At 36.9% G+C, this 227,500-nt stretch overlaps 2 protein-coding genes across 3 annotated transcripts in view; both read right to left on the minus strand.

The window, feature by feature from the left end:
• Nucleotides 1-4,302: 4,302 nt before the first annotated feature.
• LOC113120922 (ephrin type-B receptor 1-like) lies at nucleotides 4,303-180,025 on the minus strand. 2 transcript variants are annotated; one of them, XM_026291064.1, is made up of 8 exons: nucleotides 179,756-180,025; nucleotides 104,931-104,995; nucleotides 82,883-83,564; nucleotides 42,382-42,537; nucleotides 31,027-31,362; nucleotides 19,203-19,327; nucleotides 5,910-6,072; nucleotides 4,303-4,968 (listed from the first exon to the last, which is right to left on the minus strand). In XM_026291064.1, the coding sequence occupies exons 1-8, from the start codon at nucleotides 179,823-179,825 to the stop codon at nucleotides 4,955-4,957; spliced, it is 1,611 nt and encodes a 536-aa protein (XP_026146849.1). In that variant the 5' UTR covers nucleotides 179,826-180,025; the 3' UTR covers nucleotides 4,303-4,954. The 2 variants fall into 2 exon arrangements, with proteins under 2 accessions (XP_026146849.1, XP_026146859.1); XM_026291074.1 differs by lacking the exons at nucleotides 4,303-4,968; nucleotides 5,910-6,072 and adding an exon at nucleotides 18,420-19,005.
• A 27,559-nt stretch (nucleotides 180,026-207,584) lies between these two features.
• Nucleotides 207,585-227,500, minus strand: part of LOC113120943 (glypican-1-like) — a 23,836-nt gene continuing 3,920 nt past the window's right edge. Inside the window, exons 2-8 of the mRNA XM_026291101.1 lie at nucleotides 218,845-219,236; nucleotides 211,622-211,787; nucleotides 211,379-211,509; nucleotides 211,100-211,216; nucleotides 210,404-210,534; nucleotides 210,051-210,226; nucleotides 207,585-208,455 (exon numbers count right to left, since the gene is read on the minus strand). Of these exons, the coding sequence (XP_026146886.1) occupies nucleotides 208,247-208,455; nucleotides 210,051-210,226; nucleotides 210,404-210,534; nucleotides 211,100-211,216; nucleotides 211,379-211,509; nucleotides 211,622-211,787; nucleotides 218,845-219,236 (1,322 nt within the window). The 3' untranslated portion in view covers nucleotides 207,585-208,246. The remainder of the gene's footprint in view (nucleotides 208,456-210,050; nucleotides 210,227-210,403; nucleotides 210,535-211,099; nucleotides 211,217-211,378; nucleotides 211,510-211,621; nucleotides 211,788-218,844; nucleotides 219,237-227,500) is intronic.

The raw sequence follows: 227,500 nt of genomic DNA on the forward strand, positions 1-227,500 counted from the left end.
TCCTTTTATTTTTGGATTAAAAGCTTGAATTGCTTTACTGTTTGCAGGAGTTGCATCACCTCACACATTATTAATGTTACTCTACAGCAAAGAACCAACTCAGATAAAGACCAATTTATCAGCATGAGCTTGTGCTTTGAGGAGAGTTAGTGGCTATCACTGGAAATAAAAAAATAAAGAATAAATAAAAACATGCTGATATGTTGTATGGAATTAAGTATGAAATGTTTACAATGTAAATTTTGTATTTATTAATATATATATATATATATTTTTTTACCAATTAAATTAAATATGATTATAATCAATATATAACAAAATATTGAAAATGTTATTGCAGCATACTTAAATGTTTCATATTAAAAATATAAACACTACTATTCAAAGTTTTTATATTATTATTATTTTTTTATGCTTTTATTCAACCAGAAGCAAAAGTGGCATTAAAGACATTTATAATGGTAACAAAAAGATTTCAATTTCAAATAAATGTTCTTTAAAAAAAAAAATCATTACAAACATTAATTTATTATTATTTATTTTTTTATAAAAATATTGAGCCACCCACAATTGTTTTGGACATTGATAATAGAAGAAATGTTTCTTGGACACAAAATCAATAGAATGATCCTATAGGATCGTGACTGAAAACTGAAGACTGAATATTCAGCTTTACTATCCTAAACCTAAACATTTTCAAAATATATAAAAACAGAGCACAGTTATTTTAAAATAGAATAATATTTCTCAATATTAACTGTTCTACTGTCTTACAGACCTCATACTTATGAATAGGATAGTATGTTATTCATTATTCATAATACACATTTTAGAATGTTTACATATCTGATTTCTGACTGTATCACTGACCAAATTATTGATACATATTTGTAGATGGCTCCATTGCAGATAAATTGAAATATAACATTTTCACATGCACTTTAAGTAAAAGGAAAGAACCATGTACAGGTTCAGCTGGTTTGAACTAGTTCGAGGCTTTTCGTCCTTGCGAGCACATGCAGCAGTCATCCTTCTGGCTCCATAATAGTGAACTCACCTGCTACAGACTATGGATATGGCCACCAGAGACACAATGAAGACCACTCCAGCCGCGGCTAAGCCCGCAATCAGCGGCAACTGCTCCCTCAGCTCTGATTTATACTCGTCTAGACAGAGAGAGACAGGATGCATTAGGCTACAAAAATAACTGAAATGGCCGCTGCCTATAGAGATGAAATGGGATGAAAGAACGTAAACAAAACATTTCAAGAGAAGCCATTCAGGGAAATACAAAGATGTACAGAAAAAGGGAAGAATAGAGATTTAAGAACTGTGAGGAGGTGTGAGCTTTGAATGAAATGGAAGAGAGAGATAGCAGAGTGATACAATGATACAAAAGGAAGCGCTGAATCACGGTGGTCAGGTAATACTCATGCCTAGCGCTGACAGTTGTCAACTGAGAAAGAGCGATTGAAAAAGACAGACAGAATGAAAGGAGGGAAGGAAAAACACTTAAGGTACACAGCGGAATGACAGCAACTAGTGAAGTGTGTGTGAGTGATGTGTGTGGCTCATCAGCACTGCTAATCTTGCCGTCACAGTCTAAAAACAACAAAGAAGAGGATGGAATGGTCTTTATCGATGTTCAAATACAAACAAACCCTCGACCGGCTCCCAAACAAACATTAGTGTGGTTTGAGGAAGCTACTTTGAGATCCTAGCATGTTAAGCTACAAGTTACTCATCATTTTAAGCAGCTAAATTGCAATTGCATTTTTTGTTTTGTTACTCAGAAAAGATGCATTCAATTGATCAAAAGTAATGGTAAAGACATTTACATTGTTGTAATGAATTCCTATCTTTTTAACTTTTTATTCATCAAAGAATCTTGAAAAAGGGTTCACAGTTTCCACAAAAATATCAGGCAACACAACCGTTTTCAATTCAATGTTTCTTGAATGTTTCATTCTACCACTACATTTTACAATATATTAAAATAGTTATTTTAAATTAATAATACTTCACAGTATTATAATAATAATAATAATAATAATAATAATTATAATAATAATAATAATAATAATAATAATGAAAATAAATCTTACCAACCCCTAACTTTTGAACAGTCGCCGTCACATTTTTTATATGTTGCATGTTTATTGGATGCATTCATGGTTTTCTTGATTGTATTGTGTTTTTCTAATGTGGGTATTTAACTCCAAAAAGGTCAAACGTGGGAAGAAACAGCATAAGATAATAAGCACAGAGTGTCCCAACTGGGGCCCGTTTCACAAAGGAGGTTAAGGGAAAACTCTGAGTATGTTAACCCTGAAATGAGGGAAACTCTAGGTTTTCTGTTTCAGAATGGGAGGTTTGTCAAACCCAAGAAAGCAGGCTAAGTCAAGCCCGTTTCTTAAAGAGAGCTAACTTATACTCAGAGTCAGTTACCATGGTAACTTACTCTATAACCCTAACCTGGTCAGGAGCAGGTTTTCTTCAATAAACCCAGAGTTTCTTTTGATCTCCTCACCCCTTTTAAACACTTCATGGAATGCACGCTGGAAAAATGCTCTTCTTACGAAGTGTTTTTTTTTTCCTTCTCATTTTTTCCCATCACATGTAACATTGTTGCCATGGTGAATCGTAATATCGGTTCTCCATTGATAATTGTTTTTTATAGTTGTGGTGCACGCGCTTAACTCAGAGCCAGTCAATTTAGGGTTGATTAAACCAACTCATTTCAGCTGTTCTGTAACCGAAAACTCAGAGTTTCCCATCTCAGGGTAAGTCAACTCAGAGATCAAGTTTAAACTCAGAGTTGGTTAAACCTCCTTAGTGAAATGGGCCCCTGGACTTCAAGTGCACACTAGTATAGAATTTAAACCAGTAGGAACCAGGCACGATTCATTTTAATTCACAATTTCCACACATAATGTGCACATTTTGTGAATGAAGATTTAGTAGAAGGTTACATATGTGTGGATATATGTGTGTCATAGCACACTAGATAAAAGATTTTAAAAAATCTTTTAAATCTTGACACATTCATGGTAATTTTAGTATGCTGGCTTAATCCATATCAGCCAACAGGAAGTAGAGCAGTCTGTGTGTGTACCGGGCTTAAACACACCTCATTTAACAGAATCATTTCTTCGTCATTACACCTGACTGTCAAAATGAGAGAGAGAGGCTGACTCCAGGGACATCATGTGTTGTGCTTCTAGAGAAGGTGTATGTGTGCATGAGGTGGACTTCTCTCCCCCGTGAATGGTGCTAATTGTCATAACGAATGTCGTGCCATGGCAGAATGCCAGTGGATGTACCCGTTAGCTGGCGCAGAGCAAACGCGGGCACTAATTACTTTAGTGAGTATGACGGCACAGTTATGTCTGCACACACACACACAAACACACTGAGTTTTGTCTTCATCAATGTGACATAATTGTGCTCTGTCTGTATTTCCCATTTAATTTGTGTTAGTCAATACTACATTTCAACACTGCATGATGAAGAGTATGTACAGTATAAGCGTGCATGTCTGTTTGATGAGTGCATGTATAACATTAACGTATATTTCACATAGAGCAGCTGTTACTTCACAAAGCCGTTGTTAACTGAGAAGATGTGCAAATAAACGCTGAAATGAACGTGGATTTGCTCAGCTTCTCAGTTAACAATGGCTCTGTGTATTAATAGCTGCTCTATGTAAAATCACGCACCTGAGGGAATTTACCGCTGATTAGAGAACCGGCTTTACTGATGAGATGCGCAAAACGATTGGCCGATCGTGATTAGTGCACCCCTAAAACAAACATAACAAACTTGCAGAACATGCATGTAACATGCAAACAAACAAAATTGAAAGACAAATCATTTGTGCAAATCGCAAGCAAAATTAACAAAATACAATTACATACATATACATACAAATCAAACGTGCACAAACACATATTAAACATATTTGTGTATGCCATGAAAATACATGCACCCAGCAAATATGCAACAATCAATCATGCCAACCACACCCAGATGCATTCAACAAATATGCAAATCAGCTATGCAGAAACACACACACACCCACACACACACACACACGCAAGCAACATCCAAAACTGAAACACACAATCATGTAAATAAAACAACTGCAGTCAACAACACATAAACATATACATCAAACAACAAATACATACATTACATAAACTTTATTTATGCATTTAAATAGACCGCAAACATAACATGTATCACACACACACTCAGCAAACAAACATGTAACATGAATGCATAAAAAAATTAAAAACATAAAAAAACTGAAACATACAAATTAATCATCAAATCACACACAAATGCATGAAACAAACACAAAATTCAGCCGTGCATATTATGATTGTGTGTATTTATATGTCTAATTTGCAAGTTTGTTACAAGCATTCTTGAATATGCGATTTCACTACATAGCTGATTGGTGTGTTTTAGGAATATTATAAATATCTTGTAGCTCAAACAGTAAAGCATGATGCTAGCAAAGCCAATGTTCTGGGATTGATTCTTAGAGAATGCATTAACTGATAATGCACATACCTTGAATGCAATGCAAGTCACTTTGGATAACATGCATAAATGCAGCTCTAAAGCAAAAATGCATGAATAATAGTATAGAAGGATGTAACACACCATCTACAAACAGGGCCATGTTCACACATTAGACGTGTGTCTCTTTGTACGTCTGTCCCAGTTTGCCAGTGCAGTTCAGTTATATTTACACCAGTGTGACAGCAAAGACAAGGAGGGTTGTGTAAAAGATGAAGCATAAAAAAATGAATGTGCAAGAGAGCTGGACAGGTAAAGTGTGTGTGAAGCCCAGGGAAATAGCCAGCTGCCTGGCGGATGTCTTTCTGTCCTGTAGAGTCCAGTCCCCCTGGAATGTGTGTGTGTGTGTGTATCCCTGGCACAGTCATCAGGCAGGACGTGCTAGCCAACAGACACAGAGCCATTAATCAAAAACATGAGAGAGACAGATGTTATGTTTGTGTGTGTGTGTGTGTGTGTGTGTGTGTGTGTGGGCATGTTTTTGTGACATATCAGGACACAACTCTGTATAATGACATGGGTATGACACAGGTATTACAAGGAGAGGGTGACTTATGAGGACATAACCCATGTCCCCATTTTTCAAAACACTTATAAATTGTAAATTGTTGAGGTTTCCTGTGAGGGTTAGGGTTAGGTGTAGGGTTGGTGTAGGGTCATGGAATATACAGTTTGTACAGTATAAAGACCATTACGCCTATGGGATGTCCCCACTTTTCACAAAAACAAACGTGTGTGTGTGTGTGTTTACGAGAGAGAGAGAGAGAGAGAGAGAGAGAGAGAGAGAGAGAGAAAACAAGAGAGATGTTTCTTGTTGTACATTTTAAAGTTTGAAACTTTTTCGAAAACAGAATTTTTTTATTTTGTTTATGTGCCACTAATGAATGAAATGAGCCCAAAGACACAACAAACAGACAAAAAAAACCTAAAAATAAAAACAGAAGAGTGATTGAAAGAATGAGAAAGCTGGCTGGGAGGAACGAATAAGACAACAAAGCATGATAAAAAAAAGTAAGATAGAACAATAGATAGAACAATAGATAGAACAATAGATAGATAGATAGATAGATAGATAGATAGATAGATAGATAGATAGATAGATAGATAGATAGATAGATAGATAGATAGATAGATAGATAGATAGATAGATAGATAGATCTAATAAATCTACTAAGCATAAAAATGAAATAGTGAAGCATTTATTTCTAAATAATATATGTCTAAATAAATCAATGAATGAGATCACCCAGTTCCAAAGAGTGTCTCCACATACACACACACACACACAAAACACAGGCAGGCATTGGCGTGGGGGTTCGTACCATCTGTGAGGGTTTGGAAGCACATTTTGCTGCTGTATTTGCCGAATCCGGCAACCGTCCTGGCGCGAACCTGCATCACGTACATGGTGCCAGGCCGTAATCCATCCACAAGAGCCGTGTTCTTCTGACTCCTCACCTGCGTGGAGTTCACCTCAGACAGCTCCTGCCAGACAGAGAGAGATTTGGTGGAGTTTTTTTATTTTTTATTACAGATTCAAATTACACTACAGACCTCCATTTTAATATATATATATATATATATATATATATATATATATATATATATATATATATATATATATATATATATATATATATATATTAGGGGTGTAACGGTTCACAAAATTCACGGTTCGGTTCGATACGATACACTGATGTCACGGTTCGGTTCGGTTCGGTTCGATACGTTTTAGATACAGCAAAATGTAAAAACATCTCAACTTTTCAGAATGCCGCAAGCGCACCGCGGGTCATGTGACAAGAACCAACCAATCAGCTTCATCCTTTCCCGTAACAACGTTGAGAGCTCAGCCAAGATGAAGGATCAGCTGATCATAGTTGTATATGGATTGCAATTTTGAAATAAATTTAGTAGCAGAGCTACTGCAAGCGATTTTTAGAGCTGCAAATCCATTTATCCTTCGCTGAAATTTCCGCGTCTCATGGAGAGAGCACGTCATTGTTGCTTAGCAAAGACAGATGCCTCATGAGCGCTTCTGCCCGAGCGCTTTTGAAAGGAGGAGAAAGACGCGCTTAGCGTTTTCCATGCGTTTTTAGGCATTTTTTTTTTTTTTTTGTATTCCCGCTGGTGTACCCTGTCATGTTGCAGATGCGACATACCGTTGTTTTTTTTATCCACCACTCTCTTGCCATCACCATTATAGCTTAAAGGGAATCCAAAGTGCACCCAAACACCAGACCTGTTGGTTATTGGAGGATCTTCTCATTTCTAGTCTGTTAAACGCATTGGCTATTTTGCAACGAGCCTTCAGCGCGTACTGAGTGAGCGAGCGCCTGCTGAGTAGCCTAACATAAACATATAAAATGGTGTTTTTTTCTTCTTCGGGAGTGTCAGGGGCGTTGCCTGTTACGTTGTTTGGGTTATTGGGCTACCTTGTTGAACGCATATCATTATATTTCTCTCTCTCTTTTTTTTTTTTTTTTTTCCAAATATAATTAATTACTCTAACGAACCGTTCGGTATACATAATGCGTACCGCGTACCGAACCGAAAGCGTCGTACCGAACGGTTCAATACGAATACGCGTATCGTTACACCCCTAATATATATATATATAATCACAGAGGACAGCTTATTAATATCTCAATTGTTTCTCCTACAGTGAGACCAAATTTCTCTATCATCCTTTGCTTAAGTTCATCAGATAATTCAGAGAGTGGAAAGAAATGGCAAACTTATCTCCTTAGAAGAGATCTAAAAAGATGTCTGAAACTGGGCTCAGATTCACCTAAAAGTTCAGAATCACAAGTCTTTCAAAACCAAGCAATGTAAGCTAAAGTATAAACATTTGAGACCAAGTTGATATTTAAACAAACTTTAACTGAGACCTCCATTAAATGGGGCCGTAAAGCAAAAACACTTTCCTTTTTTGGGGAGGAAAAAAAATCTTTAATGAAATGAGGCTCTTTGAAGAGCCACAGACCAGACGAGGACTGATGCCATCAGAAAGGACATTTAAGAGCAGACGAGACATTAATGTGTTCCTGATGAGATCTCTCTTTCTAAACTCCAACACCTCACCAACTCAGAGAGAGAAAATGTGTGTAGAGAGAAAGTGGTAGACTATAAGTGGCTTAATAATTCACCTTCTTTAAAATAAAGAAATAACACACCTTTTCATTTCTGTCAAAAATTCCTATTAACATTTAAAGATTTCTATTTAATATGTTACAGTGCAGTTAGCAATAAAAATGAAAAAGCAACTATAAGTAGTTCTGTGCATTATGTAAAATTCACTGTAGTAAATATATCACTGTTATAATTACGGAGAATAATTGTACTCCTGTATTTGTTATTGCCGTAAAACAATCCACCCTTTTTTGCTGAATTTCATACCCATTAAACGCACTTTTCTCCCAGAATAGACATTTTGGGGGAAAATGTGGGAAAGAAACAAGCCATTCACCTTTTTAGAAGTTTAATTGATATGTCAAGGTCAAAACTTTGATCCAGTTGTTTTAACAAAGCAGCTTTTAGTTCAGCATGGCGTCAAAATGACTTTCTTTATACTTTTCAAGATCCACTCAGTTTCTGATAGATACAATCAGATGTCAGAATTAGATTTTTTCTCATTGATTTCCTGTTTACCTTTTTTTTTTTTTATACAAATCACATTACGCAAGTAAAATTTATTGTCGTTTATAATTTATAAGTTGTTTCATGTCAAACTTTAAAACCTGGCCTCCTTTGTACTTCAAAAAGTAAGAAAGCAGAAAGCTTTCTTTTAATTTGTAAGAGATGTAAGGTAAGAATACTTTGAGAAATACAGAAAAAATAGGCAAAAAAAAGGCACTACTAATTCGCCTGTCAGTTAACGTCTCTGAGCAGAACTGATGTGCTTTCATTGGATTTTAGTTTGCACTCATCACTCGGCTTACATGAAAATGTGCCATGATAAACAAAAAGACAATGAAAAGATAAATAAAACAAGGACTGAAGCCTTGAGTGTGAAACTGAAATTAGATTCATATTAATTTCAAGTGTAGTCGGTTATAAACTGCAACAAATAAGATTTACATGTTTATATTGATGCCATAATGTCTGTCACCTAAGTGTCTGTTCAAACTATAAAGCACAGTATAATACACTGGCAAGTATTAACACTGGACCAAACACAGCTATCGCTCTAACTTTCCTAAATTATTATCTAAATATCTACTATCCTAAAATATACTAGATGAATATAACACATATAGGTAACACTTTAGAATAAGGTTCCATTAGTTAATGTTAGTTAACTACTTTCGTTAACATGAACTAAGCAAGAACATTCCTTCTACAGCATTTATAAGTCTTAGTTCATGTTAATTTCAACATTTACTAATGCATTATTTAAATCAAAAGTTGTGCTTGTTAACATTAGTTAATGCACTGTGAATTACCATGAACTAACAATGAATAACTGTATTTTCATTAACTAACATTAACAAAGATGAATAAATACAGTAATAAATGTATTATTCATTGTTTGTTCATGTTAATTAATACATTAACTAACATTAACTAATGGAACCTTATTCTAAAGTGTTACCCACATATACTATCATATATATATATATATATATATATATATATATATATATATATATATATATATATATATATATATATATATATATATATATATATTGCATAAATAAATTACATATACACAGGTACATGTATAAATACTAAGGACTTAAGTATTTACATATTTACAGTTTGTCCCTACATTGCATGCCTGACTACTTTTATTGTCTATATATATGTTGTATGTCCCATTAGTTTTGTCTCTGTTTTATCACAGTCTTTGTTTAGTGTTTGTGTTGTGAGCAAAAGCAAAACGTACCAAAAATGAGACAGGTATAGTAAAGTCTCAGACGGAGAAGAGAGAGACTTGCTACAACAATCAATTTAGTTTTCAAGGTCTCATCGAAATTCACAGCAGCACGACGCTGAAAGCCCACGCTACACATGAAAACCCCTACTGTGATGGCCGGAGGCAAAATCTGTTTCTTAACAACTGCAACATAATAATAATAATATCAGTGGTATTAATAATTCAGGTTCAGATCGTGCATGAGTGACATGTAAAGGGGCAAGAGGGTTTGGCATGTTGTCTGTAATTTACAAAACAAGACGGTATGTCTAAATATATGTCATCCTTGTGGTGGTGATTGTGCAGAAATGAAGAGAGTCTGCACCTGACATCACCTCAGCCGTAAAACAAGCGTGAAGAGCACTAGTGCTCTGAGAAATAAATTATGAAGGACGTTTACAAACACATGATCATGACCACTTGGCCATAAATAAATAAACACAGCGAGTGTCATTTAGAGCATCAGACAAACAATATTCTGACGGCACCCATTCACTACTGAGGATCCATTGCTGAAAAAGTGATGGATGCTAAATTGTTCCAAATCTCTTCTGACAATCTCCTCTACATCTTGGTATGTGCCACCCTTATGTAAGTAAGTAAGTAAGTAAGTAATTTTAATTTATAAAGCACATTTATGTTGTTCCAAATATCTACTTACTTTTTATTTATTTATTTGTGAAAGGATTATTCACACTAGAATTTTCAAAACAATTAAAGTGAATAATATGGATGCTGTCAAACCATAAAAGTAGCCCACATGACTTTTGATGCTATATATTATATGGCTTTTATGTTTTCTTAAGTCTTATGATACATTTGTGTGAGGAACATACTTCAATTCATACAATTATTTGCTGAATTATAAGATTTCTTTGGCTGAACTAGACCTTTAAAAGCATAAACCGTTACTCAAAAAAGTGTTTTGAACTTAATTTTAATCTCCCATTACCTCTGGGGGTTTATTAAGTAATGAAAGGTAATTTACATACTTTGCAACTGTCCTTGCGTAGCACACAGATCAGAATCTGCATTAAAACCTGTCAGAAACACTGTTCTGGAGATTAAATAAGCATGGTGCTGAGTGACACAAATTAACACGATTTAAAAATAATTAAATAATAAAACAACTCTCAGATTCTGTGTGTGATTTCTCACCTTCTCAAGCCTATATTTGATTATGCCCAAATAATTTATTTTGAGAGGAACTGAAAAATGTTCGAAATACTAGCATACCACTTATCACATACTGCAAGGTTCCAAACAGGAGTTTTTGCAGTGATGCCATGTAACAACCATACTTGGATCGCCACAGAACCTTTCAGCAAAGAGTTCTTAAAATTATTATAATTTTTTTTTTTTTTTTTTGAGCGAAGAATGTTTTTGGGGCCACAGAAAAAAAAAGCTTTTACAGGTGTTACACATATAAGAAAATGTATCTTCTTTGCATACTTCAAAATGATTATTGTGCTATTCTGAACAGAGCTAGTGTTTGCCTGTGTGCCACTTGACTTTCTATGTTGATCTGGCTACTGTTCCCCCGGCAGTGAATGCCCCGCTGGGAGTGGCCTTCTCCCACTGTCAGTCAAATGGGGATTATGGGAAGTCCCTCCCAAACTCTACCACCTCAAGATGGTGTGGAAAGTAGGCGGGGCCTGTGGTAGGCAGCCAATAGGAGGGGCTGCCAGGGCAGACAGACATGGTTCTCAGCAGGACCTCAGTGAGCAGTGGATCTGTTTTGGCAAGAGGCAGGTGTCACCGCCATAGACCAGCAAAGCAATCTGTCCTGCTGAAGGGAGTCGCATGTCTTACACACACACACACACACACACACTTACACAAATGATCACACAAACAGGGGGATGAGGCTGGTGTCAAATCAGTCCTTCTGTTAATGGACCATGGACCTCATACACACACGCCATCTCAAACATCCTTCAGTGAACATGGCATGGCTGGCCGTGGCAAAGCGCCACTTCCCCCAATCGGGTGGCACATGCTACCTCTGCTTGCAGGATGCCAACACCAGCTGTTAAGACCTAAGAAACACAAAGACTAGGGAAGATTACTTATAGATAATATAATTGCTTTAAGGCTGATTCACTGATTCGATTATGTTTTTAATTTTGATTTATATGGGCATTTATCAAGACATAATTTTTCTGCTAACATGATCATGAAATAAAAAATTGGTTTGGGATTTACTATGAAACGTTAACGTGGAATTAATTTTCTTTTAATATTAAAAATATTTTTTTTGTAAATAACTTATTTTTATATTTATTTTTTTAATTTTTTTTTTTTTTTTCAATAAGAAGATTGAACAAAGTGATATTTGTTTTATTTCCGGCTTTGAAAAATATTTTTTATAGCACTGTACATTACATAAGGCAGTGTTTATGTTTTTTGTTTTTTTTTTGAACGATTAAAACGATTTAATAAATTATTAACGGTTGTGATTTGCTTCAGTAATCAAGCTAAACTAGACATGTTGTATGTTTAGGTTAATAAAACATACATATTTTTTAAATCAAACAAGTTTTTGATTTACTAAAAAGAACTGGTTCACCAGTCATTTGTCATTTCAGAAATGGTCTCTTAGTATTTGTCCAGAAGGTTTCCTTTAAAGGGAAACTCCTTTGCAGGGAAGTTGTGGCCTAATGTTAAAAGAGTTGGACTCGTAACCCAAGTGTTGTGGGTTTGAGTCTCATACCAGATGGGGATTGTAGGCGGGGGTCTGAATGTACAGCGCTCTCTCCACCTTCAATACAACGATTGAGGTGCCCTTGAAATGAAATGAATAAGATAGAAAATGAGGAGTTGGTGTCCGACACATTTAATGGCTCCTACATGACAACACGCTCTTCTCATATACGAAAGATTAACTCTTTTTTGGCATTAAAAAATAAAGTAAAGACAAAATATTAACAAGGCGGCAGAGCGAACTTATCATCCATAGTGGTTCTCACATAGTCCTTCTCTTAAAGTCTGATCACTTAACTTATAACACACACTATGTGGTGATGACATAGAGAACCACTATGGATGATATGTTCACTCTGCCCCCTTATTATTTTCATGCACACCGCACTTTAATGTGATGCATACAAAATACATAGTTTTGGCCGTTACAAATTATTCATCCACAAACTACATAGTCTGCAGATATAAGGTATTTCATTGCAATTTAACAAATAATCTGAACGGCCTATATATGTGCAATATTTTAAACAAGCCCTCACTAACGGAGTTTAATGCCACAGATATATCAGAATGCATCTCATTCTTGTTTCTGTGGCAGTGTGTCGAGGTCATCATGGGGCGTGCGGTCCGGAGCGCTGTATGACTGATGCATCAGTTCAATTCAACTTTACTCCAAATATATCAACTTACCTGTTTTGAATACTTTATATTGTACGTGTCTCACATTCACAAGTCTAACAAACATTTTCTATCATTATACATGAAAACTAGCATCTTCTAAAGGGGTAAAATATGATCATATTTATATAAATTGAAAAATAAAACGTACAAATTACACTAATTTTATTTACATGATTTTTTTGTATTATTATTATTATTTTTTGTTATTTTTTTTAAAGTTAAAAAATAACAACAGATTTTAAACTACACAATTACTAAGCATATTTCTGGGGAATCCTGTGCAAGCTGAGCAAATGGCATTAAGATGAATGGAAATGCTATCAGATAGGTGTTACAGACCTCATTGGTTACCCAGAACACAGTTTTTGAGAATCTTTGAAGTCTTATGAGATGGTACTGTATGTGTTAAGCTGTGAGTTCAACTTTGCATTCAGTGCAGCATGGAGAGATCGCCGAGATTGAATTCATTCAGCTGAAACAAAACCTTGTATTGGCCTTGTGTACGGTTTCAGATCTTTTTAATAACAGTATCGCTTTCGTACTGACATCTGGCTTTCACGTCCTGCTACGCACGCCGCATAATACTAACAGCTTCAGAGAAATATTTAGCTGCAAACACGCAAAAGGAAGAAGTGAATGGGAGGGGAGTTATCAAAATTTCTTACACCTGTGCAAGGGGGACAAGAATGCTCAATTTAATCGAGTAGTAGAACTAGAGAAGTGCATTCTAATATGCTAAATTGCATTACTATACAGCCTGTTATATAACCATCTTTGCTCATCTAAAGTGAGCTAGTGTGCTATTAATCTGCAGCAGTGTTGTTCTACAGGAAAGAGAGAGAGAGAAACTGTGGAGCTGCGAGCCAGTAATCCTTCTTCAGCCTGCAAAGTGAGCTACATGAGATCATTTCGACAGACGAAAGTGAGCTAAATGTGAGCAAAAGATCAACAAACACCCTCCACAATAAAAAAAAAAAAAACACAGGGGCATTGTTAAAAAGAATTTGTTCCAGAAATAAATAAATAACCCATTACAAACTGGATAACCTTTAAATAAAAAAATTAAAAAAACACTTAAATGATAATTGTAATCACTCCGATTATAATTATTTATATGCTGACGAGATCACAAATCAATTTTAAACAAACAAAAACTGTTTTAGTCATTAAATGAAGTTACCTGGTATTATCAAAAAATTCATTCATTACTCTAATATTAAATGGAAGTAATTCTGTTGAGACACAACAAGATCACTGTAATGAATTACTTGTTGATTATAATGGGCGCATTCTAGTTTTGTTGAGTCAAATAATCATTTGTAAAGTACCTTGAGAGCAGTCTAGTTTTGTCATGACTAGCTCACTTACATTATAAATCAACAAATCTGTTGACAAAGTGTGTGGTAGAACTAGGAGGGATGTAGCTGTACGTGTTGCTCGCTCTCAGTGTAGACAGAGTGTCTGCAGATAGAGAGAGAGAGAGAGAGAGAGAGAGAGAGAGAGAGAGAATGGAAAAGTGGCAGCAAACACAGGAGAAATGCAGAGCGCTGTAGGCAGAGATCAAACAGCGTACGTGGGCTTTTATGGATTATGATTTTACCATGTGTGGGCTTGTTATTATGAAGCATTCTATTAGAGAAATGTAATATTGTAGTATTGTTTATGAAAACTAATGTTTGTATGTTAACAGAGACATTCTGAATGAAGCATAATGTATTTTTATAGATGCCAACATGAGATGACTCATAATCCTCTACCTCTGGGCTAAAACACACACACACACACACATGTCTGTAACCAAACACACACACACACACACACACACACGTGCAGACTCTTATTGCAATTAAAAAAGGCCCTGACCTTTTAAAAGCAAGTTATCTTCTGTGTCATGAAACTCTGAGACACAGAGATCAGAGAAAAAGAGAAAGAGAGAGCGATAGAGAGAGCGAGAGGTGGGGAACCTTTTATTGTTATTATTATGTTTCTCCACATATATTCCAAGCTTTTGCTATACTGTATTTTTTACAGTCAGGCCAATAAAGAATTATTCAAAAATTATTTGAATTTTAATTTGCGAGAGGTGGGGAGTGGATTACAATATATTACATACCTAAACTTTAAACATCAATATATCAGGGAATCATTTATCATGATTGTGTTAATTTATGACATATACATAAATATTCTCTCTCTCTCTCACACACACAAACACGCACACGCACACACACTTATAGCAATAACAATAGATTTATGAACAAATTATAAAAAAAATGCACCAAGAATTTATTTGTATAAATGTCTTTTACACAAAAAAAGACCCTAATAAACAACTACACTGTGAAAAATGTGAACTCTACTAGTAAATACTAGGTGAAAACTGTTTCTACACCATTTTTTGAGTGTAGTAGCTGCCAGGTCGTGTGAGTTTAAGAGACACAGAAGCTAGCACTGAAGGGCTAAAGCTGATGGTTGCACATGGGTTAGCTGTGACCCTCAGCTTTCAGATCGCAGCACAGATGAACTGGGTCAGGTGTAAGAGCATGCAGGTGCCTGATCTTAAAGCATTAGAAGGGTTCTGGGCTAGAGAGCCATATTTTACTGCAGTAAATAACCCACAGAGTACCATGGCGATAGTGGAAACGTCTTTTCCTAGAGGCTTTTAGAGAGTGTTTTATGCAAGCGATGATTTTAATAGCCCGGTCACATTCACCTAATGGCACTGCTCGGATGCACCCCGCATTTTTATGAGATGCAACTTCCCATCCCATATCTGTTTGTAAATGCCGGACAGGGTCTTAAGAGTTCACTGTGGCTGATTTTAGACCTCACAGACTTAATTTTACCGGAGCACACTACAGCATTAAGGAGAGCACAGGAAGTGTGGCGGCACGGGGCCAGAGCTTCGGCGGTTCTCCATTAGCCTTGATGATTGAGGTTAGAAACTCCTGAACCCTTGTCCCAGAAAACTACCACTACATCTATAAGGGTCCAGGCAGTTATCTCAGCCAGTACGAGAGATGCAGCACAGCCTTCTGCGTTACTGGAAGTGACAGCTTCTGCTGGTAATTGACAGCCATGTTGTGGCAGCCTGCAGCTCTTTCGAAGGAAGTCGGGATGCTCCGATGAGTGTCTCAGCAAAAGGTGAGATACAGAAACCCCTCCAGGGACTTGTGAGAAAGTACAGCAAGACACGGTTACAGTGAAGAGTTTTGTTTTAAACTGGTGGTTCCCAAAGGTTTTGCTTTTGGATTTAGATTAACGTTGGATTATTGGGTGGCAAGGAAAAACAGTATTATAATTAATGTTTACTGTTATCTCACTGGAATCATACAATGTTGTTCTTCTTCTTCGCTGCTGTTGTTGTTAATTATAACAATAATAAGAATAATTCGATTCTAATAACCGTAAAACACGGTTGCTGAAACAGGAGTCAGAGTGCCTTTCTGACGCGGTAAAACATAATCAGATGTACAGCTGTGGAACTCGTTTGCATGGCGGGATGGCTTCAGTCAGGGCTGAAACCTCAAATCTTACCCACAGTTCTCTCCTGCAGCGTGCCCACGCACCACCGCATTTTTACATTTGTGCTGACTTAGCCACTGAATTTGGTCTAATGCCTGAAAAAGGAACTCGGGTTGTCACGATGGCTTAGAGAATAAGCACCTGCCAGTCCTGCTGTCAAGCGAACCGTAAAAAGACCCTCAGGCGGAATCGCGCTGATCTCCTCATGACGGATACAGTGCAAGGAGATCGACTCAAGCTAGTGTAATGTATTCACACGTATGACTCCTTCACCAGGTGCTCTCTTTCATTATTTATAATCTGACAGATGACCACATTCCATTTCTTTCTTCTTTTTTTTTAACTGTGGTTTTATAGTTTTACAGCTGCAGTGTCATTTCTGTGCCATTAACTTCACCAAACATAATTTGCAAAAAAGCGTATATGGATTTTCAAGTTTAACTGGTCACTGATTGGTTCATTGAGCTGTGGAGTGGGCGTGGCCTGTTATCATGCAAACCATAACAAGATAAACATTGCAACTTTGCGGCAGCAGTCTGAACACTTTTCCTCCATCATTCCGTTTCTTTACACACTCTACAAATCAAAACCATGTAAACAACCTTTTAAAAACCTGTTATAAAACCAATTTTTCAAATATATTTGTGAAACACACATTAAATTATAATTACAAGCTGTTAAAAAACAGATGAGGTTGAAGCACCGCAAACTTGCATTGTAACACGCTTTCCACATCATGTTTTCATGCCCAGAAGACAGCTGAATAAATGATATTTCCTGTACAGTGTCTGATTCTGAAGTACCTTTTTCCTTCTTTCCCGTTTTATAAATCAGCATATGATTATACAACATGAATATTTATAAGGAAATAAGTGCTGCACTTGTGCTATTTGCATTTGAGTAAACTATTGTCGAGAGGAGAGAATTATCCCGGATATAGATATTATTATTCCCCAAGCTTTTGATTAAACCAATTTTCATAACGCAGCTCATTTATCTCGCCAAACATCATTGCAGAAAAGACAATAGTCAAAGATTTGTCCTCCAGAGAAATAAGCAGTTCAGTGTTTGCAGACTTCAGTCACTACATGAAACAGAAAAAAGTCAGTGCAGAAGTCAGATTTGGGTGGAGCAACTAGCAAAATATGCTTTCAATTAACAATGCTAAATTTAAAGAAAAATAAAAAATAAATAAAAAATAAAAAAAATTATATATATATATATATATATATATATATATATATATATATATATATATATATATATATATATATATATATATATATATATATATAAATGATTTGTTAAAAATGACAGTGCTTTCTTTGATTTGACTGATAATTGAGGTTGAGGCTCCGTGATATATTGAGTATTCATCAAATATTTACAATAATTTTGTTGGTGATATAAAATTAAGTGAATATCACAATGATTGTAATTCACTTTCATTATATATACAACCTTTTTTTTTCAGCAAGGACACATTTAATTGATCAAAGTGACGGTAAAACATTTATAATGTTACAAAATATTAATATTTCAAATACAAACTTTATATTCATAACACTGAGGTCTGGATTATTTGTGTGGAAAAATAATATTAAATTAAATTAAATTAAATTAAATTAAATTAAATTAAATTAAATTAAATTAAATTAAATTAAATTAAATTAAATTAAGTGTCCAATCAGAATTTAAAATCCACTTTTTCCCCTTACAAAAATCTCAATATAAGAATCGAACAATCTGTCCATGTATTTGACAGCAAGAGTAAACTAATGCACAGAGACTGAAGTACAGCAACAGCAGGTAACTTTTGTTTTATGTCATGAACATAAGTAATGAGTACTGTATGACTGTTCAGTCTAATAAATTAGTAAAACCATCCAAAAATCTAAAATAATCAACATTTTAATAATTAGTAACAGATTACTTCACTTCACATTACTTCAAACCTGACTTCTTATCAACACTTTTCTAATGCACTATAGAAAAGCTGATGTAAAGGCTGTCATTTGAATTAGTTTGTATAACAGCAGTGTGTGGAAAATTACTAAAGCCCTTCATAATGTACAGACAGCTTTGAATATACAATTCTGTCTGAATATGTATGGAGGGCTGGAAAATATAGTGTGTGAAAGTGTTTTTATCAGACCTTGGCGAGTACATGATGCCAGACAGCCAGGTGGAGATATACTGTATATGATGGCAACATTTCAAAGGAACATCTGACGGGGAATATGGGCATAACTGCTGACGAGATGTGCGTTATTTAGTTTGTCCATCATGCTCTGCCATGATGTCTCTAAAAGGGGTGATGTCTGTGGAGCCTGTGTGTGTGTGTGTGTGTGTGTGTGTGTGTGTGTGTGTGTGTGTGTGTGTGTGTGGCGGCGGTAGGGGAGGCTCTGGAATCATTAAGTGTAATAGTTGTGAGAGGGTCTTGTGTTTCAGCATCTCTCTGCAAGAACCGGTCGGCAAAACAACTAAAGTCCACCATCCGCCGGTCAATGCTGTCACCTAGCAACCCACTGTACCGCACTTCCTCATGATGACATCACAACGGGATCTGCGAGATGTCCCTTCATTTCCTAGTTGCCAAAAACAAAGTTACCTTCTGCTAGTTTAATGAAATGAATCAATTCTACAATGAATTGGACCTTTGAATTGCAATTTCTTCCATTTAACCCAATTACATCCTGCATTAAAAGTGTTCAAATTAAACTCGACATGTCAAGAGCATTTGAAAAACCTTGAGGAAGAAGTCCAGTACACCCGCATGTCTTACCTTCTCATAGTAGCGTAGCTCGTAATCGAGAATAATTCCATTGGGCTGTTCAGGCTGTGGCCATGACAATGTGATGCTTTTCATTGTCGAACTGACTTGATGCATTATGGGAACTATGGACGGAGCTGCAAAAGAGAGAGAAGGAAAACCAAGTTAAAAAAAAATAAAATCATTCCAAACAGCCATTTTCCCTGCTGTGTGTACTTGGCTAGTGAATTGATCTGCCACTTTCAGAAATGAAGCTCGCGCACACACACAGTTTGATGAAAGAGTCAAAAAAGAGGCTGACTGAAGTTGTTTAATAGCTTCATGAGAAAGTGCCCTTTGCAATGGAAGCCCATTCATTTCAAATGCTCTGATTGGCTACCGTGCGTTTCTGGCCTCTCTGTCTTTAAGGAATACACACCTGAGTGAACATGCACAGCCCCCCCCCCCCCTTCCTCCTCATTGCTTCGTCAAAGTGGTCCATCTCTACACTCAGCTGTTTTAACATCACACACAGCCTCTTTTAATTGGTGAATAGACTGAGGCGAGCATACGGATGTCTCACAAGCGACTACAGATACACATTAGCACCTGCTAAACATCACACACATACATCACAAACAGACAAATCATTTCCTATGACTCTCTCTCTCTATTTCTCAAGGGAAACAAACAAATTAAGATTCTTAAAACAAAAAAGTCTTAAAGTCCTCATTATAAATATAAAATGATACAAAAATTATTGCTAATGATCAGAATATAAAAGTAAAAATAAATAAAAAATAAAAAATTATACAGTTAAATAACATAAATAATACACAATATTAATAATAATATATACAAAATATTTTTAAAATTTAAAGAAATATTATTACTTATACAAAACTGTGATTAAAGACACCCGTATATGAACATTCAAGATAGATGCTCACAGGCTGTTGATATAATGTCTTCTTCAGCATTCTCAGACTGTCTCTACACTTCATCCAGACTTCCATCTGATGCTTTTAAAATGGTGACTCAAGCAAAGTATCCAAAATATTTGAGTCTCTCTCATAATATCATTCATGATCTGTTGCTTGTCTTTACTCCACATTAGCAATTACTGGCACTCACTCACACACAAACACACACACACACACACACACACACACACACAGCTGCAAAAAGAGACAGCTGTGAGACACACATTCTGTATGATTTATAAGCGTTTTGAAAAATGGGGTCATGGGTTATGTCCTCATAAGTCACCCTCTCCTTGTAATACCTGTGTCATACCCATGTCATTATACAGAGTTGTGTCCTGATATGTCACAAAAACAAGAGCACACACACACACACACACACACAATCAATAAATTTATAAAAACAAAAAATAAAGTTAAATAAAAATATAATTTACAAAACATAAAAGATAAATAATAATCGGTATAACAATTATATTAATAATATAAATATAATTTTATCAAATAAATAAATTATTTAGTTTTTACTGTATTTTGCAAGAAAGAACCTGATCTGGAACAATTTGACTGGATTAAAATGATTCCTTTCTTACAGCACACTTGTCTGATTGTTGTTCATGCATTCAGCCATTGCTTTGCTTCAGAGAAACTTAGTATAAATGTCTGATCTAATACTTCTCAAAGTCTGAATATTTATTACTCCACGCTGGTTGAATGTGTGTTTGTGTTTATCATGTGTCTGCCAAAAATCCAGCAGTTTCCTCCTCACAGCTGGCAGGAATCTTCCATCCTGACAAAGATTTGTGACTCTTCTCCTCTCATCACCCTCCATCAACCGTCCACATGTCTTTCTCTCTTCTTCTTTTCTGCCTCTGGTCCTTAACAGGACGACTGCTTCAACATTTACCACAAGCAAGAGATAAAGCAAAAAGGACAAGAGAGCAAAATATTGCAGATGAATTCTAAAACAACAGTTTCCTGAGCCAGACAACTTCTGCACCACTCTCCACGGGTCTCTGCTCATTCACTCATGCCACATTTACTAGTAATGGCACACATTTCACAATTTAATTTGATTTTGATTCACGAGTTTGCAATTTGATTCAATTCCAATTTCAATTCAGCACTGATTCATTTGGATTTAAACCTTATGCACCACAAAACAAGTGTGTAGCCTTAGAGCAGTAGCTCTATAGCATTGCTGTCAAAGAGCAATTTGCTTACTTATTGTAGAGGTAACAAAATTTTGCATTGTATGTGCATTGGTGTCATAAGAAATATGATTTTCTGATGACCCCCTTTTGTTTGTCAAGATGGCGCTGCTGGGTTTGGACGTCATCCAGGTCGCTCCACTTACATTGTGCTTTTATTTACTTTTGTACTTTACTTTGCTCTCTCTTCTTGCACACTTATCATCTGCACTCATCACTTACAACAAAGGAACACTTTTGGACATTGGACACCGCACCACTAACTTGTTTCAGGACACTTTATCCCCTGACCCTTTCGTAAACATCTGAGATTCTCCGGAACGCCGAGGTGAACAATAACCCACCGAGGCAATGGATCAATAAACACTGCAGGAAACGTGCTGGGATTCACAAGAGACTGAGGAAAAGAGCATACAGCCCTCCTCTGCCAAGCATTCTGCTCGCCAATGTCCAATCTCTGGAAAATAAGGGTGTACTCACACTAGCCAGTTTGAACCGTGCCCGAGTGCGTTTGACCACCAAAGCGCGGTTCGTTTGACTAGTGTGAGTGCTCCGTACCGTGCCCGGGCGCGGCTCGATTGGCAGGCCCTGGCCCGCTTGGAAGAGGTGGGCCAGGGCACGGTTCAGTTGGACTCGGGCGCGGTTCGCATGCAGTGTGAGCGCTAACCATGCCGGAGCACGGAAAAGGACGCGTTGCGTCACTGTTTTGCGATGCTCCAAAACCAACATGGCAGGGAAAGGGTCGCTTTGGTCTACGGCAGAGGTGCAAAAGGCATAAAAACTAAAAACTGCAAAGTCCTTGCTGCACTTCAGCTGGTACCAAACATCCTCATACGAGCAGCACGATTACGTGAAAATTTTCGCGCCACTAAGGCGACACATCTGTTTAACAACAGGCTGTGAGAGGGCTGTGGACCAAACGACACAAAATTATCCACAAAGAAAACAGAGCGATGGACTCCATTGTGTTCAGAGAGCGCCGCTCTTCCTGTTTATCCCGAAACCGTCGCACCATAATGACGTAAGAGTGCTCCGGCACGAATGCTGAAACCCTATATGTGAGTGCAGGCCAGAGGGGGAGTGGAGAGGGGGGACAATCGTACTCGGGCCCGGTTCATGGCAACCGTGCCTAGTGTGAGTACACTCTAAGACAGATGTTCTTAAAGCCAGGACAAGTTTCAAACGGGACATTAAGGACTGTAACATCCTTTTCCTGAAACATGGCTTACAACCTCGGTCTCAGACATTGCTGTAACGCCGTCTGATAACTTCTCTGTTTTAAGGATGGACAGTATAGGCCGGTAAATCCAAAGGTGGTGGAGTGTGTTTCAAAAGCCACAAAGATCTTACCTTCATGCGGTGTAAGTGCAAACGGAAGACAGAAGACAACAAGCACTGTGCTGAAAAGGGGTGGAGCTACAGCTGGATCCATAATCAATATTGTTTCATCAAAATTAAGATCAGTTGAAATCGAGAAATAGTGTACATTTAAGTGAAACAGGACATTAAATGAGACAAAGGGACCCAGGTCTTCGTTTTATCCATCAGGAACTGTTTGGTCATTGTTAAAAAGTAGGTGTTACTTTACAAAACGGTTGCACTTGCTCCATCAGTCTGAACATGATGCGTCTGCATTTTCCCTTGACCATAAATACACAGACACACACACACAGACAGTGACAGAAAGAGCGAGAGAGTCTTGAAGAGATTGATAGGGTGTGACTGTCATCCAAACAGTGATAGAAAGTACTAGACCCATAAAACCCACCTGAGTGACAGCTAAATACAAATCACCCTATACAGTACTTCACCCCATGCTATTCTGTCTCTCTGTCACCCTCTCTTTCTCTCCTCAAGCTTACTCATTTTCTCAAATCATTGCCCTCTGCCAACACAATATCACATTTAACAAACAAATCTAACAAATAACAATATATATATATATATATATATATATATAAAAAAAAAGGGTCAGCAGTTTGTTCTGCATTTGGTGATACTGTTTACAGCATGTCTGTTCTGGTTAGTTGATGCAAGACAAATATAATGATCTGTCTTGGTGTAAGGCTGCACTGCCATTACTATTAAATAAAGTGAGTCTTACAGCAATTACAGCAGAGAGCAACTTTGAAAATGAACTTCCCTCCGCACTCGATCAGTGATTAATTGATCTCCTGTGTGAATGTCTCTCCTTTATATGAACGGATTCAAACCTCTTGTCTTCTCCAGCTGTTTTGTGTTCTGTTCTTCTCTGGAGTTTACTGTAGTGGCTCGTGGGAACAGTGTTTGCTGGTAATTGGTTTTGTAACCACAGGTCTATGAGCTTGGTCTCGACGGAGCGATTGCGGTTTGTGCTTTGAACGAGAGATTAAAAGAGAGCAGCCTTATAGAAAAGTACTGTGGTAGTACCATGGTGCAGATTGCAACACCGCCACACTTCGTTATATAGTGTTGTACTGAATGAAATGCTTACAATTACATAAAAACACAAACATATAAAGACGACATATACATTACATAAGAAAGAAAGAAAGAAAGACAAACACATAAATAATATGTTCAACCATTCCCAGAATCCAGTGTTGGGAGTGCCCCAAAAAAATGACAAATAATTAAATAAAAATTGGAACATTGCAGATAGCCGTCGGCTTCCTGTTTGGTGCATCATGGGGATAAAGTACTGCAGTTCTGAAAAAAAAAAAGTGTCTGAAATTGCTTATAAAGTTGGGAGGAACAAGCCATCAGACGAAATGACTGCTGACAATCCGGTTTCCCAAAGCAGAGAAAAAGACGTTATTTTGAAATAAATAACAATAAAACCTACAGTACAGGATGCTGGAAAGCAGCTTTAAGTCTCCAAATGGCTAGTACTTGAAAACAACAAACACTCCCACGCTCTTTCAGCACAAACATTATCAAATGTCCTGTTTTCACAGAGTGCTGGGGAGATCGCTAAATGGATGTTTACCGTTCCTCTGACCCCGGAGGGCTGGCAGACAAGAGACAATGACTGAAATTAATCATTATGTCTTTGAGAGTTTAGAAAAACAACCAAACTAGACACTCGCACAGAGAGAGAGAGAGAGAACACGGTAATCTAACAGCATTAAAGTTTTCTCAGGTTTATGGGAAAGGAGCCTCTACTGTACCATTTAGAAAAGTCCAATACATAATTCATCAGTTATTAAAGTACACAAAATATGAAAGTTCATGTTAATGTCACAGTGGATCCTGTACTCAGTGTTGTCTATAATCCTATAAAACATAGTTCAGAAAAGCTTAATAGTATAGTTTCTAGATAAAAAGAAAGTATCAATGGAAAATGAACTAAATTTTAGTATTGAACATTGTATAGCTTCAGAAGCTTTGGAACAATGTAAAACTCACGTTGAACTACTGTGAACTATGGTGCTTTCTTGTTCTTTTTCGAGCTTCAAAGCCACTGGTCACCACTTGCTTCCATTATTTGGGGTGACATGAAGTTGAGTAGCTGATTTATTTACAGAATTAAAATTTTTAATCTAGAACGGAGCATTCAAACTAAAGGAACAGTGTGTCTCCATCCAGTTTTGTGGCCAGTTGGGAATGGGTCTCGAATACACTTAAATCGGCCAGATCAATGAGAGAATCACCAGAGACACAATCTAGATGTCAGTTTGGGAGTTTAATAACCCTTCAGAGCCGCAGGTCTGGTGGTCACACATAAAACCTTATATCCTGTAGTCTTTGCCCATGTTTTGTCTTTCCATTCCTCTCTTCCTAACACAAGAAGTATGTGTTTATTTTAGTTTAGACTATAGTAGCTTTGGACAAAAAATAAATAAAATATATATATATATATATATTTCCGAAACCATTCTGATCCGAACAAAGGAAAACCTAAGGACTTGAGAGTTGAAAAAAAAAAAAAATTATAATTTTTTTTTTTTTCAGCAGCCGCGATTTATAGATTAAAAAAATCCATAACTGCAGTAACAATCCCCCAGTGTACCATACATTTTTAAAAATCATTTTCTCAACCCAATTAATTCATCAGTTTGTCTCTCCGTGCAGGAAATGAGATACTCTACATGCTGTGATACACATTGATTACCCTGTCATATGTCCTTAGAAATTATTTGTAATAGGCACAGATTCCAAATACACATGTAATATTATAAATTAAGATGAATGGAAAGAATGCAAGATAAGATGGAGCCCAGCTGGGTCTTTACCGATGTTCCCAGCAGCCGTTTGTGAGTTTGTGGACACTATGAGTACGTGTTTCTTCACTTTAGCTGTAGAAACAAGGACGTTATGCTTTTGTGTTGCCCACAAGCTTTGAAAGTTGACAAATAGCAACCTACAGACTATATAATGTGCAATAACTACACCCTCCATGCAACTGAAAGGTCAGCTCCCACTCCCACCCCACCTGTCCTGCCGTATGTGCCCAGACCAATCGCACTGAATGCAGTCTGTAAATGCCAAACACTCGCTGGGTGTTTTCTTCTCCAAACCACTGAACCCATAAAGAAACACAAGGTGCCTCCGGGTGAATAAAGAGCCCAGTTCAGCGCTTGACCTGTTGCGATGAAAATAACCACAGTCACCATCACGACTCCACTGACATTTTCATCTCAATCGCTTAGTGGGGAAATATCAGCCGGTTTTTGTTTTCTTGTTGATGAAACATTAGCTTATACCATTTTATCAGCTAGTTTTTTTTTTCCTAGACAGACATTAATATCAACAAATAAACACAGTTTCTTTCTTTCTCCTCTCATATTTTCTCTTTTTTTAATTTGTTGTATGTATATGGACACTGCCGTTGAAAAGCTTGGGATCAGTCAGTTTTTTATGACAACCAATCATGCATTTATCTGATAAAAAAATAAAATAAAACCATATTATTGTGAGACATTTTTTTTTTTATGATATACTTTAATGTAATTTATTCCTAAAATGAAAAGATGCAACTATCCAGACATTTCTCTGGGCTTTAGTGTCACGTGACACTTTAGTTATTCCCTGCACCGTGTTTCCCCAATTATCCTGTCCTTATAAGCCCTACTCCATTCAGTCTGTGTTTGACAGTTCTTGAATGTCTTTTATGTGCTCAATGTTCCCCATCTGGATTATTCTAGACTCATTTCATGAATTCTTCATGTAGTTTGACAATTGTAATTTTATTTTTTTTTTATAATGTCGATACTTTATAAAGCTAAATTAAGATGCAAGATGCACGTTTACTTATTTAAAAAATAATTGGAATTGTACGTTTCAATTTTTTTAAACAAATAGTGTAAGACATTAGTCTCTTTAACTGTATTGTGTCCAATTGGCAGTAAAGTATGAACACAGCAATTGACAGATGATGTGTTTGAGAAACCTGTTTGAAAAGTCTTTTTTTTTTTTTTTTTTTTTTGTAATTCCACTTAGCAAGGAGATCACACACTTCACACAAACTTTGTTCTACAAAATTTAAACAGACTCTCCATCAAAATCTTACTGATTCTCCCAAAGAGTCCCTGAAATCCAGCGGAGATACGGAGCTGTTCTACAAAACCACTGAACTGTACTTTTTTTTTAAACCAGCTCTATTAAAAACCTCTTTCAGACAATTTTCATGGACAAAATTAAATCCTGACTGAGCTTTGATTAATTAAGCCAATTTTAAAACCTTTAGTCTCCCAACTTCCCCAGGACTAAGCATATGCATTAATTCCCTTGTTTTCTGTCTCTTTCTACCCCCATTGGGCATTTCCATCAGGTACGAGAACACAATCCCCGCTTACTGCCAAGACGCTACGGCACAGGAAGGGCCCATTAATGGCAAAAAGTCTCATTACGGTCTCCAAAATGATAACAACTGAGGAGAGCATGGCTCTTAATCATCTATTTGTCAAAAGCACCATTTAACTCTCACACATACACACTCAGCAGTGGCCATTAGAGCCACCTGTTAATCAGCTCTTTTTACCTCATTGTTCTGCTCTTGTACATTTAGGAGGAAAACTCTGCAGGTGTCTGATTCCGTGTTATGATCTCTTTGTTTGTTTGCTCTGACTCCCAGCATCACGAGAGGAGCGATTACATGACACTCTGCTGCAGATTGTGTGCAGTCATGTCTGAACTGCTGCTCAAGGACTCTGTTCAGCTGGAAACAAGCATCACACTTGAGCACCAATTACGCCAATTAACTCCAATTAGACTGGATCAAAACAAGCAAACTAACAGGTGATCGAGACAGAAGGAAATAGTTATATGAAAATAGTCAACAGAAGAAAGAAGATAGTTGGAATCACATTTAGAACGATCTTCCAGCTTTTTTCCATCAGAATCCAACTGACTTTGAAAAGCTTGAGCATTTAAGTGGCAGATGGCATAACTGCAATGCGTGATTATGATAAACAGAAGTTATTGTCCACTTATACTAATGCTAATATAGTTATCATTGTATTTACAGTATCTTCATAATGACCATTCTTGATTTGAACGGGCCTTAAGAGATGCCAGAATTAGAACTGTTATTGTAATAATAATTTCAAACAATCTCCCCCACAAAAGATTTCCTATCTCATTACAAAAGCCAAAAACAAATCTCAGACCTTATTTAAATGAAATGGTTTAACTGATCAAAAACCAACAGCAGGTCCCTTGATGAACCCTTTATCAACAGCATGCCTTCAAACCATGACTTATTAAGGGAGGTAAACAAAAATATTACAAACACCAACAATATTCAGCATCCTATTATTTTCAGGCAGCTGAAGGCTGCTTTAAAACAGAGCAAAAATCAGCCTCAAATCCAAAATGAAGCTTCTAATCTACAGAGAGCAACAGAACCGAGGAGCTATGTTAAGATATAGCTGCTGGCAGGTTTGTACTACATTTGGCTTCTAACCGACTGTTTCTGACTCTACGGAGTCTTCACACATCCAAACAAACCCAAACACATTCGCTCTACTCCTTTTCCTCAAGAGACAGAGGGAGACACTTTGTTTTTAACACATGCTACAACAATATCCTTCCTAAATATGTTTGTTAATTTCTTTATTAAAGCCTCAGCTTTCAAATCTTGTACATTCTTTTAGGAAATTCAAACAATAAATGCCATTTTGACACTTTTAAATGTGATAGATGGCTGTAAAGATTTTTTTCCTTAAGAAAATTAACTATCAATATCGCCAGATATCATTCTGAATAATATCGGTGAGGGTGAGCAGCTTCAAGTTACTTGGTGTAAACATCTCCGTGGACCTGACTTGGACTACACACATTCAAACACAGGTTAATAAAGCCAGGCAAAGACTGTACCATCTGGGACAGCTAATGAAATTCAGGGTCTCACCAGCAATCCTGAAAACGTTCTATTCAGGGGCTATAGAAAGTGTATTGACTTAGTGCATCTCAGTGTGGTATGGGAAAAGCTCCAGTCAAGACTGCAAAGCCCATTGTTGTGCGCTTAGTTGAGCGCATCTCCGGGTCTGGTTTCCCCTCTCTGCAGGACATATACCTCAAACGCTGCAAAAGCAGAGCTGTTAAAATCATCAAGGACTCTATCCACCCCAGTAACCATCTTTTCACTTTGCTGCCATCTGGTAAGCGCTTCCGTAAGTGCTAACCGAGAGACTTAAGGAGTTTCTTCCCCTAGGCCATCAGGCTCCGAAACACAAATCCAGCCTCTTAACATCTTCATGTCTCCACTTAATGTTCACTTTATCAGTAAGATCATTCACATCATTCACTACCTCACATTGACACACTGACATTGTCAACCTGTTCGCACATTTGCCTCTTGTACATTCCTGTGTATCTTAATATTTAAGACTACAGTATAATGCACATTGTACATCCCTGTGTATCTTAATATTAAAGACTACAGTTTACTTTCATGCACATTATTTTGATTTCTATATTTAATTCTACAATATATATTTATACATATTTTTTAAATATATTTTATTCTTATATTTTTATTGTTTACTTTTATTTCATTCTTTCATATCTTTATTTATGTATATTTTCATCTGTGTTGTATTCTTTATTAATTGCACTGTCCATGGAGCGGACCTGGCTCACATTTCACTGCTGGTTATAGATGCTCTATATAATCGTGTATGTGTCGAATAAAAATCTTGAATCTTGAATATCGGCAGAGAAATTCAGTATCGGCACACTGTCATTTTTCATTAATAATAAAAAGCCTAAATTTTATATTTTAGAAACGTAATCAAAGACAAAAATACTTATATACTATATAAACATAGATAATTAATACTATTTTGATTAAAAAAATAAAAAATAAAGTTTATTGTCCTGTATCAATTTTCATTGAAGATATAGTATGATGGGGTTGTTCACCCAAAAAGAAGAAAATGTCAGAAAAGAGAAAAGAAGGAAAAAAAGAGAAAGAGAGAGATAAAGAAAGAAAGATCTCTTTTGACTTGAATGTGCTAAAACCCCTAAGAAAACTTTAGCAACCACAAAGGAAGTGCTTCAGCATGAGTGAGTACTACTTTTCACTAATGTTGTGCAAAAACCAAAAGAACGAGGGAACAAAATGCTGCCGCAATTTGAAACTTAAAATTTTCTCATAGCTGGGACTGAGGGTTTCCACAGTTTAAGGATGAAAATCCAGCCCACATGCTAAATTATCCACAAGCATTAACTTTGATCCGGGAGGGGGCCGCGATAGAAGCCGCTAAACTCTCAGAACTACAGTTTTTGGGTGCCCTCATTTCAGGGCTGAATGTATTAAGAAACAGTGACACGATCAAGGGTGTTTTTCATACTGGTCCCGCTGATAAAGATGAAAGCGCCGAACCCGACGAATGTGTCTTGGCGAGATCCGCACAAACTTTTAACATACCAACTGCTGCGATGCTTCTGTAGAGCTTTTCAGTGAAAGCAGAAAATTGAAATGGCAGGGGAAGTGAAGGAGGTGGAGAAAGATGGGCTGCCCTCAAAAACTGAAAGAGGAGCTCTCAAGGAAATGATGAGGACACATATCTTTTGGCGCAGGTCAAACTAGGTGATGTTTTCAATTTTGACTTCCTGCACAGTCCAGCGAGCAGCTCGAAATGTTGAAACTGAACACTTCACTCTTAATATCCTGCCATCAGCGCTATTGAGGCCAAACGACCACTTGGAGCCTTTTTAACATGAATGAAATGAGAAACTAGATTGGTGAAGGTAATGAAAATATAATGAAAGTTGAAACATAACTGGTCAAACCGTACGATATATAAGTATAAGTATGTGTCAGAACACAAATAAGGGAAAACATTCTACTGGCACAATTTATACATATATATTCTGAATGAAAAATAATAAAACATATAATCTTAAAGCTTATAATCTTCTTTTTTTGTACTATAGAAAGATGAATATATTACCATATACTATAAATATATACTATTACTTAAGATTATTATATTGCTACCATAATTGAAAAATTATTAAGACCAGTTAAACCAATAAAAATACTGAATCAGTCTTGATGTTTCTAGCTTGTACCAGTAACACATCACATTAATCGTTGTAAAACGTGAAATGTAAACCGGTTTAAACTGGTTCTTCATCAGCAGTGTTATCCTGTTGCTGGGGACTGTATTGATTGCATAAGCTTGCTTAATCAAGCAGAATCATATCATGATTCATTATCAAGTAATCACTCACCAGCCTGGTTGGTTGTGATGTCTATGGAGATGTGTTGGGCAGGATACGGGCTCTTGTTGGTGACAGCGTTGACTGCCTGGATCTCAAAGGTGTAGAGAGTGTGTGCCAGCAGGTTACTGATGAAAACTCTGGATTCGGTCAGTCCCAGCTGCTGGGGCTGAAATTCCACATTATCGTCGCAATGGGAGCAGGAACGGCGGTCCGCCTGGCATTTCTTACAAATAATATTGTACACAACATCATCACGGCCACCCGTCTCACGCGGAGAGTGCCACTCCAGAGTCACGGAGGTCTCGTTCACAATAGAGATGACGTTTCTTGGTCCAGAGGGAACACCTGATGAGAGAATATGAAGACATGTGAGAACACCTCAATTCACTATGCAAACTATGAAAACTATGCTTCTAAAGAAATGATAACAGCAAAGATTTGCATTTGTCTAGGCTCTTTAAATTACATTACTGTAATTACAATGGCTTTTTATTAAATTACAGTTTTTACACTTGATTTAATAGATAATGACTATTTTTAGAATGATTTTTTGAGTTGGAAAACTAATTTCTTTATTTTTCTTTCTTACTGCAAAAATACAAAAATCTATATTAGAGTGGGAGCATGTTTCTTTCATGGCCTGAATGAAAAAAATTTTCACCCCGAAATTAATTTCTATTTTAATTTAGTAACCTTCACTTAACTGCAAACCCATACTATATGACCTGCGTTCCTCCATTGAACACAAAAGGTGAAATTCAAGAGAAGTGTACTGGTCACACTTGTTCCTACAATTACAAAGAATGGAGATCGAAGCTTTCATGCTTAAAGAAAAAAAGAAGAAAAAAAACACACACACCAAAACATTTTGTAAAAAAAATAGCCTATACTAGTAAAATACTGTAGCTACTGTACAAATACCATTATTTCTGAAGGATCATGTGACACTGAAGTCTGGAGTAATGGCTATTAAAAATTAAGCATTGCATCACAGAATTAAAATATATTCCAAAACATATTATAATAAAAAAACAATTATTTTAAAATGTAATAATATATCACAATACTACTTTTTTTTTTCTGTATGATTAATTAAATAAATGCAGCCTTGATGAGCATAAATGTTTTCTTTAATTCTTACTAATTCCAGACTTTTTAAAGACATTGTATAAAACTGTCTCTCAGCTATTAATGTTTCAATTCTCTATACCATTTAATTACAACTATTCTTAGTTTTTACAGAAGATTTCACTTGTGCTAAAAGTCACCTGTTGATATATGATGGAAAATCTTTTTCCATGTGGTTAAAGTTCAAACATCCATTTTCTACTCAGCTCCTAGAAAGTCTTACAGAAAAGCGCTGTGTTGTGTGTTTCCTTTTAGCTGCTGTCTCAGTCCCAGAGCGATGTGTAACTGTTCATAATTACCATGCAGAGTGGCGGCCCCCGAGCAACCATACATCAGCCCACTAACTCAACACTGAGAGCGGCTTTTCATCGACAATCAGAATAAGGGATAAAAACAAGGTTCTAGTAATGGCTCTTTATCTCAGCCTCCTGGATCCATTCCTACACATTTATCTTCCCACTATATAGCCACAGGGAAAACCATATTGTGTTTCTAATAAGAAAATGACTTCCCCAGCTTACAGAACATCTGGCCAGGAACTGAGGATTTACAGATCACTGTAAGGTTGTGATGTTAACTATAGACTGCAACAGAACCATGGAAAACTCTGGAACTAATATTCAGGTTTGATTTTCGTGAGCAGCCACTTCCGTGAGAACATTTGAGGGACTTCTTGAAATATCAAACCTGGTGAGGAGATGTTCCAGCTCTCGAAGAAAGAGAAGAATGATTTCACTCAGACTAAGACACAGTGAGCTATTGTGAAGGCAAGGCCTTGTGGGATAGATCAGGGGCTACTGGGGACCTAAACACGGAGGGCCGATGACAGAATTGACCTCGAACTCTGGCGACCCTAATGATTAGCCAATCAGGAGGACGAGGTTTAAATTCCAAATGGAGACTTCTGACAGCTCTCTATAAAAGATAATGTATTAAAATACAAAAAAAATGGTTTCAAATTTTGAGGTCTTTCAGATTCTAATAATATAATATAATATAATATAATATAATATAATATAATATAATATAATATAATATAATATAATATAATATAATATAATATAATATAATATAATATAATATAAATGTTTATAAAACAAAAACATATGTATATATAATTTGACAGATGGACAGAGTGATATAGATAATATAACTAAAGCTTCTCATAAAATGTAATTTCCTAGTGTTATTGGTCAACATTTTGACAGTCTATGGGACAGCCTCAAGCCTACCGGTTTTCATCCAAAATATCTTAAATTGTGTTCCAAAGACGAACGAAGCTTTTACAGGTTTGGAACAACATGGGGGTAAGTGATTAATGACAAACTTTTCATTTTTGGGTGGAGTAACCCTTTATCAAATACTATTTTGATAAATAAATAAAAACGTTTCTTGTCCTGTATCAGTTTTCATTGAAAGTACAGTATGAAGGGGTCTTTCACCCAAAAATAAGATATTTTGAAGAAGAAAATCAGAAAATCACAAAAGAGGGAAAATAAAGAGAAAGAAAGAAAGAAAGAAATTTGGCTTTTTATACGGAGAAAAAGATAATTAAAGGTCCCCTTCTTTCGTGATCCAATGTTTAAAACTTTAGTTAGTGTTGTTGTTAGAGTATAAATAATATCTGTAAAATTCTAAAGCTCAAAGTTCAATGCCAAGCGAGATATTTGATTTAACAGAATTCGCCTACAAAAAACGACCCGTTTGGACTACAGCCCTCTAGTTCCTGCAGTAATGACATCACTAAAACAGTTTTTTGACTAACCTCCGCCCACATGAATTCACAAAAAGGGGGCGTGGCCTTGTTGTGCTCAGACGGAGAAGAAGGATGAGCTGCGTGTTTGTCACCATGTCGTCAAACGCTGTTATTTTCATCTCTCAAGAGTCCAATCATCTTTGTTTAGTCTTCCCAGGGACGCTACTTGGAGATTAATGGTTACAATTTATGTTTAACTCAGCTTGCTGAGGACAACTTTCTCAATCAGTTTAATGCCGGATTCACACAAAGATTATTCTTGAAAGATGGAGCAGTTCCCTCTTTGTCTGAAGAAGGTGTTGTTTATGGACCACGACCGGTAAGTGTATTTTATTATTTAAGTTGATGCATTTAACAGTTTCTGTAACGTATTATACAAAGGGCAATGCTGTTTAGCTTTGTTAACTAGATGTTAGGGCTGTGCAAAAAAATCGAATGCGATTTTCATACGCATCTCGTCATCAGTAAAAACGCTCCTGTGACTATGAATACATCTCCAGCACATGCTCCTGCACACTTGCTTCTCAAAACTACTCCAAAACTAGTCCAATCACATTTCCAGGAGGGCCGGAGCACCGGCCCTTTCTGTTCTGTTAACAGAGACTGTTTCATTCAGACAGTGAGCTGGTCAATATCCAAACTGTGAGTCTTTGCTTACACCACAGTTAACACGCAAGGCACTGCTTGAGTAGGTGCTACAACAGCAAAGATGTCTTACTCACTATATCTTACAGTCAGTCTTAACAAAGGCAGAGGGAAAAAGGCAGAAAGCGAGAGATGGGAGGAGAAAAAGAACAAGTGAAAGGAGGAGGTGGGCCATATCTGGAACTAGGCCAGAAGATGTGTGTGTAAAGAGAATGAGGCCATGAGATACAGCCAGCCCTAACACAATTAGCCAGTTCCCAAAGGAAATCCACACACACTAAGAGCAACTTCACTACATACACACACGCAAACATCACTATAACTGACAATATATGCACTAAAACTGCACTGATACAGTACGTTTACCTTCTGGTATGTTATCCTGTATGTTTGTGTGTTTTCGAGGAAAGACCACTACTGCAAGACAACATTTTGCATATGATTATTCTGCATAACAGAACGACACTGTGTTATAGCTCTGTACTGACGAGGTTAGCCAGGTTCTTACTGCATATCTCCAGCATCCTCCACAACTAAGCATTCAGAAACCTATAGTGAATAGGGCTCTACAACCATACATACAATGTGTGCAAATTAATCGTGCTCTCAGTGGGAAGGGTCTTGATGAATTTCACCCATTATTATTGATAGAAACTATCATACTGTGTCTACAAACACACAATTGCTAAAAATTATGGGGTCAGTATATAGTACATATATATATAGCAAGTGAAAATATATAAACGTGTGTGCAAGTGTGTGTGTGTGTGTGTGTGTGTGTGTGTGTGCGTGTGTGTGTGTGTGTGTGTGTGTGTGTGTGTGACCCTGGACCACAAAACCAGTCTAAAGTCGCTGGGGTATATTTTTAGCAATAGCCAAAAAAATTAAAACATTATATGGGTCAAAGTGATTTATTTTTCTTTATGCAAAAAAATCATTAGGATATTAAGTAAAGATAATGTTCCATGAAGATATTTTGTACATATCCTACTGTAAATATATAAAATATTTTTTGATTAATAATATACATTGCTTAGAATTCATTCGGACAACTTTAAAGGTGATTTTCTCAATATTTTCATTTTTTTGCACCCTCAGATTCCAGATTTTCAAATAGTTGTATCTCGGTCAAATATTGTCCAGTCCTAATAAACCATACATCAATGGAAAGCTCATTTATTCAGATGATGTATAATTGACACCTACGTAAGACTGGTATTATGGTCCAGGGTCACACACATACATACACTATAAATATATATGAAATTATTATTTATGGACACATTTAATTGATCAAAAGTGAGTAAAACGTTACAAAATGTTACAAAAGATATTTTGTAATAATATTATATATATATAATTTTGTTAGAGTTTTCTAACATGCTGCCTTTGTTAATGAAATTACATAACAATTTACGATGCTTTCTACAAGATGAAAACCATCAGAGTTAGGAGAATGAGCGAGACAGACACACTGAGGACCAGTGACAGACATGAGGAGATTAATCTGGAAATGGACATGTGGATGATAAGGAATCGCCTGGCTGCTGCTAGATTTACTCAAATTTAACTCTCTCTCACTCAGACACACTGGCAAGACACCAACCAGACGGCTTCTACCACTTCCTGTCTTGGACGATGAGGATAAATCGTTTTTTTTTTTTTTACAATATTTAAAATCAAAACAATCATTATTAAGTTTGATCTCAGTTTTCTCATTCTCAGTAGAATACTTGCACTGAGCTTTATGATGCAAATCTGATCGCAAAGCACTATATATATATATATATATATATATATATATATATATATATATATATATATATGCTAACAGTCAATAGTCTGCAGTCAGATTTTTTAGTTTTTTTTTGCTTTTTAAATAAATAAATACTTTGTTTTAATTAATTATGTTACAAAAGATTTATTTAAAATTATTTTAATAATAAATATATCTTATTTACTTTCTTATTTACAGAATAATTAATATAATATACCTATATATGAATTTAGGGATGTGCAAATAATTGCATTTGATTGTTATGTGCATCTTGTCAGTAAAGCCGGTCTCGTGATTAGTAGTAAATCACCGTCACCTGTTTTCAGATTGAGCGGTTTTCACTACACAAGGTCAAAGTTCACTAACAAGCTAGGCAATATCAGGTGACGTTGATTTACTACTAATCATGGGACCGCTTTACTGACGAGATGATGAAAATATGAATTTATATTCAATTAAATTAATAGTTTAATTCAGCAGAATGTTATAAAATATTTACGTTACATATTAATGTAGTTCTATTCATTAAAAATGCTTAAAATAAAGATGGAAAAAAATGCATAAATACTTTTAGGCCACATTGATCAGAAGTGACAGCAATACAGTTATAATGTTACAAAATATTTCTGTTTGAAATAAATGCTGTTCTTTTGAACTTTCAATTTATCATAGAATCGTGATAAAAGATTGCATGAGAATTCGAGCAGCGGAATGCTACGTGCGTGCTGCAAAAATGCTTCATTCATTATTCAGGAACTGAATCCACAATATTTGAAAATGAAAATATGTGGTTTATAGACAAACTTCAGCTAGTTCAAAATTCAAGACAGGTCATGTAAACACATTCACACTTGAGGAGAACTTAGTTCATTTCCAAAAAGCACTGTGACATATAGCTCTGAGAAAAGTGAAGTTTGGTCTGAGAAGAGCTCTAGCATAGTTTGTTTGCAGACGTTTGACTGTTTGGGGGCCTCTGTGTGTGTGTGCACATCTGTTTATGTGTGTGTGATGGTTTGTAGTGGGCCGCTGAAGAAAGCGTGTCTTGTGGGTGTACACAGACATAAGCTCATAGCAGAATCACAGCGAGTCAGACGTCGCTGGCAGAGGATTAACGGCAGCAAAGCAATTACACTGCTTTACTGTCCTGTTCACCACACCTATACACAACACTGACTCCTGCAGGTCAGCCTTCTGTGTGTGTGTGTGTGTGTGTGTGTGTGTGTGTGTGTGTGTGTGTGTGTGTGTGTGTGTGTGTGTCTACTGGCTCAGAGAAACCCAGAGGGTTGTTCTCCGGGGATCTGTCTAAGCGCAATCATCTTAGTGCTCTTATATCTCTAAGTAAGTGTGTGTGTGTGATGCACATGAACTGGACATGAACCTACACTCTTAAAGGGTTAGTTCAGCCAAAAATGAAAATTAAGCCATAAATTACTCACCCTGAAGTCATCCTAGGTGTATATGACTTTCTTCTTTCAGACGAATTCAGTTGGAGTTATTTTAAAAACTGTCTTTGATCTTTCAAGCTGTTTGATGCAACTCAATGTCATTTCCATGAAACTGCTTCTGTTTTACAACAGTGAGCGCAAGATAGATTAAAGGGGGGGTGAAATGCTATTTCATGCATTTCAAGCTATTTCTGAGTTTTTTTACACTGTTAAAGAGTTGGATTCCCATGCTTAACATGGACAAAGTTTCAAAAATTAAGTTGTACGTTTGAAGGAGTATTTCTGTTCCAAAAATACTCCTTCCGGTTTGTCTCGGAAAGTTTTTTCCGAGTATGGCTCTGTGTGACGTTAGATGGAACGGAATTTCCTTATATGGGTCCTAAGGCACTTCTGCCGGAAGAGCGCGCACTCCCGTAGAGCAGAGCACTGAGAGCACAACAGACTTCACTGATCAGAGCGAGTGCGTCGTGAAAAGTCACAAAAGGAGTGTGTTTTTGGTTGCCAGGGCAAGACAACCCTGCACAGATTACCAAAAGAGAAACAGCATTAAGGGACCAGTGGATGGAGTTTATTTTTACAGAGCATCAACGGAGTTGTGCAAGTGTTTGTGTTTGTTCCCTGCATTTCGAAGATGCTTGTTTTACAAAAAAGGCCCAGTTTGACGCCGGATTTGCGTATTGTTTATTTCCTAAGGATAATGCAGTCCCAACGAAAAAGGGTCACGATCGTGTGTTGGAACCGCAGGCGGTGAGTAAAACTGCTTCAAATATCTCTCTGTTGTTAACTTAGCTATCGGCGCGTAAGCACATCAAGTAAACAACATGCGATGTTGTCATCAAACTGCACTTTCCACATGTACAGCTTAAAAAAAAAAAAAAAAAAGATGACAAAGTGGAACTTAGTCATTTTCCAAAACCGCTAAGCAAATATATACAGTTTCAGTACATACCACATAGAGACGTCATTGCTGATGCTGCTCTTGTTAAATTTCAGCCTCTGGATCTGATTCTGGATAATAAATAAACGGCTGAATCTGACTGTTAGCCATGGTTTGTTTTGGATGTGTTTTTCCTCACGGTAATGTCACAGCTTCCAAACGCTCTCAACGCAAAAGCCTACTGGCGCTCGTGATTCTTTAGCTCCGCCCACACGTCACACCTCCAGCCGGTCGTGTTTTTCCAGGAAAAATCGGTACAGACTATCTTTCTCTTATGAATATAATAAAACTAAAGACTTTTTGGAGTTATGAAGGATGCAGTACTACTTTATAGGTACTCAAGATTAACAGGATATTGAGTGAAAACGAGCATTCCACCCCCCCTTTAAAGTGAATATTACGTTTTAAATATGGATATTTCTCTTGCAAAAACACATAGATTTGCTACAGAAAGCCTTTGTTTAAAAAAAAAAATCATAAAAAAAAAATAAAATGGAAAGATTCCATGGATATTATATCTTATAAAGAACCTTTATGTTCCAAAAATCCATACCAAATTCAGCGTGCTCCTGAAAATACAATAATACTGCTAATTATAAAGGTTATAGACTATTTCTTACAAAAGACTATCACTAAAAAGCATTATTTGCTCCATGAATTCTTTGACATTTGAGGATGTCCCTGGGTGCCCCAGGTTTTATCAGATTCCGCGGACTTTTGCAATGATATTGCACCAAAGGAAAAGCTAAATAGACCCACAATCAAACACAGTAACCAGCATTCCATAAAAGCCTAGACATATATTAGTTACATCGAATCCACATTGGTCTCTGTTGGCCAGCCAATCCTCAGATAACAAGTTCTGCTCTTGTTTGGCCAGACAAAACTGCTAAATCCAAGAAAGAATACTTTCTCTCTCTCTCTCTCTCTCTCTCTCTCTCTCTCTCTTTCCTTCAGTTTTTAACAATGAGGATGCTCTTGGACAGACCCATATTAAGTTTTGTTACTTTTAGCTTTTGGGGACATTTTTCTTCTCAAAGTATCGCCAAGAAAACTTCAACGTACTCACACAGTAACCACCGTTCCATGTAAACCTAGACGCATTAGCTGCATCGAACCCAAACTTGTCGCCAACCAAGCCCCAGATAACAAGTTCTGCTCTTGCTCAGCCAATCGAAACAGCTAAATCCAAGAGAGAACGCTCGCTCTACACCTGCACACAAACTCCAGAACAGAGCTGGTCACCGCATAGCTCCTGGAGAATTAATCTTGAGAATTGTGCTGTCCAATTAACCAGTGAGCTGTCAGCCATCAACACACACTCACACACTCCCAGCAGACATTTCTGAGGAAATAATTAAAGTTCTGATTGAGGCTCGAGGCAATTCGGACCAGTCCCGCTGCTCTACTCCCCGCAGAGAGAACCACGAGCCCCCAGAGAGAGAGACAGGAGTACAGTGAGCCCAAGACTAAGACAGCCGTCCACTCAACCCCCTGAGGAGCTGAAAGAAGGGATAAAATGTGCTAGGAATGGAAAAGATGGTGTTTTCTTCTCACTGAGGTTGAGACAATGTCATTTGGTACATGACAGATTCCTGTAAACTCTCTCTCTCTCTGCAATCAATCATCATGTTAGTCAGATCGCAGACTGGATTCCTTCTTTATATACACTGTATATACAGTACACTTTTTAAAAGTCTCCCAGTAACTGCTAGACACTAGCGTTTCATAGAGAGAGAGTCGTTATGAATCACTTTCTCACCGTCTGAGATATTAAAATGAACAGGTGCCAGCACAGGCCTTCCTCAGAGCAGGTGTTGGGCTAAATCGCAAATTGCCATCTGTATATGTTTCAATGAATGCCATTTTATACTCTAAAGGGTGAATTAAAATGCTGAGAGTACTTTCAAATAAAGCGTGTGCCACATCAACAGCTCACAAACACAAAAAGGCACTAATAGTGCAGCCACATTATACATTCATAAATAATGCAACTGTACAGTTCTAACCTTTAAATTATACAATTTACCCAACAATAATTAATATAGACAATATTTTGCACATTTTAAAATGCCTATTGCTTTATAAATTAGTCAACACACTAAAGAAAAAATATTGGATTATGATTTACAAGAAAATACGATTTCCCAGTTTTCCAAAAAGAACAGAGATTAATCCAGATTCTCTGACTCTTTGGATGATATTATGCACTGTAGATGATGATAACTTCAAACTCTTTGCAATTTTTTTCCGAGAAACTCCTTTCTGATATTGCTCCAATATTTTTCGCAGCAGTATTGGGGGAATTGGTGATCCTCTGCCCATCTTGACTTCTGCCACTCTGAAAGGCTCTTTTTATACCCAGTCATGTTGCCAATTGACCTAATAAGTTGCAAATTGGTCCTCCAGCTGTTCCTTATATGTACATTTAACTTTTCCGGCCTCTTATTGCTACCTGTCCCAACTTTTTTGAAATGTGTAGCACTCATGAAATCTAAAATGAGCTAATATTTGGCATGATATTTCAAAATGTCTCGCTTTCAACTTTTGATATTTTATCTATATTCTATTGCCAATAAAATAAAAGTTTATGAAATTTGTAAATTATTCTATTCCTTTTTTACTCACAATTTGAACAGTGTCCCAACTTTTTTGGAATCGGGTTTGTACTAGAAAATTGCATCAGTGTATGATAATCAGTGAATGATGAAATCGTGTATTCAGAGGTGTTCACAGTGTTAAAGAGATGGATTCTAATGCTAAACATGGCCAAAGTTGTAAAAAATAATTTAGAATAATGACTGAGAATTTCTGTGCCGAAAATCTTACTTCCGGGTTGGTACAAGTTTCGGCTGTTTTTATTTTCGGTCGTGGATCTAATGACGTAGGCGAGAACAGAAGTCTTATATGAAGTACATATATATATATAGTCCTTATATGAGCATTTCTCCCGGAAAAGCTCGCCCGCGCACACACATTAACCAGAGGAGGGCGAGACCGCGCACATCAATGCTCCAATAACATGATAATTCTTTTAAAATCAATTCTGAGAGAGATGGACACAATCCAAAAATAACATTTCCAGATTCTAACTCTGAATAATGAGTAGACAAATAATGACCCAGAACCAATTAAAAAATTGGAATGAATAGATCAAGATGTTCAAGGTTTTCGGAAACAAATTAATGTATTAATGCAGACACCCAAGAATAAGAGTCTCTGCAGCACAACATTTCTGACTGAACATTTAAGGGTCTAGCAATCAAATTATACATGAGAATTGTATAATGTTAATTGGCAGCACTTTAGTTATGTGTGTGTGTGTGTGTGTGTGTGTGTGTGTGTGTGTGTGTAAACGACAGTCTGTTGAGCATCACAGCCTATCAGTCATGGATTAAATGAAACAAAAACCGTGCAAAAACTGAATTTTTGAGATTAAAGAGACACATGCTCTAAGAATGACATGCATGTAAATCTAAGTAATGCAACTTAAATGCAACTATGCAACAGCTTGAATGGGCATGATGTTTCTGGTCAGCAACTCACTGCCAGTTCAGATCTGTGCTCTCAAACAGCTCCTGAAACAATATTGTGACCTGACCGCTTCAGTTTATTGCTAATGATAATGACAAAAACCAGGAATATGTTGATGATTATGATGATTATAACGACTTACTAGTGCAGGGCGTGTCTGGCTGCTCTCCGTCTGCTCTGTAGTAGCCATTCCTGCAGACACAGATAGTGGCGGCTTCAGATGTGGACCTGCTGTTGGACGGACACTGAAGACACAAACCTGTACCTTGACTGGACTTGAACGTTCCTGGAGGACAAGCTAAAAAGACAGAGAGAAAGCTCTTGTTAGTGAGCTATTTTTTTAACCTCTTCAACACTTGTGAATTACACCTCATGCCTTAAAAAATAAAAAATAAATAGAAAATCATATCTTTTAGATCACAGTTACCCTTTACCTGAAGTTGTGTTCATGAGAGTAAAGCATGTTCTCGTTCTTATTTCAGAGCAAGGTGAGACATTTCCTGTTTGTAAAGCCTGTTTCAAGTGAAATGAGTGAAACGGAGTGCTCTCAAGACACAGTACCCAACCTGATGTCAGCAAAAGCAAACAAGAAAAAGGCTTGAAAAGAGTATTTTCTGATTGGATTCAGAATCACAAGCTGCTCCCCTGACTCTTTTTTTCCCCCCATTTTACCATTTTACAGAGATGTTCACACAAAGCACATTTTTGCAGTTGCATTTTTCTACGTAAACATGAGCTAGATGGACTTTATCCACTGCATTTGCATTTTTTGTCTTTTGAAGCTTTTCACACATGACACAATAACAACATACAGTGGGTATAGAAATGAATCACCCACCTTTAAAATAATCAGCCTGAAATGAAGTTGGACACCGTTTTTGTTTTATCCAGCTTTATGTACACACTACACAGTGCCACTTATAACATCCAAGTGAAAGATATATCACACGCAAACACACCCACAAAAAAAATAAATAAAAAAAATAAAAAAACAAACAGATTCACAGAATTGGAAAAGGGACCAAACCTTTGTGTCAGTATTTTGTTGAACAACCTTATGCTTTAATTATAGCATTTACTCTGTTGGGGTTTGTCTTCTCCTATTTCTCCTTCAATCACTGTGTGCTCTGTATATATTTTGGGTCATTATCATGTTGGAAAGTAAGCCTTCTTCCCTTTGACAACTTTCTGGCAGAGGGCAGACATATTGTTTGATGTTGAGGCCAAATAATTCAATTTTAGTCTCATCTGCCTCAGAATCTTTAAGATGTGTTTTGGCAAAGCTCAGTAGTTACTGCATGTTGCCTTTCTCGAGGAGTGGCTTTTCTTCTTGCAATCCTCCCATACAAGCCACATTTATGGATAATTTGTGATATTGCTGTCACATGCACACAATAACCACTCTTTGCCATAAATTCCTGCAACTGCTTCAGAGTTGCTGCAGGCCTCTGGGTCGCCTCTCTGACCAGTTTCCTCCTGCCTCTTTCATCCAGTTTTGAGAGACGTCCTGATCCAGGGAGTTGAGTTGTACCAAGTAACTTCCACTTCTTAATAATAGACTTAACTGTGCTTCTACGCATTGATAAAGTGTGATTATTTTAAATGGGGGTGTGTCTTTTCTATGTAAGTTCAACTTAGAAAAAAACTTGTCTAGACCTTCTGTCCATTTCAATGCTTGCGTCTCCTGTTTTTGTGTTCAAACGTGCCCGTCATTTAGATATTAAGCCAAGTGGATGCAACTAAACGCAAATAAATAACATAAATACATGTCTTTTCACTGGTTAAGCTTTAGGTTTGAAAAAAAACTGATCTAAACTAGAGGTCGACCGATTTATCGATTTTGCAGATTAATCGGCACCGATAGTTGATTGTTAGAACAATCGGTTATCTGCAAAAATACATGCCGATAGTTTTCTGCGTTTCGTCCGTTGCTGGAGCGGCTGATAGTTTCCCGGGTTGGGTCTGTTGCTTAAATTATATTCGACCTGAATCATTGTTAATGTAAATATTGGATTGTATATTGAACATTTCCATCTAAACGTTTGTCTTTCTGTGGCTGTAATAAAGTCTGTATTTGTCATTTATAGAGCTAGAATATAGATTGCTCTTTCCGTTTGCTCCATTTTTTAAACACTGAACTTCAAACTTATCTTTGTCTCTGTTCATTATTGAAGTAAACTTGTGTCCATTTGGTGAATAAATAAACAGTTTTAGACCGCTGTTCAAGTTGAATGCGACGCGCACAGAGTGTGTGTGATACCGGTGAGTTCTCCTGGACTGAGCACTGCTCTTTTATTTTGATCAGATAATCACTTTAGTGTTCAATAACAGAAGAAGTGTGAGAGTATAAATTGTACTGGTATAATTGTAGGGCCCTATGATTTCCGCGATGCAGAAAATGCGGACAGAATCATGGAATCCATTCATAGGAATTCACAGTGTAGCGCACGTGACGCTCGCGGTGATTTCAGCGTCTGTCGTCTCACTAAATGAGACGAAAACACATGAAGAACATCTCCAGAACTGCTCTTAGAGTAACTTCATGAGCATCTGACCGTTTGATTTGAGCAAAAGCATCATATCACATGCACAGAATTGTAAAGGTATTCTTTTATTTTGCAACCCGTCAAAATAAAAGACACATGATACAAGGGTGAAATACTAGGGTCACGCTGGTCTTTCCATTCAGGGATTCTGAGTTATGGCAGAGAGTGGTGAATAAATTCAGTTGACTTTTCCAGGCCAGGTTTATCTCTCTGAATAAATAACTGAGCTGATTCCAGTACTCATTTATCATTAAGGACCCCAGAGATCAGGACTCTTTTTCTCTCAGATGTCATCTGATGAACTGATGAAACAGTGTAGCGCTGCTGACACAAACGAAGAAAATAGAGGCACATTTCATGCTGCGCCTTAATGAGTCATATTCCACACTATTGTTTTGCTCTGAAGCAAATTTTTAAGGTTATTCAAGGTTTCTTACAGTAGTTTAGAACTAAACAGATTGTTAAAACTTTTAGAACAATCTAAAAAGACAATACAATAACAGTATAACCCCTTTAGGAAGCTAATATGTTTCTTTTTGGGTTATGGATTGCAATGAGATCAGCACACAGCGTTCACATGCTCTCCACCCAGCAATATTTCATGTCAGCACTAGATCAGTGTAATCTGTCGTTAATTCTTTGATTAACTGGCATTATGCCCGTGACAGATGGGACGTTTCGGCTCACAATGGACCTGGTTGTACCTCTTCACATTTAGCTGTTATTTGCATTCCATTCATATGCATCAAGCTCATGAATATGAATTACAGGGCAAACAAGGACTATATGGAGAATTTAAGATGTGGGTGTGATTGCCACACTTATACATTTACATGTAAAGATGGATGAATGAAGGAAGTAAATTAATAAAAGGAGGTGTGAGATTTTCAACGTGTAGTGTGAGAGAGGGAGGGAGAGTGTCTCTCCTTTAATGAGGGAGGACAGGATAATTCTACGCGAAGAAGTGTGACCTACGCCACGTGTGAAATCAAACCTCTGTTCCTGAAAATCCGCAGTCTTTGAAAAATTAATTAGATGCTGTACAGCTTATTAAAAGTTTAAAGGGTCAGGTCTGCTTTATTACTCTGTTCTTTTATCTAGCCATCTACTCACCTGTGGACGTATTCATTTAGTCGTTTAATAAATAATGGGCAGAGAGAAGAATAGACATATAGGGAGAGGTGGAGAAGAGAAGAGAAGAGAAGAGAAGAGAAGAGAAGAGAAGAGAAGAGAAGAGAAGAGAAGAGAAGAGAAGAGAAGAGAAGGATACACATATCATCAGAGGAACATTTGGTACGGAGCCCCTGCCACACACACACACACCAACACACACACACACAGCAGAATGTGTGAAGGTGTGGGTGTTTGACGGACAGCTTCTGACCCAGTCCATATGACACACACACACACACACACACACACACTCCACTGCCTCACTCATCCCGCACAACGCCACGGCAACAAGCACTGCAGCCATGACCTCTGACACCTGCAGCCCACTCATATTCACCAAAACAACAGACGGTAAAACTCCTGCACGTGGATACTCATGCTGGAAAATTTAATATCCAGAATTAAACTCCAATTATCTCACAAAATCATTTAGACTAAATTTATTAAAAAGAAAACAAAAAGGCATTTACAGTCAGATGCTTACAGTGAAAAGTCAATGGAGTGGTCACTCCAAATGAAAAGAAAAAGCACTTACTTATTCATTTACATTTATTAATTTAGATGAAGCTTTTATCCAAAGCGACTTACAATTGCTATATATGTCAGAGGTCGCACGCCTCTGGAGCAACTAGGGGTTAAGTGTCTTACCACCCCATTCATTAATTAAATTAATTAATTCATAAAAATATTTAAACATTTATACACACACAAATATAAATGTGTGTGTGTGTGTGTGTGTGTGTGTGTGTGTTCTTATGTTTACATACATTGTATTATTTGGGGTTGGTTAAGATTTGTCATTTTTGTTATTTTATTTTATTTTACAAAAGTAGTCACTAATGCTCACCAATGCTGCATTTATTTACAAAAAAGTAAAAAAAAAAACAGTAACATTGTAAACTAAGATTACAATTTAAAAGAACTGTTCTATTTTAATATATTTTAAAATGCAATTTATTCGTATGATGCATAGCTGCATTTTCAGGATCATTACTCCAGTCTTCAGTGGCGCATGATCCTTCAGAAGCTATTCTAATATGTTGAATTGGTGCAAAAAAACATTTCTTATTATCATCAATGAATTTGTGCTATTTTTGTGGAAACTGTGATTCTTCTTCCTTTTTTCAGGATTCTCTGATGAATAAGAAGTTTAAAAGAACAACATTTCCTGTATTTGAAATGGCTTTACTGTCACTTTGAATCCCTTTATTGCATCTTTACTGGATAAAAGTCATAATTTCTTTAAAAAAAAAAAAAGTTATGTATATACAATATGTAAAGTTGTTTAAATCACACTTCTAATGTGGACAATTTTGGTTCTTTTAATATACTATATACCAGGAAGATATATCCATATTTAATACACTTATAATATACTATAACTAATATAATATTCTTTTGAATACTACAAAGGTGGGATTAAGGATACTTTATACTGCATTTGGACGTGATTCCACTGGACTTCCATTCTAAGTGCACGGCAGTAAAAGTGTGAGGAGTGTTAGAAATTATATTTTGTAGTAATCTTTTACCAGAACATGAGACAGGTTTTAAATTAAGACGTACGCGGCTTCATTTTACAAGAGTGTTCATTTTATGCTAAGTAGTAGATTATTGTGTTTGCTGAACCATCAAACATGCAGACTCTTGAACACTAAAAAAGTGGGCCGACATCTGCTGTAAAATACCTGTAGCTGAAAGACAGCCCCTGAGGGCGAGCGCTCAAACACAACACACACAACAGCCAAGCGCTGGCTTCAGGCTTCTGCTGTGGTTTGTCTGAGAAGACCTCCATCTCTGTAGCTGTGGGCCAAGCCTGAGGAGGCAACCAAGAGATTGAAGCCTGAAAATTGACCACCCCTACAGACAGTCAGCATATACAGACGTGAAATGCTTAAAAAAAAAAAGCTTATGAAAAACTATTTGCTAGAGTTGTCTGGCTTGTAGCAGGCATGCACAATATTAAAGTTGGCTGATTAATTATTTTTAGGTTATGTACTATTTTGTAATATTACAAATCTATACTATTTTGTCAATATTTATATTAAAAGTTTAGACTAATTATAATTTATATTTGATAGAAAGATTATATTTAGAGATATAAAAACATCTATCTATCTAGTGAACAGAAAAACAACAACTAAACAATAAAATAAATGTGCAAAAGTGCAGAAATAATTTTTGCATGATTAATCTAAAAACTAAAGTGACAGTCAAAATTAGGTAAATAAATAAATAAATACCATTATGCTTATGCTTAAAAAACACATCCTTAAAGCACACACATATAAATAAAACACTCCCAGACAAACCTGCATGTGCACTGGCTTTCTGACACTGCAAAATGCTATTCTCACAGCGACATTTTCCGCTAATTGTCTCGCGCCTGTTCAGCATGACATGAATTAATTCAGGGCCCTTTCTCTCAGTCCCAGGCGCTACAAGGGTCAGCTCAGCAAAGAAACGATGACGGAGAGGAACTATGGACTAGAAACGAGGGAACAAGTCATGAAAAAATTAAGCAATGAACAACAAAGGTAGCACAAAAGCACCCGGAACCTGCAGTGGGACTGGGTTTTTATTTGGCATTAACACTACAAACTTTTTCTAATTGACCTTGCGAATTAGGAGCACGTGGCTCCGGCATTAAGAACATTAATTGGTTTGGGGATGTCTCTCTGCTGCGTTCTGTCAAAGCAGACACAAAAAGAAAAAATAAATCCAGACAGCTTTTCTGTTCAAACTAAGAGAAGCCTGGTTGTTGAAAGCTGAGATCAACTGGCACAAAGCCCAGCTCGCAGACGGACTCATTCAGGCCGGGCTGGGAGGAACGGGCGTTTATTCCTCAAAAGAGCAATAAAGCCATTACAGCGAGCAGGGAAAAGAAACATCGCTCATGCATGGCTGCTGAAACATCAGTCAATAGAGCAGGTTTTCGATTGAACATGTTTATATGTACACTCATGTAGCTGGCTTCGGAATAACGGTATGAAGCTGGTTTACACAGCAGTTTAGGATCAACTTCCATTTTTGTGTGAAGTATACCTTTAAATATTTCAAGTCTTTCAAGTATCAGTAAATATTGAATATTCAATAGTGCATGTTCTTGTCCCCCATCGTTTAATAATATATTTAATTATGTTTTTATAGATTTATTTGGAGTTTTATTGCTTTCTTACACAATTTTAATATCAACCATAACCTGAAAATAACTATTTACTGATCGCCCAAAATTGTAATATGGCGCATGCCTACTTGTATACATTGTCAGAAACCAAATAGTTTTTACCAGAAATGTTAGAACATTTTAATTTGAGAAAAGTCCAAGTTGATTTTCTAGGTCAAAGTTTTAATACCGCCAGAAAAGTTGTGTATTTTTGCCTTTCTAAGAGAGAAGGAGAGGAAAAAAATTTAAATAATAATCTACAGTAAATAAAAGGAATGAAAAATGATTAATATTACTATCTATACCTTCTGTTATATGCTATCATGTAAGGCATATTACCCTTAATGTCTTTTAAACTATAATTACATTCAGAAAACATACATCAAAAGGCAATTTCTAATCAGGCACTGAATAGATTGCCTGCATCCTAACTGCCAAAAATTGCATCAAACCAGCATATTAGACTGTTCCCTGATGCTTTGCAAAGACTCTTGCCATTTTTGTGTGAAATATGCATCAGACGATCCGTGAACAGTCTGTAGGCGAGCCGTCTGAAGCTGAGACAGCCGCTTAGTCAGAGTCCATCGGTGTTAGCTTCATCACCCAGTAATTCCCACACAAATTTCGCTAGCCTCTCACAAACAGCAAACAAACAAACCAAAGCAAAAGACTTAACCAAAACTCTCTAAACTCAGCATCATAGAAACCAACCCTCTTTGTCCTTGAAAGTTTTGACGTTTTAATGTGTCCAATTTAAATTTCAAGGAAATCATTTGTGTTTTGTCAATCTTTACAGCACGTGTAAGTAAATACAATACAACTGTGTTATGTCTAGGTTATAGTTCCGCCATTGTGCTCTCGCACATGTACATTAAAAGCGTGAGATTGCATTTTATACGCCGTAATTGAAAATGAAAATGAATTCTAAAGGAAATAAGCTACATGAGTCTGCATATTCATGGGTGTGGGGTCTGGGAGGACAAATAACATCATGGCCTTTTCCACAGCCGTTTTGATTAACTTCAGTTGAAGGAATATCAAATATATCACAACACAAGCACTTTACAAAGTGAGTCACATCCACACGCAAAACGTTTAGCCTTGCGGGAAAATCTTCTTCTGTAATGTTAATTAAAATCATGATCTGCATACATTCGGCCATAAAGAGGGATGGAAGATGAGCTAAATTAAATCTGCAGCTATCAGATGGAGCAGACAAAAGAGAGATAGAGAAAGACCGCTGTTGAAGACAAAAGGGCCTTTAAAACCAACAGTGATTACAATGCTCGAGGTTGCTGTACTGTATCGCAATGAGAAGTACATTGTCTGCACTCCCATTGGCAGGCGCCGCAACATGTCACTGCGCATTTGCATAAAGCTGAACTCCGCTCAACATCTCGCATCACTAATGGTCTTATTTCGACTCAAATTTTGGATAGAAAGGCTTCTGGTTGCTTCATCAATTTGAATGCCTGTGGGTCTATCAAAACCGCCTCCAGCATAAACATTGCATTAGAACAAAATGGGCTTCAAAGAGCCTTGAACTGACAATAGACATGCCGATTGACTCGATGCATGCAAAATGTTGCCGCTGCCATTTTGGTGAGGTTCTGAACTGAACCAAAGTAAAATACGACTCAAATCAAAAAGCATTTGGTAATTTACAGCACTCACCAGCAGAGCAAGAAATCATGTTCATGAACAGAAAGCACTTTAATTACTGCAAAATTAATTAAATGGCACAAACAGTTTAGAAGCCAAATGCATGTTATTTTTGATGGTCGGCTTCATAGTGAGAATGTTTGCAGCAACGTGATGCGATTTAAACTGTAACTTGTCTATAATCTTTTATTAATCTCTCATGTGACAATAGGTGGACTCTGAAATCCTGTTTTCTTACTGTTATCAAAGATATATGGCAACCAATAGAAAAACCCATTGACTTGGTGAAAGCTCAATGTTTGTTAGATTTATAGCACCATTAATTCAACCACTGTTGCCCAAAGTGCTTCACAATCACTAATACAAACGCATAAAAAAATACATTAAACCACAAAATATAAAATACATGCAGAGAGACACACAGAGTCATAGCCAAAGGAACCAATAAAAACGCCCCATCATGTAGATGCCAAAGGTTTCTCTTAAAGATATGCTTTTAATAAGGCCTTACATTTAGGTAGTGACTTTACTGACCTTACAGAAAGAGGGAGGTCATTCTAACACAAGGAAAAGCACTGTCACCCTTTTGTTTTTATTTAGTTCTTACAAAACAAAGATGATTTAGATTTTCTGATGTCAAATATCTGGAAGGATTGTAAAAGGCCAACAAACTCGAAAGGTAAAAAGGGACAAAATAATATAGCCCTTTAAAAACAAGTAATAGGATCTCATAGTGAATTCTGTATTGAACTGGCAACCATTTCAGTCATTCTGACTTCTGCATTCTGTGCCTATGCTCTATTATCAGTTCCAAAATAAAGAGAATCACAATAAGCTATTTGTGAGAAAACAACCTCCATGATCACTTTCTCAAAATCAAAAGTCGATAAAAATGTTTAACTTTAGCTAAAATATGAAGATTAAAAAAAAAAAAAACACCTAGACTTCATGACAATTTATTTGTTTGTCCATTTTTAGGTCTGACAAACAAACTACATTTTATACTCGTTGAGATTTAACCAGACAGAAGGGTAGCTTTTAAGCATTGGGTCACTTCCTGATTTATAGGGCCAAGCACAATCACCTCAGTTTTATTTTAATTTAGTTAAAAAAAATTCTGCCATCCAGGCTTTGGTGTCCTATAAACAGGCCAATTAATTATTAATAGTAAAATAGATCTGAGTGTCATCCACATAACTGTGGAAGGATACATTATAATTTTGAAAACATAGATCCTAAAGATAACATACAATGCAAAATAATATTGGTGCAAGAATAGAACCCTGAGGTACCCCCCAAAGAAGAGGCAAATTGGATGAATTTTCCTTCCCAGTGCAGACAGAGATGGATCTTCCAGTGAGATATGATTTAAACCACTTTATTTCCCTTAAGAACAGCCCAGTGTTCATGGCGGTCAATCAGTATATCGTGATCCGCCATATTGAATGCAGCGCTGAGGTTGAGTAGAATCAGAATGGTATTTATATATTTTTTTACAATTGTCCAGTGCCAAAAAGAACACTGTTTCAGTGCTATAACAAGATTTAAACCCTGATTGAAAGACAACAGTTAGAAGTCAAGTGGTTGTGTAGCTTTAATAAATGAATACATTAATTAATTTATTTATATATTTATATAAACATTAAACCATTTTTTTCTTAAAATTGTTGGTTAAAATGTTTATTTACACTGTCTTGGATTGATTTTTTACATTAGAATTCAATGAGATCCATATATTTTATGTGCAGCTTCAGCATCCAAATAGTTTTTGAAGCCATTATTTTCATACTGCTAACACTCCAGTGGAATAACACTGAAATTGTTTTTATCTATTTATTTTCATCCTTGCAACTATACAGGAAGTTTATTGTGAACTGAATTGTGCCAATCTGAGTTCTTTTGTTGAAAAGTGCTTAAAAAACAGCAGAAAATGTGTTTTTGAGTGGCTCTTATGTAAGATGATCATTGAATACAATGTTTATTTTTTCCACTCTTTTCCATGGATCTTCCATTTATCAAGTCTTTCAGCAACATGGTTGTGTTTCATGAGATTCAACAGTAATCAAATATGGAGAAGAGATGTGGTATCTATCTATCTATCTATCTATCTATCTATCTATCTATCTATCTATCTATCTATCTATCTGTGTTGGTGTTTGTCTGTTTGTGTGTTTCTGACTCGCTATCATTACCTCAGTATGTTGCTCATGAGAGACTGGGCCTGTCATCTGACGCACACAGGTCAAAGGTCATGGTTGTGACAGTGCCCTTTAAGGGACCACTAATCCGTGTCAATTTTCCACACAACAGCATCAATGTGTGGACGTGTGTGTGTGTGTGTGTGTGTGTGTGAGTGTGTGTGTGTGTCTGTGTGTGAGAGAGAGAGAGAGAGAGAGAGAGAGAGAAAGAAACTTAGAGTGCATTTTTGCTCATCTTTGTGAAAAAGTTCAAGCTAATATGTGTGTGTGTGTGTGTGTGTGTGTGTGAGAGAGAGTGTGTGTGTGTGTGTGTGTGTGTGTGTGTGTGTGTGTGTGTGTGTGTGTGTGTGACCAATCTTGTGTATTTTCCTCCTTACCACACAGTGCTATATGGCACTGACCAGACCAAACTGAGTTTCATCATCACAGGCAGAGACAATGGATTACTGCGAGTGTGCATGATCAGATGTGAGGAGCTGTCATTACCTCTGCCTGACTTAAAATCCCTTTTCTCAGAATCTAAGCTCTGCTCTACTCAGCCCAGAGACAGCATTAGGCTGTCATCACCACATAAATGCTTATCATTTAACGCACTTCATTTGATTCCAAACATGCCCTGCTGAAAACACGCAAACCACCATCTCAAAATCTAAATCCATTTCATCTGTCAGAGAGTAAAAGCATTAGGCTGTAGCATGCTTTATATGAATTGACAAGAGCAAACAAGTGAACATCCATTCCATAAAAACCACACACACGCACACACAAACACGCACACACACACACGCACACACACACACACACACACACACACACACACACAAGCAAAGATCTTTTTCGATACAAACAACATGTAAAATGATATATGGAAAGTAAGTAGTTTTTCACTGAATTTCAATCTGGCTTTCCACTAAAATATTTGAGCATCCTTAAAACTGTTTTCAGACAAAATAAATATCTAGAATTATGTTCCTTGCATAAACCAATATTATTTAGTTCTTAGTCTAAGCATAACTAAGAAAAAGGCAATGGATTAATAAAATAAATGCACTATGACTAGTGATAAAAATGATGGTGCTTTCATAACTTAATTAAAAGAATTAATGAAAAAAAGAATGCACACACTTCTTCATACTATAAATTACTAAGCAAACAATTTTCTGTCACTTGAGTAAAACCACTGTAAATTATCCATAAAGGAGGAAAGTAGAGCCACACACACAAAAGGCAGGATACTGACATTTGTATCTCAGAGTGTGAAGTGTGTATCTGTGCACATTCTTGTGTGTACTGTATGTGTTGTGACTCAAAGGACCTGACAGAAACCTGGCAGCCCTCAGCAGGGTGTTGCCACGACAACGCAACAGTTCTCAACTCACTGGCCTCTCCCAACATCTCCTAACTATCAGTAAGCACTAACAATTTCACACTTAAAAAAGTCTTGTTGCTGACTGAATCTTCGGACATGATCACCAAAATGCCTCTATTCTGTATTTTGCAATGGTTTTTGAGATTGTGATGGACAGATAAAGAGAGAGATATTAGTATTCTAACGGCCTCCACTGGCAGAGTTAAGAGTTGGCAGGGTGCTTCTCTTCATAGAGCACTCTGACATGAACTCTCTCCCTCCAAATCACTCCTCCTCTCTCAGTTTATCTCAGCTGATCTCAGTCGAAGGTTACACACATCCATCCATCCATCTATCGATCTACTTTTTGTAGAACGTTTTATGTGAAATACATATGTATTCTCGTGAGATCAAATCGGTTCTCCCTGTAAAACCTCTGCCTTTACTGTATAATGACTACACTTTTATTTCCAGAAAAAAAATGGGGCCAGTCTGCTTTAAAAAAAAAAAAAAAAAAAAACCAACAACTCTGCTATTAAAATTAAAGACTGTTTCTGTCACAGAATAAAAAAGACAATTGCGACTTTTAATCTCACAATTCCGACTTTAAAAAAGTCTGAATTGAGATATACACTCAAAATAGTTAAAATAAATAAATAAAAAAGTCAGTTTTTTTTATTCAAAGTTGTAATAACCTTTATTTATTTATTTATTTATTTATTTTTATGCAACTGTGGAAATTAGATTCCTTAAAAGGGGGGGAGGGGGTACAATGGTTTTTCGTGTATTCAGAGTTGTTCACAGTGTTAAAGAGATGGATTCTCATGCTAAACATGGTCAAAGTTGAAAAAAAAAATAATTTAGAAGAATGACTGAGAATTTATGTGCCGAAAATCTTACTTCCGGTTTGGTACAAGTTTCGGCTGTTTTTTTTTTTTTTTTTTTTTCAATTGTGGATTTAATGACGGAATTCCTTATATGAGAATTTCTCCCATAAAGGCGCGCCCGCGCACACACATTAACCAGAGGAGGGCGAGACCACGCACATCAACGCACTTCAAAATCGTCGACAGCGATGCGTAGGATTTGTTCGAGAATGCCTTCAAATAAGTGCATTTTGGGATGTGAGGGAAAGTTTACCGTGTTCAGCTTCCCAAAGAACCCAGCGTTACATGAACAGTGTATACAGTTTGTTTTTCCAGGTTAGCAACGGAGTGTATCAAGTGCGTTTGTGTGTTCTGGTCATCTGAGTGACGAATGTTTTTGGATATATGAAGGATGCAGTACTACTCTATAGGTACTCAAGATTAACATGAGATTAGGTGAAACTGTGTATGTTATGTACCCTTTAAGTTACTAACCTTTTTGATTTGGGTCTTCCACTGAACTCGAAAAAGAAAAGATTATAAACAAAGGGCTGGATCTAAACAGTAACGCATCTAAGTGTTACTGTACATAATAGAAGCACTAACAAGGCCATCTGGTTCCCCTGTTCTCACCCTGCAATATGAATGTGGCTTCCACTTTATCATTTCCCTGATAAAATTCAATAAAGTGACAAAATGAACAGAAATAATACAAGAAGAGATGCAGCAATTAACTGAGAATGGTTTCATAAAGAGGGCCACTCTCTTCCCAAGAATCAGCTCTTCGATACGATCGATCTCTCCCATCTCTCTATTCCTGACAATGACAGCCCACCTGAACAAAACGAGCTCCAGTAATTATAAGACACTTAGAATGGTACTGTGAATTTTAAAAGAAGCATTTTAATGTCTGAGGTGGTAAAAACCTTGCTCTCTGTAATGAAACTCTCCTCGGCTATTAGCTTTGTCTTACTAAGAGCTGGTCTCTCTTTAAGCTCTGCAGCTCATTAACTGCAAGGGAGGGTCGATTAATCCATAACAGTAAACGAAAGATGCTCACGCACAGCCTTCCCTTCCATTTCCTTTAATGTCTGTGTCTCTAACACTTTAAATTCCTGTCATCTATCTCACTCCTGCTCTAAAACACACAAGAACTCTACAATACGGTTTTTACACTAAGAGTGAAAGTCCTAGTGCACTTGAGTATATTAATCTCCATTGCTCTTTTAGGCTAAAATAGCCTAGAACTGCTTGTGCTACAAGCATCACCCTAAACAAAATAATTGTCATTAGATTCAGCATAATTAACTTAGGATTCATGCTAATACTAACATGTTAAATGAAATGGTACAAAAAACCCATCTGGTCATCATACTGCAGTCATACCCATACAGCCAAAAGCCCGTAATACATTTTAAATATTTAAATGTGTGTGTGTGTGTGTGTGTGTGTGTGTGTGTGTGTGTGTGGTAGTCACAATGGTGATGTCTGTTTTTTTTTTTTTTTTTTTTTTTTTCATTTATATTATATTTATTATATTTTATGAAAGCAAAAAAAAAAGCCAATTCAATTCCAAGTCAATTCTGTACACTAAGGGTGTGTCTCAATCAGCTCCCTTGTTCAGTAGTCAGGACATTGATCAGGGCGTCGGCTATTTTAAGAACAGTCTCAATCGCGAAATCCTTCCAGTACACTGGAACGTTCGCTCCCGGAAAAATCCCACAATGCACTGCAACAACTAGGATGTATCGGAACTCACTATGCTCCCTTACCGGAAATAACATAACATTTCTGAAGCGTAAAACATAAATCACACCAACCAACTCGATGGAAGAAGATAAATTTCAACATTTCAACAAAAAAAAGAAGATTATTTCAACAAACAAACATTACTAGACAGGTAATGAACAGATTTATTTAACATTTATAATTTATATTCAGCTAAATTTTTTTAAGAATATGTAACAGAACTATGTGCTTAAAGATAATAAATATTAATATCAAAAAGAGATCGGTACTGTCTGTTGTTTATTAATTCAAGTGGTGATGTTCTACTATGTTGTCCATTGATGCTGTACGTAATGATGTCACTGGAAGTCGACTGATCACTGTCCCAACGTGCAGTGAATCAGTGAACTTACCAGTGACCGAATTCGTGTACACGATCTACTGATTCATGAACTCAGGAGCTGGGGATGACTGAATCGCACCCTAAAGGCCGTTCACACCAAGGACGATTACTAAAAATACAATGATAAAGATAAAGTTCTAAAAATCATTCTCAATATTAAATAATAGCAGAGTCCATGCCACAACTACAACAATAAAGGCATAGAGATACAATATCATTGGAATCACTTTCAGAAAGATTTTTTCCAGCTGATGAACAATAAAAATATTGATATGTGGATGCATGAAGTTGTCATAGTGACCCTCTGTTTACTCCAGACACTGATGAGCTGCGACTGATAACTCAGGTATGTGTTCACAACAGTGAAAAAATAAGTCAATATCCATTTCAAAACATGTACGCTCACATTTCTTATGTGTCTGTAGTCAAACAGCTTGATTGTGATAAAAGAAATCTTAAGTTTATAGTTTTTTCGAGAGTTCACCAGATAAAGCAACGATGGTCTGTTATGATTTTGGCCAACGATCTAAATGTAAATAGAAAAATACCTCAGAACGTGATAATTTACACAAAGAACACTCAGAAGTTATAAATATGTATATATTTAGGGAAATGTATGTGTTAACGGGAATATGATCATAACTTCATGCATGACTTTACCATTTGAATGATTCTACTGTAGCAGCTGTGTTATGATGATGAATGAGTGACAGATTCAAACGGTTTTATAGAAACTGTTTCCACAGAAGACATGAGAGTAAAATACAGGAAACAAATATTTGAAGATTTTGTTGCTGTAAAAAAAATACAAAAGAGTACAGAACTGTTTTTATGCTGAACAAAATTTTAAACGCAACATTTTTGTTTTTGCCCACATTTTTTATGAGCTGAACTTAAAGATCTAAGACTTTTTTTATGTACACAAAATTTTTATTACTCTCAAATATCGTTCACAAATCTGTCTAAAACTATGTTATTGAGCACTTCTTTGCTGAGATAATCCATCCACCTCAGATGTGGCATATCAAGATGCTAGTTAGACAGCATGATTTTTGCACATGTGTTCCTTAGGCTGCCCACAATATAAGGCCACTCTTTGATCTTTGAGTTATATATGTAATTTGCATCTTTTGACATTAAAAGTGCTTAAGTGCTTATCAATCTACACATATATTTATTCAAATTATTAATTTATTATTTACTATATATGAATTGAAATGTATCTTTTTTATTTATTAATAAAAATTAGAATATATGAATAATGATGTACTATATGTACAGTATGTACATTGTGTGTGTGTGTGTGTGTGTGGATCAAAGTAGCCATGCACCTTTTATCTTTATCATGACTGAGGGACAAAGTGATGGATGAACTTTGCCTCAAGAATGTGTGTGTGCACTGAAAATGTACTAGCTTGTGTGAAAAAAGAAAAACACCACCACTAATACAGCATCTTCAGTGCTGACTGATCTTTGCTGTATGCTCACTGCAAGAAACAAAGCAAGCACTGTGCCTGTGTGTTTTTAAGGAAGAGCGGCAAAGTACCTCCCCCTCAAACTAATTCAGGAACAATGCTCCAAAATCGGGGCAGGAGGGAGACGCAGATCCAAAAGATTTCCTATCTTTGTGAAATATCAGCACTGACAGGCCATCTCTCCATGTGGAAATGTTTGTGTGTGTTTGAGCCATCACAGACGTCGAGGTGCGAGTCAAAACATAAGCTAAAGTGAGCACGATCTCTCCTCCGCTTACATCTGTCCCAGTCTAACTAAATAAAGCTCTCTCTCCCAGCTCATTACCTGCACAGCCTGTGAGCGCTTCTATTGTGTATGAAGCGGAGGTGATGAAAGTCTAAAAGTTATATGCTTCGTTCACACTGCTTTATTCTGTCTGCCGTTTACCCGAGAGAAGCACCACTGCCATTTGAGCAGCAAGCTTTTACAGTCATATTTGCCGCTGGATTAGTTTATTTGTTTTGACTCTTCTGTCACTATCTGATGTTGCTGTGCTGTCACGCACAGTTGATTCATCCGGGGTGCATGCTGTTTTTACTGCAGACTGGGGTGTCTGAGGATGGGAGACTTGCAGATGTCAGCAAAATTAACGTTAAGTTTGCCATTCTGTTGAGGTGATAAAAAACAAAATGGTAAATGTTCCAAAAATTGGTTGGTTACTTACCAAACACCTCTAGATTTTTTTTTATGCAAAGGTGTTGCAAAATGCTATTAATTAGTATTCATTACTGCTTGTTATGTTTCAAATGTCTCTAGAAACAAACAGATGCATATAAATAAAAACTGATTTAGTCTCAGGTTGGTTTACTAACAGCAAAAATATTATTGTTTATCGCGATAATTTCTTGGACAATTTATCGTCCAGCAAAATGTGTTATCGTGACAGGCCTACATGTCTCCAAATGTCTCTAGAATAAACAAATTATATAAACAGATGCATACATTTACTGAAACAACTCCTTATGTTTATTTAAATGAATGTAAAGTTGCCATTCTGATGTGTACATAGTATCTTAAGATATTAGTCATTACTGTTATATATTTCATATGACGCACTCATCACCAATATTCATTTAATTCTAGATTAAACAAATAAACATACACATTATTTATATAAACAATTATATACAGGATGTAGTGGAGTTGTAATTTCAGGTTTGTTTAAACTCGCACTGATTAACAATGCAAAAAAAAAATGCCAATTCAGATCTGTTTTTAAATAAATGCTATGCCTAATTATTGTTAGCTTTAATGAAGTATCTAATTAACAGAGCAGCTCAGTATGCAGGATTTTCTCTCTTTGATATCTGAAAGGAAGTCGGAATATTCCATTTCATTGTGCCAAGCTTTGAAGGTGAGTACACACACACACACACACACACCTGAGGCCGTGCTGACTTTAGTGACTTTGTCAAAGACTCGCATCCACTGGCCAAGAGGATTAAACCACATGTGCATCTCTTTAATGATCCAACATACGAACAAACTAACAATTAAATAAGGAATAAACATGTTAATGATAACAAACAGATGGGCAAGGTCAGATACCCAGCTTTCATTCTTCCTCTTTGTTAGGAGTGTGTTCAGCGCACCAGCAGCATCCGATAAATTCCATATGCCATATGGCCTTTGAAGGCACAACCTGCAGTCTGGAGCTGATAAGGGCCCGTTACATAGAACGGAAACATCAAACATCCAGAAAGTCCCATCTTAAACCAAACAACCTAGTTGTTGTCACACTAGATCAGAGTGTCATGGGTACAAGAGCAATAGTGCTAGATCACAAGAGAACTGGTACCATCCATACTGCACACACACACACGTACGCGTGCACACAGAAAGAAACTGGTTTTCAATCTTGATTACAAAGCCCACAATACTCAATATTTCCTCAAGTTCTACATTTACAAGTTGTAATGATGATAAATCTGCAAAGCTAAAGTTTTTAAAAGCACAAATTATAAATAATAGTTAACATTTTTGTGATTTTTTTTAGCAATTAAATTTTGATGTAGATGCTAAGAGCCAAATTTAGGATTGTAGTTTAGGTTAGGGAAATCCAATACAGCGGACATGGGATGCTATTCGCGCCGAACAAGAAGAGTGTTTGCTTCACATTTTGAATGGAGGTGAAGTCGAAGGTGGCCCTACTCCCGAGACCCGACAGGTTTTGGGAAAAGTTACATCTATCAACTGTTACCAATCGTCAGCATGGAACTGGTGAGGCCAAAGTCCGTCAAGGCGATAATTGTGATTGTGAACTGCCATGTTCACACCATTATTTTTCTTGATGTTTTTGTTTTCGCAGCATACCTGTGTTTACAGTGGAAGTTCGAGGCGGCTGAGCCGGCGCATAACACACGTCATAACCAAACATTATGTGATTGGCTTGCGGGTAACCAATGATTTTAATTTTAATTCTACCCTTCCAGACTCTGTCTACGCAGCATAGCGAAGTAGCAGAGTTTGGTATTACCAGGCTACACTTTTCCCTCTCTGATCCTTAGAACTAAGCAGGGCAGGATTTCCCGATAACGACTGATCTTAGTGCTTAAGAGCGTAATTTTACGAACGTTATTATTTCACATTATTGTTTCACATGCGTTTCCCAAAAATGCACTTAACACAGTCGCACACAGCCGTACTTTAAGTGGTACTTAGGAGTTGCTATCCATTTGTCAAGTGCTGAAATGTCACCTTATGGAATGTGTAGAGACTTTATTTCTAGTCATTGACAAGTTTTTTTTTTTTTTTTTATATCCCTATTTTTCCCAGTCTTTGAAATATGTTTCCTACATTACTTCTTTTATAAAAAATTTTGTTCAGTAATTTCATTTAGATGTGTATTTGTATTTTTTTGTTTACTTCCCTTTTTAATCATTTCATTTATAAATTCTAATTTAACTATAATGACATGAATAAAGCACTTAAAATAATATTTTAAAGTGGTACTTAAGTTACAATACTTTTGGGAAACAGACCATAATTTTAGGATCAGTTGTACGATCATTTTTACGAACTTCTTAGGGTTAGAAAGCTTTTGGGAAACACAGCCCAGGCTATTTTTCGTGCATTGTCTCTTCATAAAGGAAATTAAAAATGGCACTTGACTCAACCTGATTAGATCAGATTGATGTGATCGGCTACCTTTTAAACAATAAACTTCAGCCACTGTTTCTTAATGCTAGGATTCAGCCATGTGCTTCACACAGCCAGGAACAACTGATACCATGGAAGAACCTTTATGAAGTCCGTTAAAATGATCATTATAAATATATAAATATATCATTATTTTAAAGAAACTGGAAACCACTACACTGAGGGGAAGAACTTATAATGTGACATCAACAATGTTTTAATCTCCAAAAAATAATTTAAAAAAGTATTAAAGTAAAAGACTATATGTGCTATAAAAATAAAAAATAAGAAGAAAAGAAAGGAAATATCCCTCTATATTTTTAAGAGTGCCACTCACACATACTCATACACCTCCTCTCTTCTAATGTCGCAGTAGATTATGCCAGTTCCCTCTCAGAAGGGCAATTTCTTCCTGAGAGGCATGTAAGACCCTCTTGATCCAGTGTAGGTTGAACGGGGTCCTGTGACTCCTCAGCCATGAGATGGGTTGATTTTGTGTAGGCTCAGGTCTGCCTGTCTAAATGTGGGAGTCTAAAGAGCTTTCCAGAAGGTTAAGGCAGAGGGGAGTCTGAGGGCCTGATCCCTGGGGCGTGGGGGCGGCGAACAAGGTCAACAGGGAGAAATGAGGTCTGGCCATCCAGAAGAACAGGGTTTGGCGGTACACAAAATGACAAGCCATTAGTATCGCCGCTCTACCAGAAAGAGAGCTAAGACCCTGTTGTTACTTCCCTTTAGACTGTTTGGGTGAAGATGAGAGCTGAGTGGGAGAAGGAGGAAGGAAAACGAGTGATTAATCCTCTTTAAATGGCTGATGAGGGAGGAGAGATGCTGGATTGTGCGTCTTTTATGGCCTTTTCAGATTTGCAAAATATCTGTCGAGTAAAAAAACGAAATTGCTAATGATGAATTAATGCATTTCCAAAAAAATAAAAAAATATTTCACACAATATTCCTGGGTTCCAGCAGGCCAAGGGATTATTATACTGTTCTATGGCATTGAATAGAAACAGAAGGTGTTTTTTTTTTGTGTGTGTGTGTGTGCGTGTCAACAGCCCCAGAGTAGAGGTTTGTGTGTACATAAAGCTTTTAGACGTACAGAGTTTAGCAGTGCCACGCACCCAGAGGCGAGCAGTCAACTGTGAGACCTGCTGTTCACACGCTGCTTCATATCCATGAACCTTCAACAGGAACGCATAACGCGCCAAGACCAAACACATATTCAATCTGCAATGACTTCTAACCTATGCAGCTCAGTGCATTTATAAACTGAGATAAGCCCTCGGATCACCGGAATTAAGCAGGGCAGCCTGAAGAAACAGATCTCCGAAATGTCACGTTGACACTGAGAATAAATAAAACAGCCTGATTTTTTTTTTTTTTACTGATCAACAAAGTCAGGTCCACTTTGAAGCAATTTAGAACTGCCAGCTTGCTCAGCTAAAGTCCATTTTACCAACATATAGTGATTTTTTGTTGTTGTTATGCTCCTAAACATAACAAAACCACAGTAATAAACCATGGGGGTGGGGGGATGTACAATAATTTAAGGAGAATTTCACCACTATAATTCAAGTAAAATTTTAACTAACTTAGAACTATGAAGTCATACAGAATCATAAAAAGAGTGAAAGGTAATCACCCATTACAAAGAGGTAAATGGTTAAAATGTCAACTTTCATTCTCAACTTTCTAAATGTTTTCAGGACTTTTGGACATTTGGAAAATTTGTTGCCGCCCTGAGGAACCTTAGAAGAGTGCGTTTATCTGCCAGCAGACAATCTCTAAATTCTTTCTGCTGCTTCCACAGACTCATCACAGAACCCGAACCATAATGCCATCTGAAATTACATCTCCTTTCTCTCTTCTGTCGGCCTTTGGCAAATCAAAGGATGGTAAGAAAGACAAAACAGAGAGGAGAGGAGAAGAAAGAGAAATATTACAGTTATTGCCTTGCAACAGTGCACCATAAATCTCATTTGTACGCCTGAGGCGATGTTGTCAGGTTTCTGCAAGTACTCACCTTCGAGAACATCTAAATGTTCAGGTACCTGTGGCACACTTGCGAAACAGCTCAGAATAATTTGATACTCTTTTTCTCAAAATTAGTAAGAAAACTTTTTGAGACCTGAACCAGGTCTATTGTTCTGCCCTTGGCCTCATCAGAACATTCATTTGGAAACCATTCATAGTTCCGAATTCCCATCCACAGATCTGCTTTTCCAGATCAGACAGGACACCCAGGTGTGAAATTGAATGACACGACAGTGTGTTATCCTGAACCTCACAAACATCATTCCTAAATCCATTAAAGTTAAACCCAAACTAATAATGCTGTGCCAAACCCTAGCAATCAATCTTGCTGTCAACTATTCACATCGGTAGCTACATTAACTCTAATTAAACTCTTTATGGGCATCACTTCAAAGTTCAGTGCTCATTTCTGTCAGAATTACGAAAATAAACATTTTCAAACAACCCTGCAAATGCCTGATTATACTTATACTAATGATCTTATCCTTAATACCTTACAACTTTTTCTGGGGCTTGACAGTAAAGAGCTAACGTTTTGTGTCTTGACTGAACTCAAATATTTCATTAAATCCCTCCATCTTGTAAAGGTATCACCTGTGACTGCCCTTGTTTTACCCCCGTTGTTGGGGTCTGTGCATTTTGGCAAGTCTTTGAATTTTATTTGTTGAACTTCTGTAACCAAATATAAATTTCATTGCCCAGTAACTTCAAACTTCAGTGAGAATCCATGTGATTGGGAAACCTGAGTGAGGGCGTGAAGATTGAAGATTTCCCCATGCAGATTTCTCACAGATTCAAGTTAGTCACTTGGATTCGCCACATTGATGACTGGAAACTGCTGATTTGGAAGAGCCAGTTAAAAATAATTATGGTTTAATCCATGGGCGTAGGTTTATGGAGCCAGAAGAGTCTCAATAAAGATAAATGCACACACTACAGTCACATATGCACACACAGGATTCATAGATGCACACACATGATTCATAAATACACACACAGGATACACAAATGCACACAAAATTCACAAATGCACACACAAAATTTAAAAAGCACAGAAGATTCACAAATGCATACAAAATTCAGAAATGCACACAAAAATCAGAAATACACACACAATTCAGAAATGCAAACAACCTTTACAAATGCACTCAAGATTCACAAATGCACAGAACAAGATTCACAAATGCACAGGACAAGATTCAGAAATGTATTTCTGATGCACACACACATATATCTTGATTTACAAACTGCTTGCGGTCTGTGAACTTCACTGCATTTGTGTGTGAATTTTGAGACTCCCCTGACTTGGCTCAACACACAAATGCTTTTTTTTTAAACAGGGAATGATCAGCAACCAATCAGATATCTGCCTTCTTTTAGCCAATCACAAGAATGCACCCCATGTGGGGGGATTGTTTACTTATAAGCCAATCACATGAATGTGTTCACACAGCAATTGTATTATATTGTATGAAAATACAGATGTTTAGATTACAATTCAGGTTTATTTTTTATTATTTTTTACAAAATATAAATTAAAAAATGTCTCAATACATATAGCCCAGTGACTGCAGAAAAAAAAGTTAACCATGGATTCATAAATTTGCAATAGGCAATTATTTCATTTTATTTAAATATTTTAATGAAAGTTAAAAAAAATGTTTAAACCTTTTGAATATTTAAATATATCTAAATATTCTTTTGGATGCAATATAGAAGTCACTTTAATTATAATATTCAGTCCCTACATGAAGAGAGAGTCAGTGGTCCGCTGCGAGAGGAAAGTGGCTCTCTGGCTTCGAAAAGTGGGTCTGCGGCTGTCGTTCGCTTAGGAAAGTGAGTTGATCGCTGCGTGAGGAAAGTGAATCGTTCGCTCAACTTCGCTGCTTGAGGAATCGTTCGCTGAGGAAAGTGAGTCGCTCGCTGGGTGAGGAAAGTGAGTCGTTCGCTGCGTGACTCCTGAGGAAAGTGAATCGTTCGCTGAGGAAAGTGAGTCGCTCGCTGCGTGACTCGTGAAGAAAGTGAGTCGCTCGCTGGGTGAGGAAAGTGAGTCGTTCGCTGCGTGACTCGTGAAGAAAGTGAGTCGCTCGCTGGGTGAAGAAAGTGAGTCGTTCGCTGAGGAAAGTGAGTCGTTCGCTGCGTGACTCGTGAGGAAAGTGAGTCGTTCGCTGCGTGACTCGTGAGGAAAGTGAGTCGTTCGCTGCGCAAAGTGGGTCGCTGGCTGCGCAAAGTGAGTCGCCGGCTGTGTGAGGTAAGTGAGTCGTTCGCTGAGGAAAGTGAGTTGTTCGCTGATTGGCTTATAAGTAAACAATCCCCCAAGTGGGGTGCATTCTTGTGATTGGCTAAAACAAGGGAGATATCTGATTGGTTGCAGATCATTCCCTGTTTAAAAAAAGGCATTTGTGTGTTGAGTCAAGTCAAGGGAGTCTCAAAATTCACACACAAATGCAGTGAAGTTCACAGACCGCAAGCAGTTTGTAAATCAAGATATATGTGTGTGTGCATCAGAAATACATTTCTGAATCTTGTCCTGTGCATTTGTGAATCTTGAGTGCATTTGTAAATGTTGTTTGCATTTCTGAATTGTGTGTGTATTTCTGAATTTTGTGTGCATTTCTGAATTTTGTATGCATTTGTGAATTTTCTGTGCTTTTTAAATTTTGTGTGTGCATTTGTGAATTTTGTGTGCATTTGTGTATCCTGTGTGTGTATTTATGAATTATGTGTGTGCATGTATGGATCCTGTGTGTGCAAATGTGAATGTAGTGTGTGCATTTATCTTTATTGAGATTCTTCTGGCTCCATATAGGTTTGGTCTCATCTTTGGTGGGGACACCCCCATCTAAATAAATAAATATAATAACCCTTTTCTATTATAAACACTATTTACCCTACAGTACACTCACGTTCATGTTGACTGCAAGATTCTAAGTTAAGGTACAGGCTAATTGACATTCAGTTACTTGCTAACGTAGTGTTCTATCATCCTGGGTAATACTATCACCAGTTAATACTATTTTCCACAGAATATGCATTTGAAAGCCTGGTCAGTAACTACTGCTAGTTTATTTTTGTGGCTAGCTAGTTATTTTGCCTACTTACACTCTGACTCTGCTTTAAGGAAAAGCTTATTATGTCCCTTTCTTCTTCTTGGGTGGCAAAATGTTTTTACTCTGGCCTTTGTATGTGGCAGAGAGACAGCCCTGATAACTTACCGTCGGCATCGTCAACATGCGCACACACACAAATCACCCGCTCGCTCCTAGTGCAAGCACAAAAGTAGTCCCGGCCCGCGTGTGTAGCCAATCAGATACCCCGCCGCCAATCAAATTACGCCGTTTCTTGTGCTGTCGTAGTCCTGGCCATTAGATTCGATCCAAATAGCAGTGCAAAGATCCAAATAGCAGTTCAAATGAGCCTGCTAAAAATTGGTGGGGACAAATTTGTCATCTCAAAATATTGATAGGGACTAGTACCTAGCATCCCCCCCTAAACCTACGCCCATGGTTTAATCCTTTCACCAGACAAAAAAAAAAAGAAAAAAAAAAGAGTTTATATAAATTGTTAAGCACTGTATGTTTTCATAGCATTCAGTTGGCACATTTGTTTTAAGGACACTGGGCAGAATGTGGAATAGTGTGTTTTTGTCAGTAAAAGTAAAATAGAGAAAATGGGGGTTTTAATCCGATTAATCAATTAATCTAAATAATAATAATATCTATCTAATTATATTATCTATAGAGGATGAGTTCTGTAAACCTGCTTGAAAACAGTCATTATTTTAGCACCCTCAGAATGTATTTATACAGAATTGTCAGATGAATAGATTCTAGAGGAGTCAAAACGTTCCAACACTGTGGCACAGTGTGATTATACATGCAATTTTGCTATCTGCTGTGGCAACACATGCGTCTCCAGAAACAAAAAAGATCAAGAGCGAGAGCGAGATACAGACAGGAATAAAGAGAAAAAACAACTAGAAGTCTGTGCTAATTCAGCATTCATGAATACTAACTGTCATGTAAACAAAAACATAGTTAGGGATTATCAGTGCGCTATTCATTTCCTTTACTCCTTCCTTTTACAGTCACAGCGCCCCCTTGCCTCTTTCATATTCCTACAGCTATTTGATATTTTGTGCAGGCATTTGAAGTAGGCAGCCTTGGCAGGGGATCCTCGCAGTCTCCGTCAACGCCGCTCTGTGATCAATAATTTGTCACTGAAATGCTGCGTGGACGTTGCCAGACCGGGGCCAAAAAGAGCCCCTGATGTGCGACTGCCGAGAGAGTCCCAGCAACCACCCAGTAGCGGTTACAGATCTGAGGACCCCTGGTGGGACAATATTGAGTTATGTTCTCGTCCACCTGTTCTAGCGACTGCCGCTTGATATGTGCATTTTGCTTCTTTAACTCGCTTTGAACATAAAACGACTGGCCAAAGCTGACAAGTGAATGTAAAATAGTAAAAAATGAGTGTGTTTTTGGATGAACAAGTCCTTTAGCATTCTTACATATTCTAAATGCCATTTGCTTTATATTGAGTTATATAATGCAAAGGCAAGCGATACAAAATGCCATTCTGGGACTTGAAATGGACAGTTCGAAATAACTGATTCGTGGAAATGAATCAAACTTCCCAACTCTATCAGCACTTTTACAACTGAGATTAAATCAGACACTCCATTATTATATCGCTGTCGTAGCATTCTCAAAATCACAAGTCATGACGCAAAATCAGCCTACTGGCACGGGCCTAAAAAACCCTAATGATTGAATATCATCGCAATGTTCATGAGGTTGCTCCATTTCATATCACAAACACACACACACACACACAATATATATATATATATATTGAAAGTGGCACGGGGACAGAAACTGAGGAGTCCTGCAAGTATCTGCTAAACTTTTTGCCTCTATTTGTGTGCGATCGAGTTTCATTTACTAGTGAATCAGAGCAGAAAAAGGAACACATTTAGAAAAGCCGCCGACAGTGAAGAAGGGAACCAAGAGACGAGAGGAAGTGGATGATGTGGCTCTTCATTAAGAGCGAGACACACTTTTCTTCTCCTAGTCAGGCTATTCAGCACACTCCAAGAAGTCTTTCAAACCCGTCTGTCTCTTTCTCTAGGTATCCTTTTTTCATTTGTCCTGTCACCATGGCCTTTTCTCAAGACACATAATAGGGCCCAGAGCTCAGAGAGGTCAGAGATCTCTTTAATTGGGTTTCAAGGTGACTTCACACAGCGTGCCATTGTGCGGATGACCATCATTAGGCTGTGTGTGTTTGTACACTCTAATAGTGTATTAATGTCACCTCTAACGGCGTTTCGGACACTGAACTGAAAGGGAGCTTCTGAATGTGCCACACATGGGCCTTTTTCTGATTTCTTCATTCAGAGGCTCACAGAATGAAGGCCACCTCTACTCTCTTTCACAGTCCAAATACCTCTCTGCACTTTTCCTGCTCACACAATCCAACCAGCATGCTGTGAAATGCCCTGGTGTATTGTGGGAATGTTTTTGAATGCAACAGCAGTCACAATACCCAAACGGTCTCATCACGGTCAGCGTTGTCGCCCTTAATGATGTTCTCTATAGAAAAAAAATGTGTTATATTGAAATGAAAATGCAACACCTAGCCACCTCTGCTAAGAGACACTGCATTGTAGCAGAATAACTAAATTATTGATGATTTTTTTTTAATGGTAGTTTGTATATAACTAATACTATTATGTATTGCTTTTATTCTACTATTATTTAGCATTTTGTTTTTATTTGTTGACATTTCAGCATTACCACAGGCACTTAGACATGTCATTAAAAAATGTTACAACAAAACATCAGTATTAATTACACTAACAATTAAAAAGAGAATTTTAAAACATTTTAAATTTAATAAAATAAATAAAATATATATATTTTTACACATAAAATATGTAAATTACCAATCTAATAGCTAAAATTTCTATTAAGAATATTTTTTCTCTTGCAACAAAACATCTGTATTAAACAGACCAACAATGAAAAAATATAATAAAATATTTAAAAAATTGTATTTAAAATGTAAAATATACAAATTACCTTTCTAATATATCAAATTTCTAGTAACAATTATTTTGTTCTTCAACAAAACAGAAATATTAAAAAGAGCAACAATTAAAAATAAAAGACTGGGACCTTGAGAAATGCATTCAAATATACTAAACAAGTTAAATTAAGCATTGGCTTTATGTATGTGCTTAATTTACATGCATTGTAAAATATAATCAGCCCACATGAGTTTTAATCTTTGCATTAATGCTAAAAGAGGCTGACAGTAGAATAGCTAATCTCACTTGTAAACTGACCTATAGAATAAATCTTTTAAGCAAAGATATGTGTCACTTTTCAACCAAGCCTGTTTATGGTTAAAAAATCAAGTAGAGATAGTAACTTTCATATTCAGGCAAAATATGAAGTCAAAATAACTGAAGGATCTCAAGGCAAATTAAACACTGAACAATAATATAAATTTACCATAATGACTTTGTAGAGGGAGGAATGGCACTCTTTTGTTCCATCCATTAACTTTATTAAGTGTGATAGATTATACTGTTAACTAAACTATTTTTAGATATCACGGAGAGATTATCTATGCACAAGATAATAATTATCAGAAAAGGCAATTATGCTTGGCAGAAGCAATATTAAAGGGTTAGTTCAGCCATATTTTAAATCAGCTTAAACCATAGAAACAGAAAGGAAATGGATGAGAATAGTAAACATCAAGCTACAAAAAGTGCATTACTGTATCTCATAGGACATTCAAGTGAGAAATAAAGCTAAATGTAAACAGTTTTGTCACTGAAAAGCTCTGTTCAACATTGCATCTTGCTTTAAAGGGGACATCGGAAAGCAATTTTCAACATTTTGGTATGACCCTTAAGGGTTTTCTGCATACTTTGTTTTAAACTTCCTAAATGGTCCGTTTTACCTTGTCAAAAACTGCTTGTTTCAGTGCATGTCTCTTTAAATGATAATGAGCTACTGCTCATCCCATACCTCTGTTCTGTGAGGCATTGACACAAGACTCAAGTGTGAACTGCTGCCTTGGATTTCAAATAGCTAGCTGTCTAAGTAGACACTGGCTGTAAACTGAAACAGCTCATGGGTGACAGTTTCAGACTCAGACAGCCCCTAACAAATTGACTGTGCCTTTTCTTTTCAGCTTTTCTCAGCTGTCAGACAAAAAAAAAAAAAAAAAAAAAAAAAAAACCTTGATCTGGTGTTCCCTTCAACTTCAACTGATCTAGTATTGTTTATAAAGGCCAGTCAGTGTATGTGCATGTTTGACACCAGCTAAAATCCGCAGTTATACAGTACTACACCACAAATCATTGCTACATTAATAACTTGTCAATATGAATCCATCTGCCCATTTCAACATGTCTCTCTCTAGTAACTGAGCAGTCAGAAATCTTGTGAACTTTTCTGCTGTCCACCAGTCCCATGAATGTTAAATAAAGTTATTTGAATATTTGTAATATTAATGGCTAAGAGACTGTAGATGGTTCGCACTCTGACTAGACTAGACTAGTCTAGTCTTTCAGAGTGCGAGCCATCTACAGTCTCTTCTTCATTTTACTGGTTTTCACGCACCTGGACTTACAACTAGCCTTCATCTGAGCGCAACAATATTCCCTTGTCCTCTTGTCTCCTAATATTAATGGCTGCATGCGGTGAGCTCAGCAATGCTGAAGCAGAGACCTGTGAAAAAGACCAAATCCTGCCGGTCACATCCTCCATGAAGAGAGGAATGGTGTGATTGATGAAGAAGAGAGAATGAGAGACTCATTCAATGTCCCAGGTGGTGAAAGGGTCAACTAGGCCTGTCTGAACACTGCGATACACAATGACTGGGTCATCCAGCCTGTGTGTGTGTGTGAGTGTGTGTTTCAGTTCTATAAAGGCATGTGGTTTGCATAGAAATGGGCCATCACACACAGGCTTCAAGCGTGGCAATAGGCTACATTTTCAGCACGGTTAACCAATTACAAAATAATAAAAGTGTAGTACGACATTCAGTGCTGTGAGAGCAAAGTGAAATAAATCACACACTATAGTTGTACAGCACAAGACTGGGTTACAAAAAATACAGACTTAATGATTCACTAAATGAAAATGTACGTATACAGTACAGACCGAAAGTTTGGACACACCTTCTCATTCAAAGAGTTTTCTTTATTTTCATGACTATGAAACTTGTAGAGTCACACTGAAGGCATCAAGGGCTATTTGACCAAGAAGGAGAGTGATGGGGTGCTGCACCAGATGACCTGACCTCCACAGTCACCGGACCTGAACCCAATCCAGATGGTTTAGGGGTGAGCTGGACCGCAGACAGAAGGCAAAAGGGCCAACAAGTGCTAAACATCTCTCAGGGAACTCCTTCAAGACTGTTGGAAGACCATTTCAGGTGACTACCTCTTGAAGCTCATCAAGAGAATGCCAAGAGTGTGCAAAGCAGTAATCAAAGCAAAAGATGGCTACTTTGAAGAACCTACAATATGACAGATTTTCAGTTTTTCATGTATATAATTCCATATATAACTCCACATGTGTTAATTCATAGTTTTGATGCCTTCAGTGTGAATCTACAATTTTCATAGTCATGAAAATAAAGAAAACTCTTTGAATGAGAAGGTGTGTCCAAACTTTTTTATTGTATTATTATTGTTCAATATTTTAAAGTCTGATAAATAAAAATAATTAAAATACAATCTTAATATCTTGCACAATTTTGCTTCTCAGGTATGTGTCAATATGTTTAAAGGAAAACAACAAAAATATTGAGAACAAAAAAAGATTATCCCCCCTTACCTGTACTAATAAAATCTCTTGTGGTCGATTGCCTATAGTGTTTTATGTTCAGCCATACATTATTTATTTAATCAAAAGGGTTTTGCTATTGCTAAAACTCTGGATTTATCATGGGTACTTTGATTGCTGCACTTTAGGCTGCTTGGATTGTGTTTCCACGGGCCTCGGAGGTCTCGAGTGAATCAAAAACCAGAAGTGATTTGTGAAGATGCTTTTCTGGACCTTCTACTTCACATTGTGCCAAACAAAACCCCTTCTATGGTAAAAAAAATCACAGAAACACACAGCCTCTCATGCCTTATTTCTTCAGTTCTGACCCATTTTTATGTTTTTCTTAGAACGACCCAACTCATTTGCACTGCTGAGTACACACACAAACCTCAGGACACAAGAACACACATATATCTGAGTCTAAAAGACAGAGTGCTAGGTAATATGAGCTTCTAAAGCAGAGCATTAAATATGCACCAGACAGCTCAGAGAATGGAGAGCACTACTCCTGAATAAATAAGCAAACAAACAACAGACTATCAGCCAATCTACAAATCAGCGCTGTCAGAGACACAGTGGAGATAATAATATACACACACACTCCGCAGGCGTCTATATTTATGGGTTCCAACTGTCCTCTCCTCTTTCTTTCACTTTCACACACAAACACACATACACACACACACACACACACACACACTCTACACCGAAAGAGCTCGGTTTATCACTCTTACAATCACACAGACCAGACCGGGGACTGTTTCTGTGCTAGTTCCTCATCATAATATTATTGTCTACATAGACAACTGCCTTCGTAAGAAGATGAATAACAAAAATACAACCTCATGAACTCAAGAGAATGATTTGAAATCAATAGCTACTGCTTAGCGCTGAATAAATTAAATTCAACTTGTTTTGTAAGGCAATTTCTGCTTTACAAATCATTCCAAAGCAGCTTAACAAAGAATCCCCCAAAAAAGATGAAAAACCATCATGTCAGTCCAGTTTTATTTTCTTTAAAATAATATTGTACTGCAATTAGAGGCTGGATTAGATTTCTCTAAAGAAACAAGTTATTCTGAAAAAAAGAAAATAGCGGGTGATTTGTTCTGTGCTAAACACACAATTTCCACATCATTATTCAAGTCTTCACATGATCCTTCAAAAATCATACTAAAACACTGATCTGGTGCTAAAAAAAACTAACTGCCAACATTTCTTATTTTGTTGAATAGTTATGCGGCTTAATAAAAAGTATGTGTTTCTCTCAAAGAAATGAAAAATCTTCAACAACATCCTCCAACATTTAAATGGCAGTGTATGCAAAAAAAAAAAAAATAGACAAAATTAAACAAATACTTAAAATTTGGCCGAATTAGGTCTTACAAGAAATCTAAATTCTGATGTCGACTGTTTGGAAAATGGAAGTGAGCAGGCCTATGATTCCTAAAAATGCTGTCTAGGTAGGGAGCTCACTAGTGTTTCCCAGACAGCAAGCAGTTTCGGCCCAGAACCGGCCCTCGTGAAGTCCATGCGGGCCAAATGTGGGCCAAATGTGGGCCGGTTCTGGGCCGAAACTGTCTGTGATGTAGAACGCTACCCCTGCACTGTGCTTGCTTTAACCTGGTCAAAAAGCAGCTATGAAAGGTGACAGAGATGATTTGAAGTGATCGGTGGATTTTTCTGTCTCCACACACACACACACACACACACACACAGAGAATGTTTTTTTTCTGGCCAGTGTTTTCAGCAGGTCAGTCAGCATTAAAGGGGGGGTGAAATGCTCGTTTTCACTCAATATCATGTTAATCTTGAGTACCTATAGAGTAGTACTGCATCCTTCATAACTCCAAAAAGTCTTTAGTTTTATTATATTCATAAGAGAAAGATAGTCTGTACCGATTTTTCCCGGAAAAACATGAGTGGCTGGAGGCGTGACGTGTGGGCGGAGCTAAAGAATCAGTGGACTCCATCCACTGGTCCCTTAATGCTGTTTTTTTTTTGGTAATCTGTGCAGGGTTGTCTTGCCCTGGCAACCAAAAACACACATCTTTTGTGACTTTTCGCGACGCTCTCGCTCTGATCAGTGAAATGTCTGTGCTCAGCCTCGCTAGACGGGAGCGCGCGCTCTTCCGGCAGAAGTGCCCTTAAGACCCATATAAGGAAATTCCGCTCCATCTAACGTCACACAGAGCCATACTCGAAAAAAAACGTTCCGAAACTTGTGACAAACCGGAAGGAGTATTTTTGGAACAGAAATACTCCTTCAAACGTACACATTTCTTGAAACTTTGTCCATGTTTAGCATGGGAATCCAACTTTTTAACAGTGTAAAAAACTCAGTATGCATGAAATAGCATTTCACCCCCCCTTTAAGATGACAGCTGTTTGTAGCGCCTGAAGCCAGCATGGGTGAGCTAAAGGAGCAAAACTGAGGTGTGGGAAAAAACATTATCTTGAGTGACAGGACATTTTTTTTCTTTCAGACGACTGTCCCTCTGCTTTATCTGTTTGACCTTAAATGAATCCATAATAAAAATCACATATATAAACAGTGGACTGATTTATGCATCTTTTTGAATATGTACATACGTTTATAAACAGCTGTCTGTCAAATATTTCATTCATTGTACACACTAAGCAGAACATCCAGGCCTCTCTTTTCCATGGAATAAGAACCGCAGCCGCATCAAAAAATTGAAATCACAAGAATTTTGCATCATGAAATTTTGACTTCACGGAAATCCTCCGCTGTTGATCTCAGGGGGATCATTTCCTGTCCCATGGAAGAGAGTCACGCGGGATTATGGCACCATAATCATTTTGGTGTGAACTTCTATATTCCAGATTTTACCATTTTTAAATGCGTATTGAAAAATTCCAGAGATTTTACCTCACAATCACCACATAAAAAAAGAGCAAAGATTCGGTCTAGGTTGACTTTTTTTGTTGTTGTAGTCAGTCATTTCACACATGCATTCGTTCAAAATAACACACAGCAACTGCAGTTTATTCCTCAACAACATGCCAAAATCAGGGGGAAAAAGCTTCTTATTTGGGTCAGAACCAAAGTGTGCAGCAGTGAACTAGCAGTCGATCAATCATTGGCCTGTGTGCTGAGCAGTTTGATTGATTAGGAAACAGATTTTCACCTGCATGTTTCTGGCTCTGGGCCTCGTACAGGCCTCTGGTGCTGGTGTAGGCTTTCCAAACCATTACCCTGACCAGAGCAATGACTGACCCACGCTTACTGCTGACCTGATTGGCCGCTGAAGCAGAAGAACCCAGAAGAACATGTGGCTTTGTCAAAATAACTGAAGTTAATATCAATACATTAAACAGAAGCAACATGTCAGAACAACATAATGAATGAACGATAAACAGACAGACAGTTAAATAGATATGATTATATAACAGAAAGACATAACCAGTCCAGTCAGATAGAAATGAAGATCACATCTCCTCATCAAGTTGCACAATATTAGAACAAACCTCCTCCAGTCTTCATTACGAGTGATGCTGTCTTATCAAACACTAATAAACTGAGTGTTTGTGGAAGTGGGCGTTCAGAATCTCATGAACCCATGATTTCACAGCAGCTGAAAGCTCAAAGGTTCCACTTTAAAGTGTCTGTTAAAAGGCATCCAGTGTTGTCCCAGAACCCACGGCCAGAGTTGATCCTCCCTCAACATGAAGCCAAAAAGCTCTCTTTCATCATAGCATAGCTAGCGAAGTGCTCTTCTTCTGTTTTTAAAGCTTTGTGTACATGGTGTAAACACCAAGATCACAGAGATGGAGCCGTGGCACTTCTGAGCGCCAGCGCTGAGAGGAGGGGGGATTGTTTGCGCTCTTCAAATGTGTAATTAACCAGCTTTAAAACACACTCACTTTTCAAACCGTACGTCCTCGATGACTTTTGAGAGAGCAGTGGGAAAACGAGAGACAGAGAGACAGAGAGAGAGAGACGGAGAAACAGAGGTCACATAGCCACTGCAAAGTTTTGAAAGTGAAAGCATATATCTAAAGGAGTAAATCTGCAGAGTTACTGTTCTGTGAAAAAATACAAATAAATGCAAAATTTTAATTTACAACTACAACAAAAAAAAAACTACCAAATTTAATAAAACCTAAACCAAAATGTAAAATTAATCTTATGAATACAAAAGCCAATTCAAAATGATTAAATACTGTAAATGCATAATAACAATAATAATAATAATATCACTAATTATGATTGATATATATATATATATATATATATATATATATATATATATATATATATATATATATATATATATATATATATATATATATATACACACACATATATATGCATATATATATATGATAAGAAAGAAAGAAAGAAAGAGAGAGAGAGAGAGAGAAAGAAAGAAAGATCTAATTTTAGTTGCGGCATTCGGCAAGTCCAAAATACTACAAAATACAAAATAATATTATACTGCAATTACAGGTGGGATTAGATTTCTCTAAAGACAGGTTATTTTGAAAAACAAAATAGTGGGTGATTTGTTCTGTGATAAACACAAAATTAACAATCACAAAGTATGTCAGTGAAATCTGAATTTATCATTGCTTTTAGAGATTAGAGACGTCTTCAAATTCAGAAAATTAGAACCAAAAAGCCTTGCTGTCCAGATATCCTTCCTTGTTTGCTTTGCAAATTTGGCAGCCGGCATCATAAAACCATCAAGTCCATAAATATGCATAATCAAAACAGGGCCCCCATCTGCTAGCACTTGTTTTGGTCATTTCGAGAGATATTTGAGAGGGGAAGAGGTTTCTTCTCTCCGGGAAAAGCGTGGCGGATTATTTCAGTGGAACAGAGGTTGGAATCCACCATCTGAAAGATGTAAACAATCTTCAGCTCCTGTAGATCAGTGGGATCTTCCAGATATCATGAGCTGTTTGTTAGACATAATGTATCAGTGTGTGTAGGGGTGTTTCTGTACCCGATGACTAGCATGTGTGTGTTGTTTATGGGTGTTTTAATAGAGCTCTGCTGTGTTTGGCTATGCTTGATTGTGTGTTGTATATAGAGCAGTAGATGTGAGTTTATGTTATGTTGAGAGTGCTTTTCAATTGCCTTTTGTCTGTGTATATATAAAGCTGCAAGTGCCTGCATGCATGTTTTGTGTGTTTATTTGTCGGTTTAAAGTGCCCCTATTATGCCGTTTCCAATATTGCCTTTCATGCAGTGTGTAATGTAGCTGACTACGATCTGCAAAGTTGTAAAGCTGAAAGTGCACAATAAATAAAGTTATTGTCTCCCAAATTAAAGAATCAACTATGTACTGTACAGCTGAAACGAGTCGTTAGTGGCTACACAGCACAGAGTAACACATTTGCATAATGCACACCTGTGTTCTACGTTAGCCATCCGCGATCAACTTGACCATGCCCATAAATGCATAATTCTACTAACAACTGCTTCTCTGATCTCGGGGGGCTCAACACGGGATTCACTAAGCAGCAGCTTGCTGTTGAAAGATGGATCAGGATCCTGTTTATTTGGACCAGCTGGCTCCACCGAATCACAACCTGTAAGTATGATAAATAATAGATGTTTATATTTTCTATAGAGCTTAAAATAGGCATATTGTGTCCGACACGCGCTGTACGCCGTAGACCAATCACAATAGACTAGGCCATCTGACCAATCAGAGCAGAGCAGGCTCACGGAAAGGAGGGGTTTAGATGGACTGAATCTTTGAACTGCTTCGAATGAATCGTTTGAGAATCGCTGGAAAATTAGGTGATATTAAATGAATATTTTCCAAAAACGAAAGCATTTTTTGACCTCGCATGCATCTAATCCTATTGTAGGAGACTTCCAAAATAATATTAGGAACTGTAAAAATGGCATAATAGGGGCACTTTAATTTGAATGCGGAGTTGTAAATTTATAGCTTTATAGTCTATAGTTACATAGCAAAGTTGTGAAATTAATTTATGCAAATAATTATGCAAGTAATTAAAATATCAAATACATGATATAAGATAAATGCAAATATATTACAGCAAAACATAATTATTTACTTTTTATGCATTTTAAACAAATGAATACTTTTATCCAGTAAGGATGCATAACATTTTCAAAATGCCCACGTTGTTAATAATATGAAATGCTTCTTGAGCAGCAAATCAGAATATTAAAATTTCTGAAGGATCATGTGACACAAATTTTTTTTTTTTTTAATCAAACAATTGGAGTGTTTGTGTGCATTAGAGACATTACATATCTAATGTTTCATTCACTTATCTTTAAAAAATATTACAGACCCCACATTTTACACAAATTAGTGTATATCAATTAACAACAAACAGTGCTTCATTTTCGGATACAATAGGTGTATTTAACAGGAGCATTCAAGAAATATACAAATAAAATACTACATGAACTGATTCCTAAAGCAACTGTATTACATTTCTTCAGTTAAGAGCAGGGATTAATATTCTCTTTGTGTTTTGTTGTTTTATTAACATTAAATAGATCACCCAAAAATTAAAATTCTGTCAGCTCTCTGTAAATTCTGTCATAGTGTTTTATTTTATACCACCATTTACTCACTCAAAAGTGGTTTTAAACCTGCATGAGTTTCTTTCTTCTTCTGAACATAAATGCTATTTTGAGAAACGTGGAAAACCATCCAAAAGACTAAAACCAAAATTTGCATAAAATACATGGACAGAAAAGCATCTTATATCTATAAGTTTTCATATTTGTCTACTCCAATATTAGTTTTAATATATAGCATTAGTATTTATTAGTCTATATCTGTATGTCTGTACACAGAGTCAGATTTTGTATAAAGCTCTGTGAATGTATTTGTATTTGCATATAAAGCTGTGTGTGTGTGTGTGTGTTTGTATAGAGCTGTCCACTTTCTCCAGATGTGTTGGTCCAGACAGCTCTTGTGGTGAGTGTATCTCTGTTCAGTTCTGCAGCCTGTGAGGGGTCGTCCGACCTCTCACCCCTCTGTCAGAGTGGTCAAGACGCACACCTGCAGAATACAGAGCCAAATCTGCATCCCAGAACAGTCTCGGCTCAACCCAGCCCTGACCGATCCATTTTTACTGCAGAATCCAAGCTGATCTGAGTGCAGTGGCTAATGGAGGAGGTTATTTTATTAATATGCTGATTTTACTCTGGGTGATAGCCATCATCTCTCACCCTGAGGGTGAGATCTAATCCGACTCTAAAACAGATATGTGGACATACAGTACTTATAGACACACAGTGATTATTCAGACTCCCTCTGAGCAGGTCAAAATAACAAACCCAGCTGTGCATTAGACAGACAGAGTGAATAAGAGAAACTGGGTGACAGAGAGAAAAAAAGGCAGAATGGGAGAAAATTTCCTGGTGTTACACTGACTGTGTTCAAAATAGTAAACTAGCATACTACTCATACTATTTTCGCAGTAACTATTACAAAGTATGCAAATTATCTAAATGCATGGATAACCTGGAGGAGCAATGCAATACCCACCGAGTTATTAGGTCATGTTACAATTTTCTATAAATCTTTGAAAATCAAAATCTGGATTTGAATTTTTAATGTTATCATAACCCAAATATGCTATGTGAAAGTTTGAAAAAAAATTATATATATATATATATATATATATATATATATATATACATACATAATAAACAAAATAAAAAAAGCTAAATAAAAAATGTTTTACTTCTAATATCAGCTGGACACTGCTCACTAAATTAAATATGAGGTACTAATGAGGTAATTTGACAAGCTTAATTCATGTCACAACTAGCACACCATTGTTCACTTTATATAAAGTAGGCATCATACACTGTATTTTGTGCAGCACGCAGTAAGTATGCAACAATCCCTTCCAATTCACAATGCTGCTCAGACTTCCTTTGAGAGGCATGTATAAAAGCTCATACACCTTCATTAACCCAAAAGACCAATTACTCTAATCAACATCTAATCACTCTCTCCAGGTCCAAATCGACCAATGAAAGCAGAGGGGGGTGGGAAGGTTTGGAACCAGACGGCCATCAACGAAAGACTAATGAGCATAAAAAAAAAATACTTATAACCCCAGGTTGCCTGCACTGGAAAATTCAACCCTGGGGAATTTATGGAAACTTTATAAGAATGCAATGTGTGTGTGCCTGTTCAAACTGCAATATATTACCCCATCAAAAGCCTTTATGGGAACTCACAGATCAAAGCAGCAGTAATTAGTGGTGACTTGCTGTGTGCAAAATCGTTAATCCGCTAACACACTGGCTTTTAAAAACCACGGCCATCTCTAGCTGACAGACTTTATACCAGACGCTAACACCCGGCAAAACCTCAACCATCTTTAATCTTCAAAGTTTATGACAACTTTATCACCTCTTCCAGATCACAGAGCATTCCAGAAGACATCTGACACCACGTCTTCAAACGGCTCAACATGACACGTTTTCAGCGACACATTTTCAGCATTTTTCTGTCACTTCTAGCAATGTTGGTATGTTTTTGTCCATTTAAAGGTATATTGTTACTTTAACTTCAATTTATGCTTTAATAAGTTCAGTTAAATAGTTCATATTAGCTGAAATGATAGTTCAATTAAGTTAAAATGGATGTTTTCCTTGCATGCACATTTCAAGACCCAGGTACATGTAATGTACTGTAATTTGAAGGGAAATACTACCAATCCAAGTATAATTAATGTTCAATATAAAATGTTTATATATATATATATATATATATATATATATATATATATATATATATATAAGTGGTGATTTATAAATGCATACAAACAGAACCATAATTGTTATACATAAAAATAATAATTATAAATAAATAATAATAAAATTAAAAATAACATTGGGGTCAAAATGAAGACAAAAACCTATTTGCTGCTCAAATTGCATTTGGTTTGGACACTGTAAAATTCATTTCAAGTTTGCAAAGGCCAATTTTTGAGGACTACATGCATCATGACCATCTCTGGTTGATAAGAAGACCTTGCCTGAGGATGCCAATGAACTCAACAAGGCCGCCACCCGTGCATGTGTGTATTTATGTGTAGAGGCACCTGTGGTCCTAAAAGTTGGCAGAGACAGATGTCTGTCAATCGATCTTATCATTTCTCACACACATGGTCCTGAGGGATCCAATATGGCACTGGCCTTGAGTGAAGGACAAATTGACCAATCACAGACCTTGGGACAACAATACAACCATTTGTGTGTCAGTGTCCACATGAAAATAGAGCGACTAAATACAGACAAGAAAAAAAAAAAAATTGAAACTGTGTTTATGGGTCTGATTTGCCTACCAGCATAGCACAACCTGAACATATATATTAAATCATAATATAATATTTATACTACTGGTTGACCAATATGCCACTTTTATCAACAAATTCATAAATGGTCCCATTTGAATTTAGCTACAACCTTTGCCTCACTTAAACCAACGTCAACAATCTTCAACACCACAATCTGCTACAACTCTATATGTCAGAATATGTCAACTCAAACTCAAAACCTGCTGCATGGAAATCAAAAAATATATATAAATAAATAAAAAAACACGTATTTGTGCATCTCACAGCTCAATTCACAGGAAGTTCATTCATCAAAGCAGAACCTTGCAGAACCTTCTTGAGCTAGAGCCCAGGAAAACAGATTAGCTTAGTCACTGGGTCACCAACAAATGTCGGGTTTTGGAAGCTTTTTTCCACACTTGTCTACTAGTCTAACCAGTCTTTGATCAATCTTCTAACTAGAATTTTTTTTGCTGGTAAATATCATGACTATGCCATACTGGTCCATGAGGTAAATCGGCTCCAAACCAGAATAAACATCAAATAAAACAGAAATTCATACAGATTCAACAAAGAGGTAGTGAGAAAAGCTAAGCAAGACACCAGAGACTAAGATCCATTTAAAACACCTAAAATAAATTAGTAATCATAGTTAAGTGAACCAAAGATCAACACTATTGAAACCCAGTGTCTTACCTCGACAGACGTTCCCATTATCCGGCTCGAATCCCGCCTTGCAGGTGCAGCTCCCAATTGGAACCATCCAGTCCCCGTCACCATTACAGTACAACTTAATCGGCACGTCCACTTCCTCAGAATTTGGAATGCACATCCCTCGAGCAATCACCAGTGAGGTGCTCTCTGCCCCAGTCATGGTTTCTGGAAATATCGCAAAGTTCTGCACCACGCTCGGGCATTTCTTATAAAACACACGGACGGACAGCAGGGACATGCATGCACCATAGTCCTGGAATGCCAAATAAAAGCCGTTTTTTGACAATGGGCCGAAGCTCCGCACCTCCGTGTTCACTTTCATCAATCTACCACCAAAATCCACTTGCGAGAAGCTCTCGTCTGCCGCAATGGTGTCCACCTTCAAATACGGAGCCTCCATCCAGAACGCCGTACCCTTGGTGGCGATGACAGAGTCTGTCTCGTAGTAGTATAGGTTAAAGGTTTCCTTACAGGATCCAGGCACACGTGGGATGCTGCTGCAGTCTCGGACAGTGAAACGCATCTCCACGTAGATGCGCTGAGCACCACGACGTGCAATGAAGGTGGTGAGCAGCCAGTTGTTCTGGCTGGACTCAAAGACGTTGCACACCTGGTACGTTCGGATGGTGTTGAGGTTTTCATCATAGCCGCTTACTTCCTCCCACTGGAAAAGAAATACAATAGGAGGTTTAGCACAACAGAAGGAACGATGGCAGATGACAATACATTATTAAAATTACATAAGAACATTAAAGAATCTAAAATGGAATCTGATTGATTCTTTAAGGTGAACTGAATCACATAATTCTTGTCAATTTGTTAATACATTCTACACAGTAATGTTCATTTTAGCAGCCAGAGAATTTTCTGTGTTCAGGTCAATGGTGTGAAAACCCCTTTTTTCATCTTAAAATTGCAAGAGGTGCTCATTGAAGTTGAATAAGGATGAGAAATATCACTGATGGTCCATTTGATGCTATCGATGTGAAACCATGGCCTGAACTCAGACAGGTTTCTGCCTTTCATAAAATATTGATACCAATTGAGTTTCCTGAAACCTCTCCAACCCCATATTTCCCACTCAAAAATCCATCTAAAAGCTTTTAAACACTACATCACTTTGAAACTTTTTTTCTGTCTCTGAGATTATTGAAACCTCTGTGGTCTCTCTTTCCGAGTTTCAGATCACAAAATCTGTCTCGCTAATCACCTGAGGTGGGCGAGGAAGCCGCGGCCATCTGTTTCGGTCCAGACCAAGTGCAGCCAGCCACTTACATTACAATATTACCATATTATAAAATTTGATGCGTAACAAATTTGAGATTATGCACTATCGAATTACAATTAGAAGTAAGTGAAGCAGTATATGGCTGCCCTCCAGTAACCCTGGTAAAACAGCACCACTGGCAGATTGTGAAACAAGGAACAGGCAGAAAGAAAGAAAGAGAGTGCAGCCATGTTTGGACTGCTGCTGAAGACAATTCTTCTGATGGCCGTGGACAGTACATTTAAATGTTAAGTTACAAAAAGGGCCTGACAGCTTGATGCATTAAAACACAAAACCCTCAAATATGATGATGCCCTCATGAAAACCTTCCCTCCTAAAATATAAACCCATCAGCATATTTTCACACATAAAGGCCCATATTTACACTGTTTGAGGAAAAGCATAACATTATAAAATACTTATTATAATTTTTTATTTTTTTGCATTACTCTGTATTTAAGCCAAATTATTGAAAGAGCCACACAGATGGGAAATCAAAAATTACCTGTATTACAGTGTATGATGTAGCTGTCCATAAGTGTAAACAATGTGCAAAGTAATTAAACCAAAAAGTACACTATTTATAAAGTTATTGGCTTCTAAAGTAAGGAGTCAACTCTGAATCGCTGAAACGAGTCGTTATAGATTTCAAATCTTTTGCCCATCTCTATGTACGTCACTAGGAACACTTTGCATAATAATCTCCGCCTACCGTCTTGGGAGTAACGGAACTCTGACCTGAAATATTCTGTGATAAAGTAATCCATATGAAAACAACGCAATGTCTGTTTTTCACGTCTCCCTTCATTATATCTGATGTGACCACGGCCCGCGCTGAACGCGCTATTCAGATTCAAACTGAAGCGCGCGGCTTGAATACACCCACACAGAAGAAAAAGCAGCGAGACTGTTCAAGTTTTTTATTTTACTGTTTGCTTCGCGGTGAGAGGAATAAGACATAATTCACCCCAAACAGATGCTCTTTTGAACAGCTTCGCGCGAACCGTTTGGGGATCTCTGAGAATTGAGGTAATTTTAAAATGATATTTTGACAAAATGACAATGTTTTTTAACCTTGGATGCATTTAAACCTATTGTACAGGACTTATAAACAGTGATAGGAAGCTTAGAATTTTAATCTTACTGGCTCTTGAAATATTGTGTGGAAAATACCGGTTTTGTGTGATTTACACAATAAATGCCATTGCAGCGTAGTTTTGCAGTTAAAATTTGACATCAAATTTGACATATATATATATATATATATATATATACAGTTCTTGGAGATTTTGCATTAAAACAAATTCATGCAAAAATTACAAAAACATTTTAAAAAGACACATATTATTTAAATTCCTTTTTAAATTGTCTATTTTTATTGTTTTTTTTAAATGTTTTTTTATGTATTTATATAACATTTTTTATTGCACCAGTTTGAAAACCCCCTACCATAAGTGATCCTTATTAAAAATGTTAATTCGCTCTACAAAGAAAAGCCTGCCATCATTCTCTCGCTCTCATCTCATTTGTTCATCTAGACACAGAATATTTGAATCATAAATGTGAATGAGATTTGACAGCGGTGGTGGAGGGCAAGACTTCCAATGATTAATAACTTATAATAACTTTGGTATTTTCCTCGCAAATCCATCATGCGGCTTCAGAAGACTTATATAATATATTATTTTTAATGATAATATTGACACTTTTTGAAGCTTGATGGCCCCAGGTCACTGTTGGTTGTCACTGCATGGAAAAGAGCAGCGTCAACATTTCAACCCAACATCTCCTTTTGGGTTCTACAGGAGAAAGACTATACTATTTAAACTATACACAGTAAATGATTAAAAATGTTCGTTTTTACCATAGTTGTCTAAACAGATACAATCCATGAAGCTAAAAGCCTGATGCTTTACTACTGATCTGATCTAAGTTCCTCAGTCCCAGCGGTGGACAGCTGTGAGGTCAAAGTAGGGTCATGTTGCCTGTGCCTGATCGCTTGCTGCTTGAACCGTTCAGTTCACTGTTAATGCTGGATAACAGGCACACCACCGCATGGCTCTGTGGTTTATCGGTGCCTTTTAACAGAGCAGGCTGACCAAATGAACCATCCAACGATATCCCAGAATTCCCTTGAGGTGGCACGGCCGTGGGAGAGGGAAACAAATAGGCCTATAAGGTTTGTGAGTGGACTCTTGAGGGCGGTAAAGTTATGGTATCCATACAGGAAGTGTGTGTGTGTGTGTGTACCTGTGTGGGAGCTGTTTGTTTAGTCTTAGTGTGTGTGGCCTCTGGAGGGTTACTCACTCACAGACCCTCACCAAATAACAGTCGGATCCAAGCTAACTTTGAAATGTAGGATTGTCAATCAAGATCTATGTATACCTTTGCTGTTTGTGTGCGTTATGAAAGCAGAAACGGAGAAAAGTGGAATTCAAGTAAATCTAATCTGAACAGTGATGGATCAGCATCTGTGTGGCAGCTTGAAAGCCAGGAGGGGAAAAAAAAGATCGATGCATGAAGTGTTGGCAAAAACACTATAATCTCTACTTCCAGAACAATAAATAAATAAATAAATAAATGTACGTGAGGCAAAGCAAAACACATTTGAAATAAATCACCCAAAAATGAGAAATCTGTCACCAATTACTCACACTCAAGCTGTTCCAAACCTGTATGAATTTCTTTTTTTCTGTTGAACACAAAAGACAATATTCTGAGGAATGTTTTATTTTTTTTCAGCCACTGTTTGGTTACCAACATTCTTCAAAATATCTTCTTTTGTGTTAAAGGATTAGCTCATTTCCAGAATAAACATTTCCTGATAATTTACTCACCCCCGTATCATCCAAGATGTTCATGTCTTTCTGTCTTTAGGCGCACAGAAATGTATATACTTTTTAACCACAAATGCATGTTTCGCATTAGCTCTACATGCACGTCTGCAAATTCACACATGACATAATCACTGTGAAAGCTTATGTGCAGTTAGCTATTCGTCTGTGTGCTGTGGTTCAAAAAGGTAGGGTGAAAAACTCCATCTCATTTCCTCCTCCAACTTCAAAATCATCCGGCATCGTTGGTTCACCTTTTGCATTTGACTTTTTTTGCATGTTCATTTTCAAGGGTTGGTACTTCTGCCTGCGTCATGCGTGACCTTTCCAACTTGACCGCTTAATGTGTGAAGTTGAGCTAGTGCAAGACAAGCATTTGTGGTTCAAAAGTAAATTACAGATGGTTTCGCTAGATAAGACCCTTATTCCTCGGCTGGGATCATGTAGAGCCCTTAGAAGCTGCAATGAAACTGTAGTTTGAATGTTCAAACCATTGGCCACCACTGAAGTCTATGCAATTAAAATTAATATGGACTGGAATGCCATGAAAGCATCATAAAGTGTCCCATTCCTCTCACATGTACTATATTCATTTTTCTTTTGAACTCTTACTACAGATTTTTTTCAGGTTACAGACATCAAGTTGAGAACCATATCAGCCCAATAGATAAAATATAGAACAGATCATTCAATGAAAATATTCAGTTCAAAAGAATGATTCATTCAAGAATGATATTGGACGTCACTACCTCTCTCACAAACTCAGCAAGGGGATGAGCTAGAACAGCTTACATTTCAGTCTGTTCCTCACACAAAGCTATTGAGAAGACTTGGAATATAGTGTATATAATATACATACTTTCATGATGCTTTTTATCATTTATGAACTTTGAAAGCTCCAGTTTCCATTTATTTTAATTGCAAGGAAAAGAGCAACCAGTTACATTATTCAAAATCTTTTTTTTTTTTGTTGTTGTTATATTTGTGTGTGTTTTTTTTTTTTTTTTTTTTTTTTTTGAGAAAAAGTGAGTCATAAGGGTTTGGAACAACATGAGAGTGAGTAAATGATGACAGAAATCTAATTTTGGGTGAACTATTCTTTTAATGTTACATTGAAAATTATTCAGCAGACTTGTGTTTAATTCAATAAAGCAGGCATCGCAAAGAACAAATAATAAAATAGCAGTTATAAAAAGCCATCTGTAGCGGACTTGTTCATTCAAGCAAATCTACTTCACTAGAATTAATTCCACACTTCTAAAGTAATGCCTCTCGCACGATTTATATTTGTTAAATGTAGGATTACTGGGAGCAGACACCCGCGGGATGAATGTAACCTTCTACGCAGCATCACGATTCAAAAAATAATTTAGACAAAACAAGATAAAAAGGAGAAATACTGTCCATAACAGTGGTAGGTCAAAATATAGCACTCCAGAACAGTGTAATTTATTTCTATTTCATGACATATCCGTCACGTTTTTTACAGCAATTTCATATCTCCACGTTTAATTACATATACTCTCATTTTACCTCTTTTGATTGCATCAGGCTGAATTGTTTTTTTTTCGGGTAATTCAAAGAGACAGTGACTGTCACACACCAGGGAAACAATCCCACCCTCTCTTTTATGCTTTTCATCTTAAAAAAAGACAACATGAAATAGAAATTGACCATTTCTGTTCCCTTAATATTCATTTTTATTCTTACTGTGCAGTGCCGATCCTAGACTTTTGGGGGCCCTACGCAAAACTGTGTCGGAGGCGGGGAGCAGTGGAGTGGTGTATGAGTGGTTATGAACGAAAGAATGAAACGCATTTGTAAGTGTTCACTCCGTCTTTGGATCACGCCTCGGAAAGCACTTAAGAAACTTTGTCTAATGCGGCTCGTTCCGCTTTCAACTCATTTTTTTTTTTTGTCTCGCGCAAGACTGTACGACAATCACATTACATGATTTGACAGGTTTTTATGAAGAAAGAGCGATAGCGCACCGGATTAAAAAAAATATAATAATCATTCATGTTTCCATAACCATGGGCCAAATTAAAAAACTAAACTAAAATTACATCATCTATGAGAGCAAGGGGGCCCCCTAGTGTTTCGGGGGCCATACACAGCTTGTGTATTTTGCGTATAGGGAGGATCGCCTCTGTTACTGTACATCATTTTTCACATATTTAAAGAGCAAGAGAGAGAGAAAAAAAAATAATACTATTGCCTAATCAAGAAAAAAAATATATATAAAATAGATTATTATATATATTTTTTATTGATTTGATTATGCAGTATTATGAAAAGCATAATTAATTATGCCATCTCACTCTCTCACTGTTTAAATGTAATATATAAAGACATTCATTTATACATTATATTATAAATGTAAATGCATGTTGTCTTTAAACACACTGCCAAGCTTGATGGTAACAGGCAGAAGGACTGTATCATAGCCCCCTCAGAGACGGCAGAGCTGGAAGGCATTGCTCTGGAGGAGAAGGAGGGATGAGAGAAAGAAGGAAGTGAGAAGAGAAGAGAGAGGTGGGACTGGTGTGGAGGGGTGGGAGTGTAACATAGCTGGCATGATGAATGACTTTACAGAGATCCTAGGCACAAATGAAAGCCCCTTTTTTTCTCTCCTGACTGCCAAAGCAACTCCCCACCCCTCCACCCCCACACCTCTGTAATGATGATTTATCTGTATTATACGGACCCGTCCAATCTGGCAACGCACTGCCATTAATACAGCAGGGCGCTGGGCCCTCCCCAGCCTGGGCTAGGGACGCTTGTCTCTCTGTCTGCTGAAATGACCACAATCACTCAACCCGACTCACGCCACAGGCTACGGCAGACACAGCAGAGCACCAGCTCATATATCACATCACGAACTGTTATACCATCAGAGATTTGCACATAATGTCATGCGCACACATGCACAGACAGACAGCTCTAACACAGCCATAATCGGTCTGGGCATTTGGCATAACGTAATGTTATGCTTTAAATCTCTATAATAAGAGTGTTACCTTTTTGTAATGCAAACACACACTATCATTTTATGTCAATATTTACTTCAATTCAAAAGTTCAGTAAATCGATCAAAAATAGCAGTCAAGTCATTTACAGTGTTACAAAATATTTATATACAAATAATAGCTATTACTTTAAACTTTTTATTAATCAGAATTCCAAAGGAAAGGATTCACCAGTATAATTGTATTTGAATAAACTTGAATTGAATTGAAAAGTCCCCTGTACAACACAATATCACTGAAAGAAATCTTGGCTTGCAAACTTTTACGCCGTCGACAAACAAACGCACTGCATTTTTAATGCATCGTTGTTGCGCATCTCGTCACGCCAGAGCTGTCAAACATGTGTAGCGATACAATGTTGTTTCTACAAACAAAAATGAACAGCGATGTTTGTATTGAATGTAGGCTACTTATTGTGCAGTTACTGCTGTTAATTTCAGATGGTTACAGTTATTGTTTTCAATAACCAAAAGCAAGTTTGGCCTATTAAATACCAAATATCTTGTTTATGCACACTTTTCTTCTTTCTTGTTTGTTGCTTAAAAGATTAAAAAAAAAACGGAAATTGGTATCGGAATCGGCCAGTTTGCTTGTAAAAAAAAAATTCGGTATTGAAATCGGCCATGAAAAATCATGATCGGTGCATCTCTACTAATTTCCATCCCTGCTGCGAGCCGGTCAAAAATGTATTCAAATATGTGACGATTTAAATCAGTTGAGATGCCAAATTTGGGGTTTATTTTACAATTACAATTTAGTTTTGTTATATTTCAATTTAAAAAAGAAACATGCTGCAATAGCCTAATAAAACAAGACCATTTCATTTACTGTATAATGTCTTCAATCTCATTTTGTAAACATCTTTGTTACATTGTTACATCCCAACTCAAAACACATAACAAAAAATTCCCTGCACAAGACTGGAGGCACACACAAATAAACAGCGACAAAGAAATCGACAGCAATGGCAATTTGAGGATCCACAATCTCAGACTGTCTATAAAATGATGATGAAGCCATTAAAACGGTCCAATGTGCAGGACAAAAGTACAATTGTTTTGAAGCCCTCTGGCTTGGACTATAATGATCATGCTCATAAACTCTTGGACTGCACACTTTCATCAGCACAGATCTCAACTAGAGCTGAGCACTTCTCCGGCTGGGATTTACTGGACACAGGAGGGGTCACAAATACATCAAAGAGAAGCACACGGAAAGACACACTCCACTTTTACAGATTTAATTTGGATAGCTTCATTATCCAGTGTATTTCATGCTATACCGCTGAGTAAATTTCCCCTCAGGGATCAATAAAGTATCTCTAACTGTTATAGGTGAGAACTGGACCCATCACATGAATCTCCAGACACAGCCAGAGAGAACAGAACATTAAGCACACGGACTGAGTTAGCCACACACTTCAATTTGAGTGCATAGTTAAAAACTATGAAAGATGAAAGGCCAACAAACCAAACATGTGCACAACATGACTTACCTATGGAGCATAGAAAGCAATTTTAAAGCTAAGCTACAAGCGATTCAGAATTAGTTGCAATCAAGTTACCATTAAAATCTTTTTTTATTGCATTATGTTTCCCTTTGTGTTTATTATGCATTGCTCTGCAACATAAACAAAACAACAACCAAGCGGATTATGCAGACTATATAATTATCAAATCAAATTATCTGGCAGAAAAAGTTAAACTTAATACAACACACAAACACACACACACACACACACACACACACACACACACACATATATATATATATATATATATATATATATATATAAAACAAAAACAAATGGGATCAGGAAATGAGATTTGACCTCTCTTTTCCTACTTAAGCACCATGACACACTAACCGCTAGGCCTCCAACCTTATCACTTTCAGAAAGGCACATGAAATTTAAACCAAAAATGGAGGAAAAGAAAAAAAAAAACAGCAGCAAAACAAAGGTATTCCATCATCCATCACCGTAGCAATAATGGAACTCTCCAGGATCCAGACATCCATTTCCCATCTATGACAAGGCTTTAAATAGCCATGTATGAGTGGCTGAGTATATTTTTGGTTCCGCGGTTCATGTGTGTGTGTGGGTTAAGAGTGTTCTTAAGCTGAATAATTCAGACGTGAGATGAGAGTAAACAGGGTTAGTAGAAGAGACCTAACCTATCTGAACTGAAGAAAATAATTACCCCTTGACTCAAGTTCACCAAAAACGCTGATCTCTATCTCTTAAAATAAACTTATTTGACTATTCTATCAGTTTATAGCCTAAAAATGTATTTAAGACATCTCCTTCAAATATATGGATTCACCAGGTTGACTGCTTTATGTGAAGCAAATAAAATGTTCAAAAGCTTCCTATTTTTGAACATTTGCTGACTGACTTGCCTGGAAGCCCCCCAATGAAACGCTATAAAAAATACGTCATATTTGGTTTATCATGTTATAAAAGATTTAGATGGGGGGTGGTTTAGTACTTAACGTATTGTGTTAATGACCATGAGTTACAGAGAGAGAGAGTTCTGCCCAACAACCCAGTGCCTACTGCTGTTAGGACTCCAACATGATAGCATTCATAAACAACCATTCATCATATTGGTCTCCTGCTGAGAGGAAGAAAGAGAGAGAAAGACATGACTGTCCAAATTAGACCAAAGATAGCAAACAACAGAGAGCTTGAAAAATACGAAAATTATTGGAAATATTTCTCACTTGGATCCCTAACACACACCTCCATTGAGCAAAAAAAAAGAAAAATCTCTTATTCAGATGATCATCAGCTGCTACCTCTGAAGCGTAAGGCAGTTGTCACGGTTACAGAGACTCTGTGTGCTCTTGAGCAAATGAGCAAGGCTGTTCACTTTTATTAGAGATACCAAATGTTCTGTACGGCAATGAGAAGTAAGCACCGAGCCAAGGTCCTCTGTACTCTGAGACTGAACTGTCAAGGACAATAATAGCAGAACTTCCTGTTCCTCCAAACACCTTCACGAACATGATGGGCTGCAGAAAGATCTGCAGAATTTCAATGCTCACTTCCAAAAAAATACAAATAAAAAATACAAAATAGTTCTCTTAGCTTCGTTATCATATTTACAGGTGCATCTCAATAAATTTGAATTCCGTTGACAAGTTCATTTATTTCAGTAATTCAAGTCAAATTGTGAAACTTGTGTATAAGATAAATTTAAATACGTCTTTGGTTCTTTTAGCTGTGATGATTTGGCTCACATTTAACAAAAACCCACCAATTCAACATATTAGAATATGGTGACATGCCAATCAGCTATCATTGACATCCTTCACAAGGAGGGTAAGCAACAATCATTAATTGCCAAAGAAGCTGGCTGTTCACAGAGTGTTGTATCCAAGCATGTTAACAGAAAGTTGAGTGGAAGCAATAAGTGTGGAAGAAAAGGTGCAGAACCAACCAAGAGAACTGCAGCCTTATGAGGTTTTTCAAGCAAAATCGATTCAAGAATTTGAGTGAACTTCACAAGGAATGGACTGAGGCTGGGGTCAAGTCAGTTCATTGGGCATCAAGGTCATCAGGCACCACACGCAGACGTGTCAATGCATTTGCTGAACCACAGACAATGCAGATTCGTCTTACCTGGGCTAAGGAGAAGAAGATCTGGACTGTTGCCCAGTGATCCAAAGTCCTTTTTTCAGATGAGAGCAAGTTTTGTATTTCATTTGGAAACCAAGGTCCTAGAGTCTGGAGGGAGGGTGGAGAAGCTCATAGCCCAAGCTTCTTGAAGTAAAGTATTTATTATACAGTCTGTGATGATTTGGGGTGCAATGTCATCTGCTGGTGTTGGTCCATCATTTATTTATTTATTTTTTTTAAACCCAATTCACTGCACCCATTTACCAACATTTTTTGGAGCATTCATGCTTCCTTCTGCTGACCAGCTTTTTGAAGATGCTGATTTCATTTTCCAGCAGGATTTGTCACCTGCCCACACTGGTAAAACACCAAAAGTTAGTTAAATGACCATGGTGTTGGTGTAATTGACTGGCCAGCAAACTCACCAGACCTGACCTATTGTCAAGAGGAAAATGAGAAACAAGAGACCAAAAAATTAGATGAGCTGAAGGCCACTGTCAAAGAAACCTGGGCTTCCATTCCACCTCAGCAGTGCCACAAACTGATCACCTCCATGTCAAGATGAATTGAGGCAGTAATTAAAGCAAAAGGAGCCCCTACCAAGTATTGAGTACATGTACAGTAAATTAACATACTTTCCAGAAGGCCAACAATTCACTAAAAATTAACATGTAAAATTTTTCTAAAACTTTTCTAAACTATTTTTTTTTGTCTTATAAAAGTATTCTAATTTGTTGAGATAGTGAATTGGTGGGTTTTTGTTAAATGTGAGCCAAAATAATCACAATTAAAAGAACCAAAGAATTAAACTACTTCAGTCTGTGAGCATTTAATTTATTTAATAAACGAGTTTCACAATTTGAGTTGAATTACTGAAATAAATGAACATCCCATGACATTCTAATTTATTGAGATGCACCTGTATATTACCTGTACCTATATATATACCTGGACCCTGCTCCATGAACACTGCCTGACCCACACGAACCCCGCAGCATGACGAGGACACCAGATCCCCGGTTTATTTTGGACCCTCTCCTCCTTTGGCCACTTTTATCCCCTGTTTTATGATTTCTGTTAATAAAAGCCTCTCCGAGGCCTGACGCCATGCCCACTGTGTCTGTCTTGTGCTCCTCCCGTCACAATATATGTATATATATATATATATATATATATATATATATATATATATATATATATATATATATATATATATATTTTTTTTTTTTCTTCTTCTTTCTTCTTCTTTTTTTAAGAGAAGAGAGGGTTATTATCCAAAGCTCAAATTTAAATAAAATATGTGACATTTGTGTGATAAAGGCAGTGTGCAAATGGAAAGCCACTTTATGTTTGTATGAACTACACTAAAAAATTATTTGGTGTAAAAACCATTTTCGCTCAGAAATTGCTAGTGAATTTCAGTTGACTATTAGACTATTATTCTCTCTGTAAACTCCTAATTACTGCTTATTTGTTGTTAGTGAGGTAGTTGTTGTAGTAGTTAAGTTTAGTTATGGGGTATAAGGGATCTAGAATATTGTCCTGCAGAATAAGGCATTATAAGTACTAATTAACAGCCAATGTGCTACATTAGTAATATGCACACTAATAAGATAAAGCCACCAAGCTACAAAGTATCACACTGTGAAAAACAAAGGTTGAATTCAAAATAAAATGATGTTCTTACTATTTCTGCAATATTATGAATTCAGCCAGCCTTTGGCATTTAGCTTTATTTGCCTGCTTAAATAATGTTTTAGTGTAATTAGAGGCAACTAAACACTTTCTGTCTTCTCTCAAATCAAAATGACCCTTGCCAACAAGGAATCTGTTACTTTATCACATTGACTGTGTGGGAAAATTTGCAGAAGGTATATAAATATGGTTATTAAACTAAGTATGCCACATTTTGGGATGTGAATATCATCTGTTTAAAAATCTGTTGAACAGTTTTCACCACAAATGAAACCTAATGAATCTTGAGTTTTATGTATAAAGGTCAACAAACAACAAACATTTCTGAAATGTTCAACACCAACAGAGTTCAAGATTCAAGATTGTATTTGTCACGTACAAGTTATGTGACATACAACAAGCAGTGAAATGTAGATCTGGCATACTCTTTTTAGACTGTAAAAAGAAAAAAAAAAGAAAAAAGGGACAATTAAATACAAATAATGAAATATTCTGGAAAAAAAAGAAGAAGAAATGTAAATACAAATAATGAAATATACACAATATATTAAACTACTGCACAGATGGTATGTAGAGATGCTACACAGATTACGTGCAGGGATGTAAACAATGTGCATTAAGGATGAGTTGCATAGATAGCTCATCTCAAAAAAGTGCAGTGTGCAGAGTAATTGGGTAACCCTACACTACCAGAGTCTCTAAAGTGCAGTGTGTTTAATAGTCTGATAGCATGAAGAGATTCCTGAGCCTCTCCGTTTTTTTTTGCCATCAGACTGCGGAAGCATCTGTCTGACTGTAGCAGATTAAACAGTGTGTTTCCAGGGTGGGTGGAGTCTTTGAGGATCTTAACAGCCCTAGATTTACATCTTCTTGTGTGGAAGTCTTGCAGAGAGGGGAGAGATGTTCTGGAGATGAGCTGAGCGAACTACTCTTTGCAGGCCTTTACGATCCTGGGCTGAGCTGTTTCCATACCACAATTAAATGCAATGAGTCAATATAATTTCTATAGCTTCTATAATTTCTAAAGTTTTCAGGATTCAAGAGTGTCAGATGGTATAGTCATTGTCTGTTTTTTTTTTGTGTTTTTTTTTTTTTACTTGAGCTTGAATGTGATTAGTCCAGGTCAAGTCCTCAGAAATGTGTACACCAAGGTATTTGAAGCTGCTCACTCTCTCCACTGGGGTCCCGTTAATGATGAGTGGTGTGTAGATCTGCTGCTGCCTCCTCCTGAAGTCCACAACCAGGATCCTTGGTTTGGCTAACATTCAGAAAGAGACAATTTGTTTGGCACCATGATGTCAGACTTTCTACCTCATCAAGGTAGGCAGCCTCATTGTCGCTGGAGATGAAGTGCATTACACACTGTTGGAGTAAAGCAGTGGGCTGGAAACACATCCTTGTGGGGCTCCTGTACTCAGTGTGATGATGTTGGAGGTGGTCTGACCCACCCTAACTACCTGAAGTCTGCATAATAGAAAATCAAGAACCCAGTCACAGAGTGGGGCATTCAGTCCGAGGTTTCTGAGCTTGGAAACCAGATTGTGGGGGACTACAGTGTTGATGTTGAGCTATAATCTATAAACAGCAGCATCACATAATTCCCTTTATTGCTTTCAGTGTAGGTGAGAGTGACGTGAAGGAGGATGGGAGACAGGTGAACTGGACTGGGTCAATGTTGTTAGGGATGGAGGAGACCCTCCATGCTGTTACGGAGGCAATCAAAAATGGTTCTTTTGTGTAGAAATAGTAGATTTTATTAGCTTAAGTCATATACGAAGAAGAATGTTTCACAGAAATCGGACCTCTAGAATTTACAATTATTATAACAAGAATAAAGGAATGAAGAAAAAAAAAATCTTGACTCAATTTAAGAGTCTGACATCAAAACGCAAAACACAAGATTAATATCAACCACAAAAACACATGTGAAATTATGGGTCCAAAATGTCATATACAAAGGACACAAACAACTCTAGTTGACATTACATGATGTCTCTTTTAGAAACTGTCAAGTGGACCAGAGTTTATGCCATTAGTCAGAAGTTTAGCTCTGTGTGACTAGACACAGTGGGACACTCAGTATATGAAAAAAAGTGTCTTGTATTTTAGGACAGGACATTCAATTACCTCCTCAAAATTTCCTCGGCTGAATATTGTGTATACTAAAGGAGAACAAGACATTAAATATACAAGAAAGAAGGGCAGATATTCTTGTGTCCATCCACTTAAGTGATCTAAACTCAGAAAATGCAACGAGAACATCTTTTCTCACACAGAGAGAGAAAGCTTTTGCGTGGTGCCACTTGTCACTAAGTGTTACCTCAGAACTGGTTACAAGTCCATCGGCAACAGACTTTACAAATGCATACTCTTGCACAATTGTGTTCTTAACTGACCCGAAGCACTTAACACTGAAAGATCACTTTAAAACACACACGCGTACTGCATGCTGAAGTGTGTGAGGACTGCACTTTGTGTAGCGCTGGTGCGGGCCATCGCTGTTCAGAGACCAGTGATATTGTACATGAGTGCCACCTTCTCTTTCTCGCATTTCCTCTTGATAATTTGGTGCAAAACCACACTTAACCTTGAGTTCATCCTAAAATAAACCAGCAGTGCACAATTAAAACATTAAAACACTAGATTTTAAAAACAATTTGAGTGCCGCTTGTTGGTGCAAAACTTACAGTAACAATGCTAGGTATTTTTGGTGACTTTTTAAAGGGGTCATATGATACGATTTCAAGTTTTCCTTTCTCTTTGGAGTGTTACAAGCTCTTGGTGCATGAAGAAGATCTGCAAAGCTGCAAAGACTAAAGTCTAAAATCCAGAGATATTCTTTATCAAAGTTAAGACTCTGTCACGCCCTCCTAAAACAGCTCATTCAAACACCCCTACATGTCTACGTCACTATGTGGAAATATTTGCGTAATGCTGCCTATATGTTCACACAAAGAAAGGCATGGTTCAGTAACAGCAGTCAGTGTTGAAGCAGTCATGTCAGGGAGATGCTGTGTGTATCTAGGCGAAAGCAAAAGCATGTTATTTGGCCTTCTGAAAGTAGAGGTATTTAGGAATCTTAAGATTATTTAAAACAGAACAACAAGGCATTTTATGTATCACCGTTTCATGTTCGGCCAATCACAATGCAGTGGGTCAGTTGGCCAATCAGAGCAGACTGCACTTGTAGGAAGGAGGGACTTTGTAGAAAACAATGCGTTTGAGAGAGGGGCTACATAAAGTACATATAATAATGTACAGTATTTGAAAAATAATATGTTTTTTGAACATGAACACGTCAACATATTCTGTTACACCAAATACACAAAATAACGATCTTTAAAAAAGCATAATATGATTTGTTCCGATTCCGATACTAGTATTGGAAATATCACCGATACCACAACAAATTCTGGCATCGGCGAGTACATGAACCCATATACTGATCCGATACCATTTTCAAGACCTAGTTATGACCGCTATCTTTGCCTAACCGCTGCACGGTTCTTCTTTGCTGCTCAGAATGCATTGCAAACACAGGAAGTTGTGCTGTCTTGCCACAAGCAACCCCGGTTTAGAGCAGTGAAGAAGAAATTAAAATGCGTTAGCAGCACTGATCTATATATGACAGGATCGCTCATCGCGTTCTAAACTGTCAACAGACAGTGAAGCCACTTCTACATTATAGATCAGTGGTTAGCAGTATGTCCACTGTTTAGCAGTATTTCAGTATTAGTAGTATTATTTTAAATATTACTCCTGCAAATTCTACATCTCTGTGGGTGACACAGAGTTGCGCAATTTTGTAGTCTCTGCCGTGTGTCACTATATGAGGACACGAACGCATAAACTATCACTTCATGAGAATTTACCATTTCATTTGAGAAAATTGTCATATCATAAACACTGACACTCAAAGATCTTCATGGCAACCCATCAAAATAAATGTTTGGTTTAACGTGAGTAAACTGACAATATATTAATCTACTGTTGTAGCCTACAGTAGATTTAGCTATGTCTCTATGTAGTAATAATAATAATACGTCTCTATTAATAATAATAATTATGCCTAGACGGTTGCTTGTTTTTTCACTTGTTTTGTTGTAAAGAGATTATCTGATTAATATATTATTTTTTTATTTTCCTAGACTTATTTGTTGCAGTTTTTTATACAGTTATATTGTAAAACTAAAATACCTTTTTTAGTTTGTGGTGTTAGATTGTTGGCTGCATTTGAAGTTCTTTTTCGCTTAAGAAAATAATATTACTGTCAAATTCATGTCAGATAATAAAAATACTGTAATAAATACAGTAGTTCACCATGTATTTGTTCATGTTTTATTAAGGGATAAGTCTGAAGCACACCATAAAATAATTCTAGTAATTTACACAGGGCTAGTAGTATATACAGCTGTATTTACAGATACACACCCAGGTATCGGATCAGTACTCAGGATCGGCCGATACCCTGAGTCCAGGTATCGGAATCGGTATCGGGAAGAGAAAAAGGGTATCGGAACATCTCTACTTTAAATTTTTTAAATGTTAAATGCTTCAAAATGTGTACATTTACATTTAAACTTTTTGTTGTTGTTGTTGTTCTTTGGAATTTAAACACCACATCTCTTGAAAGTGATAGCTGAGAAAAAGAAAACAGATGAAGTACAATCCGACCATGTGAAAGATTATCTATGTCCCCTTTTTTTGTCTTTCTTTTCTGCCTTTTTCTACTGACAGATTTTATTATGAAAGAGAGAGCAGGGTGTCCCTTAGGAAATATGAAGCGCCTGTACAATATCTGCTCTTAGACATCAATAAACGTCTGGACTTCACTTCTCAAACATGATTCTGCAACAGACAGATGGCGTCTGCATCTACTATGAGTTCTTCAAGCTTATCTGCTGAATGAATCTCAGGCTGCTCATTTGTTGAGTGAGGTGGAAATTTGGCACAAATAATAGGTCAGCGGTAGGTACATAATGCTAGAGTCACACTTATTTGACACTGCACACATAATCAGAAACACATATGTTGTAATGTTTCAAAATAAATCCAGTCTCTGTGAAAAAAAAAAAAAAAAACTGATTAAGAAAACATCTCTTTGCAGTGTGGGCCAAGCAAAATACTTCCCAAAACAATAATGAGTGGGTTGGATGAGAAAAAAGGGTAAAATGAAAGATGAATAAAGAGGGAATAGAATGAAGGGCATCTGAAAAGCTGAAAGCACAAGGACGGCTGTGATTAAGCTGAGAGAAAACAGCAAAAGATAGTGACCATCCTTGTTTGCTTGACAGAGAAGGATGGAGGGCTAAATTGCTTTCAAAAGAACAGAAGAGCATAAAGACCGAGTAGACTTCAATTGAGGTCCTTTTTTTAATCTACCACACACATAGAGCACACAGAGAAAACATTTTTTTAATTTGATGAAAGCATAGAAGCAGTCAAGCTCCAAAAATAACCAAAAAATAGTTGAAAACATTTGCTCTTTTTTTGTTGTTGTTTTTTGTTCAGTGGATGAAAGACAGCAGAGCTCCAACAGCACATTAAATTCACTTGAAAGTTACAGTAAAACTGTTAGTTTTTACTTGTTCTTACTGATTACTATTTCAAACAAATGCTTTTGACCTTTCCATCCATCAAAAAATCCTGTGGGGAAAAAAGTATCAGTGTTCACAAAAATTTTAAGCAGCACAACTCTGTAAACAATAAGAAATGTTTCTTGGGCACCAAATCAGCATATTAGAATCATTTCTGAAGGATCATGTGACACTGCAGACTGGAGTAAAAATTAAGTCTATTCAGCTGAATTTAGCTATGTTTAAGTCGTACTGAATAAAAGTGTCAACTGAATGCATAAACATTAAAGTCAGATTTGAATAGCTTGCATCATTCAAAAAATGTAAATGGTCCTGAAAAAAAAAAATAGTCACACTGGTACTGAAAACAAATGGAAAACAAATTTAATGTAGTGGAAATCGGACTGAATGCTTTTTTTTTTTTTTTTTTTTGGAGATATCAACCTCAAATTTGGAACACAACTCATTTAGATTTATCAATTTGATTTTTTCACAGTTTTAATGTAAAATGTTTTATATAAATGTTTACATTTTGTGCATTTTTCATAACAAGCTTAGACTTCTGTAAGTCTACAAGTCTTTCTTTTTTTTTACTTTAGCAATTATCTGCAAAGCGTCCTCTTATCTGTGCTTCAAAGCATTCGAGATTCAGTTTAAGATGGAAATTTAATTTTCAGGTCTATGCTCAAAAAATAGTTTATAGGTAATTAATTGATTACAACTATTGCATAAATATAATTCTGTACCATAAAATACCGTAAAATGCCAATAATTAAATAAAAAAACATAGTAAATTAATTTAACTGAACTAAAATCAAATCAAATAATCTGAGCACCAGAGGCTTAAGCTCCTTTCAGATGTCTTTTGCTAAAGATTTGTGTGTTTTAAAGCTAAAGTGATGATTATGCTCTAGTGAGACATCTTGGGGAGTTTTTTGGGGTTTGTAGGTTAAGGATATAAACACACAGACACTGTTTCCCAGCTAAATTTAACATTTGCATGTGTCTGTCATAAACACCCAGTGGCATTGCTCTTGTTGTACTATAATCCCAAAAAAATCTGGATGAATCAAGAGTTTCTCACATGACACAGCCTTGACAATTAATTCAGATACATATGGAGTGAGTGTCCATTACCCGTTATAAATCACTCCCCACAAGATCAATACATTCGCACACGCTAAAATACAATTGCTGTGACAGCAGAAACGGGAATCATGGTATGACACATACTTTGTATAATCAAGAGCACATCTCTAAGTCTCCAGAGAGCATTACACATACACAGACTGGGATGATGAATTAAATATGGGCTGCTAAAGAGGCAGCCGACCTCTGACCTCTGGCTAAGGGACGGGGTGAACAGGCGTGAAAGGTAATCTCAGAGGCAGAGGGGAACAATCGGCCATTCGAGCTCAAGATGCGTGCGTGAGCCTTTTAACAGAAGTGGCCGGCTGAGGTCTGTGAGGAATTGGGGATTTTAGGGATTTCTTTAGGAGAAAAGGAGAGGGGGGCTAATGGAAAGCAAAACATATTAGAGAAGACGTGGCTGTGCTGGAGGGGGCAGCTGTGAGTATTCGGCAAATGGTGTGAATGAATCGTGAAAGCAGTCAATAGTGCGTGTGAAGGACGAGTAGGGTTAAACCTCCACATGTGACCCAATAGAGAGCATGAAGTGAGGAGAAAAGAGGATAAGAGGTACAAAATGCAAAAGAAATAGAGAGAGACAAAACATCTTCATTCAGCAGAACAAAACAATAACTCAAAATATACAGTCAAAAAGGATTTTTTTTTTTTTATAAAACTGAACCCCAAAAAAAATTGTAATATATAATATAATATAATATAATACAATATAAATTATCTGAAATAAATGATAAAAAAAATAAAAAGTGTTAGAAAAAAATTTATTAACATATTTCTAAATAAATTTAAATTCTAAATAAAAGTGGTGCTTATCCACCATGAAGTGACAAAGTTAATATATATATATATAATTAATTAAAAATAATAACATTAGTCAAATAATTTGTCCATTATCTAAACTAAGTCTAAGTAGTGCTTGGCCATGAAAAAAAATTCCACCGTAAGGTGACAAAGTTTAATACTGGGCATTTGCGGAAGTCCTTCAGCTTGAGCAGTAATGGTAATCCTTGCCTCAGCAAACCGCACTAATTAGAGGGAGGAATATGGATTGTAGCATGATGAGCTACTGGATTTCCTCTCACTACATTCCCTGTCCATCACTGTCAGATGTGTGTGTCATATGCCTTTGTGGGTGCGCACGTGTGGCCTCTGGCGACCATCTGTGGATACTTTTATTATTCATTTTAGAGTACAGCTGGTCAAAAAAAAAGATGGGGTGAGGGGGATCTCCTGGGATCTCACAGAAAACATTTCTGCCAACATACCATAGTTCACTTCAGTTATTGCTGTTAGTTAGTAAAATCATTATGAATTACATTTTTAGACCATGATTAAAGAAGTATAAAAAGTATTTTTAATGTATAATTTCATTTTTAATTTACATAATTTTTAACATAATGTTCATTTTTTACTTATTTTATTTATAATTGAAAAAGACTAAATTAAAGGGTTAGTTCAGCCAAAAATGAAAATGATGTCATTAATGACTCGCCCTCATGTCGTTCCAAACCTGTAAGACCTTTGTTCATCTTCGAAACACAGAGGGTCAGTTAGAATTTGCTGTGAGTGCGTTCACAACACTGTTGACGTACGACGGTGCTGACGTGTTTTCTTAGTTATTGGGCGCGCCAGAAAACACGTCAGCACCGTTGTATGTCAACAATCACAACAATCGTGCTCACAACAGACCCGGAAGAGAAGACAATGCTGAATAAAGTCGTCGTTTTTGCTATTTTTGGAACAAAATGTATTTTTGATGCTTCACCAAATTCTAACTGCCCCTCTGATGTCACATGGACTACTTTGATGATGTTTTTCTTACCTTTCTGGACATGGACAGTAGACCGTACACACAGTTTCAATGGAGGGACTGAGAGCTCTCGGACTAAATCTAAAATATCTTAATCTGTGTTCCGAAGATGAACGGAGGTCTTATGGGTTTGGAACAGCATAAGGGTGAGTCATTAATGACATAATTTTGCTATTTGGCTGAACTAACCCTTCAATGGCTAAGTTACATTTTATTAAGCAAGTTACAAAAATGTCCATGAAGCAACAAACACAGCTGATCAGAATACATTTTGATGTTGCATAGTGATGTGAAGTGAAATTATTTTAGACCAATGAGATTTCAGTGTGGGTGGGGCAACAAATATAACATTACAGAAACAGAAACTGCTTTGCCACAGGTTACCCTGATTAGGAAAAAACCTTGTTCACACTGAAAAATAAAATAAAATAAAAATCACAAAGTCACTGTTCTAACAGACGATTCTATTTGACAACAGCAAGAGTACGAACAAACACAAGTGTATCACTTTCAACTGAACCTACATGAAAAATGTAAACTCTGAAATCACAACATTACTTGTGCCCTCATTGAGAGTTCATTGAAACCTTTATATTACTTTGCAGGTTGCAGGCTGTCATTACAATAGCCTGATCATCTCCGGACCACATTTAGACCGATTCAGAGGGGCTTTTTTACTTTAAGTGGACCCATTATGTCATTACTTCCTTCTAAATGTGAAATGCAGAGGGAAATTTGCATGACGATTGTGATGAGATTTTGCTCTGTGCCTGTTGGTAGAGGGAGAAAGAAGTGTGTGTGTGTGTGTGTGTGTGTCGTTGATCTCTTAGTTTCACCATTCAGACATGGCACCTGTTGTACAAACATTTTACTTATCTTAGAGCTAACCTGAAAGCGTTTAGTCTCTCTTTCTGGTAAGCTGTTGCTGAAGGGTGAACAGAAGGAGGTTTTGGTTTAAAGTGCTTTTCTCAAATCAAAAGACACAGAATAAGTGTTTTAACACAGTGTGAGCAGTTCTGCAGGTCATGTTTTCATGCAAACACACACTCACCCCTGACGAAGGGTACGCCGTCCACCCGAGCTCTGCTGTGGCAGTCCGGGTGTCCATTAATGTTTCTGAAAACCAGAAAAAAAAAATCAGGAATCAGGGATATTTGTTTATCTATCACTCATTGCAATGCATTGTTTGCATAAATAATTCTAGAAGAGACTGCAGTAGAGGACCAGGACTGAAGAATGTTGCTCTAGAATACAAACTCTCCACACTGCCACTTCCGCTCCACAATGGCCATGTGTTTCTGAAGACGGATATAGGATAAGTCTGTGTCTGTGTCCTTAAAGTGGTCAGCTCTTGTCTGACCTTATCAGAGGAGATATCTCTGACCAGCTGTGAGAATAATCCACACGCACACACTCCACCAAACACAGATAAGATGGTTGAAAGTGATAGAAAACCTGGATTGATACCTGCCTTTAACATCAATGATCATCAGAGCACACACACACACACACACACACACACACACACACACACACACACACATACACACTAAAAGCATTTGTTCCATGTGTGTGTCCCTCGTACATGCAGTTTGGGCATCAAAAAAAAAGATTTGATGAATAGCTGATGCCAGTTTTTATGGACATTTTTAAACAGCTCAAAAAAAAAAAGAAAAAAGAAAAGAAAAACTCTATTCTTAAAGATTTCTGTCTTCCCTAAATAAATAAACAAAAACTAAATTAATTTAATTCATTCTAAATAAATAAATAAATTGTTACCAATTTCTTAAAGTAACGAACTATTCCATAATAGAAAACAAATAAATAATATGAAATATGACATTTAAGAGATGATAGTACAAATATCAGCATCAAATTCCTATCCCAGGATATGAAACAGAATATTTAAACTCGCACAAACACTGAACTGAAAACCAATGGAACATCAAAAGCACCCGTTTCATAGAATGACCCGCTTGTATTCAGTTTGTGATACTGTTTTTATGCTTACATTTGCAGTTATTTCTTAAAAAAGACACACACATATTCTGAAGAGTAAACTGCTCCGTGCACATGTCTCTACGATGATGTTCACTTCAGTTCTGTTGTGCTGTTCGGGCTTCCTGCACTACGACAATGTTAAAGTACCGCCGGACAAGTCAAACCACATCGGTGAAAACAGATCTACATCCAACTCCTAAACCCACTAACAGCCATTCTCCATCTACCCTTCCCTCTGGGTCTGTCACACACACACACACACACACGTGCATACAGTATTGTTCAAAATAATAGCAGTACAATGTGACTAACCAGAATAATCAAGGTTTTTCGTATATTTTTTTATTGCTACGTGGCAAACAAGTTACCAGTATGTTCAGTAGATTCTCAGAAAACAAATGAGACCCAGCATTCATGATATGCACGCTCTTAAGGCTGTGCAATTGGGCAATTAGTTGAATTAGTTGAAAGGGGTGTGTTCAAAAAAATAGCAGTGTGGCATTCAATCACTGAGGTCATCAATTTTGTGAAGAAACAGGTGTGAATCAGGTGGCCCCTATTTAAGGATGAAGCCAACACTTGTTGAACATGCATTTGAAAGCTGAGGAAAATGAGTCGTTCAAGACATTGTTCAGAAGAACAGCGTACTTTGATTCAAAAGTTGATTAGAGAGGGGAAAACCTATAAAGAGGTGCAAAAAATGATAGGCTGTTCAGCTAAAATGATCTCCAATGCCTTAAAATGGAGAGCAAAACCAGAGAGACGTGGAAGAAAACAGAAGACAACCATCAAAATGGGTAGAAGAATAACCAGAATGGCAAAGGCTCAGCCAATGATCACCTCCAGGATGATCAAAGACAGTCTGGAGTTACCTGTAAGTACTGTGACAGTTAGAAGACGTCTGTGTGAAGCTAATCTATTTTCAAGAATCCCCCGCAAAGTCCCTCTGTTAAAAAAAAGGCATGTGCAGAAGAGGTTACAATTTGCCAAAGAACACATCAACTGGCCTAAAGAGAAATGGAGGAACATTTTGTGGACTGATGAGAGTAAAATTGTTCTTTTTGGGTCCAAGGGCCACAGGCAGTTTGTGAGACGACCCCCAAACTCTGAATTCAAGCCACAGTACACAGTGAAGACAGTGAAGCATGGAGGTGCAAGCATCATGATATGGGCATGTTTCTCCTACTATGGTGTTGGGCCTATTTATCGCATACCAGGGATCATGGATCAGTTTGCATATGTTAAAATACTTGAAGAGGTCATGTTGCTCTATGCTGAAGAGGACATGCCCTTGAAATGGTTGTTTCAACAAGACAATGACCCAAAACACACTAGTAAACGGGCAAAGTCTTGGTTCCAAACCAACAATATTAATGTTATGGAGTGGCCAGCCCAATCTCCAGACCTTAATCCAATTGAGAACTTGTGGGGTGATATCAAAAATGCTGTTTCTGAAGCAAAACCAAGAAATGTGAATGAATGTTGTTAAAGAATCATGGAGTGGAATAACAGCTGAGAGGTGCCACAAGTTGGTTGACTCCATGCCACACAGATGTCAAGCAGTTTTAAAAAACTGTGGTCATACAACTAAATATTAGTTTAGTGATTCACAGGATTGCTAAATCCCAGAAAAAAAATTTTTTGTACAAAATAGTTTTGAGTTTGTACAGTCAAAGGTAGACACTGCTATTTTTTTGAACACACCCCTTTCAACTAATTGCCCAATTGCACAGCCTTAAGAGCGTGCATATCATGAATGCTGGGTCTTGTTTGTTTTCTGAGAATCTACTGAACCTACTGGTAACTTGTTTGCCACGTAGCAATAAAAAATATACTAAAAACCTTGATTATTCTGGTTAGTCACATTGTACTGCTATTATTTTGAACAATACTGTATATGATACACTGTGACTTAATTGCATCCCGTGAGTCCGGCTCGGAGTGGAGCCTGTCACACTGGGATGGTTAAAAGTAACCAGTGATGTCACAGGAGAGAGAAAAGATGAAGCATATCCACTCTTTCCACAAAACACAATCCGACGCTACGCACCGGAAGCCAACTGTCATTTCCACTCTCTGCATCGCTCATATCTCCATTACTCTGGAGTTAATCATACACTCTTCTCCTCTGACGTTTCTCTATATTTCAAGAGGAAGAAAGAGAAGATGAAGTAGGAAAGCTTTGCTCTCTTTCAGATAGATGAGGAGAATAGATGACAAGCACTCGAGCTTCCTGCTGATGGATTCATAAAGTGATAATAATTCAAAAGAGTATAATTCTGCGATAGCGTGACACTCTCCTCCCCAGCCATCAATAACTCACCACCGGCTGATCAAGAAAACACACAGTATTGTCAAACACTTGAGGAAAGCATCAATAAGGCTCATAAGGTGTTTTATCCAAGTCAGTGGCAGCCGTTAACTTCCTCAAACACGACAAATCAAATTCAAATCAGCGTTCCTCAGTCTAATCACATTGTCTCTCTGTATGCAGGCACACGCTTTATATCCTGAACTGCATACTTGGGTTTTTAGGTATCGTACACATATATTCAATGGTTACAAGCAGTAGGCTACTTAATAATGCTATCTTGTAAGGCAGCAGCGAATGTAACGTTAAAATAGCAAACCCTCAATGCACTGTACGCTCAGTGGTGAGTCACTGGAGTCTAATTAGTTCCATTTTATTCAGTACTATAAATACTAGTCAAAACTTGGGACTGATAAGATTTAATTTAATTTTTAATTTTTATGTAAAAAAAAAATCTTTAATAAAGGATTATTGTGAAACATTATTACAATTTAAAATCAGATATGAAAATATTACAAATCATAATTTTTATGAAACATTGCTTAGTACATCAGTACATGATTCAGTAAACAAATAAACATTGCAAAAAGGTAGCCCTACTCATAACTTTAAACTTGCAATAGGGTGCTCATTTTCATAAAATAAAATAAAATAAAATAAAATATTTCAATTAAATTAAATTATAATTGCCAAGCCACAACATATGTAAAATTTATTAAAAACAAACATATTATAGAATATAAATAAAATATTTCATAACAAGCCACAAACTTCTTAAAATAAATAACTACTAAAAATGAATAAAAAAATATATATATATATATATATATATATATATATATATTGATTATGACATAATTGGGAGAGCGGAGAGTTAAGAGCCAATCAGAGACACTCTTTACAGCTGTGGGCAGGGCATGGGGTGATTATTGGAGACATTAAATGTCTAGACTAAAAAAATATACCACAAACACAACACACACTGTGGTTTGTCTCTGTTATTAATCACACGCACACACACACACACACACACACACACACACACACACTAATTCAATTTCTCTAACTAGCACAGCCTGTGCGATTCCTCCAGCTGGTGTCTCAGAGGAGACAGACCTCTGTACATTACTTTCCTCAGGAGTTACATCCTCCTCCAGAGAAATCACTTTCATTTGGGGTGTGTGAGGGGGAACAGGGGCATTCGGTTCAGAGCTTAATGCTTTTTGAGGTCTTATCAGCTTCAAACTCATTAATATGCAACATGAGGCCTATAATAAATTATCATAATGGCACAAAATGTTCATGGAATCTTGTTAGGATGCAAAACGCCAACAAAGAGATACAAAACTAAGCCCACCAGAGAAAGCAGATCGCAAGAAGGTGTGAGCTGATTGAGTAGATCAAATATTTCATGCATAATAGTAAAGCCAATCTCATTTACACAAGGTGACCCTCTTTACCTCTGTCATTACACATAAGGTTGCTTCCTGTTTTCCGTTCTCTTTGTGTTTAGAGTCTAGAGTTTACTGAACAATTTCTCTTTATCCATCCTGCACCCGTCATATCCAGCAGAAACTTGGCATGGCACAATTGGTAACAATGCAAAAACCAGTAACTGACATCAAATAAAATTTACATTTATTAATTTAGCAGATGCTTTTATCCAAAGAGGTTTATGATTGGGGAATACATCAAGCAATTCATCTTAAAGAGGCAAACAGACACAGGAAGTGCTCATCATAACAAGTTTCAAGCATTGTTCAAATAAGTAAAAGCTTGACAGAGAAAGATGAAGAAAAGAGAAAAATATTTTTTTTTAGGATGAAGACAGATAGTGACGAAAGAAGCGAGTTTTTGAGCGGTCACTTGAAAAATGTCAGGGAATCAGCATTCCGGATAGGGGTTGGAAGATCATTCCACCAACCAGGAACGGTAAATGAAAATGTTCTGGAAAGTGATTTTGTGCCTTTGTGATGGTACCATGAGGCGTTGAGTGGAAGTAGGTGTGTGCTGAGCCTGACGCTTTTCTATATGCAAGCTTCAGTGTCTTGAACTTGCGAGCTGTAACCCGCAGTCAGTGCAGGGAGATAAAGAGAGGTGTGATGTGGGCTCTTTTGGGCTTGTTAAAGACCAGTCGTGCTGCTGCTTACTGAATCATCTGTAGAGATTTGACTTTGCATGATGGAAGTTCAGCCAGAAGAGCATTGACAGAGTCAAAAATATATTTTAATATTGTAATAATCTGTCTTCAAATTAATGTAATAATTAATGTAGAAACAACATAAAACAGTCTATTTGTATTCCTTGGTAATTTCCTTGGTAACTGCATGACAACTGATGACATAACATATGTTATTACAGAAGCAGCAGTTGTACAGTAAATGACAAACTCTAGCTCCGCCCGAGTTAATTGCATTAAACATTTTTAACATATTAAACTGGAAAAATGTATTGCATGCATTAACATGTTAATTTTGACAGCACTAATATATATATATATAAACACTACATGCAACAAACAAAAACAAAGTACATAAATAGTTTTTAAAATAAACATAAGTATAAAAGTAAATATATTTATGTGATCATGTAATTAACTATTTAACTAGAAACATATTTTAAAATAATATATATAAAATAAGCAGTGCTAAATTTATATTTTTCATTATATTTATTTATTTATTTATTTATTTTTATTATTATTATTATTATTATTATTATTATTATTATTATTATTATTATTATTATTATTATTATGTTAACTACACCTTCAGGAGCTTAATTTAACAATTTATCTTAATTTCAGCCTTAAGACATGATTACAGTACATTTATCTCTGTTTATCTTTAAAAAACCACCTTTTCTGGAGCACCAACTCACTGGTTTTATTAAATCTGAGCTGAAATCCACTCCCAGAACCAGCAGAGCAATAAGCAGAGAGTCTGTTGTAATCAGAAGTTTGGTCCTGAGAGCCTGAGTGATGTCACGGTTCTTAAATAAAACTGTGTAAATAAGCTGATTCATCTCAGCAGGTGAGAGCGCCACGGCTTCTGTGACAGCAGAGGTATAACCTTCACCATGGCAACAGCCGCATCATTCACCCACTGGCAGCTGAGGTCAGTGACCCATGACCCTGAGAGCGCTCAAGCCGGTTTCTTTCAACCTGTGGTATTTACACTAGGCGTTCAGGGCTAAGACTTTAATATTTAATGCAGGATAGTTCCAGTACAGAAAGAGCACATTAAACATTGAGCAAGCCTCCGCTCTCTCTGATCAATACTGTGGTTCTCACCGTGAAATTGCTCACCCGAACACACACACAGGTGCATCATCCTCACAAACAGGTCCAGAGCAGCGTAGAATGATATTGACCAAAACGTTGCACAAGTACACAGAGTTTCTGGTCCACACATAAACAAGTCTGTCCCGGGAGATTCACACTGTCTGATCAGTAGTGGAATCTACTTTACAAATGACTGAGCGCCATGCTACAAGCTACTTAAAGCAGTTCAACGACAGTCAAGTTTGCTTTCCTAAAAAAAAAAAAGCAAAAAAAAAAAGAAGACACTACAAGCAACAAACAAAAAAAAGTAGTTCAACTACAATAAAGCTTTTAAAGGGGCAAAATATTTTTTTAATACTTTTTGTAATCATATAATTTATCATTTAACTAAAACTGTATACATAAAATAGACTGAAGCTTAAGGGAGCAAGGACTATGTGACCCATGGACCACAAAACCAGTCTAATGTGCCAATTTACCGAAATTGAGATTTATATACCACCTGAAAGCTGACTAAATGAGCTTTCCATTGATGTATGGTGTATACGGATCAGACAATATATGGCTGATATATCCCCCAGCGACTTAAGACTGATTTTGTGGTCCAGGGTCACATATATTTATTTGATAAAATACACAAACTTAACCAAAATCAAAGTTAAGTTAAGTAAAGTTAAAGTTAAATCTAGTTCAACAAGATTTTTTTTTTATTATTATATTATCCAATATATAATTTATATATTGAAATATAATTCTTCAGTAACATTTTATAAAATAAGGTGTGATTAATTGCGAATATATAATGAAAACTTAATAAACCCTGTATTTTTCTCTGCCTTGAAAACAATGATGAGTTTTCTCGTGCTGAATCTTGATTAGGGTGAAATGAAAGCAGCTGAGTGGATAAATTTACACTAATGCAAAATAAACCAATCAAATAAAGGCCTCATTGAGTCTAAAACATATGAACTGCAGCACCTAACAAGGCCTAAACATTTCATTACAAAAAATGATAAGTAAAAGTTTTAACATCAACCATCAAAACACACCGATTCCTTAATTTGAATCAGACAAATCAGTCCAACACAACATAGAAGAGAGAGCAAATATTCTGCCAATCACTTTTCATAGTCTACTTGGCTTGCTAAGGGGGGAATAGTCAGATCTATACCTTGTTACTTAATCACAGGCTGGTTTTCAACATTATTATTCTTCAATTTATTGATATATTAAACTGAATATGGTTAAGTCTCTAGTTAGGGAACAGCCAGATGGGGTGAACCGGGTCTCGCATCAGCCACGACCAAACCACACACACTCATCAGACACTTCAACACCTGTCCCTCCTACTGATGGGGTGAAAATGAATCATGGACACATCTGAGTGTGTGTGTGTGTGTGTGTGTGTGTGTGTGTGTGTGTGTGACACATGAGAGAAAATCCTTAGCGGTGGCTGTAAGAGTCACACGTCCAACAACGGGAAATCAGTAAAGTGTGAAAGAGAAGGAAAGGAGGAGTGTGAGAGAAGACGTTACAACTGATCGATTTAAATGTGAAAGAAAAAAACAACTCAAGAACAAATGAAAAATAGAGCAACAGCTTATCAATATCAGGATTCTTGTAAAAGATCACAAGAAGGGAAACAGACAGGTCAATATGAATGAAAAATTGGATCTTTGAGAGGATCATAGTTGTTTTGTTTCCTCTAATTATTTTAAAATGACACTTGTTAATTGCAGATTAATAAGAAGTTATTGTTCCAATTGTCAGGGTTTGAGACAGATAAATGACTCTAGTCTTGCTCTCAGACAGTCATGGATTTTCTGATGCACATTGGACAAAGAAAATGTTTTTTTTTTTTTTTTAGCTTTTTTCAAAACAAGCTGCAATCAAAGACTTTCCACAATTTTCTTGAGTCAGGCTTTTGTCAGACAACCAAGAATTAAAAAAAAAAAAAAAAAAAAATATATATATATATATATATATATATATATATATATATATATATATATATATATTATAAATTTATAATAGAGTCCCAATATATTGTTCCTTAATAATGAGTTAGAGAACTGAAAAGTCCTGCTGTCTAAGAATAATATGAGCACTGAGCACTAACTCCCAAGTACGAGTTGTTCCATGAGTTGTTCCATTTCCAAAGTGCTTTAAATGCGCAAATTGAATTCCATGAAATTCCATTAAGCTCCCTGAAATCTGTTCACTGAACACGCTCCCATCCGATTCTTCACATCCCTGGGCTAAAGTCAGATGAACTTGTTTCTGTAAGACAGGTTTCCAGAGCAGGACTAACTTCAACCTTGTCAAACACGGCTCCTAAACACAGAAAACTGATCAGCTACAGGGAAACACGTTCTCCTGAGTATTCCCTACGGCCAATCACAGCTCACCAAACAGGTGCAGAATGCCGAACTACCCTCTCAGAGGCCTGTCTTCTGGGACGCTTCTTCCCCCCCCTCTCCATCTCTCATTCTGGGTCATAGATCATTTGCATACATTAACATACCAGCAGGAATATTGCTGAGCAAAATGCCCATTTTAATCCCTTCTTAATTTCCTGCACCACTACTATATGCCCATATGCCCTTCCTATTCTTCTCCTTCTCTTTCCTCATTGTGTCTTACAAGGGTGTTTCATTTTCTAATGAGCTCGCATGACAGCAGTGTACTCTTTCCCATTTTACCATTCATAAGGATGCTAACAAGTGTCCTTGATGTAGCCTTTTCAGGTACAAGCATACTGACAGTGTTTATTTCATTAAAGGTCACCAAATCACATCCTAATTAGATGTTCCCACTCAACTGTAGTCTCACTCTGTGAACTGATGCATATTGCACACAAAATTAAAAATCACTTAATTGGCTCTTTTTTTTTTTAAAATCAGTCTGTAGTGTAGTCATGTTTACTACTGAGTCGATATACAGTGAGCGTTTTTGAATACATTTTAAAATGTATGCGTAAAATTATAATGTAATTAATCTTAATCTTAAAGTGTTTGACTTTATTAAATTATTCGCAGGCATTGGAAAGATGCTACACAATAAAATGAAATGAAACAAATAAATTCTTAAACTTCATACCTGCTTTATAATTTATTTATTTTGCCACTGGGTCAACAAAACTACAGCAAGGGATTGTCAAATAATTGCATTTTGACCCCTGCCTGACATCTTCATCTGTTAAATTCTTTTCCTCACTTTTTTCCTTCTTCTGTTCTTCTTTGGCACATTCAAATTAGTGCAGAAACACAACGGACAGTAAATGACATATTCTTATTCATTAAAGAGAATGTGAGAAAAGCATGTAATGGGATTGAACAGATTTCTTCATCAAATTGCTCATAATTCTTATTTAGCTGTATATTAAGTGAACGAGGAGACAGCAGTAACTTCTGGATATGTGGTTTGTCTCTGAGGATATGGCACGCTGTAATGTTGATTACAGCCATTAAAATAAAGAATATTACACGCTGAACATTTACTAAAAATCACATCTTCAGAAGCTGGAACTGATCCGGCGTCTCAGAGCTCACCCAAATCACACTCACATTTACGAGAGCCTCCGAGCGCACATGTGTGCAGTGACTAATGTTTTCAATCTCACATTTTCCCCACATCCCAGTTTAATTACATGAAATATGTTCAATCATCATTCTCTGGAGAACCAGCGGAAGCTTAGTGTTTATGACTGGATGGCGTGAACGGAGCGGGGAGTGTGGTCTCCGGTATTTTTGATAGCATAAAGCCAACCTCATAGCTCCCCGGCTAGCTTTACTGGAACATTATGCTCATGGAATGTACCGTGGCATTCTGGAATCCCCTCGACATGCTAATGAACGTTTAACTGCCATTAGTACTCTGCAGTGATTTGTATTCGTTCCACCTGTACAATCAAATCTGACATTATGATGCATGTGTTAAAGGCACGGACCAATAGCAACTGTTCTTTTTATTTATTTTTTCATCTCCCATCATGCTAATTTTTGTTCCTTTGAGATCAAAGCCACACTTCTGAAATGTTAAATAATACATACAACATCTAGCTGTATGAAAATATACATTAAAACTGGCATGTCAATCAGTTATAAAATATGCTGATTAATTAATTTAATTCAGTAATCAGTATTTGCTGAGAAATAGAGCTTTCTATCTGTGTGAGTCTGAGTGTATATATATATATATATATATATATATATATATATATAAATTATTATATTATTTTTTTCTCTCTCTACACACACACACACAACTACCTCTAAACCAAGTTAGCATAAATTAAATATTGTACAGTGAGACCCAGAGAAAGAGAGAAACAAAAGGAAAGAATGATCAAGAGCGGCAGGAAGCGAGGGAAGGAGAGCTAGAGAAGCTTTAATTGGCCTCTCATTGAAGCGTGCGCGTGGAGACATGAGGTCACTGCCTGCTGCGCTCTCATTGGTTCGTGCCTCGATAGGGAAGCCGAGAGAATCCAGCATTTCATTAACAGTTCATATTTTAATGAGAGCTCTGAGGGACCAATCAACACGCAGTGTTTCAACACACAGCGTTCCCCGCGGAAACACATGCTCAGCTCACAGGCCTTAACAGATGTACACGCACATACAGTTACATACGCTCCACAATATAACAAGGCCATCTCTGGGGCAGAATTTACCCTGAAGGCAAGTAAACTTGAAGTAGTCAGGGTCTAAGACACCCAAAGCCACATCAGAACAAGAGGTATTATGTTGCACTAAACATAAAATACAAATCATATGCATCTGATTCACTCACAAGTTTCTACTGCTCTCTAAAGCTCTCTAGGGTAAAAACAAGAAATATGGTTCTTATAAGATGAGATGTGAACAGCAGCTGTAAAAAGTCTTTTAGAGAATGTGTCTTCAAGTGTTTCCTTTATGAACGTCTACTTCTTCAACAAATCATGCTTATTTAATGTCTGATTTAATTAGCAAATTAGTTCAGTCAGAACGTTCAAGGTAAATCACTAATTTCTGTGCCTATATAGATCACTGTTTTCTAGTTTTTGTTTGTTTGTTTACATTTAAATATAATTTATGCACATGGAACATTAAAACTATGTATTTTTGTATATATATATATATATATATATATATATATATATATATATATAGACGGTTTCAACGGCATCAACATAAACAAACGTTAATGCGCATGAGCGCTTTTGTGGACCTAACTTAACTTCCGGTAGACTCCAAATAGAATCAATAACAACAGCCAAGTACCTCTAAAGTAGATATTTTTGATAACAAACAAAATATGTTTGCTGCGTGGATCAGGCGGACTTAATGAATATGCAAATTCATGATTTGCCAGCAGGAGATGTTTTAAAGCATAGACCTAAAGCGCGAGAAATAGAGGTTTCCCCAGTAACAGCTGTAAACAAAGCAAAGCTGGTACGCTCACACGCTGCTTTATCACGCATATAACATGCAAGTCTTCCTTCAGAAATACAGCGATATAAAAACACCTGTGCCTGGCTTTGATATTTAAACATCTAAATGTAAGGAATTATTTTTAATAAAAGTGCAGTACGTAACGTTACTCATGTTTATTCAACGAAGCCTTTTTGAAAATCGATCAGTTTTAAAATTGTGGCGAGTCTCCAAAAAATAAATAAACGTATGGGAAACACATCCCGCAGCACAACCACCTGAGCCCAACTTCAGTTTACTCATCACCTTGACTTTAACTGTGTTTGTAGAAGGCAAGGTACTGCAGCCAACAGACCGGAAGTTAACTTAGGTCCAGGTGCGTGCGCTCGATGAAACCGTCTATATATATATATTTTTTTTTATTTTTTTATAAATATCATACATTTTCAATAGCAGTTTTTCATAAGATATGCTGTTTTTCACAAAATATACTACTGTAATCAGTAATATATGTATAATTATATATAGTACACACACACACATTTACATTAATTATTTTTATTAAATAATGTATTAAATAATTTATTTAAAAAATAATTTAATTATTTTTAATGATTATGAATTATTTAAAATTAATTAGTTTAAATTATCTAAAATGAAAAAAAAAAATTAATCAAATAAACGAATGTTTTTTTTAAAAATATTATATTAATAATAAAAAAGGATCTCATTGATAACATCAGACCAAGATAAGTTATTTATTAAAGAAATATTATTTCATTATTTAGCAAAGTTGAGAGCAAAGGGACCAATTAGCTGTGTTTGTAAGTACCTCTTAATTGATTTAACTAAAAAGGTAGTTTTAGTATGGTTGAACTAATTTGTTATTTGCCCCAAGCTCCTGCTAATTTAGTCTTCAAGTAGCTTCCCCAAAACTGCTCTGCAATAAAAGGATAAAAGAAAAGTGGGATGTCTTGTGTTCATGTTAATAAGCACTGACTCTCGGAGTGTGTTTTTAAACCAAGCTGATTGTTTTGTTTTTGTTTTTTAGCTCTGTCTGACACCAGACGAGTAGATGCTGACCCAGCAGCAACCTTAACAAAATCAATGGGGAAAAAAAGTCATTCAGAGGATAAACCGGCTGTGAACACCAGCAACAAACTAGAGCTATACAGTTACCAGCCTATGGGCTATGGTTTAAACTCTCATTCACTCACGCTGGCAACATACGCGTGTAATACATGTGATAAATCCTGCTGCGTCACACCTGCCCATCCACGGAGGCAATTTACTCCAGCGCAGGCAGAGAGCATAATTGGCAACTCATGCCTATATGCACAGGAGCTTGGAGAAACAGCAGTTATAGAATAATTACAGGCATGAAGGAACCCTAATGCCCATAGAGAAGTGAAATGCATGCTGGGAGCTGCGGCTCGTGGATTATGGGCAAAGGCAAATAAGAGGGGTTATTTAATATATTCACACTGCTTTTCAAAGGCTGACATTAATAAAATACTTCAAATGTAAAAGAAACAAAAATGGCACTCGCAACACATTTAACTTCCTTAACATCACATATCTCAGGGTGAAAAGGCATTCAGTGGGAAATAATGTTTGGCAACTAACAAATCATACTTGAATGGATGGATTAGATCGTAATATTTGGATTGGATTCAAAATATTCACTGTTATTATCTCAGATCCAATTTATACAATCCTGCGATCCTGTGCAGAAATTACCTTTCAGAGGGGGAGAAGACTTAAATTTTGGGGGGAAAATACCTCAATGAGCATTATGGTTTTATCATGGTTAATTCTAGTGTTTGAATACTTTGACTGTAATTCTTAATGTTTTATCAGAATTTGATTAGATTTTCCTGTCAGATGGTCATATTACAGTGGCATGAAGAAGTATTTAGGAAGACAAGAATTGAAATCACTGAAGGAAAACGGCAAAATCTTGCCCTGCACACCCAACTCAACTGACAACACAAACACATCCTCACCGACGCCATGCCATGACCTCAGATATTATCCGAGACCGGAAGAGATGTAGAGATGGCTGATGTGGTTGGCAGACAGAGAAAGTGAAAACCAGTCAATGGCCCTGCTCTCTCTCTCTCTCTCTCTCTTTCTCTCTCACCTATGTTGGCTGTTTTCTTCAAGTATAACTGGAAAGGTTTGACAATTTCTTCAGAGGTGATGAAGCATGTTCTGGAACAGATACCCACTCAGATGGCAGATAAAACTAGGCCGGTACGTACCCGCATATTCTCTCAAGATAAAAAAAAAACCTACTATACCACAATGAAAATTTTATTCCTGGTGGGACAAAAACTATACTAATGGCATCAAATAAGAATCTTCAATAAATCGATGCATCGTGGTTCGTGGATCGATTCCGAGATTTTCTCTCGAATTGATTTTTAGCTTGGTTTTTAACTGCAGATGGCGCTCTAGGCTAGTTCTTAACTGCACACTCAAACACTCATGAAGAAGAGTGCTTGTGCATTCGGCTGAGTAATCGAAGTGCTTAAATGTAGTTGCACATCGGCTTTTATGCTTTTATGATGCGAGATGAATGTAAACAACCCACTGTGAACATCCTTGTAATTCGCTTCAACCTTTTCGAACTTTATAAACTGATGAAGCGGTGCATAAGGAACTGGAAGCAAACAGAATATGGCTATTTCTAAAGCACCAGGTGCCATCTGCTATTAAAAAGTAAGCTCAGAATCGATTCAAGAAAGAATTGCGATGCCTTCAGAACATCTCAGAATCGATGTAGAATCATTTCTCGATTCCAGACCTAATGGATGGATGGATGAATGTAATGATACATTGAAGAGTATAACAGGATGGATGATGGATGGATGGATGGATGGATGGATGGAATGATACATAAAATAATAGAACAGGATGGATGGACAGAATGTTAGACTGATGCACAGATCAAAATAACTTTATGGATGGATGGATGGCAGAATATTAGAATGATACATAGAACGACAGAACTAAATGGATGGATGGTTGAAATTTCTGAGCTTTGAAGGTTTGCAGAATTTTCCACAGATCCACAGTTTTTTTTTTTTTTTTACAGGTACAGGTGTGTGTGCTGCCTCCCAGTGAGTCTTCGCACATCACCAGCTCTAATTTAATTATCCATTTTCTCTGTGGATCTCAGAGACCATTTGAAAATCATTTCATCTGCTGAGCTCTAGTAGCTTGAGAGAGAGGATGAGCAGCGAATGGTTTCATCTGAGACATGAACCTAGTGAATGGAGAGACCTTTCTTCACTTTACTACAACTGTTGGGATGATTTCCATCTCTTAATCTACTTCCACAATGCAGCTGGTGGACTGCCCTGTTGAAAAAAAACAGCATATGCTGGTTGAAGCATGGTAGCTGGTTTAAGCTGGTCCTTAGTTTGTCATGTGCTGGCTCTAAGCTGGTCCTACGCAACTAGCTCCTGCTCAGTACCAGCTCATAACCAACTTATAACCAGCTTATGAGCAGCTTAAACCAGCTCAGGACCAGCTTGAACCAGCTGTCATGCTTCAAACCATACCTAAACAGCATATGCTGTTTTGTTGTTGTTGTTTTGAACAGGGTGAGACCACCTGTTCTAGGAATGTTCCTGCATGTAGATAATGAGATATACTGCAGCATGAAGGATGTGAGGTCATTTCAACATTTAAAGTCAGGTACTAGTCTGACATTTCAGATTGGGGTAGCAATAAAAATACCACAGTTAACACTGTCAAACAAACTTCACCCTAATCCTCTCTTTTCATGCCAACTCAAACGTTTATTCGGTTTGATTAACTTTAATTTGATTCTCCTGGCAGATGGTAGAGAAATAAAAGACACATTTTGCATCTAGGAGGAGAAACGAGTGAACTCATTAGTGCTAGTTGGCATTTTTTCCCCACCACTTACGAGAAAGTTCCAGTCTGAATCACATTTGCTTTTTGACAAGCATTGTGGAAATCTAATTCTCATTCTAACCCACCCCAAAAAATGTGATAATTTTCTGGGTTGAAGAGACTTGAATATAAGATGATTTTGCAAACATGATTTTGATGTTTTCAGTGAAATGCAGTAAAACTGTGGTGAAACGGCCTTGACTGGAGTAAGTGAGGGAATCCATTTAAACACACAACATCTTATAGTGGTTTCCTTTAACAACAGGCAAGAAGCCAATCTGTGAAATGTGCGAACACACTCATGCGATGGTGTTAAATATGCACTGTTTTATAGCAAGTCTTTCCTCACAGCTGAGATTCACTGTTACCATATAGCACACACAGACACAGACTTGTGGATAATACAACCCAAAATTAATTCAAAAATGCATTTGGAGCAGGACTTCCAGTTTTGCCGAAAAATGGAAGAAGGATGCAGAAAGGGTGGCAGAAGTGTTCCCAAAGCCTGTTTGGAAACTATCATTATGTGCTGCGACTGACTCAGAAATTACATTCTTGACTTTAAAAGTGCCAGTTTCACAGATCGATCCATTAAGTGTCACTATTTTCAGTCTTTAAGTCCCCGCCACCTATAACTTCACAGGTCCACTTCTCTACTAGAGCGCTCGGAGCTTTAAGCTTCCCTGTTTCGCATTTAACAAGTGAATAAAACATGAGCCATTACGTTTTAAGATCTCCTATTATGATCTGAGACATTTTAATAAGGAACCAAACAGAAGTTTGAATGAACTCTGTCAGAAAGAAAGAAAACAAACCAAACTTATCGGTGCTTTAATTCTACTAAAAGGAAGCAAACGCATATTCAGAAGACAGAAGAAATGAACAGCGATTCGGAAGACTGCGAGGGATGTATTCAGGATGGAGTTAACAAGCCTTTTTTTTCCTCAGCTAATAAACATGTGGAGCTCATATGTTCTGGCCCATTACAAAGAACCGCACGGCCCATTGGGTTCTGAGGATGGGGCTCTACGTGCAGCAGGACCGAATGAGCCGTATGAGCTGCTTGACTCTAGAACACCGTCGGAAGCACAGTTTGCCAGACACAAACCCTATTTGCACTTCAATGTGAGGATGATAGATGTTTATATGCTTCTGGCATAAAAACTGTGCATTTCAGACCCAGTCTCGTCCTCGCTCTACTTCCCTATGAATAAAAAAAGAGGCAAATTCATTAAAACACATTAGTTAAATAAATAAATAATAAAAAAATAATAAAAAAAACACAAAAACAAACAATTAAATAAAAATAAAAACTGATGGTGAAGCTCCACATCATACCCTGTTTTAATAATAAAAAAGTAATAATAAAGAAATACAAATGAACCACACTGCTAAAATTGTGTTTAAAATGAGTAAATCAATAAAAAAATAATACATAATTAAACACTGCAAAGATATTTTTTGAATGTTAACTGGATGGTGACACTCTATATCAATTTCTTCCTTTACTTCCCTAAAATAAGTGGTAAAAATGATTGGTTGGTAGGTAAGTAAATATATAAATGAATAATCAACTGATTTTGACATTCTTCAGTTCTGTTCCATTTTTTAAATGTTACAATTTCTTTGTAGGTTTCTCTTTTCTTGATAAGCACAACGTTTTTGAGTTTACTATGAGGAGGCTTTCTTGCCAGTCCACCAGTAAATCATCCTTTTACTATTTCCAAAACTTTGTCAGCAATTTAGCATCTAAACCTTTCAAATGAGCCTCAGGCCTTAAGTAAAATCTGTTATGCCTCAGCCTTTCCATGATACACAGTCTTTATATTAGACACCGATTTTCTAGAAGCACCTTCGAAATGAGCTGGTCTACATTCACATCTCTTGTCTGCGGTTAAATAAGGCTGTTCTTCGCAGGAGTACACAGTGATTTCCCCTGAAGCTATCCAGAAGTCATCTGCCTCAGACAGGCCGGTGTTGGCAATCTCAATGCTGAGAGCTGGTTGAATGGATCTCACATTTCCCTCGACTACACTTCTCACTTTCTCTAAACATGTAGCATCTCTTTCAGCCTTTTCTCTCTCTGTGCATCCGTGTCCAATGCCCTGAAAAAAGTGTAGTATATCAGAGTCAAGAGTCAAGTGGGTGAAGGTGCCGTGCCATCATTTATCAGCCTTTGGTTTAGTTCTCTTTAGTTCCAGTCACCAAACAGCACATACATGCACCTTTAACTCACTCCGTCAGTGTGAGGACAGATAAACACACCAGCGATGTTCAAGAAGCCTTCGCTTTTAATCAAACCACAGCATAAAATGCATTCAGGGTCATCAAGTGCCGACAGTTCAGTGTGACAGTAGTTGTAAGGATGTGAAATAAGGTAATCATATCTCTGTGTGAGTGAGAAAACCAACAGCTAATCAGTTGCTATGAACCCTTTAAAATACATTCATACACTGACACTAACATTGAAATAAAGTGAAAAAAAAGTGAAAAAGTGAAAGTTTTGAGGCTGTCATGGTTATTAGGGCTGCAACAAACAATTGTTTTGATAATCGATTAATCCAACGATTATTAGAATAATTAATCATTGATTATTTTGCTCATTAATCAGTATACATTTGATTATTCAGTTTTTGCAATTAGTTAAAATATTGAGATATACATATTATAACAAATTAATTAAGGTAATCACTTCAGCTTTTGATCATATTATGTATTTACAGTTATACAATTAATTTATATAAATAAATATATTTGGCACACGAAATGAGATGGCAGAGAATATATATATATATATATATGTGCACTGTAAAAAATTTCTGTAAATTTACAGCATATTAACAGCGTAAATATACAGTACTGAACTGTTTTCTAAAATTACGGTGTCTTACCGTAAATGCACACGTGATCGGTGGGAGAGGGGGAACCAAACGCTAGCTGACGCATGGAGGAGCATGGTTTCAGTCAAAGTTTTATGGATTTCATCTCAAGTTGAGGCTCATTTACAGGTAAGCAGATCAAAGTCTGAATACATTTTTATCTTAAACTGCAGCGTTTTTTTTAATGTGGGCACAATATTTTAATTTACCTTTGACAAATCTTGCCAAGACGGTGAACTAGCATGTATGCAATTTTTACAAATTTCTCCTGAAAGTTAAGTGTGTATGTGTGTGTTTGTGAAGGATTTGCATCGTTTTTTTTTTCTTTCCTGGTGTAAAATCCTGTAAATGTTAAACTTGTAAATAGTTAAATATAAAATACTTGCGTTCGCTGATTATTTAATTGGATATGAATTGAACATATTCGGCAACTTTAGAAGATGAGCACGTGATCGGTGGGGGAGGGGAGCAGCGGTTAGCTCTGATACCAGAGAAAAGCATCATCAGTCTCAGTGAATAAAACGGATATTATCTCAAATATAATCTCGATTACAGATTGCAGATAACGAGGATATGAAGTAAGTGTGTTTTCCTGATTTTCTGAAACACTTATTTGCACAATTATATTTACATTTTGCATTGGCGCCAACCCAGTGTAGTTTAAAATCGATGATTTGTTTTATTTGCATTAATGTTGCTAAGTTAGGTGCGTATAAAGTTGGTAACTTATATATTATCCTTATATATTGGGAAATCGAAAATAGGCCTGTAAACTTAATTTTACTTAGGAAGCATAAACTCATCGCCTTTTGCATGAGCACTTGACTGGATAGATGGAAAGAGTAGCGTTAACGTTATGGTGAGAAACGGTTTTTTTTTTTTCGGAGTGACACATTAGTCTTTCAATATAAGTCGTATCTAAAACTAGTTAGAGTGTAATCTAAATATATTCTAACTTATTGTTAATAAAGTGGGCTTTGTATGTGAGCACATTTTAATTTTAAGTTTGCACTGGATTTATTGGCACAAATCTCTAACGTTATATCACAGAGGAAACGTTACTTCATTCACTTACATTCTAACTTGTTCCTCAGACTCAAATACAGTTTTGTGTGTGTGAGAGAGAGAGAGAGAGAGAGAGTGTGTGTGTGTGTGTGTGTGTGTGAGAGAGAGAGAGAGAGCGCGTGTGTGTGTGTGTGGGAGAGAGAGAGTTAGAGAGAGAGGAAGAGGAGAGAGCAGTAGACAGAATATTTTTATGTGTTTTTAATGAAAAGTTGGAGGATGTCCCAGGATGAGAACATAGATATGGTACACCTGCTTGTCAAGATTCTAACGTTAATGTCCCACTTCCAGGAACATGAAGATGGACTGGATTCGCATGCAGATGTAAGTATTTAATTTTCTTCTTTCCACTTCACCACATTATATTATGTAATATTATTATTTGTGTATTGTGTGTTCTCTACAGGTTGCAGCATCTGCATCTGAGGTTGAGAAGACACTCAATCTACCTGCCAATCCTCATCTGATTTTGCTGGGTTAGTGTGTCATTGCACATGATGAAGAAGAAACATTTACTGATGGCTGAGATATAAAATTGTTAACATTGCTGTTGTGCACAATTGTTAAAATTGCTTCTTTTTTTTCTTTGTGAGTGTCCAGTCAACATTTTTGACTGCAGTTGCAAGTGTTTGCTGTGCACTACATCTTCAACCTGCAGTATCAAGAGGAGGCTTGTTGCACATTAGAATTTTTTCAAAGGTAAGTGTTTTCCTTTTTGCATTTTATCACTCTCTTAGAATCTGTGGTAACACTTTATAATAAGTATACAGTAGTAAAGTAATAAATTATTTGCAAACTAGTTACCTCAACCTTTCTCCTGTGTTCTACTTGTGTTCTTCCATTTCAGTTTTTTCAGTTCATTTCAGTGGTGAGAAAGGCATGTAGATCCACATTAAATCCAAACGAGTCAGAATATATATATAGATCGTTTGCAAATGATTTATAAGTGCTTTATTACTTTATACTTATTATAAAGTTTTACAAAATTAATCTAAATTCTAAACCAAATTAATTAATCAGAATTTTGAAAAATGGTTATTATACACTTCGGTAATGTGTAATGCAACTTTCCTTAGATGATTCTATGGAATAAACCCAGAAAGAGGCTCAAAGACCTGCCGAGGCAAGGTAGTCTCCAAGAAGACGGGGAAGGTGGTGAATAAGTCCACTACAGTCAATCCAAAGGTTGCCACTCTACAAAAAAATCGAATGGACTTCAAATGGGACTTCATCTAGGCAAGTGAAGTTACACATACATTTTCATTAAATACAGTTCTTAATACAACTTATTTCACAGTTTACACACACAGAATATTTCTCACATTTAAACTTGTTTAACAAAAAAAAAATCAACATTTAAAAGTAGTCAGTTGAAAAAGACTGGTGTGACTCATTTTGGTTACTAAATGCGTTCCTGTAGTTTGCATTGCATAAAATAAAATAATTTACAGCAAAGAAACGGTTTTATAAATAAAATCCACAAACCTATATTTGACCCAAAAAAAAGTCGTCAGTGGCACTGAGAACTACCCTGAAGAGGAAACAGTCCGCACTCATTACAACCCCTATGTTGTTGCGACTGTTCAGTCCCAGGTTACACAAAAACTATCCAAACACACAACAAAAATTTTGAGGTTGAAATAATATAATGATTTTATTAAAACCATGAATTGGGTTTTTTTTTTTTTTTTTTTTTGAGTACATGCACACTATTAATCGGTTTAGTTGGTCCACTAATGTTGCTCAAATGCACCGTTACCTCTCTGTCCTCTAAGCGGTCACCCCACTTTATTCCGGGACTTAGCAATTTACAAATTAAGTACTGGTCATACTAATAGTGTGGAAACAATGAGAAAAAAAAGAGAAAAGAAGCATTTTCCATTTCTATGAATTATAAAAAATTGTATGCAAGCGCTCAACTCTGAAAAAAATTAAATAAGATTTACTTTGCGAAAAGTAAAGAATTTGCACAAATATATTTTAAGTAAATTTGACTGCTCTAATATAAAGTGCAACTCACCTGTCATTCTCAGGTAAAATCTACTTAATATTTAACTTAACACTCATGAAGAAATTAAGTAAATATGTTTTATAATTTTTTTGGTTTTGTTTTATCTTTTTCAAATTACATCTTAATGGTTAAAATACATTTTAGAAATCAAATAGCATGTCCAATTAACTGAAATCCTGAAAGTGATTCAGTTAAACAATTTATCAGTATTTTTTTTTTTAGGAAATACGTTTTATTCTCAAATTCCATTTTTATTCCTGTTACAATTAAAACATGGAATAACAATTGTGTAATTATTCCTTAAACATCATTTTTAATGATTATTATTATTTTTATTACTATAATTCTTATTTGTATTATTATATTACTTTGAAAATGACATATTCTACTGTACAAAAGTGATATATTTCCGTCACAATCACATCACATTAGACCGAACCTTTATTTTGAAGGATTGATGTGAAGACGCTTGATTTTTTTTTTTTGTGTGTATGTGGGATAGACCTGCAACTATTGATTATCTTTTCTGTAAACTGTGACGTGTGGGCGGAGCTAAAGAATCACGAGCGCCAGTAGGCTTTTGCATTGAGAGCGTTTGGAAGTTGTGACATTAGCGTGAGGAAAAAAAACCATCATCCAAAACAAACCATGGTTAACAGTCAGATTCAGCCGTTTATTTATGATACAGAATCAGATCCTGAGGCTGAAACTGAACGAGAGCATCAGCAGCAATGACTCGCTCCGAGCGGGGCTCGAACCCTGGTCTCCGGCATGGGAGTCGGATGCACTAACAAGGAGGCAGAGATATTTTAAGCAGTTTTACTCACCGCCTGCGGTTCCAACACACGATCGTGACCCTTTTTCGTTGGGATTGCATCATCCTTAAGAAATAAACGATATGCAAACCCGGCGTCAAACTGGGCCTTGTTTGTAAAACAAGCTTCTTCGAAATGCAGGGAACAAACACAAACACTTGCACAGCTCCGTTGATGCTCTGTAAAAATAAACTCCATCCACTGGTCCCTTAACGCTGTTTTTTTTTTGGTAATCTGTGCAGGGTTGTCTTGCCCTGGCAACCAAATAGACACTTCTTTTGTGACATTTCGCGACGCTCTCGCTCTGATCAGTGAATGTCTCTGCTGTGCTCTGCTATACGGGAGTGCGCGCTCTTCCAGCAGAAGTGCCTCAGGACCCATATAAGGAAATTCCGCTCCATCTAACGTCACACAGAGCCATACTCGAAAAAAACTTTCCGAAACTTGTGACAAACCGGAAGGAGTATTTTTGGAACAAATTCTGTGACAATCCACATTATTTGCCTAATTCCGTTTTCATGATTTGATTCCGTGATTGCCTCCATGTTTTTCACATCGTGGAAATCGTAGGGTCCTAAGTTTCTGAAATGTTTTATATTATTATACAGTATACATGTTTTTTGTTACGTTTTATTAAAATTCTGCTGATGTTATTTTAACTTAAAAAGGATTTTTCTCAATGTTTATGTTTCAGACTACACCCCTCCCTGGCTACACTTGCATCAGAGTTGGTGACAGTTTTATGCTTCTGAAACGTTCTTGGACTGTTCTACAAATCCTTGCCAGGTTTTGACTTATTACACCAAAATAAGATTCTTGTTCAGAAGTTGTTTGCCATTTCTTAAAGGCTGTTTTTAGGGGAACGTACACTCCAAGCCCATGCCCATGCATTGTCATACTCAAAGCACAAAGCTAGACCTAAAATGGCTGCTTGTTTTGTGTTTTATATGGTCAACTTAAATTAGTTTAAATATGTCCACAGACTTCTGCAGGGTTCATTTTGCACATTGTCTGTTTTGTAAATTGGTTAATTTTCTTCTCTAACACATACAAAGACTGATTCTTCCATTTTGATTGCTTATTTTTTTTTTTTTTTTTTTGAGAAAGCATTTGAATTATTGGTTGGGCACTTAAATAAATAGTGTTCTATAAGAAATACCCCCTTGGTCTTCTCTTTTCTGTCTATTTGCTGCCACTTTTTAGTATAAATGAAATGCCAGTTTGTGAATTTGTTAAAATACAGATATTTTTAATAAAGTTAATGATTGGCAAAATTGCCAGTTCTACGGTTTAGAAAAAAAAAAAAAAAACTAGAATACAGTAATGATCCTGAAAAATTACGGTACACCGCTGGAAACCCTGCTGCCAGTATATTACTGTTAATTTACAAAAAAAGCTGTAATTCAGAAAACTGTAAAATAACGGTACACAGCTGGAAACCCTGCTGCCAGTATATTACTGTTAATTTACAGAAAAGCTGTAATTCTGGAAACTGTAAAATAACGGTACACAGCTGGAAACCCTGCTGCCAGTATATTACCGTTAATTTACAAAAAAGCCGTAATTCAGAAAACGGTAATAAAACTGTAAAATAACGGTACACTGCTGGAAACCCTGCTGCCAGTATACTACCGTTAATTTACAGGACAATTTTTTACAGTGTGTGTGTATATATATATATATATATTAGGGCTGCACGATGTGTCGTTTAAGCATCGATATCGCAATGTACGAATCCACGATAGTCACATCGCAGGATGTGCGATGTAGGTTGTCGTAGTTGATCCCTTATTCATTAACTGTATGGGCCAGCTGCTACCCGGCCCTTGACGAATGTGATTCGCGGATTAATTGCACAGCTTAACCATCATAGAGTGAAAGTTTTGACAGGGCAGAGAGAGAGAGAGAGAGAGAGTGCGCGAGAGAGAGAGAGCGATCGAGAGAGTGCGAGAGACAGAGCGAGAGCGCGCGTGCGAGAGAGAGAGAGAGAGCGAGCCCCGGCCGCAAGCTCACCGTCTTCAAACAACTCGAGCGCTGTCTTGCTCTCTCTCCCTAGTGCATATTAATCAATTAGCACGATGGTGTCGATGTTTAACTCATTTAAAATGAGAATGTAAGTGTGCTCACCCCGTTTTTGTTTGTAAGAATTTTTTTTATTAGATTTCATATCGCAATATATATCGCAGAAAAATTAAATATCGCAATGTCATTTTTTTACCAATATCGTGCAGCCCTAATATATATATACACATACATACAGCACTACAGTGCCACACTGGTCACTCAGTGTTATAATGGTTATAGAGTTGGATTGGTAACCCAAAGGTTTTGGGTTGGAGTCTCAGTACCAGCAGGGATTGTAGGTGGGGAGAGTGAATGGTCACCACTGGTGTATAATGCAACAAAAGCACTATTCGGACGGGACTAGTTTTCTAAACTACGTTTGAGTTTCGATTCTTACCACCTGACGTCTGTGATTTTCATGTACCAATTCGGACGGGACTAACATCTCCGTGTTTATTACAGAGGTGGGAGGGTCTGATTTGTGCATCTGGGCGTCACAGAGATCACGCGCTCTGTATGCGTGCATTGCATTCATTCAGAATGATTGCCATTAGTATTACACAATAAATACTAAATGGCTAGTATAACAAAATCATGTTAATGTGTGGTTCCTTTAGTTTGACTTGGTTTCCTTTTTATTTTATTTTATTAAATGTAATTAAAACATTATGTAACTGAGTGCATAAATGAACGTGAGTAATCTTACCTGATGCTGATATTACAATAGCCGATATTAACAGTTTACTTGATCTTGCTCTTGATTTTATTATTTTTTATTATTATTTTTTATTATTATTATTGTTATTTATTATTATTATACTTTGCCGGTAAGCAAATATATAAAAAATGGTAAAAAGCATCTACGGTAATTCACGTTGGCCAAAACAGACAAGGAAACGCATTGTGAAATAAAATATCCCCGCCAATCACAGACATTCGTATTCGGACGGGATTCGTTTTGTCAGAGGATCACTGAGTTTGCTAAAAAACTGTAGGTATTTTGCTCTGGAATTATCACAGAGGTTGTGTGAGAAAAACACAGACATGGCAGATTCGGACGGGATTGAAATCACCAAGTACGTCTGTGAAACACATATTTCTCTAACGACCCCCTGTAAAACTAGTCAATTCAATTCAATTCAAGTTTATTTGTATAGCGCTTTTTACAAAACAAATCGTTACAAAGCAACTTTACAGAGAATTATCTTTCTACAATATTTAGTAGTAGCTAGTTTGTGCACATTTGACAGGATTTTAGAAAAAACTAAAATAATAATAATAATACAAGACGTAGTCAGCTAGACGATGAACTATCAATATTATTAATTAAGTTATTATATGATTCATATGAGTCCCCACCGAATAGGGCTAAAGACTGCTAAAGTCAATAGATTTTACTAACAGAGCTACCAATCTCTGTGTAAAAACAATATAATGATGCTGACATCATTCTGAAGTCATTTTACCCGCCACTAATACACTATTTCTGTGTATGATGCTATCACCACTGTTCTTTTTGTACGGTGAAAAATCTGTTAGTTTTCCCCTTTGTAGCCAAAAAACAGGCACCAAATCTCTGAAAACTCTCCTCCCACTCAAACTGCCCTTGGCTGGCTGTTTAAGACAGGTGTGCTGTAAACATTGCCGTTTGCTACAGAGGGCATCGAACTGACCCACAGGGTCAGATCAACTAAATGCTCACCCACATAGCTAAGGCTATAATGCTAACACCAGCTCCCACGCTTCCTCCGAGGCGTCAGCTCAAGTACATTTTGCAAGAAAAGTGTACCTGACTATTCAAGCTCAGAATACAAGGTTACAAAATCACAAATACGAATACTGTTGCTGCCACGCTCTTCTCTTTGAACGATGTGCATGTATGAATGCTAATGGTAATTCATTAAAAGTTTATGTATAATTGTATAACCTTTTAAATAAATAAATAAAAGAACAAAAGTTTGTTTGTTTTTTTCTCTCTCTCTCCCTTAGGTAGACTAAATGTTTCAGAGGGGCTCAGGGCACTTGTATGCTGGTCAGTCTGGGGGACAATCCCAAACGATAGCTTTATGTGCTTAACAGATGAACTTGAAGTCTATATTCATTAGAGATGTTCAATAATAGATAATCTTTGACTCGGTAATACAAGTTCATGATCTGATTCGTGAACAGATGATTCTTTTGAGTCAATCTTTTAAAATAATCATTTATTTTGTTGAACGAAACCGGTGTGGAAACCAATGGTTCACAAACTGGATAGATCTGAGGTGCAGGGCTCCGACGTCAACTAGCCCCGTATTGTGTTTTTCAGTCAGGCTCCAAACTGTATCACCGCCACAGTGATGTAAAACTCCGAACTTGATTCGCGTTGTTCACTAGCTTGAAGGGGTGAAACTGATCGTAGTTGATCGTTTGCACTTGTTTCTAAATCTTGCAGATTCACGCGTTTTAAACAATTTGCACGCATTCACAGCTTGCGCTCACTCATTCAAAGCATGCGCTGAGAGCAGCATTTCAGACAATGCGCGTACACAGAATTAATTCATCTTTCGCGTACCGTAACTTCTGAATTAACACATACACACAAAATTATCTCAAAATAATTTTCTCTGCAAGTATTCTTGTAAACACAGTCGGTTATGTTTGAAGTGAATGTATGCGTATACAGTGGCCTGCTGCTCAGAGAAATTTGCTGTACCGGATTAATCTGTCTCCCTCTCTCTGTAAGTTAGACGACGTGAAAGGGGGCGTGTTTCAAGATACGCAATGGAGTAGACCAAACTAAACAGGGAGGGAGGGCAAAACACTCATGCAAACAAAACACATTCCTTGTTGGCCGTGGCTGCTGTGATAGACTCACTCATTCATTCGCGTAGAAAAGAGATGTAATCCGTATGATTATGATTTCCATATGATTAATATATATATTTGTATACCAGGTGGGCCGGACCACTGGGAACAATCCCATTGCTCCAGATGCCCAGTCCGCCCCTGGCTTGATAGAATGAAAAAAAAAGCTGAAGAACAATGGATAGTTAGTACAAAATATAGAATGATATCTAGAACAACTGGATGGAAGGACGGACAGACAGACAGATAGATAGATAGATGAAGAAAAAGGGCATCGTACATCATTTTGTCAATTTCTGGAGTGTCTGAATATATTGGTGTAAGATGAGTTTTAAATGAAGCAAATTGAGAGGGGTAATCAATGGTAGTTTAAGGTCGTCCTCTCAGTGGTGTGACCGCTTTACCCCCGAGGGTAAGCTTTAGCGGTGTGACGGCGCAGAACTGCATGCAGATATTTTGACAGCTCACATTGCAGAAGCAGAGAAAGTTTATCAGATGTGAGATCTCCCAAAGACGCCTCTCCCCTTACCATAATTGACTCTGACAAGCCTCTGCCAGCTTGCGCTAAATGAGAGTAAAATCCATAATTTTTCTTCCCATTCTGTATAGGTGTTAACATTTCATGAGATTGCCATCCCACTGCTGAAAATGTTACAATCATAAAGGGAAAATGGGGCCCCTGCAGGTTAATTCCTGGTAAATTCATGACTAAATTCTTGGGGCCATAATCCCGCTTTCTACAACATGGCTGAGTTAACAGCAAATATGCTAATCTCCAAACCGTAATCCTACAATTTCCACTCCAAGAAATTGTCCTCCTCTAACGCTCTACAATTACAGGAATATTTCACCAAAGATTTTACTTCTGTCATCATTTACTCAGCTTCATGTCATTTCAGAGCTGTATTTTCTTTGTTGAGTGCAAAAGTTGGTAATTTTGACTGCCAAGTTCCAAAAATAAAGGAAAAAAGCAACACAAGAACACAAAAATGTGAAAGATATTCAAAGTCTTCTGAGATTATATGATAGGTCTGCACGCTTCCTGGAATCATCTGATTTTGCACAATGTCCAATATCTGAAATATAAATACATATTTTAAGGTTTGTTGTTGAAAGTAAAATATTAAATCAAATATTTCATGGAAATGTATGTAGTTTGACAATTTAGTTAAGTCTTTGGTTCTTTTAATTGTGATGATTTGGGCTCACATTTAACAAAAACCCACCAAATCACAACAAATTAGTTGTCTAGAAGACAATCATTGACACCCTTCACAAAGAGGGTAAGCAACAAACATTAATTGCCAAAGAAGCTGGCTGTTCACAGAGTGCTGTATCCAAGCATGTTAACAGAAAGTTGAGTGGAAAGAAAGAATGTGTGGAAGAAAAAGATGCAGAACCAACCAAGAGAACCGCAGCCTTATGAGGATTGACAAGCAAAATTTACCAGTGGTCACCGTCACAGCCCTACTCCTGAACCACAGAAAACGTCAGAGGCATCTTACCTGGACTAAGGAGAAGAAGATCTGGACTGTGGCCCAGTGGTCCAAAGTCATTAAAGCAAAAGGAGACCCTACAAAGTATTGAGTACATGTACAGTAAATGAACAACATACTTTCCAGAAGGCCAACAATTCACAAAATGTAAAAAAAAAAAAAAAGAATTACTGATCTTATGAAGTATTCCAATTTGTTGAGATAGGTGGGTTTTTGTTAAATGTGAGCCTAAATCATCACAACTAAAAGAACCAAAGACTTAAACTACTTCAGTCTGTGTGCATTTAATTTATTTAATACACGAGATTCACAATTTGAGTTGAGTTACTGAAATAAATGAACTTTTCCACGACATTCTAATTTCTTCAGATGCACCTGTATACAGGAAAACAAAGGAAAAACAGTATATCGCAGCAATTTAGTTGTTGTTGTGTCTCAAACTTTGTTCAAAATTACTCGCACAGATTTGAAATGATGACAATTTTTATTGTGGGGTGAGCTAGCTTTTACTGCTTCTGGTGCTGTCTACACTATAATAAGAGCCTGAGGAGAGTTGTTAAGATGCCAGCCAGACCAATTTTCAAAGGTCTACAAACCAGAGATGCTCACAAGTCTCTGAGCTAGAGTCCAAGTCAAGTCTCAAGTCTCTGAGCTAGAGTCCAAGTCAAGTCTCAAGTCTCTGAGCTAGAGTCCAAGTCAAGTCTCAAGTCTCTTTATTATATTAAGTCTCTGGTTATAATAAATGTTGCATCACGTACAGCGACCCATCCAAGCTGCTTAGAACACTGCATAGCTATATATAAGGAATTCAAAGCATGTAATATGTTATTATGACAACTCTATCTATTAGCATACAATATCAACTTTGATTTTGGTATATAATCAGTGTAAACAGGCTATTGCAACATGACAAAAACACCAAGAATGCTTTACTTTTAAGTTAATATCTGTATTTTGCATTTATGGATTCAGTAATGGCCTTCTGTCTGTCCTGGCTGTATAGCTGCACACCTCTTGTCTGGCTTAAGAATGAACAAAGCTACGCTGACTTATGTTATTCATACAATACCTACTCACAAATAAACATCAAAAACAAAGCCGGCTGCAATGAATTTCTGTGCAAAACAGCTTTTACTACAAACACTTCAACACAAGAACATTGTTATCACACAAGAACATTTTGATAGAGAACCAAAAATATTTAAAGTAGATAAAATTAGAATAAATAAAATGGAAATGTCTACATACTATTACTACTGTAAACTTTGCAAATAGGACATCAGCCCCTTCAAGTCAATGAACAATGACAAAGTGGGCTGCAATGAATATCTGTGCAAAACGTCATGGCTCCGCTCCTACCCAATGACAGAGGCACGCAGGTTTTTTTCCACTGGAGTGCTCACGTGAAGGATGCGTGCACAACTAATAACTAATATCATCACGCTATAAAGGGTTGGCCTGCGCTGGGTGCGCCCCTCCCCCTATAACTGTTCTGTCTCGCGGAGGAACTCATTTGTGTGCATCTGTGTGAAACACGCGCTCTGAAACACGCATAGGAAAAAAGAGCGACAGAAAGAACGGCTCCCCTCCAGCCGTGACTCGGCTCCCATCGTTCATGTTTATGAGCCGTTCAAAAGAATCGGTTCGTTCGCGAACGTCACAACTCTAACAGCGAGCTCATCTGACGTTTACTAAAAATTAACATTGTTCACGAGTCCCGGAGCTCGAGTCCGAGTCGAGTCTGAAGTCTTTCGAGGACGAGTCTCAAGTCGAGTCTGAAGTCACTGTTTGTGCGACTTAAGTCGCACTCGAGTCCGAGTCTCAAACTCGAGTCCCCATCTCTGCTACAAACTAGTCCTGTGACGGGTCACATTGCACTAGGGCAACGTTTAGTACATGAGCAGCAGGGCGACCTGCCATGCAGAGGCTACAATGGATTTAACCGATGTGAAAACAAGTGTTACTGCACTTATGTTCGCATTCCCTCTCTTTTTATCCATCTATCTGTAGGAATCTGTGTCTTGCTCTCTCTGAGGGCTGACTGAATGTCTAGGACAGATAGAGATGGCAGAGAGGTACATGTGTAAAAGAGCAGATAAATCTCATTTGTTTGTTTTTTTCCTTTTCTCTCCTCTCCGAAGAATACAAAAATATCTGTGCGTGAGAGAAACCCAGCAGTAAGGTCTCCCGTACCCTTTCCACAACACAATTAAGCCGTGCACGGTTATTCCTCAGTGTGAAGTTTGTGTCACTGAGGCCCTACAGAGACGGCCACTGAATAGACTAACTGGCCGCTTAACCTTTTCCACAGCCAGATTCTTGCCCCAGGATTGTTTCTTTTGGAGGGTTTTTTTCAACCCTTTTCTCCAGTGATGGATGCTGATTTCTCATCAGACTCATTTCGGCTCACTGGCGTAAATTACAGATGGAGAGGAAACAATTATTTACGCTGGCAAAGAGCCTCGGCATGGAGTGAGGGAACAGCAACATGGCCGATATATGAGGCGTTTCACATCGTTTTTATGCATGCACAGGAACGCAAGAATAAACACTGAAAAACATGTAATTACACCCTTCCTTTCGTCAGTTCTGTCATTTTATATCCCTGTTTGTCAGACTGAGCTGGCCTCAAGACTCCGAAAGCATAAAGATAATATAAAGTCATACAGTTTTAACTGCCAGGCTATTCATTACACTGCTTGTGGTCTATTGTGCCATATGCTTCACTTATGATTTTCATGAATACCACTTTGAATTATATTTCAACAATATTTGCATCAAAAGCACCAAAGCTCAGCTAAAGAGCATGATTAACTACAAATTACCTCATTCAATGCTCATTGTGCCATACGACAGGGGTTTTCAAATTGTTTAATGCCAAGGATGAAAATTATTCAAACATGATGCCATGCAGCATCAATAGCAGCATATCATATACCATCGACATTTTGCATAATTTTACAAAAGAAAGAAACGTTCATAAAAAATACAAAAATATAAAGTGTGATAATTACATGTTTTTGTTTTTCTATACTACACTGTATAGGAGCTATAATACTATACTGTACTATAATAGAGCATGGAAAATATTTAATAATAATATAAAATATTATACAATGTTTTAAGTTTTACAGCATCTCTTGTTTGTTTTTCTATTTAAAATGAATCTTAAATGTAAGAACTTGATAAGAAATAAATAAAATAATTACTTATTTATTTACTTATTTACTTAACATTATATGATAAAATGATATATATTTTTCTTAGTAATTTCAAAATTGTATCTTACTTAGTTTATCAAGCCTATACATCTAAAAATAGTATAATATAATTCACACATATTTATAAAGTAAAAAATGCACATGCAAAAATGCAACAAAATAATCTCATGATTTCAAAACATTAAACAATTAATTAAGCGTTTTTAATAATTTTAAGAATATTAACGTTGCTATATATTCCAATTCCTTCCTATGAACGCTTGCCATTCTTGGACCCCAGTTTGAAAATCCCTGCTTTATAGCATAAGAAGAAGAAAAACAGCTAAAAATGAGCCAGTTAGACCACAAAGGCCCTGTAAACGCAGCGCTCAATCCTGGAGTAAAGATAACACTCCCAACAGCAGGTCTTACAGGCCAATAACCAGCCACAGTTATAGCCTTTCAATGTGGCTACAGCATGATAAACGTTGCTTGACTCCGGTCAATGGCGTCGTGAATCTGCCATCCCTTTAGTCTCTGCGACCGACCGATCACCCCGCTCCTACAGGGAGCGCGTTCAGCAATTACCAAAACAGCGCAGGCAATTGGCCATGAAATATGTGCACAGCTCCAGAAATCAATATGGCCTTATCAATGGCATAAAAGCCTTGCCACTCAATTAAAGCAATTATGGTTAACCCTACAATCACTCTCAACTTCACCGAAGAACCAACTTTAAGTTGCTTTCGCACTAATGGAAAAATAAATTGCCGTGATGTCGGTTCTCGCACACACGGGAGTTGCGTTTGAAAGGTGTGAAGAGAGGCAGCCCAAGCCCATAATTTAGTGGAGAGATTGCTCTTTGCACTGGCTCAATGTTCCTTTTAACGAGCCGCTGTGTTTCCTTTGTAAAGCCGAGGCCTCATTTCCGAATCCCTGAGCAACAGAGAATCGCTCAACATCCTGGTTTGCCACGTAAGCCGTAATCTCGCCACGGACGTTTAAATGACTTACAAGGAAGCTCCAGCATCTCTTTGTCTGCTACCATCGTCCCGTGAATAACGCCGCTACAAGATAAGAGCTGACAAAAGAGGAAAGAAAAGGGCAACAGTGAGCTCCAATCATGCCACTGTGGCACATCTTTGTTTGTGTCTTTTTTGCCAAATCTATCCATTCATACCTCCATATATCCTGAACCAAAAATGTAACGCTTTTCTTAGAAAAAAAAAATCACATTAATTTCACATTAATTTGATTCTACTATCATACATTTAAAATTAAATGTAAATTCAGTACATATAAAAAGGATTCAATCTGATTCAAATAGCACCATTGTATTCTTATAAAATATAAATATTTAAACAATTATTTTAGTAGATTATTTTAGTTCATTTAGTTTAGTTCATCATTGATTATTTTAGTTCATCATTGATTATTTTAGTTCATCATTGATTAAATAATTATCATTTATTATCTTAGTAATACTTATTATTTATTATCAGTCCCCATAAAGAACATAATGGTTAAAATACACAGGCAGTAAACAAGAGCAGTCCAGAGAAGCTTATGTTCAGCTGAGGAAGAACAGATCTCTGATAACGGAGGCTGATGAATGTGCAGGGATGTTTGGAGGTGATAACTCTCTGGCATAGCGTGACGTGGTCTTGGCAGTGGCCGGCTCACCGCAGAGCGGGAAAGCTGTTCGGAGATGGTCCATATCTGTTGGCCTTGATGACACAGAGGAGAATTCTGGGGCAAAACGATTGGGTCTGCAACAAAAGCAACTGGCTTAACTATTAGACGCTCTCATTTGCTGTGGAACAGATTAGGCTAAATCTGATTATACAGTCAAGGCGAATGGCATTTTTCACTGGGCAGAAAACAGCAGAGGGACTGCCACTGTACAGTGTACTCCAATCCTTTTTAAATCAGACAGAGCATGCCAGCACTGAAATTTCAATTACCAGAATGCTAAACTGCATGCAACAGACAGCAATTAACAAAAAAAAAAAAAAATGTACTGAAATTTTCAATTGTGCAATTTAGATATTTAAGATTTTTTTTCCCAATAAGTAGCTCCAAATCATTTAGCAAAGTTCGAAATTCATCTATAAACAGATTCCTTTTCCAAACTAAACCTTAGGAAGGATGTGGTTAAGGGCCTCCATTTTGCATGGGTGTTTTGACATCGACGTGACACCCTACCAGACCATCTTGTTTACTAAATATGTCCACCTTCATCTCTGTGGACTGTCCAACCAAATATGTTTCCTGCCAACAACAACAAGCATTCGAATATGCATGAGCTGCGCCTTCACTGGGGGAAACTTGATGAAACCCCAAACTTTGTAAGATCTGGCTGAAATGTTGATCCAATCTTGTCACCCTTCCAGAACTCAACAGATGCCAACGCTACATTTCCTGCCAATATGATTTTCTCCAGGATCAGGTGGACCTACGTTTCTCCGGTTGAACCTCTTTCTTCCGACGCTGGCACAAAATCCCACTCACAACCAGTTGGTGGACTTTATCCAAAACGTTAACCTTCTCAGATGTGCCTGGGGAAATGAACCGATAACATGGAAGTAAAAAATAAAAAATAAAAAAACCTGGCAATAAAAAAAACCCCACAGATTCTCATGAATACTCATGTGGAGGTAATTAGCCTCAGTGGAGCCAGTCGTATCCTTCTTTTTCTGTATTGGCATTTGCAAAGGCCATCTTGGCGAGTCATGGAGGACCCCTAGGGACTGGGTTAGCCAACACCTGGCCTTGCTAATCTGAAATGAGCCAGTGCCTGCCGAATTCAGTTAGCAATCCCACCCACCATCTAACTGCCCTCTCACCTGGGCCACATCTGTCAGACCGTTCATTCAAAGCAAGACCCATTTTAGTTTAAGTGTCAAAGGAAACATGCCCACCACCCTTAACCCTCTGGAGTCGATTAACGCGTATACGAGTTATGAGTCATTTTCTCCTGATAACCCCGATAAGAAATTAAATTGCACTTTCAGTTTTGATCATACAGATAAGAGCAATACCTCAATCGAATCTGTAAAGGGTCTACTTTTTTTGCATACAGACATAATAAAAACAAAACTTTGTGCACTTATTAAAATAAAGATAACAAACAAGGTGTGCTGTCTGCAGCCTTTTTCTGCGCTGATCTTCATTTAGACACGCGTCATTAAAATGAACTGTAACTCAGTGAATACTCAACGAAGAGACATGAGAGAGATGACATGACTACCTTTAAACTAAACAGTGCTGCCGAAAACAGATATTCTGTGATAAAGTAATTCATAGGAAAACAACGCGATGTCCGTTTTCCAAGTCTCCCTTCATTATCTTCTAATGCGACCATGCCCCCCGCTGAACACTCTATTCATATTCTAATGTTTCACTGAAGCGCGCGGCTTGAATACGCCCACACAACAGAAGACAACACAGCCAGACTGTTCTTCAAGTTCTTTTATTTTACTGTTTTCTTCGAGATGAGAGGAATAAGAACCAATGTTCTGTATGCGTTTTATGGCCTTATTCAAGTGATTTAACATTTTTAGTTTTTCACTAACCACACATAAAAAATGTTTTCTCAAAAACACAATCATGTACATACACGCTGCTCAAATATTATTATAGCCCAGTTGGTGCTGATTACAGCACATTTGAGCCATTTAGATGTTTATAAGAAACGGATAAAAGCACAAATGTCAGGGCATGATAAAACTTCTCCAGGCCCCAAAAATACCCTTAGATTCCAGAGGGTTAATGTTCTGTCAAACTGGAACAAAACTTCAATCCAACACAGTACTTTCATGTACATTTGCTTAAAAGTATATTACATTAATTTACAGTTTTAGCAGACAATTATTCATCTGTTCTTGTGAAAATTATTTAATCAGCCAGCTAAGGTTACAAAGTAAGTAACTAAGATGAAATATGAATAATCTGGTAGGTAGATAAGTAAATAAAGTACAAAATCAATAGCCTTTATGACTTGCTTAACCAGCAAGTATTGAAACACTAAAATACATATGATTACAAATAAATGGCAAACAAACAAATAATAATAATAATAATAAAAACTTGAACTGTACTTGTATAAATGAATACATTTAAATTCATTTTGAGATTTACTAAAGATTATATTTAACATGTTATTAAATTAGAACAGGTAAATATTAAATCTTAATTGAGCTTTAGACATCCAAAGTTATCGAAGTGTAAAAACTGGAAAAACAAGCATTCATAATTAATGCATCCAATATTAGTTGATAAAAAATGTATATAAAATATTACCCATACTGAAGGCACCAAAATAGCATGGAAATCTATGCAAGTATGGAATTACAATACTAATGGTATTGCGGTGCTTCAAATTCACTCAAGCACTATGATTAACGTTAGATGTAGTTATTCTTTTTTACTCTCTCAAGTCTTTTATTACAGACCTCTATTTGATCTCAGCGCTGACCTGTCCAGCCCTGCGCTCTCACATTTCAACAAGGTCCAGCCACATCTGGGAATACAAACCCCACATTGCATCAGAAATAGGAGAGAATGAATAAACCAACTGTTCCTTCCAGGGTGCACGGCTATCGGAACAATGACAGGCAGACCCAGAGCTGCCCGTTTACAATAAAACTCTCCTATCAGGTCCTCTCGCACTTCTGGGCCACGAGGGAGCTGTCACAGCACTCCAAAAAGGTCCGGACATCAGTCATTCACAATGCATCTCCAGTAACTAACAGACAAAAAGAAAAGGAAGTGATAAAGGGGAGAGAGCCGCTGGGAGAGAGGTGCGAGGGAGAGGATTGAATGTTTGAGGAAGATAGACAGCTCCTGTCATGTGTTTAGAGGGTCAATCAAATGAAGTCAAATGAAGTTTGACATGGATTTAAAGTCCCAGAAGACTGTGGCACAGACTAGAGCCTTTGTCCCATTTGATAAAAGAAGTAAAAACTAAATGTAGAGTCTAGAAACATTCAATAATACTAGCTTTAAGTAAGTGTTTTGAGTAAGTGTGATCCAGGAGGATAATGTTATTGCTCTTTTATAGCTTTGGAGACCAATTAGACAGGACTATGATAGTGTTGTTTAATGGTAACGGCAAAAAAATAAAAATAAAGTCTTTAAAACAAAACTGTAATGTGTTTGTGGTAAAATGCCAAATGGAACACCAACAAGAACACAAAACAAGACCATTAGCGTTATAAAATGAATGTAAATAACTTACCACAGGTTTTGGAAAAACATACGAGAAACTTAAAAATTCATATTGAGATCACAGACTTGTGATTGCAGACTTTCTTGGCAAATCTGAGCACAATCTGGAGTTTAAGTTCTATCATTGTAATTTATTTAACTTGTAAAGTAATTTAAACTGAAATAAAAACGAATAAAAACATTAAAATAACTATATTTAAAAAACAACAACAACAACAAAATAACTAAAACTTTAAGTAAAATAAAAATTAAAAAAACAAGAAAATATTAAACCAGATTCAAAATATTAATAAAAACTATAATAGCATATAATATCTTGATACTGAAATAAAAATTCAAAAGACGTAATGTTAGCATAAAATAAAATATATGTATTTTCTCCTATTTTTTTGTTTATTTATTTTTATGTTTATTCACTCTCTATTTATGAAATAATTGTAATCAGAATGCCTTAACTGAAGCTAATATTTCTGAAACATTGTCTTTTTGGTTTATCTCACCAATCTCTCTCGTTCTAACCCCTCCAGACTTACAATCTAATATGTAAAGGCAATTACCCAATCAATTCTCCAGAGAATCAATAACTGCACTTCTTTTTCTTCCAATTGAAGATCCTGTTTCACTCATAAATGCATTATAAACCGCAAATAAACAGACCGCGAACACAATTTCACGTTGACTTCAAGCACAAGTCTCTATCTGATGTCTATTTACTCTCATTGCTAAAACATATTTGAACATTATAAAAAATCTATTTTGTGCTTATTTTCTCCTACAAGTCAAGATCTTTCAGAAAATTGCATGCAATCACATTATTCACCCCCAGTTTATGGGAATTTGAGTCCTGCAATGGTTCACATTCAAATCACCCCCAAAGATTGTATAAGTAAAAATATGACTCATCCAGCAAATATGTGCGAATGGCTGTATAGCTCATCCCCCGCCCTCACATTGGAATCTGACGCTCGCAGCACATCACATTCATCGATTCTCACTCGGCTTTATGCAATATCTGCAGAACATTTGCTCCACACCCTCCCTCCCTCCCTCCCCTTGTCTCTGACAGACACCAGCAATCTGTCCTCGGGTTTAATGCACTCCCTAAATGCAGAGGATAGATCAATAAACAATTATTTCTCTCCCTCTCCGTTTCTCTCTCAGGAAATGCTAACCCTCCCTTTATCACCATGTCAATAAATACCTGATCTGTTTGTTTTCATTAATGCAGGCATTTAAAATATATTGGATGTGGCAGCCAAATACAAATCCGGAAAGGCCGCGCAATGTGCCAAATGCAATTACGTGTCCGGATGTATCAGAATTCAGCAAAAGGTTAAAATAGCACAAAATGAATACTGTGTGACAGTTTATCACACCGGAATTGTTAACTGATATTGAAAAATACAAACCATGGGGTAGTTAACTTCATTCCAAAGGATAATTTGATCTCACAGACTTTAATCTCTCTTTTCTTTTCTTTACATTTTTTTGTTATTTTTTCAAAAATGTAATTTTGCGAGATTCTAAATGACAAAATTAGAAATTAAAAATCACAAATTAGACCTTTGCAATATCTCGGTTTCTCCCTCAGTTGGAAAAAAGACTTAAAAGAGAGTAAAAGGAGACTCTTTAAATCTCCTGCTTGTCAGATGTTGCTCCTGACAAATCTAGAGTAATCTTGTATGCATCTTCTCTAGAGCTTTAACAATGTCCCCAAGACCAGGAAAGTGTAATAGAAGTAAAGATAAGGTAAAAAGAAATTAGAAATTGATTTTATGCTGACAAGTCTCTTGATTTTTTCCCCTGAGAAAAAAAAACACTATGTCTGCCATGTGTCATCTGTAGAGTTTCAGAAAAGAGCTCAACAGTGTCTCAAATTGTTATCAGATTTGCCATGATGTCAGGGAACTTAAATATGAACTTAAAATGCTGCAAAGCCTTGATCTAAGCTATACTATTCATATACGGCTATACTAGAACCAAACATCAACATGTGGCCTTCTCGTCCGTCGTTGTTTTCCCAATCATTTTAGGAGAATTACCCAAGATACAGTTTATACAGGCAACTCGATAAGTTTAACCTCTGAGCTTCATCTGTCCCAGGCATCTTACATGCTGAAATATTTATGGGAATTTCCCTCATTACAAGTGCAGAAGCTGAAACACCCGCCGGTTGTATAAAAAACCAGCCCAAAGTTTATCAAACCGCCCAACGCATTTTTTCCCGGTCTGACGTAAGAAGCCCAATTGGGTGAGAACCTGCTTAATCTGGTGACGTTGCTGCCAAATGCATGAATATATATGAAAACTATGATGAAAGATAAGAATGTTAATTAGCTACTTCTTTGAAATTCTCAATCTCATAAATCTTTTATCCATCTGTATTTAAGGGCTTTGGATTAAAGACAGCGCGACAAGATGAAATGATAGAAATAGAGAGAGAGTGTAACACAGACAGAGAGAGAAAGAGACAGAGAGAGAGACTCATCTGTATTCAGAAGTCTCTCTGTGACGGCTCTGTCGTGGGTAAAATAGGTCTGAAATTTGCTATCTGCCTCTACATTTCACCAGAGCTCACCTTTGGCCCCAAATCTGTGCTGTCTGAACATAGGAATGTGTGAAGAGGACTCGCATGTAAGCTTAGCTTATTAAGACATGAAGACATCAAGAGTTGGGAACAAATTAAAGTCAAAAAAAGGCAGAGTAGAGTGGAATGAATAAAGAGGTGTGGTATATTTACAGAACTGCTAATTCACACTCAAGGCAACTACACTTTGATTTGACTGAGTGTTATTTCAACATTAGCCATTAGCACAGCTGGCACTGAGCTTGTGGAAGTGATTTATCGAGCAGAGATCGTTCAGGTTCGGATCCAGCATGCACAGGGCAAGACTAACATAAGGATCAATTCACAGATCACATCATAGATTATAGAGAAGTCTGTAGAGAACCCCAGTCTTTGACACAGCAGTGGATATGTTTGTGCAGTACATACTTATAAAACACATAAAAGTAATAGTGAAATAAAATGGGGGAAAAAAATAAATACTAAAAAATGGACTAATAAAATGTAATGTACCATAAAAATGCACAAGACCTTGAAATAAGCAAAATAAATTAAAATGAGTCAATAGTAAATAAACATATAAAAGTTAAAGCTGCGGTAGGTAACTTTTGATGCTCTAGCGGTTAATAAACAGAACTGCTTGCGTCTCGCGGGAAGAACATTGTAGCGGAACTACTTCTCTCTGTTTATGTCTATGAAGAATCACAAAGGTACTGGGTTACTCCGCCGCGGTACCCCCGAAGCAATCTAAAATAGTCCGAATATAAACACTTATTATAGATGCACCCTAGTGATTCAGGACAAGCTAAAAACACGGTTTGGAAAATGGATTCATTGTGTACTCGCTTATTATATACATTTTTCTACATTTTGAACACAAACAAAGTTATAGACCGCAGCTCTGATTGGTTGTTTCTTACCGGGAGCAATGGGTTTTCTGCAAATGGCAATAGGGCCACTGGGAGGAGCCAGATGAGCTTGATTTTTTTCACAGATTTTCTGTCTCATATTCTACTTTAAGGACATAATGACAGGTTTAACAAATATGTAAAAAATATATTTTTACAAAAGTTACCTACTGCAGCTTTGAGTGAACATTTAAGTATGAATAGGTGATATGTTTTCCTGCTCTTGAAAAGCCACTGCAATACCAAAGAATTACGACAGCACAAATAACCATTGTACTATTTTGTAATAGAGTTCTGTCTGAAACATTAATAGTGTGCCACCAGAAACACAATACCAGATAATTCCAAATTCATGTCTTAAAAGTAAGGTTTACTGCTGAACACTGTGAAAACTGATAAGCCAATGGAAAAATGACCTCTAGGAGAAGAAAGAGAAAGAGAGAGAGAGAGGACCTCTGGCTCTTTATATATGTCGAGCCCTAACTGAGCTTTTGACAGACCTGCTGTGAAACAGATTGACTTGGGAGTATATAACCTGGGTCCCTTTTTCACTTGAGGAGAACACAAACAGAAAACAGCTTTTAGCTTTTGTCAACAGCACTTTTCTAGTTGTAATCCCTTCAGCTATTGTGCCCACTGGAAGCATTGGGTGTTTAGCTGAACTAGTATAGCACTCAAGTCCACTCCATTACCCACAACTACACAGCCAAACTAAACCCCCAAAGGAGACAAACAAGGTCCACCAAAGCTTCTTCAATAAAACACTTAAAATACAGAGAAAGCAGCCCAAGAACAGACAAACAGGCTTCCCAGCAGATGAAGAAGTGTCCACACACTCTATCTCTATGCCTTAAAGCTCCAATTGTCTAGAGCATTACATAAGAGAACAAGTTGTGTGGTACACAAACTGCAAACCAAGCAAGTTCTCATCCACATTTCTCACAAAACATTTTGTGTTAAACACCTGGCACAATGCATCCTGAATTGGCAAGTTAGCCGTGAACTCAAATGACATTTGTGAGCTGCGGCAGAAAGGAAGATTTCAGCCAGAAAACAGTCCGAAAAACGAGAAATATGGTGCACATTGTAATACCTAAGTTAGAATAATACAATTTTATTTGCATTTAAATTGAAATAGTAGCACAATCTGATTACTGTAAGTTTTTTGGAGCCCAAATAAAGAAATAGTTTATCCACAAGTGTACTCAACTCAACCCTAAGGCCAGATTTGGAGAAATTCGGCTTTACATAACTTGCTAACCAGTGGATCCTCTGCAAGTGAATGGGTGCCGTCAGAATGAAAAGTCCAAACAGATGATAAAAACATCACCATCACTTAACATCTTGTGAAGTGAAAAGTATGTTTAATAATAATAAAAAAGTCCATCATTGAGATGTTTTTTTTATATATAAGTCCTCTAACCATACTATTGTTTTCTCCAGTAGAAAAGCCATCTCATCTGAATCAGGATATACATTTACCAGCAAAATTAGTTCAAAACAGTTCTAGACAAATATGTCAGTGATTTTGATGTGAGAGGACAACAGGTGATGGTGCATTCACTGGAGGAATCATTATTATGGCCAAAAGTGATGGTATAAATTGAAAATGAGTTCTTTCTTTCAAAACACACAGCTTTTCACTTCACAAGACGTTCATTAACTGTATAAACTGGAGACATGTGCACAACCTGTGGATTATTGTGATGTTTAATTTCCAGCAAATCTTCATTTTTGGATGAACTATAACTATTCATTTAATTAAAAATATTAAGTAACTATTTCTTTATGTATTTATTTATTTATTTGGAGCTTGAATGCCCTAACTTAAAATCCATTAAAAATCTATTTTGAATAAAGATAAAACATCAAAGTGAAGCAGCACTGAACCTTATATAAACACATGACAAGCACACTGTTGCCTGAATTGTCTGGCTGGACTGTCAGTGTGGCTGTGTCTCCGTTTCTGTCTTGCCGTACTACAGAACTTCTTTGTTCTCCTAACAAAATACTTGTGCCATCTGGTATCCCAGAGCAGTCTGGAGATTTTTGTTCATGACAGGAGATGTTATGACGGCCTAATTGTTACTGTGAGGCTCTTGAGTCCTGGTGGGAAAAATCAGAAGCTGTGTTCACAATTTTTCTCTGTGACAGTGGCACAATTTGTAGCTTTGTTTTGACTAGAAACTGTTCCCCTCTACCAGGTTCTTGACCTCTGACTGATTACATTGCCCTTTTGGTTTGTTATGCTTTCCACTTATGGACTCATGCAAGACCAAACGTTTGGCTTTCCAGTCAGCCATTTGTCATCCAAACCAGCACTCTAGCCTTCGGAAAACCAATCACACAAACTAAAACACATTGGCATGATGTTTGACTGGGTATATTGTTAATGTCAGTAAAAGCGGTTTGACATTTACAACTTATACTTACAGTACTTACAATAACTTGCCGGAAGATGGTGGTCTACTGCTAGATCTGATGCTGATAACAATATGCAAATAAACAGACTGTATGAATCTAGAGCCCTAATGTTAATAAAGGAAAAGAGTTCCATGCTTCCAAATCGAAAGCCATGTCAATGAAAAAAACAAACAAACAAAAAAACACCTGAAACATGCATTTTTATCTAATAAGCAAAAAAAAAAAAAAAAAATCAATTCAATGACATTTTTAAAAGTTGAATAAGGCAGAGGAGCGATAGGGTCCACCTATTTAAATGAATAAAAAAATAATTAAAAATATAATAAAAAATGCCTTATGAAAATAATAATAAAAATAGAGGTCATATGCATTTGAAAATTAGTCAATTAATAACAATTAATTAAATAATTAAATAAATAAATTAAAACTGACTTATAAAAACATCTGAGAGCTTTCTGCATAGACTTGAATTGCTGTCTAATCTATGTAGGGTCAAAGGCTCTCGGATTTCATCAAAAATCTAATTTGGGTTTGGAATAATATAATAAATGACATGATTAATTGGCAAGTGATTAATGACAGAATTTACATTTACATTTTTGGGTAAACTACCCCTTTAATATCTGAGCCACATTAGCAGGTGTGCTCAATAGGCCTCAGTGGCAGTTGCACTTTCTTTGACAGAAATATCTTGTTCTGCAGTGGCTGACATCGGCTTTCCTCTGAACATATTTCTCTATAAGCGTTTCTTGCGCTAAGGTTGTCCGTCACAGCAGGAGTGATGCATTCGCATTATCGAAGGGGAGAGACAGGGAGCTAAGAGGTGGGCGAGACGTCTGGGTCCCCCTGTGGTGCTGGGTAGGAGGAAGAAGAGAAGACTAGGAAAGCTTGAGTATTACATAAATGTTGTATGAGGGTTACTGAGTCACTCTGAAGAAGCGTGTGGGTTGACTTGGCAGCAGCAGGACGTCAGCAGGCACAATAGCCAGCCTCGAACAGGCTGCATTAGCATGCTTCAGTGAGCACACTTGACTTCCTGCTCCCAAGACACCATACCATTCGCTTTCCAACCCCATCCGTCCTTCCTGTGCCCGGTTGTTTCTCACGTTCTAGTGCATATTGCAAGGATTTGCAAATCTGGGGGTGTTTAGATCAGTGTTTGGGAAGCTACTTTGAAAATGTAGCCAAGATACAAGCTAATCATAATTTGAGGTAGTTTGATATCCCTGAAATGAAACCACTTAAACCAGTCTAAACTGGTTTGCTGGTCTTAACGGACTTAATCAAGCCTAGCTGGTTCTCCCAGCCTGACAAGTGCTAAAAGATCCTCTGGGACAGGGGGGCAAACTAGTCACAGGAACAGAATTTGCAATTTTGAGTGATACCAATGCAAAGCAAAAATGCAAAAGCTGGTAGATGTAATCTAAATAAAAGAAAAAAGAAAAAAAATGTATTCAAGTAAGTTTTTAATTCACAGAGCATGTGCCATTAAATAGGGGCTGATGTTTATCCATCAATCGATGTAATAAATGACTTGGTTAATAAAAAAAATAAATAAAAAAAACATATATATACAGATATTTATGCTGAATGATATCATTAAGTTATAATGAATAAATAATAAATAAATTGTATATATATATATATATATATATATATATATATATATATATATATATATATACACATATATATATACACATATATACATATATATATATATATATATACACATATATATATATACACATATATACATATATATATATATATATATATATATATATATATATATATATATATATATATATATATATATATAATGTGTGTGTGTGTGTGTATACAGCAAATAAATTTTATATACATATATATATATATATATACACATATATATATATACACATATATATATATATATATATATATATATATATATATATATATATATATATATATATATATATATATATATATATATATATAATGTGTGTGTGTGTGTGTATACAGCAAATAAATTTTATATACATATATATATATATATAATGTGTGTGTGTGTGTATACAGCAAATAAATTTTATATATATATATATATATATATATATATATATATATATATATATATATAATGTGTGTGTGTGTGTGTGTATACAGCATATGTGTGTGTAAAACTGATAATAAAGTGACAGAAAAATAGATATGAATTTATTTTCATACAAGTAGATAAGTTCTATAAAGAGTCTTTTAATACTACTGGGTTATGAACAAATGAATGATCCAAATAAACAAATTCACAAAAATAACACTTCACAAAGCTAACTGTGAGAGAGACTTTCTTGATGGCCCTTTAATTATTGCCTATTATAACCCACACTAAGTGAAAAATGAAAAGTCAGTAACACTAACACTCTTAACCTGCCTTAACTTTACCATCAAGTAAAAGAATTAGCGACCACAGAGTTCAGAAAGGCACAAGAGACTAAAACAGCAGCTACCACAACATAAGCACCCAACCGGACTCATCTCAAAGCCGACTCTAAGCCCTCCGACACCCCTACGGTTGAGCCCCGCAGCTCCTGCATGAAACTCAACGTCTGGAGCTGCACGCCTCTCGTCTTCAAAAGCTTTTCAGCAAAATATGTTTGTCCAGCCGTCCAAGAAAGACGAAGCTCTTAAGCCCCTGGTTCTTCGGGTGGGAGACCTAGAGAGAAATACATCCTGACCCATTTTGTGGAGCATCTATAAATCATACCCGTCTGTCCCAACGGTCTGAACAGAGCATAATCTATTAGGGTTCTCATACGCTGGGTCTCGGTTTGCTTACATTGCTTTACAGGTGGGGAAGTGGCGGCACCTGTCCCGTTTAATGTATGTACACACCATCTTCACACAAAAAGCCCGAGTTGTCACAGTGATGGGTCGCAGGTGTTATAAACGGCCACCTTCCCGCATTTTCATTTGCAGCAGCGTCAAACAACATCTATAGGTAGGATATTCCTATCTGCAAAGAGACACAGGGTCGGTTTTCAAACAGGAAGTTGTCCCTATTGGGTGACAAAGACACAGCTTTAGATAACCAGGAATACACAGCAAGAGAAAGAGAGTTAACAAGCAACAGTGTCTCCCGCACACAGGAAATGAAAGGCTGTTTTTACGGAGCACTGCAAGATAATGGAGTGATTTACTGGAATGGAACATTTAGTGCCAGGCCTAATTAATTCTGTAGCTCTGTGTTATTGCTGAGAATAGAGAAAACCTAGAGTTATAACAGAGATGGAAAGAGAATTAATAGAAAGTAGTATTGGTGTTCAGCCCTTTATTAGACAAACATCTGTGCTTTATATTCATGTAGCCTGCGGAGAAAAGAAGGTAACTACTGAAAGGAAATCTCACCCACACCCACACACTGGTGGGGTTAAGATGTTTGCATTAGTGATGAAAGATTACATAAAGCCAGCCAGCCAGCGTCTTACTGAAGTAATACAGCTAAAGAGAGCCTTCATATTATATTAATCAAATTCTAGTCTAGTTTACAGATTTCCATGAAAATGACACAAAAAGAGGTTTATGCCTATGTTTTCTGCATTGCTGAATCGTGGATGCACAAATGGTTCAATAAAATGTACAAGTTTAGAAGTTATTGTTTTGAATCAGCCTTACGAAACCAGCACTGAATGCACTCAATGAATCAGTCTGAGTGGTTCCTGAATCAAAAGACTCGCTTACTAAACTGCAAGCTGCCATTACTGTAAGTGAAATCCATATAAAAAACGACAACTAATTTTTATTGAAGGTTTATGAATAACCAATTAAAATAAAATAAAAATTCAGAAAAAAAAAAAAAAAAAAAACATGCTCATCATGCTTAAGTTTTTTTCAACTTGCAGGCATTGACAGCTAAATAAAGTGAAATAAAATAAAACCTGTGTCATTAAAAATGCTTCAGAATTAAAAACATGCTCATCATGCTCAAGTAAAAAGAGAAAATCTTTATTGCTTGCACTGAAAAAAAATTATGGCAAGCTGATTTAACAGTACTTTTAATCATTATTTATTCATTCACAGAGCTGTTTCATTCCTCATTTGGCATGTATTGATTGTAAATTGTCATCGTCTTTCCAGTATTATATTTCTAAGTCACATTTCCATTAAAAAGAACATCAAGATATATGTTCGCAGCTCATAACGCCCACAAACTGCATTTCTACACTCTTACTCTCTTCCCTCGCACTGCAGCTGCTGAAACAAGGGCTATTCTTATTTTAAAAGTGGCACTCTTCAATCCATTCTGAGTGGTTAGGCATTGCCCCCAATTTCCCAGCCACACTTCTGTTCCCCAATGTCAGTTTGATTGCTTTTGGGGCACCATTTAATCTGCAGACTGGGTTCGGGTGCTACTCTTCTATGCGATACAAATTGCTTTTAGGTTTTCCATGGTGTAATTTCCTTGCTTGTGAAGACCCTCCTGAGATGAGCCCAATATTATCCCCTCAAACAGTAGCAAGAAATAGAAGATCGAATTGATAGCGAGAATTTCATTCTTGTCAACTGTGCTAATTAAAGTGTAAATGGTCAAATGTAACTGTGACCGTGTGAAAGTGTAACATACTTTCAACTTGCTCTGGTTATCTCGGAATAAACATCATTAAGCCAGGAAGTCAATAAGAAGACAAATGCACATTCTGGAGTTTATTAGCAAGCTAGAAAGTGACTAGGAAGAAAGAAGTTTAATCCCAAAATCCCTGTAGCTTTACAACCCTGTAAAAAAAAAAAAAAAAAAACCTGTTGCACTCTGTTGCTCCTTTCATCTAGATTTGTGCCTGGAAACAGTCGAGATCACTGGCCAACCGCATGCAGAATACACTGGCGGCTCAATAAATCTCCCTCAGCAGAATGGGCACTCGGCCAACGAGCTTGTTTTATTTGCTATAATGGCTTCCTCTTGGCAAAATATGAGCTAAAGGGAAGATGAGGGAGGATGTCGGAGAGCTACTGAGGAAAAGTTACTTATGTCAGTGATGAACAGCTATAACTCCTGACTGAAGACACACGGCTCATCCCGCAGTAGATCGTCTTCTACAAGCTTCCAATCGGTCAGCCCCATTTGCAGTCAGTGTAAATCAACCGTCGAGGGCGTTGTGCCATCAATGTGTCAAGCGGTTTAGCCTTGTGCTGCTCACTTAGATCCAGAAAACTGTCACCTGGAACACCTGGAGACTTTAGTAGAACAAATGCACAAACCGGCCTTCTACCCTCCATGTGCCCCACTACCCTCTGACCACAGATGGGGAATAAAAATAGAGTGGAGTTCATAACGATTCCAAATATGACAGCAGGAACAAGAAAATAAAGTCACAATGAAAAAAAAAAAGTTTCAATTTTATGTTTCAATAATATCGATGAGAAAAATATTGCTAATGTTATATTCATGTTGTACAAATCAACTAATAAAAATGTAAAAAATAATATTTAAAAAAAGTCAAAAGAAATATATTTTTTTGTTCTGTACAATAAAACATTATTATTATTATTAATATGTAGAAGAAAAGGAAGTAGTTTGAAAAAATTCCCTCACATGAGCTCCACAGCTTAATATGTGAGGAGATATGGACTAACCGCTACATCACAATTTTTTTTTTTTAAACATGAAGACTCATAAATAAGAAACGCAGATATTATAATGTAAATAGGGGTAAAAATTCCTTTCGCCCTTCCCCAAACTTCACGAAGAGAGAAGAGGATTGATTTTCAGGTTCCATCACAAAAACTCCACATGAAACTCTGCGGAAAACAGGAGCATGCAGCTGGAACCACAGCGCCTTTATAATACCTTTCACCAGACTCAAACTGCTCCTCATTCACCTCCTGCCAGAGACAAAGATGAGGATGTCTGTGATGTTTGATGTTCCTCTCCATTTCACACCATGATGGCAAAGCTAGAGAAGGAAAGCTCTACAGGAGATGCCACAGCAGTTTTTAGTTTATTTCTTATTACATGGTATGTTTATTATCATATTCAAAGTGAGAACATAGAACGATGAGAAGAAATAGAAGGATAGGACTGGGATAAGACAAGCCTTAGCTCAACATGTCAACCGCGCATATGCTAAAGACCAAGTATACATTTGTTTCATTGTGTACGCAAGAGTATGCGTGACACATCATCAGCATAGCATGTAAATACTGTGCATGTGACAGATTTTTTTAATAGCACATACTCAAGCTTAGCTTGCATAAGCACCTTGAAATGTTTTGTGCTAATTAGGTTGTCCACAAGGATGGCAACACTGGCCCAGGCCAAAAAAGAAACAGAGGAGACTGAACAACAACAAACAACTGGAAACCTCAAGTCTTTTAGTCTTCAAGATTTAAAAAGATAGTTCACCCAACAATTCTGTCATTAATTAATCTGAGAGCTTTCTGAACCTGCATAGACAGCAACGCAACTACTATTTTCAATTCCCAGAAAGGTAGTAAGCACATAAAAAAGTCCATGTTTATGTTGTGAACACACATGAGATACTGTCACAGAAGAGAAGAAAAATGCTGAATAAAGTTTCTTTGCGCAATATATTCTATTACCTTCATAAAATTAAGGTTGAACCACTGATATCACATTGACTATTTTAACGATGCCCTTACTATCTTTCTGGGCCTTAGGTAGTACGAGGTAGTTGCGTTTTTATTATATGGTGTTTCCGTGGCAGTCGCATCAGTGGCCACCTGAGATGCAAAAACATGCTTGAAGAGGAAATTCAAAATCTTTAAACCGGTGATTTGTTTCTAATCGTGATAAACACTCGCAGACGTGTAATCATCCAGAATCAAACAAACATTGCCCTCTTCATTAAAACGCCAGCTGTGAAATGTGCTTTCACTAGAAGTTGAATCTCTATTTCCAAGGGACAAAAAGACCCTCATGCCTGTAGGAACACCACATGAGTTTTCCTTTCTTTTGTCTCGCCTCACCTGACTCGGATTTCCCTTATGATGCTGCGGGGGCCATGTCCTCCCCCACGAGACACATCTGCACGCGACAGCAGACGGATCTGTTTCCATTAGCATGACAGCGCTACACACAGGGCAGAAGCAGTGGGCAGGAGGTCTCCCGCTGCACATATGGAGAGACGCCTGTAATTCGCTCTTGTAGGAGACTAAAGAAGCTAGATCTTTCAGCGCTCACTAAGGTGACAACTTCTGGCTGAAACAGAAGAGAGATAGAACAAACGATGGGGGAAAGAAAGAAAATGAGGCGCCAGGATAAAGCAGGAGGTATTCATTACATTTGTTTTTTGCCAATAAAGCTGCCATCTTTCTAGAATTCCTTCATCCCAGTGCAAACAAGACTGGCAGCCATTTCATGGCAGGTTCAGCTAAATCAGATGAGACTGGACCTGATATTCACCAATTTTACTGACAGGAAGCATAGAAAACAATGGGACAAGGAGGAACGGGATTAAGAAAGAATGCAAGTCAGTGATGATATCTTACGCTGAGATGACCATCACAACCCAGTACTTCAGAAGTAAATGTAAAAATCGCAAAGCTATGACTTCAACTACAGCTGATTTTTTACTAGTTATGTGTCTTTGATTGTTGTAAAGATGGAACAAGAAGTGGTTGTGATTGGCAAGGCTTGCTCTCATCAAGGACAGAGCCAAACATGTTCTTTTTCATTTTCTTTCGTCTTGAGGAGGGATATGAGACTGGCATGGAGCCCGATGCTAACGTTGTCCAGCATATGCGGGGAATGTAGCGCTCCGTCTCTCTGGGGGACTGAATGGGAAGATGGAAGCATGCAGTTTCAATTATCCAACTCTGAACTGTGCTCTTACCAATCAGCAGCCACACATTGCATTACCCCTGGGGCAGGATGAGATGCTAATTCAAACCGCCTGTGCTACTGTCAGCAGACCTCAGTGAATGCTAACCAAACAAGCCACATCTAGTGTTCAACATAAGGCACGGGACTTAATAAAAGCCACTGTCACACTACGATCCAGAGAGTTAACTTGAAAAGACTGCAGAGAAAACTTGCTAATGGAAGCATTACATTTTGATTAGCCGCTAATCAGATATGGACAAGCCCCCATTTGCACAGTTTAGCTGAGTTCCAACACACAAATGTGCGGTTTGCTTTTCCACTGAACTAGGTGGCACCAAATGACCTGGTTATACTTGTAAGGTTGCACTTTGTTGGGTTCTCCTGTGCATCTTAGAGGAAGAAAATGGTAGCCATGCTATGTTTTTATCTTTCCTCGGCTTTCTGAAAGTCAGCGTTTGGTGACACTAACTTCTATATCTGCAACAGACTTCCTCCACCCTGTTTTAGTCGTTTTTGTTTGAGAAAGCACAGAAAAGCTGGCAGCTGGAAAATCTTGGATAAAAGAAATTGAAATGGATCATGATTTTAACAAGACCTCGGTGTAACAACAGCACCATCGAAGCTAGTCAGGACAAACAAACTAAGCAAAATGGATGTTATTTCTAGGAAACAAATAGAGGACAAAACATTTAAATGCAATGCAAAAAAAAAAACACATCCCTGAATCAAAAGGCACTGTAGAAGTCTCCCTAATTCCATAACTCGACAACGAAATTACAACATTTTCTTTAACATTACGTTTTTTTTTCATCAACATTAAATGATGAAAAGTAGAAAAATGCAGAGAATGACAATAATTAAACTATTTTAATTAAAAAAAAGGATGAGGAATGCACAAAGCATTTTTGTAGAACAAAATCTAGAATGATCATGATTAAAAACTAAACATAATCAGTAATGTCATGGATTGCCCTACTTCAGCTGAAGCTGAAGAGTAAATAAACACAGCTAAACTGACGTACTTTGTTAGCAGGTTAATTAACTCGAATCCTGTCCAACAAAAACCGAAAATTACAAGTCACGTTGTGAATACACTCAAGACACAAAAAATGTTTTAGTGAAATGCTGATGCATGTTTAAAGTAAAATATAAAATGTTTCAATGATTGGATTAATTTTGCATCCATCAATTAAATTAATATTTTCATTGACTAAAATTAGATACCATTAAAAAACAACAACAATGAATATAACATGACAAAATAGCGAATAAACTTACAGGATAGTGTCATAAAAACACAAAAGCTATTGTAGAAAACAGCTGTATCTAGTATGATGCATTGAACAGTAAAAATGCATTGAACTTTTCTCTGTCACTAGCAATTCTCTCACTTTTCGTAGTTTCTGTGGCACAGTATTCAGTGGGGTTGTGTCTCCCTGGGTCTTCTCATCTGTGACATCTTTGGTCACATCTTCAATCACTCCTCCTAAACACCCCCCTGCTGAAGCCTGGTGTCAGGCCTGCTGTGTAAGCGCTTTCCCGTGACGACCCCTCACTTTGCAGACTTTTCCGTCAGACGCAGAGCAGTGTGGCTGGGGTCACAGATCTTTGGAGTGCAGCCAGTCACAGCTAGTCACTCGCTAATTGCCCAATTCTAGAGTTAGTTACGGTGACGGAGAAACCTCAGCATCTAGGGTGCATGACTACTCATGGGATGGAATTATATGGATGGACAGGCGATGAGTGGAGCTAATTGAGAGTTAATTAGATAAACTTTGAACTAAATCAAAAACTGATAATAATGTACAGTAGTCAAATAAACACCTGCTGCACTACTTTGTGAATTGTTAGTTGCCAGAAACATACTCTATGCAAGAACAGAAACGCAAATGGAAACGCAGATGACACCAGTGTTATCAAAACAAAAAAACTATGGGAGAAAAAGAAAAGTTATAAAAATTGGAACACGCTTGTACATGCTTTCTGAGGAAAATGTTCTTGCATTATCATTTGGTACACCAACGGTTTTTATTTTAATATGCTTCTTAATTGGTGTTCTTCAAATGGTTGCTTCACAGAACAAGAAGAAAAAAATAAAGTTCAGAAGAGTTTACCCTCCTTGCATACGTTTTGAATTGTAACATTTGAGTAGCTAGAAGCATTTACGCTCACAAATTTGTATAGTGTACGTTTTGTCCCTTTGACACAAGGAATGAGGGGAAATAAATAATGACATCTTCTCTCTTTCATACGCACAGATAAACATGCCTCACGAGCTTGCCAACTGGAAACCATTATCCAATTGAGTGGAATTACAGCATTAACATAATTAAGGCATTCACTACATTACATGGGAAAAAACGCTCATTTGCTTGCCTAAATTGCAGTACAATTCCATGATTCCCTGTACATTCCTCTTTCGGCACTAAGCTATAATTTCCGCTCTGGTGTCTGTTTCATCAGTATCAACTTTGTGAACGGGTCCTGGTATTAGGGAACATAGTTTTTTCTGTCTGTATCATGACAGAAGGACAGAAAGATATTCAGATCATATTTCTGCAAGAAAAAAACTGCCCTTCCTGTCTCTCCGAAAAGCCACAGATCAACCAAATTCCAACCCAAAGCACTTTTATCCATCATTTTTGTAATTTCTGACTGGATTCGGTTACAGAGCTTCTCTGCTTTTCCACCGAGGATCAAGGACACAAAAAAAGTACTTACTACAGACATTGAAAAGATTCTTGCACTGTCATATTTTTAAATTCAGTAACCTCTTCCTTCTGCCAATTACAGCCCATTATACAACTATTATAGAGCCACTGATGTCATACGATGGACAACATGGCAGCTTGTAAGAGTTCCAACAGTAGGATGAGAGATGATAACTGGCAATAAAGAACTGGTTTTTCTGTACAGATTGTGGGCGTCTGAGAGGATTCCCACAGCTTCACAAGATTACACAAGTGTCCACAGTCACTGTTCATTGAATCATTGAACATGGTTCTGTGCCTTGCAAACATAAACATTTGGTTTTCTGTGATGTACTGCTCACTGTTGATGCAAACTCGATTTAAATCTGGCATGCTAGAATTACATAATAAAACAAATTTAGCAATCTTCATTCATATTACAAGCCTGGAATATATCTGTTCAAATGAATAATATTGCATATGCGTATTGTGGACTTGTCCTTATTGGTTTCTTCCTCATCCACTCTTATAGCAAATGAATTGCAGTATTTCTGTTGTATTTTCTTACAACATAAAAAATAAATTATATATACACACACACACACACACACACATATAGGGGCTAGTGAAACCACTACCAGAGCAAATAAAAATAACTATTTGCATGGCAGAACCTGTAGAAAAATGCTTATGGTTGAGTCCTGCTATATGTGAAACATTACTGCAATAAAACACTGTGATTTGCATCAATGCACAGAACATCAGCAACAGACTCTAAATGTCAAACTCATGAATAAAAGTGATGCAAGGTTCATATCGGTTGATTTATATCATTAGCCTATGCTGGATTACCAGAGCAGATTGTGCATCCAAATCTCTTTTTTCATCTTTTGACACCATGGCATTTAGAGCCTGATCTACATGCTGCTGAGAGTTTCACTGTGAAGCACCTGTGAATAAAAGCCATTTGTCCAACACTACTGTATCTGTGCTAACACACCTCATACAATAAATCAAGACTTTGTTCATTAAATAAAAAAAGAAAATTCCATGCAGGTACTGTTCCATTTACAACAGGAATCGAGAACTTTTCATTGAACAAAATCATTTGATGTGTTGAAGTTTTATAAGCCTACTTTACATGCTATAAAACAGCATAGCAAGATCTGCATGAAAATGTTTTGTAGAACCTTTCTACGCCTCTCTGAGATGTTTTTGGTAAACAGAGACTTTCTGCTAATGCGACTTTCTAATGCCACACAGTAAAAGCAAACTAACAGCAGGGTACCGAACTCTTTATGTGTCTCCCTTCAGTCCTCTTTGGATTGTTTTTGTCGTTTTCCCCTGCTAGCCAGTGCGGGCAGCTTTTTAACAGCTGGAGAGCTCCTCTTTTACAGGGCTTTCTATCTTTAAAAGATGGCATCGAAAAAGTAATAAAGACTGCATTAAATGTTTACAGCCTGCAATCATTTGAAATAAAGCCTCTCTTTGCTGCATTTGGACTCGGTATGGAGAGAGAAAAAGAGAGAGGGACTCCAAGGTCAACAAACTCTTGTGTTTCAAAGGTGCTAAAACAAACAGGCTGGAACAAGAATCCAGCTAATGCTCCACCTCTTTCTGCTTAGCGAAACATTACATCAATTCAAGGACTATGGACAGGTCAGAAGAATGAAATGGCTGCTTGAAATGTGTATGCTTTCATTAAAAACCGTAGTTAAAAGGGACAGTTCGCCCAAAAATTGATATTCTGTCATTTTTTTGCAAATAATGACAGTTGTGGATTTGTAGAATCGCATGACTGTCTTGAGATCACATTAGGTAATTCCACTTTTCACTTGTGGAATATTTTGCATACTGCCAAGGAACTAAAAATGTTTAGCTTGCATTAACACAAAATATTCTGAAGACTGTTGGTAACCAAAGTTGACAGTAGCCATTGACTTCCATTGTAACAATATGTATGTAATACATACATGTATTATGGAAGTCAATGGCTGTTTGATTACCATCATTCCTCAAAATATCTTCTTTTGCACTCAACAGAAGAAAGAAAATGTCAAACAGTGCACAACTGGCTGAGGGCGGAGATATGCTAATAGGGGACAGCCTGTCAGCAGTTGTTTGGGGGGGGGGGGGGGGGGGGCATACTACTTTGTGGCGTGATGCCAGACTACTAGACTAGACAAAATTTGCACATAAAATGTGCAAAGTTATGTTGTACGGAGTGTACAGTAAGCCTAATGGGCTATATTATTAATAGGAAGTCATTCATTTTATTTATTATTTGTATTAATTAATCACAAGTGTATTTAATCATATTGTTGTTGCTTTTGTTATCCAAAATAAACTGATTTACCCGTGTGTGTTTTATGACTTAAAACAAACCTTTATTACTGTCAATCACTAACACACAGCCTCTAGTGTCTTTTTGCTTTACTTCAAGACAGTAATAAATGTAAAGCTTATGTAATATTATTTTAAAGAGCGTGTTTTCCACTCCAGCTGTCACCGAACTGCAGATTAAACATAAGCGCAAAGCAAATCGGCCCACAAAGAGACACTAAACGAAAAGACCACACAACATGATCATCAGATGTTCACGAATCACACAACTAAATGATTGTCTCCATTCGCTTTCATATATATGCTAGACATGCACAGATCCCAGAATAGCTCTACAGACTGGCGTGGACATCAGAGTCACAATCATGGCGCTGATTTTTCAAACGAAGAAGCCACTGTTTCTGACAGTCATTCCAAGACGACGAAAGAAGAAAGAACAAAATGAGATTAAATACCCATTTAAAATTGCAATTATTTATGAAGAAAATTAGGACTGTCAATCAACTTAATTACATTATAATTCATTGATTTTAAATACAAGGTAAGCCAATTAATTAACAACAATTAAATTCACCAAATTAATAAAAATAAAAAGTGTCATTCTAAGATGGATGAATAAAAGGGGAATAAATATGAAAAAAAGAGTTTAGTAATAAAGCTAGCTTGCTATCTTTGACATTACTGCAATAATATATAAAATAAAAAAACTAGAGTAGTCAATCAAAAAGGTAATTAATTAAATTATAAAATTAAACAATCACTCTAACACCACAAAAGTAGAGTGAAATAGAAGATAATAATAATTAAATACCCATTTATATTTTAAAAAGTTAGTTTGGTATGATGGGCATTACAGTTATAATTTATGAAAAAACTATGACTGTTAATTTACATACATAATATTTAACTCATTAATTACAGTATGTGCCAATTAATTAATAAAAGTGAACTGATTCGATTTATCATTCTGAGACAGCAATAGAACAAATAAATAAATTAGATTAAATACACATGAAAAAATGGTTTAATAGAGTTAGTTTGGCATTAAAGAAATAAGTTATGAAAAAAAAGGCTGTCGTTCTTTTTAATTGCATAATATTTAATTCACTGGAATTAAAGTATATGGCAGTTAATTTATGTAATTAAATCACAATTAATGGTATATTTGTGTACTGAATTAATGCTTTAAACTGAACAGCGCTTCTTAAAAACAACAAGCGGATCGAACATCAGATTAAAAGATCTCCTCTGACATGTGTCCCTTCCTGTTTATCTTCACTAATCCTGAACATGAACCCTCTGAGCTCATGACATTCAGCTGAGCAACTTCAAAAAGTGTGTGTGACAGACAGCAGGATATTACAGATGTCACTCAGACCAGTGATGAAATTGTGTTTCTGTCGCTCAACACAGATAGATACTCCACATATCTCAGCACTGAGCCATTTTCAGAGACTTCAAGGAGGAGCACAGACCGTAAGGAACCGATCATTGTGAAAACAAGTCCAGTTTGTTGCACAGATTGAAAACCTGATCACTATTTAAAAAAACTCCAAAAGAGACTTGCAGAACTTTCTTGGATTAAAAAAAAACAAAACATAGCGTGTCATGTGACTACAGAATCGTCTGGTTACGGAGAAAGAGAGCCTTAAGACATACCCTTAAAGTCGAGCTCACCTAAGAGCTTCATTTACACATTAAAGAATAGAAAAGTGGGGCATGCTATTTTCAAAGCTCAACCTTTCCACGACTCCAGCGAAAGCTGAGAGGTAAAACAGGTGTTGCTGTGATGCATGGGAGGGCAGGTATCTGGGTTGAAAAGCCAGTAGGAGACCCGGGGCTCAAATACAGTCCCAGCTAACGAGACACTGGATGAAATGTCGAGCAGCCAGCAACACACAGTTTGAACCACAGCCTACAGTCGGAAAAATAAAGCCTCCAATTAAAAGCAGGAAGACTGTACAACCTGATGCAACTCAAGAACCATTTTCAAAACAAAGAACTGTTACATATTAAGTTGAACAAAAACAAAAAAAGGAAACTGTCAAGGGTATTCATCAAGAATACTGTATATATGTGTCCCAATAAAATTATCATAAAAACAATACTTAAGTTATTATACAATGCTACTGAGAAAAGATAACTTTTTTATAGTGGCTGGGGTATTTTTAGCTGTGCTTTAAGCAATGTGATGCTTGCTTAGAGATATAGATAGATAAATGGATACAGATGATAGATAGATAGATAGATACACAGACAGACAGACAGACAGACAGACAGACAGACAGAAAGAAAGAAAGAAGAAAGAAAGAAAGAAAGAAAGAAAGAAAGAAAGAAAGAAAGACAGACAGACAGACAGACAGAAAGAAAGAAAGAAAAAAAAGAAAGAAATGTATCAAGGGAAAAGACTATTATAGCCAAGTGGGGGTGAAGTGTTTTTTTTTCTTCACCAACCATCACCAAGAACACCCTAGCAACAACATAGCAATATGATAACAACCATTTATAACATCATAGCATTGTCTGCGAATCATATTAATGCCGAACCGTATAGAGCATGGTCTGTACGGATCAAGGATCAACTACAATCCGATTCACCCCTACCCAGAACACCCTAGCAACCACATAGCAACATCCTAATAACCACTTTTAACTCTCTAGCTTAATGGTAGTGATTTTTTCCTAGGGCAAACACCACTCACATTTTCTTCATAAAATATAAAAAGCTACTTGGAAAATGTCAGGATATGAGAAAAAGAAGCCTGGAAAGAAAACGTAGAGAGAAGAGAAAGAGAAATTAAAGTAAAGAAAAGGACTCCAGAAAGCCTCCTCTGAGAGACGGGGCTGGATGTGTTATTTATGTGGAGATGCTGTGGACGTCCTGCTGCTTGGACACACCAGTGGGGCAGACCTACACCCCATTCATTTACCTCGCCAACACTGCACATCGCCATGGGAACCTCATTACCACACTCCTGCACTCTCTAGTCAGCGCCTTTGCCGAGCAGATTCAGCCACTTTTCAGAAAACAGGGGATGAAATATGGAGAGAGAAATAGAGAGAGAACAGAGAGACCAGCATAAGTGAAATCAGCCTTCACCTCCAGTGTAGAGGGAGTTGGAGAATAAGAATGTGTGAAGCTCAGATAAAAAGACAGCGGTTTTAATAACTTTCAGTCGAGAGGACAGACAAGGCAACAGCTTGGAAAAAAACTTAGGAATATAAGAGGCACTGTAGCGAGATTCAGATAATGACCTGAGCGAATGCCAGCCCCATTAGACGGCAAGATGGTTGGTGTGTGTCCACCTGTCCGTGGACGTCGGCGAGCGACTGCTGTGACGCTTGTTAGAACATGGAAGTTTGTGTCTCAGGGGAAGTACTTGAACCGGAGGGTGGAATCTCTCAGACATCTTTCCTCTTGTTCTCCTTCCTCGGTCTCTGTCTCACTCCATCTCCTGCATTGACACTTTCATATTCAGATAAGCCAGGAACAATGGCACACATGCCTGATTGAAGCATCACGCACATACGCCTCATCACACTGCCTTGTTAGACTGACCGGGGAGGCGGACGAGACAAAGGGACCAACGTCCCACTGTGGGAAATTATCTCAGAGTTTGAATCAGTGCAGCAGGAACAGCTGCTAGGGATTTTACTGTACATACCAGGCTGTGGACAACTGCATCAGTCTGGTGATGATGATTAAAAAAGGTGGACATTCTTATTTTAGATTACTGATTTTAAACTTTACATTTCTTTTTCACTTTCCAACATAAACAGGGAGTTTTACTGCACTAAAGTAATAAAATTATATTTTTTATGCATAGTTTCACAAAACTACAGGCAAACCTAAAGTTCTGACATTATACTATGTAATTTTAGATTAAAAACTGCTCATGTTGCATGTATTCAGCATCTTTGTTTGGATTATGATTAACATGTAGGGGATGACTCTAATTTTAAATGGAAAGAGCAGATTTATTTTATTTGGGGCTTGTTTTAAAATTTCAACATTATATTTAACTTTTGTTATTTAGCAAACGCTTTTATCCAAAGCAACTTACAAATGAGGACAACAGAAGTAATCAAAGCCAACAAAAGAGCAATAATTTACCATTGCTATATTAGTATATTATAACAGTTATGTTTAAATTTCTCAAAGAAAAGTACAGTATTTTGTTCTGAAAGTACTTTCCTTGTGGATAAATATATGTAATAAGATTTTCTCAGTCAGTCAGATTTGACTTAGAAAATGTAGTTATTGAAGGATATCAATAACTAAATTCAAAAAAATTATAACAAACAGTTAAACAAATTACTAAATCAAAATAAATCAAATATAATACAAAATATTAACAAATGCTATAGCTGTATGCAAATAACACTAAAGTACCACGGAATACAAAAATAAGTTAATTGAAAATATGAATAAATACTAGAAGTATGAATTATACTAAAATAACAGAATAGAACAGAATTCATTCATTTATTCACTTTATTTATAGAGCGCTTTACAACTGCACCATTTTACAAGTGCTGTACAATCAAAAAAAACACTTCATTAAAACACACAACTTAAAACTAGACACATCCTATTAAACAACAAAGACTAGCCCACCCTGCCATAGGCTAAAGACAAGAAGTAGTTTTTGACTTCAATTTAAAAAGCATTTAAAGATGTGACCTCTCGAAGTTCCTGAGGAAGACTATTCCAGAGCCTCGGCCCTGCAACAGCAAAGGCTTGATCCCCTTTTAACTTTAAATTAGTATGAGGGACAGTAACAATAACTTATTGTTGGATCTTAGAGACCTAGGTGCTTGACGAATAGCAATGAGCTCAGACATGTAAGCAGGGGCAACCCATGCACTGCTTTAAAAACATACAAGAGAGGTTTATATTTTATCCTGGAGTTCACTGGTAGCCATTTGAGAGAAGCTAAAATAGGAGAGATACAATGAGTTTTGTTTGCATCCACTAGCAGCCTAGCTGCTGCATTCTGAACTAATTGCAAGCGTGAAATAGTGGTCTGGCAGGACTCCACAAATAACACATTGCAATAGTCCAAACGAGACAAAATAAAGGCATGAATAACCTTCTCTAAGTCTTTTCTTTAGTCGAGCAATAGATCTAAACTGAAAACAACTCTTTACTACAGAATTAATCTGCTTGTCAAATTTCAGTTCTGGGTCTAACACCACACGTAAATTCCTTTTTTTGGTCATGGCAATAATCGGACCACGAACCCAAATATGTGAACATATCTAAACATCCTCTGGCAGGGCCAAAAAACATAATCTCAGTTTTACTCTGGTTCAACTGAAGCAGAATTTGAGTCATCCAGCACTTAACCTCCTCTAAACATGAAAGTAACAAAATTAGAATCATTGTTCTCTCCCACTCTCATAGGTAAATAGATCTGTGTATCATCCGCATACAAATGGTAAGACATGCCGCATTTAAAACATATACAAGGAAAATAAAATAGGGCCAATAACAGAACCCTGGGGAACCCCACATGTAACAGGCACTGCCGTTGAAACAAAGTTACCATACTTTAAAGAAAATTATCTATTTGACAGATAAGACTTGAACCACTCTAAAACCGTCCCACTAATTCCAATTAAATGGGATAACCAGATAGAAGTAAAAAGAACAACTGGCAAATTCTCTATTCACATTTATTTTTAACACATTGTGCCTAAAGAGATTGAATTGATTCCTCCTTTAATTCCATCTCAAATTTCCCAAGTCTGTTTAGAAGTGACTCAGTTAATTAACATTTTTAACAACTGAACATCTGAGTTTGTCCACATAATCTATGCAAACAGATTCTGTTTAACAACTGTGACCACTTTTAGATTCACACTAGTGTTTTGGCTCCTGTTTGTGAATGCAGGACACTAACCTGACTTTATGGTCCCTCCCAATCTGCCCAGTCGCTGCATAGAAACTATACTGTTGTAAAACTGAACAGATTTATGTCTAGATTAAAGTAAGACTGCCATTGGGTATGAAATCCACAGCCCCCAGAGATGATACAAGATCAGCGTCATAAAAGCCCAGATGGCTGATAGCCTGTAGCAGACCTGCAGGACTAAAGATGGCCATTCCACTATGGCCAATTATAGCAATTGCAACGTCTCTCAGGAAAAATGAATGGCTAGAAGCGACAACTTAAATTGACTTTTTGAAAAATGGAAGGAGTAGTGCACACCTATGCATCAAAAGACAGAAGCAAAGAGAACTGTATTGTGTAAATTAGTAGAATGATCTTGAACTTTGTGGTGAATCTCCATACTTCCCAACTAGACTGTAAGTTCTTCTGGCTCACTTTGTTGTTGTTTTTTGATTAATAATCAGGCTTGTGATAAGTAGAATCATCAATGACGTCGAAATGCTGGTCCAAGCATAGCAAATTAAAAAGGCCTTTATAGAGGAACGTCTTCTAAAATGTAATCTCTCTTTTTTTTAAGACGTTCTCTTATAATTAGAGTTAAATGAGACAATGATAGGACAAGCTTCATTCACACTGACACTGTTTGTACGTTAATACAAGAACAGACAGAAGACATGAAAAAATATTAATAATATATGAAAATGTCATAAGAAAAAGTAATATACATACAAAAATATAAAACATTCATTTATACGTATACTCAAAAACACTGAAATGTTTTATATTCAATGTTTTTGATTGTAATTTACTACTTTTTATAATATTACACTTGGTATATATTAATATATACTTTTCATATCTTACGGTTTTATAAAAATATGTGCATCAATATATCCATTATAAATATACATTATTATATAATATTATAATAAAATAAATATATATTATATATTAAAATTGTGTGTTTGTGTGTGTATGTGTTTGTGTGATACCTTACAAAATATTTAAGAACATTTTTAACATATTTCAGAATTTTTGAGTTTAGCATAACTACATAACATAGATGTTTAATATCAATATTTCAAATATTTAAATAAGAACTAGTAATATAGCCTATTTTTTCTTTCAAATATTTCAACAGTTTTGAGTTAAATAACAAATTGTAAAACAAATTATATATTAAAGCTGCAGTAGGGAACTTTTGACGCTCTAGCGGTTAATAAACAGAACTGCTTGCGCCTTGCGGAAGAACATCGTAGCCGGAACTACTTCTCTCTGTTTATGTCTATGAAGAATCACAAATGTACTGGGTTACTCCGCCGCGGTACCCCCGAAGCAATCTAAAATAGTCCGAATATAAACACTTATTATAGGTGCACCCTAGTGATTCAGGACAAGCTAAAAACACGGTTTGGAAAATGGATTCATGGTGTACTCGCTTATTATGTTCATTTTTCTACATTTTGAACACAAACAAAGTTACGGACCGCAGCTCTGATTGGTTATTTTTTACCGGGAGCGGTCTGTAACTGCAAATGGCAATAGGGCCACTGGGAGGAGCCAGAGGAGCTTGATTTTTTTCACAGATGAGCTGTCTCATATTCTACTGTCAGGACATAATGACAGGTTTAATAAATATGTAAAAAAATATTTTTTTTTACAAAAGTTCCCTACAGCACCTTTAACTGGTAAAGTGAGTTAGCTTATCTTGTTTTGTTTAGTTTTTTCTATAAAAGTATCCATCCATCCCGGATTTCTACTACATCCCGTCAGCGTGTAAAAAAAAAAAAAAAAGCTCATGCAGGCAATAGATTCAAGGTGTTGGTTGACCACATGGGCAAATGCCACTAATTAATCTGCTATAATGATGAGGCAGCAGCCGCTCTGGCTGGGAGCCACGCTCACCCCTATAGCACACCGCTGCAGTCCAGACGCCCTCAATCTGGCAGCCTGCTGTAATTAGGGCCAAATCGCCTATTTCCCATCATCCTGCATGGTTAGAAATCAATACTTAATTACCTCCAAGCCATCCCTTTTCAAACACACACTGGTCTGAATAGAAAACCCAACATAGATGGGAAGCTTCAAACACAAAATAAAACAGACCCTCTTCTATCCATTTGAATGATCAGGATCTTTTTGCCTCATTTTCCTTTTCTTCCACCTCTTTCATGCTTTCCTACATGCTCAGTGTTTTTTTTTTCTTCTCCTGCCTAAGCTGGAGATTACATTTATGTCAACAGCACAGTGAAATATGTTTTTATGATGATTGTGCATAGGCAAAGAGGTCATAATTCAGTCTTAATGAGAGAAAGAGCAAGAGAGAGAGAGAGAGAGAGAGAAAGAGCAAGAGGAGGCCCAATCAACTGCCTCTTCACACATCAGATATTACCTTGCCTGCCATAGTAAAAAATAACACCTGACAAACTGCTTTTTGATGAAATATTAATGATCTAATAACATTAGTCAGCCCTCCTGCTGACCCAAACCTTGATTTTCTGAGGTGAGCTGATTGCGTGCAGCGAGCAGTTTAAAATCAGTGAAGGTGAGCAGGAAACGCCGCATTCAGTCACACAGTGCTGGTGATACATGACACAGACCCAGAATAGTGATGGGAAGTTCGATTCTTTTCCGCGAACCGGTTCTTTCGGATGGTTCGATTCAATAAACCGGTTGAAAAAAAACGGTTCAACGGTTCTTTTACGTTCGACGTTGTGACGTCATTGGCGATGACGTAATGGCGTCACGTCTATCATACATTCAAATATATAAAGTCAGTAATCATAACTTTAGTCAGTTAAAAACCTCATAATCATGAAAAGTTTACAATTAAGTTTTGCAACAACGCACCCAAATACAGTAACAGCAATAATGTGCATAGGAGGATTTAAGTCTTGAAGATATAAAGTAAATAAATTAGGTGTTATCAGCGCAGAAACCATGATCCACTTACTAAACATAATCCAGTGCGATGTATTTGTTATTAAATGAATTTACGTTTCGCAAGATTGCCCTTCATTCAAGCCCTCGGTTTACCCGTGCTCATAACATTAGCACAGAATCAGTTCAGAATCAATCACCGAAAGAATCAGTTCGGTTCAGACCCGCTGTGAGTCAGTCGGATTCACGCTGAATTATGCATGCGCAATATCATCAGCTCCTCTTTTCTGTGAACTGATGATCCGAAAACCGTTGCAACCGGTTCTTGACTCGAGAACGAGAACCGCTCTAACCGGCGCGTGCTGCAGTTCCATATCATCAGTTGCTCTACTTGTGTTCATGTTCTGTTTTCTACAAATGCAATTTGTGAATTTGTCATCAATAACTATAAATACAGTACAGATATTTCATAAATCATCCCTTATTCCTATTAATCATAGAGCCTTTAGAGTCTTAATTATTGTCCAACTTCCCTGAAAACCCCTTTGGCCTATACATAATCTACAATATACAGATTAGAAACATTTAAAAAAAAAAAAAAAAAAAAAAGCAAAATAAAATAGTTATTTTTCACACTTTGCGATGTTTAACAAAATCCTTGAAAAAATTACACACATGCGCAGTGTGATCAGTTCATCGGTTCTCAAATCGGACGCGTCCGAAAGAAACGGTTTTCGGTTCAGTACTGGTGATCCGAAAACCGATGCAACCGGTTCTTGACTCGAGAACGAGAATCAGTTCATCGGTTCTCAAATCGAACGCGTCTGACAGAAACGATTCTCAGTTCAATGTACTGGTGATCCGAAAACCAAAGCAACCGGTTCTTGACTCGAGAACGAGAACTGCTCCAGCAGTGGGTGTGTTCGTTCGTTTACTGGTTCAGCTCGGTGTTCATCTTCAGTTCGGTCTTCACAGCAGTTCAGTCAGTGTACTGTTAGAGTAAATGAATCACTCTGGGATATTGGTTTATTCTGTCTCAGAGGGAGTGTCAGTCAGGTTTAAAAAGTTTAAGTAATTTGTGGATTAATGCTTATTGGAGACGCGAACCGTTTCAAACGATTCAGTTCGATTTGGTGAACTGGTTCAAATGGTTCACTCACCCAGAAGCCCTTCATCTCCCTCCACCCCGGTGTTCCTGTGCCTCCCGGACTAATTCAGGGTTTCGAGAGGTGAAATTAAACCATTATGGCAGAGCACTAGAAGAAGCTTTCATTAAGAGTTTAATAAATGAGCTGCTTTGTTTCTCAGAATCCAAACTCAAACCCGTCTTACAAACGCCCAGGTCTTTACAGCCCCACCGTCTGCAACTCAAACACAGACCTGGACTCAGGTTTCAACTCTGTTTGAAAAGGTGGAAAAAGAGGTGGGGGGGGGCAGCAAATGAAAAGACGATAGAAAAAAAGTCCAACAAACTGAACAACTGCATCTATTTAACCGAGTATAGCGGGAGAGAGCGAGAGGGAACAGAACCAATTATTGGCTGTGCTCTGGGCAGGAAGCAGAACTCTCTGTTGCTGCCTGTGCCGCCTCAAGTTTTAATTAAAATGCCTCCTTTCTTTAAAAAAATGACAGTGCAGGGTAAGAAAGAAGACAATGGGAAAAAAAACAGTCCCAGTCAAAACAGACCCCACGACGACAACAGGCTTTTGTGAGGTGCTGAGGGAAGTTTGGGAGTTTAAAGTAATAGTTTACTTGAAAATTATAATTCTGTCATTATTTACTCACCCTCGTATTGTCCCAAACCTGCATGCAGGGCTCTATTAGGATGGCTCAATGAGCTTATTGGGAGAGTGCTTCCCTTCCCACATTCTATAACTATTCTTTTTAATACTGGTGTAAACCTTCCACCAAGCTATCTACAGTACATTTACTCATTTGGCAGATGATTCCATCTAAAGCAACTCACGAATGCAACAAAGATTTATATGAAGGAGGCAGTGACATCTAAAGCAAACACCAGCCAGCTGACTTGTGATAGACCTGAAGCATCAGTTAGAATAGGGTGAAAATCATGAACAAATCTGTAACGTTTTGCACCATATGGCATCATCACCCAGAAAAACTGTTCATGAGGTTTAGAGCCGCCACTGCGAAATTTCCAACTAATTTATATACACTACTGCACAACAGTTTTCAACATCGATACTATGAAGAAATGTATCTTGAGCACCAAATCAGCAAATACCAATGATTTCTGAAGGATCATTTGACACTGAAAACAAACTGGAAATTCAGCTGTGCATCACAGGAGTGAATACAATTTTAAAATATAATCAAATAGATAGCAGTTATTTTAAATTGGAATAATATTTCATTATATTACTGCTTTTACTGTATTTTTGAACAAATAAATACAGCCTGGGTGAAACTTCTTTCAAAAACAACAACAAAAAGTTTTACTGACCTCAAGTTTTGAACATTAGTATAAGACAATATATTGCTTTAAATAAATGAATATGCATAGCATTTTTTCACAAATAACTAAGATTGTAAGTGAATAATGACTGTCTGTTCCTCACACAAAGTTTTCATATGATTTGAGAGGACTTAGGACTGAGGAATACACTACTGTAAATCTACAGTAGTGTAAGATTAGTATGGATGAACTACTTTGACAATATTCTTATGATGTTTTTTTATCATTTTTAAAACTCATTCAGTTTCACTGTAAAGATCATTTCTGAACATTCCTTATAGTGTTTTCCAAAAGACCCGGTACTTCGGTATCAAATCAGTACTACAAAAATGAAAATGTTACGGTAGCAGTTTTTTTTTTTTTTAAGTACCAGTGGTATCGAGTACCAGGTCAACCCGGTTCTTCATGGGCTATCCGAAAGGTGCGCAGATGCGCTCTCTTCATAAAAGCACTGAAGGATGGCGACCTCAAAAGGAGGAAACACACCAAACTAACAATACACTTTAAAGACAGACACCCAGTTCAAATGAAAGAGTTCAATTGGGTAAGTTTCATTGTGTTTCCCATACATTGAAAAGCCGAAACCCAATGTGGGTGTTTTTATATCACCGTATTTCTTAAGGAAACCGGCTATCTTCAGAAAATTATGTATGTCATTTTTATTTAATCTTGCCTGTAATACCTAAGCAGCGCTTGTGAGCACTGGCTCAGGGCTTATCTGATTACAGCCGTTACCAGGGAAACCTCTCTCGCTCTACAAGCTCCTCCTGCTGGCAGAAAATGAATTTGCATATATGCCGTCACAAATAATATTGTATAATAATGTTAATAAGCCTGTTTTTGTGTTTTGCTTTGGTACCGAAACTGGTACCGAAAACTGAATAAAACCGAATATTGAAATTTTAGTTAAGTTTCAACACTAATTCCTCAGAATGTCTTTGTTTTCTGCAGCCATTTCGCACAGAATGAGAGATTTTTAAGGTGAACTAGGTGTTTGCACTTACATATATTCGCTCTGTCCCCAACCAGGTGACTTTTAAATCATCTGATAAAATGTTTTTTTAAGGTGAGGCCGAGGGAGGTATTCTATGACGCAGCAGGGCCATAAATCCAAAAGGACAGTGCAGCATTTTCAGAGACTTTTTTTTTCAAACTTTGAACTTTTATAGTATTTTTAACTATTTAACCCAACTTCCTTATGGCTAACACAAGAAACAGAAACAAATCAATTATTGCATTAGATCAAACAAAGTAGGAATGTATTTTTTCATGGACATTTTTGCTGTTACCTTCAATTAGCTGGTCCGAATGTGATTCCCGGCGATATTTCAGACCTCGTTTGCCAATCTAGTGATGCTGAAAAAGCCACAGAGCGTGAAGTGGGACTGATGGCGGTCTGAGACAGGAAAATCAGAACCCATAAAAGACGAGAAACCAACAGGGCTTTGAGGTCTGCCGGTCCCACCGTGATGCCACACACCAACACACAAACACACACCCCATCGACCATCTGACTGCTGTGTCTGGAGAGTACGGAGATCTCGAAGGACCAAAGATGGTCTCGCTGAGCTGCATCACCCAGATGCCCCGAAACAATTTATCAGGGTCCAAAACTGCAGCAGGGAGAGTGTGTGAGCACGGATACAGAGATCGACACACCTGGATACTTCAATCTGATTTATGACAACCCACACTACCCTGTCAGCTGGTCACCACAATATACTGTGTTTTAGAAGATGTCACCACCAGTAAGATTTCTTTGATCAACTGGAATGGTTATGCTGATACACAAGCTAAACTGGCATTATACTAGGGCTGTCACTATATCAGACTTTGATTACAGGAATACTGAGGTCAAAAGAGAACTTGTCAACTGGCATTGGATTAAGATATTATTAATATAAGATATGTTTATACTAACTAGGGCTGCACGATGTATCACATGCAATACAAGCTCTGCAATATCACATTCATTATCACAGGTGATTCATCTGTGATTATGAGTGCAAATTGCATACTTTGTCAGTAAACGACGGCTCTTTGTATTAAATGCCGCTCCATCTGAAAGCAGGTGACAAAAACGGGTTTACTGAAGAGATGCGCATGACAATCACATGCAATATATCATTCAGCCCTAATACAAACGACCAACATACCAGTAACAACCAGCACTTGCTAAAACAAACCTGAAACCACATTAACTAATTAAATCAGTTAAATCAGCATCAGACCAGCACTAAACAATATAATGACAGTCAGCATACACACACAATGAAAAGAAAACATCAGGTCAGCACATCCATAAAGCCATGGCAGTCCACTTGACCCTCACATTATTATTTAAAAGAGATCCAAGTCTGTGTCTTCTGTCTTTATGGAGGGGAAAAAAACTTTATCTGTTTCCATCACCTTTCTGAGCAAGCGTTCATTTAGAGAGAGATGAGAGATCTCATTTACAGGTGCATTAGTGCTTTACGCTCGCTGCTCTCTGAGCCTCAGACACAGCTGACAGCGATATGTAAGATAGAAGACACATGAAAACTTCTTTTAACCCCTTGTGAGTAAAGATGACTCTGTTAATGATGAGGAGGTTTATAATCATCCGTATAAGAACAACTTCTCCCCCCCCCCCCCCCGAGCGCCTGTGAGTTTATGCGTGCAGTGTTAGTATTTTAGCTGTCTAAAATACTTGATTCTGATTGGACAGTGGCTGGCAGCAATCGGATGTCAAATGTATTTGCATAATGACTACTAAACTGAAATGTGTCTATAACTGTGAATCAGTATTGATCACTATTTCAAACAAATTAAAAGTAGCAGAATAATAAATGGGATATTATTACAACCATCTGGTCATCATTATAAAATAAGAGAGAGATATATGTGTTCCTGTAGCTCAAGTGGTAGAGCGAGGTTGGGGTTTGATTCCCCGGGATCACATGATAGGTAAAAATTGATAGCCTGAGTGCACCGTAAGTCGCTTTGGATAAAAGTGTCTGCTAAATGCATTCATTATTTAAATAAAATGTATAGAGAAAAAGATCATGATAATCCAGCATGGCTGGATCTCCACCAGCATGGCACAGCAAGAGAGAGGTAAGATGAATTAGCATGCCATAGTAGAAAAAAAAGAGAATGGGAAATAGGAAAAGTGTGGTCAGCATCTGTAGTTCATTATTCACATCAGCTGCAGTAATTTCTAACACACAGTCCTGTCCACCCTTAAATAAATTATGAGCACGTTGTGTGCATTTAGTCAACTGCATGATAGAGACTGATTGGAGAGAAAGCATGAATAAATCTTCACACAGACAGAGAAACACAGATGAATGTCTACATATTATAAATAGGGATATCAATAGATTTAAATATTTAAATATCAAGCAACTTATTTGTGAGTATTATAGTAATTTACACTGTCACACATGTAAAAATATTATAAAATATTATAATTTCATTATAAAATATTATAATTTCATTATATATATATATATATATATATATATATATATATATATATATATATATATATATATATATATATATATATATAAAATGAAATTATAATATTTTATAATATTTTTACATGTGTGACAGTGTAAATTACTATAATACTCACAAATAAGTTGCTTGATATTTAAAATTTTTAATCTATTGCTGTGCCATGCTGGTGGAGATCCAGCCAATCTGGATGATCATGATATTTTTCTCTATACATTTTAATGAAATTATAATATTTTATGATATTTTTTTAAATAAAATAAAAAATAAATAAACAATATATCTCAAAGTGTGTGAATTAGTATGCTGTCCTGGGTTGACGTGTTCAACGGAGTAATCATTTAGTGGCTTGGATGGGACAGGTGATTTAAGGTCAACTCAATACACCGATGGCAGTGGCATCTCCCAATGATGAACTCCAAAAGGCAGTAACGGAGGAAAGAATGAGTGACTTTAAACGGTGAGGGCTTGACCGAGGGTTTGGATGTCTGAGTGTGTGTGTGTTAGGAGTCTAGAGTGCTTTTTGATGTTTCCACAGAGAGAAAAAAAATGTCAAAACAAACAGGACAATCAAACCTGCACTTAAAATCCTGACTAAGCACTTAAATCCTCCCAGACTCACATGAAAAGCAAAACCGATCTAAGAAAGCTCATCCGAGTGAAGATTATCATTGCATTCTTTATAATAAAGCTCGCTTGTATGACTCACATCAGTTACTTATCAACTAAATTCTAACAGATCATTTTCCTTTAAATCAAGATTATCAACCAACCTAATTTACTGTAATGCGATTAATTTGTCTTTTAATTAATGAAATATAAACACATTTTATTTTTTGGAAAATAAAGGGGATTTGCTATTAAAATTAAAACATGGAAGAAATAAAAAAAGTTTTAAAAATGTTTTCAACAGTAGTAACAGTATCACATACATTCTACTAAATAGAAGTAATATTTCTAGCACAATGCCTTTATGTAAAAAATAACTTTTACTTTGACGGGTTGGAGTGAATACATTTAAATTGACATTGGTTTTACTCAAATGAAACGGTAAAATGCTTGTGAAGTGTCTCAGAACAGTTCCGGTGATGTTATGTCCTCATTGAGACGGCAGATGCTGAAATGACTGCAAGCGTCAGGTGCTTTAGTCTATGTAGTAAACAAACCTGCACGTCTCTGCCATTCATTCATTCATTTACACAGAGAACATGCAGGATTCATATTTCAACCAACTTTTGCGGCTTAACATTTAAAGTTACTGGTCCATATGGAGATTTGATTTGATTCATTTATTCTAACTTTGACAAATTATTATAAATTATTATTATACCATAAAAAATGAATTTATGACTGGATTTTGAGATTCCGTCCACGTTTTCTGCTTCTCGGAAATCATAGCGCTGTATGCGTCAAGAACCGGGTTGACCGGGTACTGTGTACCACCGGTACTTAAAGAAACCTCTTACCGTGACATTTTCATTCTTTTTGTACCGACTTGGTACCGAAGTAGCGGGTCTTTTGACAACACGAATTCTATAGTTATTAATTATATTACAAATACTAATAATACTCTTGCTGTATATATATATATATATATATATATATATATACACACATCTGTTCCTTAAACCACAGACTGACAATTGTAAACCATCTAACATCATCTAACCTGGACAGATTTACGCATTAGTAGTGTTTCAAAAGCGCAAGGAAATATGTGTGCATTCTTAATTCATCATATTTTTTTTTAATATAAGGCACAGCTGATGAACTCACTGATGCATGGAAAGATCTCAAAGCAGAGTCACTTCACTTTCCGCTAACCCAGATGGTCCCCCAGACCCTCCTCTTCCTCACACGCACACAAACACACACACACACACACACACACACACACACGTTTGCTTTTCATTTCCCTCCCCCATCTCTTTCATCCGCTCTCTCGCCTTCTCAGAAGTACACATGGCTTTGACACATTGTTTGTGGTCACTAGGCTGGTTTGGCAATTAGTAGCCATAATCTGATCTGCCTGATATAGGCTCAAGGAGAGGCTAATACACACAAACCTACCACAGCAAACACACTTCAGACCACAAAGGCCAATTGCATTTCAATTAGCCACTAAAGAAGGGATCACTAACCCCGTTCCCTCTATCTGCCGCCTTCAGACACACTTCAACTTGAACATGGAGGGGGAAACTCCCCTAAATGAATTTCAGCAATACTTTTGTCTGTTCTGTATGGCTGGAATCTAAATCAGACACATTAGAGCTTGCACAGACATCTTTTAGTGTTGACTGCCTGTGCTAAATCATTGAGGGTTTTGGTCTATCATGAAAGAATAGCATGCACGATTAAGCAAAGTGAGTTAGCGAGCAGCAGAGGGTTGCAAATAAAACTGTGTGAACAATACACAGACTTACGCAGTACCTGTAAGAGTGTTTTCAGACAGAAAGACAAGCAAATAGGTTGTGTGATGGATCAAATTGGACAGGCAGTGGAAATTGAAACAAATAGACAATCCCTTCACATTGGCTGTGTGTTTATTACTGATCTCGAGACCAGTCTCTACACACACACACACACACACACACACACAGCATGCTGAACTGAACGTCTGATTTCTGGCATGGCCACAACAACCAGTCAACCACCATCTGTCAAATGCCAGACAAGGAGGGAGATTTTTTTCTCCCCCCTCTCGTTCTCGCTGTTTTTCTGCTTGATTTTTCAGAATCAATCATGCTCTGACGTGACCTGAAAACAACATGACACCGGTGATCTTCATCGGTGGTGTGTGTTCACACAAATGTTCCTAACAGGACGCTGGTATTAGCCTACTAGTCCAATACAGGTTTGTAAATTAAATATAGTTCACCTAAAATGAAATTGACATTATTTATTAACCCTCAAATCATTCTGAAACTGTTTGACTTTCTTATTTTGTTTCAGTGGAACACAAAAGGCAATGAAAGTAAATGGTGACTGAAGCTGGCAGTCACTAACATTCTTCTAATTTTTTTTTTTTTTTTTTTTTTTTGTAAGTAAATCAACTCAACAAAAAAAAAAAAGTGTGAACCATCCTGATTATGGACGATACATATTTATTTCTAGCTTTTTTGAAGTATCTAAGAGTAAACTGTTATATAAAAAGTCATAATTTTTTACTGCCCCAAATTACACTAAACCCTGTCCGTTAATATATTGCCAGAAAATATGACTTTTTCTTTATAAAAGCACTTAAACTGTCAAAAAATTACAAAACTCACAAAAATGACACTTCTAAGATTCTCGCAAAATTCAGCACAGAATATTGTCTTAAAGGTTACTCAGAATCCTTCACCCACACATAAAAGCGGTAGCGGGTAGACAGCCTCTTTTGAAGCAGCATAAGGTGAACCAGCTGGTTTCTCTTGTCCTAATTTAACATTAGCCAGTCCAAGATGGTCAGCTGGTTTTTAGCTGGTCCAGTCTAGAAGACCATCTTGGACCAGCAACAAACCAGCGGAATAATGTTAGCTGGTTGATCGTAAAATGACCCGCTACTATGTTCTTAACCACAGTTGCCATAAATCCAGCAGGGTTTTTAAGTAATGCAACCATTTAAAGTACTCTCGTCTCATTCATTCCGCAACATTCAGCACAACGCGTCTGTAAAACCACCACAGAAACTCCTTCCCAACTCCGCTGGATGCCAAAAAGATCTTTTTCCATTCAATTTAGTCCTCGCGAATAAATCCCAAAGCAAATCTCCGCTACGAGACATTCACCTGTCAAACCTGAAGCGCGCGGCGCGCGTAACACTCCACAGTGACAAACATCCACATATTTACCTTCCATTGCGAAAACGGCCGTTACAGCACACAATATCGTTATTAATCCCACAGTCATGGTAAAAGGCATTAGCCGCTGCAGCGGTGTCCTCTTGATTTTAGAAAACAGGACGGCGTGGCGTGCGCGTAAAATCCGTCACTTGTCACGCAGGGTGATATTCCAGCGAGCGAGCGGCGTGGAGTCACATCGCAGGCAGTAGTAAAAGAGTGAGTGGATGCTGCCACGGACGCGGAGCGCATAGATGAGAGCTTGAGAGAGACGGACACGCGCTCCCCCGAAACCCCCTTTAAAACCTATGGACCAATAAGAGACTGCACACCGAAAATCGCCAACCAATCACAGACAGGCTCTCTTTACGGCATGCATTGTTAGTCAAAACAAAAACTTTTCAGTGTTTCTCAGTGAGGCAAAATACGAGTTCGGTTGGAAGGGAAACAGCGACCTCAGATGGGCAAAAACACAGCTTCACCAGTGGAAATCACTTCTCTCAGGTGCTTTAAACCCAATGTCTATTTTTACCTTAATATTTTGCAATGAAGCATGTCACCATGTGATATGACAAAAAGTCATCATTCTAAATTACATTTATATCTTAAAATAAATGTTTATTTTTTTTTTTAAATGGTTTGACTCTAAAGTGAAACAGGTGGTGAAGATAAGGTTTTCTTTTTGTGGTTGTTTTCTAAGCAAAAGCAGTAGTAAAAGTTTTTGTTGTGAGATAGTAATATATAATGCTAATATAATGTTGAATAATAATAATTATTATTATTATAATTATAATTATTATTATTATTATTATTATTATTATTATTATTATATCAATTTAATAATACATTACTGTATACATTACAACTAAATCTATTATTAAACATTAAAACAATCATTTATATATTTCATATTTATGAGTTTTATATATATATATATATATATATATATATATATATGTATGTATAATGAAATGATAATATTTTATAATATTTTTACATGTGTGACAGTGTTAAATAAAAATTATCATTATTATAATAATAATTACTATTATTATACATTTTGTAATAATAATAATAATAATAATAATAAAATACTGTACAATTAAGTTTACAGTGATATTACATACAGTTTTCCTGAAATAACGTGCAATAAATCTACACAGATAACTAAAGCAGATAAATAAATCTGGATGTTGCTGCTTTTGTAATCAACCTTAGAAATAACTAAATTAAAAATATCATAATGAATGGCTACATTTAGAGAATGAATAAAGACTGTGTCAGTGGAACATGATTCAGGACTGAACAACAGAAAAGCATTTGTCTAAAGACAGATTTGGCCCTGGTTTGTGTCTTTTCTCTTATGGTGACTAATAGTTTTAGAATAAGCGTTTGACATGAAACTTAATAAAAATGACATGATCTGGGTCTCTCTTGCAACAGGTCTGTCAGGAGGTATAAATCAAATAGTTCCTTGTCTCGCTAATCATCTGGGCACGTTGTAGTAGTAAATGATTTTGAAAGCAATAGAACAAGGCGTAAATGCAACGTCTTTCATCATCCTGCAAGACTCAAGCCCAAAGATAGAGAGCAATTACAATTAAAGTAATGTGCAAAGTGAACGTGGCGTTCAAGAAGCTGGACAATATGAAGAGAGACAAAGAGCAAGTCAGGGAGACCATACGGTTGATACACTTAAGGAGAGATACTAGGTGAACACACCATTATTGTCTTTCCTTTAGGCCTAAATGCAATGTAAGACATATAAAAGTCATTGGCTGCATTTTTGAGACCTTATCTTGAATTTTTGTGAATTATAATAGTATATTAATCGACTAAATCACACAGTGAAAGCGTGAACTCTAATATATGCTCGAGCTATTTCCATATATCATGTAGTGTATGCGTGCATTCTCTGAATTTATTTTAGTTTTTTACGATATATATTAGATAATGTCAAATCGCATATCGTTTAAATAGCAACTACAATATTATTGCATACCCCTAGATCTCAGTCATATCAATATGAGATTTTTATATTTATCTAAATGCCATTTTAAGAAAATAGCTACAAAAATGCTAAAAGTCGATCCTAACAAACTACTTCTCTATAGCAATTTAAAATTATTCATATAAAAAAGAAAATCACATAAGCAATAATCACATAAGAAAAATCTTATTGTTGTTAAACTTCTTTAATATTCTACTGTAATTATATTTGACTTGTATTACTTTATTCATTTGAAGCAAGTAGTATATACTGTATACTACTGCAAAACTGCTATACTTTAGACAAAAGGTTTGGTTTCTTCTCCTCTGGAGCAAACCAAAACTTCAACCAAGCTAACACTCTCCTGTCACGTATGTCGTCTAACCAGTTACCAGCTACCCTTAACCCATGTTGAATTCCGAAAGCAAGTTTATGGTTTCTTCATGAACCATGTCCGCTTAATTAACATTGTGAAATGTATTGGTGTTAATTGGAGCTCTCTTCATTAGCACACGGAGCTTAATAAGCAGAGGATATAAATGAGTTTGAGCTGGCTGTGCGCAGTGGGCCACTGCTTGGGAGCCGCTATTCTCGAGCACTGACTTTACAAGACTACTAGCGAGATAAGAACAAAACCGACCTGTCAGGTGTGCACCACACACACAGAGACGCGTGCACCTCGAGGTTTGTGTGATGCACGGAGCCAAACGGGTGTGCATGTGCCCTTCCCCGTGCCAGCAGAGTTGTTCTGAGAATTGTGTGTGCATGCTGAAGCCATCATTATCTTCATAAGGGCAGGAAGAAGACATTTGCATTCAAATTGGACTCTAATTGCACTGCAAAGTCATGGACATTTTGTAATCATATTTTTGCAAACAACGCACTTCACAGTTTCTACACTCCCTTACTCTGTTCCCTTGGATTAACTATTTTAAAAGTACACAGGCATATTGTATACAAATGTTCATATATGCGTGCATATGCATGGAAGACCCTGATGATTCTCAGCAAACATTACTGAATACTGTTTCTCACCATCGAAAGTCTTCAACTTGAACAAAATGTAAAAAAAAAAAAAGAGTTACAAATGAACCCGAATTATGATTTTAACACATCTACAGTATTCTGACGTATTTGATAGTAAATGCCAAAAGTTCAGACACTTAAAATTGGTAGACAACATGCAAACTGGCTGCATATACCGAGGTCATATAACAACAGGATACTACTTCTTGAAATATTCATCATTACATTTTGCATATACAAGGGTTTTGCATTTCCCCAAGGTGGAAAAATTGGATGAGAAAAAAACTGACAGTAAAGAAATTAGCTTACCTTGGGGCAGATATATTATGTTGCTATTGTATAAATATCCATGAATAAATGCACACCAATGTAAAAAATAAAAATAAAAATAAATAAATAAATAAAATTATGTCATTGTGGACCATGCAACTGAATGTGAACCTTTCCTTTAATGTAACAAAATATTTACATTTTAAATAAATACTGCTCTTTTTAACTTTATATTCATAAAAAAATGTATCACAGCTTCCAAATATTAGGCAGCATAACTGTTTTTAAAATTGATAATAATAATAATAATAATAATAATAATAATAATAATAATAATAATAATAATAATAATAATAATAATAATAATAATAATAATAATAATAATACATGTTGCTTGAGCAGAAAATAAGCATATTACAATGATTTCTGAAGAATCGTGTGACACAATAATAATGCAGAAAATTTTGCTTTGTCGTCACAGGAATAAATTACAAAAATATATTAATAGAGAAAACAGTTATTTTAAACTGTAATGATATTTGACATTATTACTGTGTTTATATTTCTGGTCAAATAAGTGCAGCCTTGGTGAGCATAAGAGACTTTTATCAAATTTCAAATACTGACCAAAAACCTCTGAAAGGTAGTGTAGGCTGACTCCACCCACTGTCGACCTGAGATTTTAGAACATTTTGGTACTTGAATAAATAGTTAGATAATAGTCTGATGAGGTCACAGTGTTAAACACCATTTAAACAGTATTTCAATATAAATTATAATATAATTGGTTGTGTTTTAATAGCAGTCAGTTTATAGTATACTCACACTAAGACTGTGTCCTGAATTGAATACAGAATATTGATCAGAACATAGTGGATCTAATCTACGTGTAATCTACCAGCAGTGTGCTTTCTTTTCTTTGTGTTTAATGGCCCTCTCTCAAAGGTGTGCTAAAACAGATGGTCTATAGACAAAGAGTCTTCCCTAAGGGACAGGCATCAGAGTGGGGTTTACAGAATGGTCCTACAGTTTCCACCTGCCTCGCTCTTTTCCAGTTCATCTCCTCATCTGCTTCCCATCAGCCTGATTTGGCATTGGCCATCCTGCACCTGATAACACTCAAAGAGTGTCCACTCGTTTCTCTCTCTCTTCCACACACTGGCTCATATCGCTCCTTGGTTCCAATACTGGAGAAGAAATGTAATCATGCTTCAGTAATCTCGTCGAGTCCCGCAGCCAGACCGGGCTACACCAACATGACCGTCACACAACAGTATTACATTAGAAACACCCAGCATGCCGTTTTCTCCACTCCAACAACAGCAGTACGTGGTAAAAGGCCGCTGTATGCTGACAGACTATTGATTACGCCTTGCAAATTACAGTTACAGCCTGGATGAGCTGAAACACCAGCACTGGCCCAGAAACACACTTCAAGGCTGAAAATATTCACAAGAGGGACCAACACAGCATGTGCTGGGAACCTACAGTCTGCCGAAAGCATTTACCCTAGGTAATGACTAGGATGGGGGAGGAATACTTAGAATACAACTTACACATTAAGAAAAGTATCATATAAATTCACTAACTATGTGATATGCCTGGAGGTAAAAACTCAAATCATAACTAATCATTTTTCTTAAAGCAATTGTAATTGGGAGTGCAATCAAATAATGAGTCTAGAAAGAGATGGGCTGAATTCTGAATATTGCATTTCAGAATTCCATCATATACATGACTAAAATATCATCCAGTTCAACACACTGGAAATGGAAGGTCAAGTCGAAAACACTGTATTGTGGAATAAAGTTTTCCACAGAGTATCACTTCCGTATAATGTTTATTTCTGCAAAGATCATTCAGGTATTCCGTGTAAATGCAGCAATGAGTCCAGCATTTCAAGAAAACAAATGAGGTTTGTAATAAAAGTTGTATCCAAAACCAACACTTAACCTTGGATATTAAAGCTGTGGTGTTCTTCTACCTCTAATTGAAGCTAAAATGCAAGGTTATGCTGGGTAACTTGGTAATTGTGAGAATTATACAGAGTAATGATTTTTCACAGAAAGACAGTAGTATAAACTCAAACAGAGCTCTAAACACCTTGAGATTTCTCCCCCGGGGAAACTTCAAGGGCAGAAGCAGAGATTCAAACAGACGATTCGTGCTCGAACTGCATATAAACAGAAGCAGGATCCATGCACATCATTTTTTAAAACTCAAAATGCAACTATAAGGCCACAGTATCAAAAATGAATCATTAACTAAAACTAACAGATACTTTAAAAAAGTTAATGCAACATCCAAGAGAGCAGAATTATTTAGATGAATAAGTTGAAATGCATTGCCACATGAAACCACCTGCTCATCATCTCACAAAATTCTATACTGCAAGAGTACAGAAACCTTTGGAAGGCAGGCAATGAGGAAAGCATAATGGTCAATGCTAAAACAATGTGAATGTGTGCTTGAAACTTTACAAGCCAGTTAATAAAAGTATAATGACAGGGACCTCTGATGACACAGCAGGGAACACCCAGAAATGGGATATGACATTCCTTGGACAGTTTGTTTATTAGCATGTATTCTATCAGATTAAAAATATACTCAATTGAGCGCATAATTTTTTGGGCGCATTTTTTGAATTTATTCACATCATGGTCTTTCCATCCCACATTTTTTATGTGATACCCCAAAATTTGCATAAAAATAGCTGAACGGAAACATAGCTTCTGTTTGATGTCAGAAAAGGTTTAGATTTCAGCAAGGTCGCTTTGCAAAATATAAACAGAATTCTAAACAAACTTCAGCTTTTAAACCTTGATTCAATCTTGATGTTCTAGAAACACTGAACCAATATTAAAAAAGAAAGAAAAAAAAAAACAGACCAGGAGATTAGAACTAGATTGAAACAAGAGCAGTGAAGACTTCAGAATCGCTCTAGATTGAGTGTGTATGTGTCAGGTACAGAACTAGGACAGAGTTTTACCCAAAACACAGCACTTTGTGCCACTGCTACTGTCATCTGCTTCTGCTGCTTTCTGAGCCCATTCATCATTTTTAATGGTGTCTCTCTGCCTCCTGCTTTCAGTGAGTGTGTGTGTACTCTTCTGTGGATTTACGATGGTGTGGATTTGTCATGTCTACTTGCAACACACTTAATCCAACCTCTGACCTCTCTCTAGAGAGGAACTGCAGCCTTGACCAATCAATCCCTGTCTGCTTGTGCTCTGGAAACACACAAGTGAGTGAGACTAGGAAACACACTTGAGTTTGAACGTGTTCCTTCTGTTACACATTTGCATTCTGGTCATTTTCCTGCAATAAAGATACATAAAACACACAAAACACAGCCCAGCTCACAGAGCGGTGGACAAAGAAGAAACAAATACTCAGAGGAGGGTAAACAAATTCTGCTCAAATCAATCTGGGTTTTGTTTGGGCTTTATTGATACAGGTGTTGAATGAGGGCGAAGGAGAAGAGAGAAACACAATAATAGAGAGAAAAGAAAGTCACCTCCATGTTTCAGAATTTAGTCATGCTTAAATGAACTGCATTTAGTCCGGACAATCAAACAAACTAATAAATAAATAAAGACTAAAATTAGTATAAATAAATAACAAATATATTATATTATATATAATAAATAAAGGTAAATATTGTAAATATAAGCAAATATTATTTTAAGTATAAGACAAATATTTATATATATATGAATAAATAAATCAATAAAAATACTAATATTATTATAAAATCAAATATACATATAAATAAGGTAAATATTATGAATATAAATACTATTTAAGTATAAATAAGATAAATAATATTAATAAATAGGATAAATAAATAGGGAAATATTTTACATATTAAAGGCATTAAACATATTAAAATAAAAACAAATAAATAAATAAAAACTGAATAGAGAAGCAAGAACATTCAGCAAAACATCAGGTTTGAAAAGACATATGGTTGAACAAATATAGGTTTGTAAAAGCATATGGTTGAACAAATAATGACATAATTTTGATTTCTGGGGTGAACTAAGGTTGATCAAACTGCTGTTGGTTGGCTCTCGGTTATTAAAGTAGGTCACCACGAGCAGGACTGTGGTTTCTCAGGTCACTGAATCATACAAATGGCCCTTCAACCATTTCTTTTTACCAGCTGGGAGTTGCTCTGTGTGGATTCTAAACAATTTTGTCAAGTTGCATTGTAGATGAAAGCAGTTGGTGCACAGGAGATTTTTAGACACTGTTTGGGCTGATCCACCTCAAATACATTAGATGGTGCAGTTAACAATTTAAAACATACTCAGCAAGGCAAAACAGAGAGCTGGATTGGTCCTGCTCTCTCTAAATATACACACACACACAAGTCTCCAAAGATCATGAGGCCATGCTCAGATACATAGACTATTGTACTTCTTGCATTAGGGTCTCCTCAGGGTACAAATATCTTCATAACTGGCCCCTAAAGTTGAAAGAAATGTGGTACTGTAGACTTAATTTTACAATTAAAAAGATCAAGAATACTAATAATGTGTTTTGATCATAAAACAAGACTTGACCAGGGTTCTTTTAGGGGGCATTTACATAGCGCTGTTTTCAACTAAAAAGTAAAAAAAAAAAAAAAAAAAAAAATTAAGAATGTATGAGTTTTGATCATTCCTTAACAGGACAACAGTGATTTGGCATGAAAACGCAAACTTTTGAATACGGGTTTCAAAGCGGTTTTGTAAACTACAAAAAAGTGAATTTGTGAAACATTATGCATATTTGTGTTACATTTTAAGTCTATAATTAAGTCTATAATTAAGTACATACAGTGTTTCTTAACACAGTGACATCGCCAACTACTGGCCTAGCATTTTGTGCCTAGCATGCATAATACAGTGTTTTAGCTGTTTTTGTGCATCTGTGTGGACCGGGATCAAATCTGCATGCAAAGCGTTTAATAAATAACTACATAGTTTTTTAATAAAAACTATAATAGTATCTCAGTAATATGAAAATGACATTGGCTTTGCCTGAACTTCTGTCCATTTTGTAAGTTCCAATTAGCAAGATGTCATATATTAACATTTTGTTTGGTATGGTACAATAGTTTGCACAAACTGAGGTACTCAAAATGAGCAAGTTTAGAAAAAGGAATATTATAACATAGCATGTGTATCTGCACGTGAGTTAGTGAGGCCCTGAAGCTTTCATAATTAAAACACAGGCCCTGCTTGTCATCTTTGTTTATTGAATTCTGTTGGATTAATAAGTGTCAGCTCCATTTGAGACTCTGAGCTGACGCTGAGGCAGAAGGTGTGCAGGTGGCAGGAGGTAGTCAACCTCTGACCTTTACTCATAAACACAACATCATCCATCGCCGAGAGGGTGATCAGCCAGATCTCTAACAGCTAATACGACAGCATGTACAGCACAACCTCCAGGTCCTGCTGGGAGTTTTATTTCATTATGGAAAGAGTGAACACACACTGATGAGCTTGAGAGACACATAAACAACTGTTTCCTGAATGCTGACATTCAGATGCAAACTCATATCAGATATATGCTCAAGGGAAATTGGAGTGTATAACAGACTTAATTGAAGCTATTTTAAATGTTGAATGTTGGCCAGTGTATTGCAAGTCTTTTGCTATCTTCATACGATTAACTCTGAGGAAAAGGGGAGCCATTTATCAGAGCCACAATGAATAATGAATTTTCTAAAATGAAACACATAAAACATTTATAATTAAGGTTGTTAACCATTTTCAGGGTTAATTGGTGTTTCCTTCACCCCAAATGAGCCAAATAACTTTTGGGGGGAATGGTTGTCTGTTTGGATGGGCTTCTATAATTAGCTGGTGACACTACTGACCGTCAGTACCATAACAACCATCAATTTTAAAAGAGACGTTTTTTGACAAAAGCATCAGCTGAGCTGAGCTGCGGACATCAGCATAATCTAAAATGTCTGTGATTTAATTTTTCTTACAAATAACAAGTCAAGAAGTGAATGAAGAACACGAATCAAGGAATGATTTGTTTTGTCTTTCACTATTTAAGTTGGCCCATCGGGCAGTACAGTAATATATTTTGGCAGGTCAACTGGAAGACACAATAGCCCCGGGACATTGGGCTATCAATTTTGCTAGCCCTAAATATTTACATACGGTATCATGTAATTATTAAGTCCTAAAAGTTATGAGCAATAACAGCTTGTTTAATCTGTGACACTGGGGATAAATGGTTGTGTAAAACTTTTTATTCAAGAAAAATGACTTATTGTTACATTACCTTTAGTCAACTTCATTGTGAAAAACAGAAAAATACAAAACTCCAAATCACTACCTGATAAAAAATGACTAAAGAGGTAAGGGACTGACATGGGGAACTTCTTCAGATTCACCTAACTGCCGGTTCTGCTGTATTCATTTGAAAAAGAAATGATTCCCAAACCCATTTCTTACTACTTTCTAGTCAACTTTCCAAAGTTTTTTTTTCCCTTGAGAGAGACTGATGTTCTAGAGATAGCAGTAACATCAATTCAACATTCTTTCTTTTCTTCTGACGGTTGTGGAGTCGCACACAGCACCTTAGATAAAAACTTTCCCCAATGACATCGCAGAGAAAAGCTAGAGTCATTTATTTTTCAGATCCCTTAAAATCTCCAGACTCGCCCACTGCGGCATCACAGGAGTGTACCTATGGCTGCCAGAGAGCAAAGCGCAAAGCAAAGCTTTATCACATCTCCATGACACATAAAGATGTTTCCCTAATCTCTTCCAGAAAAGCATTTGAACTTTACCTCTCTGAGCTGGCAGTCTTGTGAGAGCAGCTGAGCTCTGACTGATAAAGATGGAGCGGAGAGATGGAGCAGCACTGCACATGTCTGAGGGCAAGAGTCAAGCCATTAAATCACACTCTTATCTGCCGACACAATAATGAAAGTATGCCTCCATTTCTCTTATAGCAAAGTCACAGACCTGAAGCAGAAACCCAACTAAACGTTTTCGACTTTGTGATTGGTAAATAATTGGATTTAGAATGCTACAGCAACACCAAAATCATAAGTTTGATTACCAAAGGCAAAACGAATAGCTCAAATGTACTCAAGTAGCTATGTAATTTAATATATAGCCTAGATAAGCTTTGGATAAAAGTGTCTTCCAAATGCGTAAATTATGAAGACATTTTTTCTTTGGAATAACATTTACCGATTAATTGTGGACAGGGAGATGCTTTCATAAAGTTCACATTGACATTATACATAAAACATCTCCCTCGTTCTGTCTCCAGTGTGTTATGACTGTGGCATTATCACATATCAGCTACCAAGATTATCAGTACAAATATTACAATAGTCCCATAATACCAATCAGCCAGCTCGCTGGTGCTACAAAGACAAACCTTTCCTGTGACATTTCTGCAGTCTGACAGCGTAATGCAGACAAACTTGAAGTTCATGTTCAAAGTGTCACATTATCTTAAAGTAGTTTCATCACAAAGATGCACGCTCTCCCTATATTTTAGAGGAAGTCTCCTCTGTAGCGCTCAGATTGCATTGGTTCTTGTGCATGTTATAATTTGCTTTGCATCAAGATGTCAGATTTGTAGTGTCAGCTTTGATGTCTGTGAACTATCATTGGTTCTAAACTAAGAGCTACAGTGGAGAGTTCCTCTAGAAAGCAGGTTTTTAGAAAAAGGCAGTTTGGCTGGTTTTTGGCTAGTCCAAATCCTACTAGGCTTGACCAATATCTACCAAGCCAAAATAGGACCTCAATGAAATGTCCAAATGACAGACCATCTTGGACTATAAAAGGCCTGAATCTGAAATTCAAGTAAAACCAGAATTTGATCTGATATGATCCATACTTTCAGTACTGTTGGTAACAGTTCATCTCCTGTAGCATGTCAGATAAGTGTGATCTAGAGAGAATAGGCCAAGCACTGCCATGCCACAAGAGCAGACAGTCTCATTCACATGGCACGAGAAGAAGGATGAGCATTTAGACAAACAAATCATTTCAGCACAGGATTGCTCCGGCAGCACGGAGCTATTCCATTATCATGCCACGGCTATCTGGGTTACACTCAATAACAGTGTCATTAGGCTGAAGAGCGGAGCTGCCAGCACTTGGAAATGAGGGACTGGCGAGAGAGAGATTGAGGGAGACCCTGAACAAAAAAGATACTAGAATTGACTTAAAGAATCGAGCCTATAAGCCTGGGTTTTTCTAAGTAAGGCTAGGCTTGCTAAACTATTACATTTGAAATCCAATTAAGTGAATATTCAGAAACCTGTAGTCCCAGGTCTTGTATACTGGACGACTGAAACTAAACTCTCTGTACTGAAGAATTTAAATGAAGAACTCCAGATTTATTCCAGATGAGTTGATAATTGGAAGATGAAGCTAAAATTAAATCATAAGAGAAATTATGACTTATCACTGTTGATTAACCCTGAGTGGTTTTGTTTCCCAACATAACAGCCGACAAGTGGAGTGTTTTAGAAGAACAGAACTAGATTTTCTAGCTAGCATTATAATATACCAATATACACTTACTGTTTTAAATGACATTATTTAGTATCAGCTATTAAAATAATTTCATATATTTCAAACATGCCCATTATTTTTTACTTCCACATAAATAACTAATAACAGCACAAACATCTGTTACTCAAAATTCTCTTCAAAACTACACCATAAACACTCTTCACATCAAACACGTCATATACTTAGGCCTACACAGTTATCAAACACAATAAGAATCATAAGCCCATTGGTACCATGCATAAGCAAATGCTTATTCGATGCACCACATTCACTTAACGTAACTGCATTGAAAAGCTCTGTGAAATAATGTAAAGTATGTACCAAGTCTTTCAAACTGTTGTCATCAAGTTAGAGATGTTGTCTGAAAGGTGGGGTAAATCCATTTACATCCTCAAGCAAGTAAAAAAATTATGTTTCTTCCAACCATTGATTCAGAGAATTAAATGCCCTATAACTGACTTTCTACAATTATTTCAAATAATGAATTCATGCATGTACATAAATGCAGTTCTCTAGCATCTCTGCATAGAACACACCCACTTCTCCACTGCTGCCACGTATGCTTCGATTGGCCTATAAAGTAGTCAGTACCTGACAGAATAAAGCCATATTTTCAAAATAACAGTATATTTGCCGAAACTGGTTGGTAATCACGGAACAGTTGACCCTATTGGTAGATGCTGAAATTAAATCCATATAACAGAAATGTATCTTTCTACATATGACCGCAATTCAAATTTAACAGCATATTCTAAAAAATAAATAAATAATAATAAATAAAAAGTTAAAAAAAAATTCTGATTGGTCAATCGCGGCATATATTCTAACAATGGTGACGCTACAAAATGTATAGATGAATGATACAATACAGCTATAGTAGGCTACATAGAAAAATACACACATACAGGCCTACTATATACACAAATGAAATATTAAGTGTTTTCATGCTGATGTTGTGGAAAACACATATGCGGAGGGTAGCACACTAAATAAGCCAGTGACACATACACAGAATAGACAGCCAGGCGGATAGCATGTGCATTGACCTTCTGATTTTTGCTGAGACCTTTACTGTTGACTGGCTCCTTGCTCGCACAGAAAAACAGCTCTAGCTTCACATCATACACTCACCTCTCAGCCATCCCATAATCTTCCCGTTATCTCCATGACAGCATGCAAAAGGGCTCGAGGACAGGATTGAGCCACTAAATGTCAGCGCTTGACACTAGATGTCATTTTCGAAAACTTCCAGTGGGCACATGGGGATCAGACTTGATTCTGTTGTGATGAAATGAAATATTGATCTATGAAGATACCAGTGACAGATTCTGACAGTGATTTCAGACATTCCCGCCCAAAAAGTTTTGCTTTTTAAGAAATGCTTGACTACTAGGCATATGGAAATGTTGCTTTTATCTTTACTGTAAGCCTGAAACAAACCTCCAGGGCAGACCACCGGCGGATGTGTTCATAGCCTGCTGCATTTAACAAATTCTGCACCGTTCTATAAAGGGTAATTTATTCAGTGGAAGAAGCTGAACTTTTTTCTCTCAAACAAACCAAAGCACACTTATTTTACTTCGCAGAGGGTGATGCAGCACAAGGTTGTCAACTCTCTGTGGATGATACTTCAGAAGCATCGTATGAAAAAAAGGGTGTACTTTTGAACAATGTCTGAAATCAAGCTTCAAATGTATCGATTTTAATCAAGTCAGCTTTATTTTTAGGGTACTACTTTATACAAATCAGCTTCACAGAGAAACAGGAAAACATCAGAATCACTATGGAGACACTTTATTCCAAATGTCCACTTTAAACATTCTTCGAAATAGGCCTATAAGTAACTTTGAAACTACATGTCAACTAACTCTAATTAGAGTACTAGATATAATTAGGGTAAGTAGTTGACGTTGCAAAGTCACTTATAGTCAGTAGAATGTCTGTTGGGGAAAATCAAAATAAAGTTGTTACCATTCAACTTGAAATTAATTCAATTCAGCTGTAAGCAGCTGTAAATGTTAAATCATCATGTATTTTTCATTTGTGCATAATTATTTTTTTTTATGTAAACTAGCTTGCTCACTCCGTAAATATAAATTAGCCTGAAGTCAACTAAACAACAAAACATGCAATCATCGTCAATTATGCTGTATTAAAAAGGTTGATATTTCTAAAATTAAAATGTTGTCATTTTGACCTACACATTTCAATGTGAGATTCACAGCTGAAACACATAGATAACTTTTAGTAGCTTCCCTTATGAAACAAAAATATATTGCAGTAAATTGGAAAATATCATGTAATATATTAGGCATATATTCTTATATATATTATTTTTTTCCAATATATTGCAATATATTGAAAGCGGCAATCATTTGTATATTTTTCAATATATTATATAATATATTTATCATCAATATATTATTAAATGTATTCAAATATATAAAATATTAGAAAATAAAAAGGGAAAATAATATATTACAATATATGACAATATATTTTAAGAAATGTATTGGTAAATATATTTTCCTTTCGTAAGGGTTGGTTACATGTCATTTTGCAGACACCTTTTCCAAAGTGACTTTTTGACAGCAGAAACTAATTGCATTGAGGGTCCCTCTGCAACAGCCTGATATTAACCGCTTTGCTAATAAAAATGTTCCTATTTTTCAGAGATACTGAAAGTCTTACCGATGCACATGACCCTGTGGGTCCACCAATCAAAGGAGAACAAAGAACTGGGACACTGTCCAAGCCGGTTGCTGATTAGCAATTCAAAGAAAATTCTGCTGCCTCCATGAATGTTTTTTTACCAGCCAGAGTTTTGTCTCTTTAGATTTTGCACTGCTGGTTCGAGAGATATAATTGGCCATTCAAAATATTTTGTCTTCATAAAATCTCCATAATAAGTTTTTTTTTCCTGGTTTGAATATGTCTTTTAGTTGTGGCATAAAGGCACACATAACTTTTGCTATTCCTCATATCAAGGATTAGAGATTTCAACAAACCGTGTATGCATTTGTCTATTCCTGTATCATTTGTAGGCATACATGATGTCTAAAATCATATGGCTTGTTGAGGAGAGATGTGCTATTACTTCTCAGCAAACAGGTTATGTCCTTATGTCCTTTAACAAAGTCTTAGCAACCTCCCATAACACCCTGGCAACCACCCTGGACACCATAACAACCACCCAGAACTTTATAAAAAAAAAATATAAAAATATAGGTATTATATTTTCTGCAATACTGTTGCACCGTCATAACAACAGTATATGTCATTTGTAAAATAACAGGAAGGAACGTTCCATTGTTCTGATGCTTTCATGCATTTACAAATTGCATGCACCGATAATAAGCATTGTATGATTGCATCATTTTATACTTGCAGCGGAGAATCAGCTTTTGGTCAGTCATTACACTCTTTGTTTTAATCTTCTTAATATTTTAAAGCCATCTGCTCATTTTCATACTTAATTTGATATTTAAAACAGGGCCACAAAGACAGACTCGATTAACACCCCCTCAAAGCCCCCACCCCATAGACTCTAACTCACTATCAAATTGTGTTGAGATCTTGTTAAACTGCAGTGAGGTCCTGTTACTTGCCAATTTCCCAGTCAATGATTTTTCATTTTCCCCACAGTCCCTGGATTCAGTGCGTGTTGGAGACCTGATGGATGGGCCAATCAAAATGTATGTATGTGTGTGTGGGGGACAAGGGGTTCAGTCTGAGAGAGGGAGTGATCCGTGGCCTGTCGGCTGACAGTGGTGGGAGGTGGAGGTGAGTTTGTGTTCCAGGAATCCGGAAAGCAAACAGCAGCATTAGGGAATGCAAATCGAAACCGCAGACAAGCTGGAAAGGCCCCATCGCAGACACAAATGTAGCACATCCTTGTCTCCTTATTGAAATATATCAGCAAACACTTTGTCCTAAGGGACGTTTAGCATCACGAATAACCTGTCGTAATCCATATCTGTGCCAGCGAATATTCAGCCAAAACACAATTTGCTTCAGTGACTGCTGATATGACTACCTGTCCCTAAACTCATCGCCCTCAGAGTGTAATTTGTTTATGCCAGTCAGATGTAAATACAGCATTTGCCTCTCATTTTCACATCTTGCTTTCGGTTGGCCACAGATTTTGTCTGGAGCAATGAAGTCTACTGATGATTGGTATCTGAAAGAAATGATTGGCATGTTCCTAGAAGACACTGTCCATCTTTATTAATTCACACAGTATGTCACCATGACAAGTTAAGAATCATTTACTTTACAATAAATCTTCCTTTTTATTACTGGCTAATCAGTTCTATTGCTCCCTGCCTCCAGAGCCTGGGTAATATAAAAATCTTGTTGCAGAGGTAAAGTTCATTCAAATATTGCATTTTTTTTTTTTTTTACACAATATTTAAATATAAAAATTAAACATACATTTTACATGTATATATAAAAGTAAAATATGACGTATACATGTACTGTCTTAAATGACTTTTTTTGTACTTTTAAATATATTAATATACATTTTAAACACTACACTACTTACATTGACATTACTTCTAAAATATAAATAAAATGTTATGTTTAATGTATCGCTTTACACTAGAGCAAGGCACCAAACCCCCATCTGCTCCCCAGGCGCGTGTGTATGTTCACGGTGTGTGTGTGTTCACTACTGTGTGTGTGCACTTGGATGGGTTAAATGCAGAGCATTAATTCCCAGTATGGGACAGTGTACTGCACTTGGCCAAACTTCACTTCACCTAATTTGGGGTTTTCATAGTATTTTTATTTTTTCATAATATCGTTAAATAGTATAGGCATATTTTATGTTCTGCATAATATGCTTACATATGTGTGCCCTAGCTTTAAAGGTCAATGTTTCCAGTGAAACAGCTGGACGGATGGTTGCAGGTTAATGCAGTTGTGGTATCCTCGCTGCACCAGAGCGTTTCTGACTTCACCTGACACTTTCTCTTTTTTACTGGTCAGATAAGAAATGCAGGGTAGCTTTGGAATATGGAATATTGACTTAGTTCTGTTGCACTCCACCAGGTTGATCAATAAGTATTTGGGGAGTAAAATGAAATGCATTACTGAGTTATTATACACACTCATCCGTATCCTTAATTTTGTAAATAATAAGAAAACACACCTGAAATAAAGAATATTGTGTTGTAATGGATTTTTTTTTATTGATTATAACCTCCTTAATGGAACCAAGCTGATTTCAGATTAGACCTTAAATGGGTGTGTGTAACAGTATCTGACTGAAAGTGTATTTGCATTGCAATTTCTTTCTTTACAGAGTTTATGCCAACACGCTTAATGGGTTTAAGACTCCTCTGAGTCTGATTATGCACTTTTCTGTGACTACATTTGAAAACGGCATCCCACAGTGCAACACATTCAACTTTTACCAAAGTGTCAAAAGCACATTTGTTTCTTCTATCAACTAAATGATCCGACTGCCAGGAGATTGAACCTTTATTCAAAATCTTTATGCAGTTTCTGCCTAATTTAAACTGACTTTTTTATTTGGTAAATGGACTGCATTTATATAGCGCTTTCAACAGACCACATGGCCATCCAAAGCGCTTTACAATTTGCCTCACATTCACCCATCCACTCACTCATTCACACACCGACGGCGGTGTCTGCCATACAAGGCGCCATCCAGCTCGTCGGGAGCAGCTGGGGTTAGGTGTCTTGCTCAAGGACACCTCGACACTTGGTCAGGTGGAGCCGGGGATCGAACCACCAACCTTCCGGTTTGCAGACAACCTACATGAACCACTGAGCCACTGCCGCCCCTATTTAAGTACTTTATTATTTGCAAATGTCCATGAATTGTTTTTCAGTGAGGATTTAAGCAGCATTAAAAATTAAGTAATGCTTTGCTTCATTTCATAATGATTGTTGCAGGTTGCTAATGAAAAGCAGTTTTATGAGTGCATTTAACAATGTTCCTCTGCAATGACTTTATTTCAATATGCTACAGATTCTCTTAAATAAGGACTAGCTATTTTTACACTGGCTGGGCAGTGTTTTGAGATGTATGGTATAAGATGTTGCTTAAAGGGGGGGTGAAATGCTATTTCATGCATACTGAGTTTTTTACACTGTTAAAGAGTTGGATTCCCATGCTAAACATGGACAAAGTTTAAAAAATTAAGTTGTACGTTTGAAGGAGTATTTCTGTTCCAAAAATACTCCTTCCGGTTTGTCACAAGTTTCGGAAAGTTTTTTTCGTGTATGGCTCTGTGTGACGTTAGATGGATGGGTCCTAAGGCACTTCTGGCGGAAGAGCGCGCGCTCCAGTATAGCAGAGCACTGAGAGCACAACATGTCACAAAATGAGTGTGTTTTTAGTTGCCAGGACAAGACAACCCTGCACAGATTACCAAAAGAGAAACAGCATTAAGGGACCAGTGGATGGAGTTTATTTTTACAGAGCATCAACGGATTTGTGCAAGTATTTTTGTTTGTTCCCTGCATTTCGAAGATGCTTGTTTTACAAACAAGGCCCAGTTTGACGCCGGATTTGCACATCGTTTATTTCTTAAGGATAATGCAGTCCCAACGAAAAAGGGTCACGATCGTGTGTTGGAACCGCAGGCGGTGAGTAAAACTGCTTCAAATATCTCTGTGTTGTTAATTTAGCTATCGGCGCGTAAGCACATCAAGTAAACAACATGCGATGTTGGCATCAAATTGCACTTCCCACATGTACAGCTTAATGATGTTTTTTTTTTTCCTCACGGTAATGTCACAGCTTCCAGACGCTCTCAACGCAAAAGCCTACTGGCGCTCGTGATTCTTTAGCTCCGCCCACACGTCACGCCTCCAACCGGTCGTGTTTTTCCGGGAAAAATCGGTACAGACTATCTTTCTCTTATGAATATAATAAAACTAAAGACTTTTTGGAGTTATGAAGGGTGCAGTACTACTCTATAGGTACTCAAGATTAACAGGAGATTGAGTGAAAACGAGCATTTCACCCCCCCCCTTTAAGGGAAGCCATCAAGGCTTGTGTTTTTATTTTATTTCTTTATTTATTCAGATGAAGCTTGAAGCTTCCTCTCTCACACACTTCAGCATGGCTACAGTAAAATGTTCTGGAATCTAGAACGTTCTCCAGGATTGCTGAGAATTACATCTAACTCACATCCTTTCACCTATGATAACCTGTCTCCCTGGTATAATGCCCTCAAACACCCCCACATATAATTGGATTCAGGATTTTATTGAATAATATTAAAATATGACATGATTTCCTCTTCTGAATGAACTGAACTCAGGTTGAGTGTGTCTCTCAGGGTTTTTACACTCAAAAAGTACTTTGATGTTAACACACTGCTCATACCTTGAAATATAAAATAAAACATATATTTTAAAGAAAATAATCATTTTATTCAATAAGGATGCATTGAGTTTATTAGTTAAGACATGTATGTTTGTTATTTCAAATAAATGTTGTTAAATGTTCTATTCATAAAAATGAGTCAATTTCCACAAACAATTTCCACAGCAAATCAGCATATTAGAATGATTTCATGTGACACTGAAAACAGGAGTAATGATGCTGGAAAATCAACAATGCATCACAGGAATTAATGAAATGACTTTAAAATGTATTAAAATATAAAACATGTATTGTAAATTGTAACATTATTTCACAATATTACTGTTTTGATCAAATAAATGCAGCCTTGGTGAGCATAAGTGTGAACTCTGAAAACACACACACACACACACACCTTAACAACCCCATATGGTAGTATGTGTACTAGATTTATATGTATTTCAAAACATACAATGATACTACAAAAAATATACAAAGTAAAAAAATAAAAAAATAAAAACCCTTGTTAGTGCAGTAGACTCTCTACACTAGTTTTCTTTTGTTTATTCCATCAGTTCTGCAAAAACTGCCCTTCATAAGCCATGTGCTTTACTGCCTACCAATGGACAGGTGAAGAATTGAAGCTCACAGTTTCAATTCCAAATGTGTCATTCTTTCTATTCATGAGCACAAAAGGAGAAATGTCTCATGTGATAACAAAGGAGACTGTATCTTTCAAGCTTCAAAAAAGACACAAGCCACATAAAAGTAGCTCCTATAATATATATTCCAAGTCATCTGAAAACTGTGTTTATGAAACAGACTGAAATTTAATGTGAAAATGTTAGCATTCACCCCAAGTCTCCTTGGCTACAAACGCCTGATTCTTTTGTGTTGATTTTTTTTTTTTTTTTTTTTTTTAAATGTATTTATTTTCATTAATCAATTAATCAGATTCACACAACTGTCTGAAATTCTGATATAAGGACAAATACACAGACAAATCATGGTCTGAGTCTGATTTGCACATGATGTTTAACTGTTAAAATTCTCTATAAAATAAGGTGGTCACTGCAACATTGAGCCATTTTTGTTGCTCTTTGTAAGACTATACAGTCACCTAAAGGACTATTAGGAACACCATACTAATACTGTGTTTGACCCCCTTTCACCATCAGAACTGCCTTACTTCTACGTGACATTGATTCAACAAGGTGCTGAAAGCATTCTTTAGAAATGTTGGCCCATATTGATAGGACAGCATCTTGCAGTTGATGGAGATTTGGGCACGAAGCTCCCGTTCCACCACATCCCAAAGATGCTCTATTGGGTTGAGATCTGGTGACTGTGGGGGCCATTTTAGTACAGTGAACTCATTGTCATGCTCAAGAAACCAATTTGAAATGATTCCAGCTTTGTGACATGGTGCATTATCCTGCTGGAAGTAGACATCAGAGGATGGGTACATGGTGGTCATAAAGGGATGGACATGGTCAGAAACAATGCTCAGGTAGGACATGGCATTTAAACGATGCCCAATTGGCACTAAGGGGCCTAAAGTGTGCCAAGAAAACATCCCCCACATCATTACACCACCACCACCACCAGCCAGCCTAGTGGTAACGAGACATGATGGATCCATCTTCTCATTCTGTTTATGCCAAATTCTGACTCTACCATCTGAATGTCTCAACAGAAATCGAGACTCATCAGACCAGGCAACATTTTTCCAGTCTTCAACTGTCCAATTTTGGTGAGCTTGTGCAAATTGTAGCCTCTTTTTTCCTATTTGTAGTGGAGATGAGTGGTACCCGGTGGGGTCTTCTGCTGTTGTAGCCCAAGGTTGTGCGTGTTGTGACTTCACAAATGCTTTGCTGCATACCTTGGTTGTAACGAGTGATTATTTCAGTTAAAGTTGCTCTTCTATCAGCTTAAATCAGTCGTCCCATTCCCCTCTGACCTCTAGCATCAACAAGTCATTTTCGCCCACAGGACTGCCACATACTGGATGTTTTTCCCTTTTCACACCATTCTTTGTAAACCCTAGAAATGGTTGTGCGTGAAAATCCCAGTAACTGAGCAGATTGTGAAATACTCAGACCACCCCGTCTGGCACCAACATCCAGGCCACGCTCAAAATTGCTTAAAATCACCTTTCTTTCCCATTCTGACATTCAGTTTGGAGTTCAGGAGATTGTCTTGACCAAAAGCAACCGCCATGTGATTGGTTGATTATAATTGCATTAATGAGAAATTGAACAGGTGTTCCTAGTCCTTTAGGTGAGTGTATATGGGGCATAAAAAATTTTTTTTAAAAAAACTGTTTTCTGGCTTTTCTGTCTGTCTTAAAAAAAATTTTATACAAGACTTTAACCTGCTCCGCCTGAGCCGGTAGAATTGATTATCTTTGTGTGAAGTGACCCAGTACCACACCAAGCAAGCGAGTTGGAATGTAGGCCAACCTCACAATTATCTGAGAAGCTCAGACTCTCTCCTCGTCGGGTTCTCTCCTCCAAATGTCTTTAAGAAGTGGGATGTTTTAAAGCCAGGAGAGACAAGAGAGAGTAGTAGAATGCTTTCAAAACACCTGCACTGTGAACAACACATGTGGCTGATGTTAAATATCACCCTAAATAATGTCTATTGGGTAATATTGGGTACCCAGAAATAAACAGAATGCCATGGATATTTTAGTTTGAATACAAAAAAAAATCCTTTATATTAAATAACCACTGGATGGCAGCAAATGCTAATTAAATGTCTAATATTTAAAAACGTTTTAATTTCCAATAGAATTTCTAAAAACTTAAAATCTGCATTTATTTATTAAATCAGCAACGCATAATAAGACGCAGTATTTCATTTCTTTCTTTCTTTCTTTCTTTCTTTCTTTCTTTCTTTCTGTCTTTATTTTTAATTAACAAGAAAAACAGGATTTCGACTTTTGACCTCACAGCTTAAATAATAATTACTAAATTGTTCCAGTGGTTTGCCTCATGTGTATTTTATTGTTAAAGGTAGACAAACTCACTTCAACTTTAAGGCTTGAAATACATCAGACTTAAAAACTTTTTTAGGTTTACTCTGAATACATGCGATGCAAGTAGGCTATTGGAAAGGCCTGCTGAGAAAGAGTTCCCCTACGAAAATTAACCATCATCTTACTACAAAAAAAAAAAAAAAAAAAAAACGTTTAACAAAAAATTAGCCATGGTTTTGATTCGAATTTTCCACTGACTCAGGTCTTTTCATTATGTTCTTCAAAAATATTCCTTTAAAGTTTAGTTCAGTGAGGACTTGTATTACATATTTACGCCTGCAGATGGCGGCAAACGATCGTTTTTATGGGTTATGAGGGAATCACTTAATCTTTGAATTGATTCGTCAAAAATAAACTGTTCCTTGACATTTGCATGTCTACAAATCTACAGTTTTTAGATCTACTGTATAGTATTTCCTCCACTTTATGACCTGCTAATAACTATAAAACAGCATATAGGCTACAAACAAACAACAGCACAAAAGAGATTCAGGGGAGGTTTGTTCAAATCGCTTAACCCTTGCATTAAGCTTTGTCATCTAGCTCATTCTGCCTTTTTGCTGCGAACAGCAATGATACTTCAAGATTATTTTGAGGAGATGTTAATAAGGCAGTAATTTACATTGAAAAAGGGATATGTATGGACTTTTTTTTTTTTTTTTTTTTTTACTTTAGTGACGAGTTAACTTAGCTTGAGTTACCCAAAACAACCTACTGTCTATGCTATATGTCTTGTTTAAAAAACAAGTTAATTCAAGGTATTACAAACCCCAGTGTGTGTGGGAAAGTGAAGGGTAGCTTTTAAAAAAATCTTCAATAAAACAGCACCCAAAATTAGGCCTGGAAACAGTCAGACTGTAACTTTCTTGTCTAGCCTTTAGTGACATATTTCAGGAAAAATAAGCAATAAACTTGTGGTTTACAGTGTTCCCGAAGACACTGCACAAAATATTTGAAAATATTTTCTTTCTGTCAGCAAGGTCAAGGCCATGCTAATATGAAATGCTATGAATCAGTGAAGAGTTTGCTGATGCGTATAAATAACAGCAATGGTCAATTTAGTCTAGCGTGAAAGGAATGTTTTACAGAGATGGAAGAACATCGGAAAGATATGCAGCACTTGAACCACAAATACAATAAAATAACGTTTGGACTCGCTCTTAAGAGCCCAAATAAGAACCGTATGGCATTTTATTTCTAGCCGGTGGCTTCACAAACACGAGAGGAATCTCAGATGAGGAATACAGTGCTGTTGATGTTGGACGTGCACATTGTCTCATTATTAACCATCATCCATCTGGAGGTAGAAAGTGATAGGCTTCAGATCTTCCTACAGACATCCATCGCTCTGCAAAATAAACACAGAGGATGACACATTGTCGCATTGAAGCTTTTGTTTCATGGGGAGTCTGCCTGGTATCAATCTGTTGGAGGAAGACAGCGGAAGCGGATGCAGGGCGTTCTAAGCACACGGGAAAAAGAGGATTTGCATCGCATTGCCTGCTGACCAGATTTCATCAAAGTGAGGGACATGCAGCAGGGCCTTCATGTCACATAAAAGAAATTTGCTTCAAACACACCAATATGAAGCTGGGCCGCAGGCCTCTATGTGGGGTGTGGAAAGAAATGTCAGGTTCAAGCGATGAAGCAGCCGCAATCCTCATAAAGCTCTTTATACAATGATTGATCATTTACTGCAGTTATGCAGAATGGTATACTTTGATATATAGCATGGCAATGTATGGTCAAAATATTTATACACTGTGGAATTTACAGGGTAGTTCAAATAGTGTCCGAAAGCATGATATGTGATGCAATTGGAATTTTACAAGCAGATTTGTTGGGCCTTTGTCCTGTTTCAGTTCTCTAGAAACATGCGCTCAAGTAAATAACACTTAAGGACTTTAAGTAAACCATTATTATTATTTGCACAAGACAAGAAAACTATTACCCTGATGTTCTTAGAATTAGTAAAATACCATGGCAGTAACACAGTACATGTACAAAACAACCACTGTAGTACAAAAATGGTATTTACTTGTAAGGAACAGCCAGAGACAGCTAGAAAAACAAGCCAATTAAACATACTGTATCTAAAAATCTGAAATTACATGGAAAAAGAGATGCACTTTTCTATGTTCGATCCCTGTTTGAGGATTTGCCGGTTTGAATTTATTTGCCAAGGTATTTGCCTTGGTCAAGGCTGTGTTTTGTGGAAACAAAATGAATGGATATAAAACCCTATGTTTCTTAATGTAAAAATTGTCCATCTGCTGTACTGAGCGTGGCGTCTGTGTGTTTTGGGAAGAAATGAGATGCTATTTTAGTACCAGAATGAGAGATAAGAGTTTTGTCTTTCTGCAGAGCAGCTCACAATAGGAATGATGTCTGTTCCAGTAATCAGCCTCCACAATTGGGTGAAATTAACACAGACCCACCTGATCAGCAGGGAAAGAGAAAGAAACCGCATGAGCCAAGCATGTCGAGAGAGAGAGAGACAGACAGAGAGAGAGAGTTGTAGAACAAATGAGATTATGCAGAATAATCAATGAGGCACTGACACTGATCCCAGAGCAGATACACTGGCATGAATAGACTGGCACAATTAGACAGGAAATGGCTGTTGACATCATCAGTCGTGTAGAGGGCACAGATGGGCTCTACCCAGGAGGCGAGCAGGTGAGAGGGAGGAAAACATTGGAACAGACCCTCATAGCTGAGAGGAATTTTTTTTTTTTTTTTTTTTTTTTAAAAGAAGGTTGATGTGTGTTGTTTGATGGTTTTCAGCAATAAAAGAGAAAATGGTGTGTAACACTGAAATATGAATCTTGGTTTTCACACTTGTCTTGTGTATTGCACAAATACTGTAAATGTGCACAAAGGAGTAGTTTTGGTCTTGAATTTCAGTCTCACAGGACTGTTCATATTAAATACATTCAGTGACGTGACATACAGCCAAGTATGGTGACCCATACTCAGAATTCGTGCTCTGCATTTAACCCATCCAAAGTGCACACACACTTTGGATGGGTTAAATGCATCCAAATGCATCCAATATGGGTTAAATGCAGTGAACACACACCCGGAGCAGTGGGCAGCCATTTATGCTGCAGCACCCAGGGAGCAGACCTTCACAGGACATATACAGTACAGACCAAAAGTTTGGACACTCCTTCTCATTCAAAGAGTTTTCTTTATTTTCATGACTATCAAAATTGTAGAGTCACACTGAAGGCATCAAGGGCTATTTGACCAAGAAGGAGAGTGATGGGGTGCTGCGCCAGATGACCTGGCCTCCACAGTCACCGGACCTGAACCCAATCCAGATGGTTTAGGGGTGAGCTGGACCACAGACAGAAGGCAAAAGAACCAACAAGTGCTAAGCATCTCTCAGGGAACTCCTTCAAGACTGTTGGAAGACCATTTCAGGTGACTACCTCTTGAAGCTCATCAAGAGAAGCCAAGAGTGTGCAAAGCAGTAATCAAAGCAAAAGGTGGCTACTTTGAAGAACCTACAATATGACATATTTTCAGTTGTTTCACACTTTTTTGTTATGGTCTTTTGGTCTGTACTGTACTGTATATATATATATATATATATATATATATATATATATATATATATATATATATATATATATATATATATATATTGGTTATATATACAAACTGTAATCATATCAAATACTATGATATTCAAAGTTTCTACATTCAAACATTTTACAATTTAATTAAATTGTGTTTATAATATAATTTGTGACATCAGTGTGTGTGTGTGTGTGTGTGTGCGCATGTGTGTGTGTGAACAAAATGAACATGACACAGATATTTTCAAAATCTTTTGATCTATATAATTGACACAAGGGTTTCTCCTCTTTCTTTTTAAAGAACATACAATAACAATGGACAGTAATTTCCTCAGTCTCTTCAAAATGTTCTAATTTCAACCTTGAACACAAACAACCTTAAAAAAAAAAAACAGGAACAAAAGTATATACCAGAATGCATTTCGATTCTCAACACATTTTGACGATATCAGCCACATTCATCAGTAAAGAGCGACCACCGTTACACCACTGAACCTAAAGGTGTTCAAAACTGTTTACCTGACCTGGGGTCAGACTACCAACTGTCAATGATTCCACAAACGTGCTAAAGACAGTTAAGACTGATTTCAGGTCAGAGCATTCTATAGATAGTTGGTGAATTGTGCCGTGGGTCCGTTTCTCCAACCACATCTGATCCAATCGATCAACCAACCATCCATAACACTGCCATGGGATGTTTTTCTTTTATCGACCCCTGGATCATGTGCTGTAGTCATGCGGACGTGGCCGTGTGCATCATGCAAAGTGCAACATTTCTAAACTGGAAGGGAGGGGGTGTTATTCTCCATCTCATTGACCTGGTCAGATCTGTACACAACTTTATAGTGACAGAAACTGAAGCACTTTATCTGCAGAGCCAGCGTCAACCTTAATCATCATTAAGGACAATTACATCACTTCCTGTAACCTCTACAAAGGCATAGTTCATAAAAATTATGCTCTTCCCAGGCTTGGTCGAAACATGTCATTCTCTCTTCAGCCTGAAATTCTTTGCAAGTATGAAAACACAAATGCTTCTAGCCATGCTTAATTTTACATTGCATTATGAAAGTTTATCCGCCCTGTCCTCTTATCATCTGTAGGGTCACGGGAATGCTGGAAACTTTATCTTCAATGTATATTATAATGTAACATAAGTACAAAAGGTGCACAATTGTGGGTATTAAGCCATTTTCAGCAAAATTTTACCTACTATCATGATGAAGCCACAGTGAATTTAGCTTAGCAAGCTAGTTTAGTTGGTCCAACAGTCAACATTCATGACATTCAATTCAAGAACGCAAATATTTGATGGTAACTCTATCGCCCCCTTGAGTAAAGTCATTCTAACAATCCATCTATACTCCATATATAACATATTTATAGATATAGTTAACTTAATAACAACAACATTTAATTTTTATAATGCAAACATTTGATGGTAACTCTATCGACCCGTTGAGTACTAAGGTGTGCTAGCGCTACATTGACGCAAAAAATATTAGTATACATACTAACGTTATTTGTGTTTACATACTTGCATAGAGAATGATTCTTACCTTCATCTGACATACATTGTGCGTGTACCATAAACAATCCAACTTGTCTGCTAATGAAGGGCAGGGTGCAGAGCTGAGATATATTTGACACACACATCTGTGACTCACTGAACTAATCTGATCTGTCGTGGATGCAGCATGAGTACACGTGTATATTTTGTATAGTGAGTACTTACAAAGCAACACTTTCTCTGAAGTGCAATCACACATAGCACATCTCTGTGTGGTCTGAATCAATATTAAATTAACAATGTCCGGAAATCCCCTCCACAACCCTTCGGTTTCAAGTCTTTCATTCTCCGGCTTGTCTTTTCCCACGTGTAAAATCACTTTCTGTCATTGTATATCTGTCCCATGGATTAGAGTGCATCGTAAAACACATCTGTCTCTTTCTCATTTCTGGTGCATTAACGTTTCATCCCAAATGTTGCTCTAGTGCGGCTGAAACTCCTCAAGGATATACTGAAAATGTGACTGTGGTTAGTACACGTTTATTTACATACAGAGTAAATACATTTTGTGTTTTCTTTAAAATGGCCCCTGAAATCCATTTGCAAAGCGGAGTGCAAAAACTAGTACAATAAACGCAAGAGAGAGACAGAGACAGTGTGAGACAGCTGGTTTTCATGAAACAAGACTCAGTTAAGCTTGTTTGCATGTTCAGAAAAGCTTTAAAACAAAGATAAGAAGAACACACGGTTCGTTTTTTGATCGAGTGTTGAAGGACATTCTCATGCTTGAGGGGCCAGAGACGTCTTATCATTAAGGGTCTAAATTAATAAATAAATACAATCTTAAATGATTTTTGAATAAGGAAAAACCAGCATGTCTTGTTTGTTGGGGTGGATTTTCATAGCTGTTGTTACAGACTGGCGCATTCGCAGAGACCTTTTTCACCACAGACATAAAGACAAGCAAAAGACCAGCTCTAGGGGTGTCATATATCAAATAAGAGACAAAAAAGTACACAGATCTAAGAATATTCCATGGTCTTCTTATTCAAGACAAAATAAAAAGTGATGCATTCGCCGGTTTCTGTTGATGTTTGCATGTTTGTTTTGGCAATGTGACTAAACCCGCCCCTCCACAATCCAACCTAGTCCTGTACTCAGTCCCAGTTGGTGGAATTGCCTGTAATTATCGCCTAAGCAAGACTGTGACCAATGAAAGAAGGTAGAGGCTGACACAAGGAAGGTTCTGGCTGCTTCTTCCAGTCACCACCTTCTTCTTCTCTGATGGATAGCTGTATACATTGGGTTTGTCCGTGTTTGGGGCTGATAAACGTGTATCACGAGAACACTGATCGCCGGCACACATTCCACTTCCTGAACCGCTGATATCATCACCTAAAGAACACCACGAGGAGATTTAAGTGAGACAGAATTCAGTAACGTTCCGCAGCAATGATGAAGCTACATTCCAGGATTTAAGAGTAACTAACTTTAAATAGCTGCACTTCTAAGTTAACTTAACGTTTTTATAGCCAGAAGATGTTTTTTAAATTAGACTCATTTAAGTGAAATAGTTGGTTATTTTTTTTATCAACCATTTAGTGTACCTTCTTTTTGTAGCAAAACAAGTACCGTATTTTTCGGACTATAAGTCGCACCTGAGTATAATTCGCACCAGTCCAAAAGTACGTCATGATGATGAAAAAAACATATATAAGTCACACTGGACTATAAGTCACACTTTTCTTCATAGTTTGGATGGTCCTGCGACTTATAGTCAGGTGCAACTTATTTATCAAAATTTATTTGACATGAACCAAGAGAAATGAACTAAGACAAATGAACCAAGAGGAAACATTACCGTCTACAGCCACGAGAGGGCGCTCTATGTTTTCAGTGTAGGCTACAAGAGCACTGAACAGCATAGAGCACCCTTTTCTCTTGGTTCATTTGTCTTAGTTCATTTCTCTTTGTTCATGTCAAATTAATTTTGATAAATAAGTTGCACCTGACTATAAGTCGCAGGACCATCCAAACTATGAAAAAAAAGTGTGACTTATAGTCTGGAAAATACGGTAGTTAATTCTAACTCTGGTTTTAATTCTGTTAAACTACCATTTAACAGCTAACGGTTAGCTGATGTTTTGAATTAACATTCATTTAACTTGCTGTTTCTCAAACAGAACCCATCCTGTTTATAATATTATAATATATTTTTAATATTACATTTAAACTTTGACTATAGCCAAGACATGTTGCGTATTAATTGTACTATTAATGAACCTCAAAGCATACGTTTGTGTATTTTGTGTTACTCCATAATAAAGTTATATTTGAGGGCAATTGTATTGTAGGTATAGGGCCCAAACATAACCTCAAGCCCAGGAGCCCCGTCCCCCTAAATCCTGTCCTGGCCAAATGTGCTCACCTAGTTTTGTGAAGTTTTGAGTTTTCATTTAGGATTTATAGGCTTTGGGGTGTATTTGGCAATGCCCATTTTCTAAATTACCATGTTAAAAGCTATCCAATGGGGAAAGTTCAACAGTTTTATATATATATATATATATATATATATATGTGGTCTGTATTTATTGGTCTGCACGATCAGTTTTACATGGATATTGCTGATCCTTGACCATTCTAACAATTACAATAGGGTCTCAGCGCTACACACTTGAACTACAAACTAATATTTTGAATTGAATTTAAATTCTATTTAAGTATTTCAAATGTAATTTATTGCTTTAATGGCCAATCACATGATCCTAAATGAAACATTTATTAACAATACTGAAAAATAGTTGTGCTGCTTAATATTTCTGTGGAAATCATATTTTTTTTAGGATTCCTTAAAAGTTCAAAAGAAATGCCTTTATTTCAAATAACTGGAAATGTTTTCTAACATGATAAATGTCTGCGCTGTTACTTGCTGAATAAACGTATTAATTTATTTGCGAAAGACTCCAAGTGTACAGTATGTGTATACTTACTGGTGTCCTGGAAGTCCACATCCTTTCCATTGATGGCGTACGTTAGTCGGTTGATCATTATCCTAAGCTGCATGATCTGGTTGCGTACAGCCATGTCTGGTTTGGTAATGTCAATCTCCACCTCAGGATTATTGATCTGACTGGCCAGCCCGTCGCCCATCACTTCTGGCAGATAACTGACAGAACACAACACAACAAAAAAGATGCATGTGATCTGTTTCGTGATTGATAAGTGATATCTATGCTCCCTGGCTTTTGAAAAGCTGCAGATTTTGTACTATAAGACTGGTATAAAATAATCCTGTAGTCACTGTGCATGAATGAGGTTGAATGAGTTGTTTATGTGCATTTACCTAGCCACATTCATTCCGTTCCAACATTTGTCTGTTTCACTCGGGCCAGAATCGCGATCCACACACAGTTTTCTGGGCAAATGGACCCAGTACTGCATGATATCCCTCAACATTCTGGACACATCGGATAACTGAGAGAAAGAAAATGGGATATCACAAACATAGACAGCACTGAAAAAAATATTTCTAATTACAAATAATAAAATAAATAACACTTCGGCTGTTGTTTATGCATTTACAAAATGTTCCTACTCAGTCAGAATATGCTGACATTAATAATTTTAAACATTATTGAGCCTGTGCAGTTCACAGAAATATTAACCCTATAAAGCCTATTGTGTCATATTTGATAAGCAAATTATCAAATGTTTGCTGAAAAACCTGTTGTACACAATCTACTACATCTCTTCTTTGGTCTGATTGATTGTAAAAGTAAAAGGCCCTTTAGTATCACTTTACATCATGGTTCACGTGTCTTTCATCTATCACATATTAAAATGTAATCACTGTATGGCATAGCATTATATGTTTTTCCCTCCACAATAAAATCGACAGAGCTTAAATTTTACAACTAAGCATTTAAATACCATTTTACTAAAACATAATATTGGGAGATATAGAGGCAATTGATATTTGTATATTTCTGATGTAAAGCAGGGTCCTGAAGCAAAAACTGCACACCATGCAAACACTCACCAGTTTCTCCAGCTGGGCTCCTGGGGTGCCGCTCACTTCTTCTGCTGTGTTTCTCCCTCGCTTGATCTGGTCCTCAGATTCGGAGCTCTGAGCAGGAGAACCACATGCTTGAAACACCTGAAGAACAGGAAAGGGTTCTGGTTAACTCTAGCTCAAGATTCCATGAGAAGAAGTTTAACACATTTTTAGGATCATAATTGTTGAGGACATGGGATCTATTTATGATTTAATATCTCAAAGGTTAGGTCTTTTCAGACAGGTCTATAGTGTAGCACTGACCTTATTGTTGAACGTGTTGAGGTTGTCTTGCATGTAGAGAATCGCTTCAGCAATGCGTTTTGGCAGAGACAGAACCACCGAATCCACACTGTAAGGCCGGCTCAGTTTGTCAACTACTTCCAGCATAGTATCTACACATAAACACAAAGTCTTTATGTCATGAATGTATGGAAAAATGAATGGAATTTGTACTTCCACAACCCGAATGTTGCTCTCTTAAGGCTCCATCTTGGTCCCGCCTACCTGCCAAGTTCCTCCACTCAGAGTCCAGATCTGCTTGATTGGCGAGGCAGCCCTTCATGACATTCTTACAGTAGTTTGAGCAGGGTTTGGCAAAGGCCATGCCACTACAGTGAGGACAGTATGTCATTTTCATGATGGCGCGCACACATTCAGTGCTCATATTCACCTGTGTGAGACAAACAAAGAATTTAGAGAACAGCCTAGGCATATTTATACTGACTCACGTAGCCAATGAAAATGCCATGTGAATTGTTTTGTAATAAAATGGGACAATTATATCCTGCAAACAAGACTTTATCAGTTCCTACAGTTTCCCATGAGGTCCAAAGATGTTGGACGGTACATTTTGGAATGATTATGAATACCCATGAAGCTTTTCTACACATTGTCCGATAGTAACCTCCATGGGGTCGGAGACATCTTTCACAATATTCCCTCTTTATCAGAAACCTCCGCCCCTCTGATGTCAAAGCATGGGATTCATTTAAGGCCCCTTAGGGAAAAGTAATTTGGATAGGAGAGAAAAAACTTGACATTTGCTTGTATGTTTAAATAAATTGAATTTCACGGATTTTGGAGCCAAGTCTAGTCTTTGTTTAGGTGTAAATAAAAATGCAGTCAGCGTGACATTTGATTTATGTAAATCTACCCGTTTTCTTTCTGTGTCTTAACTGCATTAGGCCGCATGAAACATTCAGTCATGACTGTGACAAGCAACTTTGACACAGTTTCACAAAGATGAATGTACACAGCTGTATATTGCAATGACTTGTGTGAGGTAACCGGTTCTTAACATTTTTCAATCAAAGCCTTTAATGCAATCAGATGATGAAACATTTGCAATCATATGCATTCCTTTGTTATCGAGTAGGAGTCTTTCAGAAAGCAAAGAACTCTTGTGGACTTTTAGTGGTGGGTCCTTTTGGCACATAAACAAGCTGTGTGAATAAATTTGCATTTCATTGTAAACTCTACTTTTAAATTCAAATAGAATCAGACAAGTAACCCCAGATGACATCAGTGCAGTTAATGCTGAGCTACAGTTCTGTCATATGCGTTCAGCTGGATAAAAGATTATTAATCCTAGACAAAAACTGAAAAATGTTTGAATTCTGGTTGAAGATGAATCAACATATTTTGCTAAAATATATGAGGTATATGTATGTATATATATATATATATTGCTCAAACCCTATGATTCATCAAGAACAGAAACAACTCTTTGAGTAAGTCACTGAATCATTCACTCAATCAATTCATTCAAAAACACGGATTGCAGAACAAAATGCCAGACTGTCTTTATAAGTGAGTAATTGAATCATTCACTCAAACAATTTGTTTAAACATACTGATTTATTAAGAACCAAACCACTGAATAACTTTAAGAGTGTATTTAAACTGAATGCCTTTAATTGTTCATTCAAACGATTTGCTCAAGAGACAGATTTATTGTGGAGCAAAACATATAAGTGAGAGATTGAATCATTCACTTAAAATGCATTAAAACACAGATTGACTCAGGAACAAAATGCCACAACCTGTTTGTGTTGCTTTATTAACTGAATCTAAATGTAATATTGAGTCAGCTACTCTGTATTATCTTCTTGTTTACTGAAATGTTATAAATGCAATAGCAGTCTTTTTCTTTCTTCTTTCTTGATGTATATAATGACAGCTATGACATCAAATGTGATTGAAAGGCACCACATGACATGGCTAGCAGATTTACGTCACTCTAGATATTAATAGGCACATATCATCACTTCATAGTGAAAATAAGCAGCATCAAGAGAGAAATACATTATTGTCACACGCTGAGACATAAATAACTGAATTGGACTGAGGTAAAAAGACTCCTACACACACATACAGCACATACGCACACCACCCTTCAGGGAGACCTGGCAGTGCTTGTTACCCGAAGGATGACTCAAGCACACACTCTTTAATGAGGAGAGAAGAGAAGAAGAAGAAGAAGAAGAAGAGAGAATAAGATGAGAAAGATACAGAGAATAGACAAATGGAGTGAATGAGAGAGAAAAAAAGATGTGTGAAGATGCGCAGGAAGCTCAGGAAGGGAGGGAAAGTGAGGAGAGAACAAGACAGAGTGTGACAGAGGGAAGCAGAGAGATAGAATAAGTTGAGGGAGGATAATATGGCACATCAAAGCCTCTGAGCATCTGTGATTCATCAGATCAGAGCAGGACAGAGAGAGATTGCTGCTCAGTGTACGGCTCAGTTCTGACAGCGGAGTCACGTTTGGGAGCCTCTTGGACTCTTGGACCCTGGACGTTCAGCAATCTTGAAATCAAATGATTGAACCACGAATTCACCATTCGCTCACTGAATTGGTCTGGGCATTTCATACTGAGGTTGATATAAGCACTTACCAAATTTTGCTAATTAAGAATGATATTTATATTTAACATGTTAAATCAGAATATTCATCAGAATATGAATTTCAGTATTATTTATTGTTCAAATCACTATTAATGAGAAAAATCATGGCTGATGTAAAACAAGGGGGAGTTGCTTAAGGCAAATGAACTATATTCTATGCTTAAGGCACAAATATTAAATTGTTATCTTAAAGCATCTCTGTCTGTATGGGTTATGTAACTCCACAGGTGCTATAATGTAGGCAATGAGTCATATCTAATCAATATAACCTATCATTTGTTGATTTGTCAAAATAATGAAGATGCAAATGTAGATTTGGGAGACGTTTGTTGATTTCATTCTGCCATATTTCATGTTTCACATTTATTTTTCATATTTCAAGGACATATACATCTCTGCTTATCTCTGGTGGCATTTTTATATTCTAGCTAAATAAAATAAAATAAAAAATCTGTTAGATTCTTGCTTTACTTTAATTGGAGATTAACAGCAAGTGCTTGATCTAAAGTCTCATATTTAATATGTTTATTAAAAGTGCTGTAGGCAATAACGTGACCTTGTGTGACATTAATCTCAATTTGACTGAACTGGAACACGTGAGAATAAACGAGTTGTTTGTTGAACTGTTCGAAGGAACCAAATATGCAGAAATGAGTCATAGTTTCCGAACTTGTGCCTAGAGATTCTAAACATTGTAGGTTTAAGATCTGAGTTTCCTATTGCCGTGATTAAAAAGGAAACAGCAGATGGAGGAAAGAACAGTAAAAAATAGTGTGAGATGAACTCATCGTTCATTTACAGATACCGTAGATTTGAGTTAAATATCTGTTTATCAAAAACAAGCACTCGGAAATCTCAAGGCCTGTATTTTACTTGCCATTCAGCCATTGCATCCTAATGAGGACTCTACTGCACATATGCCAGAATCTATTTGGCACCAAAATCCCAAAACAAAGGGCTTTATAGAATTAGTGGTGTAGTTAATTCTATGATAGCTAGAGGTTAATGTCAGCAATGGTGTCTAATGTAATCCTTTCATCTGTTGCCATTATATCGCCTCACATTATTAATTTCAACCCCGAATCAGAGACCGCAGGGAGCAGATTACACACGTATCCCTGATTCCTGATTATTAGAAGGAACTGCTGGGATACGTGTCAGGAAAACATACCAAACAGACCACAGCACAGCAAATCAAAAGCTTTGGAGTAACTGAACAGGATACAAGTGCAAAATGAACCGAAAACACTTCTGGGAGATTTTTCTTGGACAGAAATGAAACATTCTTGGACTAAACCTCCCAAACCAAAAGTAGTTCAGAGAAGGCCAGACTAAATTAGACTTAATTAAGCTTAAATAGGCTACTGTCGACTATGTTTATCTAAAGTGGTTTAGGAAGTATGTTGTTTGCATGGAAAAAAACCTGAGTTTACTCCACTGGGAGGCAAATGTTGTCTTCCTCAAGAAGACTTTAGTCATATACACACACACACACATACATATATATATATATATATATATATATATATATATTCATGTGATGGCAAAGCTGAATTTTCAGTATTCAGTACTTTAGTCTTCAATGTTAAATCATTTTAATATGGTGACATATGTCACATTACACAAGTAAAATGGGTTGGAAATGGGGTTTCAAATTCACTTTATACATTAGATCACCAGCTTGTCGGTTTCACAGAATTTAGGCAACAGCAATACAGTAACTCTCTAGGCACGCAATCAAATGATATGAAGTTGAAGTGCCACTGAACTATTTCAGAACACTGGGTGACAATTTCAGAGAAGATAACTTGCTCTCTTGAGAGCTCAGACTATGGTTAAAAATATCACCAGAGCTTATTGCTCTCATTATGCTTTGTGTGATTATTATATTATATTCTGCTTTGGGTAAATTAGTATAACCTGCATGAAGCAGATTCAGAGAATCAGACATTAGAAATAAAGAAGAACATTAGGTTTTCAGACTGCTAATAACACTGAAAAAAAATGAAAAAAACAACAACAACAACGTTATTTTAGTCTTAACATCCTTATAACAAGCTAAATATAGCTGAGCAGCAAAACTGTGTAAGATAATACTACTTGTTTGTATTTTGTGGGATCCAAAAGCCTGAGATCACAATGAAAATTTGGTTGTTGTTGTTTCTTTCCATTTAAACCAGGAAATAAATAATTTCGTTTGTCCGCATGGTTTTTTTAATGTCCGTACATATTTACAGCAAGTTTATTTTTTACAAATCCCGATATGTGCGTAAAAAAAAAAATGCGTACGCAATTTCTATGCCTATTTTGTGCATATGCAACGTTTAGAAATGAGACCCCTGGTCCTGTGAGGTCTGCTGCGATCGTCTGCTAGTGTCACAACACCAGCTGGAGTGACCATGAGCTCCACCATGGGGCACTTCTTACTAATTCTTTGCCATTCCATCACAAACTACATTTCCCATAAACCTTTGCCTGGACTCATTGTTCTGATTACTCCCACCTGTGTGCCATTAGCTTGTTAAGGTCTGTGCTTCAGTGGTTTGTCGGTCGTTGTTCCTGTATGCGTGTTCCCAGTTGATACTCTCTTGCTTTCTGTGTGAGGATTGCACCCTGGTTCTTGGCTTCGATTATCTGTTTTTGTGTTTTGATGAACCTTTGTGCTTGCACTCCTCTTCGTCCTGACTCACACGTAACAGCTCTTTAGCCAAGGCTCATCTTATCCAACAAAAGCCCTGTGTTTCAGAGGATTCTCATGCTATTTATTCAACTACAGCAGCCTAATACCATGGTACTTTAAAAGAGTTTCCACTTTTGCTTGATTTATTCATTCATTAACATATGCTTAAATTTCTTGCCAATGTCTTCCCATCCGTCATCTGATTTATAAGGCTCTACTTGTTCCTCTGTGCTTAAATGGCAAGTCTGATAAGGGATGTATGTATGTGGTCGGGGTCACAGTGCGGTCTAGATGTGCTCTCTTTACAGACGATCTTCTCTTTAGTAATTAGAAAGAAATATGGCTGCGCTCCTCCCAGTGTGTGGAGAAAAGATGTGCAGCGACTGGCCTACTTCTGAAGTCACAGGCAGCACACGCCGTCCTTAATAAAAAAGGATAAAATGCAGGAATGGCTAGAGAGGAAAGAAGGGAAGACCAGCTGTGCTTCTTCTCTTTTATTCTTTCATTTCCTTCTTTTATTTCAGATGTGTTTGACTTGAAATGGTGCTACGCAGACCGATACGTGTATGACATCACATCACATTGAATGTTTGCATCACTGAAACATAATTTTCCTGTTTAACCATGTTAAGCTGTTTTGACCAGCTGGATTGAATAAGGCACTACTTAAATAAAGGTGACTTGCCTTAACTTGCTTTCTTTCACACTTACACGATGAGGTTAAAAGACATCTCTTGGTCAGACAAAACAGATTCCCCCACCTCAGTTCACACACACACACGCACATACATTGCCCTTTTCAATAAGCAGTGCTGGCAGTTTCTCTGTGTTGTCAACCTTGACTTACTTTAAAGAGGTCAGACAGAGTTACGTTCCCTTCACTGCTCATTTAGATTTCAGGAGAGAAGGGAATGAAGAAGAGTAGCAGAGGAAAAGAATGAGAAGTAAACAGCACATGAACCAGAATGGACAACAACAACAAAAGGAAATCAAAGATCTATCCTTTATCAGTGATACTGTTATATGTATTTAAGTCTGTTTGGAACTGTCTGAATGACTCTCAGTTTCCCTTAAATGGAATCAATCAGCATGGTTCAACATGGTTTGGAACACTTACCACATACCAATACGGGTGAAGTATTTCTTTATAACAGAAGTTTTAGGGGATATCATGAGAAGGACTTACCCAGAATGCTACATTTTACTAATTCTACCAAAAAAGAATTTAACTACTTTAAAGCCGTAAGTAACTTGCACTTTCAAAGTAGCTCCTTAACATCCAAATATCAATATGAGGTCAGGTTGGTTTGATCTATCATTAATGATACTCTCTCCTCACAATATAACAGGGCCGTGGTCCTATGTTTGTGGAACATTTTAGGTTTCGATTACATTTCGTTTCCCATGTCAGGAAATACAGGAACTTTTACTGAGTAAGGAAACAGGATCTTGCCTCCAAGGATTTCAAACAACTAAATGGTCTTTACAAGGCGGCAGCAGCTGTGCTTTACACTGACAGCATCTCTGTCTAATGTCAGCATTAATTGGAAAGACACTTAACTTTTGCTGCAGTGTGTTTGTGTGTGGGTGCAGGTGTGTGTTTATATGTACATTGATTGTTGAAGCCTCAGGGATGTTCATTGGGTTTTGTTTCCTGATGCATTGATCCTACACTTTTTTACCGCAGTGCTTCAGCATGCACCTGCGTTTGTTTCTCAGTTTGTGTCTTGGCTCTAGTAGGAGGTGTTCGGTTTGTACATTGCCACAGGTATGAATTATGAAGGCAATGAATACTAAGGAGGAAATGTCTCTGAAATATCTAACCAGTGCAGGACAACATTTCCAGTGTCAAGACATTTTCCTTTCCTCCATGAAAGCTGAAATGCAGCGTAAAGTGAGGAAATTACAGCAAATCACAACATAGTTTATGTTTAAAGGAATAGCTCACACCAAAATGCAAATTTTATGATTATTTAGCAACCTCATGCCATTCATTGTATGCTGTTATTAAAAGCAGAAGCAGTGATCAGAGGCTGTGTGAAAAAATAAAAAGCTTGTCAGAATGTCTTTATGTACACTGAGGCTTGTTGGGACAAAACATTATGGAAACATGAGAAGACACAGAGAGTGGAAGTTCTCCTACCTGTGAAACCCTCCGGACGGCTTCGCCGCTGACCCCCAGACTCTGTGCGAACGTTCTGGCTGCAATAACTGTGCGTGTGATTTTGGTCTTGAGCTCTCTCGGCGTGTCTCCAAACGGCTTCAGTGTTTCTGACTGCTTGGCTACGCACTCCAGATACTCCTCTCCAATAATGTACTGAACGTTTAAAGCTTTAAAGAGTCTTTCCAGCAGACGGGCCCAGAATTCATTCAGCACCTCCTCGAGATTGACGTTGGACCCTCGGTAGTAGCCCCGAAGGTCGGAGTACAGATCCTGAAACACCTTTGCGTTTTGGGAGAAGAGAGGTCCAAACCCGGTCTGGATAGAGGTTTGGAGCGATGCTTCAGAACGGTTGAACAGCTCTAAGAAATAAGCTGGAAACACACGGGCAAGAGCATCATTAGAGCAGCTCTTCAAGTTTGGAAAGCTCAAGGGTAACACTCCTAATTTTAAAAATCAATATCCTGAATCAATGAGGTGACAAATATTTTACATATAAAACTTTATATATATATATATATATATATATATATATATATATATATATATATATATATATATATATATATATATATATATCACATAAAAATATATGCTTATATATTTAATATTTGTTTCTATTTTAAATTGTTTTTTCCTTACAAAAACTATTAATAAATACATTTATATTTAAGTAACAGATAACATAAATACGTACACATAATAAATAAATTGCATAGGCATGCAGTAGTAGTCTATTTTTGTATATTTTACAAATGTCATGTACTTCATCTCATTTGATTATTTCTTTTTTATTGTAAACTTGATTCATGTACCCAAAATATAAAATTATTAATAACAAATTAACAAATCTGACATCAGTGCAAAAAAAGTTTAATTGAAACTTTTTTAGCTCTCTTTTTTCTCTGAGGAAAATAAAATAAAAACGTGACTAATTGTGAATACAAAATTAAGGTAACTGTGACTTTTTATCTTAGAATTCTGAGGTTTTTCTTGGAAAAATGAGTATATTTTGCAATTCTTTTTTTCTAAGAATTCCAATAATAAAGTATGAATAGTATATAAAAAAGTCACAAATAACTTTTAATTAGTTTAAAAAAATTTTTTTATTATTAAGCCCATAGCAGAAACAAGCTTTCTTACCAAACAACTCAGAATAGAATTCTTTAAAATTTTAATAAATCTGATTTGGAGAGGCACTATATCTATGGGAAATGTATTCTTGACATATTTATGTTTATTCGATTAGCTCAAGCTATGTATCCCCACATAAACTTACAAGATATACTGTACATATAAAATAAATAGCTAGACAATAGTCAGTTGTCCAGTGTACTATCACAATGAAAAGCAATGATAGCAATATGAATTGAGTTTTTTCACACATACGCACGCACACACACGCACACGGACGCATGCACACGCACACACACACACACACACACACACACACACACATGCAAAAATGTTCAGAGAGAAAGTCAATCAGTATGAATAGTGTTGTGTAATACAGTGACATCATGAGCTCCCAGTAACCCGGTCACACATCAATCAATCCCACATTACCCATGAGAGACCGTGCAGAAAGAAAGTGGATATAAGAGTGTATAAATTCAGCTATGGGTCTGTACATTCATAACACACACCAGAAGCACAACGAATCATAATGGTGAACCCAAACCAGGTCAGAATTAATCTTTCTAAAACCTACACCGCTTCTCCAAACCCAGAGACACTGCACCAATGGGATTATGTCTGTACTTATACATTCATGATGAAATACAGAGCAGTGTGCTGTAAATAAGACCTTTTTGTGCCCTACATCTGATTAAGTTCACATTAATCATGCTTTTGAAATGACCAAACAAATGATGCATAAAGCATAATGCACACAGACTTTATTAAGCACTGCAAAACATTTATATTAAACAGTTCACTGGCCACCGGGGTTTCCAGCAGGAATGTTTTTTTTTCTTTTGGGATGAAATGATTGTTACTGGACTCTTGTCTAAATCTCATCACATTCACATCCACACATCCATTTTATCTCTTCATGCTTCAGTGGACTCTTTTTTCACATCTCATATTTTCATTTCAATAAAAGCTTCTCCAAAGTGTGATTCCACTGACCCAGATGAATCTCGCTTCACTCTGAATGCAAGTTTTTGGAGTTTGCAAACTCCTGATTCACAACATGACAGCCTGTAGGGCGCAAATCTTACAGGCCTTGAGTATCTTTTCTTTCTAGGGGCATAACAATAGTTTTGATCTCAAACAATAATTATATATATATCCCATATATATATATATTGGAGGTGGGCATAGATAATTTTTTTTAATCTAGATTAATCTCACTGTGATCTAGATTAAAATGGCTCATTTGAATTCTGCTGAAGGCATTCGGAATATTTTTATAGAGAAGGGGTTTATCAAGCTAGGTGGTGCGTTAGAAAAGGGGCTCATCTCCTGTTTCCAAAATGCATCACAAAGTGCTTGTGTAGCCAGGTTTTATAATGAGAAACCCTATTTAGCTGTCTAACCCAGTCACGAAAGGGTTAACTTTCATTTTGTATCTTTGATGGACTTGTGAGTGAGCCAATGGGTGAATTTTATGAGGTACTGAACTGACCAATCAGCTGCCAGCTAGGCTCCGTTACAGTTACGCCTCTAGTTTTGTGTCACTGCACGTTCTTTTTGGCGCTTGCATTTGAGCATAGAAGGCTGCGTTATCTGCTTGAGTGTAAACGAAAGCTGTGCCTGAATCCACTGTTATCACGGAGCTAAAAGCAGTGAATTCCGTTAAAATGGTCAGGTTTTGGTAAAGAGTTGGAAACATCGTGCAGAGATCCTTTCCACGGAGTGATACAGATCCACACGTTCCAGACGTTCTCCCAGAGATTCATAGATTCCCAGTCCGGGTGGCTGGGTGGCGAGCCAACCGTGTTTGTGACTCTGACTTTAGACGAACTGCCTGGATCATCCTCTTCATCTTCGTTGTGGTAGGACAAAAACTAACTCAGAGTTAAAAAAAAAAAGGGCCCCAACGGTGAAACTGAACTTTTGTCAACCAAGGCAAAACGAACCGAGGACGAACTGAGCTCAACGATTCTGATACGAGAGGGTTTTGTTTTGTTTTTGTGCGCACTTTATTATTTTAGTTTGTTATTTTTCATAAATGTGTTTTTGCTTGTATGTATGTTTCACCCTGTGAATTTAATACAGGTTTGTCTAAACTGTCATTCTGGTGTGGTATTCCTTTTTAATTGATCTTCAATTCTCAGGCTCTTAACAATTTAGCGTCTTCTGATTCTGGTCCAAATCGTATTTATGATAACCTCTATGACTACTTTAGACTATTCAATCTATGTACGTTATTACTACCTCGTAATAAGGGTTACACTTGAAAAAGCTGTAAACTAATTCCACGTTGCACAAGGTGCAAACAACCTTACGCCTGTTTCACAACCAATGTTTACGTTTTTTTTCAAGTTTGTAGGTGTCAAGGTACAGAAACCAAATAATTAAATGTAAAATAGCACTGGATAGTCTTCAATGTAAAAATGAAATATACAATCAAACCTACATTTATTCAGACACATTCAACATTTCTCACATTATTACAGTTTTGCTATATATATCAAAAATGATATCTGGTGTCTGAATAATTTTTGGTTTGACTGTTAAAACTACAAAGTAATTCAGTCAAGAGCAGTGAGTGATTTTCATTTTCATTTTCTTGGATTAACATTACAGCAGCCAGCAGCTGAATTAGGCGCGGTCACTTTAAGAGACGATGAACGCATCCAATATAATACACATCCCATTTTTTTCCCCAACTGTTTACTTTCACTTAAGAAATAACTGACAGTTTTTTCAAGCATAATTTCCAAGGTGGATATTTTGACATATTTTGTATGTATTTGAAAGCACAAGAGCAAAAATAAGATTCGATGTTCAAGTGTTTTGAGACGCCTTTCTCTGCGCGAGCCCTGAACACCAGAACACCGCGAGTACTTTTTGTTTGTTCAAACTGCGATGAGTATTTGTCTGTCAGGTGCAGGAGGGACTTCGAGGAGAACTTTGCAGAAGAGAGCTCGGTTCAGTGTCTCTGTCCGTGATATGTGGCTCTCTCGAGTAACTACTCTGTTCAGCTTTTCCGCGTCTAGTTTTTGGATGCTTTAATGTTTAAATCGACAAGCGGTAAGGCTTAAAACATGTGAAAAAGATAAGCTTTCGTGACGATGCGCAGCAGTGGTCCGTCAACTGTCCTGAGCATCTTTTTAGGCTGGCCTCAGCCAGTCGGTTATATAAAATATCAAGGTGAAAGTCATCATAGCTTGCTTAGTATAGACCCAGCTCCCAACCCAACTTTGAGAATAGATTAACGGCAATATTTTTTTTATCGCCCGATAAGAGTCTCGCGTTAATGCAGCACATTAATGCCGATAACGGCCCACCACTAATATATATATATATATATATATATATATATATATATATATATATATAAATATATATATAAATTCAATTTTAAACAACTAAAGTTCAATGTCTCATTGTTTCTTCTACATTAACACGTATTCAGTTGCTGTTCTTTTTAATTATATATTCATCAAAGAATCCTGAAAAAAGTCAAATGATTAATATATATTTATATATATATATATATATATATATATATATATATATATATATATATATTTCCTTGTTATATAATACAACTGAATGATTGATTATGCATTTTACACAAGATATTTTGAAGATTTTGATGGAATTTCCATTTTAGGGTGAATTATACCTTTAAGTGTCTGATTATATTTGGGGGACACTGTATGAGGTGAGGAAGCATCCAGATTTCGAAAAAAGAAAGGACATGAAAGTAGATACTCCATTCTTTATATTCCTGTCACACTCCTCTGACCCTCCACCCCCTCACTACACCTCTCTCAATTTCCCTCTCCTCCATCTATCTCTCTGACAGGCGAGCGGGCGTAATGATATCAGCAGCATCGTAACAGAACATGCCGGACTGTTAATTTGCGGCTGAGCACGTGATGGAGAGACAAGCAGCTGGGGACCACAGAGTGATGGAATGAGAGAAGTGTTGAATGACTGAATTAAAGGATTGCCAGCCCACCCTCAATTTAATCTATATTTGAAATGAATGCACGCACACACAGAACTTTCAAGCTGTATTAGTGAGGACCTTTCTATATTTTCCAAACAAAGATTACAATATTCTGCTAGCCGGCCAAGTTCACAACAGAAACAATAACTGTAACCATAACTATATTAGCTTCCAAGGGACAATCACATTCTGTTGATTGTAAGAGGGAGCTGCAGTTTTTGGTCTGCCACATTAAATGCTCAAGCTGTTAAAAGTTGGGTGGGTTCTGTTTAGCTGTAAATTAGGCTATTGTTCAATATCTGAAAAAAAAAATGTTCTGAAAGTGATTCCAATGATATTGTTCCTCTCTGCTGTTATCGTTCTTGTTGTCCTTGGTGTGAATGAGCCTTAAAGGGACAGTTCACACAAAAAAGAAAATTCTGTAAAGTTATTATTTACTCACATTCATGTTGTACTAAACCTGTATGAGTTTCACGCACGCACACACACACACACACACACACGCGCACACACACACACACACACACACTGGTATTCCAATCATTATGGGAACATTCCATAGACATAATGGTTTTTATACTGTACAAACTGTATTTTCTATCCCCAAACTTTCTGCACTTTTAGATTTTCAAAACACTTAATTCTGCATGATTTATAATCTTGTTTCCACATTGTGCCCAAAAAAATATCCTCAAAATGTACTAGTATTACAATGCTTGTGGGGACATTTGGTCCTCATAACAAAGGGAACCAGGACACACACACACACACACACACAAAGATAAAGACATATGAATACAAAGAACAGTTTCAGATCCCATTGACTTCCACTGTATTTACAAAAATGCAGTGGACGTCAAAGGGAACCAGAACTGTTTGGTTTTGTCCCTTGTAGACATTACACCTATTCAGTTTAAAGCATTTGGCCAATTTATGTTGACCGTTTTATAAGCTTTTTCAACAGAGAGCACCACTTCACACATTATTTTGAATTTGTGAAGACATTTTCATTTAATTTGAAGTATACCAATCCTGTACACATATTATTACTATTATTTGTCTTCATACAGACTTTTCATTTTGTTCTCTTATTTATTCCATGTTAATGATACTGTCGATCGATAACACCAAATTTAACTCTCACACAAACATTTTAGTTTATTAAAGGGTTAGTTCGCCGAAAAATGAAAATGATGTCATTAAGGACTCACCCTCATGTCGTTCCAAACCCAAAAGACCTCCGTTCATCTTCAGAACACAGTTTAAGAGCTTTATACAGTATAAATTACTGGACCTGTCTGCTGCTTTTGACACTGTTAATCACCAGATTCTCCTGTCCACCCTCAGAAAGATGGGGATCTCTGGAACTGCTCTCCTGTGGGTTAAGTCCTACCTCTCTGACAGATCCTTCAGTGTGTCTTGGAGGGGTGAGGTTTCAAAGTCACACCACCTTGCTACTGGGGTTCCTCAGGGCTCAGTACTTGGACCACTTCTCTTCTCCATCTACATGACATCTTTAGGATCTGTCATTCAGAAGCATGGCTTCTCTTATCACTGCTATGCTGATGACACCCAACTCTACTTCTCATTCCAGCCTGATGACCCGACGGTAGCTGCTCGCATTTCAGCCTGTCTGAGTGACATTTCCCGCTGGATGAATGACCATCACCTTCAGCTTAACCTTACAAAAACTGAACTACTGGTGATTCCAGCTAACCCATTGATTCACCACAACTTCTCTATACAGCTGGGCTCGTCAACCATAACTCCTTCAAGGACAGCCAGAAACCTAGGAGTTGTGATGGATCATCAGTTAAGCTTCACTGACCACATTGCTACAACGACCCGGTCCTGCAGGTTTGCCTTATACAACATTAGGAAGATTAGACCCTTCCTGTCAGAGCAAGCAACCCAACTTCTTGTCCAAGCTCTTGTTCTCTCCAGACTGGACTATTGTAATGCTCTCCTGGCGGGCCTTCCTGCATGTACTGTCAAGCCTCTGCAAATGATCCAGAATGCAGCAGCGAGGGTTGTCTTCAATGAGCCAAAAAAAGCTCATGTTACTCCCCTCCTCATCAGGTTACACTGGCTACCAGTAGCTGCTCGCATCAAATTCAAGGTACTGATGCTTGCCTACAAGACAACCACTGGCACGGCACCAACTTACCTAAACTCACTGGTTAAATCCTATGTGCCCTCCAGAAGCTTGCGCTCTGCAAGTGAACAACGTCTTGTGGTGCCATCCCAAAGAAATTCAAAATCACTCTCACGGACCTTTTCCTGGACTGTGCCCAGCTGGTGGAATGACCTCCCAATCTCAATTCGTACAGCGGAGTCTTTACTCACTTTCAAGAAACCTCTAAAGACCCATCTTTTTCGCCTGCACTTAACCTACTAACACCAGTACTTTTCCTCTTCTTGTCTTTTTCATTTAATTAAAAAAAAAAAAAAAAAAATTATTAAATACACCTGGCTATGCGTTCTATACTAGACTAACTGAGACTTGTCATGGCACTTGTACTCTGTTGTTGTTCTCTTGTTGACCTGACTGCTTCTATTGTTCTCATTTGTAAGTCGCTTTGGATAAAAGCGTCTGCTAAATGATTAAATGTAAATGTAAATGTAAATAAATTCCATGGTTAGAAAGGTAATAAAAACATCATCAAAGTAGTCCAAGTGACATCAGAGGGTCAGTTAGAATTTGTTGAAGCATCGAAAATACATTTTGATCCAAAAATATAAAAACAAGTTTTGAACAGTTTGTGATATCCGGTTCGCAAACGAATCATTCGATGTAATCGGATCTTTTTGAACCAGTTCACCAAATCGAACTGAATCGTTTGAAATACTTCGCGTCTCCAATAAGCATTAATCCACAAATGACTTAAGCTGTTAACTTTTTTAATGTGGCTGACACTCTCTCGGAGTTCAAACAAACCAATATCCCGGAGCAATTCATTTACTCAAACAGTACACTGACTGAACTGCTGTGAAGAGAGAACCGAAGATGAATTACATTACACTAATCTGAAACTCAAGGCTTTATATGCTTGTTTTTTTTTTTACTTATTTATTTAACAACAAATGTGGTTACTGTGGTATTAAAAAAAATAATAAGTAAAATCACGTATTATTTTATTAATATGGTTAAGAAGCCATACACACAGCATCTTGCCCACCACTTGCATCTCATTATAAATATTAGGCATTTGAATATGAAAACAAGGTTTAATCAAACCAAATTAATGTTAATTAATGGAGGAAATGTAAAAATCAAACTAACCTACGATGATGCAAAAAAAAAAAAAAAAAAAAAAAAAAAAACTTTTTCTGAAATTTGGCCCTGACACAACAACACAAACATGCATAAAAACACACTTTTTAGCACTTGACCTATGAAAGGCTGCAGGGGTCAGTCACCTAAGCTGAAGAGGTCTGATAAGGGCTTGAACCCACGTGTGGTCAAGCAGAGACGCAGCCTCCACCTGCAGGTCTATCTACACCTAGCAT

The sequence above is a fragment of the Carassius auratus genome, chromosome 2 (assembly GCF_003368295.1).
Source record: "Carassius auratus strain Wakin chromosome 2, ASM336829v1, whole genome shotgun sequence".
In the NCBI taxonomy this organism is placed as follows: domain Eukaryota; kingdom Metazoa; phylum Chordata; class Actinopteri; order Cypriniformes; family Cyprinidae; genus Carassius; species Carassius auratus.

Excerpts from the sequence above, each read along its gene's own strand:
- LOC113120922 (XM_026291064.1), bottom strand. The coding sequence starts at position 179,825 with ATGCCTTTTACCATGACTGTGGGATTAATAACGATATTGTGTGCTGTA. Across the intron at positions 83,565-104,930 it reads CGGCGTACCCTTCGTCAGGG|TGGGAGGAAGTAAGCGGCTA; the intron begins GTGAGTGTGTGT and ends TTTCTTTTCCAG. Across the intron at positions 19,328-31,026 it reads CATCACAACCAACCAGGCTG|CTCCGTCCATAGTTCCCATA; the intron begins GTGAGTGATTAC and ends TCTCTTTTGCAG.